Raw genomic sequence first — 288,358 nt, 5'->3', positions numbered from 1 at the left:
CCCCTGGGGAACTTTGGCTTCAGTTGGTGTCTCCTGCCCTGTGAGAGTTCAAACAGCAAAGAGATGGAAAATTTTCCTGTGTCTTTGTTGTATTTCCTCCAAGTCCATAGGGCAAGCTTCTGTACACGCAGCATTTCCAAGGTGCGATACGGCCATTAACCAGTCCTTTATATTATGATGCTCCTTGATGACCCATCTGATTTTGACAGTTCTGGATGGGCTGGAGGGAAACACTCTTCCCATCTGGGTTCACAAGTTCAGAGCAAACATTTTCACGTTATAAAGCAAAACTTGCATATTTCCTTACAGCATGGAATACAGCCCTTACAAATTAGATGAATGCATGCAGCAACTTACAAATATACTATAAACACTCTTACATTCTTATACCAGTTTTACCTATTTTGAGTAACATTAACACATAAGTGAACTGCTCTGGTCTCCAGTAGGAGTTTCTCGGTTCATAGCTAATACCAGCAGCCTGGGCAAGAGCTGACATCTGGCCTGCCTGCATCACAGTCACGTAGCTGAGAATCTAGTTGTCCTATTTCTGTATAGTGCATTAGGCTATCACAGCTTCAAAATCTTCCGATGAGAATACAAAAATATCCAAAAAGTAACTCATAGGCAAAGTAGCATGACCAGGTCACAACCTTTCTATCTGAGAAACCGTGAGAAAATTCAGATTAGATTTCAGAACACTCAAAACGCTTCACGTATCAATTAACTCAGGAACATGGTTCACCAGATACCACACAGAAAAGAAGCCATTATTTCTATAAAGGAGACTTGAGACTTCAAAGGGCTGACAAAAAAGTAATACTGAAAGTGACATGCAACAAGGTGGGGGTATTTTGAAGTGCAGTCTTTCACTTTTTCCCCACACTGGGGGATATGTAAAGAACAGTGGTAAAGAACTAATCAATGCCTAATGGGTAATTATCTACATAGTTTGCTCTGCTGGTGTAGATTTTTTGATTGGCAGATGCTAATGTGGTTTTCTTGCTGTTTGGGAAGCGGGTGCACTGTCTATCATACGTAAAGATTCCACTGCTTTAGCCAAAGCCTGAACTCACTGTGGTTCTCACAGCTGCGCTAAAAAGACAGTGAAAGCAGCACTGTGCTCACAAGGTGAGTCCTAGGAGCTGCTGGCTGGAGCTGGAACTCGTGTCAGAGAAGGCCATTTGTCCTGGACATCAAGTCAGTGCCTAAGGTTTGCTCATTTACTGTTCAGGGCTAAGGATTAAGAAGGCAGCTTGCAGGGGAAGTAAAACTTTAACTAGAATTAAAAAAAAAAAAAAAAAAGCAAGCAGAAGATCAATGCTATGAGATTGGTCATTTCCCTTTGCACATTTCTGTCCCTACCCTGAGATAGATGAGTTTGCAAAGGGGAGTTAAGAAAAACATGCTTGAAATGAATGTGGTTGTTAACAAAAAATCCCAACAAGCAGATGATTAGAATGTGTTTACCACAATAATTATATTGTCTGGAACAACTTTAATATACAAACGCTCAGAAAGGGCTGTGTACTGTAGTTCAAAAATGTGTTGATTACTGGTTTTATTATATGCTTTAGTGCAAGATCTTCTCTTCAATTAGTCATGATCTAAGGATTTATTTTCCATAACATGCTTTGCTGTCTCATGTAGTAAAAGTAATCAGTCTGTTAATGTTCTTTTCATGCTGTTTCTCCTCGTGTTAGGGCTCCATCCAGCAAAGCGCTGAGCACTCCTGCACAATGCTGGGCAAAATCAGCGCCAACTCTGATGATTTTCTCATAAGTCTCATGATAATTATTGTTTTCCTTAAAGTCCCAGCTCCTGGAGCCAAGTGATTATGTCATAATTTTAGCCTTCATTTTTAAAGAAAAAGTAAGTTTCTAGCTCTTGTGGCTGTGGAGAAAGCTTCAAAATGTGACCCCAGTGCATCCTAAAGGCTCCAAAAGCGGAAGGCAAGTAAAAAGAACCCCAAATCTGTTATTTTTCCATAATCTTGTGATTTTAAAGACAATCTCATGATTTTTGGTGAACTGGACTCATGATTTTTGAACATTTGGAGTTTGCAATACTGCAATGCTCACTGAAATTTGTGATAGTTTTGGGCACCCAGAATCTTGCAGGAATGCTCAGCGCCTTGTTAGGCCAATCATTTGGATAAACAGCAGTTTTGTTGCTTCTTCTTTCAATATGGGGCTCTATCATCAACATCTTCTATGCAGAAGCCCTGTCTTAGCTCTCCCTTTAGGACTTTTGCTTGCCATTTACTCTAAAGTGTTGTTTTTTCCTTTTTAGGGCATGTTTTCCAAAGCATTCTCAAAACTTACACTCTCAAAATTGCCTGTGTATGTATGTCCATTTGCCCGCATATGTGCTAAGCAGGTCATTGTGTGTCTAGCTGCCTTCTTTGTGCACAAAAATTTAGGCTTTGTACATGCCGATGGGTCAGTGTGAAAATTGTGCTCAGAATGGAGGCTAGCTGGGAACATGGTCCTGAATCTCAATCCCATGTGCCTGTTGCACTCGTCCTGGAGTCATGATAACACTGAAAGAGCTCCTTCCATGAGTGCTTACCGAAACGAAAATGGCCACCAAGAGACATACAGTCTAGTGCATGTTAGGGAGCAGAAGAGAGCAGACAGCAAAGCTGTGCATCACTTATGCGCAGATCTTGTCAGCCAGAAGGATGGTGTTTATGGCACCGAAAAGCGAGACAGGAGACCCTGAGCTGGATTCCGTTTCTGACTCTGCCACAGTCTCCCTGTGCACTTCGAATATTGAGAGGCTAAATTCATTCATGCCTGTGAGATGCTTTTGACACCCCTGAGCAACAGATGCTATAGATGCGCAGGACATTATAATTGCATAATGTGTGAGACTGGCCCATCTCCAGTGACCAGAGTGAGGAAGTCTCTCTAAACTGTTCCTGCACCTTAGGATCCACTCCTTTCCTCTCTCTGCCTTACAGGCATCAGGCTGGATACACTTTATGAACCAGTTTATTATGCTCAGCATATATCAGTTTATAACCCATGGTTCATTCAGGTATCACTTTGTTCGTTACGTCCAGCTTTACCAGAGGGTAAAAGGCAAATGCCATATTGCCAGAAAATTACAACCACGACCCTCTAAAAATTGTGCTGTACGATGCAATGTTTATGTGTATATATAGTGCAAGTGTCTAACATCAAAGCATTATGGTACAAACAGTGCACATAGTTTCACCCTAAAATCAAAGGCCTACGAAAAAATAATCTAAATCAGCGCAGTTCCACAAGGGCCACGTTTGTGATAAAAAGACAAAAATAAACAGGAAACCATGATATTTCCATTATTCTAGCAATGTAACAGCTTTGCAAGTGGAACAAAATTAAATCTGCATTCACTGAGAGTACACTTACAAATCAAAGACTGAATAGCAAAGCATTGTGGGAGCCAAATTCTGTTCTCTTTTATACTGGTGTAAATCTGCTGTAGCTCTGGTGAAGTGAACAATTATTCTGAATTTAAACTATTTTTTATCCCCTCTCAATTATCAGTCTGCATAGAATCAGCATCACATTATTTCCTCTGCATCTTTTCAAAAGTTTCACTTTCTTTCAGCCAGAAGTCTAGGGCTTGATCTTTCAAGGTACTGAGCACTTCGGGGGAAGATGCTGAGCACCCTGAATTCTCACTGACTTCTGTGGGAGTTAAAAATGTTCAGCACTTTGCAGGATCAAGCCCTTTGTGATGTGAACATGCAAATTCACTCTGTTGAGGGGGATCTTGCTTTTTCTTTCAGAATGGAAGAAGAATCACTTATAGAGCACTGCATTCCTCTGGCCAGACTCCCATTAATTTCAAAAGGAGCAGTTGGATGTGAGTGAGGAATTTGGGTGAAAGCTCAAAGTGAGAGAGACCCTGATTTATCATTGTCCCAGCAATGCAGAGGACCTATTTGAGATCCCATCTTGGCTATCATATATGAAAGAGCTCTGTTCTCGGCTCTTACCAGTGCAGTGAAATGTATCCTCCAGAATTTTAAAGAGGGCTTTACGGAATCTCTCCCCAGCAAACACATAGAGGAAGGGGTTCAGGCAGCTGTGAAGGAAGGCGATGCTCTGAGTTATCTGGAATCCAAGGTCAATGTTGTCAGAGGTTTTGCAGTCATATATGACCATGGTGTAGGTGTCAATGGTTTTGACCAGCAAAATGCTGTTGTAGGGGAACTGGGAGAGGAGGAAAGCTATGATAATCATGATGATGATCTTTAATGATTTGTGCTTTTGAGATCTTTTTGCTTGAAGGAGGGTATGAATTATAAAAGCATAACAAGTAACCATGACAAGGAGAGGAAGGAGGAATCCTATTGTGATTTTCAAAGCTAGGATAGTAACTTTGATGGTTCGGGTAACTGTGGTAGGGTATACCATCTTGCAAGTAGTTGTATCACTAACTTGCTTAGATTCACTGTATACTATTTCTGGGATGCATAAGCTTATTGCAGTCAGCCAAATACCAAAGCAAACTAGTTTACTGCGCAGAAGCCTTTTTTGCTTAGAGTTCTTAGCTTTCATGGCCTGGACAATTGTAATGTACCTGTCAAAACTAATGCATGTCAGAAACAACATACAGCTGTAGAAGTTGATCTTGTACATGCTATTGATAATTTTACACATGAAATTCTTAAAGATCCAGCCATCTGAAGCTGCTTTTGCCCAGAAAGGGAGAGTGAGAAGGAGGAGCAGATCAGCAATGGCCAGGTGCAGCAGATATCTGTCAGTGATGCTTTTTCTGTATCTGTATTTCCAGTAGATGAGGATGACTAAGGCATTACCCATGGTGCCAATGGAGAAGACAATCCAGAAAAATGCTGGCAGGAAAGTTTGAGCAAACTGCCAGGCGTGACCTTTTTCACAAATGACGTCTGTGTGGTTAAATGGGTTGTCATATGGCAGCAAAACAGAACTAGAACCCGTATAATAATCCAGGTTTGCCGAGTAGTTCTGGGCGGTCTGCAGGGGAACATCAGGTTAATTACATGCTGACAAAATAATTAAATAAGAAACAGTGAAGATGGAATTTTTTCATAGTTCCATAACTCATTGCTTGGAAGTGAGATTCTGACATCTCTCTTTCACCCACAAGAAATGTTTTCTCCTTCAACTCAGAATGTTTGTGACAGCCTGAAAGCCCTAAAACAACTCTGACCTATTGGAGATTCTTCCATGGCAGGCAGCTCCCCATGGATGTAAAGCCAGTATGCCATCTCCCCACAACTCTGCACCACGCAGCATAGCTGGTGTGTCAGGGTTGGGAGGTACCCGGAAGGACTATAGCTGATGTGTCTTGCAGTCTGGCAATATAGATGGTCCCATAGCCAGCCAGTGCAGTTTACATCAGACAGGGATGGAGCCAGGGTAGAACCAGACCCATAATTAGGGACCTAGAACAGGCAACCTCGTGGCTTCCCTCTCTCTGCTGTGCCCAGAGGAAAGTGAGACCAAAAAAGAACCTAGCCAACAGATTCTAGTAAAAACAGGCACAAGGCTAAAATTTCATGGCAGACACGGCACTCTGGTGACCTTTTTGGTGTATTAGAACTTTTACTCCAAAAAGGACCCTCTGGGCCTGTCTCCTCTTGCTTAAACTCTGTAAATACAGAATACCTGCACTGGAATCAATCAGCCATTTTCTGACTTTACTTGGACTGGTGTTGCATCAGTGGAGTTACTGCAGATTTACACCAGTGTGACAGAGATCAGACTCTGGCCCAATGGAGAATGGCCTGTGTAAAATGGGTGTGTCATCAGAATCAGGCCATCTCTTTCTTACATATTATCTACATAATTATATATCTGATATATATATATATATATATATATATATAATAAGTAAATGATAGTGCCCTTTTATGGCAACATTTCTAATTTGGGCATCTAGAAGTCTTGCAAGCACAGGTTATTTCCAGAGTGAGCACCTGAATCTTCTGATGCTTCCCCATCTGTTCGGCATAGGCATGATCCTGTTCTTAAATGATAGGTATGGGAGCTGGCTTATCTATGCTCTTGCCGTGTGAATTTAGGCAAATCAATGAAGTTCTCTGCTTCTCATTCCCTAGGCGAGAACTACAGCAGGAGGAAGTTAACTTAGTTGCCCATTTACATCAGCTGAGGATCTGGCTCCCTTGCTATGAACTACAGACAATAATACTTAGCTTACAAAGGTGTTTAAGATCCTCAGCTGGAAGATCCAACAGGAGAGCAAAGTACAGTTATACCCTCAGCTCAGCAGGCAAATTCACGTCCAGCATCTTTTGGCTGACCCATACTACAAGTTTGCATGAGCCGAGTTATTTGGTATGGCGGGAGCATCCATGACTGAACAGATGTTCATTGCTAGCTTGGAGAGGACAACACAGTTCTAGAATATGTTCAGGGGAATGTGTTGCAGTGCCTTAGGGAATGATGGTATAGCCTCGGTCACAAACTGAAAGGGGGGAAGAGAGAGAGATTATTCGGCAGTAGTAGATTTATACTCACCATGCTCGTAAATGCCATCTGCAGTCAGATCTTTATTCAGTCTTGAAAACAACACTATGAACTTGAGAGGGAATAAGGTGGGTAAGGGACATATAAAATACAGACCTTCAGGCAGACTGAGATGAGTGTAAAAACCCAGGAATATTCACAGAAAGCCTTCTCGTATGAGCCTGCAGGCCAGATCCTACACTCCTTCCTCACATGAGTTGTCCCTTTGAAGTCCAACTCTGTGGGTGGGTAAGATGAGCAGGATTTGACCCTGAAGTTTTGAGTTATATTTGCAGCTTCATTTTGATAACAGAAAGTTTTCAAAAAATAAACCTCTCTAAATATGTTAATGCTTTTAACAGCATACTGGCTGTAGCTTTTCAAGTGCTCTGTGCAGGTTAAACTCGATTGGTGGCTAGCATTAATTCTATTTCTTTTTTAATAATGTGTTCATACTGGGTTCATACTGAAACTGGCTTTCCAAAAGCTCCCAAGAGTGAAAAAAAAAATCTCTCAAATTATGTGTAGCAACTAACAAGAAAATCTACCTGTCTTCACTAACAGCCTGTAGCTTAAAAACACCTCCATTTTCTGCAATAACTGGTTATCTAATCTTTTTCGTTCCCTCTGGGAAATGTCTTTTTCTAGAGACCGTGATCTCTACTTGGGATTAATTTCAATTTTAGTCATTGTTGGCCAGGAACCATGTAAAACCCAAGGGTGGACAGGAATGGGCCCAAGGCAACCTGTGATTTGCACCAATTGACAATCCTACATTCAAGCAGGAATAAACTAAGCTAGTGCAAATCATGGCTTTCCTTGTCTACAGTTGAGGTTTGCACCAGTGCAACTGTACACCAATGAGGGAATCCCAAACACTGAGAAGACCTAGAGTTTTCCCCTTAAATACAACTCATACAGTGACCATACACTCACTGGATCTGTACAACTAAATGTCTGGAGTTCAGTGAAAATCACTCAGGACGTTCAGAGTGTCACTTGTTCCTGCATCTTTGAAAATAGGTCACACTACAAATAAGTTTCATTGTGTAGCTGGAGCTGACACGTAAAACTGAAGACCACAGCAGCAGAGTTACATTAAATAGAGGTTTTTCCAAGGGGCTGTGACCAACGTTCAAGTGCTAGTTTCCCATGAAAATAAAGAAAAAAAACATGTTTCTCATGTGTGCTGACTAATAAAACCTCTCTTGATCTTATTAGTGGTAGGTGGTAATCCATCATGCAGTCCGTGCACTGTATTAATTGAGACGACAATCTCTTTCTCTGATATATATTACAATTATCCTTTGGTCTAAAATCACTTATGCTTGTACTCAGCCCAAAAGGGAAAATCTGAAGAAAATCTACTCAGTGTTTTTCTCATTAGCCAAGGTCAAAAAACAACACTTCTTTCATGCGTTATTTGGATCCTTTTTGTTCACCCAACTCAAAATGATTTTGTTCTAAAAGTACTAACTTTGGAACTGGGCCGACCACCTTTTGTCATCATGGTGCTATTTATGTGAGTATCTGTTACTTTATGGGTAAGGTTTTAAAAATGGCAAAGAGTCCTGTGGCACCTTATAGACTAACAGACATATTGGAGCATAAGCTTTTGTGAGTGAATACCCACTTCTTCAGATGCATGTAGTGGAAATTTCCAGAAATTTTAATTTTAAAAATGGGCTCTTTTCATTTATATCCTTCTCAACACAGGACATGAGCTTTGACAAGATAAGGTTAAAAAAAAAGATTTAAAAAACAACAACATTTAAGGTAATGAAAACATACGTGCTCTGTAAATTTTTAAACAACATATAGAAGAAAGGAATGCAGATTTATGCAGTTCCCTGAAATTCTATGCATTAAAATACATTCAATAGCTTTCTTTTTATGCCTAAATACATGCTGTGGTGCATTTAGTTGAATTTGTGATCCCACACGTAGGTAAGGCTCACATCGTACATTCAGTTTTCCTCTTTTTTAAAAAAAACAAGCAAGTAAAATAAATACCTAAACTATACTAATGCCACAATGCGGGTGGGAATTTTACACTATTAAAACCAGGCAGATTGAAAATCCTCATCTCCAAAGAAGTCATAAGGCAGTCAGACTACACCTAAATGCTAAGGCATAAATATTAACAGAGCATGTCAGATAAAAATAGTAAACTAATGGAACAAACTCTGTTCTGAGATGATCACTGTAAATCTAGATAATTCCAATGAAGCTGGTGGAGTTTTCTGGATTTATGCTGGCCTAATTAAGAAGTAAAAACCTTGTGTAACATGTTAGCTGCAACATTGCTCTCATGTTGACTTTTTTATTATTATTATTAACCGTAGCTTCATTTCAATTATTTAGAGACACTTTAGATGTTGAAGAAGATACTGACTCATTCTCTTAAAGCAAACCCCGAACCTGAGAGGTGACAAGCAGCAGGCTAGAATGGCTGTTAAGACAATCAGAGCAAAATAATTCATCATAATCAATTTGATCCCCTTTTGGTTGCTTTTCTGCAATGATGCAGTTTGAAGGGGGGAAAACCTGTGAACTGACCCTTTTCAACTACCATTTGTCATTTTCGGAGCCAAAATTAAACAATGTGATCTCCATCTGCCACATTATGCTCATTCAAAATCTTCTAAGCAAGTGGGAATCTCCCAGGTGAGATGTAACTGACAAAATTACTTTCGGAGGGCCAAGTCCTAACCTCAGTCACACTGGTGATGATTCATAGTAACCCCACTGAAAGCAATTTACACCGGGGGTAACAGTGGTGTCATTTAGTTAGTGATTGTCTTGTTCGCTCTCAGTATCAATTTCAAAAATGTTACTGTAAATCCTTTTGGGCTGCACAGGGGTAGCTTGGCTGGGCTGACTGCAGCAGCCTTGGGCACCCCAGCAATTACTTTTAACAGTAAATATTTTAAAGTAAACAATAAAAAGTCATTACAAAAGGATGAGTTAAAAACTGAACTTACTGCTCGCCAGGAGACGTGGTGTGTCACAAAGACTCCTCTCCACTGCAGCAGCATGTGGAAATTAAACAGCAAAATCTTATCCCTCATGCCAGGGAGAGGATAGGAGAGAACTGAGCACTTACTAGTGGCTGTAGCTCCTTTTTGAGTCAGTCTGTCAGTCACTGCATTGGTGGTCCCAGGTGAATGTGTGGCTCCTAAGACATTAGCAACTCCTGGAAAGTGTTCAATGTGGGTCTAGGAGGGTGTATGGCTCCAGGACACCGAGTTAGGTGAATCTCTGGCTGCTTTTTTATCTGTGGCTTGGGTTGCCTGTGAGGTAAATCAAAACAACCCCCCACTTCATGTGCAGTTCTATTAAGCCTAAACAGCTGGGTGTTTTCTTCATGCTTGCAGTGGTTTTGTAGTCATTCCTCTCCCATTGGTTCAGTGGGAAGCCACTCCATCACACTATATCACTGGGGCACCGCCCAGTTCCAGATGATTAGCGATTCAAGAGGTGGGGCCGAGACCCCTCTAGCAGGATAGAGCATAGCGAACAAACAGTCTCGGGGCTCTGGACCTCAGGCAGGGCAGATTAACCAAATAGTCGGGTCCCATCCCTTGGGCAGAGCAGAACAAAGTCTATGGGCCCAGTCCCTTGTGCAGGGCGGAGCCACAAACAGTCTTGGGGCTCAGGCCCTCCGGCAGGGTGGAACCACAAACAGTGTTAGGGCTTTGTCCCTCAGGCAGGGCAGAACAAACAGTCTTGGGGCTCGGGGGAAAGGGGGTGTCTCTGACCCTGAAGACAGCCATTTGTAAGGCGTCTTGGCTCAGGTAGACGGCAGTCAAATGCAGGCATTTTGGCCTTATGTGGTGAGGCTGCCACCCCAGGGATGGGGCTGGCAGCCGGGGTAGGGGGACCTGAGCCCACCCTATTCCACTGGGTCCCAGCCCAGGGCCCAAACAGTGGGGGAGTGTTCCGCCACTGTGTCACTGGGGATCTGCCCAAAACACATTGACCGATGTTGAAGCAGCAACACAACCGGACTATATTGGCTGTCCCTGGGCTACTTCCTACTCTCCCACTGTAAGGTATCCGTGGCTCGGAGTCATTGTCTGTCTCTTAGGGGTACAGGTGAATGGCAGTCCTGGCAGCTCTTCTCCTGGATCACTCTCTTCCAGGAGCAGGGCGTGGCGCAGCACAGGTTCCGCTCCGGGGATCTGCAGGGGCCTGGAGACATCTGCTCCCTTTGCTGGCTTAGAGTCAACTGAATTAAAGGCTCCACTTTTATACTTCCTGTCCCACCTCTTAGCTTCCAACGGGAGGAACAAGCCCAGCCTGGCTCCACCCACCAAGATCAGAGAGTGGTTCCTACTCCTCTGGCTCAGTGGGAGGCCACTCCACCTCACTACAATGCTGAACAAATGATGTTCTTTATCTTTTTTTTTATCCTTTGGGGTAAGTAGTTGGATCCTTGGATCCTGTGTAAATGTCTGTCTGACTTTTAGCATCTGTCTGCTCACACAGCAGCTAATGCAGAACAAACCAGAAATGTCCAGTGCCATGACTGCAACTTGCTACAAAAGCCACTTTAACTGACACTAAATTAGCTGTGACCAGCTCAGCCCAGGGACTTCTCCCTCCTAGTGCATCAGTGGGAGCAACCAAACCTAAGGAAAGGGTGAGAATGAATGAGTTGCAGCCATAGTCCTGACCACTCCACATTGACCAGCTCAACTGGCTTCGGGTGCATGGGAGCACATACTGCGCCCTCTGAGGGAGGCCTTGTTTTGTACTTCTATGGGGGACCTACTGTACAGACTAAAGGCCAGGTGGGGATGCTAGCTGAGCTAAAGTCTGAAAGAGTCTAAGTTGTTGTAATGTCTTCCTTCTTCCAGCCCACTTGACATGTGTGTTACTGCTGTCATCGGTGTAGAGGAAGGATGGTCATGGCCCTGGACTGGGATTCAGGTAATGTGGGTTCAAATCCTAACTGCTACAGATTTCCTGGGTGACCTTGAGCAAGTCATGTAATCTCTCTGTGCCTCAGTTCTCCAGCTGTAAAAAGGGGGATGATGATACTTCCTTTCTCCCACCCTTTGTCTGTCTTGTCTATCCCAATTGTAAGCTGTTTGGGGTAGGGATAGTCTCTTACTGTGCAAATGTGCCCAGTCTAGTACAGCCGACCCTCATCTTGATCGGGGCCTCAAGGTGCTATGGTAACACAAATATTAATAATATTTGAGACTGTCACTGACCTCCTTGAGGGGGTCTGTCAGGAGAGTAGAGCAGCCGTAAAACTCAGCTGGGGCTCTACAAGAGCCACAGGTGTAGACTAGTCAAAAGAGGCACTTAATCAGCACATCTCCCACTGGCTTAGGCCCAGTCCCTTCGACTCTGGTAGCTGTGTCAGCTGACTCTGGATCCTCAGGTGCCCCTGTTCCAGGCAGACTTACTTCCTCCAGTGTCTTGCTGCCCAGTTCCTGCTGACATATCAAACTTTGACCCTGAAAGTAGCTCACTGAGCCTGTGTCTAAGATGGTGTCTAAGATGATGTATCTCACATGAAAAGAAACAAGAAGGGAGGAGCTATAGCAAGAAAAGCAGCTAAGAAGAGGGTGTCAGGAAATGTAACAATTATATAACTTGCACATTCTTACAGTTTCTTTCTGGAATCAGCATGCAAAATACACCGATTAAGACTCCCTTATGCATTGCTATTTTAGTAAGTGGGTAAAAGCAGAGTGATGGGAGCCTAGCTGAGCATAACTTACACCACATATTTCTTGCACGTTCAGCTGTGAATTTGATTCTCAAACTTTTATCTATATTTAACAATTCCTTGACATTCCTGTTGAAGCTATTTCTTGATTTCCATGGGATATGTGGTCTCCAAATATCTGCTTGTTGAACCTCATCTACACAGCTCTCTGCTAATTGTTTACCCCTCATTTTGTACTGCTACTTATTTCTGTTTTCATTTGCTCATTTCCTAAGACAAGGTCAATGTTCTGTGATTGTAGTTCAGACTTTACAGATTTCTATTCATGCTTTAATTTTATCTTAGACTGAGGCAAGGGAGAGGTGCTGTCAAGGTTCCTCCCCCACTCTGAACTCTAGGGTACAGATGTGGGGACCTGCATGAAAAACCTCCTAAGCTTATCTTTACCAGCTTAGGTCAAAACTTCCCCAAGGTACAAAATATTCCACCCGTTGTCCTTGGATTGGCCGCTACCACCACCAAACTAATACTGGTTACTGGGGAAGAGCTGTTTGGACGCGTCTTTCCCCCCAAAATACTTCCCAAAACCTTGCACCCCACTTCCTGGACAAGGTTTGGTAAAAAGCCTCACCAATTTGCCTAGGTGACTACAGACCCAAACCCTTGGATCTTAAGAACAATGAACAATCCTCCCAACACTTGCACCCCCCCTTTCCTGGGAAATGTTGGATAAAAAGCCTCACCAATTTGCATAGGTGACCACAGACCCAAACCCTTGGATCTGAGAACAATGAAAAAGCATTCAGTTTTCTTACAAGAAGACTTTTAATAAAAATAGAAGTAAATAGAAATAAAGAAATCCCCCCTGTAAAATCAGGATGGTAGATATCTTACAGGGTAATTAGATTCAAAAATATAGAGAACCCCTCTAGGCAAAACCTTAAGTTACAAAAAGATACACAGACAGAAATAGTTATTCTATTCAGCACAATTCTTTTCTCAGCCATTTAAAGAAATCATAATCTAACACATACCTAGCTAGATTACTTACTAAAAGTTCTAAGACTCCATTCCTGGTCTATCCCCAGCAGAAAACCAGCATATAGACAGACACACAGACCCTTTGTTTCTCTCCCTCCTCCCAGCTTTTGAAAGTATCTTGTCTCCTCATTGGTCATTTTGGTCAGGTGCCAGTGAGGTTACCTTTAGCTTCTTAACCCTTTACAGGTGAGAGGAGCTTTCCCCTGGCCAGGAGGGATTTCAAAGGGGTTTACCCTTCCCTTTATATTTATGACACGCCCCCCAAATCTCAGCTAGGGTGAAACACTGGCTGGGATTTCTTCCTGGAGCTCTAGGAAAACAGAGTTAATAAGACACATGCATCTCTAAATATACTACCAAGTACATAAAGACTAACAATATTTTCTACATCTCAAGGACGATTTTAACCAGTTGATTCTGGGAAACTTTCACGGGAGAGTGCATCAGCCACTTTGTTAGAAGCTCCTGAGATGTGTCGGATGTCGAAATCAAAATCTTGGAGAGCTAAACTCCACCGAAGAAGTTTTTTGTTAGTTTCTTTGACGGTGTGAAGCTACTTCAGTGCAGCATGGTCGGTTTGCAGGTGGAAATGCCGTCCCCAAACATATGGGCGTAGCTTTTCCAGAGCGTAGACAATGGCGTAACATTCTTTTTCAGTGACTGACCAGTTGCTTTCCCTCTCAGTTTTTTGCTGAGAAACACTACAGGGTGGAATTCTTGATCAGGTCCTTTCTGCATTAAAACTGCTCCCACACCACGCTCGGACGCATCTGTGGTTACTAGGAACGGTTTGTCAAAGTCTGGGGCCCTTAGTACAGGGTCAGACATGAGTGTCACTTTAAGCTTGTAAAAGGCCTTCTGACACTTTTCGGTCCACTGAACAGCATTTGGCTGTTTCTTTTTGGTTAGGTCTGTCAGTGGGGCAGCGATTTGACTGTAGTGCGGTACAAATCGTCTCTAATAACCGGCCAAGCCTAAGAAGGATTGAACCTGTTTCTTTGACTTTGGGACAGGCCACTTTTGGATAGCATCCACTTTGGCCTGTAGGGGGCTGATAGTTCCTTGACCCACCTGGTGTCCAAGGTAAGTCACTCTGTTTAGGCCTATTTGACACTTCTTAGCCTTAACAGTTAGTCCTGCCTTCCTTATGCGCTCAAGGACTTTTTGTAGATGTTCCAGGTGGTCTGCCCAGGAATCCGAAAATATGGCCACATCGTCAAGGTAGGCGACTGCATATTCTCCTAATCCCGCTAGGAGACCATCTACAAGTCTTTGGAAAGTGGCGGGTGCATTTCGCAGCCCGAAAGGGAGTACATTAAATTCATACAGCCCGAGATGTGTGGTGAAGGCTGACCTTTCCTTGGCAGATTCATCTAGCGGTACCTGCCAGTACCCCTTGGTTAAGTCCAAGGTAGAGATGAACTGGGCCCGTCCCAGTTTCTCTAATAGTTCATCTGTGCGTGGCATTGGATAGTTGTCTGGGCAAGTTACAGCATTTAGCTTACGGTAGTCCACGCAAAAACGTGTTTCCCCATCTGGTTTGGGAACTAGAACCACTGGAGATGCCCATGCACTTTCAGAGGGGCGGATTACACCCATCTGTAACATATCCTGGATCTCCCGTTCTATAGCAGTTTTAGCTTGAGGAGACACCTGGTAAGGTTGGACCCTAATTGGGTGAGCATTACCTGTGTCAATGGAGTGGTATGCCCGTTCAGTCAGTCCTGGGGTGGCTGAGAACGTTGGCGCATAGCTAGTGCACAGCTCCTGGATCTGCTGTCGCTGCATACACCCAAGGGTCATGGAGAGGTTCACCTCTTCCACACCACCACCACATTTCCCTTCGTAGTAGACACCTTCGGGCCACTCAGCATCGTCTCCTCCCTGGGCTGTAAACTGACAAACCTTTAATTCTCTGGAATAAAAGGGCTTAAGAGAATTAATATGGTACACCTTAGGCTTTCGGTTGGAGGTGGGGAATGCTATGAGATAATTAACAGCTCCCAGGCGCTCCTGGACCACGAATGGCCCTTCCCACGATGCTTCCATTTTATGGGCCTGGAGCGCCTTTAAGACCATGACCTGGTCTCCTACTTTGAAGGAACGCTCTCTGGCATGTTTATCATACCAGGCTTTTTGCTCTTTTTGAGCATCCTGTAAGTTTTCTCTAGCAAGGGCTAAAGAGGTTCAGAGGGTGTTTTGTAGGTTGGTCACGAAGTCCAGAATGTTAGTTCCTGGAGACGGTGTAAATCCCTCCCATTGCTGCTTCACCAACTGCAATGGCCCCTTAACCTCACGGCCATAAACAAGTTCAAATGGGGAAAACCCTAAACTGGGATGTGATACAGCTCTGTAGGCAAAGAGCAACTGCTGCAACACTAGGTCCCAATCATTGGAGTGCTTGTCATAAATATAAAGGGAAGGGTGAACCCCTTTGAAATCCCTCCTGGCCAGGGGAAAGCTCCTCTCACCTGTAAAGGGTTAAGAAGCTAAAGGTAACCTCGCTGGCACCTGACCAAAATGACCAATGAGGAGACAAGATACTTTCAAAAGCTGGGAGGAGGGAGAGAAACAAAGGGTCTGTGTCTGTCTGTAGTCGTCTTGGCCGGGGACAGAACAGGAATGGAGTCTTAGAACTTTTAGTAAGTAATCTAGCTAGGTATGTGTTAGATTATGATTTCTTTAAATGGCTGAGAAAAGAATTGTGCTGAATAGAATAACTATTTCTGTCTGTGTATCTTTTTTGTAACTTAAGGTTTTGCCTAGAGGGGTTCTCTATGTTTTTGAATCTAATTACCCTGTAAGATATCTACCATCCTGATTTTACAGGGGGGATTTCTTTATTTCTATTTACTTCTATTTTTTATTAAAAGTCTTCTTGTAAAACACTGAATGCTTTTTCATTGTTCTCAGATCCAAGGGTTTGGGTCTGTGGTCACCTATGCAAATTGGTGAGGCTTTTTATCCAACATTTCCCAGGAAAAGGGGGGTGCAAGGTTGGGAGGATTGTTCATTGTTCTTAAGATCCAAGGGTCTGGGTCTGTAGTCACCTAGGCAAATTGGTGAGGCTTTTTACCAAACCTTGTCCAGGAAGTGGGGTGCAAGGTTTTGGGAAGTATTTTGGGGGGAAGGACGCGTCCAAACAGCTCTTCCCCAGTAACCAGTATTAGTTTGGTGGTGGTAGCGGCCAGTCCAAGGATAACGGGGGTAATATTTTGTACCTTGGGGAAGTTTTGACCTAAGCTGGTAAAGATAAGCTTAGGAGGTTTTTCATGCAGGTCCCCACATCTGTACCCTAGAGTTCAGAGTGGGGGAGGAACCGTGACATGGTGGCATAGTGGTGGGATTAACCTGAAATCATTTTGAGATCCAGTTGAGATTTTTTGAATTAGAAATACAGATTTTAAAAAGGAATTTTTAGGAAGTCCAGAAAGCAGCTTTGAAACTGAAAGCAGCTTGGTTTCTCTCTGCTTTGTGGCCAGGCAGAGACAAAAGGGGATTATCTTGTGAATTGCAGGTTTTCTTTGCCTGGAGGCAGGGTACTTAACTCCTGCAGGGAAATTCACAGTCTTCCAACCCAGAGGGGTTTTTTTTCTTTTCTTCCTAAAAGTAAATAGGGGGTGTGTGCTCTACCCATTTGCCTGGAGACAAAAGTGGCAGGGTTTTTTTTAGGATTTTGATTTTTTTTTGTTTTACAAGCAGCACAGGTTTGAAAAGAAATTTTTTTTTTCTTTGGGCTGGGTAAGCAGGTTTCCAAGTAGTTGGAGGTTTTTTGCTTTAATTTGGGCCCAGAGCAGAGACAAGGGAATTGTCTTTTTCTGTAGGCTGACAATCACTATCAGAGAATAGGTATTCTATTCCAGCACAGCAAAATTTTACAGCCAAGTTTTGTTTGTTTATTTCTAAACCTCGGGTGTAAAGTTAGTTAAAAACAGAGAGGTTAGAATGGCCAAATCCTCGGCTCGACTACAGCTGGAATTAGCCAAATTTCAGGCTGAGGAAAAACAAAGGGAACATGAAAGACAGATAGAACTCATGCGGCTGGAGAAGGAGGTACAGGAGGCTGCCCACAAGAGGGAAATGGAGGCAAGGAAGCATGTGGAGGAGATGGAGAGGATAAAGGCCCAGCAGAATATACCAACAAACCCTAGCAATCCTTCTCCAGGTACCACTTCCCATCCCAGAAAGTTCCCCACCTACAAGGCAGGTGATGATACTGAGGCCTTCTTAGAAAACTTCGAAAGGGCCTGCCTTGGGTACAACATCTCTACTGACCAATACATGGTAGAGCTGAGGCCGCAGCTCAGTGGACCCTTAGCTGAGGTGGCAGCTGAAATGCCTAAAGAACATATGAACAAGTATGAACTGTTTAAATCCAAGGCGAGAGTCAGAATGGGAATAACACCCGAGCAGTCTCGTCGGAGGTTCCGAGCCCTAAGGTGGAAACCAGACATGTCATTTACCCGACATGCCTACCACATTGTGAAACATTGGGATGCCTGGATATCAGGAGCATGTGTTGAATCTCCAGTAAATTTGCCCTTCCTAATGCAAATGGAACAATTCTTAGAGGGTGTTCCTGAGGAAATAGAAAGATACATCCTAGATGGGAAACCCAAAACTGTAATCGAGGCAGGAGAGATTGGAGCCAGATGTTTGGAGGTGGCAGAGAAGAAGAAAACTGGTCGCAGTTGGAGCGGAGACCAGAAGGGACCACCCCAGACCACACCCTAGCTCATTTACGAATTTACGTATCATGGCCCCCAAAGTTCCATTAAACTTCTCCACCATGCCATTTGTTTGATGGTGGTAAGGAGTGGCAACCAAGTGATCTACCCCATGAGCTTCCCAAAGGTTTTCCATAGTTCCTGCCAGGAAATTAGTCCCTGCATCTGTGAGGATGTCGGAGGGCCTATCTACCCTGGCAAAAATGTCTGCTAGTGCCTGGCACACACTTTTAGCCCTGGTGTTGCTTAGAGCTACTGCTTCTGGCCATCGGGTGGCAAAATCCATGAAAGTCAGTATGTACTGCTTTCCTCTGGGTGTCTTTTTCGGAAAAGGACCCAGAATATCCACAGCTACTCGCTGAAATGGAACTTCAATGATGGGGAGTGGCTGGAGAGGGGCTTTGACCTGGTCTTGGGGTTTTCCCACTCTTTGGCACACCTCACAAGACTGGACATAGGTAGAAACATCCTTGCCCATTCTCTCCCAGTGGAATGACCCCCCCCAAACGGTCTTTGGTCCTGTTCACCCCAGCATGGCCACTAGGGTGATCGTGGGCTAAGCTCAAGAGCTTGGCCCGGTATTTAGTTGGAACTACCAACTGTCTCTGAGGATGCCAGTCTTCCTGGTGTCCACCAGAAAGAGTTTCCTTGTATAAAAGTCCTCTTTCTACAACAAACCTGGATCGATTAGAAGAGCTGAGAGGCGGTGGGTTGCTCCGTGCCGCCGTCCAAGCTCTCTGGAGGCTTTCATCTGCTTCCTGTTCGGTCTGGAACTGTTCCCTTGATGCTGGAGACATCAGTTCCTCATTGGATTGTGGACCTAGGCTTGGTCCCTCTGGAAGCGATATAGGGGATGGAGCTGTTTCTGTTGACTGTGAACCGCTCTCCGCTGGTGTACTATGTTGGGATTCAGGCTCCGGCTGAGCCTCTTGTGTAGGGTTATCGGCTGCTGCCAGTTCAGGTTCGGTGGGGCCCTCTGGTGTTGAGGTTGCAAGTACTGGATTCAGTGCTGACACAGGGTCTGGTGTTGGTTGTTCGGCTGGTTCCGGTTCTGGGACTGGTTCCGTCTGGGTCTCTGGGACTGGATCCACTACTGCTGTTGCAGACATTGGCCTGGGGTCCGGGTCCATCACCTCTGACTGGGTCCTGATAGAAGTTTCTGGAACAGAGCTAGGCCTCACGGCTTGTTTAGCCTGGCTGCGGGTGACCGTTCCCACCCTCTTGGCCTGCTTCACATGATTGGCCAAGTCTTCCCCTAACAGCATGGGGATGGGATAATCATCATAGACTGCAAAAGTCCACATTCCTGACCAGCCCTTGTACTGGACAGGCAACTTGGCTGTAGGCAAATTGAAAGAGTTGGACTTGAAGGGTTGAATCGTCACTTGGATCTCTGGGTTGATTAAATTGGGGTCCACTAAGGAAGCATGGATAGCTGACACTTGTGCTCCGGTGTCCCTCCATGCGGTGACCTTCTTCCCGCCCACACTCACCGTTTCCCTCAGCTCCAAGGGTATCTGGGAGGTATCTGGGCCTGTGGACCTCTGGTGTGATTCCGGTGCAATGAACTGTAATCTGTTGGGGTTCTTGGGGCAGTTGGCCTTTACATGCCCCAGCTCGTTACATTTAAAACATCGTCCAGCTGACGGGTCACTGGGGCGAGGAGGGTTGCTGGAGAACGGGGTGGTGGGATGATAAGGGGTCTGGAGGGTTCTTTGGGAGGTAGGTGGGGCTTTGGGCGGCCCCCGGTAATAGGGTGTGGTCTGGGGTGGTCCCTTCTGGTCTCCGCTCCAACTGCGACCAGTTTTCTTCTTCTCTGCCACCTTCACCCATCTGGCTCCAATCGCTCCTGCCTCGATTACAGTTTTGGGTTTCCCATCTAGGATGTATCTTTCTATTTCCTCAGGAACACCCTCTAAGAATTGTTCCATTTGCATTAGGAAGGGCAAATTTACTGGAGATTCAACACTTGCTCCTGATATCCAGGCATCCCAATGTTTCACAATGTGGTAGGCATGTCGGGTAAATGACATGTCTGGTTTCCACCTTAGGGCTCGGAACCTCCGACGAGACTGCTCGGGTGTTATCCCCATTCTGACTCTCGCCTTGGATTTAAACAGTTCATACTTGTTCATGTGTTCTTTAGGCATTTCAGCTGCCACCTCAGCTAAGGGTCCACTGAGCTGCGGCCTCAGCTCTACCATGTATTGGTCAGTAGAGATGTTGTACCCAAGGCAGGCCCTTTCGAAGTTTTCTAAGAAGGCCTCAGTATCATCACCTGCCTTGTAGGTGGGGAACTTTCTGGGATGGGAAGTGGTACCTGGAGAAGGATTGCTAGGGTTTGTTGGGATATTCTGCTGGGCCTTTATCCTCTCCACCTCCTCCACATGCTTCCTCTCTTTTTCCTTCTCCTCCTCCACATGCTTCCTTGCCTCCATTTCCCTCTTGTGGGCAGCCTCCTTTACCTCCTTCTCCAGCCACATGAGTTCTATCTGTCTTTCATGTTCCCTTTGTTTTTCCTCAGCCTGAAATTTGGCTAATTCCAGCTGTAGTCGAGCTGCGGATTTTGTCATTCTAACCTCTCTGTTTTTAACTAACTTTACACCCGAGGTTTAGAAATAAACAAACAAAACTTGGCTGTAAAATTTTGCTGGGCTGGAATAGAATACCTATTCTCTGATAGTGATTGTCAGCCTACAGAAAAAGACAATTCCCTTGTCTCTGCTCTGGGCCCAAATTAAAGCAAAAAAACCTCCAACTACTTGGAAACCTGCTTACCCAGCCCAAAGAAAAAGCAAATGGGTAGAACACACACCCCCTATTTACTTTTAGGAAGAAAAAAAAAAAAAAACTCTGGGTTGGAAGACTGTGAATTTCCCTGCAGGAGTTAAGTACCCTGCCTCCAGGCAAAGAAAACCTGCAATTCACAAAGATAATCCCCTTTTGTCTCTGCTTGGCCACAAAGCAGAGAAAAAAAACAAGCTGCTTTCAGTTTCAGCTGCTTTCTGGACTTCCTTTCCAAAGGAAAAAAAAAATTTCCTTTTTAAAATCTGTATTTCTAGTTCAAAAAATCTCAACTGGATCTCAAAATGATTTCAGGTTAATCCCACCACTATGCCACCATGTCAAGGTTCCTCCCCCACTCTGAACTCTAGGGTACAGATGTGGGGACCTGCATGAAAAACCTCCTAAGCTTATCTTTACCAGCTTAGGTCAAAACTTCCCCAAGGTACAAAATATTCCACCCGTTGTCCTTGGATTGGCCGCTACCACCACCAAACTAATACTGGTTACTGGGGAAGAGCTGTTCGGACGCGTCTTTCCCCCCAAAATACTTCCCAAAACCTTGCACCCCACTTCCTGGACAAGGTTTGGTAAAAAGCCTCACCAATTTGCCTAGGTGACTACAGACCCAAACCCTTGGATCTTAAGAACAATGAACAATCTTCCCAACACTTGCACCCCCCCTTTCCTGGGAAATGTTGGATAAAAAGTTTCAGAGTAACAGCCGTGTTAGTCTGTATTCGCAAAAAGAAAAGGAGTACTTGTGGCACCTTAGAGACTAACCAATTTATTTGAGCATGAGCTTTCGTGAGCTACAGCTCACTTCATCGGATGCATACCGTGGAAACTGCAGCAGACTTTATCTATACACAGAGAATATGAAACAATACCTCCTCCCACCCCACTGTCCTGCTGGTAATAGCTTATCTAAAGTGATCATCAGGTGGGCCATTTCCAGCACAAATCCAGGTTTTCTCACCCTCCACCCCCCCCCACAAATTCACTCTCCTGCTGGTGATAGCCCATCCAAAGTGACAACTCTTTACACAATGTGCATGATAATCAAGTTGGGCTATTTCCTGCACAAATCCAGGTTTTCTCACATCCCCCCAACCCCCATACACACACAAACTCACTCTCCTGCTGGTAATAGCTCATCCAAACTGACCACTCTCCAAGTTTAAATCCAAGTTAAACCAGAACATCTGGGGGGGGGGGAGTAGGAAAAAACAAGAGGAAACAGGCTACCTTGCATAATGACTTAGCCACTCCCAGTCTCTATTTAAGCCTAAATTAATAGTATCCAATTTGCAAATGAATTCCAATTCAGCAGTTTCTCGCTGGAGTCTGGATTTGAAGTTTTTTTGTTTTAAGATAGTGACCGTCATGTCTGTGATTGCGTGACCAGAGAGATTGAAGTGTTCTCCGACTGGTTTATGAATGTTATAATTCTTGACATCTGATTTGTGTCCATTTATTCTTTTACGTAGAGACTGTCCAGTTTGACCAATGTACATGGCAGAGGGGCATTGCTGGCACATGATGGCATATATCACATTGGTGGATGTGCAGGTGAACGAGCCTCTGATAGTGTGGCTGATGTTATTAGGCCCTGTGATGGTGTCCCCTGAATAGATATGTGGGCACAATTGGCAACGGGCTTTGTTGCAAGGATAAGTTCCTGGGTTAGTGGTTCTGTTGTGTGGTATGTGGTTGTTGGTGAGTATTTGCTTCAGGTTGCGGGGCTGTCTGTAGGCAAGGACTGGCCTGTCTCCCAAGATTTGTGAGAGTGTTGGGTCATCCTTTAGGATAGGTTGTAGATCCTTAATAATGCGTTGGAGGGGTTTTAGTTGGGGGCTGAAGGTGACGGCTAGTGGCGTTCTGTTATTTTCTTTGTTAGGCCTGTCCTGTAGTAGGTAACTTCTGGGAACTCTTCTGGCTCTATCAATCTGTTTCTTTACTTCTGCAGGTGGGTATTGTAGTTGTAAGAAAGCTTGACAGAGATCTTGTAGGTGTTTGTCTCTGTCTGAGGGGTTGGAGCAAATGCGGTTGTATCGCAGAGCTTGGCTGTAGACGATGGATCGTGTGGTGTGGTCAGGGTGAAAGCTGGAGGCATGCAGGTAGGAATAGCGGTCAGTAGGTTTCCGGTATAGGGTGGTGTTTATGTGACCATTGTTTATTAGCACTGTAGTGTCCAGGAAGTGGATCTCTTGTGTGGACTGGACCAGGCTGAGGTTGGTGGTGGGATGGAAATTGTTGAAATCATGGTGGAATTCCTCAAGGGCTTCTTTTCCATGGGTCCAGATGATGAAGATGTCATCAATATAGCGCAAGTAGAGTAGGGGCTTTAGGGGACGAGAGCTGAGGAAGCGTTGTTCTAAATCAGCCATAAAAATGTTGGCATACTGTGAACAAAAAAACTTCAAATCCAGACTCCAGCGAGAAACTGCTGAATTGGAATTCATTTGCAAATTGGATACTATTAATTTAGGCTTAAATAGAGACTGGGAGTGGCTAAGTCATTATGCAAGGTAACCTGTTTCCTCTTGTTTTTTCCTACCCCCCCCCCAGATGTTCTGGTTTAACTTGGATTTAAACTTGGAGAGTGGTCAGTTTGGATGAGCTATTACCAGCAGGAGAGTGAGTTTGTGTGTGTATGGGGGTTGGGGGGATGTGAGAAAACCTGGATTTGTGCAGGAAATAGCCCAACTTGATTATCATGCACATTGTGTAAAGAGTTGTCACTTTGGATGGGCTATCACCAGCAGGAGAGTGAATTTGTGGGGGGGGGTGGAGGGTGAGAAAACCTGGATTTGTGCTGGAAATGGCCCACCTGATGATCACTTTAGATAAGCTATTACCAGCAGGACAGTGGGGTGGGAGGAGGTATTGTTTCATATTCTCTGTGTATAGATAAAGTCTGCTGCAGTTTCCACGGTATGCATCCGATGAAGTGAGCTGTAGCTCACGAAAGCTCATGCTCAAATAAATTGGTTAGTCTCTAAGGTGCCACAAGTACTCCTTTTCTTTTTGTTGGATAAAAAGCCTCACCAATTTGCATAGGTGACCACAGACCCAAACCCTTGGATCTGAGAACAATGAAAAAGCATTCAGTTTTCTTACAAGAAGACTTTTAATAAAAATAGAAGTAAATAGAAATAAAGAAATCCCCCCTGTAAAATCAGGATGGTAGATATCTTACAGGGTAATTAGATTCAAAAATATAGAGAACCCCTCTAGGCAAAACCTTAAGTTACAAAAAGATACACAGACAGAAATAGTTATTCTATTCAGCACAATTCTTTTCTCAGCCATTTAAAGAAATCATAATCTAACACATACCTAGCTAGATTACTTACTAAAAGTTCTAAGACTCCATTCCTGGTCTATCCCCAGCAGAAAACCAGCATATAGACAGACACACAGACCCTTTGTTTCTCTCCCTCCTCCCAGCTTTTGAAAGTATCTTGTCTCCTCATTGGTCATTTTGGTCAGGTGCCAGTGAGGTTACCTTTAGCTTCTTAACCCTTTACAGGTGAGAGGAGCTTTCCCCTGGCCAGGAGGGATTTCAAAGGGGTTTACCCTTCCCTTTATATTTATGACAGGTGCTAACTCATTCCCCTGTGGAGTCATGGTTGCTGTGCCTATGGCTTCCTGGTTCGAAAGGGAAAATTGCTGATGGAAATAGATTCTTACTGCTGCTCCTGCTGCTGGCGAGTGGGTAGGGCCAAGATGAGATGCAAAGGTGACTTTTTCTCTCCTTATAGAGCCTTCTCGGCTGCTCCCACTGTCTCTCAGCAAAGTGTTTTTGAGTATGACTACCCCTGACCCATAGTTTCCCCTTCCCACTCTGTTCCCATCAGACAATCCTATTTCTATAAGGAACTACTGATTGCTCTTAAATGATAACGTCAGGACCAGCATCCATTATTCAGATTTGAGGTCACATGTAAAACAATCAAAATCTTTATCTACACCAATAGTTTATTGAAATCATAAAATACGACAAGTAGGGAAAGGAGAAAATTTGAGTAATAGTTAATAACCAACTGAAAAAGCACCATTCCCTTAGTCTAACCATTTATCCTTGTTTCAGTGCAAGCTGTGTTACCACAAGATGAGTTAGCCTTCAAAGAGAGATTCCATATACCTACTTATCAAGAAGGAAAGGATTTTTTCACCTGAACCGCTTGGACAGAATGGCACAATCAGTTCAATCCATTCACATTAGCTCTGTTGATTTGTGTCTTAAACCCTAGCAGTTCTATCCTGTGTCCACACTGGCATTATTTGGAACAGTATCCGTTGCAATACCCTCTGGGTACCTACCCCACAGTTCCCAGCACAGATCCCAGAGGCAAGTAAATAATCGTCTCTATGGTATATAACCTATATTTGCATCTGTTCACATTTTCGGTTTGTTCCATTGCTTTTCTTCAAATGTGTGGCACAAGGAGCTGCATACACATTGTGAGACGCGATGTCCACTCACTGTCAGGGGGCATGGCAGAGAACATTGAGTCACCCAACTAGCCACATATTTGAGCCTCTCCCTGGACAGCTCTAGGCTTGGTATACACCATATATGGTGGAAACCATCACTTCCTATTATTTTCACACATTTATTCTATACTTATTTTCATTTTCATTTTATTATTCTCATTTCCTCTGTTTTGTTCTTAAAGCTTAGTAACTGAGCTAACTGTTTCTTTCTCTCTTGTGTTCTTTTCTAGGAGACAGAGTAGAGACTAGTCTCAGCCCAGATCCAGGGGTGCCTCCTTGTAAGCCAACCATTCTACCCATACTACTCTCCCACCGGATTCAATGGAGCCCCATAAAAAGGGCTGTATCAGTCATAAGGTGGAGATGAGGAGTGGCTGCTGGAGCACTATGGGGAAGTAAGTAGATATACCTGGGGGCATGGAGGAGATCTTTGTTGTTGTTCTGTTCTTCCTCACTGAAGATCCTATTCTTATTTTCTCTTTATTAGCACTCTAAAGTGTGGCAGATGCTCCTCAGAAGGGGGCCCAGGTACCTGTGGCACTCATAAGAACATAAGAACAGCCACACTGGGTCAGACCAGAAGTCCATAGATAGATAGATACTAAGGTCAGAAGGGACCATTATGATCATCTAGTCCGACCTCCTGCACAACGCAGGCCACAGAATCTCACCCACCCACTCCTGCGAAAAACCTCTCACTTCCATCTAGCCCAGTATCCTATCTTCTGACAGCAGCCAAGGCCAGGTGCCCCAGAGGGAATGAAAAGGACAGGTAATCATCAAGTGATCCATCCCGTTGCCCATTCTTAGCTTCTGGCAAACAGAGACGAGGGACACCATCCCTGCCCATCCTGGCTAATAGCCATTGATGGTCCTATCCTCCATTAACTTATCTAATTCTTTTTTGAACCCTGTTATAGTCTTGACCTTCACAACATCCTCTGGCAAGGAGTTCCACAGGTTAACTGTGCATTGTGTGAAAAAATACTTCCTTTCATTTGTTTTAAACCTATTAATTTCATTTGGTGAGCCCTAGATCTTAAGTTATGAGAAGGAGTAAATAACACTTCCTTATTTACTTTCTCCACACCAGTCTATGATTTTATAGACCTCTATCATATCCCCCCTTAGTCATCTCTTTTCCAAGCTGAAAAATCCCAGTTTTACTAATCTCTCCTCATACGGAAGCCGTTACATGCCTAACCATTTTGGTTGCCCTTTTCTGAACCTTTTCCAATTCCAATATATCTTTTTTGAGATGGGGTGACCACATCTGCCCACAGCCAATTTAGACCCCATCATTGTATATGTATAATTGGGATTATGTTTTCCAATGTGCATTACTTTGCATTTATCAACATTGAATTTCATCTGCCATTTTGTTGCCCAGTCACGCAGTTTTGAGAGATCCTTTTGTAGCTCTTCGCAGTCTGCCTGGGACTTAACTATCTTGAGCAATTTTGTATCATCTGTAAATGTTGCCACCGCACTGTTTGCCTCTTTTTCCAGATCATTTATGAATATATTGACTAGGACTGGGCCCAGTACAGACCACTGGGGGACACCACTGTTTACCTCTCTCCATTCTGAAAACTGACCATTTATTCCTACCCTTTGTTTTCTATCTTTTAACCAGTTACCAAACCACGAGAGAACCTTCCCTCTTATCCCATGACAGCTTACTTTGCAAATACTGGTTCCACAAACGTTCCAGAACCCTTAACAGCAAAGTCTAAGACAATTATGTAAACAAAAAATAGTTGAATGACCAACATTAAATGGGGCCTCTTTTCCAAATAAAAGAGAAATAAGTTATATATAGCACCATTCCGGCTCTAGATATCCCCAAACACTTTCCAAACCAAAGCCTGCACACTTTTATTCATGACAGTATCCCTTATTCATGCATTAAATCTCATTAATTTCAATGGGATTACTCACAGGTATAATGGTGTGTTTGATCAGGCATCATGATAGAACAGCAGATGAGTCAAATCTGGATCTTAGTTATACCAGTGTAAATTCAGAATAACTTTGTTGAAGTCAGGGGAGTGAGTATGGTCCAGTGTATAGAGCACTTTCTTGGGAGTCCAGGAGACCTGCATTCCATTCACTGACCTGCTGTGTATCCTGGGGAAAGTCACTTCATTTCTCTGTGCCTTGGTTTCCCCTTTTGTATCTGAGCTCTATGGCTGAAACATGCTATACAAGAATTATTATTATTATTATTATTATTAGAATTTGTAACTGTAAACGCTTCAGAGTAATGATGATGCCTCCTATTGTGTTTGTACAGCACCTCACATCTTTCAAGAGCTACTGATGTGTAAATAAAAATGACATAAAAGAACTACACAGAAGAACAGTAAAGTTGCAAACTCCAGCACTCAAAAGTGAGGAAAGGCCAGAATTAAGGTTGCCTGTGACATCCTTAATTCTTACACACACTATTTTTTCCACAGGATCCTTGCCACATTCAGTGAATGCATTCAATATTCTCTGTATCTCTTTCATACAATGTGTGGCCCCAGGCCTTATTGAATGCATACCAACCAAACGCTGCACTGAAGACAGAATTATGAATTTCCTCCTAGGTGTTTCTGTAGGGATTCACAAATATACATGAAGTTATATTCACAACTCTTGTGAGATGAGGCGCTATTATGATTCCCATCTTACAGCTGGAGAACTAAGGCACAGAGAGATTAAGGCCAAAACTGTCAAAAGTTTCCATTAACTTTGCATGCCCAGTTTGAGATAAATCGGACCTAATTTTTCAGAGTACTTGGCATTTTTACAGTACTTTGTATGCTCAAAGCACAGTTCCCATTGACTTTTGTTGGAGTTGTGAGTATTCAGCACTTCTGCAAATCTGGTGCTGTGTTTCACTTTCTGGGCACCTAGAAAATGAGGAACACTCAACTAGTGGCCACGTTTGTACATTTTGGGAAGTGAATTAAGATTGGATGGGCAACCTTAATTCTCGCATTTCCTGACTTTTCAATCTTACTGTTCTTTTAATGTAGGGTTGTTGCATCATTTTGCTTTGCAATGTAATTTCCTAATTCAAAAAAAACCCAAAACCCGCAAACAAAACAGAAATTCCATCATGTGGAACAATACTGATCCCACCTTGGGTCATCAGCATGGTTCGGACCTTAGATCCACAGCATGGACCTCTACCATTTGAGTTCACAGAGTAAAGGGTAGCAGTAGTAGGCTGGTATCCTAGGTGGACCAGACCTTAGAACAGTGGTTCTCAAAATTTTGTATTGGTGACCCCTTTCAGACAGCAAGCCTCTGAGTGTGACCCCCCCCCTTATAAATTAAAAACACTTTTTTAATATATTTAGCACTACTATAAATGGTGGAGACAAAGCAGGGTTTGGGGTGGAGGCTGACAGCTCGCAACCCCCCATGTAATAACCTTGTGACCCCCTGAGGGGTCCCGACCCCCAGTTTGAGAACCACTGCCTTAGAAGGAGATGAGACACACACTTTGCTGGCAGGTTTCATAGCTATTTGCTGACAGCAGAGGAATGGTGAGACTCAAGCCTCTTGGGTTCAGTTCTAGATTTTGGAGGGCAGTGGTTATAAATCCTTCTGCCCCTGTGCCCTCAGTCTGTCTCCAGCTGCCTTCTAGTCCTATTCCCTCCCCCCACTTCTGCCTCCCTTCCCTTCTGCTCCTGTTGGCTCCTGTACCTATCCAATCCCCAACTCCATGCCCTTGGCTCCTGTCCCACTCCTCCTCTGTTCCTAACCAATCACCTTCTCCCAGATCCTGCCCCCCACTCTCTGTGTATTTTTCAAACCCACACCCCCACGCTTCTGAAACCCGCACCCCGTCTACTCCTATCCAGTCCTAGCACCACTCCAGCTCCTATTTCCCTCCCACTCTGTACTTATATTACACCCCCATTCCTGGCTTTTGTCCCCCTCCCCCATCCACGTCCCCCATCCCTTTGCCCTCCTCTGCTTCTATACCTCCCCTCTGCTGCCCCCCACCCTCTGTCTGAAATGAATGGGACTACTCACAGAATAAAGCACTTCACAACTACAAGTGGGAAAATCCCCTAATGAATTAAGCTTCACAATACTCATGTTTAAGTAAGTAAAGATTATCTCCATTTTACAGATGAGTAAACTGAGACACAGAGTCATTAAGTGAGTTGCTCAAGGTTAGCCAATCAGACTGTGGCAGAGTCAGAAACAGAATCCACATCTCCTGACACCAGTCCTGTATTTTATCCATCAGACCAGCTGATTCATAACCTTTATTCTCCCCAGATACTCTTACACCCAACCCTAACAGTAACTCTGACAAAAGAAAACATCAAGATCTGTGTAGAGCTGCTGGGTGGGTAGAGGGAGGTGAGAAGCTTATTTGCATCAATTCCTTGCTCTGAGCTATGGTTGTGTGGGAAATGGTTTTCCTGTCCTGTGAAAATTTTCAAGATTTCAAAAAAATGGTCCCATCCCAAATTGGAATGAAAAGTTAAAAATCTCAAAAACTTTCATGAACCAAAAATTCAAAATAAATTTAGTTTGGGTCAGTTGAAATACTTCATTTTCATCCTTTTGAAACATTTAGCTTTGATTTTGATCATTTTTAATTTTTTTTACTATAGTTAACTAAATTTCTAAACAAAGTTGTTTTGAACCACAAACTGGAATTTTTCATCTACAAAATGTTGAAATATTTTGTTTCGACAAATTTGAAACTTTTTTCATTTTTTTTAAGTCAAGAAATTAATCAAAACTGCCCCTTTTCTGCCAAAAGGGTTTGTTCTGAGGAATCTTCATTTTCCAATGAAAAAATGTTCAGTTAAAAAATTCCCAGTCAGCTCTGCCCTGAGCATCTTCATAGCTCCCAAGCACATAACAAGAGTGGATACCTTCCACCCCTCATATGCACCATACAGGACCAGTGACACCATCTGGACCAGTTTATACAGTCTTCCCGGGCAAATGATCCTGATCTAGCCATTATATATCTTTGAAAAGTAGGAGACTGCATAAATTGTTCACTCTGGAGATGAAAATTAGCTCTTTATTTATTACTTTTTAACATCAAAAGACAAGAAACTCTTTAACCACAGCTGTTGAGACAAGTAGGCACAAAAAGCTGCTATGTCACCCACTTTGCTTATTGCAACCACTTTTCCTAACACTTGATCAGAACAGCATTTTATTGCTTCTTTCTGCGCTTTTCAGCAGTACAGGAATATTTCCTATGAGGGCAACTCATCCACTTCAAAGTTGTAAATAGGCAAGCCCAAATCTCTCAGAAGATCAATGAGAGTCAATGAGAAATCAGGTTTCAGAATAGCAGCCGTGTTACTCTGTATTCATAAAAAGAACAGGAGGACTTGTGGCACCTTAGAGACTAACACATTTATTTGAGCATAAGCTTTCGTGAGCTACAGCTCACTTCATCGGGTGCATTCAGTGGAAAATACAGTGGGGAGATTTATATACATAGAGAACATGAAACAATGGGTGTTACCATACACACTGTATCAGCAAATGTCTAGTGACAGAGAGAGGGAGGCTCTGCAAACGATGCAAGCACCAAGTCAGCAGGGACATTCAGTGTGATCTTGAGAGACTTGTAGGGCTGAATTTTCAATAAGACATTCCTGAAACACACACCACAACCAAAACTAACATTTTGTGTGTGCATCTAATTAATTGCCTGCACATGTGCCCATAACACATTATTAAATTATTACCTCTTAAGATTTATGATTGTGGTGTGGCAGGGTGGCTAAAAGAGTCCTCTCAGGGATTTCATTTAACATTCTTGTTCTAATCAGGCATCTAGAGTGGACAACAATATGAAAAAATACTGGTTTAAAACTGTTTCAGCCCCAAAAGAGGGGGGGGGGGAAACACCAGAAAGTCACATTGCACCACCTACTGGTACAATTATAGGTTAAAAAGTAGATTTACTCAAGATGGGTGAAACTCATGGGTATTGGTTCCCAAGGGTTTCTACAAGGCTTTCTGATGCATTCAGTTTTCAGGGGGTTGTCTAAAACCTGAAATTTATTTCAAATCTTGTCCAATCATCAAGAGACTCAGGCTCCTCCTCACCCTTTTCCTGTCAATTCTTTTCTTCGGTGGAGGCAGAGAGTGGTGTAGGGGCATTCTCTTTCCTTTTATTTTAGCATCTTTAGGGAAAGTTGATTCATTCATCCCTCAACCTTACCAAAAAAGAAAGAGCCAGATTTTTTAAAGTATTTAAGCTCCTAGTGGGATTTTCAAAAACATCTAGGTGCCTATTATCCATTTAAATCAATGAGTTTTAGGCTCCTAAATGCCTTTGAACATCCCCTTAGGTGCCTAAATCCCTTCAAAAATCTGTCCCTAAAGAACTTGGTAATTCCTAGAGGAAAGGATTGAACAGCGTATCTGATGGCATAAATGGATGCCCTTGGGCAACAGCTTACTCTGCAATTCATCTTGCTGTATGCTCTTCTGCAACCCAACCTCCACCCCCTATATTTAGCCTAAGTTTGGTTACAGAAGATGAAGATTTGAGAAATAACTTTGTGATGGAAGAGTAGTCATAAAAAAACAAAACAAAGCCAATTTTGGGCATCACTTGACTGTGCTTCCTGTGGGCACAGCACTTCTTAGTGCACCAAAACGGCTACATACAGGAAGGAGAGTATAGCATGCATGTTTCACCATGCATGTTGGATCTCACCAAAACCTGCAGAAAGTCTCTTCACAGGCAGTACATGAGAGGAGCCACGATGGAGCATGATCAGGCAGGGCATAGGGAACAACATAAAAAAATAAGAATATAAGAATGGCCACAATGGCCCATCTTGCCTGGTATCCTGTTTTCTGACAGTGTCCAATGCCAGATGCTTCAGAGGGAATGAACAGAACAGGCAATCATTGAGTGATCTATCCACTGTTATCCATTCCCAACTTCTGGCAGTCTGAGGCTCGGGACAATTCCTCAGATTTGTCACCTAAAAAGAATGGCTGAGGTGTAGGAATCTCCCAATGGAAAGAACTCATTTAGCTTCTCCAGGATGGCCTTATCTTCCTTGAGTGCTTCTTTAGCACCTCAATCGTCCAGTGGCCCCACTGACTGGCAGCCTTCCTGCTTCTGATGTACTTAAAGATGTTTTGCTGTTAGTTTTTGAGTTGTTTGTTAGTTGCTCTTCAAATTCTTTTTTTGGCCTACCTAATTATACTTTTACCCTGGACTTGCCAGAGTTTATGCTCCTTTCTATTTTCCTCAGTAGGATTTTACTTCCAGTTTTTCAAGGATGCCTTTTTGCCTCTTAACTGCTTCTTTTACTTTGTTGTTTAGCCATGGTGGCACCTTTTTTGGTCCTCTTAATATGTTTTTTAATTTGAGTTATACATTTAATTTGAACCCCTATTATAGTGTTTTTAAAAAGCTTGTGGGCATTTCACTTTTGTGAGTGTACCTTTAAATTTCCATTTAACTACCTTCCTCATTTTTGTGTAGTCCCTTCTGAAGTTAAATGCTACAGTGGTTGGCTTCTTTGGTATTTTCCCCCTCATAAGGATGTTAAATTTAATTATATTATGGTCAATATTACCAAGCAGTTCAGCTGTATACACCTCTTGGACCAGATCTTGTGCTCTATTTAGGACTAATTCAACAGTTGCTTCACCCCTTGCGGGTTCCAGGACTAGCTGCTCAAGAAGCAGTCATTTATGGTGTCTAGAAACTTTCTCTTTGCATCCTGTCCTGAGGTGACATATATCCAGTCAATGTGAGGATAACTGAAATCCCCACTTATTGTTGAGTTTTCTATTGTTATAGCCTCTCTGTTCTTTTGGATCCTTTCACAAACACTAATCACATCCTGGTCAGGTGGTTGTTAGTATATTCCTACTGCTATATTCTTATTATTCAAGCATGGAATTTCTATCCATAGAGATCCTATGGTATAGATTGATTCATTTAACATATTTACTAGATTTGACTCTATGCTTTCTTTCACATATAGCGTCACTCCCGAATCAGCATGACCTACTCTGTCATTCCTATATATTTTGTATCCATTGATTGTCATTGTTCTAACAAGTTTCTGTGATGACTATTATATCGATATCCTCATTTAATACCAGGCACTCAAGTTTACCCATCTTAGTTTTTAGATTTCTAGCATTTGTATACTGTTGCGGTCCAAATACAAGCCAGAACAAGCTTTAAGCAAGCAAGCAGGCTCGTCTGCCAACAGGCTGGTCTGCTGTCAGCTTTCCACCCTCTCTTTTATTCTTTCTCTCCCCCCACACATTACATACTCCAACAGATAAAAGGAATACACTGGCTTTGTTTAATATTCTTATTTACCAATATCTATCTACCGCATTCCTTGCTCTCGGGCCTTGAGCCCAGTCCTGGGAGGCTTCCCACGGTTCATGTCATCTGGGCGAGATTCCAAGGTTCATGCCCTTGAGAGGAGCCGTGTGTGCACTGCTCCTACACAACACTCCGGGTGTGCCCTGAATGTTGCCAAGTGCATGAACCCTGCATGAATGCTACAGTATACAAGCACTTACAAAAATTGTCACTTTTCAGCTGTCTGCCATTATGTCATGTAATTGAATGGGACTCTTTTTTCATTTGACTGTTTCTCTTCAGCTCCTATCTGTGTTTCACCAAATTCTATCCTCTCCTCCTTACTAGGATTTAGAGAATCCCCATTAATCAATCCTCCCCTAAAAGATGTCTCTGTCAAAACTGTGCGCTCCTCCGCACCTGTCAGCTTTCCTGCAGCTCTTAGTTTAAAAACTCATCTACAACCTCTTAATTGTACAAGCCAGCAATCTGGTTCCATCCCTAGCTGCAATGAGTATATTCAGTGATGAGCTGCCCAAATCTTAACAACCGGTTCCCTCCTCACCCCATAAGGAGGTCGTGGCCTGCGCCCGCCCTGCCCCCCAGGACCCCTTTCCCATCCAACCCCCCACATTCCTTGATGGCCCCCCCCCGGACCTCTGCCCCATCCACCCCCCTCCTCTGTCCCCTGACTGTCCCTGGAACCGGGCAGGGGGTCTCGTGGGCCACTGTAATCGGTGCCCACCGTGCCCTGCCCCTAAGAGCCAGAGGGACCTGCTGGGGGGAGGTGGGGGGTCCCGGTGGTGCTTACCTGGGGCGGCTCCCGGGAAGCATCCGGCAGGTCCCTCTGGCTCCTAGGGGCTAGGTAGCGAAGCTGGGGAGGAACAGAGGCAGCAGCCGCTCCCCCCCCCACCCAATCACATCAAAAGTGGTGCCTTAGGCGCCAACTCTGTGGGTGCTCCAGCCCCGGAGCACCCACGGGGAAAATTTGGTGGGAGCGGTTCCGCTGTGCGCACACACCCCGCCCCGGGTTACCTGCTGTGGTGCGGGCGGCCCTCCTCATGCCCCCCCACCCCAGCTCACCTCCGCTCCGCCTCCCTGGGCCTGAGCGCAAAGCTGCCGTTTGCTTCTCAGCCCTCCCAGGCTTCCCGCGCAAACAGCTGATTTGCGGGAAGCAGGGGGGAGGGAGAAGCAGAGTGGGGCAGAGCGTAACTCAGAGATGGAAGCGGAGTGGAGGTGAGCTGAGGCCGGGTGTGGCACGGGGCGGGGAGCTGCCAGTGTGTGCTCTGCACCCACCAAATTTTCCCCGTGGGTGCTCCAGCCCCAGAGCACCCACAGAGTCGGCACCTAAATGGCTGGTTGTTAAATTTAGAAGCCCTTTTAGAACCGGTTGTCCCTCGTGGACAACCCTCGTGGGACAACCGGTTCTAAAAGGGCTTCTAAATTTAACAACTGGTTCCAGAGAACCGGTGCGAACTGGCTCCAGCTCACCACTGAGTATATTCCCATGTGTTTTATGCCCCTAGAAAAATGTACTTGGGAGAGTGTACAGAGGGCTGCTATTTGCTAGAAGGAGGACCCGCAAGCCACAGATTCTAAGGCCAGAAGGGACTATTGTGATCATCTAGTCTGACCTCGTCGTGTATAACACAGGCCATAGAACTTCCCCAAAATAATTTCTAGAGCAGATTTTTTTACAAAAACATCCCGTCCTGATTTTAAAAGTCAGTAATGAAGAATCCACTACGACCCTTGGTAAATTGTTCCAATGGTTAATTACTCTCACCATTTCCAGTCTGAATTTGTTTAGCTTCAAATTCCAGCCATTGACTGGATTGAAGAGCCCTTTGTAAAATATTTGTTCCCCATGTAGGTACTTATAGACTATAATCAAGTCACCCCTTCAACTTCTCTTTGCTGTTCAAAATAGATTGAGTTTCTTGAGTCTATCACAGGGGTGGGCAAACTTTTTGGCCTAAGGGCCACATCTGGGTATGGAAATTGTATGGGGGGGCCATGAATACTCATGAAACTGGGGGTTGGGGTGCGGGTGTGTGTGTGTGAGGGCTCCGGCTGGGGGTGTGGGCTCTGGGGTTGGGATGAGGGATTGGGGTGCAGGAGGGGGTCAAGGATGTAAGCTCTGGGTGGCGCTTACCTCAAGCAGCTCCCGGAAGCAGCAGCATGTCCCCCTTCCATCTCCTACATGGAGGTGCAGCCAGGCGGCTCTGCAAGCTGCCCCATCCGGAGGCGCCACCTCTGCAGCTTCCATTGGTCATGGTTCCCGGCCAATGAGAGCTGCAGGGGCGGCACTTGGGGCAGGGGCAGCGTGTGGAGCCCCTTAGCTGCCCCTTCATGTAGGAGCTGGAGGGGGGACATGCTGCTGCTTCCGGGAGCTGCATGGACCCACGGCACAAGCGGAGCAGGGCAAGCCTCTAAGCCCACTTCCTGACTGGAGCACTGCAGCAGGGAAAGCCCCATACCCTGCTCCCTGGTGGGAGCTCGAGGACCAGATTAAAACATCTGAAGGGCCGGATGCGGCCCCCAGGCCATAGTTTGCCCACCCTGGTCTATCACTATAAAGCATGTTTTCTAATCTTTCATCATTCTCATGGCTCATCTCTGAACCTTTTCCAATTTATCAACATCCATCTTAAATTGTGGGCAACAGATCTGGACACAGTATTCCATTAGCAGTCACACCAGTGCCAAATACATAGATAAAATAATGTCTCTGCTCCTACGCAAGAATCCCATTTATTCATTCCAGGATGGCATTCGCCCTTTTGGTCACAACATCATACTAAGAGCTCATGTTCAGCTGATTATCCACCATCACCCCAATATCTATTTCAAAGCCACTGCTTCCCAGGATAGAGTCCCCCATCCTGCAAGTCTGACCTACATTCCTTGTTCCCATATGTATACATTTACATTTAGCTATATTAAAAGGCATATTCTTTGACTGCACCCACTTTACCAACCAATCTAGACCACTTTGAATCAGTGACCTGTCCTATCATTATTTACTACTCCCCCAATTTTTGTGTCATCTACAAACTTTACCAGTGATGATTTTATGTTTTCTTCCGGGTCACTGATAAAGATGTTAAATAGCATAGGGCCAAGAACTGCTCCCTGCAGTATGCCATTGGAAATAGACATGCTCAATGACGTTCCCCGATTTACAGTTATATTTTGAGACCTATCAGTTAGCTCGATTTTTATCCGTTTATTATGTGCCATGTTAATTTTATACCATTCTAGTTTTTTAATCAAAATATCACGTGGTACCAAGTCAAACACCTTAGAGAAGTCTATTACATCAACACTATTATCTTTATCAATCATCAAAAAAGATATCAAGTTCGTTTGACAGAATCTATTTTCCCTAAACCCATGTTGATTTTGCATTAATTACATTACTCTCCTTTAATTCCTTATTAATCAAGTACAGTATCAGTCATTCCATTATCTTGCCTGGAATCCATGTCAGGATGACAGGCCTATAATTACCCAGGTCATCCTATTTTAAAAATTGGTGTAATACCAACTTTCTTCCAGTCTTCTGGAACTTCCCCAGTGCTCCAAGACTTATTGAGAATCAACATTAATGATCAGCATGCTCCTCAGCCAGCTCTTTTAAATATCTTGGATGCAAGTCATCTGGACTGCTGTTAATAAAAAATGTCCAACTGTAGTAACTTCTGTTTAACATATTCTTGACTAGAGATACTAGTGATACTAGTGATACTAAGATACTCTTTATCTAGTAGGACCAGGTCTAATATAGAATTCCCCCGTGTTGGCTGCCACACTTTTTGAGTTAGGAAATAACACTGTATGTTGGGGACATTCATACATTGGGTGTGAATCAAGACCTTAGAATCATTTCCTGTAATTGCTGTACTCTATGTAGTTTTGTATTTAATGAGACTGATGCATCAGTCACTGGATGTGACTGAGGCATTTTGTGTACTTCCATCAGCTGCATTATTAGTCCCATTTTATGTAGTTGTTACAATCATTTACATGTAACAAAAACACTTTGGAAAATATCAAACATTACACACTATTGTCCCATAATCAGGCCCTTAAAAAGTGACTTTTCTTCCAAGGGTACTTTAGTTTTATTGGATGAAAACCCCATAAGGCAGATCCTCAGCCGGTGTAAAATTGTCATTTCTCCATTGGACAGTTGAGGATCTGATCCCTATATCTATTCACCTTGCACTTGATTTTCATCACATTTTGGCCACCCTTGCTAATTACTGAAGATGTTCATGTCCAAAGAAGGTCTTGCTTTGTTCCAGTCCCTTTCTTCTCCCTAATTTATCCTCAGCAGTTAAAACAGATCAAAATCAGAGAAGGAGCTCACCATTGTTGCTATCTGTCATCACGGGGCTTATGTCATGTTGAGAGGCTGCATTGCACTTTGCATAGGTGCCAACTTCCCCTCTTTGCTGTAGGTGCTCAACTCCCCCCCCCCAGCGCCACCCCCACTCCACCCCTTCTATGAGGCCCGACCCCAGCCCCACCTCTTCCCGCCCCTTCCCCATCCCCATTCCAATCCCTTCCCAAAGTCTCTGCCCCCTCCCTGCCCCTATTCTAACCCCTTCCCCAAATCCCCGCCCTGGTCCCTCCTCTTCCCCGCCTCCTCTCCTGAGAGCACCACGTTTCCACTCCTCCCCACCCCCGGAGCATGCTAACGCTGACAAACAGCTGTTTGGCGGTGGTCGGGAGGGAAACGCTGGGAGGCAGGCGGAGGAGCGGAGACGCAGCACGCTTGAGGAGGTGGTGGGGGGAGCTTGGCTGCCAGTGAGTGCTCCAGCCCTGGAGCACTCACAGAGTCGGCACCGATGGCACTTTGTATGAATGGGAACCAGAGAAGAAAAGTCTTCGAAAGGAGTTCATGTTCACAAGCAGGCCCACAGCCAGGCAAGGAGAAGGATATGAGCGTGTGTTCTGTGTATGGATTGTGCAAGTGTACATCCTTGTAGCTCCTCAGCTGCATTTATTTAAATGCTGTCATTGGCCTGAACAGACAATCTGCACTGGCATCAAAATAAAATAAGAAGGAAGAAGAGTAAAAAAATCTTTGCTCAGAAAACATTGTCTACAATGTAGGGTATTCACTGAGTATTTCAAAAAGAAATAAAGGTAGGCAAGTGTGACCTACTGGATAAGCATTGGAGAAGGCTACAGGAGACCTGGATTCTATTTCAGATCTACAAGTGAAATGTTGGGCAAGTCACTGCTCTTTTCTGTACCTCAGTTTCCCAATCTGTAAAATGGGGATAATGTAAAGCGCTTTGAGATCTACTGATGAAAAGTATTGCATAAGAGCTAGGTGGCATTATTATTTTCTATTCTTCCACTGCCTTCCCCCTTGAGGTGAAAGACAGACAGCTCCATCTTCCCTTCTTTCCTTGATCACAGGAGAGGAGGAAGTGTGAAGCAGAGATTCCTGCAGAAGATAATGCAGTTAGAGGACTGCTTGCTGACGTTTTTTATAATTAAAATATTCTTGATGAAAAAATGGCTTTTCAACCAAACTGAAAATGTTCAATGAATTTTCATTTTGGTTGAAATTTTTCTTTTTTTTTTTTCATGAAAAGCCATACACTGAAAATTCTTCATTAAAAACTCTGAGTTTCTATAAAAAAATTCAAAAAAATTACCAAAATTGAATATTTTAAAACCAAAGCCATTTTTCAAAAGTCATTTTTTGTTGAAAATTCAGAAAAAAATTAGTGGAAAATTGTAAACAATACTTTATTTTCAAAATCTCCTATGAAAAATAATTGGCATTTTTTTGACCAGCTCTGCTCCAGGCTGGGACAGTAGTTCTTCTTCCAACAGGTGCTTCGCCTGTCCACATACCACCAGGAGAGCTGGAACCTCCCATAATTCCTCAGTCGGATGCCAGCTACTCCTGCTGTACCCTGTTCACTAAACAAAGAGAAGAAGGGAGTTGTTTGGGAACAGGGATTCAAAAAGCCAGGGAAGTCCCCAATCCTCTAATCCCTGCTTTTCCTGCACTGAAATCATGAGGTTGTATGTTAGACATGACCACTCCTTTCCCTGACACTAGATTGTGTGTCCCAGAGAAATCTCCTTCTATTCCTTAGGAAGGGAAAAACTATTTTCCTGATTTAGAGTGGTCTTAAAATACTTCTCCCATTTGGAACAAGTTCACCAATTCCATTGTTATTCCTCATTTTAAATATGAGGAATATTTTTCTTACTAGTATAATCTTTCCAAATGCAATGAACCTTTCAAGTGTGTTTACCGTATTTGCAATTGCAATTTTAATTAATCTCTGGGAATTTTAGCTGTACACCATATTTCTACTTGCAATATGGGTCTATCCCATTCCTTGGCTACTATTTTGTCCAACAAAAGATATTTGCTGATTTTGAAAACATATTTGTGTATTTGTTTTCATATTTCTATGCATTTGTAGGGAGCTCTTCATCACAATGCCAAATATATAATAGTAACACATCAAATATATATTAACATATCAAATAGGAATGATGAATAAGCCATTTTGTGCATCTTTACTTTATTTATCTATATAGGGCCATATTTTTAAAAACAGCCTTAGTTTTTGTGCCTGCAATTAATCACAGGCACAGTTTGGGTCACTTAGACATCTATATACTTGGCTGTGTCTGCAAATACTTTTTTGAGTGCCAGACTGTGCCCACAAACTGCAGGAGTAAAAATTAAGAGCCAATTAAGGCTGGGCTGAAGAGCTGGCCCCATCTGATGTATGCACGTTTGTGTCCCCTTTTTTAGTTATGAAATTAAAATCAGATTAAATGTTATGGGATTGTTCCCTTTGCCTGGGCAGGAACCAAATTCAACTCTTCATGCAGCCCCAATGAAGTCAACGCAGCTGCACGGGGGTCAGTCCTCGGAAGAATTTATGTCAGACAGAGGGTGCCCAACATTTTCATGTGCTAGATAGAAGTTGAACTATTCTGACATCTGTCGTGTAATAAATAATGTTTTCACACAGGCAAAAACTATTTTGAGCTTTAAAAAAAATTGCAAAAGGAAGCCTGACACTTTTAAACCAATCTGTCTTTCCCGACTGGAAGACTTACGTGACCACAAAACTAAACATAAATCATTTAGACCTGAATAACAAAGCAGTGGTGTCAGCCTAAGTGAAACTAATTTGATTTATTCCGTGGAAGGCTAAGCAGATGACTTCTGCTCAGTTTACACAAATAAAGGTTGTGCTCCATTGCAGGTTTTGCTCCTCTGCATGATGGATATCAAGTCGGATGTGGCTAAGTGGTAAGAAAAACACTTTGGAAAGTGTTTATTTTTGTTTGCTGCTTTGTAACTGAATAACAAAGATCAAAAAGATGTTTGTATCTGTTGAACTTGTGTCCGTTCTGTCAAAATCTTTAACTGGGATTTAAAAAAAATGCTTTCGTGAATTTTGTGCTGATAAAAGGTGCAGAAAAGAATGAATGCACAGTACAGTAGCAATGCAGGCTCCTCCAGACTGCCAACAGGAGTGCCAGATGCAGCAGTGGTTTTGTGACGTGAACATGATGGCCAAAATTTTCAAAACTGAGTGCCTGAAGTTAGGCTCCCAAGTCCATATTTAGGTCCTTAAATAAGTGGTCTGATTTTCAGAAGTGCTGAGCACTAAGAATCTAAAGTTCAATAGAAGCTGTTGGATGCTAAGGACTGAAAAATAGGGGGGTACTTATTTAGGGGGACCTAAAGATGGACATAAGAACCTAACTTTAGGCATCTATTTATTTTAAATCTTGGGGTGGGATCTTCAGAAACACCTAAATGACTTAGGGACTGATGTTCCTAAGTCACTTTTAGGTGCTTGATAAAATCCCCTCCTTGACCTTTGCCATAAAGAATTGAAATGAGAGCAACCCATGTTCAGCATATTGAACAAGCAAACTCAGATGGAAGCAATTGTTATTCACTACCAGCCTGAATCACATTCACACCAATGACTTAATGTTGAAAAAAGAAAAGGAGTACTTGTGGCACCTTAGAGACTAACAAATTTATTTGAGCATAAACTTTCGTGAGCTTATTCGTGAGTCACAGCTGCTACTCTGAAACCTTTCATCAATGTTGAAAGGTTCCATAATAAATTACCAGTTCCCCAAGCCATTCAGTTCCCACCACTTGTTATTTGTAAGCATGGTGATAGATTCTGAAGTACCCCCTATTTTCTACAAAGTGGTTGGTAAGTGAATAGGATGGAACTAATCTGCATAGGGTAGTTCTCCTGAATTAGGAGGAGGCGCTCCCAGAGTGGCATGGATGTAGATTCCAGGGGATGTCCTTTTGGAGCAGCCAAAGGAGCTGGGGCAGGTGTGAAGCAAGAGGTTCTGTAGCTATGGAAAATCTACTCTCCACCTCACTTCAGGGGAACCACATATGAGGCTGTCGGCACTGGGCTCAAGTAACCTCCAAAGAACAGCCCTTAGTCATTCCACAACCTAGAGGTAAGAATTCTTCCCACCTGCCTTCCTTTGCATCTGCGCATGAAATGAAAAACAAGCAGAGAAAACAGCTTCTTGGGATTATTCTTAATGATTTATATTTTCCTCCCTGACAGTAAAATTAATACCATTGTAACCCCTCACCACACCAAACTATGTGGGTGTGATCCAAAGCCCATGAAAGTCAATGGCAAGATAATGATTTCAGTGGACTTTTGATTGGGCCCCATATCACTAGAATCATAAATATTGTTTTACATTCTTATTCTGAGGGAGCTGTTTTGCCAGAAACATCTGCTGAGGCTGCCTTTATTTGTGACCTGCTATCTTTAGGCTGACAGTGTGTGGTTTTCTGCTGTTTTCTGAGAACACTACCCAGAATGTTAGTTTTGTTTTTACTAATTATCTTGGGTGATCACATAATGCTTTTCTTGGTTAGCAATTGGCATTTTGTCAATGACAGGAGATAAAGTCTTTGTAGAAAAGCATACGTGATCGTTTAATCAGATAAAGGAAAAGGAGTACTTGTGGCACCTTAGAGACTAACACATTTATTTGAGCATAAGCTTTCGTGAGCTACAGCTCACTTCATCGGATGCTGCACGAAAGCTTATGCTCAAATAAATTTGTTAGTCTCTAAGGTGCCACAAGTCCTCCTTTTCTTTTTGCGGATACAGACTAACACGGCTGCTCCTCTGAAACCTTTTATCAGATAAGCAGCAGATGTGGAAAGATGGCATCGCTTCCTAAGTGGGGAGGCAGAGAAAATTACCATCCTGACTTTTTGTGCATTTTGTTCTCCTTGACCTAATTTTTCTACTATTCTCTGCTTTTGAAATCCTTAGATGTAGGCATAGAAGCTTGTCACATGAACTGAGTCTAAATGGACCTGTGGCATAATTAATATTGTAATTAGAAAACTAGTTAAAAGAACCTTTTCCCAGGTAACATATATTGTGTGTTGCTAACTAGCTATGCATTTCTAATTTGCCCTTTGTCATATTATCTAGGCTCTAATGTAGATAGCATCGTATCTTCCACATGTATTTACATTTTGTAGGAATATATTATAGTTCAAAATATATGAAAGCCCTTAAGTACTTTGTGGATTGGGACCAGAACACTTATCACCTAGAAAGACTGACCATTGTGTAAGTAAACCAAAACACGTGAGTCGTTTTTTATGTTGGGGGAAAAAAATATTTTCCACAAAATTCACTCAATGGATTGTTCTCCCTTTCCTGTTAAAGGAGGGACAGAGACCAAGCATGTAAAGTTTCAACGTAAAAGGATAATTTTTCAGAAAGTCTGAGCAACTGAAAACGGGTCCTTGCTGGAAGTGGGTTTGCAACTTAAAGTACAGTGTTTGCTAGCAGATGGATTTGGGTGGTGTCTTGATGTGTGAAACCAACTCAAACCACAAGTTACATTTAACTATATTTTCTCATCTCTTCCGTGTTTCCAAGCTTGTAATGCAAAGAAAAAAATGGTCATACATTATTTGGCAGAAACTGGACTGTTTGTAGTTTATAACAATATTTGTTTCTAAAAGTAATGTTAGTAAATGATGGTAAGATGAACTGTTGTTTTTTAGCAATACAAAAAAAAAGATCTAACACAATATTTGATATTTTTCTTTGATCAATCATTGTGCCAACTTTGTTGGTGGATGCAGGGGTGGAAAGAGCTAATTCATAAAAACACAAAGTAATAAATGATGCTCTCAATTATACTACTATAAATGTGGACTAAATCCTTTGGCTTCATGGTACTACCTCAGATTTACACCAGTGTTATAGAGCAGAACTTGCCCTCAAAAAAAGTGATGAAGTATACTCCTTTGTACTGTACATATGCTTAACACTGTTTTATGAAGGTGCCTTCTTAATTGCATCCCCAATATTTACAATATTCCTCATCTGACATGAAAAAGTGTGATTCTATGCCATTGTCATTTTCCTCTTAGATCAAGTAACATCATGGCTCCCCAATGTTCCTTCTTCCCTCCCAACTTTCACTGTTTTTTTTCTCTTTTATTCATCTCCCTGTTATCTTGGCAAGTCCAATGGCTGACATTCCCTTGATACGTTCTTTCTGAGTAGCTTGCCTTGTAGTACATTGACTGTTGATTGTCATTTCACAGGTTTCATTTATCAGCTATTTGTTTGAAAGGAATTAACCAATAATCCATATTTGTTACAAAGTAATAAAATAAGTGCAGATTTTATCAGGTTTATTATTGTATCAGGTATTTCTCATAAAGTGCAATTTAGTTAGGAACTTTTCTCATCAAAGCAGGAAATGTCTTTGACTTTTTCATGCTTAGTTAAAACTTTTTAAAATGCTCTTGACAATTCTTGGAAACTTTTTATCGGAGGGGGAACAAATTTGTTTAGAACCAATTCTTTTTCTTTTTTTTCTTTTCAGGCATTATCTATTTTTTTTTCTTTTTATTACAGGGGTCATTTGCATTGATAAAGTTCATTTGGATCTGCTGGTTATTCTCCATCTGAAGTCACAGTCTTCTATTTGTGACTTCACAATTAGTTGTGGTGGAGTTGATGACTGAGACACAGCAGAAATACAAGCACATGAATGTTAAGAAACTAAATTCCAAACTTGTGAGAGAGTGGGGATTTCCTTAAATCCCAGTGCATTCTGGGGCATGAGTTCAAGAGCCAGCCAAGGGTTTTAAGACCAACCAAGTAGTATTAATAGCAGAGGAAGCACAAGCCCTTTCCACTTACACTGTTGCAGAAAGGGGTAAAGTCAAGCAGAACACCAATTCTTCAGAAGATGCTTGATAATGAAGATTTGGACTCAGCAGGCCTACTTTGCTGGCTCACTGAATAAATAGAATGGGTGAGACAGACCAATCAGATATCCAAGAGCCAAGAGTAAGCCTGCTAACCACTGCCTGAAGACCCTAAAGAGGAAAGGCTGATAGGAGCAATTGAATCTGCTCCACCAGAAGACAAGTGACCAGAGGGAGGGAAGGAAAATCTGAATGAGTCATCAGTTTTCTAACAAATACAATCTTGTCAAATGAACTTTAGCTTTGAGTATGCAGATTCCCATAAACCCTAAAGTTAAATTGGAGGTCATGAAACCAGGCAACTCGTACAATATAAGATTGTCCAAAACTTACTATGAACCAATACATCTGGTGTTCACACAGCCCAATAACTAACACACCCTTAATTGCAAGAATAGCCATTCCAAGCTGTAACTGGATCCCCAGGGTACAGCCTGGAACTGGGGTACCACTGTGCCCTCTTAACTCTGCAGCCTGGGCTCTCTCTCTCAATGCTTTGCTAATGACAAGCAACAAACCCCTCCGGGTGCTATTATCATTCCGTACAACAGCATGTGGAGACCCACACCCAGCTAGATTGAATGAGCCACTCATGAATCACACAGAGAAAGACACTAGTCAGTTCCACCCAACTCCACACCCTTGTACCCCAAGAGCTGTACCATCTTGCCCTGGTCAGAAGCCTGATCAGTGTAAGTTCATTACCCAGTCTGCCCCTCCCTCGATGTGGAGAGGATACACACTAGCCTTTGTGACCTGAGCTAAGATTTCCCAAGCACTTCAACCAAAACACACTGTTTTAAGTAAAATATAAAACAGATTTATTAACTATAAAAAGATAGATTTTAAGTTATTAGAAGTGGGAGGCACAAAAGGTCAGAGATGGTTACCCAAGAAAATAAAAGGTAATCACGCAGTCTAAATCTTAAACCATATTAGACTAGGCAGTATTTGAATCAAGCAGTTTTCTCACCCCATTGGATGTTGCAGGTCGGTTATAGTCCTTAATACACAGGCTTCTCCTTTAAGCCTAAGACCAGTCTCCTCAGTTCAAGTTTTTCTCTTCCCAGTGTTCTTGTTGTTCCAGAGTAGGTGGGGGCGGAGAAAGGTCAAAGCATGATACCACTGTCCCGATATTATATCCTCAGTCCACGTGCCTGGAAAACACTAGCCCAGACATGTCCCGGTGGGCTTTGCTGAGTCACAGAGTTGAGCAATCCCTCATTGTGTGATGCTTGTGCAGCCCTCTTACCATATTCTAAACCCCTTGTTTACAACTCCCCTGCTGATTAATGGTCGCTTAACACCCTACTCCACCTAGCAGCAGAGACTCTCAAACTTACAACATATTTCGGTAACAACCATACAGCAAAATCTCATAACTTCATACACAATAATGATATACATATTTGGATAGAACAATGGGTTTCAGCAGATCATGACCTTTCACATGATATCTTACATGGCATATTTTGTATGAAATATATCATAATTATATGACAGGAGTGAGTATGGGGATTCCAGGGTGCTGTTTTGAGATACAGCGTGTCACACAAGCACATTGCTATTCTTAGCTCTTATGAAACTACAATGTATTATTACTACATTACTACATTATTACTACGTAATCCATAATGATAACCATACATTATTATTTATTTACTCATTGTGTATCATAAAATATTACAGTAGACCCACAGACTTTCATACCAATGGTAACACTTATCACTTTCTATTTATTGTTCAATCGCTTTCCTGTGAGTAAGGAGAAAATGACTCACTCTTAGATTCACCAAGCGGGCTAAAGTAAAGAAATGGTTGCAACCAGGCTTAGCACAAGTAAAATATATAACTAATACCACATTAGAAAACATCTCCGACAATAATGACCATTTTGTAATGTCTTGGCATGATCACACGGAATCACAGAGTAGTGGTCATGTGGTTTTCTTTATTTTCCATTTGTACTCATTGAGTTCTTATTCTGATCAACTTTTTTTCCCCTTTTTCTTTTACTTTATTAGAAGCAGAAGGCAATACCCCTGGCTCCTGTACCACTGGTAAGCCTGGTTCATTTGTCCTTTACATTACTTTTTCGATATTTGAATGTTTCTTGCCTATATGAAGACATCCAGAGGGACATCAAAAGTTTAAATGCATGCAACCAATGAATGAAAATTAGCAAAATTCTGTTCTCATTTACACCAGTTTAAATCTGAAATTGACTCAAGGTGCCTTATACACCTACAGCCCTATTGACAGCAGACTAGTGGCAAAATAGGGAATAAAACTCTCCTAAGTCCCATTTTAGTGCTCTATCTACCAGGCTATACTGCCTCAAGGTTTGGGAATTGTTTTTAATATAGCATGTTCTTAAGTGCTTTGCCAGATCATGGCTTTATTTAGGATCCTATATAGGTACCTAACTGTAGGCACCCAAACTTGAAAAAAAATGCATTCACTTTTTTTTATTTTAACTATTTAAAACTTTAATTGTAGAACCTCAGGGCTGGGGAGGGTACCAGGAGCTTTTTTCCCTCCCTCTCTCTTGTGTCCCTGACCCACCACAATCTCTGACACTGTGACAAAGGGGGAATCCCAGGAGTCAGTGGTGATGTTTTCAGGAAGTTATAAGTGTTTGCAAACAGTTTGTCAAAACTGTTATGAAAATTTTACTATAGCATTTGCTACCAAGTAATCTCTATAATAATAAGTATTTTTGTCCAACCTTCCCTCAGAGAATTTCAAGGCAATTAATACATTGATTAGCTATTACACAGCATTCATTGGCCAGATTTTGCTCTCCGTTACACTGGCTTTACATCACTATTACTGGTATCAGAAACTGGCCCAATATCCTCAAAGTGGTGTACACTCATTAATTCATCCAGTAGAAATCAGCACTCTAGATATGAGTATATGTTTTTTATTACTCCTTTTAAATTGCAAACCTACTAGACTCAGTACCTTCTTTCAGGGCACAAATAGGAACAACAAGTCCTCTCAGACCTGCAATATTCCTGGAGCATTTGGAACCCATTATTGCAACCAAATATGGTAATAGTATTTATTTGTCAACCTATTTAACCTATTTAAACCTTGATTACTTTACTAAGAAGAAGGTGGGTACCTACCAGCATTTCCTTCTTGTTCCTTTTGTGGACTCTCAGCTGACATTAAAATTAGCAATAATTTTCATACCAGTGCCCTTCCCTCATCTATTGGCTGTGGTTCATCAATTCTGGGACCCCTGATAAGACAAAAGAAAGTGCTTTACTAAGCTGAAGGTCTACCCTTCAGGCTTGAAAATTCACAGAATTTTTTTAAACATCAAAATCTCAATACATTTTTAAATGCTAGCAGTGAGGATTGTGAAGTTCGTGGTTTCTGCTCTTGCTTTGTCTTTGTATAACTCAAAACCAGCTTTTATATTTTTAAACTGAACATTCCAGTTCATATAAGCTAGTCAGTGGTTTGGGGTATTTTGGAAACAATAACTGAAAGAGGGTGTTGTTTCATTCTGAAAGGCAGTGGTAAATTTTGTTCAACAAACTTTCTATAAAAAGAAAAGGAGTACTTGTGGCACCTTAGAGACTAACCAATTTATTTGAGCATGAGCTTTCATGAGCTACAGTCCACTTCATCGGATGCATAATGTAGCTCACGAAAGCTTATGCTCAAATAAACGGGTTAGTCTCTAAGGTGCCACAAGTACTCCTTTTCTTTTTGCGAATACAGACTAACACGGTTGCTACTCTGAAAACTTCCTATACTGATTTTAGTATATGGCTGGACTATGCACACAACTAAGGAATTCTGACTTGACAGATCAAATATAGCTGAAAATGATGCTTCCACAGGAGCCATTTAGTCAATGATCCATGTGTTAAGTATTCTATAGGGACTTGTTACCGTTGGCCTCATCTAAAGCTAATTGAGATCAATGGGAGTCTTTTTATTGACTTCAGTGGGCTTTAGCTCAGACCACATAGGAGCACAAAATCAGTCAGAAATATGCATTTGAAAATGTCCTTTTCTATGGTTTTAATGATAAACCATAAGGACTGACACAGAGCTTTATGGATAATGAAATAAAGGATACGTATTGTAAAAAAGACCATCTGTACATTTTCATGATAGCGAAGAGGCTCATATTTTGAAGCTGAAAAATCAACGACTATTCTATCAATATTTTTGAGAGTGCAAACTATTCACTCAAAAGACAATATTATACTTTAAAAAAAAGTATATTGGTGTCACTACTGCCAGCTTCCGACTCAGCAGCCACATATGCATTTTTTGGAGGGTGTTTTTCCCCACAAAGTATTAATGTTCTGAATGAATCTATCATGAAACAATGAACAGGTGTCTTAACTTTTACTTTGAGCAAATGAACAGTTCTGATAGTATATAAACTCATCAGACTTTTTTCTTTTCACCCCAGATACTGTTCATCACACAGAACACTCATTCCACTGGATTGTTTGCTCCTGGTAAACACAGAGCAAATTCAATTTAGTAGGGCAATATGTCCTGAACAAACATTTTATTATAAAGAGAAAAATCTGAACATGTTGACTGATTAAATGAAAAACCCAGGATATCCTAGGTGTCTCAGAAAGAAGTTCCTGGGATACCAAGACAGCATATGAAAAAACAGGGCATTTCTGGAAAAAGCAGAATATAGGGTCTTGTTAACAGTAGCTCACATTGGAAAAAATAATATTTCAGTGGTTCTCAACTCTCAAGCACGTCCATGAGATTTTTCTTACAATAAGTGTTTAAAAAACAAAACAGAAGACATTTGCACCCAACGTGTGTCCTGTATACACTATTCATATATTTTCCTCCTGTAACACTACATTTATAGTTAATTAAAATAAACTATTTCCATTCAGCACACCTGTCTCTGACAGACTTAATTTTCAAAACAAAAATATTTTTCTCCACAAAATAAGAACATTAAAATAAACTTAATTTTTGAACAAGTAACTAAACTCATGTCAAGAATGATAACGTTACTGCTTTCCTTGAACTGTGGTTAATAATAATTGGTTAAACCAAGATATTTGTTCAACAGTGGAGGCACTATATTAGCCTACAGTGTGATTTCAGACTAAAACCACTAGGGCAATAAAATTGAAAGGAACAGAAAACAAAGGCCTAGATCCTCAGCTAGCGTAACTGGGGTAGTCCCTAACCTATTTCAATTTACACTGACAGAGGATGTGGCTCAGAGTGTGTTCCTTTAGTCTTTGCTGGTTGTTTACTGAGAGGATTTTTTGTGTGGCTGTGCAAATTCTGAGGCAATGGTACATCACCAGACAAGCCTGCTCATCAGAACTTCAGCCTCACAATTTTCCATTCAAAAACAAGTAGAAAACAAAAATATTACTTCATATTACTGGGAAAGGTTTTATTTTCCATCTTTTCCCATACCCTAGCTCCCAACAGTGGATAACACTCTGGTTTAAAGGAAGGTATAAAACCTCAATAAGAGATAATTATGCTGTTCTCTGCCTGTGGGTGATGTCTTCCCAGCCCCAGACAGTTACTTATGACTTGAAATATGAGTGCTGATATCTCATGCTTGGTTTTAACTAATGCAAATGTGAATAATATTCACATAGTTCATATAAATGGCTAATCTTGTTTTGAATGCTACTAAGCTCTTGGTCTCAATAGTATTTTGTATCAAGGAGTTCCACAGGTTAATTACATATTGTAGAGAAGTTTTTCCTTTTATTGGTGTGATGGGTTCGGTCAGAGAGACCCCCCTTGGGACTGTCACCTGATGTGCTGAGACTGCCTCTGAGCTCATTTTCTCTGATGGCTTGGGGCTCCAGAACCTGTCTTGTTGAGCCAGCATGCTAGTCTGCTGCAACACAGATCCAGGTCTGGTCCACGCCCCCAAAGCTGCAGACTTTAACCAAAAACTGCTCAGTAAGTCACCTTCTCCAGCACCCAGACACCCAACTCCCAATGGTCCAAACCCCAAATAAATCCATTTTACTCTGTATAAAGCTTATACAGGGTAAACTCATAAATTGTCTGCCCTCTATAACACTGATAGAGAGAGATGCACAGCTGTTGCTCCCCCAGGTATTAATCACTCACTCTGGGTGAATTATTAAACAAAAGTGATTTTATTAAGTATAAAAAGTAGGATTTAAGTGGTTTCAAGTAATAACAGACAGAACAAAGTAAGTTACCAAGCAAAATAAAACAAAACATGCAAGTCTAAGCCTAATACATTAAGAAACTGATTACAGGAAAATCTCACCCTCAGAGATGTTCCAATAAGCTTCTTTCACAGTCTAGACTCCTTCCTAGTCTAGGTCCAATCCTTTCCCCTGGTACAGTTCTTGTTAGTTCCAGATCAGGTGGTAACTAGGGGATTTCTCATGACTGGCAACCCCCTTTGTTCTGTTCCACCCCCTTTTATGGCTTTGGCACAAGACGGGAATCTTTTGTCTCTCTGGATCCCCACCCCTCTTCTAAATGGAAAAGAACCAGATTTAAGATGGATTCCAGTACTAGGTGATATGGTTACATGTCCTGTGATACCCCAAGCCTCCATTCTTTCCGGCCTGACACACATGAACACAGGAAGGCTTACAAGTAAACAGAGCCATTTACAGCCAATTGTCCTGGTTAATGGGAGCCATCAAGATTCTAAACCATGATTAATGGCACATACTTTGCATAATTACAATAGGACTTCAGAGTAATATTTCATATTTCTAGCTTCAGATACAAGAATGGTCTATTCATACAAATAGGATGAACACACTCAGTAGATACCTTACAAGAGAACTTTTGCATGAAGCATATTCCAGTTATATCATATTCACACTTATAAACATATTTCCATAAAACATATGGAGTGCAACATCACAATTGGATTTAAATTTGTTGTCTCTAATTTCATAAGGATTCCCTCTGGTTTTGAATTATGAGTGCTAATTCACTTTCTCTCTAGCACTCGTTATGTTATATGTCTCTATTGTATCTTTTCTTATTGATTCCTCTTTATACTAAATGTTCATCTTTTTAATCTCTCCTCATATGGAAGTATGTCTGTGCCTCTGATCACTTTTATTGCCCATCTCTGGGTATTTTCTCTTTCTACTATATCCTATTTGAAATGGGCTGATCCAATCTGAACAAAATACTCAAGGTGAGGCTATTTATTTTTTGTAATAGCTTCACGTGAGGGAGTTTATCAAGTCTTTTTAGACCATATCCTACTCCTCCAAAAGAGAGTGGGAAACCTACTGAAACACAAGGACAGATGGATAGTACTGGGAAAAGATAAGTGGCTTGACCAAAACAGTAGAGCTCAATGCAACATATAAAGCTCAGCTATGTCTTTAAGAGCCTGATCTGCTCTGTGGTGTTTGAGGAAGCAGAAGGAGAGCTATGGCGCCTGAAGGCATTATGCCTTTAAATGACATAACACTTTTAGAAAGCTAGAGAAGCTAGGGAATGAGTAGTCTTTGCTTTACCTAATCAAGCATGGTAGCCAGTTCTGCTCTCAGTGCAACTTTCCAGTAAGTAAGGAGGCAAAGCCACGCCCCATTTCCTTCACCTGCCCACCCAAGAATACCCTGTTAGCAGTGCTAACCAGCAATTCCATATCTTTGCCATGCCCATAGCTGAGAGCAAAATTATTTCCATGTAGTGAGGTGGTAGAGAAGGCTCACTATCACTCAACCCCAACCACCCCAAGGAGAGTTAGCAGCATTGTTAGCCCAATTGTATGGATGGACGAAATTGAGGCACAGTATCTCAGAACAAGGTCGCAAACCCAAGGGCATAAAACAAGTGGCATTCTCCTGACTCTGAGCCCCATGCTGTACCCAGTACAACACAACTATCCCTGTATATGTATCAACTATCTAGAGGGCTGTAATTTGGAATCATAATTTTGAACTGAATTGGCATTTTCTAAATTTATTATTTAAAGTTTAAAATGTATTAAGTTCAACGATTGCTCAGATTGCGCGGTTTTGGGCAATCACACATCTTAAATGAGAAACACATGGCTTAACTAGCACATAATAATTAACTTTTATTTTAACATCTTAACTGGTAATCTTATAAGATCCTAAGCATCAATATAGACAGGTGTTTCCCTACTCAGAAATTAGTTTTAGGATAAAAGGTTTAGTTTTCATTTAATTTTCATTTAATTTTTTGATTCTTTATTTCTTAAGATCTAATACCTTGTGTGAGTTCACTGTCTTAGCCCTGGTCTACACTAGGACTTTAGGTCGAATTTAGCAGCGTTAAATCGATGTAAACCTGCACCCGTCCACACGATGAAGCCCTTTATTTCAACTTAAAGGGCTCTTAAAATCGATTTCCTTACTCCACCCCTGACAAGTGGATTAGCACTTAAATCGGCCTTGCCGGCTTGAATTTGGGGTACTGTGGACACAATTCGACGGTATTGGCCTCCGGGAGCTATCCCAGAGTGCTCCATTGTGACCGCTCTGGACAGCACTCTCAACTCAGATGCACTGGCCAGGTAGACAGGAAAAGAACCGCGAACTTTTGAATCTCATTTCCTGTTTGGCCAGCGTGGCAAGCTGCAGGTGACCATGCAGAGCTCATCAGCAGAGGTGACCATGCAGAGCTCATCAGCACAGGTGACCATGATGGAGTCCCAGAATCGCAAAAGAGCTCCAGCATGGACCGAACGGGAGGTACGGGATCTGATCGCTGTTTGGGGAGAGGAATCCGTGCTATCAGAACTCCGTTCCAGTTTTCGAAATGCCAAAACCTTTGTCAAAATCTCCCAGGGCATGAAGGACAGAGGCCATAACAGGGACCCGAAGCAGTGCCGCGTGAAACTTAAGGAGCTGAGGCAAGCCTACCAGAAAACCAGAGAGGCGAACGGCCGCTCCAGGTCAGAGCCCCAAACATGCCGCTTCTATGATGAGCTGCATGCCATTTTAGGGGGTTCAGCCACCACTACCCCAGCTGTGTTGTTTGACTCCTTCAATGGAGATGGAGGCAACACGGAAGCAGGTTTTGGGGATGAAGAAGATGAGGAGGAGGAGGAGGAGGAGGTTGTAGATAGCTCACAGCAAGCAAGCGGAGAAACCGGTTTTCCCGACAGCCAGGAACTGTTTCTCACCCTGGACCTGGAGCCAGTACCCCCTGAACCCACCCAAGGCTGCTTCCTGGACCCGGCAGGCGGAGAAGGGACCTCCGGTGAGTGTACCTTTTAAAATACTATACATGGTTTAAAAGCAAGCATGTGAAAGGATTACTTTGCCCTGGCATTCGCGGCTCTCCTGGATGTACTCCCAAAGCCTTTGCAAAAGCTTTCTGGGGAGGGCAGCCTTATTGCGTCCTTCATGGTAGGACACTTTACCACTCCAGGCCAGTGACACGTACTCGGGAATCATTGTACAACAAAGCATTGCAGTGTATGTTTGCTGGCGTTCAAACAACATCCGTTCTTTATCTCTCTGTGTTATCCTCAGGAGAGTGAGATAAAATTCATGGTCACCTGGTTGAAATAGAGTGCTTTTCTTCAGGGGACACTCAGAGGAGCCCGTTCCTGCTGGGCTGTTTGCCTGTGGCTAAACAGAAATGTTCCCCGCTGTTAGCCACGGGGATGGGGGTGGGTTGAGGGGGTAGCCACGTGGTGGGGGGAGGCAAAATGTGACCTTGTAACGAAAGTACATGTGCTATGTATGTAATGTTAACAGCAAGGTTTACCCTGAAAGAGTGTAGCCACTGTTTTATAAAATCTGTCTTTTTAAATACCACTGTCCCTTTTTTTTTCTCCACCAGCTGCATGTGTTTCAATGATCACAGGATTTTCTCCTTCCCAGAGGCTAGTGAAGATTAGAAAGAAAAAAAAATGCACTTGAGATGAAATGTTCTCCGAGCTCATGCTGTCCTCCCGCACTGACAGAGCACAGACGAATGCGTGGAGGCAAATAATGTCAGAGTGCAGGAAAGCACAAAATGACCGGGAGGAGAGGTGGCAGGCTGAAGAGAGGGCTGAAGCTCAAATGTGGCGGCAGCGTGATGAGAGGAGGCAGGATTCAATGCTGAGGCTGCAGGAGGACCAAACCAGTATGCTCCAGTGTATGGTTGAGCTGCAGCAAAGGCAGCTGGAGCACAGACTGCCACTACAGCCCCTGTGTAACCAACCGCCCTCCTCCCCAAGTTCCATAGCCTCCACACCCAGGCGCCCAAGAACGCGGTGCGGGGGCCACCGGCCAACCAGCCACTCCGTCACAGAGGATTGTCCAAAAAGAAGAAGGCTGGCATTCAATAAATTTTAAAGTTGTAAACTTTTAAAGTGCTGTGTGGCATTTTCCTTCCCTCCTCCACCACCCCTCCTGGGCTACCTTGGTAGTCATCCCCCTATTTGTGTGATGAATGAATAAAGAATGCATGAATGTGAAGCAACAATGACTTTATTGCCTCTGCAAGCGGTGATCGAAGGGAGGAGGAGAGGGTGGTTAGCTTACAGGGAAGTAGAGTGAACCAAGGGGAGGGGGGTTTCATCAAGGAGAAACAAACAGAACTTTCACACCGTAGCCTGGCCAGTCATGAAACTGATTTTCAAAGCTTCTCTGATGCGTACCGCGCCCTCCTGTGCTCTTCTAACCACCCTGGTGTCTGGCTGCGCGTAACCAGCAGCCAGACGATTTGCCTCAACCTCCCACCCCGCCATAAACATCTCCCCTTTACTCTCACAGATATTGTGGAGCACACAGCAAGCAGTAATAACAGTGGGAATATTGGTTTCGCTGAGGTCTAAGCGAGTCAGTAAACTGCGCCAGCGCGCCTTTAAACATCCAAATGCACATTCTACCACCATTCTGCACTTGCTCAGCCTGTAGTTGAACAGCTCCTGACTACTGTCCAGGCTGCCTGTGTATGGCTTCATGAGCCATGGCATTAAGGGGTAGGCTGGGTCCCCAAGGATACATATAGGCATTTCAACATCCCCAACAGTTATTTTCTGGTCTGGGAATAAAGTCCTTTCCTGCAGCTTTTGAAACAGACCAGAGTTCCTGAAGATGCGAGCGTCATGTACCTTTCCCAGCCATCCCACGTTGATGTTGGTGAAACGTCCCTTGTGACCACCAGAGCTTGCAGCACTATTGAAAAGTACCCCTTGCGGTTTATGTACTCAGCGGCTTGGTGCTCCAGTGCCGAGATAGGGATATGGGTTCCGTCTATGGCCCCACCACAGTTAGGGAATCCCATTGCAGCAAAGCCATCCACTATGACCTGCACATTTCCCAGGGTCACTACCCTTGATATCAGCAGATCTTTGATTGCGTGGGCTACTTGCATCACAGCAGCCCCCACAGTAGATTTGCCCACTCCAAATTGATTCCCAACTGACCGGTAGCTGTCTGGCGTTGCAAGCTTCCACAGGGCTATCGCCACTCGCTTCTCAACTGTGAGGGCTGCTCTCATCTTGGTATTCATGCGCCTCAGGGCAGGGGAAAGCAAGTCACAAAGTTCCATGAAAGTGCCCTTACGCATGCGAAAGTTTCGCAGCCACTGGGAATCGTCCCAGACCTGCAACACTATGCGGTCCTACCAGTCTGTGCTTGTTTCCCGAGCCCAGAATCGGCGTTCCACAGCATGAACCTGCCCCATTAGCACCATGATGCATGCATTGGCAGGGCCCATGCTTTCAGAGAGATCTATGTCCATGTCCTGATCACTCACGTGACCGCGCTGACGTCGCCTCCTCGCCCAGTATCGCTTTGCCAGGTTCTGGTGCAGCATATACTGCTGGATAATGCGTGTGGTGTTTAATGTGCTCCTAATTGCCAAAGTGAGCTGAGCGGCCTCCATGCTTGCCTTGGTATGGCGTCCGCACAGAAAAAAGGTGCGGAACAATTGTCTGCCGTTGCTGTGACGGAGGGAGGGGCAATTGACGACATGGCTTACAGGGTTGGCTTCAGGGAGCTAAAATCAACAAAGGGGGTGGCTTTACATCAAGGAGTATTTCAGGCAGGACTTCACGGAGGGTTCCAATAAGAAATGGTGCACCTAAGTTATTGTTCTTATTGGAACAAGGAGGTTAGTCTGGCCTCTGATTGATACATGGCTAGATTTACCTCGCTGCACCTTCCCTGTGAGTGACTGCAGTGTGACCTAGAGGAATGAGTCCCCTAGACGGGGGAGGAGGCAAATGAGTACAAAACAAATCTGGTCTATTTCTTGTTTTGATCCACTCCATCTATCTTTTACATCTTTGGCTGGCAGCAGACGGTGCAGAAGGACTGCATGCCATCCACATCTCATGGCTGCTTGGCAGAAGATGGTACAATACGACTGCTAGCCATCCTCATCTCTTGCCTGCTGGGCAGAAGATGGTACAATAGGACTGCTAGCAATCTGTATCGCCTGCCTGCTCACCATAAGACGGTTCAATAGGACTGACTGCAGGACTAAAGAGAATGACCTGGTCAAGTCACTCCAAATTTAGTCCCTGCGCCCATGTCTGCCCAGGTGCTCCCAGCCGACGTGGCCAGGAGCACCTCGGACACGACGATGACAGCTACCAGTCATATTGCACCATCTGCTGCCAGAAGGCAATGGGTTGCTGCTACTGTGTAGCAATGCCGTACCGCGTCTGCCAGCACCCAGGAGACATACGGTGACGGTTACCTGAGTGGGCTCCATGCTTGCCGTGGTATGGCGTCTGCACAGGTAACTCAGGAAAAAAGGCGCGAAACGATTGTCTGCCCTTGCTTTCACGGAGGGAGGGAGGGAACGGGGGCCTGACGATATGTACCCAGAACCACCCGCGACAATGTTTTATCCCCATCAGGCATTGGGATCTCAACCCAGAATTCCAATGGGCAGCGGAGACTGCGGGAACTGTGGGATAGCTACCCACAGTGCAACGCTCCGGAAGTCGACTCTAGCCTCGGTACTGTGGAAGCGCTCCGCCGCGTTAATGCACTTAATGCACTTAGAGCATTTTCTGTGGGGACACACACACTCGAATATATAAAACTGATTTCTAAAAAACCGACTTCTATAAATTCGACCCTATTCCGTAGTGTAGACATACCCTTATATTAAAGCACTGTCCCTTAAACTTATATTTACCAATTTAATCCTTATTTCTTTCCTTTTCTTTCCAATAATCTGTTTTGTTTAATTAAATTTATAGACTCAGAAGAATTCTCGAGTTTGTGTTTTAGCAAAAACAACCCAAATTTTGAACAAATTAATGGAGATTCGAGCATGGGTAATTGGTCAATTACAATTTAATTAATGATACATTTTTATATCACATTGACCCATTCATTCTCATAGAAAATTACGAGAAGGACCACAAAAATTTTTAAAAAAATGTAAAAGTTGAAAAAGTAGAGTTTAAAGCCTCATTTGTTTGAAAATTAGTATGAAATGTTTCTTTAAATCAGTGTGCCTGTCTGTCAGGTATGGATACCCCTCTCAGACCAATGCTTTTGTTGTAATCTCCTGGACTGCAGTATTACTTTGTTCTAAATAGGGCATCTATTGTTGAAATGAGTTCCCCAGTTTAGCCCTGAAATTCCTCTCAGTGTCTCCTATGGGAGAACACACATTTGTTCCTCATCTTACTCAGGGCAGAAGTGATTTCAGATGTGCTGATTATGTCAAAATGCAGGTGTGTGATATACAGAAGTGAAGGTTTTCTGGTGGTACTCTACTACTATTAATTAATAATAATGCTTTGCATTTATAAAGTACCTTCCATCCAAGGATCTAAAAGCATTTTATGAATTCATAAGTTTCCCAAACTACACCTCTGTTGTGTACTTGAGCATTATCATCCTCATTTTACAGCAAGAAAAACTGAGGCACACAGCTGGTTAGTAATTTGCTCAAAGTCATACTGCAAGCCATTGACAGAACTAGGAATAGAACCAAGGATTCCTAACTCCCAGTTACTTGTTTTAACCACTGAACATATTCTGCTCTTTCGAATATGTAAAGAGTAGCAGGTTCCTACCAAAAGCAAATAAAGCACACAAATTAAACAACAAAAAAGAATATTATAAATGCCTTTCACAATAGTGTATCTGAAATTATAGTGAATCCATCAAGTTTAGATAAAATTAATGTTGCTTACTACCAACAACTTGAAGCACAACTTTACTTAGTAACATTGTTTCAGTTATTTCATATATTTTAATGATGGTAATTTCTCACTATCAAGTTTTAGTTGCAATCTGTCCTATAAAAATTACAAAAGTTAATTGGACATCATTTCTTACAGCAGTAGACTACTCCTCTGATTAATAAATGTAATATAAGCATCAAAAAGGGAGAAGGATATCAACTGAACAGAAAACTACTCCCTGTGTGGCCTTGGACAAGTCATCTACCAGCTCTAGGCCTCAGTTCCCTGATTATAAAATGAAGATAATTCCTCACAGAGGTGTAGTTAATTAGTTGTCAATCTACCATAAAGTACTTTGAACATGGAAACCACTGCAAAAATTGTGGAGACCACTAACATGGATTTAGTCTAATTGTGCAAGGAGCTCGCATTCCATGGTGATGAACACAATATAAACATCTAGATCAGGGCTTCTCAAACTTCATTACATCGAGACTTCCTTCTGACAACAAAAATTGCTACATGACCCCAGGTGGGGGGACCGAAGCCTGAGCCCACCTGAGCCCTGCCATCCTGGGCAGGGGGGCCAGAGCCAAAGCCAGAGCCCCACCACTCTGGGTAGGAAAGACAAAGCCAAATCCCAAGGGCTTCAGCCCCAGGCAGGGAGCCTGTACCCTGAGCGCGCCCCCCACCAGCACCACTACACACAGTCAGTGCTGAAGCCCTTGGGCTTTGGCCCCAGACAGTGCGGCTCGGACTTCAGCCCTGGCCCCAGGAAGGCTAATGCCAGCCCTTGGCAACCCCATTAAAACAGTGTCATGACCCACTTTGGTGTCCCAACCCACAGTTTGACAACTGTTGATCTAGATAGATGGCTATGTTAGATTGGATAAAGTGTTAACTACTACTATGTTTTCACAAGAGAATTGTACAACTCCATTTTTAAATGGCTGTTAACGGAAAGAAAAAGATCTAATAATAGGGGCCAGATTCTCACTGACCCTGAGGTCCCTTCACACTATCACAGTGATGTAAAGAAACTTAACTGTAAATAAGAATCTGGCCCTAAAACTGGTATGCTTTTTTAATGTGCAAAAAACAGTATAAACTCTTTAAACTAGTATCAAATTCACACATATTTTGCTGTGAGAAAAACAGTGTTTTTATTTTATCATGACATTTCATGTATGCTTCTACAAATAAAGAACACTTATTTTATCCTGCTGCTTTGGTTTTGTGTTTTTGCTTAATATGTGGTGCACAATATTAGTTTAAACAAACCTTGGGAGGGTCTAAGTTTCAGTTTTATTCGGCACTAACCAAAACGTGCTAATCTGTCCATATTGGGGCTGTTGATTAATTGCAGTTAACTCACGCAATTAACTCAAAAAATAATCGTGCTGTTAAACAATAGAATACAAACTGAAATTTATTAAGTATTTTTTATATTTTTCTACATTTTCAAATATATCTATTTCACTTATAACACAGAATACAAAGTGTACAGTGCTCACTTTATATTTTTATTACAAATATTTGCACTGTAAAAATGATAAACAAAAGAAATAGTATTTTTCAGTTCACCTCCTACAAGTACTGTAGTGCAATCTCTTTATCATGAAAGTGCAATTTACAAATGTATTTTTGTTACACTCAAAAACAAAACAATGTAAAACTTTAGCGCCTACAAGTCCACTCAGTCCTACTTCTTGTTCAGCCAATTTCTCAGACAAACAAGTTTGTTTACATTTGCAGAAGATAATGCTGCCTGCTTCTTGTTTACAGTGTCACCTGAAAGTGAGAACAGGCCTTTGCATGGCACTGTTGTAGTCGGCGTCACAAGATATTTGTGCCAGATGCTCTAAAGATTCATATGCCTCTTCATGCTTTGGCCATCGTTCCAGAGGGCATGCTTCCATGCTGATGACACTTGTTAAAAAAAATAATGTGTTAATTAAATTTGTGACTGAACTCCTTGGGGGATAATTGTATGTCTCCTGCTCTGTTTTACACACGTTCTGCCATATATTTCATGTTATAGCTGTCTCAGAAGATGACCCAGCACATGTTGTTCATTTTAAGAACACTTTCACTGCAAATTTGACAAAATGCAAAGAAGATACCAATGTGAAATTTCTAAAGATAGCTACAGCACTCAACCCAAAGTTTAAGAATCTGAAATACCTTCCAAAATCGGAGAGGGATGAGGTGTGCAGCATGCTTTCAGAAGTCTTAAAAGAACAACACTTTTATGCAGAAACTACAGAACACAAACCACCAAAAAAGAAAATCAACCTTCTGCTGTCTCAGATGATGAAAATGAATGGGCATCAGTCCGCACTGCTTTGGATCGTTATTGAGCAGAACCCGTCATCAGCATGGATGCATGTCCTCTGGAATGGTGGTTGAAGCATCAAGGGACATACGAATCTTTAGCACATCTAGCATGTAAATATCTTGAGACGCGGGCTACAACAGTGCCATGCAAACACCTGTTCTCACTTTCAGGTGACAGGTAAACAAGAAACAGGCAGCATTATCTTCTGCAAATGTAAACAAACTTGTTTGTCTGAGCAATTGGCTGAACAAGAAGTAGGACTGAGTGGACTTGTAGGCTCTAAAGTTTTACAATGTTTTATTTTTGAATGCAGGGGGGTTTTGTACATAATTCTACATTTTTAAGTTCAACTTTCATGATGAAGAGATTGCACTACAGTACTTGTATTAGGTGAACTGAAAAATACTATTTCTTGTTTTTTACAGTGAAAATATTTGTAATAAAAATAAATATAAAGTATGCACTGTACACTTTGTATTCTGTGTTGTAATTGAAATCAATATATTGGAAAATTTAGAAAAACATAAAAATATTTAAATAAATGGTATTCTATTAGTGTTTAATAGCACGATTAATCACGATTAATTTTTTAATTGCTTGACAGCCCTAGTCCAAATACGTTCCAAAATATTATAACCAAGGGACCTCAATGATTTCAAGTTTTCAAATTATTATAGGGCTAGTAATCTTTAGCTCTCTATTTTCTGAATTAACCATAATAATCATTTTACACTCTAGCACTAAGCTAAACAATGGCATGTGTAATTAAGTATTAAGTTTCTGAAGATAATCTGGCAATAACAAGTAGGATTTCTAAAAGATTTTTGTAAAGCATTGTCAGGTGCAGTCATATAGATTTTGTAAAAAGCTCTGACCTGTTAGAAATTAAATAAACCACTAATAATGTTTATAACCATCAGTAGATCTATATTGCTTTATGTTTGAAAAAACAGCAACTTGTGATTTATATATCAAATCTCCTGATTTTTAAGAATTTGTCTCTTGCTTTAGGAGACAGTGGGATTGGCAACATTGATTAATACCCTAGTTTCCTCATATGCCTCTGATTCAACTGAGCCTGTTAATTTTTGAAATCCAAGGATGACCTGGCAGAAAAAAGGCCTTGGGGATGGTGGAAGATGGAGGACTTTGCTAATGCCAGAGGGCCTGATTTGTGACTGCCTGACTCAGTATTGACAACTTCAGAGGCTCAAAAATCCAGTTTCAGCCTCCTCCTCTCCCCCCGCCCCCTACAAAAAAAAACCCCACCAGATTGGTTTCAACATCGTATGGTTTCTCTAACTAATCAACGTGGCTCCTCTGGCTTTGCATTGCTAACCTTTCCTCTGCCACTGGCCAGGCTTGGCAGCCCCTTATTCTTTTATACAAAAGCCACCCCATCGCTTGTCTTCCATGGTTGGAGCATTACGCAAAGCCCTAGCTATCGCCACACCCAGCACCGCCCTGGCTTCTGTGCTGGAGAGGGGACCGGCTGGCTTGGCGTTAGGAAAGTTACGCAGGTGGGAGGCAGTCGCGGTTCTGCTCCACACACCGCCTTTCCCCCTTTGCAAGGCAGGGCCAGGGATGCTAGAACAATGTGTATGGGGGTGGAGGTGCTGAGAGCTAATGAACCAAATTGTAAACCCTGCATATAATGGAAACCCAGGAAGTGAAGCAGCACTCCTTGTTGCAGCACTTATTTTTTTCTTATGTTTTATATTATATTTTGTACATATTTTATTTACATGATTTTTTAATCACAATTAATTTTTTTAATTTCTTGACAGCCCTAGTCCAAAGATGTTCCCAAATATTATAAACAAGGGACCTTAATGATTTCAAGTTTTCAAATTATTGTAGGGCTAGTAATCTTTAGCTCTCCATTTTCTAAGTTAACAATAATAATCATTTTACACTCTAGCTCTAAGCTAAACAACGGCATGTGTAATTAAGTATTCCTGACTCTCCCCTCTGTTATACCAGATTAAACTCAGCACCACAGAGTGCAGGATCAGAGCTTCCTAACTTCAGCAGGGCTATTTGCACAAGCATGGTGACCCAGTTCCAGCCCAATGTTTGTAATGTGTCATATAAGGGCACTTACTGCAATGAGACACTCTCCAGCGTGAGAGCAGAAAATACCAGACATACCAACTTTGCCAATTTATGGTATTGCCACCCTTCCTTCTGTGCTGCTGCTGGTAGCAGTGCTGCCTTCAGAGGTGGGCACCAGGTCAAGAGCCACCGCTCTCTGGCCGCCCAGCTCTGAAAGCAGTGCTGCTACCGGCAACAGTGCAGAAGGCATACCATGCCACCCTTTCTTCTGCGCTGCTACTGGTGCTGGCCTTGCCTTCAGAGCTGAACACTCAGACAGCAGCTGCCACTCTCCAGCCACTATGGGGCACCATGGTCAAGAGGCAAGGAGCGGTGTGAGGCTGTGGGAGGTCAGGGCAATGGGGCGTTGGGGCAGCAGACCCTGGGGGTGATGGGGATCCCAGGGAGGCAGCAGGGGGCAGCAGAGATGGGTGGGAAGCGCAGGGAGGCAGTTGCAGCCAGATGGGGAGCCCGGGGAGGTAGCGGGATCAGTGGGGAGCCTGCAGAGGTGAGGGGGCAAGGGTTATGGGGAGTGAATCACATCATAGTATCAGATATATCACAATTGTGCTTCATCTGATCTATGAGCTAGGGGAGCCCTAGGCCTCCAATTACCTTTGTGCTAAAAAACAAAGGGCTGATTTTCCATTGCCTTGTACTTAAAGCTGTCCTTTATACCTATGAAAAGTGGGTGTAAGATGTAACCAAACTGGTTTTTACATTCACTTAATTTTACATATGGCACAAAGCAGTGGAGAATCAGCCACATAATCTCCGGTTTCATTGTTCACAGAAGACCCCAACTGTTCAAGGGCCAACCCTGTCTTTGAGATCTTCCTGTTTAATCAAGGCTACCTTAAAGAGCTCAGTGAAGAGTGAATATACTTCCCTTACTTCTATATATGGGCAGTAGATGTTTATCTGACATATCTCAGGACGATATGATAGTTTCTGAAGATAATCTGGCAATAACAAGGAGGATTTCTAAAAGATTTTTGTAAAGTATTGTCAGGTGCAGTCATATAGTTTTTGTAAAGAGCTCTGACCTGTTAGAAATTAAGTAACCACTAATGAGGTTTATAACCATCAATAGACCTATATTGCTTTATGTTTGAAAAAACAGCAACTTGTGATTTATATACCAAATGTCCTGATCTTTAAGTTTGTCTCTTGCTTTAGGAGATGGTGGGATTGGCAACACAGATTAATACCCTCGTTTCCTCACATGACTCTGATTCAACTGTGCCTGTTAATTTTTGAAAACCAAGGACTACCTGGCAGAAGAAAAGCCTTGGGGAGGTGGAAGATGGAGGGCTTTGCTAATGTCGGAGGGCCCAATTCGTGACTGCCTGACTCAGTATTGACAACTTCAGGGGCCCAAAAATTCTGTTTCAGCCTCCTTTCCCCCACACCCCAAAAAAACCCCATGAGATTGGCTTCAACATTGTATGATTTCTCCTAATTAATCAATGTGTCTCCTCTGGCTTTGCATTGCCAACCTTTCCTCTGCCACCGGCCAGGCTCGGCAGCCCCTTGTTCTTCTAAATAAAAAACACCCTATCACTTGTCTCCCGCGGTCAGAGCATTACGCAAAGCCCTAGCTATCGCCACACCCAGCACCACCCTGGCTTCTGTGCTGGAGTGGGGACTGGCTGGCTTGGCGTTGGGAAAGTTACGCGGGTGTGAGGCAGTGGCGGTTCTGCTCCACGCACCTCCTTTCCCCCTTTGCAAGGCAGGGCCAGGGGTGCTAGAACAACGTATATGCGGGTGGAAGGGCTGAGAACTAGATAACCAAACTGTAAACCCAGCATATAATGGAAACCCCTTCAAGCCAGGGAGTGAAGCAGCACCCCTTGTTGCAGCACCCATCGGCGCCAACTTTCCCCAGCGCCGATGGGTGCTCGAGCCCCCTGGACCCGGCGCCACCTCTTCCCCCAGCACGCCGCGTTCTCCCCCCGCCCTCCCAGGCTTGCAGCGTGAAACAGCTGTTTCGCGGCGCAAGCACTGGGAGCGAGGAGGGAAAGCGGGCACGCAGCGCGCTCAGGGGAGGAGGTGGAGCGGAGGCGAGCTGGTGTGGGGAGCCGCCGGTGGGTGCAGAGCACCCACCAATTTTTCCCGTTGGTGCTCCAGCCCCAGAGCACCTACGGAGTCGGCACCGATGGCAGCACCCAATGGGCAGCGCCAGGCTCCAGTGGCTCAGCAGCGTCCCCTCCCGTGTGAAGCAAGCCGCCCAGGGGAGGCTCCTGGCAACTGAGGGCTGGCGTCATGGCCAGCCTCGTGTGGCTGCGCAGGGGCCAGGCCAGCGCCCCACAGGTAACGTCAATAGCGTTAAACAGGGTGGACCAGAGAGTCAGCGGACGACGTGAACAGCGGTTGCTGGGGAAGGGAGGCGCGCGCCCCCGTGCGGCCTGGGCGCTCAGAGCAACGCTCAGTGCAAAGCGCGCGAGAGACGGGCTAATGGGCGTGCGCAATGTGCCGGGGGCGGGGGAGTTCCGCGAGCAGCTCGCGGCTACGTCGCCCTTGGAAACCGCACAGGCAGTAACGTACCGCCCTAAAAATCCACGCAACGCAGAAAATAATCCGTTAGGCGGCCGCGCCCCCTTACTTCCGGTCACATGAACATAATCGTCCAATGAGATGGTAGTAAAGCGCCTGCCAGGTTTTGTTCGCCATGGCAACCGTCGCTGTATAATCAACCGTCGCCTCCCAGTACCTGTTAGAGTCGCCATGGTGAGTAACGAGGTTGCATCCCGGCCTACCTGGGGACGGTACCGGCTCTGGGACCTTGCTGAGCCCGCTACCCCAGTGGCCCTGTTCCCTCGCCCCAGCCCGCCGATTGGACTCAGCTCCCCGCATCCTTTCCGGGGTCAGCGCTCCTGGGGCCGTCAGGAGCCACCCGCCCAGCCCAGCCCCGCGCCGCCGAATAACGGCCGCGATGCTGAGACAAAGACGCGCCCCGACCCCAGGCGCTGAATCCCGCCCCCCCAAGTCCCCGGGCGGCGGCGGCTGGCCCAGAGCGGGGGCGGCTTAGTGGAGCGGCGCTGCTGCTGGGCCTCGCCCAGGGTCCTCGCCCATCGGGGTGGCTTTGCCCGAGCCGTCAGTCGTGGTGGTCGGCCAGGCGCTGCCACTGTAGGCGCCATTGCGGTGATTCCCAGCATGGCCAGCCCCAGGCGTAGACATCCGGAGACTGGCCTAGAGCCCAAGAGCAGTATTTGGAAAGCAGCCCGCGGCGTTAGCTCAGTATTTGCCTGGGAGGGAGCGGGTCCCCGTTTCAGGCTTTTCCCCACAACCACGAGGGTTGGAAACTTATTCTGCTTCCCTAAACAAAACTGAAGATTGTCAAATAAATCAACCTGGCTCTGGGAGCTGGGGCTTTGAGAACAACAACAACAAATGCTGCCAGACTTGCAAGAAACCAGTGTGAGTTGGTTTTATTAATGTTAGGAATCCAGTGCTGCTTTCTTGGCTGCTGTTAAACCCACTTCTAGTTTTGGATTCAAACCGAACCGTCCCCTGTCGTGTTGTTTTTAGCCGGGCATTACAGTTAGTGCATGAAAACAATAAACAAAGGCAGGGTGGCTTGGTTTAAATCGAGGTGATTTAACTCACCGAATGTAGAGCCTCCAGTTAAATCATCCATTGTAATCGACTTTTCAATTTGTACTTCAGTTGTTTTCTAAAAAAAGCGGTGCATTCTCATTTTTTGATACAACCATTAAAACATGTTGATTTACAACTAAATAGAACTTTTACACTAGATTTGGTACATCTTTGTACTACCTAGGAGGGTACACTAGAACTACATATATTTAAGGAATTACATAGCTTAATATTTTCAGATTCTAATTCAGTGTATGTTTTTCATACCTTAGAAAAAGGTGAATAATATATTGCTTATTTGCTAACTTTTTGATCATGACTTGTGTCAAGCTGAATTATGATAGTAACTGAAATTTAACACACAAAACAGCATATAAAATGTATTTTTATTAAACAAAACTAGTGCGTAATACTACATGTTGTATCATATTTATAAAGCTTGGCCTCCAAAAGTTAGATTTTTTTCCCTGATTATTTAATATAGAAAAGAAGCCTTGCTAGAGGCTGATGAATTCAGCATATTTATTTTTCATTTAAATGTTTTAAGAGATTATTATTAATTTAGGCCTTTAACATATTTTGTATTAAATTCAGATTTAATTTTAAACATGTTTATTTTTAAAAGAAAAACATTATAATTTAAGAAAATTTTAAAAACTGATTTAAATTTAAAAAGTCCATATTTTCCCCCCAAAATCATCCATTTCTGTCCACCCCAAAGAAAGATGAGCATTCCAATGCTATTTCATTGTCTAAGCTGATTTAGAAGTGCACAAAGTAAATAAAAAGTATAAACAATAGTGTAAAGTCAATCCTATTTGTAAAAAAATTTCAGATTTAATTAAGATGTTACATTTAACTTGCAGAGAGAAATTTAAATTCCTAACTTCCATTGAAATTAGAGGAAGTTAGAAACCTAAATACCTTTGTGGAGCTGGACCTAAACCTAACATAGAAGACTTATCTCATAGATATGTTAACCTTTACTGTGTCCCCTGATCCACAGGCGGAGCTGGGTCTAAATGATCACCACCAGAATGAAGTGATCAATTACATGCGCTTCGCTCGTTCCAAGCGTGGCCTCCGTCTCAAGACAGTGGATTCTTGCTTTCAGGATCTTAAGGACAGCAGGTACCATGAGGAGGGAAAAATAATAAAGCAAAAGCCCAAGGAGAGCAAGACTCTTCTGCCAGTCCTGAGGCATCTGTTAAATTATCTATCAAATATGTTTGACCTCATATGTATGTAAAACATCTAATTTGTATTCAATGTGTCTATATATCCCTGCCAAGGAAAAGATAAGAATGGCCACCATACTGGGCCAGACCAATGGTCCATCTAGCCCGGTATCCTGTTCTTCAAGAGTGGCCAATGCATTAGAGGGGGAATAATCAGAACAGGCAACTATTGACTGTCGTCCAGTCCCACCATTCTGTCAATCAGAGTTTAGGGACATCCAGAGCATGGGATTGCATCTCTGATGGAGGAACCTATCCTCCATGAATTTAGCTAATTCTTTTTTTTGACCCCAGTTATACTTTTGGCCGTCACAGCATGTCCTGAAAATGTGTTCCACAGGTTAATTGTGTTGTGTGAAGTAGTACTTCCTTTTGTTTGTTTTAAAACTGTTGCCTGTTAATTTCTTGGGTCTCAAATTATGTGACAGGGTAAATAACACTTCCTTATTCACTTTCTCCACACCATTCATTATCTTATAGACCACTATCATATATCCCCTTAGTCATCTATTTTCTAAGATGAACAGTCCCAGTCTTTTTTAATCTCTCTAAACTCTTCCATATCCCTAATAACTTGTGTTGCCCTTTTCTGTACCTTTTCCAATTCTAACATATCTTCTTTGAGATGGGGATGTTGTGCTGTCTGGACGGGCTCATGACCACGAGTGTCTACCTCAGACCAGTCAAGAACAGGGCAGACACCCCAAACTGGTGGTATGTTTTATAATTAGATTTCACCAACCCAGTTACAAATGTGAATTCCTGGATCACTATATCAGTCTTACCATAGAATCACAGACAGTCCCCTTATGCTCTCTCATTTATCTTGCCATCCAGGCAAGCTGAACTTAGTGATTAATGGTCACTTACACCAAAAATCACAAACTATTCAGGTTTCTTCCAGTCCCAAGAGACCAGTCGCTTACCCCAGATCAATTGGTACCCTAGATCTTGCACCAAAGATTGTGCCTGTAGCCAATTCTGTAATAAACTAACTAAAGGTTTATTAACTAGGAAAATGAAAAAAGAGCCATTTGCAGGTTAAACCAAGCAAGCATATAACACAAAGTAGTTGCAACTTAAATCCTAAGAGTGACAGAGTTGTAGTGATCTGTCAATTCAAGATGTCTTTCAGGGTAAACCCAGGGATAAACCTGAGGCGGGCTGTGTCCCCTTTTCCAGATCATTTATGACTCTATTGAACAGCATAGGTCCCAGTACAGATTGTTGGGGAACCCTACTCTGTCCACTGTGAAAATTGACCATTTTTTCCTACCTTGTCTCCTATCTTTTAACGTCTTATCTTATCTTGACTGCTTACTTTGCTTAAAAGCCTTTGGTGTGGGACTGTATCAAAAGCTTTCTGAAAGTCCAAATACATTATATCCAGTAGATCACAATTGTTTTTAAAAGTACGAAAAGGGAAAGGTTTCAATCTAAACAATCGCTACAAGAGTTTTTTTTCTAATTTTTAATTTTAATAGGAATGGATGTGTTAAACTGCTGTGAAACTGTAACCTTGAGTTACATATTACGGTTGGTAAATCAAAATTAGATTTAAGGCCCAAAACAAAATTTATAATTACAAAATTTTTATTTAATCAAAACTTTCAGAGAGAAGATTCAAGTAAAATATTAAATTGTTAATGACATTGTTATCTAGAATAATAGAAATGTAAGGTTGGAAGGGACCTCAAGGTCATCTAGTCCATCCCCCTGCCATGCTGAGGCAAGATTAAGGTTACCTTTGTAGACAATCCCTGACAGGTCTAACCTGATTCTAAAATCATCCAATGATGGGGATTCCACAACTTCCCTAGATAACCTGTTCCAGAGCTTAACTGTCCTTCTAGTTAAGGTTTTTCCTGATATCTAACCTGAATCTCCCTTGTTGCAAACTTCTTGTCCTACCCTCGGTAGACATGGAAAAAAAAATAGATCACCATCCTCTTCCTAACAACCTTTTACATATTTGAAAATGTTATCATGTCCCTCCTCAGCCTTCTTGTCTCGAGACAAATCCTGGTTTCAGAGTAGCAGCCATGTTAGTCTGTATTCGCAAAAAGAAAAGGAGTACTAGTGGCACCTTAGAGACTAACCAATTTATTTGAGCATAAGCTTTCGTGAGCTACAGCTCACTTCATCGAATGCATCCGATGAAGCTGTAGCTCACGAAAGCTTATGCTCAAATAAATTGGTTAGTCTCTAAGGTGCCACTAGTACTCCTTTTCTTTTAGACAAATCCTGCCCATCGTTTTCAACCTTTCCTCATAAGTCATGTTTTCTAAATTTCTTATCTTTTTTTTTTCTCCTGGGGACTCTTTCCAACATGTTCATTTGTTTCATAAAATGTGGTGCCCAAAACTAGACACCGTATTCCAACTGAGGCCTCATCAATGTGAACAGAGTAGAACAATTACCTCTTGAGTATTACATACAACACTACTGTTAATACATCCCAGAAAGACACTTACCTTTTTCTCAACAGCATCATACTGCAAACATTGACACAGCTTTTTTTAAAAGGTCCTTATGCTAGCTGCAAGCATTATCTGATCTAGTGAAGTTTTTTGGATTGGTGTAGCGTCGTCATTTGTATGATACATGTGACTTTTTTGTTAACTTTTCTGTTTAGGCTGGTGGAGGAGACTTTCACAGTAGATGAGGTGACAGAAATGCTGGATGGGTTGCAGACTGTGGTACACAGTGAAGTGGAATCAGAACTCATTAATACAGCATACACCAATGTGTTACTTCTACGCCAACTCTTTTCACAGGCTGAGAAGTGGTACCTTAAGCTACAGACTGATATCTCTGAGCTGGAAAATCGGTAACCTCATTTGAATTATATAGAAATAGAGAATAGTTTCACTGATACCTTTTTAAAGTGACTAAATACTATTATGACAGGTTTCAGAGTAGCAGCCGTGTTAGTCTATATTCGCAAAAGGAAAAGGAGTACTAGTGGCACCTTAGAGACTAACCAATTTATTTGAGCATAAGCTTTCGTGAGCTACAGCTCACTTCATCGGATGCATCACGAAAACTTAAGCTCAAATAAATTGGATAGTCTCTAAAGTGCCGCTAGTACTCCTTTTTCTTTTTGTAAATACTATTATGTTCACCTCTTACACCACTAAAATAATTTTCTAAGATTATTATACCAATGACAATTTAGTTTCAGATGCAGTTTTTCAATTAAAAGATTACAAATGATGATTTTAACTTCTTCATGAAGTGATTTGCCCATGTAAATAATAATCTTGCTTGCCTAGAATTTCATTATTTAGAATTTTATTTTTATTTGTATATAGGGTGTACTTATGTTGCCTTTTTTGTACTGACCCAGGGGTCTGATCCTGTGTGCCTTGGAAGTCTTACTTGAATAAGAAGCACAGCAGCAGACTTATAAATTGTGTTTAACAAGATTATTTGTCTAATTATTATTAATGTTTCTCTTCATTTTTCTCTCCAAGAGAATTGTTAGAGCAAGTTGCTGAATTTGAAAAGGCAGAATTTACATCTTCAAACAAGAAGGTAGAGATTTGTTACTCTGAAATACTATAATCAAATGCCCTATGAAACCACTACATTTGTTAAAGATGTTTACTATAGACTCTTTCCTTGTGCTTAAGAATAAGGGTATTTATGCTAGAAATAACCTTTAAAGATTTTCAAAAATAGCAGCCTAATGTTAAGTTCCAAAATCTATATATAGTCACTTAGTGTATGCGCAACGTGCCTCAAATGGCAACTTGAACACTGGTCCATGACCCTCTATATAGTCACCAAAGTAAATGGCCTGACTTTCTAAAAGTGCTTTTTCATTAACTGCTTTGGAACATGTAAGGTATTGTTTTGTTTTTTTCGGGAGGCAGTTTGTTTTTTAAATCTTGACCATATTTATAAGTTGCAAGGTAGAAAGGACTATCTTATTATTACAGAGAAAGTAAGGTTTCTCTGATGTGACACGTATTGGATCTTGTTTGCCAAATTTATACCCAGTTAACATACACAGTATTTGAAAATTTAAATAGATTAGTGAACAGAAATTATTTTAAAGGGTGTAAATATTTATGACAATTATAAATTCTGTACTCCTTTAAAGACATAGGCATTCATTCTTTCTTTGAGTGTTTTCTAACTTATATGACTTGTGATAATTGCAGCATCAGGAGCTGTATATACAGTATTAAGATCCTGCCTCCCATCTCAGTTTTAAAACTAGTTAAATAAAACTTCAGTTCTAAGGATGCCAATTGTAAAATAAATGTATTGTCATATTTTAGTTTCAGAAATCTCTTCTCTTTATTCTGTCTTTTAGACTTTGAAAAAGAGTCTAGTTGAAAAAATGTGTACCCTGCAGATATTTTAAAAATTGAAAACAAGTATTATATAAGATTTGTTAGTCTTAATGAAAGAGCCCAAGCCTGAACAAATAATAAATGAATTCAGAATAAACAATCATTGGTTGCATTTCACCAGACAGCAGAAAGGATAGAGTTGGAGAAATTATTTTAGCTACTAAAAAAATGCTAGAAAGAAAACATCTCATTTTAATTTTTTGTATCTTTGTCATTACTTTAGCCCAGTTCAGAGCTCATTAAGCCTAAACTTGCTCCATTAAATGAAGGTGGGTCAGAGCTGCTAAACAAGGTAAGAGTTTGTTCCCTTGACATATTTGGGATTGATTAGCATTTAATTTATTCAGCTGAATTTAGGTGCTACCCAGTAATCAGGGTTTGCAGAATACATTAGACGCCTACTCTGAAACCTACAAAACTTCAGTCACTTTAATAAATGAAACACTTTTGAAGATTCATTTTAATTATGTGCTTGTGGCATTTAATGTATTGCAAATTTAAAACTTATTTTGCATGCATTTTAGAAAAAACAATTACTGTTACAGTTTCTCTATTTAATGAATAGGATTAGTGGGAGATGATTTGCTGATCTTTCATAAGACTGGACTTCCTTCTGAGAAGTAGATTGAAACACAAGTAATGCAGCCCATCGTTGGAGTGAATGGGATATTGGAGATTTTCAAAGTCAAATTCTATTTCTTTTATATTGTTTGTTTTTTCATTTTTTATTTTTGTAGTAGTTTAAATTTAAATTCTAATTGAAGCACAGTTTAAAAGGAAAAAAATTAGACCTTGCCTTTCAACTTTACAAATTTCCAATTTCCCATTTGTTACAGATTTTCAAATTATTGTAAAGCAAATTCTAATTTTTTTTAATGGTGATTCATTCAGCAATAGTTTAGACTACTAAATAACCCGAAAACTTAATATAAAGAAATAGAACTAGCCTTACCAGAACTTAGTGATGCATGGACTCTCATGAGATTTTCTTTTTTTAGTGATGAGCTGTATTTTCTTTCTCCGTCACCAAGAGATCAAGTGAAGATGGAGACTCCTTTATGTGTTTAATTTTTATATTTAAAGTGAATTTTAACATTTAACAAATTTACTTTTGTTTATAACTGAATATAATTAGAACATCCAGCACCACATATTAGAATATTACACTGCAGTTTTTTATCCAAATAGGATTTTTATTTTTTTGCAAAGGTGGTTCAAAGCTGAAATGTAAATTTACTGTGACCAATAAAACTTTGTCACATTTTGTGACACAAAACATAGGAAGCAGCAGACAGACTCAGCAGGAACAGCACCTAAGTGAAAGGTAACTGTTGTTGCAAAGCAAACTTTTTCTGCAGCGTGGTGCCGGTAGTTTTTCTGGAATCACTTTGCAGGGAAGAGGTTTTCAGGATTGTTTGAGGAGAATAGTTTGTTCTACAGATATTGTGTTTAAGTAAAAGTCAAACTAGGTAGGGAAAACTATTTGTGGTGCTGTGCCAATAATTCCTAAATATTTGAAAGACAGAATACCAAGGTTAACATGGTGAATATAACTATACAAGTGAACTTGAAAGCTGTTTTAGGCCTCAATCATGCAAACACTTAGGCACGTGAGTAACTTTAAGCAGGAGAGTAATTGTTAATTTTAAATGAAATTACTCGTATTTAAAGTGAAGCATGAAAGGGATTATATGACAGGGCTGCAAACCTGATGACCCAGGAGGTCCCTTCCAGTCCTATATCCATAGACATAAATAACAGTAGGATCACAGCCTTAATATTTAAACTATTTCATTCCCCAACTGTTGATGTAATACAGTGGCTCTCAACCTTTGGAGACCTACTGTACCCCTTTCAGAAGTCTGATTTGTGTTATGTACCCCAGGTTTCACCTTACTTAAAAACTACTTGATTACAACATCAGACATAAAAATACAAGAGTGTTACAGCACACTATTAGTGAAAAATTGCTTACTTTCTCATTTTTATCATATAATCAAATAAATTGGAATATAAATATTGTACTTACATTTTAGTGTATATAGAGCAGTATAAACAAGTAATTGTCTGTATGAAATTTTTGTTTGTACTGACTTCACTAGTGCTTTCTATGTAGCCTGTTGTAAAACTAGGCAAATACCTAGATGAATTGATGTACCCCCTGGAAGATCTCTGCATACCCCCAGGATTACGCATACCCCTGGTTGAGAACCACTGACATAATATATATGAAAACTGAACAAATACATTCCAAAATAAACATTTGAAGATCACTCCTACATGACTAAAAGAGGATTTTTGAGAGGGCTTGCCTATCTGTCACGTTTTTAAACAGTTTTCAGAGTAGCAGCCAGGTTAGTCTGTATCTCCAAAAAGAAAAGGAGTACTTGTGGCACCTTAGAGACTAACAAATTTATTTGAGCATAAGCTTTCATGAGCTACAGCTCACTTCATCGGATGCATCTCAAATATGCTCAAATAAATTTGTTAGTCTCTAAGGTGCCACAAGTACTCCTTTTCTTTTTGTGTTAAACAGTGAACACGAATAAATTGTTTCCTGTCCTGTTGATTGGAAAGCATTTTGACAAATACCACGAATAGGATCTATATCTCTAAAATGCAATTTTACTTTTGTTTCAGTTAATATTATTCCTTATCCTATGTAGTTTGATCCTGCAAGGTACTGAATGCTCTGACTCTGATCCAGTAAATAACTTATGCATATGCTTAACTTTAGCATGTGAATAGTCCTATAGACTACAGTGCAATTGCTCATATACTTAGGTAAGAACATGGTTAAGGTCTCTGCTCTGTTGGGGTCTGGATACCCAAGACCGTGCAGGATCAAGCCCATAAAGAGAAACCAATGACCACAGTGGGCTGGTCATCCTTTTAAGCATTGACATAGTAGCTAGCTTTTCTAAACTAGAAAATATATTTACTTACCTGAAATAATTGAAAATAACTGCAAGTCTATCAGATTCAGTCATGCAAGAGTGTTCATGGTAAAACTAAATTTTTATTTACCAAAAGGAAATTACAAGACTTCAAGAAGAAAATGAAAAACTGAAGACCAGACTCAAGACAATAGAAACACAGGTACACTCACTATGAACCTGGATAGTAAATATATGTACATTTTGAAAAACCTAAATAGAAAGAACATAATTGTAATTCTCTCATTTCCAGTAAAAGATGCTGCTTTAAGCTTTGTCTTTCCAATTTATTGCAGGCTACAAGTGCATTGGATGAAAAATCAAAACTAGAGAAATCACTGAAGGATTTACAGATGATTCAGGGAGATCAAAAGGTTGGCTGTTTTCTCCATTGAACTAGCATTACCAAGTCATGTAGAACTAATTAGACCTGACAGGTGCAGTTGGCTTTGTGGGACACACAAAGGTCCTATTCAGGGTTGCCATGGTCCCACTAACATTTAGGGCTCTGATCCTTTAAGAAAAATATTTCATGCTTATGTGTGACCTAACCCGTGGTAGGAAATTATCATAAGAACCATTCCAAAGTTTGTTTGTTTGTATGCTAAAGATCAAAAGGAGTTTAATATTAATAGGTATATCTTTTGTTATGTTTTTTTCTTATTTTTGTGTTTTCCTCTTTTGTTAGTAAAGAGATGTCATCTAGTTTCCTTTCTGATTCAGCAATAAAATGTTCATTCTGTCTTGGTCAATATTATTGTATATTCTCCTTATGTGTATGCATAGCTCTTTTTGGAAAGTATACCAGCATATATTGTTAAAAACATGCACAAATAGGATCAGAGCCTATACCAATGGAGTCAATGGGATTTTGCCATTGACTTACTTGAGTATAGGATCAAATCCACAGACCTCTAAATTGCAAATATACCTTAAACACTTCATCAGAAATAGTTCTTCCTACATTTACCTGTCAACACTTGAATTGAGGGTCTCCGATTTCTCCTGTAAAAGTTGTTGATCCAAATATGATTAAGCATTGCAGGAAAAACATAGAAATGGAAAAACCTAAACTGCGGACAGATTAAAAATATTTTTAATAAACTGTTAGGTATTCACATTATTAAGAAAATAAATGTATAGGCCAAAAAAAAATTAAAATTAAAAAGGTGAATCAAACAGATTTTTTCAAAGTATTTCAGTTCAACTTGTAACAAATGAGTTGAAATGTTTTAGTCCTATTTAGCTTTTTTCTGCCTTTTATGAAAGTAAAGTTAAAAAACTGACATTTCTAAGACCGCAATATTGCTAACTTTGAAGTGAGTTTTTCAATTCCCTGTCTTAAAAAAAATTGTATATCCTCTTAATTTCCATATTTTTAATCCAAGTTTCTTTTTATTTTGCTTTCTAAATGGTTTATGGTATGTACTCCATTTTCTTAATGCGTTATAGTGCCCCTTAGTGATTTTTAGGATCTGTAATTTTTCATACAATAATATTATTCAATGGTAGTTTGATTTAAAGGTCACAGCAAATACTTTCCTTATCTGACTTAAGTTTTGTAACTGTAATTATTACGCTGGTAGTTCTAAAGGCCTGGAGACCAGTCTTATCTGCTGCCTGTCTGTGTAGGCATCAGCTGGCCTAACTTTCAGACATGTTGAGTACCTGCAGTTCACATGAAGCCAGTTGTTTTCCCCCACCTTGCCACTCACTTCTCCTTCAGCTCTTAAATTTCCTTTTCATGGGCATATATATGTGATTGAATCTAGCTAGTTGATTTTTGCAGTGAAATATTTACACAGGTTGAAATCTTTTTCAGCCAATCTCCTAGATCCTCCATGCTTACCCTTTTTAAAATAGTCTTCAAAGATTTTGATTTCCTTCTTAAAGGAATTGTGACCCTACATGGGATTATTTTGGTTAATAGAACTTCTAAAATAGATGTTGTCCCCATGAGGAAAGGTGAAGAATTAATGTACTCCACATTCATCCCTGAAAATATTAGGTGGCTGGAGTCTGCTTTTTAAGTGTAGCTGCTGTCACTGTGCCTTTTAATAAAATGAATGTCAGTAAAATGATATAATCCTAATCATGCTTTAATGGCCCAGGTTAACATGGGCTTAAAATACTCGCATCGTGTCTAACTACTTTCATCAAAACTACAGCAGATCATGTCTGTCACAGAGACCCAGTCATTAGTGAGTTCAAAATCGGAAGGCATGTGGATTGCTGAGGAACAAACTGTGCCTAGAGACACATGCAATTTCCTAACTGTGTAGCATCTTTCAACACAGCATCAATCCCAAAACATTTGAAGATAAAGTAAACGTTGTTTCTCGGTGAATATCGTATTGACTGAATTCCTGCTCTTAGCTCCCTAGCATGAAACAGGCCTGAACTTCCTTCTTAGATTTTGGTTCCTTTGAGGCCCTGATAGTTCAGATCTTTTCTGAGTCCTGATACAAATGCATTGAGACTTCATTCTTTTGTTTCAACACAATGTTATTTTCAAGAGTCTAGTCGTCAGATACCTCTCTTATAAATGAGAGGTTTTTAATATACCTGGACATGGCAGTTAACTGAACACACATATGGCCCAGGGCTGGTGCTCGAAGGCGTGTGTGTTGCTGCTTTTCACCGGATGACTGTTGCTATTAAGGTATGCTTTCCTGGTAATTATGGAGATAGTCTGCTTGTATCTCATCTCCAAACAGTGTGGCTTCAGCTCCTGTTGCTGGTGTGTTCACCCCCACACCCACACACACCCCCCATCTTCCTCTACACCTCTCATAACATGTCAGTGGCTTTAAAAGCTACAGTATAGCCATGTATGTTCTCATTATATTCTCTAAACTTCTTTATACGCTTCATACAGTGTGTAATTTGTATCCTAAGTGATAACTGACAGGAGATAATGAAATATAATTCCCACAGAGAAATGAAGCAGTTTCTAAGAATTTGAAATCTTGACTTGGCAGAAAAGAAGCCTTTCCATTTCTCCCTAAAATGTATTTATTGACACTTTTTGAAGGCTAAACATGTATTCTTTTACTGCTTTGTGATCTATGGGAGGGGGGTTAAAGCACTGCGGTTTGCCATATAAAGACCTTCTGTGATCATTTTCAACAAATAATTTAAAATGCACTCTTTCATTTAGGATTTTGCAAAAAAAATTCATTTTAATATTTCTTTTGAAGACTAACGTAACTCAGGATATAAGTGAACTGGAAGATACAGTGTCTGCTCTGAGGTGCCAGTTTGAGAAGACTCTGAATGACAGTACTGCAAACCAAAAGTTCTTGGAAGAGAACTTGGTGATGACAAAGCATGACCTACTCAAGGTTCAGGACCAGTTATCTACAGCTGAAAAGGTTAGCTTCTTATTGCAGTGTATAGATAAGCTCTTTGTTCACTTTTTTTGACTATCTACTAATGTAACAAAGATTCTGTCTATTGTATGCAGATTACTAGGGATACATCACACCATCTTTTGGTTTATTTATTTATTTATTTTTAATATTCTTCCCTTGTTGGAGTGAAGAGAGTCTATTTCATAGATATGGAACACAGTCCACTGGTTGCTGCCAATCAGACGGACACTTAAATACAGCTTCTGCAGCCATTTCAGAATGATTGTGAACAGTGACCGCAGATCTTTAGAATGAAGTTTTGTTTTTGTTGTACCTCTGTGAAAAGTTGGTAGCATCAGATTCCCACCACAAGAAAGTGGTGATTGCCTTGTGGAAGCTGGCTACTTTGGATGGTTAGTAATCAGCGAAGACACCAGTTTTGTATTGGAAAGTCCACAGTAAGTGTTGTAATGGTGGAAGATTGCAGAATTTGCCCTTGAATATATTTTCTAATTCACAGACTGCAGCTGAAAATGACACACTGCACTGTTGGGGGGTGGGGTGGGGAAGAGGGATTAACTTCTTCAATTTGGTCCCCTACATCTTGAAAGTGATGTGAACATCTGGTTTGATAATTACCATTGACAACTTCCCCTGCAACACTCTAAAAATGTAGGCATAAATGCATATTTGAACTAATGACGTGATTTTCTTCTCTGTAGAACCAGTAGAGGGAACACTAGTCAACAGATCATTTCTAGACCTATGCTGATATACAAGTATAGCTGTGAGGAAATGGCATGTTAATTTTGCATGAAACAAGGGTAATCTTAGATTCATTCTAAACAGAAAACATAGTTTTTGTTGAAGTCCTCTGTCTGAAATGTGATTGGCAACTATCTACAACAAAAAGCGAAGTTGGGAAATGCCACTGACTGAACACATTTTGTTTCTGACAGTCTCAAGGCTGTCAGCCTCATTCTTCAGTTTCGCACAAATTTTTAGATGACCTCTTTCCCCCCGCCGCCCCCCGTCATTGGGGTTATATGACAACGTGTAGGGTTAATTTAGTGATTTAAGGATTAGTTTTGAAATATCTAAGCACTGGTTTAAATCCTGATAGAAGGCATAAGAGCCTAGTTTACCCTTAGGTAGATAAGTGGATTGTCATGCTAACTATGTAGAGGTCACATGAGAACAAAGATCCTGACTACACTGTATGACACTATATCTCTCATGAAGAACAGTTTGTCTTATTGTGTCACTGACCAAAACTTCCCCATTCCCTATGTAGCCTGCTTTTGCATGGATAGGTTGCTATTTTGGACCCAGTAGCTAGCTGTATTTCATTGATCTGGTGTGTCTCTAGTTTGTGAAATACTTGTGAATCTTGCAAAAGGAAAGATGCTATTCAAATGTAAATTATTTTATACCTTCATTTGAATCCACCCTGTTCTATGTCATATTCTGTTACTTTAAAGCTATCTTAAAAACTGAAAGAAGAAATCCAGTTTGTCATATGCAAATGAAGGGAAAGACTTGTTTGGGCTTGCATGTTTCTAATGGTAACAGTAGACACTAACATGTATACGTATGCATATTTTTTTAAGTCTCTTTGAAGTCTCTAACTAATTCTATTGAAGGAAGTATGTTCCTTATCTCCTAAGAACAACTTTTAATGCAAGGAGGAGTGTAATTGGGAAAGTTTGCACTAGGTAATTAAGAATTCTTGTTTGTTTTCTTCAGATATGATAGATGGCACCTTAGTATTACTGGAACAAATGTGAGCTACTCAGCAGAACAGGTGTTTATCAGTGTGAGAAGAAAATAAAATCACACTTAGGTCATTAAAAAAACCAAAAATATATTGACCTACAAAAATATCTTATGCTATTTATATTTTGACATACAAAATAAATGCTTGTTTAGAGACACAAACACCACTTTACAGGTTGCAGCATACATCATAAAGATGTATGGCTGTCAGCTAAAATCTGTGTTTGTGGTATCTATACATGTTGTTACTTGTAGACTTCTGATCCATCACACAATGAGGCTTTAAAAATGTCACTGCTTGTAAATCACATTTATAGGTCTTTCCAAAACAACTGGAATGCTTTGAATCACAGGGCATCAAATTATGACATTTACTTGACTGAAGGCTTGCAAGTAGATTGCAGAGAAGTGACTGGATATTCTGTAGTATTCTAGGTTAGCCAGTGTTTGATTTGGTCATGAGTATAGTTGAACTGTGAGTTAGAAGTGTACAGTCTGCATTTGCAGTTTGTTCATATGCCTGTAACTTTGTTGATATTATTAAAATGCCCAGATCAGTATCTGGTAAAGTTTTTGGGCGTTTTCTTTTTTTTTTTTTTTAAATCTGTTTTAATAAGGTTGTTCAGCACCATGGTACCTGTGCAGAGCCCCACTGTAGTAGGCGTTATCTAAACAAAAGCCAAATGATTTTAGTACAAGTTTTGTTACATAACAATCAGCATCGCCAAAAGTTCCATAAGTGTTTCATTAATACCTACTGAGTATTGATCAAAAGTAGGTAATAACAGCAGCAAGTATTTTGGACAGGGAAAAGCTAGACTGAACACTGGAATGAAGCCTAAGGAGAGAAACAGTTGAATGGTTCTTTTAAAAAATAAACTGTTTTAGATTTTTTTTTTTTTTTAATTGTAATGCATTGATGATCCTGTTGAGCAGGAGTTGGAGAAGAAGTTCCAGCAAACAGCTGCCTTCCGCAACATGAAAGAGATTCTCACCAAGAAGAATGAGCAGATAAAGGATCTACGGAGAAGACTTTCAAGGTAAGTGGTGCTCTTCCACCTGTTATCTCAAGAAGTCTGTTCCACCTCCACATTGTTTCCATAAATGTAAAACAGATTCTCTTAAAACCAGTTTAACTTCTCTTTGGAACAAATTCAGTAGGGCTGTCATCAAACTTTGGATATGCCAACCTTGACCATTTTTCTTCAAAATATCAATGATTTTTTAAAACATTAAAATTTAAATTGGCATCTTTACAGTAACCATCATGCTGCACATACTCATTGTTAGGAAACAATTTTCATGGGATTATGACAGTCAAAACATGCCCACAAGATCCATGCACAGAGGTGCAGAAGAGGGTGGCAGTTGCTTCTTTTGCACCACCATTCTTTCCTGTTCCTAATGCCAAGGTGGGGTAGGGGTGACTTTTTTTTTTTTTTTTTTTTTTTTTTTTTTGCTTTCATGGCTTGGGTAGGTACCTAGACTCCCAGCCATCTCAAGTTACAGGTGGGGAGCTGAGGCACAGAGAGGTGAAGTGACTTGCCCAAAATCACACAGGAAGTCTGTGGCAGAGCAGGGACTTAAACCCAGGTTTTCCATATTCTAGGCTAGTGACCTAATCACTCAGGCCTTCCTTAATGTGGAACTATCCCATTATACCATCCATTCAGGGGAAGAGGGACACCCACTGTAGGGCCAGTGGGTGGCCCCATATTGAGTGGGTGTAGGAAAGAAGAGGTGGGGAAAGACCATTGGGACCCCAAAATTTCTGTAGAAGCAGAAAGCCTAAGTCTGGCTTCCTGTGGCTCTTGAGATTGGTGGGTGGCCACCAGGGCTGATTCCACTGGTTGCAGGGCTGGTAAAGTGGCCAAATGAGTTTGTGTTTAAAAGGAGAATTTTTTTAAAATGAAAAATAGTTGGTTGCATCCTTCTAAATTGTGCAGTGTAAATTGCCATGAAAATGTCACAGATATGAGTAATTGGAATTGGTTGAAGTGGTTTTTCTCTTTGAGGACTGAATATCTATCTGGTATATTACACACTCTAGCTTTAACTTCTTTCTTCTTAGATACGAACCAGATGATTAAAATGTGAAGAGCATTTGGTCTGTCAAGAAGCTGCCACACAAAGAGAACAGATTGTTGTGTTACTTTAAGGGATTTGTTGAAATACTTTAAGAGATTTGTTTTGAATGGTTTATTTTCTGCTTCTGCCAACACTTAAAAATAACCTTTTGTTGATAGAAAACTGAAATTCCTACTTTATTTACTTAAGAACTGAAAGATGAGAACAAAGTTTATAGAGTGTCATAGTTTCTGTACTTGTCTTTTTAATAGTTAACCTTGTTCATTCCCTGGGAAATAGCAAACACCAAATTAAGAGTTATTTACAAAGAAAGGAGTTTATTTTTGTTAAAATAAAATATATATACTTCTTCTTCTCTACATAGCTTTGAGATGCAATTTACATACCTAAGATGTGACTCTTTTTTCTTTCTTTTCTTTTCTTGCTGCGGGCATAACTTTCACATAAAAACACCCATAAGCTAACTTCATAAGGTTAAGCTTCCTACTGGATGCCTGATTTCCTCTGTGCAAGTTATTTGCTGAATATAGGGTGTGCATTAGATAAAGGGGGACAAATATGCAATATTTGGGAATCAAGGAATGTGTAGTCAACTTAACGGTGACATTACTAGAAAAAGATGTACATTGGACATCTGTTGTTATCAAACCGTGTAGTACAGATTTAAAGGAAAAGAAATACTTGCTGACTTCTGCAATATATCACAGATCTAAATTGCTCAGTAGGAATACAAACCAAAAAGTATATTTTTCCCCCCACGGGCTCGCGTAAAGACTTTAACTTGAACACTAGAATCTTGATTCTTTCAAAGTATTAAAATTAAACCAGCAGGATGGAGAGAGGCTGAGGAAGCTGGTAACAGAGCAACTTTCTGGTGGGGAAATAACTTTTAGGAGGTTTTGGTTTTTTTCCCCTACTTTCTTTTGCACCCTCAGCTACCCAGTTCTTGCACTCAAACTGTTCTGTATTTATCTGCCAACCTATTTTAATACATTTTACTTGTTTGTGTCTCTGGTCATGTATATATGTTGCATACAACTCTAAATAAAACCATTTATGTTTTCCAACATCAAACTCTGGATTTTGGAGTGTGGCTTCTTTACAAGTACCATCATATTTGCTTTTTCTTGGGGACAAGGCAGTGGAAATTTTTTTTGTAGTGATGTTCCTCAAGGAAGAGAGTTATGCTTTTAATCCCTCTGGACTGTATGATTCCTGTCTTTTTATTTTGAGGTAGAAGTCCTCATTAAGTGGCCTAGCCCACCTAGACTAGGCCCTATGTTCTGTAGCTACATACTACTACCCTAGTGCAATATTAGTAAATTTGTAATAGTATAGTGAGATTGTATGTGCAGCATTAAGTTAAACTAATGGAAGCTGTTGCTTTAGAGTATCCTCAAATGTTAACATGACTAGTTAAATCCAGTTATTGTTAGTCCTCATCTTTTCATTATTTTGCACACTATCAGTTTATTGAGGGCAGCATTGCTCTTTATTAAAAATAGCAACTCTAACCTTTACTTTGTAAGGGATAAAATTCTTTACATAGAGATAATGAAGAAATTTCCTTCCGGCATGTGTTCTTGTAACTAGGTGTTTTGCTCAAATCCTGCCTAAAAATACTACTGTCAGTCTTGCATCATTTTCATACAGTTCATTTACTCTTTAGTCAAACCATAAAGTCCCTTGGACAAATTGTGTCCCAGGAACACTGATTTGCGGGGGAGGGGGTTGTAGCTGTAATTTAGGAAAGATTTGGCCAAGAGTCTCTGTTCTAAGGTGAATGATTTTTCATTGGTTGGAATACAGTACAGTGATGTATTTGGGGTTGAGGAGGTCATGTTCAGGACTTTTTTTTTTTATATACTTCAATGTGAATTAACCAACTAAAACTTAAATGTTATTTCAAACTGAATTCTTCTAAATCCTCCTTACAGAAGAAGAATGCTAACAGTGAGGTACAGCATGTTGTATAGGGGAAGAAATACATATATAAAGCCAGATGCTGTTCTCAAAGCTTAATTTGGCCTTATTTATACATTCAAGAAAATATCAAAAGCTTCCATTTCCAACTTAGAGCCACTGGTTTAGTGTGTTGATATCCCCACAGATCTATGGTCTATTCATTTAGGGCCCAGTTCTTGGAACCCTTACTCATGTTGAGTAGTCCCATTGAAATCAGTGGAACTGCTAGTGTGGGTAAATGCTCTGTTTCACAACTGGGTCCTAAAACCCAGTGATAGGGTTAGGAGTGTTAGGCTGGGAGAGGGAAAGCAAGAGGTCTCAAATTGTTATTCATGCCAACATTTACTCTTTGATAAATCAGGGATATTGACTCAGACAACTAGAATTGGTAATCATTGATATCCCTACACTCTTAGACCCCAATTTGACAAAGCAGTTAAGCATGTGCTTACATACCACAGAAGTCAGTTGGTCATGGACAGACACTCTTCAGATAACTGGCAAAACTTAGAGAAATTTGAATAGCAGGGCCAAAATAATGAATTTGATTCAGTATTTAACAGGGACCCAATACAGACCATGAAACTTTAGGGTAATGTGCTCTTGTTGGCTTGTGTTGCTGGGTTGGAGATTGCTGCATTCCAAACCAAATGGAACCCTTAATACAACTGCTCTTGGGCTGACATTAGTCTGGTTTTCAAAAATCCATGGGTCGGTATACAATGTGTATGTTACGTTGAAGTGGGAACACCGTGCTGGAAGTTAAAGCTACCACATGAATTTGTTTTTCTGAACTTCTCCCAAGGCTCTACTTTCTCTAAAATGAGAATCCCAGTTGCACATCTATCACCTTTTCTCTTTGGAAATTCATTTACTCTTCTGATAAACACCACACACTTCTTCCAGTTGAGGTGTTAATTCCCTAGCTCTACCTAAAAGAAAAATGTAAACACAATTTCTCCATAATCCTCTGATCGGAAGAAATCAAATCTCTCTTAAGCTGCTTTTGTGCTCGAGAAGTGAAGCATGTTTTCTGCAAGAGCAAAATTCAGGCAGCCCAGCTTTACCTTTTATTAACTATGACAGAATCAGCAACCAGTAGGACATGATTTGAGTCCAGCACTTGGTCATTAATAAACTCAGAGGTCATGCTGGATACTAACATTTTAATGAGTATGTTCCCTACCCCTTCCCAGTGTGTTCCTAAAATTCCCCACTGTCTGGGGTTTTTTTTGTTTTTGTTTTTTTATTCTTGTGAATAATAGTTTCATAACAGAAGGCTGGCTGGGTACACTTCCTTACACTGGACATATTCCCATTGCATTCAATAGAGCTACTCACATGAGCAAGGATTGTTGAATTGGGCCATATCCCATGTAACTTGTCTTTGAGGGTCCACAGTGATCTCTCATTTAACCACCTATTTTATCTTTCTGCAATACCAGCTAACAGTTGTTTTATCAGGGTTCTTCGATTTATCTCTTTCTGTCATTGTAAAGGACCACTGCTGGCTTCTGAGTGACACCAACTACTGCAAACCTACAGCAGAGTGATTATTACGGTTATGGTTAGTGAATGCAAATTATCTCATTGCTTCAGGTGGTTTAAACTTCATAAGTTCGGTAAGAAACAAGCCTTTCTAGAAAAATAGCCCTTCAGAAATATATTAAGTAAATGCAACAGACTAGTATTATTTGACAGTTTCTATTTGTTTACACACAAATTTACTATTACTTTAAAAGCTCTTGTAAACAGGCAGAGTTCCCACCTTGTGCTAAGCACAGAACTAGCCCACTCACTTTCCTGGCTATATTGTTAACTTGATAACAAATAGAGCACAACCATCAGCCTAAAATTTCTGCCCAAGTTTGGTAATGCTCAGGGCTTTCCCTGCAGGTCCTCCTCCAACCCAGTCAGTGTGCCTGGAGCACCACAGAAAAGTTTCACAAAAAGAAAAGGAGTACTTGTGGCATCTTAGAGACTAACCAATTTATTTGAGCATGAGCTTTCGTGAGCTACAGCTGAATGCATCCGATGAAGTGAGCTGTAGCTCACGAAAGCTCATGCTCAAATAAATTGGTTAGTCTCTAAGGTGCCACAAGTACTCCTTTTTCTTTTTGCGGATACAGACTAACATGGCTGCTACTCTGAGAAAAGTTTCAGTGTCTTATGTTCTGGTTGGGGATAATAAGATCCACCTGGAAGCATGAGTCAGCAAAAACATATCTGCATCTATATGCTGGTCCAGACGCTGATTATTATCCTAGGATCTGCTAACGTGGTGGTTGTGCATGGCTACATGTCATTCTGTCCACATGGCCTGTTAAAGGTCAGTCTAGGTGTTTCCCTAGGTAGTCCTGTAAGTGCCTGTAATACATAGATCACGTTGTTTAGTAGACAAAGAATTTAAACAAAAAATTCTAGGTGATCCCTTGTATGTATGTATGTATGTAAATAAATACAGATGAAAAGGTTGGATTTTCAGTAGTCACAATCTCTTCAGAAAGTTATGGAGACAGAATGTAGAAGACCAATGGATAGTACAGCCGGAGGTTAATCAGCCTTCCTAATGAAAATATATAGTGTATTAAGGGGCAGCATTTGTATAGAAAACATCAGGTACAAGAAGTGTCATTCTGAGTAAACAAGACAGACTTAGGCTAAAATGAAGTCAAGTACACAATGCAGAAGAATCCCTTCATCACCTCTCTGTTAATGTAAAGTGGGCAGGCAGTCTAATGCATTTTAATAGCTAACTAGAAGTTATCTGTAACTTTTCTTACAGTGATGCTTGACTCTAAAAAGAGGTTATATGGCATCATGAGGGTCCTAGTTATTGCACCTCTCTGATTTCCACATTCATTGTGCTCATTTTACAAGATTTTTGAGAAGTCCCCCTAAGGCCTGAAAGCCAAGCTAGGTTCTTTCCTTCTCATGCATCATCAGCAATAATAAAGCCTGCATAGTATAAGTGGTGAATGTCTGTCACTAAGAGTGTCTCTCAGCATTTGTAGAAGTGCTGGGAGCTCGTGGGGGAGTGAGGGTAGGAGTCTTTAAGCCTGCTAAAATTGAAATAGAAATGCAATCTGCAGTTAGCTTGTCTACACGTGGAATTATACAGGAATAGCTATTCTGTAATAATTGTCCACATGGAAAAAGAAAAAGGAGTACTTGTGGCACTTTAGAGACTAACCAATTTATTTGAGCATAAGCTTCCGTGAACTATTTTCGTTGCATCCAATGACGTGAGCTGTAGCTCATGAAAGCTTATGCTCAAATAAATTTGTTAGTCTCTCAGGTGCCACAAGTACTCCTTTTCTTTTTGCGGATACAGACTAACATGGCTGCTACTCTGAAACCTGTCCACATGGAGTTATTCAGGAATAATCTTATTACAGAGTGAGAGCCTGGATTACACTGAAATGGAACAAGGCACTCTTATTCTGGAATAAGTGTGACCACAGTTACTGAGGAATAATTATTATGCTTTTCACACTCTACCTTTAATCTGAATTAACTTTCAAGTGTAGACAAGCCTTTAGCAGATCCCAGAAACGGCTTCAAATATACCCACCTCTTTCCTCCAGGGCTGCCAAATAACATTGTTGTTCTGATTTGTGATGAACAATCCTGTATTTGAAGAATTTTGGAAACCAATAACTGCTTCTAATGGAAAATGAAGGTCTTGTCTACACTTTAACATTCATTTGAAATAAGGTAAGGTGTGAATTTAAAGCACAGTAGCTATTCCAGAATAACTCTGTGTATAGACAAGCCCTTAGACTGCTTATTTACATTGTCGATAATTTAAACATGCTGACAATTTTGCAGATTTCAAACTGGAAAGATGTGTCCAAAAGAACACTAACAACTATAGGTGCCGACTCTGTGGGTGCTCCGGAGCTGGAGCACCCACAGGGAAAAATTTAGTGTTTTTGTTGTTTTGAATTTTTGGCTAGCTGTTCTTCAAACTCCTTTTTGCTTTTTCTTATTACATTTTTACACTTAATTTGGCAGTGTTTATGCTCCTGTTATAAACATACAGCTACGGGTAGCATAAAATCCCTCCTTTACCTGTAAAGGGTTAAGAAGCTCAAATAACCTGGTTGGCACCTGACCAAAAGGACCAATAAGGGAAGAAGATACTTTCAAATCTGTGGGGGGAAGGTTTTTGTTTGTTTTTCTCTCCACGAGGAACCAGGGCAGGGAAAATACATCTCCTAAAGCCATACCTGAACTAAGCATCTAAGATTACAAATTGTAAGTAATAGGAAGAAAAGGCGTTAGATTATCTTTTGTTTTAGCTTGTGAATTTTCCCTATGCTAAAAGGGAGGTTTATCCCTGTTTTTTGTAACTTTAAACTTTTGTCTAGAGGGGAATCCTCTGTGTTTTGAATCTAATTACCCTGTAAAATTACCTTCCATCCTGATTTTACAGAGGTGCTTCTTTACTTTTTTTCTTTATAATAAAGTTCTAAAGTTTTTTAAGAATCTGATTGGTTTTTAGCGTCCTAAAAACCTAAGGGTCTGGTCTGTGCTCACCTGGTTTACCTATTTGATTGGTAGATTATTTTCAAGTCTCCCCAGGAAAGGGGATGAAGGAGTTTTGGGGGGATATTTTAGGGAAACAGGAACTTCAAGTGGTCCTTTTCCTAAATCTTTGTCTAACTCACTTACCCTGACTGACCCTCCACATGGGAAGCATGAGAAAGGGGAAGGGACCAGGGTGTGTTCATCCTGCTGGCACCCTTGATGGCTGGAATAGCCATCTGTGTAGCTAGTGAAAGTTAGAGCTGCCCTAAGGATGGTGTAACTCATGCCATGGATCCAGTTCAGTTCATCTCAGCACCAAGATTTGGGGACCAGAGCAGTGGTCCCCAAAACCACTTTGGCCCCCACTCTGGTCTTGTGCTTTGTACAGCTCCACCAGGCTGGAGGATCTGGTCCCTATGTAGATAGCTAAAATCATCCAGAGTATTAGATAGCTGCCTCTGCTCAGTTGAATCAAACAAGTAAAAACATTATTTGGAGAACATTTATTTAACTTGCTCAAATCAATGGAAAATAAGATAAACACAGAACTAGAAGAGTAATCAGAACTACACAGGGCCTGTTGCACACGCTTCTAAAAGATTTGTCTCATGGTCTTGAGATTTGTCTCATGGTCTTGAGATTTGTCTCAAGTTTGGCCTTTGAGAAAGAAGCCAGATCTTCACGGAGCTATGCTGATATACAGCGGCTGAGGGTCTTGACCAGAATTTTCAAGTACAACTTACACTTCTTGTGGGTTTTTTTGCTTTTCTTATTTTAAATTCAAAGTATTTAAAGATTGGGGTAGATTTTTAGGGCTGATGACAGACTTAGAGACCACTGTCCTCTATTTAGCCACAGAGTAAGTACAGCACAGGTAGCAGCAAGGCAAGCTTTCTCCTACTGCTTCACCCAAAACCCCTCAGGCCTGACCTGAAGGGACAACCTTTAGACAGAAGACCATGTTTAGACACCTTTAGCCTCCACATCCATTCAGTCCTACTCATCTCATCAAGAGGGTCAGCAGTTAGCAGCTTTTGTGATGTGGACTCTCGTCCACTAGAAGACCACCGATCTGATTTCACATAGGCCACCCAACCTGAGTGACTGTAACCTGAGATATGTTAGGATAGGCATGTGCACATTTCAGTAAGGTAATCTCCACCTTAGAAGCTAACAAATGCGTGTATTTAAACAAACCCTGATTGTGTGGAGACCTTGCTCAATAATTAGTAAATACGAAATGGCCTACTCTCTCGCCTTGAGCCATGCACACTACTCCCAAAGGAGCACGTCACATGTTGGTGGCAAACCTTAAGTAATGAGGATTTTCCAGCTTTCTAAGTCATTTCAGCCATGTGCAGCCTAAAATGTTTTCTCATTTCAACATCAACCCAGCACTCAGCCAAATAAAACCCTTAATTCAGATCCTTCCAATGCAAGTTGAAAGCCAAGCAACTGTTCACCCAAAGTGCCCACTTTATAGTTCTGGGTGCGTGTGTCTATAATCTATTTACCAGCATTCCTACTTCACTATGTGCCTGTTAATAAGATTAGTAATTAAAAAGCTTGATAGCAGTTGGCAAGTATACTCCCCTCTCAGTTGGGTTGGCTTTGAGTCTCAGGCAGGGCATTGAAGAGCATCTGAAGGAGTGAAGTCAAGAGCCCTCTGCTGAAATCTGTGCTTGAAAGTGCAAATGGAAAACCCCCGGCCATTATGGGACAATCCCTTACAGTTTGTTTTCGCCTGCATTTCTTATGCAGTGGGGCTGGGAAATGTTTGGAGATTTCCATATTTATGTCAGCTGTATGGAGGAGGTAAGTGCAGTTTTTCTTGATTCCCTCTCAGAAGGGTACAGAATTGGACTGTTAAATATTTTTAAACCAAAAGTATGTCCATGTCAGTATCCCATCCATCTGATCGGTTTTTATATTCAGTGGAGGGGGACTTCTTCAGATTATGTAGGCAAGAGACATTAAATGTATCATCAGACCATCTCTAGCTACAGAGACGTTATACATCTTTATTTTATTTCACACTGCTTTCCATTGTGTCTCCCGTGTAACCCTTTTTCCTGATTACCACCCCAATTCAATACAATACTATTCCTTCCCAACTGAGCTCTGAAAACACAGGGAGGAACAATGTGTTGTATAAGAGGGCAGGTTCCTATGGTGCTGATTTTTTAATCCCCCTGCTAACTTACTTTCAGGGCATCAGAAACTGGTTCGATTTCTTATAGGTTTACATGTTTGGATCCAAAAATGCTACTGAGAAGGGAAGAGATTTACACTGATTTAATTAAGGGATTAATAATAGCCATTCAAACTGCTGCTGTTAATGCAGTTCTGTTATATAAGGCTTAATTTTAAAGGGTTGATAACTTGGCTGCAAAGTTTCCTGGAAGTTGGCAGAAACCCCTTAGGCAACGAGACTGCTGCAGCTAAAATCTCACAAGAGGCTTTGGAAATGTAGATTAAACTGGTTTTGGTTCAAAAAGAGTTCTCTGACTGGGATGCTGTTTTTTCACCCCCTCCAAATTTAAGAAAAAAATGTCAGAAATAGACATAAAGCCAGTGTCAGTTGCTTTTCTGCACTTAGAAATCAAAGATCAGCTTATTAGGTTAAGTATAGAGAAAATGTACCACCACTTTTAATAGGCAAATACCTACCATGACTAGCCTTGAAGAAGCTCCTATAAGGTTCCTCGGACAGTTCTATTCAGCTTTTCTATGCTGCATCCATCACCGTAGAACCTGAATCCCTAGCACCTGTCACTTCTGGTTCTTTCCGCCCTTCACCCTTTTTCTTCCTGGGAGGAAAACTGTTTGCAGATTTTTAAACTCTTTTTTTTAACTTTGGTTCAAACACAAGATTTAAACCCACTTGCACGAGGCAATCAATGTGTGCTGGAGCGATTGTTTAAATTAATTTCTAGATAGATTAGATGAGATATTCCGTAAGGACCTGGTCCAGAGCTTTCTGAAGTCAGTGGGAGTCTTTCCATTTATTTCAATGGGCTTGGGATCAGGGCCTAACTTAGCATTTAGATACTGCAAGTGGTTGATGCTGTATAGAAACGTAAACCAGGATATATTAGCTAGAGAGATGATCTATAATTCCTGCTGGATTCTCAATTACAAATGTTTCAGAAGGCTAACATCTTCCTCCTTGAAAGTGACACCGGAACATTGCCTTTTAATATTTTTTAAAAATTTAATTGCACATTATGTACACATTTTTAGATTGTGTCTAACCCATTGCAGACCATCTGCCTATCCGCCACAGCAGAGCTGTTCTAAAGGGCAGTTAGACTCAAGTATCAGGCTTTTTACTCTACTGTAACAAGATTAGCTTGCTAAATTTCTCTTATCGAGCCCTGCGGCTGGAAATCTTTATGGCATAGGCAGTGAATGTGATATAACACACAAGTGTACCTTTGATCAATGCCTCCAGCCCAAAGAAAAAAAAAACACCACACAGCAACATGGATTGTCTGCAAAGTATGGTTTTCAGGGACCTAAATGAACAGCCTTATAAATTCAGCTGACTGCTGCATTTTCCCCCATTAGTATTATTGTGTAGGGCTGACTATGTGGTTGACACACTGAAACACAAAAATAAAATCATTCCCTGCCCTGCAGAGCATAGTCTAAAAGTTCTTACCACAGATATCTATAAGATTCAGTAGCCATCCAAACTTCAAAACCGATTCTCTTCCTTCTCGTAAATGTATTCACTGCTTATCCTCTCTTTTAGCCATAGAGCTTGAACTGGGCAACACGGATATGAACCAATTCTGACTAAGGAGCGGCAATTATTTTTTTGTGGTTTGATTAACATATCAGTTAAGATGCCTATTAGTTTTTAAGACAGTTCTTTGGCAGCTAACTCATGTATAAATGAGATTATCAAATTAAAGATACAATGGAACTTGTTTATACTGAACTCAGCTATAGGGACAGTCATACTTAATAGATACAGGCCCAAGACACAGAGGGGCAGATCCTCATTTGGAACAAATCAGCTGGGCACCATTGACTTTAATGAAGCTATGCTGATTTACATCTGCTGATGATCTGGCCCAAGGTTTAACTTTGAATCCAGAACTGAGCTGCCCCAGAGTTCATAGGTTGTTTGGCTCTGGGATCTTGGTTCAGCTCATTATAAAGAGAGGGGCTGGATGCAAAGTTTGGATCCAAACATAACCAAAGTTGGGGGGGTGTTTGGATCTGGACTTTTGGTTCCGCCCCAGCTCTCGTTCGTTGTGAAGTAGAATGAAAGTCCCTAATTATTTCACTGTGTTACAACATGGCAAACTGCAAATCTAGATATCGTGAAGCTGTCTGGTGAAAAAAAGGACTTCACAAAGGGTCTGATCCTGATCCCCTTGAAGTCAACAGCGGGTTCACTGGGGTTCGACTGGGTGCTATAAAAGGTCCCCACTGAATATGTGAGGACTGTGAAGTCTCTGATACCACCCCAGTTTATCTAACATAAGATGCAAACAAAGGGGTTGTTAATAAAAGCATAGCTGGGAGGTATAAAATTAATTCCCTGAATAATACGGATTATTGCTCAGTGTTCATTTCAACGTCTTTGCAAGTAACTGGGCAGATTGCATTCATTTTCATTGCTGAGCAGAGCCCATTGCAAGGAATGTTAATACTGGAGATTAAATGCCAAATAATAGATATTTATGTAAATATTTTGGCTTGCTGTTAAAACCAGGAAAGGCTTCTCAAAAATCTGTTTTTGACTTCGTCAGCAGGTCTTTCTGAGGTGATCTCAAAGTCAAAGGTAGGGGCTTTTTCCAGGAGAAACCTGCAGTGACACATACCCCCTTCAAGTACCATATGGTACTAATGAGCCACCCCACTATAACAGAATCTCTCTGTTCCTCCCCGTCTTTGCCCTCTGCAAGGAACCAAGTCTGCTTGTCTGTCTTCCCCTTTGCAAAGACCTTGTCTGTTTCACGCGCACAGTGGGGAGTGAGCACATCAATTGTTCCTCTCTGATGATCTATAAATGCCCAAGTGCAATTTATGGCATTTAAATGTAGGATCCAGGGCACTTGATCCAGCCTGCAAGTTCACATACTCACCTCACCCCCATTAGTTACAATTAAGAACTAGGGTGAATCAGGGATCTGTACCATGCCAATCCTAAACAAAGGCATTCAAAGCTGACTCGGTAAAAGCGTGTAAGAGTGAGGGACTCCAGTTAAGGAACTTCAGTGCTTCTGGTTTCAACCGAAACCCAATTAACTGATGTAGCTTAATTCTTTAAACTTCCAAGCCTTGTTGAGATATCCTTTTGTACCCCGTTTTTTGCAGGGTAGGCTCAGCTATCTCAGTGGCATCTTGCTGGTCAGCAGCTCACACTTGTAAGTGCATGTTCCCTCTGCTACTGCTTCTTCTGGTGCTGCACAGATCACATCCTGTGAGGGGCTGATCTCTCCCAATTCCTGTGGACTTTAATGGGAGTTGTGGGTACTCAGTATCTCTCAGACAATGTGATTCAAGAAACTAAGTAAGGCTTTGTCAGCAAAATAAGATGTCAATCAATGTAAGACTCACATTATGTTGGGTTATGATGGGGAGAAGGAAACTGACCAAACTGGGGATAGTGATTGCTTCCAGTGGCTTCCCCAATGGTCTTTCTGGGCTAGAGCTCCATCTGATCCAGGTAAATGCATACTGGAGATGTATCCACCTGTTCCCCCATCTATAATACCTAAAGTGTCTCTTCCATTGTCAGTGTAATTATATTCCTGATGTTCAAAGTTTATACAGGGAAAGTAATGTATTTAATGCCACGTGATTGCCACCTCAAAACCGATATGCAGAGGCATCACATGCTATCTTTATTTGCAGGCTAGAATGGTGATGCATCAGCCATCTGATTATGCCAGTAACTCATCGATGCACTTAAAGGCATGACCGTAGTAGGTCCTGGAGAGCTCACCACCATTCTTTCCCCTTACATACAGTGGTTGGATAAACCGAGGTTGGTTCAGCATGCAGTGATGATGCCACAGTAGCTTTAAAATCCCTACAGCTCCGCACAGAACCAAATTATTTTACTAGCAGGACAATTAGAGTTACCAACTCACAGTACTTGAAAACAACAGGCCTTCTTGTACCAAGAGCTACACAAATCCTCTTCCAGGTTGGGGCTGAGAGCACACGAGCAAACTAAGCACTTGGCAAAATTTTGGCTAATTGCTTTGCTCTTTAATCTGCTGCTTTTTCTAATACCCATTACCTTGTGAACAGAGCAACATTCTATGGGCCTGATCCAAAGCCCATTCAAGTCAACGGGCAAGACTCCTTTTAACGTCAGTGGACTTTGGATCAGGCCCTATAGAAATAAAAACGTGTAACTACTTCAGCAACATCCGCTACAGTGTTGGTCTTTGATCTTTTGCCAGTTTTCACAATTTTTTGAGCCTTCTGCCCCCTGGAGAGTATGATATTCCCTTGCCTCAATCACATACATCAGCAGTAACAGGGACTGCACGTACAGTGACACAGTATCCTGTTAGTCTTTCAGAACACAGGGCTGGATTTAAGAATTAGGGCCCAGAGGACAAAGGAACAGGGGGGCGGGCAGGGTGCAAAGGTACAGCCTGGCATGGAGTTTCAGCAGTTTCCCTGGGGGGTGGGGAATAGAAGCAGCACAGGAGCTGGAAATCAGAAGCATGGGTTAGACCTGGAGGGTGAGCGGGATGCAAGGGTGGAGGTGGCAGAGCAGGGCTGGACTAGAGGATCCAGGCCAACCATATAATGTCCTTTTGGTGGCTCACAAAATCCAACACCCCTGGGTTTAACAGAATTTATGTGTAGAAAGAGAATCTAACCTGTTTTGTGGGTATTTTGGGATTAGACTATTTCACTGTTTCTCCTTTTTCATTTTTCTGCAGTGTTACCCGCCCTTTTCTTTATTTCCTTCTTCCTCACCCACCTTTTTCCTCTGTGTTCCGCTCACTCCCTTCTGACTCGGGTTCTTTCAGGTGCTCCCCTCCCCCATGTCCTCGCTGCCAGAACACCGGAGCCAAACCCAGCCCGAACTATGGTGACAGCCCAACTCCATCGCTCGAGCCTTTCTCTAATTTGTATTGGGTTTCACTGTAATTTAAAAGCCACTTAAAGCCCTTTGGATTTCCTTTTTAGGGTCAATACATGCGGAGCTATCTATCACTAATCTCACCTCATTAGTCACAAATGTGCATTCAGTTCACGACATCAGAATGGGCAAATCAGTTCAGACAGAAGCAAGAATTCACCCTGTGGCTGCTAATTGTGTGTCACCTTTGCCAGCAACATAGTTAGTACATGGCTGTTCGCCTGTGAGCAGGCCACAGTGATTTTATTTTGCTCTGTGTACAGGACCCCGTGTCTATGGAATTGGATTGGCCAGTCTTCCTTCCTTCCAGGTCTGCACAGTAGGACAAACCAAGAGTACAGTTTCCTATCGGCTATTGGCATTGCTCTGTGTGCATGTCCTCCAGGCAGCCGAGCCCCTGCGGAGGAACTACGGGGTAGCTGCAGTACAAATACTGGGAGGCATTGTGTTAGGTGTGGATGTGCAAATTTAGCTGGCACATGTGAAAAAAGTTGTGGTGTACACATAAGTCAGCCATGGGGCAGACCCACAGGTCTTGTTGCAAACTGTCAGATCCCTAGTGACTTCAGTAGAGCTATGGCCATTTACACCAGCTGAGGTTCTGTCCCCATGTGGTTTTTTTAACCAGGTCAGATGAAGGTGGTACCACCTACTTATGAAAACACAGTTTATTTATTATGTAGATAGGCCCTCAGGCTCACGATCCTTTGAGGGTTTTTCCTTACCTCTCTTCAGTGCTGCACTCCTTGGCCCTTTAAGAGCAATGAATGTGAAATAAACCTCTCCCCCTCATCACCTCCCTCATTACCCTTAACAGCTTGGGTAGCAATTAGTTACACTTTAATAGCTGTGGTCTTGTACTGCTCAAAGTGAACAACTGTGACATTCTCTCATTGGCCAGGGCTAGACAAGGAAATGTTTAGCAAAAATATCCCAGGGTTGCCAAGTATCAGTAACAATGCACCAGTGTAGACAAGGTCACACAGTGTTGTATAGTGATTGTTCAGATGAATCTTGGATGTGGTGTGAGCCACATTCCCAGCTGGAGACTGGGCCCAGTGCTGAGATGTGGCTTGAGTCTAGATAGTCTCACGTTTGCCCACGTGCTTTCCTGGTGTCACACCCTCACATTGCTGCTGACTGGCATCAACACTGAGGTATATCAAATGTATTTGATCAAATGTGACGCTTCCACCTCCTAATGAGATGACAACACAGTTAGGGTTTTGTTGCATCAGTCACGCTGGTGACACTGCCCGAAGCAGCAGGTGCTGCTGGGATCCTAAAACAGCACTCGTCAGCAATATACTGTCGTCTGAAAGACAACTGTTTGGCCCAAGAGCCCTCGTGTAGCAATTACAGGCTAATCATCAAGGGCAGAGAATGTGTTGACTCTCATTATGGACTAGCTTCAGCTGTTCCATAGCTTGTCACTTTGACCACTAGTTTATGGCTGCACAAGCAGCAGGCATTGCATACAACGGTGAATGGAAGAGCATACCAAGGTGTACATGCATGGATGTGGTACATGACTAGGTGTGCATGTCTGGCGCTGTATGCGTTCCAGTTCACATCATTAGTGGTGAGCCAGCTAATGACAGAGCAGTGTTATTAAAACTGTATTTGACGTCTCAAAAGTAATAGCTCATTTCTCTCATTTGCTTGTTAAATGCTTTCTTTTGTTTCTCCTACAGGGGGATTTTTAATCCCATATTTCATCATGTTAATTGTAGAAGGGATGCCTTTGCTATACCTGGAGTTGGCAGTGGGACAGCACATGCGCCGAGGGAGCATAGGCGCGTGGAAAATCATAAGCCCCTACCTCAGCGGGGTTGGTACGTTCTCAATTCGTGCACAGGGTTACTTTTAACTCCCAGCTGACTTTTGGGGCTTCCTATGATTTTGTATTAAATGTAATTTAGAGCAGGAAAGGGACAGGAATTGGGGTATTTATGGGATATAAAATGAAATGGGCAAGATACATTGACCATACAAATGAAATCAGTTTTGATCAAAGTCATGGATCCCTGGGTAATTAGCAAAAAGAGCTGTGCTAAAGTATGTGCAATGAACTTTAGTTTCCCCCAGAGCACAGGTCATAATTCTTATCATACTTCACATGTATATAGCACCCTATGTATTGAGAATCTCAGAGCACTTGGCAATCATTATATAATTAAGCTTCATAATACTTCCATAAAGTAGGCAAATATTATCCAGAGTTTCTAAACAGTGAGCACAGAGAGGTTAAGCTTCCCTGACCACTGCTGCCTCCCACCTAGATGCAGCACTGGCTGAACAACCTGTGAGGAGCTGAGAGTGGCCATCAACTCTAAAAAGAGTACATTGTTTTGCTGCTGGGTCACAATACAACATTTCAGCCACTTCCTTCCATGTCACTGTCTTATACTGTAAGATGGTGATGTATAGCAAAGCCTGAAATGACTTCTCACATCTGTAGCACCTCCCAGGCCCTGTGCTATTTAACATTTTTATCAATGATCTGGAAGAAAATATAAAATCAGCACTGACAAGTTTGCAGATGACACAAAGATTGGCGTAGTGGTAAATAATGAAGAGGACAGGTTGGATTGCTTGATAAGCTGGGTGCAAGCAAATCATATGTATTTTAATACAGCTAAATTTAGATGTATAGATCTAGGAACAAAGAATGAAGGCCATACTTACAGGAGGGGGGACTCTAGTCTGGGAAGCAGGGACTCTGAAAAAGATTTGGGGGTCATGATGGATAATCAGCTGAACATGAGCTCCCAGTGTGACACTGTGGCCAAAAGGGCTAATGCGATCTTTGAATGCATAAACAGACTAATCTTGAGTAGGAGAAGAGAGGTTATTTTACCTTTGTATTTGGCACTGGTGCAACTCCTAATGGTATACTGTGTCCAGTTCTGGAGTCCACAATTCAAGAAGGATGTTTCAGCAGTTGGAGAGGGTTCAGGGAAGAGCCACGAGAATGATGAAAGAATTAGAACACACTTCTAATAGTGCTAGACTCAAGGAGCTCCATCTATTTAGCTTGACAAATGTGTAGGTTAAGTGGTGACTTAATCACAGTCTATAAATACTTACGCTGGGAACAAATATTTGATAATGAGCTCTTCCATCGAGCAGACAAAGGTATAACATGATCCAGTGGCTGGAAGTTGAAGCTAGACAAATTCAGACTGGAAGTAAGGTGTACATATTTAACAGTGAGGGTAACTAATCATTGGGACAATTTCCCAAGGGCAATGGTGGATTCTCCATCACTGGCAACTTTTAAATCAAGATTGAAGGTTTTTCTGAAAGATCTGCTCTAGGAATTATTTTGGGGAAGTTTTATGGCCTGAGTTATACAGGAGGGCAGACTGGATGAACACAATGGTCCCTTCTGTCTGAATCTCTGAATCTATTAAGCCAAGGATCAGTAAAGCACTTTACAAGCATGAATAAATCATACTTCATGACATGCCTGTGAGGCAGGGAAGGATTGTCTCCATTTTGCAGAAACCGAACCATGGAAAGTCAGTGGCAGAACCCAGCACCAGACCCCAGATCTCCAGACTGCCTGTTTGGTGCTTTAACAACAAGATCATCCTCCTGACAAGCTTAACAAAATACATCACAGCAACAAAACAATGCACCAATTTATTACTCTCATCCCTCAACCAAGGCCAGTAACTGCACGAATCCATCTAAAAAAGCCTAAATGGCCCTTCTAGCCTAAACTACCGCCAGTTCATTTGAATGCGAATTGTTCAAAAATGGCGTTGAATATTCACCATAAGTGACCAAAGTTCAGGCTCAACTCCTGCATGCCCTTGAAAGAAGAGAGATTTCAAAAGAGTGCAGTAAAACAATAAATATGTAACTGTTGTTTGTGTGCAGAAAGGGCTTACAGCACTCTTCCTAGATATCAGGTAAAACAGCTTGGCATTGCTTCCACAAAGGTGTCTTGCAAAGGGTCTAGCCCTAGAATGAAGAGCTCCATCTTTTACCTGATATTTGATTTATATTTGTGCAGCTCCTGTTGGCCGCAGGTCCCCGTTCCCAGCCAGTGGGAGCTGCAGGGGTGGTGCTTGCAGGCAGGAGCGGAGCGCGGAGACCCCTGCTCCCCCCCAGGGACTGCAGGGGTATGCTGGCCGCTTCTGGGAGTGGCGTGGGGCCAGGGTAGGCAGGAAGTCTGCCTTAGCCCCACTGTGCCACCAGACTTTTAGTGGCTGGAGATCACAATCAACTGCCAGGGGCTCCAGGATTGACGAGTCGATCGCGATCTACCGGTTGGTGACCACTAACAGAGTGTAGGGATTTTGTCACTGATTTGCATGGAAGTGGGATAATTCCTTTCAATTGTGAAACTCTGGTAAATGCTGCTGACTCTGTCTCCTAATCCACAGCATGAAGAAACCGTCCTAGCTCGTTTGGCAAAAATAAGGGCCATGTACCAGTCAGGGGTCTCAGATTCCATCCACACACCAAGTTTTAACTGAGTTTGTAATCTTGAAGTGGCCTGATTGGCTCTAAACATGCCTTTTTTTATCCTCCTGCCACATGGTTAATCAGGCAGGTAGTAAGCAGAGCAGCTTACACTAAAGTGAACATATGTCCCACTATTCCCCTGACAGTTCCGGATTTTCACATGTCCTGGTGTTCTAGGAATATTTTTGGGACACCTGAATTGTCCCAATTTCTCATTTTATCAGTCAAAATGTTTGTTCAAGAGGTGTTGCTGTGTGCAGGAGAATTTACTGTGTGTTTATCAGAGACAGTGAGTCCAGGGGACTGAGACGTCAGTGTTTCATCGTGTTTAGAGTGAAGAGAAAGGAAGTGAGGGTTGGCACCAGCCAACTGCTCTTTGGCCGAAAGAAGGATAATGACACTTGTTCAGTATTTCAGGATAGGGTCACTTAGAACACAGTTACCAGGAAATAGCCCTGCATTTCAGGAAATGGCTCTGTCCAGCCAGAAGTTCACCGTAGCAATATCAGCAGACATTTTTTTTTTTGTGGTGACACACGTAGAGTCTGTCAGAAAACACTGCCCCCTTAGCTACCAGGGTTTCACCCCGACTAAAGGCACATTATTGTCTTCCCAGGAGAGGCTCAGAATGCTAGTTCTTTGCAGTGTGGACATCGAACCATAAGTCACTGGGTTGACTGGTCTCTTTGCCCCGAAGGCATTGCCACTTTCCCAATAGGACAGCTCTAGACCTTAGGCAGCTTGTATCTAGCTGGGCTCCAATTTTTCCAGCCTTCTTTTCCGAACCTTTATGTTTCATTGGTGATGGTGGTGGTCCTCCAGGAGAGCTAAGATGGCTGAAAAGTGTCCTTTTTAAATTCTGCAGTTTGATGGATAGCTAGTTTGCCCTTCCGCTGACTTTCCCTTTTCTCATCCTCAGGCATTGCCAGCGTGGTGGTGTCATTTTTCCTCTCCATGTACTATAACGTTATAAATGCCTGGGCGTTCTGGTACCTGTTCCATTCATTCCAGGTGAGTAGAAACACTGATGAGCTGCATTGCTAGACAGTGACCCAACTTCCTGCAGGGGTGGGCTGGGGCCAAAGTGCTTGGGAATTCTGAAAACATACCTGGCTTGTTTGGCAAAAGTACGATCCATTTACCAGGCAGGTGGCACTAGCCCAGAGGGAAATCTGATATGCGCAGAAGCGATATGAAAACTTAAATTCTGCAGATGCTGATGGGCAGTTAGCTAATAACCAGCACAACAACCTGACCACTGAATGGTCCCATTTAGAAGTGTGTTTATTTGAGTTGCTTATAGTCATCATCAGGCCATCCAGCTCTGCTCTGCCAACTTCAGAAGCCTGGTCTGGTTAAAGCTTGTTACCAGCAAACACTTTAAAAGTGTCTTAATTATGTCTCCAAAGGGGGACATGCTTTCACATCCTTGTGAGACCTTTGCTGATCTCTTGATCAACAAAATAAAGATAAAAGCTTTCTGCGATGAGCTATGTAGCTTCTCCCAGCAGCACAGAATGGGTGTTTCTGAGAGGAAGTAAATAAGGTTTCATGATGTATCATCTCTGGAGTTTCTGCAGGGGCTTAATAAAGGGGCTTTATTGGTGCACTGACATTTGAACTTGGATAGTGAGGTAATGATCAAGCTGAGTAGCCACTTCCCTATTTGCTTCGGCAGGACTTACAAATGCATAGGACTTGTCCAAAGACATCTGTGACGTGATTTTGTCTTTTACAATGTGCTTCATGTTTCAGAGTAGCAGCCGTGTTAGTCTGTATCCGCAAAAAGAACAGGAGGACTTGTGGCATCTTAGAGACTAACCAATTTATTTGAGCATAAGCTTTCGTGGGTGAAAGCCCACTTCATCGGATGCATGCAGTGGAAAATACAGTAGGAAGATATAGATATATACACATACACAGAGAACATGAAAAAATGGGGGTTCCCATAGCAACTCTTAACAAGACCAGTCGATTAAGGTGGGCTGTTATCAGCAGGAGAAAAAAACTTTTGTAGTGATAATCAGGATGGCCCATTTCAAACAGTTGACAAGAAGGTGTGAGTAACAGTATGGGGAAAATTAGCACGGGGAAATAGTTTTTAGTTAATATAATGACTCATCCACTCCCAGTCTTTATTCAAGCCTAATTTAATGGTGTCCAGTCTGCAGATTAATTCCAGTTCTTCAGTTTCTCATTGGAGTCTGTTTTTGAAGTTTTTTTGTTGAATAATTATGACTTTTAGGTCTGTAATTGAGTATCCAGGGAGGTTGAAGTGTTCTCCAAGTGGCTTTTGAATGTTATAATTCTTGTTGTCTGATTTGTGACCATTTATTCTTTTGCATAGAGGCTGTCCAGTTTGGCCAATGTACATGGCAGAGGGGCATTGCTGGCACATGATGGCATATATCACACTGGTAGATGTGCAGGTGAACAAGCCTCTAATGGTGTGGCTGATGTGATTAGGTCCTATGATGGTGTCCCTTGAATAGATATGTGGACAGAGCTGGCAACGGGCTTTGTTGCAAGGATAGGTTCCTGGGTTAGTGTTTTTGTTGTGCGGTTGTTAGTGAGTATTTGCTTCAGGTTGCGGGGGCTGTCTGTAAGCGATGACTGGCCTGTCTCCCAAGATCTTTGAGAGTGAGGGATCATCCTTCAGGATAGGTTGTAGATCCTTGATGATGCGCTGGAGAGGTTTTAGTTGGGGGCTGAAGGTGACGGCTAGTGGCATTCTGTTACTTTCTATGTTGAGCCTGTCCTGTAGCAGCTGACTTCTGGCTACTCTTCTGGTTCTGTCAATCTGTTTCTTCACTTCAGCAGGTGGGTATTGTAGTTGTAAGAACACTTGATAGAGATCTTGTAGGTGTTTGTCTCTGTCTGAGGGCTTGGAGCAAATGCTGTTGTATCTTAGAGCTTGGCTGTAGAGAATGGATCGTGTGGTGTGATGTGGATGAAAGCTGGAGGCATGTAGGGAAGTATGGCGGTCAGTAGGTTTCCGGTATAGGGTGGTGTTTATTAGCACTGTAGTGTCCAGGAAGTGGATCTCTTGTGTGGACTGGTCCAGGCTGAGGTTGATGGTGGGATGGAAATTGTTGAAATCATGGTGGAATTCCTCAAGGGCTTCTTTTCCATGGGTCCAGATGATGAAAATGTCATCAGTGTAGCGCAAGTAGAGTAGGGGCATTAGGGGACGAGAGTTGAGGAAGCATTGTTCTAAGTCAGCCATAAAAATGTTGGCATACTGTGGGGCCATGCGGGTACCCATCACAGTGCTGCTGATTTGAAGGTATACATTGTCCCCAAATGTGAAATAGTTGTGGGTGAGGACAAAGTCATAAAGTTCAGCCACCAGGTTTGTTATGACATTACCGGGGATACTGTTCCTGACGGCTTGTAGTCCATCTTTGAGTGGAATGTTGGTGTAGAGGGCTTCTACATCCATAGGGGCCACGATGGTGTTTTCAGGAAGATCACCGATGGATTGTAGTTTCCTCAGGAAGTCAGTGGTGTTTTGAAGATAGCTGGGATTGCTGGTAGAGTAGGGCCTAAGGAGGGAGTCTACATAACCAGACAATCCTGCTGTCAGGGTGCCAATGTCTGAGATGATGGAGCATCCAGGATTTCCAGGTGTATGGATCTTGGGTAGCAGATAGAATACCCCTGGTTGGAGTTCTAAGGGGGGTGCGTGTGCAGATTTGTTCTTGTGTTTTTTCAGGGAGTTTCTTGAGCAGATGGTGCAGTGAATAGGTGCATGAATAGGTCGGAATATGAACGAGAGGCTGCTAGGCAGCTCTCCAACACCACATTCACCCAATGAAATTAATAGGCAGCAGGTTTAAAATAAAGAATTTCTGCACATCACGCACAGTCAATCTGTGGAACTCTTTGCCAGAGATTTTGTGAAGACCAAGACTATAGCAGGGTTAAAAAAAAATTAGATAAATTAATGGAGGATAGGTCCATCAATGGCTATTAGCCAGGATGAATAGGGATGGTGCCAGAAGCTGGGAATGGGCCACAGGGGCTGGATCACTTGATGATTACCTGTTCTGTTCATTCCCTTTGAAGGATCTGGCATTCGCCACTGTCAGAAGCCAGAATACTGGGCTTGATGGACCATTGGTCTGACCCAGCATGGCCATTCTTATGTTCTTATATCAATAGTTCCGTAAGAAAATGGTAACAGACTCTGCCCTTTGGATTATGGTTCTCTCAGATGAATGCTATTTATTTCTGTGGGACTTAACATCCTAAGAACATTAGCATTCATAGGAATTTCCACAAATGACCGCAGCCCTTACTCCTGTGACTAGTCCCAGTACATCACTGGTATGAGCTGAAGAGAAGGAGATGATGAAAATGAAAGAACAACATCACTACATGTATGTCGGCTTCATGCTATTAGATATAAATATGTCAGCGAGGTTACTCATGGGAGTAAGAGCTGCAGGATCTGTCCCAGAGTCCCCATACATCTACAAGACAATACGCCACTGGCTTCCTTGCACTGTCACTTTGCACAATACCTTTTCTCTTCCCCACACGCCTCAGCAAGAACAGATTTAAAAATTTTATTAAGATGATGTTTAAAGAAAGTGAATGGTACAGAGTTGAAGCATAGAAGTTTCTTGTTATCAGGGAATAACATACAGATTATCAGGGGTGAGAAATTCGGTTTAGGTCAAATGGCATAAGGAATAAATAATCTGTAATTTTCCTGATTAGGGGTAAAAGGTTGACAGGTCAAAGTACAGACATTGATAAACTAAAGCTCTGAAAATCCCTGCAACATGCTTAACTTTTGCAACTTTTGCATTTGTTTGGCCCCCAAAGGATCCCTTGCCATGGGCCAGTTGTCCACTGAACAGTAACCACACTGGTTTTGACGAAGAATGTGCGAAGACCTCATCTACTCAGTACTTTTGGTACAGGAAAACCCTGAACATTTCACCATCCATTGAGGAGTATGGGAGCATCCAGTGGGAGCAAGCAGTATGCCTGATCCTGGCTTGGCTGGTGGTCTATCTGTGTATTCTGAGAGGAACAGAGTCTACTGGCAAGGTAAAAGGATTATATCTGTGGATTCAGAGTTAAACCATAATTAGAACTTGCAGAAACCAGCTTTAAGTGATGTTAACTGGAAAAAACCAAACAGGCTTTTTAAACCTGGCTCTAAACATGCATTTGTTTATCCACCTGCCACATGGCACTCAGGCTGACATTTAAAGGCTGATGAATGCATCCAATAGCTTGTACATTGGGAGAGCATTTGCATAACCTAATTGGTTCTAACCATTAGTTGGGTAATAAATCAGTGTGTTGTCTACATTCCCACACTACAATCAATAGCTATGCTGCATACATATCTGACATGGGGATATTTGTCTCCAAAGCATAGAAGACTACCACTTTAGCTAAAAGAGGATCTCTACTAGCTGCAGTAGCTTAAGACATAATAGTCTCTGTGGGCCAGTCTCTGGACTGCAGGCAACATATTTGTACAAGTGTCATAGAATGTCACAGTTCATCCTGTAGAGGGCAGGGTACACACATTAGCCATTTCATTGCATACTGCCCTCATCTAAACAAAGCTCCTGAGTTCTGTCCGTGTTTACAATGTGGTGGTCATTGGCATGTGCCATAGTCAAGGACTATGAAGTCAGTTTGCTCATGGAATCACAGGCGTGAGCTGATCAGACAGAGACATTAAAGTATCAGAGGGTGCAGGTCAGTATTCTGCTATTAGATATAAACACCAGTGTGATACTGAAGCTGCTTGGTGATCACTTGTGGTGCCGTTATTGAAAAGCTGCCTTTTGACGAGTTTGGAGGAAGAACGTATCTGTGACTCAGACAAAGAAAAAGCAACTTGTTCTATGGATGACAGGAACTTATGGACTCCATTTGTAAACGTACCTTTATGGGAAGGAAAGCAGGAATTACGTCACTTTGTAGTCACTTTTAAATCGACCTCTTGTGTTAAAGCCTTGAATGCCACATTCAATGAAATTGACTGTCAGCAAATTTAAAACTAGTAAAAATTAATACTTTTTTACACAATACACAGTTATTTAGTGGAACTCATTGACATGGTAACATGCAGAGTAAGCTTAGCAAGATTTTAAAAGATTGGACATTTATATGGATAACATGAATATCCAGGTATAATAGTGGTATATAACAATAGTAAGGATTTTTAAAAACCAAGAGTTGTCAAAGGGATAGAAAACCTTCATGCTTCAGGCCATCAGGCCATTAGCCATCCTCTAACTAATAGAGGTTAGGAAGAAACTTCCCCTGTGGGGACAGGTTATTCTATAGCTACTTATTTCAGGGTCTCTGGTACCTTCCTCTGAAGCAGCTGGTTCTGGCCTCTGTCCAATCCTGTATGGCAATTCCTGTGTTCCACATGGGAGGCCCGCTTTGAGTGACATTCACTCTGCAGCAGCAAAATTCTAAGAAGTTCTGAGATGTTACAGTCGAGAACAGGGGTAGGCAAACTTTTTGGCCTGAGGGCCACATCGGGTTTCCAAAATTGTATGGAGGGCTGCTTAGGGGAGGCTGTGCCTCCCCAAACAGCCAGGCATGACCTGGACCCCGCCCCTTATCCGAACCCCCCAAATCATTGTCCTGTTCCAAGGTGCATTGACTTGAGTGAGCTGCAGATCAGGTCCCAATCATTTCCTGGCCTAGATAATAATATAAGATGTTATCTGCAAATCTCAAAGTAAGTTTAAAATTTGAATTTGCTTGTTACCATTTATGTTGTTACTTTTTGGATTTCTCTTAGAATGGACAATGAAAATTGACTAATTAGTTTCATTGTTTATTGTCAGTTGCCAGTCAATTTTACTCTAGCAAAATGCTGTAAAGTTTGGATTGCAAACGCTGTATTAATTCTTCTTATTACAATAAAGCATTTCCTTTGGGATTTAAAAAAGAAAATAATGGAAATATTACCATTGGTCTTAGATTTGTTTTTGTAAAACCTAATATTTGGGCCTAATTTGACCTGAAACTGCTCATTTAAGGATCAGTATAAGGCAGCAAATGTAATATTATGAATATTTCATACAGAACAAACATACATACAAGATTTGCCATACCAGATTAGTACAATGGTTAATATATAGACTGCTACACTGCCTGCAAATGGAGATATACATGCCCACAGTGTACCTAAGAATGCAACCCTATTCCAGGAAGGAAATTTCTTTCTGATATGTCCCCCTCATTGTTTCTCCCCCTCTGCTAATCACTGTAAACTCTGAAGTATGAGGATTGATAACCTTTTCCAATTTTCCCTTGATAATGTAACTATAGACATTATTTGACTTTTTCCTTCTTCCTAAACCCCTATAAGTTCTTGCAAAACAGTAACAGATGCCAGTGTAAATTAACTCTTTAATTAATTTACCTTTTCTTTTGCAGGTTGTCTATGTAACAGCTTCTTTGCCATATTTAGTCCTGCTCATATACTTAATTAGAGGACTAACACTACACGGAGCTGTGAATGGGCTGATTTACATGTTTACACCAAAGGTACAGAAAATATACCCTGAATTTTAAACAAAACATTATCGTTATAACTGCATAATTTCATACAAAAATAGTCACTTATTTTTATTTAGATTATATTTTCACAATAGTAAGTTAGGTCTTATGTTGTACGTATCTAGACTCTTAAGGGTACACCACTATGTCACCAATGCGTTATTAGCGTCCTCACCCAGGAAAAGAAGTGTCCTATCAAACCTAAGCTGTGTTGTATTATTTATATACTGAATAACAATATCAGACCAAATTCATCCCTGAATTCAACAGAGTTACATCACAGATGAAGATGGCCTAAGATACATCTAGGCAAATCTAGACAAATTGGAGGATTGGGCCAAAAGAAATCTGATGAGGTTCAATAAGGATAAGTGCAGGGTCCTGCACTTAGGACGGAAAAACCCAATGCACAGCTACAGACTAGGGACCGAATGGCTAGGCAGCAGTTCTGCGGAAAAGGACCTAGGGGTGACAGTGGACGAGAAGCTGGATATGAGTCAGCAGTGTGCCCTTGTTGCCAAGAAGGCCAATGGCATTTTGGGATGTATAAGTAGGGGCATAGCGAGCAGATCAAGGGACGTGATCGTTCCCCTCTATTCGACATTGGTGAGGCCTCATCTGGAGTACTGTGTCCTGTTTTGGGCCCCACACTTCAAGAAGGATGTGGATAAATTGGAGAGAGTCCAGCGAAGGGCAACAAAAATGATTAGGGGTCTGGAACACATGAGTTATGAGGAGAGGCTGAGGGAGCTGGGATTGTTTAGCCTGCAGAAGAGAAGAATGAGGGAGGATTTGATAGCTGCTTTCAACTACCTGAAAGGGGGTTCCAAAGAGGATAGCTCTAGACTATTCTCAATGGTAGCAGATGACAGAACGAGGAGTAATGGTCTCAAGTTGCAGTGGGGGAGGTTTAGATTGGATATTAGGAAAAACTTTTTCACTAAGAGGGTGGTGAAACACTGGAATGCGTTACCTAGGGAGGTGGTAGAATCTCCTTCCTTAGAGGTTTTTAAGGTCAGGCTTGACAAAGCCCTGGCTGGGATGATTTAGCTGGGAATTGGTCCTGCTTCGAGCAGGGGGTTGGACTAGATGACCTTCTGGGGTCCCTTCCAACCCTGATATTCTATGATTTAAATCCAAAGATGTCAAAGGAGCTCATTAGGCTTTGCTTTGCTAGCATGATGGGTGAAGTTCCATTTACTTCAGTGAAATTTTGCTCCTCTACACCAACAGAGAATTTATCCCCGCATATAACACCACCATTTGATTCACCCACTGGAGAAACACACACACAGAGCTCAGTCATGCACTACTTCTATGTGTAAAACTCACACTGACTTAAATAGGCACTGTGCGAATATGTGGTCTCAAGCAGAATCAGGTCCCACATAAATGAGATTACTCTCTACTTTGTGTCTAGATACTACAATGATGAGAGCATAGATAAACAGTCCAAAGTCCATTTTTGTTTTCATCAGCCATTTCTCACTCTCTTGTTTTACAGCTAGGCCAATTAGCAAATCCTAAAACCTGGATTAATGCAGCTACCCAGATCTTTTTCTCACTTGGTCTTGGTTTCGGAAGCCTGATAGCGTTTGCCAGCTACAATGAGCCAAACAACAACTGCGAAAGACATGCCATAATTGTCTCTTTGATAAACAGCAGCACGTCAATATTTGCCAGTATTGTGACTTTCTCTATCTATGGCTTTAAGGCGACTTTCAACTATGAAAACTGTCTAAGCAAGTAAGAGACTGGAGTTTTAACTTATTTTCCCCCCTGAGACATGATATAGGATGTAACACATAAGAAAAGAGATTACATATATACACAAATAACAACTGTGCAGCATAGCTCCTTGAGTGCCAGGAAACGCACTTGAATAGATCTGGTAAACATGCAGGAGATTTTAAATTAGGTAAGATCTGAGATTAGTATTCAGAGTTCACTGTTCTTTTTATGACTAGTACTGATGATCAGAGTTCAGGTTACTATTGTCTGCAAGTCGTGCAGGGATCGTTGCTGACAAATGAGTTTAAAGACCTATCTACATTGCAGTTATAAGCAGGAGGGTTGAGCAGGTTAGAGAACATTGTTCCCTAAACCAGTTACAACATTCTTTACACTTGCCCTGGAGATGGCATCCACCTATGTCCTGTCACAAGGTTAAAACCTTGGAAGTCCAAGGACTTAGGTGAGGGACAGAGTTAGGTCCTGCCTACACTGCCAAGTTTAACTGTGTTGTGCCCAGGTCCCTGACTCAGAGTGATAGTGAAAATGGCTACAGAGCTTTCTACCTCTGATGAGGGGTATATAAAGTCTATTGCATGAGACAGACAGTGGCTGGATTCCTACTGAGTGCGTTCAGCATTGCAGCCCGCCTTTAAGGTAATTGCAGGCAGGCCTGATACCAGGAAAGGAATGGACAGAAGACACTTTTTAGAAAGCATGAGAGAGCTTCTTTGCTGCTGCTCCTGTTAAAGCACACTCACAACCGAAGAAAAGTCTGATAGAGTCAGAGGGCTCTGGGCCAGAAAGGACCACTAGAACATCTAGCTTGACCTCTAGTATAGCCCAGGCCACCCACTCAGCACCTGCACACTGACCCAACAACTGAAATGAGATCAAAGTATTACAACCCACAGGAAACTAGATTATTATGAGCCACAGGCAAAGAACAGGCGGGACTGGGGTGCACCAGTGCCCAAGGCTGATGCAATGGCAGGGAAATTATTAAATGAGATATACCCAGATAATGCTGGCAAGTGACCTGCACCACACACTGCAGAGGAAGGCAAAAAAAACCCCACAAGGTCCAATCAGATCTAGGGGAAAATTCCTTCCTGACCCCACATTTGGCGATCAGTTAGTCCCTGAGCATGTGAGCCAGAACCAGCCAGCCAAGCACCTGAGAGAGAGAATGTTCAATATCACCTCAGAGCCCACCCCTCCCTGCCCAATGTCCTGTCTCCAGCTTGGGCCATCTCCTGATGCTTCAGAGGAAGGAGATAGAAAAAATGGTTCAGAAAGAGACACTTTCCAGTCCTTTTTCCCCCATCAAAAATTAAAATAGGAGTTCTCAATAAAAGGCTTACTTCTGAGATGAGATGAAATTAAAATGAAATGAAAAATCATTTGGGGACAGCCACATTTTCATTCAAAGAAACCCTGTGGCTTGCCGCCCACCCCCATTATAAAAGAGTAAGCATGAGAAGGCAAATCCCAATCATCTCCCTATGACACAAAGGCACAGTACAACTATCACTGCTTCAAAAAGGTTTGTACAATAGCTGGAAATTCCACAGACTCTCCAGTGTCAAGGGCTCTCATAGTACATCATCCCAGGAAATATCCAAACAGATTATCAAGATAGCAAACAAACAAGAGCGCAAATACCGAGGGCCAAATTTTGGAGACATCCTTTTTGCAGATACAATTTACAACCTCAAAACATATGTCCAACCAATAGTTTTGCCCACCTTTCAGTTGTGGGCACAAATCTGAGTATCAGATTGCAGGCTCAGTTGAAGTAGATAGAGATGCAGGTGCTCTGATCTGTACTCACGGGTCATTCTGTGAACACAAAAAATGAACACAAGATGTACAGCCACACAAACTCTTAGACAAAAGATTTACAGATACATGCTGTGCCTGGCCTGGCTGAAAACACAGACCTTAATCTTGACCTAAATCCTCAGAGGACTTAGAATCTATTTCTTCAGAATTATCTGCTCTCCAACATGCATTAAGTTCTCCGCTTCTGTTTTATTTGTATAAATAAATAGCTTACCCTGACATGCCACCTTCAGTCTGGTGGTAGAAAATACTGGTGAAAAGACTGAACAAGCAGAAATCCTTTTCTTTTTTCCTGATTTCAATCGTTTTCAGGTATGCCAAGTAACATAACAACAGATCTGTGTGGAAAGGAGATAAATTTGGGTCTCACATGTGCATCAAGCCTTCTGGTGGAAGTACTGCTGACAGATGTAACAAGAGTAAAGATCATGAAATATGCTATATATTTGATTTCAGAACTGTGTCCCAGAGTCCTTAGAAGAGTTCAACCCTAGGTGTCTATTTGATCCAAAAGTCATTTTCATGGTCCCGTCTGGACCACGATTATAAACAAGTGGCTTTGTTCCAGTACCTATAGGATAGCTGTCAGACATGATGTGCCATATGAGCTAGCCCCTATATCAGCCTGAATCTCTGTCCAAGGTACTAAGATATGTTTCACCAGCTTTTGGATGATCCTGCAAGGTGCTGAGTTCTCCCTGCTGGGAACTACTAAGCGTCAACTCCTATTGACTACAGAGAGATGTGAAGGAGTTCAGCACTTCACAGAAGATGCTCAGCGCACTGCAGGATCTGATCCTAAAGCCATGTTCTCACATGTATACAAAGTCTCAGTGACTGGACTACTGTTATATTTTTGTTAGATTTACGCAGCACTAACCTATTGCACTAATCAAAGCAGAGGACAGGCAATATTCCAAGCATCTCCTTTATCAGGCAGTAATGGATGCCATGTGGCCGTCTTACTAAAAGAGACACAAAGGAAAAGAGACGGGGCAGATTTTTTAGCTGGTGTAAATACCATAATACCACTAATTTCAGTGGAGCTACGCCAGTTTACATGAACTGAGGACCTGACCCAGAATTTGGGACCATCCACTCACAGCAATAATTGCAAATGGAACTGAGAGGAATAAAATAAGAAAATTAATTTTCATATAGATGCATAGATTTTAAGACCAGAAGGAACCATTATGCTAACCTAGTCTGACCTGTTTAACATAGGGCATAGAATTTCACCCCGTGATTCCTGCATCAAGCCAATAACTTCTGGTTGCGCCAGAGCATATCTTTTGTCCCAGTTTTCTTTCTTCCCCGTTGACAAGTGTAGTTTCACATTCGGCCTCTTTTCAGAATACTTTACTGAAGTATAACAAGTGCTCTCCTGCCTGTCCCTCTGTGGTATTCTGGAATGCACTGCTCCACTTAAAAGCAGCTGCATCCAAATTCTGCCACTGAAACATTTCTTCTAGCTTTAGTAGAAAGAAACTAAATTATCTTGGCTTTACAGGGTAATACTGCTGTTGACAAACACTTTTGACCTGGAAGAAGGAGCTTTAACTGCAGACAACCTCGACAGTATGAAAGATTACCTGACGTCTACTTACCCAAACCAGTATGTAGAATTATTGCCACAGATTAAAAACTGCAGTCTGGAAGCTGAACTAGACACGGTAACTTGCTCCTTTGTGCACCAGCCTTGGTTGTCTTTTTTTCTTTGTTTCCTTTCCCCCCAGTCAGAACTAGAAGCTTATCTTGATGGTCAGGTCTAAGGGAGAGAAAGAACACGAACTCTTTTAGCTGTTGTACTGATGAGGAGGTCTTGAGTATGTTTAATGTGATGGTAGAGGTTACACTTAGCTTAGGCAACCTGAACGACTCCTTCCTTGCTTAGGCCGCTTGGCAGCCCCAGGTGATTGTAGCCTTTAGGTAAATATGTTTCCGCTGAGTAACTTTAGGTGGAACATTTATATATATAAATGTATAAATATGTATATTCTGCAGCATCTGGCTGCCATAATTTGCTTCTAGAATAATAAGACAGCTGTAAATTAATACTCACCTATCCCCTGGAGCGAGGGGGGAATTGTGACCCAGAGGGGTGTCTGTGAGGCACAGTGCCTCCTGGGGCAATGCAGCCTACGCACTAGCCTGGGCTCAGGGCTGTGATGCTTAGTCACACTCAGACCCCTTCTGATGGCCTTGGCTGGGCAAGCAAATTCGTGAAAATAAGAACCTTCCCACGCCCCTCAAATGGAAGAGGAGTCGAACCTTTTTTCCCCTCTTCTGTTTGGAGACATTCAAGTAAAAACTCCCATTCCAACTTCCCATGCGCCCAGGACCCTCCCGGCAAACCTGGTGCACCGGGATCTAGCCATGCAGTTCCTATTAATTGGCATCTCACCAATGGACGCTGAAGATGGCACAACTAATTTTGGTGGATGCTGGCTCTGCTACAATAGACTTAGGACCTAATCCTGTAACCTTTACCTGTGTGAGTAGCCTTTGACGTCAATGGAACGGCTCCTATAAGTAAGAATTTCAGGGTCCAGCCCAAAGTGTTCGAACCTTCTATAAGCAAAATACAGTGATCACCACGTCTGCCAGAAATACCTCCCTATAGAGGAACTGGCAGGAGGGAGGTGATGTAAGTGCAGGGCTGCTCCTTTTATCACCCTTTCCCCTCTGCTCAGGCAACCAATTGATTAGCTCAATAAAGCACTAGCTTTACTGCTCAAGCCCTAAGCTCAACCCTGCACTAAGGTTTCCTCCAGCACGTTTGCCATGCACACTGGGCTTCCACATCGTCCATCCACTCAGCACTAACAGCATGGCCATCAGTAGTACATAGGACATTACTGGTTGCAACAAAAGTGGGAAGGTAGCTAGGTTTTTGTGAGGGTCATAAGTCTGGCCCTTTGAGATTAGATGTAAGAGGATGTTGCCATATTACGTATAGAACTAGGAGGGGAAATGAACTGCATTTCTAAACCCAGCTCTAATAAAGCTATCGAGTCACCTGGCTGCTCTGCCTGTGTTTCCCATCTGTACAAAGGGGGATAATAGCTACCCTCGGGGAGGTGCTGACTCAGGCACGTTAATGTTTGTCAAACATTTTGAAGTCAAGAAGTGCCAGGTATTGTTATTGGCTTCAGTCCTGCCCCACTACTACCCAGGGGAGTAGAGTTCTACACGCCAGCAGGCCCATTCAAGTCAACGGGTGAGATTCTGCAAATCTGAAGTAATTCAAAGGACTTCAGTGGAACTCCTCAGGATTTAGGAACCAAGATCAGGATATGATTCATTCTGATGACTTAGGACTACTTGCCTGAGTAAGGATTGCAAGACTGGTCCATTAATATTCCCGGTAGTAGTAGGAGGCCAATTCTGCACCATTCAAACAGGCCAGCAAAGATCTCAACTAGTTCATTATGCAAGACTATTGGCACATAGTTACCATTTTGCCATCACTAAGGTCCAGATTTTGATGCCTTTATTCATGTTGAGTAGTCCTATTGAAATCAATGGGTCTACTTGAAGAACAAGGCACTACTCAACAAGAGCAAAAAGTGGCAGAGTTTAGATTTACCTTGCCTAGTTTTCACTTACTGTTTATAATGGTAGAAGCAGAGCTTCAGCAAGAGGCAGGAGACGTATTTTCAATGAAAGGCTATTTTTTCTAGCGGATTAAAGTTCTTTTGTACAATAATCTGATTTTGATTTCTCTCAGTAAATAAGCAAAGGCGCAGCTACCTGAAGAGTTGACACCACCACTCTTGGTTAGGTTCTACTCTCTTCTTCTCATTGGCAGGCTGTCCAAGGCACTGGACTGGCATTTATAGTGTATTCGGAAGCGATAAAAAACATGGAGGTCTCTCAGCTGTATTCAGTGCTGTACTTTATTATGCTGCTGATGCTGGGCATAGGCAGTATGCTGGGAAACACTGCAGCTATCCTCACCCCTTTGACAGACAGCAAATTTCTGTCCACCCATTTTTCTAAAGAGGTGATCTCAGGTAAGTTGACTAGCACATAAGAAAACAGGTCGACAGCGGGTAGAAATTCAGGCTGCATAAGGAGTGAACACACTCAAGTGGGATTTGGAAGCCCCTAGCGTGCAAGTTCTGCCTGCCCTCTACTCCCACTGGCTTCAAGGGAAGTGAAGGGTATTCAGCCCCTTTCAGGCTCAGGTCCTAAGGGGAGTTGACGGATTACAGTGGGAGTTCTGGATGAGTAAGGACTGTAGAGTCCACCCCTGCAGCCTGTCAATTGCATGAGGAATGTCACATGAGGCCTGGTCCCCAGCCTCCAAAATGCAGTTATCTCACAACAACCGCAGACTCTATTGTGTGTCATTTTCATTCATCAAAATAGTCCTTAAAAAAAAAAAAAGTCAAACATGATACGAATAAGGAAAAACAAAACAATGTCACAAGTACACAGTGAATATTTTTTGAAAATCTCAGCAGGAAGCACTTGTGTGTCCCTTGTACTGTCCTACAACATGCAGATACTTTGCTGTTGGTTTCACAGAATATATTTAAACATAAACTACAACCAGTGGCGGCATTTCTCAGGGAAGATCGCCTCCGTTTGTTTGTTGTGAGACCCAAGACAGAAAAACTCCCTAGGAGGAACCATAATTCTCCAGAATACACTGCCCAGAGTATTTTATTGCTTTTAAGAAATGGGTATTGCAGAAATCACATCTTTATATTTACAAGGACTTCTGACACAAACATCCAGTCAAATGATCAGTCAAATTAGTATTTAATGATAAGTGAGCATCAGAAAGTTTGCATACACATCCAAATGTCTCCATATTTATCGGAACTTCTTTGATCTTGAAATCTGATCACAAATTTCTAGTATCTTATTACATCTGTCTCTCACCAAAAGGAGAAACTCCTATCAAAAAATAGCTAGCTAAATTTTTTGAACCTCAAAAACCATTTGCATCTGTCAAGGTTCCTTCCCCACGCTGAACTGTAGGGTACAGATGTGGGGACCTGCATGAAAACCTCCTAAGCTTACTTTTACCAGCTTAGGTTAAAACTTCCCCAAGGTACAAACTATTTTACCTTTTGCCCTTGGACTTTCGCAGCCACCACCAAACGTCTAACTAGGATTTTTATTAGGAAAGAGCCATTTGGAAACATCTTTCCCCCAAAAAATCCTCCCAAATCTTTCCCCCTTGGGTAGGGTTTGATAAAAATCCTCACCAATTTGCATAGGTGACCACAGACCCAAACCCTTGGATCTTAAGAACAATAAAAAAAAAACAATCAGTTTCTTAAAAGAAGAATTTTAATAGAAGTAAAAAAAAGAATCACCTCTGTAAAATCAGGATGGTAAATACCTTACAGGGTAATTAGATTCAAAACATAGAGAATCCCTCTAGGCAAAACCTTAAGTTACAAAAAGACAAAAAAAACAGGAATAGCTATTCCATTCAGCACAGCTTATTTTCTCAGCCATTTAAAGAAATCAGAATCTAACGCATATCTAGCTAGATTACTTACTAAGTTCTAAGACTCCATTCCTGTTCTGTCCCTGGCAAAAGCATCACACAGACAGACCCATACCCTTTGTTTCCCCCCAGCTTTGAAAGTATCTTGTCTCCTCATTGGTCATTGTGGTCAGGTGCCAGTGAGGTTATCCTAGCTTCTTAACCCTTTACAGGTGAAAGGGTTTTTCCTCTGGCCAGGACGGATTGTCAAGGTGTTTACCCTTCCCTTTATATTTATGACAGCGTCAGTTCCTGTATTACACCACCTGCATAGTTTTAACTATAAATAGTCTATCATTATCAGCAGTCAGAGTTCCATGGTTATGTCATTCAAATAGCCTGCCAAAACCATGCAAAGACTTTTTGTGCTCATGACACAGAACAAAGGCCACTCGGTGGGAGGGTGCATGTGTGATTAAACAAATAATCAGAGATGCTTCTTCTATATCTAGTTACAAGACATCATAGTCAATAGCTCTGTGCTCATAACCAAACCAGCAATAACAGTGTCGGAGCAGGGTCATGAGAAAATATTTTGCAAGGAAATATTTTTTAGTGTCTGCATACTTTAACAGCAGTCACACCATGCCTTTACTGTTGTAACAGGAGATTCAGACGGTCGTCATCAGGTCAAATAAAAAGAAAAATCACAATACCCTCCAGATTCACAGGGATGCTGTGAATCTTAGTTCATTGATGTTTGCAAAGTGATTTGCGCTCTTCACAAGATGGAGATATGCAGATGCAAGGCACCTCACATTTGGTGCTGAGTGCTGAAATACTAAGATACTGCCTTTAAAATTAAATGTAACTTAGGAAGCAGGCAAGAGGAAGTTTCACCTTTCTCTAACCCCGCCAGTCAGTGCTGTCAGAGAACATCCCAGATGCTGTTTGTAACAATCGGTGCCTTTTCAAGGCATCTCTGCTCATTTATATAGGAAAGTGCCAGATGAAGCATCAGTTTTTCAAGTGTAGGGAAATGGTTATTAATGCTTTATAACGCAAGCTACGTACACTTAACAATGGGGGCACAGGCCTCATCCACATTGACGCTCTAGCCTGAGTATTTATATAGCATCAATCCCTGTACTATCTAGATATTGCTAGTTTTCTTGGTTCCCCTAATAAGACTACCAATTACCACTACAAACAGGCTAAAACCCAGTGTCTTTTATTCTACGCAAAGCTTCTGACTCCTGCCCTACTAACATTTGCCTTTCCGTTGTGACTCAAATAACCTCTGTTTTATTTCTACAGGTACTGTGTGTTTCATCAACTGCATTGTTGGCCTGGCGTTCACCATGGAGGCTGGAAACTATTGGTTCGACATATTCAATGACTATGCAGCTACCCTCTCTCTGCTGCTCATCGTTCTGGTGGAGACAATCGCGGTTTGTTACATCTATGGGCTAAAGCGGTAAGAGTTTAAAATCTCCTCCCTTACTGCTGTAACTGTGCCATCGCAGGGATACAGGGCAGGCAGGACATGCTGGGGAAAGCACTTAGGCCAGGACAGCAGCTCCAGGAGAAAAAAAAACAACAACACCTTTCATCAGCTTTGAGGACTGAGCTGTTCTTTCAGCCTGGGCAGCCAAGAGGGGGTGACACAGAGCTAGGTGGGGGTGGCACCTCCCTGGCAACATTCTTTCGTTCCCTCACAAGCCTCCCCGTGGAGGGCACCAGGGGTCAGGATTCATCCCTGGGAAAGGGACAGGCTAGAGCTGAAGTGACCACTCTACACAGCCTCTGCAACTCTGACCCCACATAAGTTTGTCAGCTGACTAAGCCACAGTGGCAGGAGCCAGTATGGCTGCACAAGGCCCCATCACACTTCTCTGGTCTCTACGCAGCTGCAGGCTTTGGGGGTCAGAATAACTCATTCCAGGCTGGGGTCCAACCTGGACTAAAGCACTGATGCCATGGACATGATCAAGGGGAGCCTCCGACGTTTCCACTCCCCTACCCAGATTTTTCCCATCGCGGGGACAAGCTGGCCCTAAGCCGCTGGTTTAGGTAACATGCTTTTTCCCTTTTAGCCTGCACCTATGTTTTCCTACAGAGGCCACTATTAAACTGTGCTTACCCTTCTCTGCTAACTCACCTAATTCTTGCCTTTGACTCTAGTGCACACGCTGCATCCTTTGCCCAAACCCTTCCACTGCCCTCAGAACACTTGCACCCAGGCCGGAGCAAGCAGCTCCAGTTATCCTCCCCCCTCCTCCCCCCCCCCCCCCCCGGCAGAGTTTAAATAGGAAGGGGAGGGGAAAGTGAGAGTCAATTAGGTAACCCAGCTCCCCATCCCCAGCCAATGGAAAAAGAGCTTCTTTCATGCTCTCGCGTTCCTGAGTTCTGGGCACTGTACTACCTGGCAGGTGGTCCATGCAAAAAGTGGTGTGTCCCTGCCAGACACACTGACTGGGAGTATTGGGTGGGAACAGTTTAATCAGACTCATCCGTTCAGAGGTAAAAACAATCTTGATGTTTAAGGGTCTTGCGACTGCAATCCCTTCCCATGCAAGTACTCAGGTCAGTGGCATTCCTCAGACTAGGCAGAGCAATGCTTGGTACTGCTTGCAAGAGCACCAAGCAGGGCCAAGAAAAACCTCGTAACTACAAAGAAAAGCATCGTGATCTGATCTATTGCAAAACCCAAGCACATGTGTTCTATAAGTGCAGGGGCCAGGGGGGCACGTGTGCGTATACTGACACCTCTGATATGTTAAGTTTATACTTGGTTAGCTGAACTGTGAATTTTAAGTTTTTAGGCCTGATAGCCTGTGATGGGACGTTAGATGGGTTGCGATCTGAGTTACTACAGAGAATTCTTTCCTGGGTATCTGGCTGGTGAATCTTGCCCATATGCTCAGGGTTCAGCTGATCGCCATATTTGGGGTCGGGAAGGAATTTTCCTCCAGGGCAGATTGGCAGAGGCCCTGGAGGTTTTTCACCTTCCTCTGTAGCATGGGGCACGGGTCACTTGCCGGAGGATTCTCTGCACCTTGAAAGTCTTTAAACCACGATTTGAGGACTTCAATAGCTCAGACATAGGTGAGAGGTTTTTCGCAGGAGTGGGTGGGTGAGATTCTGGGGCCTGCGTTGTGCAGGAGGTCGGACTAGATGATCATAATGGTCCCTTCTGACCTTAATATCTATGTATATCTAAATTAAGTCATTAAAATATATAAACATATTTACTACATCCAGTTCATAGATGTATGTTACATCATTATACAAAACCTGGGACCAAATATGTGACTCCCATGCTTAGTATTTCCCACACATTTTCACAAGGGATCTTATGGTACTGCATAGTGCCAAAAACACACTCCCTGTAGGTTTGAAAATAAAAAAGGTGACAGTCAGTTTTGTCCACATGGGTTACTTAAGCATGTCTGCCAGGGCCATAATCTGTCTCCTAGGTAACTGAGCGCCATACATTTTTGAATGAATACAGAACTTTTTGCCTTTGTTTAGGGGGGGGGGAATTGCTTGGATGAAAAAAATAGCTAGAAAAATTAACAACGATTCTACCTGCTTTTCTCTAGCTCTTTCTCTTTTCCACTTAACTTCTGCTCAATACAAATTACACACCTTTTGACCTTAGCAGATGCTCCTCGTGAGCCAAATTCCCTGCAGCTAGGTCTCTTTCAGCTCACATCTTGCCTAGCCACACACACTTTTCCCCTACAGGCAGATTTGGTCCTTTATAGTTTTAGGGCACACCTAGGTACATGATATTATTTGTACATACTCAGATAGGACTTGTTAACGGGCTTCACACATTAATCTCTAGGCCCTACACATTAGAAAGCCCCCACAATCCTTTTTCCTTCATATCTTTCAAAATACACCTTTTCCTAATGTAGAGGCCAATGGTATTTAGCTGTCTGCAATTATAGCCATCCAAGTTTTCCTGGCCAAGAAATACAATGAGGAAGGGACCTTGAAAAGTCATCAAGTCCAGGCCCCTGTACTGAGGCAGGACCAATGAAACCTAGTCCATCCCTGACAGGCATTTGTCAAACCTGTTCTTAAATACCTCCAGTGATGTGGATTTCACAACCTCCCTTGGAAGCCTATGCCAGAGCTTAACTGCCCTTTGCAGGTAGAAATTTTTTTCCTAGTATCTAACCTACTAATGCAAAATCTAAACTAAAAATAGTAGCATAGTTCAACAAATTGTGTAATTTTTTTTTTAAACAACAGATTTGAAAAGGACCTTCTCCTAATGGTCGGACATAAGCCAAACTGGTATTGGAAAATTATGTGGGCTTTTGCCAGTCCTGTGCTAATTATAAGCTTGTTTATATTTTACCTGACTGACTACATCAGCACAGGAACCCTGCAATACAAAGCCTGGGATGCCACACAGGTATTTATTTTACTTATCACTTTGTTTTATCACCAGTCCCTGCTTGCCATTGGGACTCGGAGCTATTGGTATATTCAAGGAGTGGAGGTAGTCAGCTTAAATTGCACCAGCTGAAAATTCACATAGCAGGTTTCAATCTGGAACAAATATGGGTCTTTAATTTTAATGGAAGGCAGAAGCAGCTGCATTCCCTAACCCTCACACAAATAAACTTTCATCTAAGAGTTAGAATCACTTGTGGTATTTTGAACAAACACAAAATTTATAAAAAGAGCAGTGATACCACACTAAGTGATCGATTTATGAAAATGTTATTTCCTATTCACAAAGACCAAGAGGTTTTCAGTACTTTGAATAAAGCTCCCACATACCTAATTACAATTACAATAGAATGATTCACAATCCAGTTCATTCTCCCCAGTGGGCATAATACATGTTTCATAAAAGTACTTCAATACATGTTTATCACAGAGAAACAACAATTTGATTTTCTTAAGTAAATATTAATTTCATAACATTCCAGAACATGTTCCCGTTGTTATTAAAAGGAAAGTAATCAATTTTATAGTGTTTTCATGCCACTGGTAATTTGGGTATCTGAAAGGGTGTGCGTTTCTGCTGTTGGCTGGAGAACAGCAGATTCCAATGCAGCAAGACTGAAACCATTTTGCAGAGACAAGGATCACAATTGTGCCATGTCAGAAAGGAATAATCCTGCTGAGAAAAGTTTCCAGTGACAAATTTGGCCTCAAAATAAGTTAAAAGCTTACATAAGCACTAACATTTCTCACTACTTAATGTTAACCATCTGTAACAAATATTGACCTGTACCAGTTACGGTAAGCTTTGTTGCTTGCTGCCAACTTCCAACTGATAAGGGGCAACACTTAAAGGACAGCTGGTATATTGCAGTGTCTCACACAATGCTAGCTGTATGGGCTGTATCACTGCTGACAACCCCTTCAAGTGTTCAGAGAAATCTAGATGGTGTTGCTGAATGCAAGATGCAGGCCTCCATTCAGTTTCTCCATTTAAGCACTAATTACATTATGGGAAAATAGTGGAGATCTAGGAAAGCTGTGAATAGCTTTGCAGCAGCTCTGGGTTGCATTATATCATTTAGCTTGATTCCCAGACCACCAAAGCTGAGAGCAGTCAGCTACAGTACGCCCAGCACTAAACGCACACTTACAGCACTCCTGAACAGCCTCCTTATTGATTAGTTCATGGAGTGTTGGTCACAGCTCTGTTCACTCACGGCAAGAATGAGAGGACTACCCCTGACTATGAACCCTCATACAGCATGGTGCGGGGTCAGAGGGTAAGGGAGCACACATTTAAAAGAGGGAGAATTAGCAGGATACAGTTGGAATTCAGATAATTCCATTGAGCATGGGAGAAAAAGAGAAGCTTAATTCCTATAGGACACAGTGATGCTGTAAGAATAGAACTGCCGCCATGTAGTTTAGATTTTTTAAAAACAGTTCAGGTTTTGGGGTTTTTTTTTTTTTTTTTTTTTTTAAAACAGCTTTAACTCCTCCATGCCACTAAACCTTGAATTCCACACATTTTGGTCTTTTTACAGTGGCACGAACAGGAAAAGTGACACCTTGTACCTTTACTTTCTGACTGCTTCAGAGCAGAGTGCTTTAGAGATGTGCATACATAATCTGGGAAGGGCTTATTCTAAATTCATGATGAAGACAGCATCTTTCTCCCACTTAAAGAGACAGGAAGTGAAGTGAGCCATACTAATACTGTCTTTAGAATAGGCATACCCTACAATTTAAAAAAAAAAAAAACCACAAAAAACCTTTCAATGAACTTCATGTTCTTAAAAGGTGCTGATGGGAGCAATAACCACAGCGACTACAGACAGGTAAGCACAGGCAGCAACAATGCTAGTTACCCCATCTCCTAGGGTGACCAGACAGCAAGTGTGAAAAATTGGGACAGGGGAAGGGGTAATAGGAGCCTATATATAAAAAAAAAAAAAAGACCCAAAAATCAGGACTGTCCCTATAAAAAAAAATCAGGACATCTGGCCACTCTACCATCTAGTAGGGTGTAGTCTAGGGATGAGGGTAACTGTTTCCATGACTGTTCAGGATGTGGCCTCTGGTCAAATTACTGAGGCAATGGCCTATCCTGGGAAGTATGCGAACTGACATGAAACCATTCACTTATTTTGTGTGGCACACTCTACTAGTACCTTGCCTCAAGGATGGCAGCTCACATCCAGCCTAGGTCAGTAGTGACTGAAGCTCTATAGTCCATCTCTCTCAACCTGCCACAGCCCAAATACACGACAAAAATCAATCATGCAAGAAATACAAAATGCTGTGGGATTCAACCCATTAGCCTAAATAAACTTTCTATAACTGTTTTCATGATTCTTTATTTCGACTGTTAAGTTTTTGGTAAGAACAAGAAAATATGTATTGTGCACAGCAAACTCAGTGACTAAAATGAGTGCTGTCTCTTGAAGTGACAGTCCACACCAATCCTTGATATTTACATCAAGGTATAGTAACCACCTCTACACACAAACATCTGCTTTACAACTTAACTTTGTTCTCTAGCAAAACTGTGCATAAATTTAAGATCACTGCTAGCCATCAAAAATTAAAGATCCAACACTTTTGGGGCAGTAAAGGATCTCATTTCTTATAGTAAGTTACAAAGAGGAGAGGGCTACAATTACTTCATGCTAATATTCTCTTATTTGCAGGGTGAACTGGTTACAAAAGACTATCCAAGTTATGCCCTGGCAGTTATTGGACTACTTGTGGCTGCATCCACAATGTGCATACCACTAGGTGCAATAATAATTTTTATTATGAAGAGACTGAAGAGAAATGTATCAACTCTTGAATGAATGTTCATAACTGGACTCATGAAAACTTCATCACCAGTTGCAATACCTGTGTGGATCTTTGAGACCACAGCAACCATTACTTGTAGCAACTATTTATAGATCTGCAGAACCTTGGGTGATGTATTTACCATGAAGTGCTCTTGGCAGCTCCCACAGTGGTTCAAAAAGCTCTTCTGTAGCAGATGAAGCTTTAAGAGGGTCTCTAACTGATATACAAACCTCACAAAAAGCCACTTAGCACAAGTTACCAAGTATTACTGGCTAATGACAACTGATGTTAGGCTGTTCTCTCTCACTGTGCAGTACTGTCTACTTCAAACAATAAGCATCAATTATCTGAAAGCAAGTACTAGAAATTACTCTTCAAAATAGTATGCATATACATGACTGCGTTTCTTGAAATTTTATATATATAGTTTGACTTCTCAAATTTTGTAATCTGAATGTGACAGTCTACTATTTGAGAGAAAAAATTACTAGGAAGTATCTGTATGTTGAGGTAAAGGAGGTCAATATTTCTTAAAAGAGCTGACGTAAAAGCAAAACAGCTTAAGCTTATGCATAAGCTGTGTCAATTCTTATGTTTCCAATAGAAGTAAATATCAAGTTCCACTATGCAACTGTGTACAGTACTTGTTTTCTAGGGAGTTACTAGCAGATGCACACCTTTAAGCAGTAAAATGCATCTGTGACAGTTTCACAAACCACTCAACACAAGAGCCTCACACCATACAACTAACTTCAACAAAGTTCACACCCATGCATATGTATTTTGATTTTAATCTTCTGCCACATTCCAATGTTTTATAGACCTGAACCATTTTTCCCTGTGAGAAATTTTTTCTATAACAGAATGAACTCATGATGTGTTACATTAAATTTCTATTAGATAGTAGAATTGTACTAATTTTTGTTTAGAACTACAGAAGAAGTGACCCTGAAATGCAATGTTAAACAAAACACAACATTTAAAAGTATAAATTCTCTAAGTACACATTTTGGTTATGTGACCTTAATAGAACACAGTAGGTGTCTTGCAAAGGAAGAAGCAATGTTCATTTTGATTGAAGAGTATTACAACATAACAAGTAGCTTTCCTGGTCAGAGAAAAGCTAGAGGTGAAATTATAGTATGTACTAGGAAAAGAAACTCTCTCGGCTGAACTGCAAGTACAAAGGTAACATGGCATGCTTAGTCCGCACCAATGCTCTACTATTGCATACAATGAATACAAACCCCATTCAGGGCTTAACTGACAAAAGAGACAACTTTTTCACATTTGTGTTTATTAAAAATTGACATTGTAAACAAAACCTGTACAAAAAATATCAGACTGCTTAGAATTTTGTAACATGTATCTGTGGTGAGAGAGAAGTTATCGCCTAGGTCCCCCTCTTCCTCTGCCACGGCCACGGCCTCTGCCCCTGCCTCGGCCACGGCCTCTTCCTGCAACTGAGCAAGCAAACAAAACAAAGAACAAGTTAACTTTTACACCTGAATAGAGTTTATTTCAAATAAAGTGTATGCTGTATCAAGTGTAAAAGACATTGTATTTTATCGTACAGGACTTGTAATTGGATACCAGACTGTGATAATGCTACTGAATTTCACACACACCAAAGGTTTTGGGGTTTTTTTCCCTCTATTTCAATTCCCTTGCACTTGAGTTTTGCATTTTTTTAAAAAAAAATGCAAACAACTTATATAATTCACACTTCTCAAGTCTACTTTCACTTCTGAAAACAAAGGCATATACTAGCTTTCTGAATATGAAAGCTTGACACGTGCCTGTCTCTCTCTCTCTCTTTCTGAATAAAGCTAGCCATTCAGGAACTGGGATTTAAATACACAAGATGCTACAATGCTGTGGGCTTCACACCCTATTCATATAACTTATTAACTATGACAAAATATGTATGGCAAAGAAGCAGGCAAAGGTAGGTGTAAAATGTGTAAGTGTAGACAGGCCAGAGTTTTCCAAACTGCTCAACTTTCTTTTAGGCAAATAAAAAGTAGCTACATTTTCTCAAGAGCTGATCATTCAACAGCTCCTGTTTTCAATAAGAAATGTTGGGTGCTGAGCATTTTTCAATTTTTGGCCATCTCTTGGCTTCAACAGTTTAGTTCAAGAAAGATGGAAATCATCCAACTGATTTACAGTATCGAATAGGAAAGAACATGCTAAATGAGATCCTATTCATACATTCATAACAAATTTACCTGCTATGTTGGCATGTCTTTTTTTCCTAATACATGCCTGACAGAACTACTGACCAAGCTACTACAGATTTTATATATCCCATTAGGCAGAGACTTTCAAAAAAGGCATATCCCATACAAAAGGCACTTGCCTCTTTTAAGCAATGGGAATTGGAAGCAATAAATGTGCCTCAATCATATGGCTTCATGACAGTCTGTCAAGGGGCACGGGTCAATTTCACCCAAAGGAGGCTGGGTATGACCCCATAACCATTTAGAGGTGTGTTCTAATCATGGTGCTTTGCATGTTCTAATCATGGTGCTTTGCATGTTTAACTATGGTTTGAGAAGATTGAGTATTGTGAAGATCTGAAAAAAAATGGGTTTGTCTTCATAAAACATCAGTGAGGTGCATTATTATGGAGGATTAGCAAATTGAGATAAATAGCTCTAATTACATATTACAGTCATACATGTTGGGATTTCTGATCAATTGATCTTGTCGATGAACAAGAAATGTTATGGAAACTAACCTGAAATGGATATCACCAGTTTAAAAAAAAAAAAAAAGCTTTGTTGAAATTTCTTTACCTATTTTTCAAAGGTAATTTACTGAAAGATTTTAGACAAAACCATTCAGATCGCAACAAAAAAAATTAAAAAAATTATAGCAGAAACAAAATTTGAGAGAGGTACTCAGGAACAAGCTATTTTTACTCAATTTCCAAAAATGATTGAGATTTCCAATAACTTGAACTCTACCCACCATGTCACAGTCTCAATGTATTAAGTCAGAAACAAACTACTATCTAGCTACCTCATTTGTTTCCAGTACAGGCCACAAATCATCATCTAACGCATATGACTCAAAGATCATTCTCTAGTTCACCTTCCCATATGGTACAATGTAACTTATCCTTCATGTACTGACCTAAATAAATGTGTTAGTCTCTAAGGTACCACAAGTACTCCTTTTCTTTTTGTGGATACAGACTAACATGGCTGCTACTCTGAAATCTGACTCCTATTTCTATTTCCCACATGGTCAACAGATATTCATAGTGGGTGGGGGAGTCTCAATGTTGTGGAGAGCCCTATCAATATGCCTACACAGACTAGAGCTACACTGTCCAGACCCTGAAATCATCTTATTAATATAAATTAGAGAACCCAAACTCCATTACTGCTCACTTATCCCCTTTATACAATCTACATAATATGTACAGGCCAGAGATCTACGAGTACTACAAAAACAACGAGGAGTCCGGTGGCACCTTAAAGACTAACAGAGATTTATTTGGGCATAAGCTTTCGTGGGTAAAAACCCACTTCTGAAAAACCCATGCATCTGAAGAAGTGGGTTTTTTTACCCGTGAAAGCTTATGCCCAAAGAAATCTCTGTTAGTCTTTAAAGTGCCACCGGACTCTTCGTTGTTTTTGTGGATACAGACTAACACGGCTACCCCTCTGATATTCAGAGGGCTACATTCATCAAACCAGGCTAGGATGCTATTTATTAAGGGGGAAAGAAGGAGGCCAACATTTCTGTAAAGCAAACCATTGTTCCATTCACAGAATTTATTGTTTCCAAGAGCAGTCAATGATTTGAAAGCTTTATGTGAAGTTATCTTAAGCATATCCTTATCAGGTGGGTGAAAACATAGCACACAGGTAAAGTTGTTTATGAATTCTAAAACTACAAATTCTCTCTTTTTCTAGTTTTTCTTGTCACAACAAAGTTCTCATAGTGTGGCTTTAAATTAATAGCCCTCTATTTACAACTTTAATGCTATCTAAAAGTTTTTTTGTTTAAGAACTGTCTGTCTGAGGAAAAATTTAGAACATTCTTGTGTGAAAATATGAGGTAGATGGGATTTGGGGCCAGAAGTCTACCTATCTGAAAACATCCCAGGCTTATCATGAAAGTTAAGATCTTCAGGGACCATATAGAATCCAAAGGTTCATTTTTTCCCCTGTAACACACAACTCCACAGTTATCCACTCATCATAGTAAGAGAGTCCCCTCTGTACTAGCTCATTGAGATTAAGAAACAAAACCTGAAGTTAATAGCGCAAACAGATGCGGCGCACACACACTAGTGAACTTCAAGTCATTTTGAAATTATTTTTTTCTCCAACTTAAAAAAATGTCTTCTCTGGTAGGACATTGTTGGATCATATTAAAGAAGTTCTGTATTAAAATCACAAATGAGTTTGATTCCCCATAGTTTAAATTCCAGGGTATTACTAATTAAGAGGTCTCTTGGGTTTTGGTACTGTTTCTCTCCCTCTGTGTGTGAAACTTGCAAGCTGCTAATTGTGTTAGTACATTCTAAGACAGAGTCTGTTCTCAAAGCCATTCTTTGTAACAACAACTACTCACACAGAGAGAGACTCAAAGCAATACTCTGTAACAACAGAAACAGCACCCAGAGACTCCCCGCCCTTTTGTTGTATTCATCTCGCTTTGTTAACAATGGTGATTAAAATAGAGATAGAGGATGTATGTGGATGGATGCTTGGTGTGAAAAATAACTGAATGACCAGGGAGGTGCCAGCCTAAGAATCCAGTGTCCATCGGCTGAAGAAGGCGTCAAGTGGAAATAACCAGAGGACCTCCGGAGGGCAGACTGGAATCCACCCAACAGCCTCAAGAATGGGAGAACCAAAGAACAAGATAATATCTGGCAGCACGGAGCCGTCAGGAATGTGCCATCTGCTGATTGATTCAGCAACAGCATGATGAAGCAATTCCCATAGACTGGCATAAGAAGAAGCTCCTATAAAAATGGTCTCTAGAAAGTGAGAGTTTTGGGGGTCTGATTCTGCAAACCAACTTCCAGGAGCATCAGACAAGGCCCTGCTCCCTCCTCATGTCCAGGGCACCTGGCCAGTGGCTTGGCATGAGCAACTCTAAGGTAACTATGATAACAACCTTGCAGAACGTGTGTGTGTGTGTGTGAATAAATATGAGATTGAATGGAATGTTATAGCTATAACTAACTGCTTACTACGATTCTTTCTGTATTCACAATAAATGTGGTATTTTGCCTTTTCCCTTTAATAAGATCCTGCTGGTTTTTATTTTATTGGTATAATATCATCACATACACATAATTTCAGATTTATGCAGAATTTAAGAAGGGTGTCCAAGTCAGTGAAACTCAATGTTTAAGGCGATCAGAACATCAAATAATCTACAAACTGCCAGTGCCTTCCAGCTAGAGGACAAGAAACCTCAAAACTTTTTAAAGATTACTTCAGATTCAATAAAAGTACTAATTTATGGAGCAAACAAACCACCCCCTTAGTAATCTGGAATAAAACAAACGTGAAATCACAAACTAACCTGCTTCCCTTTTCTTGGATTTGACTTTTGGTTCAACATCCACTAGCAAGGTATCCAGAGGTAAACTGTCTGGCAGAATGAAGTATCGAATGTTATTTCCTCGAATACTCAATGTCTCCAACTGTACAGGCTCTCTGTTCTTCAGTGTCATTTTCACAGCTTTAAGATGTGTATTCATACTGACATCCACTCCTGAAACACAGAGGGATGACAAATTTTAGGGAAGAGAATGACTAAATGCATCAAAAAATTGGTTACTTTTAGTACGCTAGGTAATGCCATTTTCAAAAGGACATTGTTACGAGACTTACATTTGAAAAGGAGGTGCACAATTAGTAGCTATCTGTGGAAAAATCTGACAACAAATGGTAAGTCTGGTAGAACCAGAAATAGAATCCAATTCACCTAGATAGCATTCAACTGCCTTAATCACAAGACCATCCTTTCTCTTCCTGTAGTCCCCTATATCGTTCTCTAAATACCTTCCCCCTTCAACAGCTAATGAGGCAATGGTCGAACAGACTCATTGACTGCACAACCCTGGTTTATTCACTGAGCTTTACTCATCCTGGCACTCAACTTCGGCAGTGGTCCTGCAAGAAAAAAAGAAGTGTATGATCGCTTAATTAAAGACCGTATCATTAAGGCTGTGAGTCTGTCATGGACGTCACAGAAGTCATGGATTCCATGACTTTTCGTGACCTCCATGACTTCTGCAGTCTGTTTCTGGCTGGGCCAGCAGCACCAGTTTGGGTGTGTGGAAGAGGGTTCAGGGCTGAGGTGGGGCCAAGGGTGGGGGCTCCCCAGCTCACAGTGGCATGGCCTCCCTGCAACTCCTAGGCAGTGGAGGGGCCTCCAAGCCATGTGTTGCCCAGGCCCGCAGGCCCTGCCCCCAGCAGCTCCCATTGGCTGCGGTTCCCTTAAGAAGGGCATGCGTGCAAGGTTATTTTAGGGAGGTTGCATTATTGCCACCTTTACTTATATGCTGCCTTCAGAGCTGGCCAGCCAGACAGTGGCAACTGTTGGCTGGACACCCAGGTCTGAAGGCAGCACCCTGCCAGCAGCAGTGCAGAAGTAAGGGTAGCAGCACCGCAACCCCCCTACAATAACCTTGCGACCCCCCAACTCCTTTTTGGGTCAGGACCCCTACAATTACAACACAGTGAAATTGTGGATTTAAATAACTGAAATCATGAGATTATTTTTAAGATCCTATGACCATGAAATTGACCAAAACGGACCGTAAATTTGGTAGGGCCCTAGTCATCAGCGAAATATAAACCCGGTACCTCCAGCAGAAAAAGAGCCCTACTGTAGACGAAATTATACCTTTATAAACATGCTTACACCGGACTAGCTTACTGTGGTTCAACAAAACAAAATAAGCTATCCAGGTATAACTGCCTACACTAGGGTGTTTACTGCCATAACTGTGTCTTTAAAAAAAGAAAATCACACCCCTTACTGACGGCTGTACACAAACATCCACAGTAAAACTTGAGGGTAGACCAAACACACCTTTAGTTAAACCAGTGCAACTTTGTGAATAGACAAGACCTAAAAGAGATTCCCCTAAGCCACTTTGGTGTGCCAATTATTACAATTCAGGAGTACCTGGCTCTCAGTATTATAATCCAACAGACCAGAATCTCAATACAGAAGCTTATTACAATATTAAACAATATTACAAAATTTGACATTTTGCCCCCGGTCTATTATTGTGACCAATTATGATCTATGAGTCTTCAAAGCACTTCCTGGTGGTCTATGAAGAGCTGGCAGGTCAGAGTGATGGCCATGCTTCCAGTTGCTTCTACATGCACCTGGGCTCTTGATAAGAACTCAGCTGCCTGTAAATACAGATAACTTATCTCATTTTTACCTGCCTTTAGTAGGGGATGCCTCTATATAAAGGAGGAGAAGAAACAAGAGCCACCACCTGGGTCTGGAGATGCTAGTTACTACATGAAGAAGAATGTCAGTGGAAATGTAGGAGAAAGGAAAAACGCAGTTTAGCAGCAAATTCAAGGCAGAAGGAACTAAGGGATCAAGAAGCATATGCAGGAGCAGAAGGCAGCAAAGAAACCTGCATGGGAAGGTCAGAGAGGATAACAGAACACAAGGGTGGGAAAAAAAACAAACACAGTAAGCCCCAGTGAGAGACAGGGGGTGGTCCTCAACACAGTATTTATTCAGATGTGGTCCATGTTATTAAAACTTTGAGAACATCTCATACATTAGATTAGTTGCCTGTTGCTGGTCTTTAAATGACATGTACAGTCTGAACATTCACCACAAATATACGAGTAAGGAAGAACCCTAAACTGATGTTCCTAATGCTACTGGTTGTGGGGTGATTTTAAACTTTTTGTCACCCAGTATTTCACAAAATGCATCTCTTAACGAGACTCATTTAGCTGTCACAGTGGAGTCTCTTTAGAAGAGAACAGATTTTCCTTTCACTGTCTATCAATTCCTTAATTATTTTAGTTTAGGGTCCAACTTCTTGAATATGATACCTGTGATTGTTCCATGCACCTGTGTTCCATTCTTCAGTTCAATGGTCACAGTCTCATGACTCAATTTCATTAGAAACCTGCAAAATAGAAGTGTACTTGAAAAATAGAACTTCCATTCCAATATCATAATACATGAATAATCCTCAGAAAGTACCCAGGCCCTGCCATGCATATTGCACAAAGCAGGGGAGATCTCAAACCTCACAATATTGCAAAAAAGTAATTCTGTATGGACTCTGAGGCTTTGCAACAACAACACCACAACAGTGAAAACCATGCAAGAGAGCATCCTTGCCAAGCAACCTGACTGAACACTGCTCCAAAAAATCCCCAAACATACCAAGTACAAGTCTGCTACACCTTTATTTGGAAGTCAAACATTATAAAGCAGTTGCTTTTTGCTGGTTACCCATCACCTAAGACAAACTTTGCTTTTTAACAAAATAAATATAACAGCTATAGTTACCGCTATGGTGCAAATAGCCAAGTACATTACTTGCATCATAGCACTAGAAGGCACCATTAACCCCTTGCCAAAATGCAGGATATGTTGTCTAAACCACCCAAGACAGATGGCTGTCCAGCCTCCTTTTGAAAACCTCCAGTGAAGGAGGTTCCACAAACCTCCCTTAGCAATCCCTTCCATTATCAACTGTTCTTACAGTTAGGACAACAGTACCTAAACAGAGACAGGCTAGTTTATCCCAAAATTTGTTTAGTTAAAAATGGTTTTACAAAGCTGTCAATGGTAAAGATATTTGTTAAATAACTCATTTGCATGAAACAGTCATTGTAGCGCAAACACCATTGAATTGTGCTAACGTTTATGAACCTTAAAGTGAAAGCGACAATACAAGAAACTAACCTATTTTCATTTGTACAATCTGAATGAAGTGCAAGAAGTGAACAGTACCAAAAGTGAAAAATAATTTAGTTTTTTAAAATGTTTGAATTATTGTTTAATGGGGTTAATTAGCACTTTAAACATTGCTTTAAAGGGAAGCAATTGGGATTTTTACAAATCCACTGCCATACTTGCTTTTTTTTCTTTTAAGTTAAATATGACAGATGGGAATGCCCTGACATAGCAGCACTTACAAGCACTGCATGAATGCTTTTTGTATGTGGATTAGCTGGGAGTAGGGAGTCCCTCTCTTGCTGAATTTAGCAGCTCTGAGAAGCGAGCCAAATTTTTCCTTATTCCCCCCAAACTCACAATTACCAGAGAATAAATCTTCTGGCTAGTAAACAATTGTACAACTTACTGAGGGCTGCTTTAAAATACGCGGGAAATAACAACACCAGATTGGGCGATGGCATTTTTTTTTTTAAATCAATAACCGGAGTCATGTTTGCTTGCTGGCTAAGGAAGAAAGCGCAAGTAGCCATGGAGTCACAACCAGAGAGCGAAGGTCAGAGCCCAGCAAGAACTATCCAGCTAAAAACCGAACCCAGAGACGCGCAACCCAAGTGCGTGATGTTAAAGATCAGTTTCCTTAGGGGGGTGCCTGGGAAAGGAGTAGCCGCGGGGGGAGAGGAGGACGGGAGCAACCCCCGCTGCGGGAGTGGGGCAGGAGGGGGGCGGGTGGGAGCGGCCACCCTCGAGTCCCCGGCTTAGGTGCGCGCTGTAGGGGGAGGGGGGCTCCCTGGCACAGCCCTGCCTGGCAGCCCTTCGCGCCCCCGGGCCGGCTCCTCGAGAGCAGGGCCGCTACCAGGCGGCACCTGCTCCGGGCGTGGCGGCAACTGGGCCCCTGCTCGCACCCGCCGTGAAACGGGGAGCCCGGGGCGACAGCGGCGCGAGGCGAGCGGGGGAAGGAGGGGGGGGGGCGGAAGAGAGAGGAGCGCGAGCAGCCAGAGCGGCACGAGACGGGGGAAGGTTCATGCTCCGGCCCAGCGCGCGCCTTTCCCGCCGCTGCCCGCTAACCCCCAATCCGCCTCCATCCGGGCCCATCTCACCTCACGAGCTTCATGGCGGCGGAGCAGGGGCGTCAGGCCAGCCGGCCGGGACCACAGGGCGGCAACCCCGGCAGCGGGGAAGGGAAAAAAAATTGAGCTCGGTGCGGAGGCCTCAGACCAGGCCGCTCCGGCGCTCGATGAAAGAAACGCACTGGCCGGAAGTGACGCTCCTCGCACCCGGATATGAGTGGAAGAGGCGGGGCTTAAGCGCCGCCTGCCGAGCCGGGGCGAGTTGGCGACGCGCCTGCGCGGTGGTGCCAGCCCTTTATCTCCGCCGGGCAGCGCCGAACAGCCGGAGCCAGGCGGTGGCGGTGGCGGTGGCGGCAGCAGCAGCAGCAGCAGCGCCGGGGGCGGGGGCTCTGGGTCGGCAGGGGTCAGGCTGAGCCCCCGCTTAGAGCCTTCCCCGTAAGAGCGGCCCGGAGGCCTGAGGTAGCGCACTCACAGAGTGGCTCCAGCCTTCGGCCCCTTCCCGCCCCGGCAGCCCTTATTCATTTGCTAAGGGCTGGGTGGGGCGCTGCTAGGCCGGCTCGCCCCCCTCCCCCCGGGTGCCTTGCCCCCGCTTGGGTTCGTGGAGAGTTGCGGGAGGGCCCAGCCCGCCCCAAGCGTCAGCAGGGCCCTGCAGGCTGGTCCCCATTTGACCCTGGGTGCCAGCAACCCCGGGCAGGCTGCCCAAGACTCCGTGCACAGCAGGCGCGGTCAGGCTTCAAATAGCCCAACTCTGCCCAGGGGCGTTGGTCCTAGGCAGGGGTTGCAACCTTGATTGGGAATGCAGTGTACTTTACCAGGCAGGTATAAAGATCAAAACTTACCTGACCACTACAGCTGTACTGCAGCACGCCCTGTACAGAGCGCGGTTAGTGCCATACTTCTGGCCCCACTGCACGCCGTTCAACATAACTAGGTGCTAAACTTTTGTGCCAATGAACCCCCTTCACCTACAGGTTTATTTATAGCACCACAGTCAATAAATAGTAATATGGCGCCCCTGTTGATGTAGACCATTATTTCCCAAACTGAAAGTGGGACACCTCCCCCTCTATGGGGCTATCAGCCCCAGCCCTGCCACTTGGGGGGTTGTCAGCCTGAGCCAGCTGGGGTTACCACTCACCTGAGCCGACAGCCTGACTTTTTTGCCAAAACTGGGTATTTGTCCCTTCGCTCTCCCCAACCCACCCCAGCGCAGAAAGCAAACAGGACAAGTGCTCAGTTTGGGGGGAGGCGGGGGAGGAGAATAGTCAGGACATCCAGGACAGGGCTCAAAAGGATTGTCCCAGCTAAAACAGGATGTATGGTCACCCTATACCTCTATTACAATGCCAACTGAAAGAAAATATGTAATTGTTTCCACGATGGTAGAGATGAGTATTCTACAATCAGCATTTAACAAATAAAAGGGATTTTGAATAAAATATTGACTTATTTCTACTTTAGCTCTGTACCCTTAGTTAAACATGATACTTTAAAAAAACAAAAAATAACCAAGGTCTTAGCTACTTTGTACTGGCAGTAGAGACTCTATGGCATTTTTAAGGAAAAAGCCTTGTTAACCAAAATTCCCCTTTTCCCACTTTTGTGAATGATGTTGTCTGATTAGCTGCTACTCTAAAGTGGAGAATTGGATGCATTTCAGTATCCCATTTAAATTTGATATGCAGTAGTAGCTGTAGATTGTGGTGTTTTTAAGGTGCATTTGTACTGTCAAACTGGAACAAACAGAAATAAAAAGCTTCTGTAAATTCAGATGTGCCTGTTTTCAATGAATTACGGACATTCTTCTGCTGTACAGCTCACATATACTATCTTCACCTTGTCACACTTTCTATTATTTCACCCACCCTTTTCAAAAATGCCAAAGGAGGAACAAAATCATCATCCATAGTAACTGCTAGTTCAGTATCATCTTGATATACATTTATGGTTGGTCTCTCTTAAATTTAAGGGCTAGAGTCCAAAGTCTGCCAAAAGTTTAGACTCAGAGTTCAGAAACATCCTCTTCTGAATCTTTGGAATACATACATGAGTGCCCCCCTCTTCAGGGATCTGTTTCTAGCAGGTTTCTGATAAATGTGATTCCTTGGTAGTCTACCATTCCTCTAATTCTGAGGATACAAAAAGGTCATGAAAGCAAATATAGAAGGAGCTGATTGTAATACCACTGCTTTAGCAGTTTATCTGAAGAATAAGATGTGCAGTATTCACCTCATGTGTCTAACACTCTGAGAGCCAATCAAGAACAGTAGTCTAAAATGGCCTTGTAAAGGGAGGGACAAAGAATAGACTCAAGTAGGGAGTCCAACTTCAGATCTTATTTCTAAACTTCTCCTTTGTCTCCCAAACACTTCTTTTTTCAGAAAGGTAAAATCCATACTTGGCAGAGGGAAATGGAACATATGCTAATTAAAATCTTAGTTTTAAACTAAACTTTTAGTGGATTAAGTATAAAAATAGAAGGCCTTTAATTTTGTATGTAGAGATTAACCACTCAGAATGTACCTTTCTGATGAACAGCAGTTTCCAAGAAACAATGTTTAAAGTTTGCATTTTTTTAACCCTTCAACTAAAATACAGAAATGGAACGGTCAGGATCTAGAAAAGATTAAAGTTTTATTGTCATTTATGAGTACACCATATGTGAATTTAGAAATACAATCTCCTTACAAAGCATTGGAATACAGATGCCCTTCCAAGTCTCAAAACCTAGTTCTTGCAATGTGGTTATATTAGCAGTCCAGGTTTGGTCTTTGTTGCAACAAACTCTTAACGGGAGATGCACGGAAAGATTTAGATACACACTGTAAGACAGTTGAGCTAAATTTCAAAACATCACCCGCCAAAGAGGCACACAAACCATTATTTAAATATTTAACTATAGAGTTCTTATACTTTCTTCCCCATTATGGAGTTGATGTCTGAGATTACAGAGAATTTCTCAGTTAAACTGTCAACTGGTATTTCCATTGTAGCATCTAAAAGCAAACAGGAACTCTGCATTTTTATTACTAGTGCTTATGAACAGGTAATGTTTAACAAAACCCAAAGAGGGCCTTCAGAAACATTCACGGTTAAAATGAACAGTTATTGCAAAAAACTGTACATATTTTCAATCATAACACAATGAAACACTGATGATGCAGTGTTTTGTGTTCTAGGGCATTAATGACAACCGTGCTAACCCTAGTATTCTACTTTTTTTCCTAATATTTAATCTTCATAATTGCAATCTGGATATACAACTGTACTTACAGGAAATATTAAGCAATGCACAGTGCCGTAAGCAAATTTCAGGTCTGGTTTGAACAGAAATCATAAAATAAGTGATAAAATAGTTTAAAATTGGTCCTTGATTCAGATTAGCTATTTTATGTAGATTGGAAGCACTAAATTTAAAGACAAACATTTACTGATAATCAGAACAAATTATTTTCATAGCTTAATTTTTAGAGTTTTATCATGCATGAAAAGCAAGCTGCTGCTGCTTCCCTCAAGTGCAAACATGGAATTTAGCAGAAGACTGTCACCTCAAAGATTTGTATTCTTTCTTTCACAGGTTATCCCTACTTAACCATAAACTACAGAAGCAGGTGATTAGTAAAACAATGAGGCGTACCTTCTACATTGTGACTGTTCTTTAACTATAGAATACTTTGGACCTTTAGCATGGGGGTCAATAAACACAGTAAAGAAGTTTTACATTCTTTGATTTAATTTACATCTTAAAAAAAGACAACCTTATTTGAGACCTTCTGAATCACACTTAAATTGCTGTATAGCTGTAATAAAAAGTCATCTGAAGACTGCAGTAGTTAGGTAGTGCAAGATATTTGCAACTTCAGAAATGTCCACCAATAACTCACCCTCCCAATGATTTAATAAAATATTGCATCAGTCCTAGATGAGGCAGAACAGAAGACTTGCATTTTGACAGTAAGGTATGATTCTCTACCCTAATGAAAATATGCAAAGGACTCGTGCTAACAGTGACTGCTTTTATGATGACAAATGAAACCCAACTGAAAGTCTAGAAAGAAAACTTCTTAGTAGGAATCCTATATTAGCTCAAAGAACATGACGTGACTCTATATTACTAACACTGCCACAGCTGGATATGGTGACACGTGAAGAGAACCAGAGATCTCTGTTAAGATTATGAGATCATGTTTGAATGAAACTGCCCTGCTGGGCTGTAAGCTTAGTAGGCCAGTTCATATTCTATAATACTCCACAGACAACACTGATGAAACTTACAGGTGAAAGCCAAAATATCTTGTTATGAGCGCAACCTCCCCAATTAATGCAATATTCCAAAGATCATTGTGACTAAAACTGTAAAACCAGATCACAACTGTAAATTACCACCACCAAGTGAAGGACCCAATTTACTTTTTCTCTCCACAAAGATGAAAGCTAGAAAGACCACTAGTTGGTGTGGAAAGCAGGTCAGTAGAGACTCCAAGTATGGCTTGAGGAGTCCTCCATGCTAAGCCGCTTTCCACACACACAAATTCAGTCCATCTTCTCTTTCTGGACCAGTTTTGGTGCATCTACAAAATCCTTGCCATTGTAAAAGATGATAGCTAAAGTTCCAAAGCTTGCAGTTCCCCAGAAGAGCACATAAGCCAGTGTCTCAGTCCATGTATCACCTGTAATCAGATAAACATTACAGTAAGTCATTTTCAATAAATAGTGGAGAGATCATTTTTAGCGTGACAAGAAAACAGTTAGCAAAGTGCTCATAAGGAAGCTTTGATCAAGAACTGAAATTTCGTATCAGCTTCACATATACTAGAGCCTGTTATTTTGTACTGTGTATTTCCTTCTGAGAGTTTTCTAGCTCGGAAACTAATGTTCTACAGTTAAGCAAAGGCTAATTTACAATGGCTAAAAATTGACATTCATATAGCCCTTAATTCAGAGAGATTCCAAAGCAATTTCATAACAAACTGATTTACGACCTATATAGCCAACACTTGACCTGCCACTGAAATGCTGTCAATCTCTAAGCAAAAGGAGGAAGATTGGTAACCATTTAACTTTTCTCAAACTTTTGTATTCATGACCCCTTTTACACAGCAAGCCTCTGAGTGTGACCCCTCTTATAAATTAAAACACACATTTTTTATATTTAACATTATTATAAATGCTGGAGGCCAAGCAGGGTTTGGGGATGGAGGCATATAGCCCACGACCCCCATGTAATCTCGCAACCCCCAGTTTGAGAACCCCTGATTTAACAGCACACACCAACACAGGAGTTTAGGTCATTCCGGTTACATCTACGCTGCAAAAAAAAACAGCCATGTGGCAATAAGTTTCAGAGCCTGGGGCAACAGACTCGGGCTCACGGGATTCCCACTACGGTGCTAATAACAGTAATGTAAATGTTCCTGCTTGGGCACTGAAACCCAGCAAGGGAAGAGAGTCTCAGAGACCAAACTCCAGCCCAAGCAGGAACATCTACACTGCTATTTTTAGTGCCAGAGCGTGACTCAGTCTGCAGACCTAGGCTCTGAGATTCCCTACCCCCACAATTGTATAGATACTCCAAGTGAATACCTTAACCAACTGATATAGAGGGGGGAGTTTCAGGGAAGCAGAACATAACCACCCAAATAGGGGGTTGGTGTGGATGGCAGTGTTCTCAATTCTACTCCTTTAGGAAGTGCCATTGGATTATTAACTAACAATTTTATACCTGATTCAACCATCATGTTAAGGAGAAGCGATTACTCATAATATCCCGCAGTAACATTGATTCAACATCAGAGGGAAGAGTGCTATCTGCTGAATGTCCAGCACTACTCTCTGTAGCATCTGAGCTTTCCCATCCAAGTACTGACCAGGCCTGACCCAGAAAAGCATAGCTCCAGGTTGTATGGTTAGAGGTATGACTTGAATATCTCATAACTCATAAGCACATACCCAGTGAATAGCTTCCAACATCTTAAGTGTATGCCTGCAAATGAATTTTGCAAATGTACGCCAAATAGTGACTTACCAGCCATAAGCAAACAGATAATGCACATTGAGAAAGCAACGACCATAATAATAGGCAACTGCGGAAGAAGAAAAACAGAATTAAAAAAGGATATATATGATTGTATTGATTATTTCCTTCAAGAAATTATATTTATAATTTGCTTTGTAACAGGTAAAGTTACATCATTTCTTTGATGTCCTGATTTGGTAAAACAGAGTCTCCTTCTGAGTTTTAGACTTAATCTAAATAATTCTTTAACTGTACATTTAAGATTAGAGGATAATATGCTTGGATTCTGCCTGTTTAGGCTCACTGAAAGATCAAGTTCATTAGTTCTGTTTGGGTATTTGAACAACCCTGCATAAGCCTCCAGTGTTAATCTATCCCACTTGTGTACTGAGCGTACAGAACAGAAGGGGTCAGTGTAGGTATTCTCCACACGACTTTTTCCAATTCCCTCATGTGTTCCACAGTGATCTTTTTTGTCATAACTGCAGTTCTGAAATTCAATAAGTGCTTAGCCTCCCCTTCCTGACTGTCTTGGCACTGACACTGAAGAGAAGAGAAACCAGTATTTGCCTGCATACAGCATTTGATGTTGTGAGATGACATCTTCATGATTTTTTTTAGATCAACAATGATGGTTCTTATTACATTAAAAATGGTTATCCCCTTCCACTTTTCTTTCTTAATGAACAGACAAAGCAAGAGATCCAAGAAGAATCCCAATCTTTCTAGCAGGGGCACAATTGGCCAAAGAGCACCTTTCCTTCCAACTCCATGTCTGAGGGATGCTCCCTTTGTGTCATGGCTGATGTTCTGGACTTAGTCTTCCAGTAAGTGGCTACTATAAAAAATAGGACCAGAAGACACAAATGGCCCCACATCAACAAACAGTCAATAACTACTTAGGTTTACTGAAGCAAATAAAAGAAACAAACAAAGCATTTAGTTTCCAAAAAAGTGTGAATCAAAGCTTATTAAAAAAAATCCTTACAGCCAAGAACTTCCAGTCCTTCTGTATATGTAGAGGGCTGACAGACTCTACTTCATCCACTGAATAATTTCCAAGAAACAGATCGATAGCATCCTGTAACAGAAACATACATACAGAGTTAAAATGCAGAGCAATAATGACTAAGAATCTACTTGCAAAAAAGAAAAAACCCAACTTACTTGTCTAAATCCATCAGAAAAGTTGTTCTTGTAGTAACGTATTAATGAGTTCCAGCCATCCATTATTAGACCCCACTGAGTTCTCTTCCCAGTTCTATAAAAAAGTGGTTTTATGAGCATATTACAACTAATCTGTTTGCAAATTGAAAGTAGAAAGTTATACCAAGTGATGTTCAGTTTTATGATCCTTTCAGGTTTGTATTAACAATCATATAGAGTTTCTATTTATACTTAAGGACAAAGATACAACTGCCTAGTGCTGCCTCTGCACTCTAACTTCTATAGGCAGTAGATTTTTATGAAAAAAAGTTTTAAGAAAGGGTGGAAAGATCTGTGAGTAAAGTCAGGAAAATGGTTTCTCAGAGACTCAGTTTTCCATCATGCAATAAAACAAGATGGAATATTTTATAAACCCATATTGATTTTATTTCCTGATTTTTAATGTTTTTTTAAACTACAAAAGGTATATTATTGTTTATTATATCATGTTGACATAGGCTGAATTTTTCTAGTAAGAGGTAGTTCATATTACCAACTTACATGTTAATGTGTGTCTGGAAAATTGAATTTCAATCTGTAGATAATTAAGTTACAAAAATGCATTGTCCTCAAAACATAATCGTCTCTAACTTGCCTTGTGTAGTCTGTCTTTAAGGCACCAGTTCCAGCATATTGTTTGGCACAAGCATTTGCATTATCAGCCCATGCTGTGAACAGAGAAATAGAATTATGTCCGTTTTCCTTTAAAAAAGGCTGACTGGTCCTTATTTGAAAAATAGTAATTTAACTTTAAAGACAAACCTACCATTTTTGTAGATTTTTTCAAATTCTGCTTGTTCTTCAATTCTCTGTCCAACATGCAGAACACCTAGCCTCTAGAACAAAAAACACACTACAATTCAATAGCAACTCAGAGGAAGTCAATATTTAAGTTTATATGGGACATAGCTTTTTCGTCCAGCTTTTAGCTGGACAGTACATTTTAATATCAAGCAGGTCTTTAAGTACTAAAGAAATTTATGAATGTAAGCTGCTACAAACTTTAGTTGTACTTAATCCCCGACAGAGGATCCATCCTCCCTCCCTCCCGCACAGAGAGAGCTTTGAAAAACAAAAGCAAACTAGAAAAAATCTTGACCTGAAGCTGTGCTTGCAGAGAACGACGTGCTAATAGGCTCTGAATCACATTAGTCCGGTCCAGGCAGTCCATGCAATTACTGCGGAATATTCCGTCCTGCTGAGTCACCACTTTACCATCAGAATCAACTAGAAAATAACTAAGATCCACGACACATTTAAATGTGTGTATATAAATAGGTACCTAAAATAATCCACTTCAAAATATGTTCTGCGACTGCATACTTTAACGGGTTTCTTTAGTTACCCAAAACAGAATCTTTTCCCAAGTTAAATTCTTTGCCATATGTGTTTAATTTTATTTGATAACATATTATTTATACTTTTCTTTCTGTAGCAGATAGTGAATACATCGCATTATCAAGAACAGTGTCTAAATGGTTATCCTATTGCATTACACATGACAATAACTTACTTGCAAAAAGAAAAGGAGGACTTGTGGCACCTTAGAGACTAACCAATTTATTTGAGCATGAACTCGGAGGAAGTGAGCTGTAGCTCACGAAAGCTTATGCTCAAATAAATTGGTTAGTCTCTAAGGTGCCACAAGTACTCCTTTTCTTTTTGCGAATACAGACTAACACCACTGTTACTCTGAAATAACTTACTTGCAGTTGCTATGAACCTTGGTATTACCTTTCGGAAGAAGAGCAGGTTCCACTTCCAGCTTCAAGTATATGTTGTAATCATGATGTACACATGGTAATAACACAATCCTTACACTACACAATTACAAAGACTTGGCTTCAGCCTCAAGAGAAGAATTCTGCTTCTATGTCTCAGGCCTGCAGAATCTAATTTTCAAGAGAGCCCAAACTCTCCAGCCCCCTAGTGTTAGCCATATTTTGAGGACTCCTCAAAAAACAAATCAAATAATGTTGTGTAATGCCTTATTTTGAGACATCAGTTCCATCCCTTTATTTAAAGAAAGCTGATTGGTTTTGGCATATGCCTACATAGTTCACTACATGCTACAGTGTATTATTAGTTTTAAGACATGTCTCAGTTACTCATTCTAGGGTTGAGAATCCTATATAGGTGGTATTTTAAAGACAAAATTACTTGTTCATTCTGCTTCTTTGAAGGGCTCACATGACTGTTCTCTGTTCACGTCCTCTCAGACTTTATGGGCTGCTCCTTTTCAGGTTTTTATATATGTATTGCTATCCTCAGGAGCATGTTTGGTTTGTACTATCCGTACAGAGTGAGGCATTTATGTCGGCCTAGATCAGTGGTTCAAGCTTTCATTCATAAATGGAACTGGGAGAGGTTTCAGTGGGCTGTTCCTCACATTACAGGGGCAGACAACAACCTGTGTAGAAGTGGGGGTGTAGCCGTCAAATCACTAGATATAGGAGTTCCTGGTCTGCCTCATGCCGTAGACTTGAGACCCAAACGGTGATGATGAGATCTTCAAAGAAGCAGAACTATAACGTAAATAGGTTTCGCTTCATAACCTGTAAATCTGTGAGCGGTGAATAATAAAATAAAGACTAATGCATTAAGCAACAACTTCATATAGATCATACAAATTCATTTAATATATGAAATAACTTTATTGGGGGAAAGGACATCAAATCAAGTTGGACATTTGCTACTTTTCTGTGAATCCAAAAAAAAAATATAAATAAAAAGAGTCAGGAAGGGTTGGTGTCTGGTTGCTCAGGTATGGCATTAATACTGCATATGAAATTACCACACTGAAAACAGATAAGCAGTTGTGCTTGGTAATTTCTCAATCCCATGTAATAGGCAGACTTGTGTTTACCCCCCCAAATCCCTTCACCAAGAGAGACATTTAATTCTCCTTCACAGAAGCAAAACCATGGTGAGTGAGTGTATTATAAACCACATTAAGGCCTCTACTTTGCTGCTGAGCAGGAGTGAGAGATCACACAAAGATATCTGCAGACTCCACCCTGTAATCTTTATCTCATTTGCATATGCATCTTCTTCAACTCAAGGCCATAGAATCCATATGAGAAAGTGATCTACTTTTGAGAATATAGATTCTGCTCTATGAATCTGCTGGGCATTTAACAATCTATCACTTTATGCTAGCCACCACAAGATGACCACATGGTGCTATAGAGAGACAGATTACCTAAACTCATCTTGTTGTTCTGAGAGTTGATCCATCAAAAGTTGGAGTCGGTCCCACCTCATTCGACTGCATTCTTTATGAAAGTCAAATGCTATATATCTATTCAGAGACAAGCACATCTGATCAAATAAATTCACGGCACTCTTCACTGCTCTGAAGAGATCACAGTACAATTGTATTTTAAAAAGGTAATTTTTTCAAAAGAAAAAAAGATTGATAAATATTGAAGTGCAGAGAAATGATCTTCTTCAGATGAAGATTTGTCAACATCAGCCAAAATTTAAGAGCAATTCTTTAAAACTGGGTTCCATAAATATCAAAGGACATGTTTTCTTCTTTTCTGTCCTCTTCCAAAATGTCACCTTGCACATTTTGAGGATGCAAATTTTTGCACTCCTTTAGATCAGGGGTTCTCAACCTTTTTCTTTCGGAGGCCCTTCCAACATGCTATAAAAACTCCACAGCCCACCTGTCCCACAATAACTGGTTTTCTGCATATATAAGCCAGGGCCTGAGGTAGGGGGTAGCAAGCAGGACAACTGCCTAGGGCCCCATGCCACAGGGGTCCCTGTGAAGCTAAGCTGCTCAGGCTTTGGCTTCAGCCCCGGGTGGTGGGGCTCAAGGCCTTGAGCTTCAGCCCCATCCGGTGGGGCTTCAGCTTTCTGCCCTGGGCCCCAGCGAGTCTATGCTGGCCCTGCTTGGTAGACCCCTGAAACCTGCTCACGGCCCCCCAGGGGGCCCCGGACCCCTGGTTGAGAACCACTGCTTTAGATGATCCCACCACTCTGGAAGCAGGATAAGGAAGCTCATGTTCACTAGTATTTTACAAAATCACTTCTGTCTAATTATCTTTTCCCCAAAAAGGTGCAGGGACGTGTGTATGGCAACTTAACTAAAAAGACATGGTCCCTGTCCTGAAGTGCTTCCAATCCAAGTGTTCGTTTACCATATTTACGAGACAACACGGGGAAGGAAGGATGGGCAGATGGATCTGCATTTGCTTTTTTCTAAGCTGCTTTCTGCTTTGTATGTAGTTTAAAAAGCTAGAAATTATATTTATATATTTCCTGAAACAGAGGCAAAGAGATGGGGCTAGTATATAATGTACAAAGGAATGAATGGGTGGAGTATGGGAACGTTAGAAGAGGAGAAAGGCAGAAACAGGACAAAAAGCAGGTGGGCCACAATGAGAAAAGTTTGGCAAAATTCAGTAAACTGGCAGTAAGAGGTCAAATAACAGCAAGCCCTAGCAAACAAAAAACAACCACCACCAGTTAATGGCAACAGGGTGCTCATTTCCAAATAGGAAATTAAAAATGATAGAGTCACCAAGTTGTAAGAGTTCAGAATCTATACAAAGAGGCTAAGACGAGATCAAACAAGGGCAGAGAAATTAAACAAGTTCAGGGTGCAAAAGTATGCCTTTGCTGTAGACAACAGGAGTAAGTTTCTTGGGGTGGGGGAACTGTTTAATAAAAAACAAAAGACTTTTCTAGATGGTTTGTGCAGGACTGGAGGTGGCATTCATAAATTGTGAATGTTTATTGATGGCAGGAGGTGCCATGCAAAGCAATTAAAGTAGCAAAACCCTATTTTTAGCAAAAATTTTTTAATTTTTTTAATTTTTTAAATGTTAACATCTGCGGAACTTACAACTGAGAAAAAAAACAGGCCAGAGATAGGATTTTACACTTCAGTTTCTGTAAAATGGCTTTTAGTTCTACAGAAAGTAGTGCAAGGAATCCCACAAGTCATTTATCTCTTAAAGATGTAATCAATACCAGCTTTGAAAACTGAACAGAAACTCTACATTGGAAGTGCTCTTAAAAACATGTCTTCCTCTTCACAAATCAACATATATGCGTAAATATGCAAATCTACAGCAAAACTACTGCAACCGTTGGAAGGGGCAGAGGGCAGGAAGGTGCAGAAAAACGTGAGTAATCTAATTTCCTGTCCTTCTGTAAGAGCCTTGTAAAATGGGGATCGATCGAACGGAAACAACTAAAAATTCAATGCAAATGCATACTATACAAGTAAGATTAACTGCATTCATGGCTAAATTTTGCCCTTAAATGTGCATGTTCTACAGAAGTCCTTAAGAATTATGCATTCATTCTAGAGGGCAGGATTTGGCCCCTAAACTTGTTAGGGACTCCTGACACGAACAAATGTCTAAGTCCCTTACAGGAGAATCTCTGAGATGAAAAAAATAAAAATTTTAAGCTTTGTGGAAAATCCATATTATTCTCTCAATATTCAAGAACATGGTTAAAGAGAAAGCAAGTCAATAAGTGAAGATTACTGTTTTAAAATGATGAATCGCCATTGTTAAACTGCCCATGCACCTGCAACTTCTGCAATCATGAACATTTAACAATAATTTATGTGCTTTCCACACTCCTATGGCCCCTACGCTCCATTTAGGCTGCACACCTAATGACCTTGTCTTGGTGTCTTTTTTCCATGTGACTTCACACCTGGAACCCCTTGGTCTGCAATGCCTCACCTCTTTCATCCTGGAAGTGCATTTCTTCCATGAAGTCAATAAAACACTCACCTGCCCTTTAAAGAAACAAGCAGAACTTTCAAGACACACCACTAGCCAAAACAACAATGTGCTCTTATTACTGTAAGCCTCATACTCCCTTCTTTTTATGCTGTTGTCCTGTCTTAATTCCCTTTACATGCATCCCATGCCTATCATTTCCAGTTGGATTGCAAACTCTTCTGGCAGGGACCATATCCTTTTCCTGCAGTGCAGTATCAATGTGTATTTTAAAAAATGCAATTCTCATGCAAGTTAAATTATTTTATAAGGGCCCCATGACCAATTTGATCACACTTTTAATTTAGGCTTGTTAAAAGGAGTCAGACATGTACAATATACACATATGTATCATAATTTCAGTTCACATGTACCTGACCATTCCATTTCCCAAGCTGTTTACCATTTTTGCAAATGTTTGTTCAAGAGGCTTCTCTGAGCCCTTCTGGTTAACCTGTGAAAAATGAAATGGTAATACCAATCAATCATTCAAATTTGTTTAAAAAGAAGAGGCAAACAATTCAACTAAGCAGAATAATTAAAGGCATACCAAATTAACAATCATTTGTTTTCCATAGCTAATTATCTGAGAGTCAAAATGTCTTTGGAAGCCATCCATCTAGAAAACAAAGGAGAAAAAAGTGACATCACAGGTCTTTAGAGATGCATAGGTCTGTAAATTACTAAAACTGCTACATTAAGGGATTCTTGTAATGTAACACAACAAGTCGTCTTCTGAATGAGAATGTGGTGCTTAAATGAGGCAAATATCTGCACTCCACTCTGTCAATGCACTTCAGCTCTCATCTGCAACAGCCTTGGGCTTCCCTTGTATAAACTACTAGTTGTGCCAAATAATGCAGTGGTTTTTATCACTGTACACAAATGAGAACCAGGAAGAGATGACTGCATTCATTTATACTTATGACCTCATTCAAGCTTTGAGCCAAAGACTCCATGGATAAAAAAGCTAGTACACTGGCCCAAGCCTCTTGCTACTTCAACTTTAAAGGTACGGTTTGACTTTTATATTAAGAACAGATTTAAACAGTATACTGTATGTTAATGAGAAGTCGCAGCAATGTTAAGTTTATTACCACATTATATCCATGCAAACACTGAATTCCATTTTACCACCACACAACCAAGGAAACACACATACATGATTTACTACTTTGCTGATCTGTGGCTTTGGCTTATACTTGAGGTTTGGTCTCTGTGACCAGAAAAAAGGAATTGATCCACGGGTCTGGAAAACAAAGGAAAAGGATACTTAAATAACAAATGCAATTTCATGTTCTTGTTCAGTACACCTTCCTGACATCTGTATTTTAACTTGTTTTTTCTTGTTAAATGTAAAATCAGGTTTTGGGCAGACAAGAAAATAAAGACTTGCCAGCTGAACTTAAGCTAGTCATGCAATCAATTCTGATAAGCCACTGAATTTACCTGGACAAATGAAGCTTTGCTCCCATTGTAATGTACAATTTGTTCCGTTTCAACAAAATTAGCTGCATGGCCTTCTGAATCAATACCTGAGTTAGAAAAAACAGAATCCAGTTCACAGCCGGCCACAAACACCATTGCTTTAGGTTTGAATTGGGGTCTCATTTTTCAGTTAGTAAGATGAAACAATACAGAATAGCCAGAAGATAAGTGAAATCTGTGTCCTCTGTAGATCAAAGCCACCCTCTGAGACACTGTCAGCTCATGAAGCAGAGACTTGGGGTATGTCCACACTATGGAGACTATTATGGCATATCTACGACACTGTAGCTATGCTTGCACGACTATATAGTGTAGATGTGGCATATAGCAATGGAAGGGGATTTTCTGTCTGCGTAGGAACACCACCTCCCAGAGTGACAGTTGGTACACTGATGGAAGCATTCTTCCATTAACTTAGCTGCATCTACATTGCAGGTTAGACTGGCATAGCTAAAATTGCTCAGGGGTATGGATTTTTCAGAAAAGCAGACCTAGATATTGCTATCATTCAGTCAGTGCAGGGCCTTTATTATACTGCCAGCACTTCTTAATAGTCTAACTTAAAAAATACTTAGGTTATTTTAATACTGAACAAAGATGCCAAAGCGCAGACACTGAAATTTATCTTTCCAATGGGAAAATTACGGCACAAGGAGCAACAAGTTTGTCCACACTTCCTCAGTGCACCTCAACATAACATGCAGAGACTGGTAAGGAGAAAGTACTTCAGTCTGCTTCCTTTTCAGCCTTTGGCCTGAAATCAGGGAAAAGCGGACTGCTACATAACAGACAGCCAAGGATTGTATGCCAAACAAACAAACACACATGAAAATTGTAGTTAGGCTTGTGTGTGTGTGTGTGTGTGTGTGTGTGTGGAACCCAGCTTAACTTTTCTTTCCCTGCACATGAGAATGTTTTCTTGTAAAAGTTCTTTATTAGTCTGAAAATGTTATGTAAGGTATTTTACTGAAGTAAATACCACCAGCTTATTTACAGGATAATAAGTATTGTCCAGTGTTTCATTTAAAATGCTCATCATTTTAAATTTTTGGACTAAACATAAATCAAATGCCTCAAGGAGCAATAAATGAGGTTTGCAGTTTAATAGATGCATTTGTAGATGAAACTACAGTTTTGTGCTCAAGGATGTTTTTCTGTCCAGTTATTACACTGAAGTAAAATATTTGGCACAAAAATTACATCAGGTTGTGACAGAATGGAACACAACAGTAATGTAAGTGGTTAAATACCTATGCCATTTGAAAATAAGAAATTAACGAGTTACAGATATGTTGATTGTTCCAGCAGTGGTTGCATTATTTGTCATCTTACCTCTCACATAGTAACGTACACCAGCTCTGAAACAGCTTCTTCGAGAGATAAGCACCCAGTCAAAATACTTTCCATTAATGGAACAAGAGTGCATAGCTATAACTGGTAAACATGTTAAGGAACACAAACTTTTGCAATGTTTACTATGGTATTTTTAAATAAAAGGGAACAGGCACAGACATAGGGCCAAATGATGATTAAATAAATAGAAAGGATTTTGCAAACATTCATTGATGTGTAGGTATATGTATAAATATACTGTTATCCCTATGTCAAGTTATTTATTGATATTTAACTTCAGAGTCAGTAGCCTAATACTCAAATTAGTATATGCATGACAGAGCAAGTTTTAAGGGATGCTAATTAACTAAAAAAATATGAAGTGATTATAAATAGGAGAAAACAGGATTTGAAGAGACTTGAGACTGGTCTCAAAAGGTTCTTCAATTAAATTAAAATGTTGACACGTCTGATGATGAAACATTTACAATCTATTAAAAGCCCATGCACACAAATGACCATCACAATTGAAAGAAATAGGTCAATACTATCAGCACCATATGTATGATCTCAGGCCCTGGCCAAAAAAAAAAAAAGGTCTTAACTCAGGGGGGAAAAAATTTCAGACTGCAGACCAAGCACTTTCTGCAATGCTTTCTCTTTTCTAAAAGAGAATTTTTCCCACCTTTTGCAACCAGAATTAGAAAAGAAACCTTCAAACCTGATCATGCTCTCGCACACTATAGAGCATCTTGACAATATGCTCCTGGAGCACCATAGCAGGACAACATTACATTGCCCATAGGCCACATTCTGTCCTTATATGTACACACCTCCTACTGAAATCTCCAAGGGGAGCTGCTTATGCAGAGACTTCTGTGCTTTTAATTAAGCCCTACACATCATTTTGGTATCAGATTCTAGTCCTTACTGTCAGGGCAGGGGTGGCCAGCCTGAGCCTGAGAAGGAGCCATGATTTAACCAATGTACATTGCCAAAGAGCCACAGTAATATGTCAAAAACAATGAGTCGTCCTTGTGGCACCTTAGAGACATAAGCTTTGTGATGAAGTGGGTTTTAGCCCACGAAAGCTTATGCCCAAATAAATTTTTTGGTCTCTAAGGTACCACAAGGACGACTCATTGTTTTTGCTGATACAGACTAACACGGCTACCACTCAAAGTAGTAAGTCAGCAGCCCTCCCATCAGCTTCCCACCCACCTGCTCCCAGCACCTCCCACTGGCAGCGCCCCCGCCCTCCCGATCAGTGCCTCCCCCTCCCTTCCTGCAGCTCCCAAATCAGCTGTTCAGTGGCATGTAGGAGGCTCGGGGGGGTGGGGGGGGAGGAGAAGCGAGGGCATGGCAAGCTCAGGGGATGGGGTGGGAAGGGGTGGAGTGGGGACAGGGCCTGTGGCAGAGCCAGGGGCTGAGCAGTGAGCACCCCCGGCACATTGGAAAGTTGGCACCTGCAGCTCCAGCCCCGGAGTCGGTGCCTATACAAGGAGCCGCATATTAACTTCTGAAGAGCCGTGTGTGGCTCCGGAGCCACAGGTTGGCCACCCCTGTGTTAGGGGATAATTGCTAAGGGCTGGCAATTTAACTTAGCAGTTCAGTTCTGTCAAGGTCATAACTACTTTCAGTTGATGTTAGATAATACAGCATCAAACTAATATCAGAAAGCAGCACTCCTCAATTACTGCAGCAGGACGCAGAACACAGATTCATACTACCCTCCATTGCCAGCAAGGTAAAACTACAACTTCAAAGGTTTCAGAGTAACAGCCGTGTTAGTCTGTATTCGCAAAAAGAACAGGAGTACTTGTGGCACCTTCGAGACTAACCACTTTATTTGAGCATAAGCTTTCGTGAGCTACAGCTCACGTCATCGAATGCATACTGTGGCTTTGTTTTAGCTTTTAGTATAGGCATGCTATCCTGTCTCTCTGCTCTGTTCTTTTGAACGACCAATATGATAACCATCTTACTATTTGCTCAGGTCTGCAAAGCAAGTTTTATTCCAATAAACAAATCAATTTTCTGGGTTTTTATTCAAGCATAAAAAATTGTAATTCTTAAAAATACAACAGATTATTTACACATACACATTTCACCTCACAAATTTCATCTCACCAAGTGTTTTTCCCCACAAAAATCCTGTGGAGGAAACCCACTTTGTTGGGTAACGGCACATTAGGCCAATACTGCAGATTTCATCTACATTTGTGGCAGCACTCTTTGTAAAAAAATCCGAACAACTAGTTCAAGTTTGGTTAAGAGAATATACAAAGAGATCCTTTGCCACCCAAAATGCCCTCAATAAAGAGTTCCGAGAGAGGGATCTAAAAAGGTCTAAAATTAGACCTAGAACCACATGCTCAAACTCTTAAAATCCTTGTAGATCCAGATGTCACCTCAAATATATCAGGGCTAGGGCTTGGCTTCTATTTAGCAGGAAATAAAAGCAGTAGCTCTAAACTTGGATCTTTATCAACACTGCCATAAACCTAAGATTGTAGGCTCAATCGATCTCCTACGGAGAATTTAAGAATGGAGGGATGGAATTTTTGAGTAATTAGAAATATTCCCCATCTCTCCACTCTTATTCTGAATCAAGAGAGATTAAGATAGATACCAGAGAAGTTTTATAAAAATGAGAAAGTTACTTACCTTATAGTAACTACAGGTTCTTCAAGACATGTGGGCCCTATCGGTATTCCACTGTGCATACACATGCTCCATGTACCCAGAGTGGGAGAATTCTAGAAAGCAGTGTCTTGTGGTCTGCGCATGTGCCCTCGCTCTCCTTATGCCTCTGACTGAGGAGATAAAGGACGGAGCAGACTGACCGCTTCTCCAGTTCCTTCTCTACTACAAATCCAAGAATCTTGTGAAGCAAAGGGGAAGGAGGGTGGGTAGTTGACTATAGACAGAGACCACATATCTTGAAGAACCTCGTCACTATTAGGTAAGTAACTTATCTTCTTTGAGTGCTGGTCTTTATGTGGGTTCCACTGTGGGTTATTGACAAGCAGTACTCAAGTAAGAGGAGGGTGTGAGGATGCTATTGCTTGTGCTCTTGTAGTATGCCCTCCCCCTCCCATGAGTGGGAGGAAGATGAGACAACCAATAAGAGTAAGATATTGTCCAAGATCCATTTAGAGATCCTCTGCAAGGATATTGCCTGACATGAGACTTTTTCCGCTATGATGATAAACAGTTGAAGATTTTCTGATTGGCTTTGGCCAGTCTGTGAGCAGGACAAACGTCCACATGGAAGTACATATCCTTGATATTGAGAGCTGTAAACCCCATACCTTTTTCAGGATGGAATTATAGATGCCAATATGACCATGTGAAATTTCAGTTTGCAAATAAACCAGTTGACATGACATAGATTGAGGATGGGTCTCCAGCCACGCTTCTTTTTGGCTACTAGGAAGTATATTGTATAAAAATCCTTTCCTTGGTGTTGAAGAGACACCCGCTCTACCACTCCTCACTGTAGGTGGGACTCTACTTCTTGTTTGACAATCTCTGTGAAAATGACCCCTGAAAAGAGGCAGCAATGGGGTTTTGGAGAGGGCAGGGAGGTAAATTTGATTGCCTAGCCAGAATGGATGATGTTTAATACCCACTTGTCCATTGTTATTGCACTCCACTTTTCAAAAAAGAGTGATAGGTGATCCCCAAAGGATGTGTGGAAATCGGCAGATGGTGGCATCACTCACTGGTCTGCAGTTCTGAAGTCCCATCAAAAATATCATTTAGACAGGACTGGGGTTGGGATGACGTTGCGGCTACAGAAGGTGCAGGAAAATGGGACATCTGAACCTTTTGCCTCTTTCGGGGTGGCTCATAAGACAACCGATAGTAAAATTGTTGAGCCATCATTCTAGGCTTGTATGATTGCATGTGGAATGTTCTCTTCAGGGCAGATGTATATATTCCCTGGGAATGGGAATATATACAGGTTTAGAATGTTTAAGGACTTATTTGTCTTTTGGTTAAAAAGATGAGTTTCATTGAAGAGCAGGTGTTCTGGATTTCCCTGGGAAGCCCTGAAGTGCAACGCCATGATTCACAGAGCATCACAGTGGCACTTGCTATTGAACTTGAAGATGAATCTGCTGCATCTACTGCTGATTGAAGAGCAGTCCTGGCAACCAACTTACCTTCCTAAATGAGAGCCTGGAATAAAGCTCTATCTTGTAAGGGCATATGGTGGACCAACGGACACTGCTTTCCAGAATTCTCTGACTCTGAGTGCCTATAGTGCATGCATACACACAGTGGAACATACATAAGGACCAGCACTCAAAGAAGGAAAACAGGATTTGCCAGACCAGTGGTATGATCAGTGGTAGAAGCAAGTACTAAATTGCTTATAACAGGCTACTACCCACAATGCAATTACTCAGCGCATAGAGGGCTGGAAAAAATTCCTTCTTATCCATGGAAGGAATCACTAGATCCTAAAATATAAAGGAGATCACTAGAATGGGAGTCTTCTAATACTAAGTAAACCATGGTCTCAATTTTTAGTTTATAACACTTCGTCTTTTGTTAATCTCTCTAAGACTCCCTACGTTTGATTAACTACAAGGCTATAGTCAGAGAGCTCATCCTTGGGTGTTGACTGTGCACTCTTATCTTATGTAATAACTCCCATGGAAACCTGCTGTGGGCCACCTTCCAAGTGAGCACAGGGAAAGATGTACTTCCTTATTTCATGCAGACTTACTGGGGGGTAGGAAGGAGAAGAGAGTCTGGGATAGAAAGCTAGAACAGCACAGACGGGAGATCAGTTTGAGCCAAGAAGATTATATCATTGTGTCTCATCAAATCAGGATCTGGTTCCACGCTGAGACACAGTGGTTGAATTCTAGACCGCTGAACAGAGCATATTTATGTAATCATATTTGCTTTAACACGAAAAGGTCACTACCAAAGTTAGCAAAACTCAAAATTACCAGATAGGTCCCTGTAACAGCGTGGCACCAACCTCTCGCGAACGCCCCTTCTGGTTGGCAGTGTCCACAGTCTTTAAATAGTCCCGGCCCTGTTATCGGGCTGTACCCCCAGGGCTTCCTCCCTGAAGGCAATGGTTTCGCCCTCTTGGCCTACTCTGGCCCCAGCTCTCCAGCCAGGCCACTAAGCAGTTCATTTTTTCTGGGGTTTATCATTGTCCGATTGTAGGTCTGTTCCCCAGTGACCTATGGGGGAGTGGGGGGAAGAGACCCAGGCCCGCCCACTACTCTGGGTCCCAGCCCAGGGACCCTAAAAATAACAGTCACATGCCACTGTTTCCCTTTAATTACACTGCTTTCAGTTCCTTGGGCCACTTCCCCTCAGCCCCAGCCTTCACCAAAGCATCACCCTTACTTCAGGGCTCATCTAAGTTCAGGCCCAGCAGCCAGCCAGGAGCTCTTCCTCGCTGCCATGGTCCCTGCCAGAACTGAGCTGTCCCTGGTGCTGCAGTTCCCTTTGGCCAGCTAGGACGACCAGCTGTACTCCTCTGGCTCCAGCAAGGAACTGACTGTATTTGGCTCTGCAGTGCCTTTCTTTATGGCCTGATTGGCTGCTTCTGCTGCAACCACTCTAGGCTGCTTGGAGGACTTCTCTACTGCTCTTTTTCTGGGATGGGTGTGGTAGGACCCTGAGACCTCCATCAGGGGATCTCTGGGCCTAGTCCACCCTGTCATAAACCCATCTACCCCAACAAAACAAAGCCCAGCTGTCCCCCAATTGGGGCTTTTTGTGTTTTCTAACTCAAAACTGGTAATATTATTGAAAATCCCAGCTTCTGTTAGGCAAACTAGTTTACAGTCAATGCAAGGTATCAAGTTAGTTTAGTATTGCGGGAATGCATGTGTATACTCTGCTCCATGCATCATTCTTAGGAGTAAGGTAGAGTATTGATATCAAAAGCACTGTTTGTTAAGAGAAGGATTCTTGTAACTTTCTTTCAATTTCTGAGAGGATGAGCAGAAAGATGGCAGAATGTACATGCCTACTCCTGTGACATGGGATGGGGAGGGCTCTGAGTTATTACAGAGAACTCTTTCTCAGGTGTCTGGCTGGTGAGTCTCCCCCCCCGCAAGCTCAGGGTGCAACTGCTCACCAAATTTGGGATCAGGAAGGAATTGTCCCCAGGTCAGGTTGGCAGAGACCTTGGAGGTTTTTCGCCTTCCTTGGCAGTGTGAGGTAAGATTCACTTGGTGGTTTGAACTAGAGTAAATGATGGATTCTCTGCAACTTGAGGACTTCTGTAATTCAGCCAGAGGTTATGACCTATTACAGGAGGGAGGTTCTGCAGCCTGTGATATGCAGGAGGTCAGACTAGGTGATCATGATGGTCTCTTCTGGACTTAAAGTCTACAAATCAACATGGGTCTCTTATTTTAAAGTCTATTAGCCTTGCTAATGCCTGTTTAAATTGTATCTGATATCTCCTTACATATATTTATATCCTTGTAAGAAAAAAAAAAATCACTTAATAGGTGTCATTCAACAGATCACAGTCTAACCATCTAAACATTCAGTAATACGCTAGGTGAAAGTACCTCTCTAGCAGGATATAATCACATAAATATTGATAGGAAAATGTTTATTGAACTGAGCTTTGTCTCCCAAGAGAACAGCCAACACTAGAAAGATGATTGTTCAAATCATGCTTATAACAGTGGTTTATATAAAATTGTGTTAAATATGAAAAGCAAAAAATATTTACTATTTGCATTCAGATGTCCAAAATATAAATTGCCTACTATCATTAAGTGCTATATGTTTGCAATTAGGACAAGATACACCAAATTTTGCGAGGCGACTATTTGAAGATTTATGTGGTAGAGTTCCCAACTACAGTTAACTCTTGCACCAGCAACATTTTCTGTCTTAGAAAGTCAAATATTCTCCTAGATAATCTGATGAAACCTCTATGGTTAAAAAACAAAACAAAAGATTGATACCTAGAGTAAATTTAGATTACAAAACAAGAAAAGGATACATCCATGCATCACTGGAAGAGCAAACCTATGGATCTGAAAATACAAAAGAAACTGTATAACACATTTTAAAAATATATTTTATATAAAGTTGTCTAACAAAAAAGGTATCGCCAAGTACTAACCCAAGAAATAGATAGATGACAAGTGTATGAAACTCTAGTAAAAGGCAAACATTGTAAAGGCAATTCAGTTTGGGAAGAGGGACATTTATTGCAAGTGAATAAGAAAAAGTTTCATGTTTTCTAGACTAGTGATTTATTTGCACAACCACAAAGATTTTTTGTTCACTAATAAAGCAACAAAGTGTGATATTTCTTACAGTCATCACTCTGTTAAGCAGAAGATATTCTGTAACCATGCTTATCTCACAGAGAGTCAGTGAATGACCTTGGTAACAGCAAGCTGCCTTGGAATATAAATGGGCATTTGTACTCCTGTTCTAAACAGAGATCTGCTTAATATTTTTGCCACAAACAAGCTCAATGTAAATTAATACCTAAATGTATTTTCTAAAACCTACTTGAATATTGTCAATGTATGACATGAACAAATGTGTTTGCTGAGTTCAGAGCTACCAATACAAGTCTTAGCTAAGAAACACTATCTACCCCATGTGAATAATTTAAGACTAGACTTAAGAAATCCAAGGGTGTAATGTTGTCTGGATAGAATTTGCTCAACACAAGAGTAAATATGGCAATATACTGCCCTTTACACTAATTAGCATTTAATTAAAACAAGTTAAAGGTGGTTTGCAAATATAACGCTATATTTCTCTACATGGTGTAAAGACGAGAAAAAGGATGGCAGATCAGGCATTAAGTCACCAGGAAGGAAGGTATTGAACGCTGCATTCTCTCAGTCCCAGACCACCATGGAAGCCCTTCTCCCCAAATCATGATCCCCGTCTAAAAATTTCAGTATCTCCTGAAGTTTTCTGCTACCACATTCTCTCTGCTAGCTGCTACAATACCGTCTTCCCTTTCCTTTTCATTATGAGGTTACATCAGTGGAGGAGGTTACAGCTGGTATTGAAAGGGGGTGGGTGCAGCAGCCAGCACAGAGAATACAGCAGTAAAACACCCTTATATGTAATGGAGCGTAGATGCCCTGGTTCTTTATGAAAATGTTCCTGCCTTCTGTGGATGTACAGGCTGCCATGTAACTGTTGGGGACGTCTGTGGGTTTTGGAAGCAGAGTCTCTGTGCCGGTATTATGGAGGAGGTGGGGTGGAGGAAGAGTAAGGAAATCATAGGAACACACATGTGACTGGACAATTCTGAGGAATTTCCTACTGCGTGTGGACTTTCCCTATGCAGTTCACATAGTATAGTCCAATCTGGGGGAGAGGGACATCAGAAACTCAAGTGACATCTTTCTTGACTAGTTTACGTTTCTAGCTCGACACTTCATGTGACAATAAATTTCCAATATAAACACACAGTTGTGTACGACCCTTCATTGTGCACTTGTACAGCTTAGTTTATATTAGGATTTACCTGGCATGTCTCTAAGCTTATGATCTCTTGAAGAATTTGTTTGAAAAGTAATGCTGATTTAGCCTCAAAACCTTGAAAGTGTCCTTTCGATCATGTGTGGAAATTTTGAGGAAAGACAATCCAGACTCAAACTCATAGCTGTGCCAAGGGAAAAAGAGGCAGTATCCTTGGGGAACAATATCTGCCTTACATAAGACAGCAGAGCTCAATATTTTGCAGAATTTGACCTACTTAGGAACATACTGCGCACCTCTTCTTGATGTTATTTTTCTTAGCACACGGCTGAGGCCATATTATCAAAGTCTATTTTTTTTTCCCTAACAGACATTTTCAAGAAGTTATTATTTCACCAGATAGTATCAGAGGACTTTGGGGTGAAATTGAAATGAAGTGATTAGTTTAAGACAGATAAATGTAATGTCAATAACTTACACACAGGTAATTTTGCTACAACTAGAATACAAGTAACCAATATTTTATCTACGAGAGTTCTGGGTATCTGAAATAAAGACATATGCAAGACTAAAACACTTTCTTCATAATATTATATGTGTGCAACATTTCATATAGATTATTAAAGGAAACTTCCAACATTACCTCTGGCTGAGCAGCAAATTCTCTAAGAAGATGCCCATTCCATACAAACCGTGGATCTGCCTGTAGTGAGAAAAAATAAGCAAATATACAAATAGGGTTGTTGGGGTTTTTTGTTTGGGGGGGAAAGGGGAGAGAACAGTTTTCTGAAGCTCAGCTTATTCTATGGTAGGGCAGAAGCTCAGCACTATCCTGCAGTAGCATAAGTTTGGGTGACTAGATATATGGTAAGGGTGGTTTCAGAGTAGCAGCCGTGTTAGTCTGTATTCGCAAAAAGAAAAGGAGTACTAGTGGTACCTTAGAGACTAACCAATTTATTTGAGCATGAGCTTTCGTGAGCTACAGCTCACTTCATCGGATGCATTCGATGAAGTGAGCTGTAGCTCACGAAAGCTTATGCTCAAATAAATTGGTTAGTCTCTAAGGTGCCACTAGTACTCCTTTTCTTTATGTAAGGGTGGTGCACCTGGCCTTCACAAAATGCTGTTTGCACTCTTTTGGCTGGACAGGCTGCTGCACAGAAGCATAGCTGGAGGCCCTACCGGAAACGAACAAGATGTTCCTGATGTAAGTGTAGACAAGCCCTTAGTTACTATCCTTTTATTCTGCAGAACAAAGTCAGTACATTGCAACAAAAATCAACCCAAAGTGCTTTTGAGAATTTTAAACTGCAAGACATCTTTAAACAGCAGTACCCAATGAATTTTGGAACAAATGGAAACTCTCAGAGAGGAAAGTGAGAACATGCAGAGAGAATTTCATCCCAAAGGAGATCACAGTACTTTACTGGCTTCTATTTCAAGATGAAATATTTCTTCATTGAAATACTGTAGCCTTTTAATAGCAAGCAAAAGCTGCATTCAGCAATTTAGGACAGAAGAAATACAGGGGGAGTTCTAATGAAGCATGTTTTTAGCTAAATTAGCATTTGACCAGGATTATCAGGACAACACCTGCGCTTGTTAAAAATGTTATGAAATACTGAAGGTCAGATTTTAAAAGATAGGTACCACAATTACATGGGCAAATTTGGGTGTCTGAGCAGCTGTCTGGCGAGTTAAATGGGTAACTGGCAACAAGCATGCAGCTACCTGATTTTGCACGCATATTTATATTTTATCTCAGTTATGCATGGATAATTGCATGTGTCCATCTTTGAGCAATTTAATCCTTGACCATAAAGGACAAGAACATTGGTTTTAAACCTCATTTGAATGCCTGCGTCTCCAGAAACATAATGCTCCTGCACACCATACTAGGATATTATTTCAGAACAAGTGAATGAAAGACTGCTGCTGGTTATAGTGCCACGCACTGAGTCACCAACCCGACTTCCTGTAGTACCCTAGGTTTGGCTGCATTCAAGTGCTGACCAGGCTTGAGCCTACTTGGACTGTGAACCCATCAGATCTCCCAAGATGGCATGGATACAAGTAGATCATAACTATTTCAACAGCTGCAACACAACTGGCATCTTACATACCTTTTAAAAATGGTTATATTTATTAATATAAATCTAGAGGGCTTACTGACTCAAAAGGGATACTGCAGTATGTTAGATCATTTTAAACTGGAACGGACGATTTTTTAAATAACTAATGTGCTGACATGTCCCTTCCTATGGTTGAAAGGATAAATACATGACACTTTTCCGAAACTTGGTAGATTGATTTTAAGGCTAAACAATCATTACAGCTAGACCATTTGTGGGGGAGAATGAGAAAGTACCATATAAAAATTAACACAGAACAGTACCTAAACACAGAATTCTAGGGTTCATTAACAAGCAATATGGTCTGCTGAAGTTTTTTTTAATAAGAAAATGAAATGGACATGAAGGTTTAAAAAGGGTGTGAGAATCGCTTCTTGTTCCCAGTTCTGAAAATATTCTGACAGTTAGGAGGCAACACCTTGTAAAGGTGGCTTTATAGCCTCTTTTTCCAGCTGAAAATGAGCTGTCTCAATGCATTTTAGAAAGCACTTGTTGAATCAAAACCATGTTTAGCAGATTATGGATTCTAAATCTTCATGGAAGCTGAGAAAGTTTACATTCGTAAAGATATCCCCTGGGGCCTTAGTGTGGCTGCGTGGTTTTGTTTTCTTTAAGATTGAAATTAAACATACTAAATACTGTTTCTAGCAACATATTAAGATAGTCAGGTTTAGAATGCAAAATCCCAGGGCAAGAGGCCACAAATCCACCACTCTGTTCTGTATCCTTCCCAGTCTCTGTCCTAAATGCAAGCTCAAGTGACATCTCTTTCACTTTTTGATGAAGCAACCCCCACTTTCTCTGATCCTAACCTTAGAAACCCATATTTTTTATGTAACTTCTTCCCACAGTGTCAAAAAAAGTTACTATGCAAGTTGCCACAGACAAACTCCAAATACATCAAGTATCCTAGGGGTTAAGAAATGTGTAAGAAATCACGTAAGAGTTACTCATCTCAGAAGTAACATTTTCTGATGTCACACACAAAATTAACTCTCGTTATGTGAGTCAGCAGTACAACTAAGTTTTAGGTTTGTGGAGTTTTGTTCTGTTCAAAACTGCCACAATAACTGGCATTTTGGAGTTCGCTTTTTAACTACACTGCTTATTCTCCACAGGCTGGAGAACTACAAACAACTATTTTTTTCAATTATTACTTTTTGAAGAGGAATGAAGACAATGTTAAAACACTTAAAGTGTAACTTCTATAATTGATTCTCTCATGGCACACATTTTCAGTTGCTTCCCTTTCCTCTTGTGGTCAACTACTCATTCCAAAAAACAGCCCTACCATAGCCAATACTATCAGGCTGAAGATTTTACAGAGCAAGTGTGACAATGGACTAGTTGCATGCTGATAGTGGAAAATATAGAAGGCACACAAGCGATATTCGCAAAACCATTTCACTAGTTTAGTTTGAAGGTGGAGAGGTAAAACCATTTTTACTATAATTTTCAGAATCAAGGGACCACTAATGGCTTTGTGAAAAGCTATTACACTATGAACATACATATTCAACATACATACCTACCCTTTTTACAGTTTATGCATTAAAACTCTGGCCAGGTAAGTGCACAAGGAGCTCTAATTTCACTGACAGTACCATAAACTCTTAATTTAAGAACATAAATGAGGATGTACGTAAGATTAAAAACAGCTGGAAGTGCCAAGATGTTTGTGCAAAGAAGAGATAAGATACACACAAAACCAGGAGTATTGAACTGCTCAGATGTGTAGTTCTCAGAATTCTAGTGTTGAGAAGTTGTATTTTAAGGACCTGATCCAAAGCCCAGTGAAGTCTCTGGAAAGACTTCCACTGATTTCAATGGGCTTTGGAGGAGGCGCTATAAACAGTACTATTCCACAATGATGCGTCTTAAGAGGATTAAAATGTATATTTAAAACATTTGAAAGTTTAAAATCCAAGCTGGGGAGAGACCTGTAGCTATATTTAAACTTTATTATGAAGTTACTTGGGAACTGCATTATGGTAGCTATGTATTTTAAATCAAAATGAAACACAAAAAAGAGATAACCAGCAGTGGCAGGCAGAAAAGAAAAAGGAGTTGTAGTCACTGTATATTTGTGGCATTTAAGGCCAGCATTTTTCCTCACTTTTGGTAAGCACACATCCACTAGCTTGCAACTCCCACACCACTGCTGCCCGACAGATTTAAATTTTCCTTTATAAAATAATCAGGAACATTGAACAGCCCCTAACAGAAGTTTGTAATATAAGATGACCTGAGCATGGAACATTAAGGGTTGTGGCAAGGAGGTCAGAAGCAGCAAGACACAAAGACCTACGTAGGATGGCACAAGGAAACAAAAGATAGGATAGTATACAAGTCAGCTCCAAAAGTATTGATTGTTTTAAAGCAGTCTTGCAACAGGTTTACCCACAGGCTGTTGAGAAGTGTAATATACACAAATTTAATGCTACAGAGCCAGAAATGCTAGAGCTCTATTTTAGGAATGCAAAAGTTCAACATTAATTTTAAGGGGATATCTAGTTTACAAAAACAAAATGGCAAGTTTGAAAGCTAATCTATGTCACAGAAACATTAAAAAGGGATGAAACTGACTCTTGTCCCCTCAGAGTTCAGTCCAGCCAGAAATTAGAATCTAAACAGACTAGTGAAATAATCCCATTAGCTACCTGATCTATAAAATAAACCCATTACCACACACCAAACTAGTTGACAAGGAGCTGGATACAAGACAGAAATCAGTGGAATCCTTACCCTCTCTAGTAGGCTCATTTCCTGGAATTCTGGACTGGTGTTGGCTAACCTTTGCAAAGTGTGGGTTAGGTCATATGTTGTAGAGAAGTAAAATCCATCCACATTCAAGATGTGACTAAGCATTGCTAAAAAGGCTTTATTGTCCTGCAACTGTTGGCAGAAAAAAAAAAAAAAAAAGAACAAGCAGCTTTCTTATTTACTAACACCACATTGTTGGGTTTTTTACATTCCCCTTTTTTAAAAAGACACTGATTTTTTGCTTACCACCATGTTTTGCAGGAGTACATAAAAAAACGTAAAACCCCAGTACAAAAGGATACCTTGAGATTACAATTTTGAGACAATAAAAGTAGACTGACAGTTTACAACATTAAACTGCTCCAGTACACCCTGATTCAATATGTACAGTACATGAGAGAAAGCTGAAATTTAGGGGATTTGACCAATAATTGCTCCTGGGGGAATTCTGTGCCACTGCATACGGGCAGAATTCATGTCCCCCACAGTTTTTTTTTCTTCTCCGGAGAATAGAGATTCTGCTGTAGAGGCATTGCAGTTATACCTTTTGCCCATCAGCGGCACCAGAAGAGAGGGCAGCCAGTGTGCAGAGAGGGACGGGGAGAGACTGTGTTCCTCACAGCAGTGCCAGGTGAGGAGGCATGGGACGGACAGAGAGGGGCACATAGGGCTGCTGGGGGATGGGGCGGGGTCACAGGCTAAAGTTCAGAAGGGCTAGTGGGAAGACAGATTGGGGCATGGATTTAGAAGTTTGTGGGGTGAGAGCATTGAGCCAGGGGCTGAATGGGAGGGGGGCTGCAGGGCCACCTGGGTTGGGGAGGTAGATGTGCCTCATTGAATGGGAGAGGCTAGGGGTCAGCCAGGGTCTGCATGGGGGAGACTCCCCAACTCCCTAACATACCTCCCCAAAAAAACCTCCCCCTACCTACCCCCCCAAAAAAACCTGTTCCAGACTTCTCCGGCCCACACCCAACAACCCCCCAGGTTCACTCCCAGGCTCCTTCCCTCTCCTTCAGCTCCCCATTAGCCCTGAGCCCCCCAAGCCTTTGCACTGCTTCTGAGGGGTGCAGGAAATACGTTACTGTATTGTAGTTTAAATGAATTACTCAAAGTTCTGTACTCATATGCCTAGAAAGGAATCAGTCAAAAAATTTTTCCCTGAATCTAGAGAGAGAGAGTTACAGACATACTTGCTGACAGGTATTTTTAAATAAATTACCAGAATAATTGCAACTGGCGTCACTGTGTTATTTTGACAAATATACAATGTGTAGAATTTTAAAACACTGTGTGAATAATTTTTAGGCACAGAATTCCCCCAGGAGTAAATAATGGAGAGTAGACTGATACCAAGTTCTTCCCAACCACAGAGGAAAAAACTGTTGTGCCCCAAAGAGTGTACAGTCAAAAAAAATAAGACAAGTGAGACGTGGGGGGAAAGGATACAACATTCTGGCAAGGTGATCCCAGTGACAGGCACATGTCTTGGTTGCAAGTTTGCCTTATTTTATTTTTAAATAGATACTAAATTCACCTCCCATCCCACCATTCAACCCCCGTGTCTTTGTTCCAAAGCAATCCCCAGTTTCAGTTCCAATGAACTTACACCCTTTCATTCCTCCCAATATTCAACCCCTTCCCTCCATGTAAACAGAAATGATCAGTTCAGTGATAAGTTAAGTGAGATAAACAGTTGGATGACTTAGTCAACTAGTTTCTTGTAGGTTTCATGGAAGTAGTAAAGGATTTGACATGGAGAAGGTAGTGGTTTTGTGGACCAGCTCAGGGAGGACATGCCATACCTAGGAGACAGTGTGGAAGAAAACACAGTTGGCTGTGAAATAACTGGACAAAGAGGGTCTTAATGAGCACTGTGGGAAGAAAGAAGGGGTGCAGTTTTGGGAGACATAAGAGACATGGGTTTGAAATTGATGCAGTGAGAGATGGGACCTAATGAAGGATGATTTGGTCAGAACAATAAGAAAGGCCATCTTAGAAACTGGAGGGAGGGGACTGTGAAATTGGTGTCAGGAAGGCCAGTGACACAGTGGTTGCACAATGGAGTTCGTTTGGGAATTTGGAATCCATAGATTTTTTCTAATTTACACTGACATAAGCAAGAACATGCACATGCTTATAACATTATAAATAAATCAAAGCAGATGGACTACAATGCCATCAATATTTTAAAAGAAATTGCACAACTGCTGTAACAGTCTACAAACTATGCTTTGATCACAGGAGACCTACATTTGAAGAGTTTTTTTTTAATTTCGCTAAAGATGATAAGCCATCAGAAAACTGCTAATCAGTTGTGGCTTATTTATTTTTCTTCTACCAGTCTACTCCTACCTGAATATCAGTTAAGTGCAGCATGGTCTTTTTGTAGGAGAGGATGTCAAAATCAGTTGCTTTCCAGACTGCATGATTGAAACATTCACCTACTTTTTTCTTTTTTGTTATTACAATGAGATAGTTCCCTGCAAAATAAAAAATGTAGAAGTCAAGGGTAGTTAGCTATAACGTGGTTCAAGAAAACAAGGATAGCAAGCACAAGGCTATATATGAAAAAAATGGATGAAGGGGAAAGAGGGAGACAAATTCCTGGAGGTTCCCCTCCTCAAGAGTTTCCTCTATATCCCTCCATTGGAAGGAGGTTGCTCCACTCCACAGTCTAAAACCCACAAATGAATTAACTTTCCTGCAGATTCCCCATGGAGTTGGGTAGGAATAGAGCACACCTTTCCAAGCACCCACCACTCCATCCGCACATGCGGATCTGAAGCACGCTTCAGGGTCTTGAGGAATGGGGAGAGAGTGTAGTGGGGCGGCCGACCCCAGCTGCAGATCCAAGTACAGACAGTCCTCTCCACACTCAGATCTTTTAGGGTGGGGATGCAGATAACTGACTGAGCCCATAGTTTGGAGAATGCAGAATCCATCAGCAATACGTACAATGACAGCGTGCGGTAGTATTCAACAACTGAGATCCATCTTAGAAGTCTTACAGAAGGTCACAGATATGCTATTTTATCCTAAAACATAGTTGACCTAAAGCCTCCAATATCTATTAAATGGGGTGTCGGGGGGCAATTTGCATTAATATAGAAAAATCAATCAATCAGAAGAACTGCACATATAACAGTGCAGCCCCTCATTATAGCAATTTGTTAGCTTGCCTCCACCTTGGAAAATACAATGTAGTCTTACCTTCCATTGAACAAAATTACTCCTATGGAACTTATTTACTGCTGGAAAATTGTGCATTTCAATGTACAACTGACTGTGGTTTTCAGATGCAAATATAACCAAGACAGATTTTTAAAAATCTTGGATTGATCAAAATTATGAATAAGCTATTTAACAAGAATGAAATGCTATGAAATCTCACACCTACTACTATGAAGTAGGAGTCAGCGAATGCCAATAAGAAAAACCAACAACCATGGCTTTATAAATTGTGCACAGTGTTTGTGTTCCATTACATTTACGAAGTCCCATTTATAGCACAACACACCCTGTAGTGCTTTAATTTTCTGGAGAAGTAGTTACAGCTCAGTGGGTATTTAATCCACCCAGTTGCATAAAACTGATATGTACACTTCTCCATCTACAGTTTTAGTTACTAGTTTTGCGCATTTGATTTCATCCAGAAGGATGCAAATGATTCAGATCCAAAACTCGATTCTTCTTCATTTACAACTATTCAAATTCAGAACTTGCTCACATGATAGTGCTTGTAAGACAACCCTCAAATATTTGTCCCGCAGATATATTGATCTCACAAGCAATGTTGCACAAGTAGTAGAAAAAAATATACACCATATTGACTTGAACTCAGCTTAAGTGAAATGTAAAATGTCTACAGTAGAAGAGGATAGTAAGGACATAATGTTTGTTTTATAAAAGCTCAAAGTTATTAAGTCAGGCGAAGATTTTTCTTTTCTTCTAAACTTTTAAATAAATACAACATTAATTCTTGTGAAAGGTCGTGGACTGACAATTGTAAAACACAAGTTTTACCTCTTGATAAATATAGATCATGGTCAGTGTAAGGAGGTTTACATTAACACTGCCTCACAGCTGTGAATAGAAGAAAAGAAGGTAATTCAATCTCAATATTCATTTCTGATCTCTAATTAGGTTGCTTTCACCCTTATTGACACCTGTCCACCAGAAACTGGTCTGAGATTTTTCAGATAGGCCACTCAAAATGTTACACTGCCTGGGACAGAATTCAGTCAGTGATCCTGAAGTGAAAGGCAGCGTACTATTACCAATCCGCTACACCATTCTCTCTCAATCCTCTTCGGGATAATTCAGTTTTAAAAACAAACAGGGACCCTTAGAGATACCAAAATACATATACTGTAGACTGTGGTACAGTTATTTATTACATTTGTCTTACTTTGGGATAGACATGTTTAAATCTTGTTTTGGTCTACTAAGTTTGATAATCTCAACCTAGTCAAGTGTTCATATTTTGTTTGGAAAAATTGGCACTCTGCTCTAGAAAAGGGCTTTGCACAGAATGATTAAGGTGCACAGACAGACAATCTATGTAGAGCACATACACACCTTATTACACGCGTTTCCAGACTATTGCTATTAATCTAACTTTCATCAGAATCAAATTCACTCAAATAAGAAAAACACTTAACTTTCATTGGAAAAGTTGGCCTCATACCTGTGACTCAAAGTTTACTTGTATCAGTGATTATTTCCATCAGCTTCAGAGTACACTATGACATACGTTTTATAGAACAACTTGTTCTTACCCTGCACTATTTAATATAATATTAGGAAGTTTTGTTCCAATTTGTCTTCTTCCTTTTGTTAACTGTTGACATTTTCTCTACATTTGGGAAGAGGTTTGAACACAGCCATTGATTAAACAACTAAATTACAAACTGATCTCACATCAGGTCATTCCCAAATATATTTTTTTGTATACCAACACTATTGACTTGAAAGCAAGCCTCACCAAAAAGTGTTATAGCAAATCCAGTGATGAGGGTGAAAGCATGGGGGGGGTGGGGGAGGAAGAGGAGGAGAATTAAACTTTTTATAGGTTCTGTAGAAATAGATTTAAAAAGTAAGTTGACAGAATGGTCAATTAACTCCTTTTCTACATTTGGATACTTAAAATTCATAAGACATCTTCCCTTCCTTTCATTTTTAAGCATCTTTAGTTAGCTCACAGATGACGTGTCATACTATAGCAACTTTTAAGAAATGATGAAAAAAGTGATTTTCTCCAACAAACTAATTCCAGATTTCCTTTATACATGAACCACACTCTCTCCCGGCTTTTAGGTTTCTCTAGTAATATATTTTCACCTACATTCTTTCACCAGTATACCATTTTTTTTCTCCTTACCTGCCACCAGACGGATTGTTCCCAAAATACCATATATAGACCTTGTAACAGCTGAAGGGGGAACATCTTTCTTAACTGAAAACCAGAAAAACAAGATGTCAAACTATATCTGTTTCATGATTATATCCCATGTAACTTTATTAAATTAGATTTGATCATGAAGTTTCAACCATGTCACTAATGAGTCACCATAGTGAGAGGCAATGGATTAGAGTTTGAAAACCTGCTGGGAAAGAATTTAAAATTAGGAAATGAAAGTTTTCTATTTTGTTTAATCAACAAGAATCATTCTAATTGAAGAAATTCAGGCTCATTTACAGGACAGGCTAGCTGGGTAGCTCAGCAGCAGCACACTGTCCTGCCAGCAGGAAGGAGTTTCCTGTTTTGAACCAAACTCCGGGTGTCAAGGCCCCAAGACCAGCCTTAGCCACAATACCTGGCCTCCCCACTTCTGAGCATTCCTCCACCATCTCAGTCCAATTCCACACTGAGCAACAGGGCCAGACAAGCAGTCTGAATTGTGTTTTCTAACTTGTAAGGCCAGCTCTTCAAGGCAAAGACTATTAAGAGCTGTACAGCTGTGGTAAAGAATATAGGAAATGGATGGATATGTGGATGCAACTTGCAAAAGTGCTTCAGTATTGTACTTTTATCATCCACAGATTTAGGGGTCATTGTGAGGACCATTAACACCAAGTTTTAAACCAAGCTTAAGTCACAGCTAAGTGCCCCAACAGAGTTTGAAGAATGGAAAAAGATGGGACTATATTATGCATTGGGTTACATGCCAATGAAATGATAAAGTAGCTGCTGGGACAACAACATACCTTGGCTTGAAGAGTTTATATGTTAATGAAACATCAGTATTAGGAAAAGATGGCAGACAACAGAAACCTGGGAAGAGTAATCCTTACAGCTCTGAAGGAGTAAATTGCTATTCCAGTACTATAATATTTCAGTAGGATGAGCGCTCTAATCTTATACAAAAATACTGTAAGATTTACAGTCCAAATTTAGTTGGAAAAGAGGTTTTAATTTAATTTTCTCAGGAGAGAAAGGAGATATACAGATTCTAATATGAAGGGAAAGTATTATAGCAGCTCCTCTCAGTAAGACAGCATGTGAGTTCACTTTTAACATCCTATTTTCTGAAGTTCATAGCTCAGCATTAAATGGTTTGTTTCAAGCTGTAATTTAGTATCAGGCCTTCACCTGGGAAACAACTTGTTTGTTTGTTAAAACCACACAAATTTGCAAAAATAAAAATGTTAAGTTATGGCCATAGCACAGAACTATCAAACAATTCAAATTGTAGCCTTTTAATAGCCTCAGGAAAAAGCTAAAAATAAAAATCACCAAGTAGAAATAAGAGTGAGATATGTTGGCCAAGTTCATAGATTCCAAAGCGAGAAGGGACCACTGTGATCATCTAGTCTGACCTCCTGTATAACACAGGCCATAGAACTTCCCCAAAATAATTCCTAGAGCAGATCTTCTACAAAAACATCCAATCTTGATTTAAAAGTTACCAATTTATACTTGGTAAATCGTTCAAATCGTTAATTGTCCTCACTGTCAAAAATGTACACCTTATTTCCAGTCTGAATTTGTCTAGCTTCAACTTCCAGCCATTGTATCGTGTTATACATTTCTCTGCTGCACTGATGAGCCCATTATTAAATATTTATTCCTTGGGTAGATACTTGTGGACTGTACTCAAGTCACCCCTTAACCTTCTCCTTGTTAAGCTAAATAAATTGAGCTCTTGGAAGTTATGGGAGCACATCTGCACGACATTCATCACTCCTGTGCTTGAGTCCAGACTGTGGCATCAGTCCTAATTAGCATGAATAAGTCAACATTTCAAACTGACGCGGTCGTACAGTTATCAAAAAATAAAATGGTGAGTGGGAGCCCCAAATCAGTTGTTATGAATAAGGCTATGATTTAGTCAGAGGAGGTGACGGCGGTCAAGGATTTTGTGACTTTACCGGACCTCGGTGACTTCTTCCACTTCAGCTATCAGCAGCTGAAGCTGGGGCTGGAGACAGGACTCTGCGCCCCTGCCCCGCAACGGGGGCTGGATGGCTGGAACCAAGACCCTGCAGCCCCAGCCCCGCAGCTTCTGCCAGGGGCCGCGTGCCCCAGCCCCGCAGTGTCCAAGGGCCGTGCTGCGGCATGGTGGGGGCTGCAGTTGGGACTGCGCACCTCTATCCTGCAGCTATGGCCAGCACCAGAGCAGGGGCGCTGCGTCCCGCTGCAGCCGGGACTGTGCCACCCACCATGGCTGGGGGCTTGACCTGTCGGTCCCTCCCTCCCCATCATGAGACTCCATTCCTCCCCCCTACTTGGCCCTGCCTCGTTATTTTTAGTAAAGTCACGGACAGGTCATGGGCTCTGTGAATTTTTGTTTATTGCCCGTGACCCGTCTGTGACTTTTACTAAAAATAACCATGACAAAAATCTTAGCCTTAGTTATGCACCATATATTTTCACCGCACGTTTTTAATACACACAGCTACATAACTGCAAAGAACCTTAAAACTATCTTCCAATAAAAATTACATGTTGATCTACAGAAATAAATATCAACGAATACTTTAAAATGTTAATTTTACTGAAAATAATCAAAATGCTGTGGCACATTTTGGATTTCTGCTACTGCAAATTAATATCCAGTCCACAAAGGAGACAAAAAAACTCAACATCATGAGTGAGGTGAAGAGAGACTTACGATACCACAATAATTAATGTGGATATTCAGTAAGCTATCCAAAGAACCAGGACATTCAGCTTTGAAGTAGTATTTAGATTGCACATTGCACTTTGTCACTGTACTTTTTAATCGACCGGCCTAGTGCTGGTGAGAAGCATACCTGTAAGAGTGACCTCTGTGGAGACTCTGTCAATGGCAAGAACATCATTTGCTCCATCATCACAAGCTTCCACGTAAAACTTCTCTGGTGTTATGTGCCTTTAAAAGAAATTAAAAGCTATGAGTACAATAAACCAGACTTGCCATACAAAGTTCCATATTTAATTATAAACAGCTGGGAAGCCAGTTATGGCTTTTTCCTAATTGAACAAATTTTAAACAACTGTTGACTGGAAAACAGCTGTACACCACTCATTTATTTTGTAGAGCACTAACTGGAAATATGAACCTGAGAGTTTTAATGGCTGAATGCAAAATTCCTTGCTTATCACCATGGAAATAATCCTGTACCACTCTACTGTAAGTGAAAAATATGAAAGTTTCTTGCTGAATGTTTCCTTAAATAAGCTTTAATTTAAAAAAGGAAAGAATTAAAATGTGATTCATTTCATAAGTTTATATGGGCTACGTACAAAGTCTTAGGAACCTGATAGAGTTCAAGTTATGGCAAACAAAACTACCATTTTACTAAACAATTATTAATACAGTAACAATTAATGTACCACATAAGTGCACATTTAGCAGATTTCAGATTGAGGGAGTGGAAGACTGACACATTAAAGCTCATATTCCACTAAGACAGTGGTTCCCAAACTGGGGTTGGCAGAACATTACAGGGGATTCGCCAGAAAAATTTCACAAATGGCGGCCAGAGCACCCCGGGCGTTGGCGGCAGCAGGTGGGACCCGGTTGCAGGGCAGATAGCCCGAGCCCCAGGGAGAGCAGGACAGGACAGTTGGGGCTGGCAGCCCGAGCCCTGCCCCCGTGAGCGGGGGAGCCGGCAGCCCAAACCCCAGTGCTCCGCGCAGGGCTGGCAGCCCGAGCCCCAGGGAGAGCGGGGCCGGGCAATTGGGGCTGGCAGCCCGAGCACCGGCAGTCAGCGAGACCTGCAGCCCGAGTTCAGTGGAGTTCAGTTGACCGGGGAAGTCAACGGGGTTCAGCAGCAGGAGCCCCACAGAGTGCGGAGGAAATTTAAACTTAAATCCCTGGAAATATTCATTTTTAGGAGGGGGTTCACGAGATTTCACCATTTAGTGAAAGGGGTTTGCGGGCTGTTAAAGTTCGGGAACCACTGCACTAAGAGAAAGCTTTCTGGAAGATGCCTGTAAAAATCCACTAAAAAAACCTAATTTATATCATAATTATAACCCAAAACAGCAGAAGGCAATTCCAGCAAGAGTACATTACACCAGACATACTTTAAGACTGGCACTTCCAGGCTACCAGCAAGATCTCTGCTTCTGGTGACATATGTCCATAATATCCAAAGCATTATACAAACAAACAATCTGAACACCCGTCATCCTTTTCTTTAGGTAAATCCTTTGCAGAATATAGGCATTTTTAAGACTAGTAGTTTAAAAGAAACAAAGACAACCAAATGCCTAAAACAGAACATGGCTATGGAGGCTGACTGTCCAAAGCCATATTCCAACTGGATAGGTGAGGACATCATAGCTGTACACCAGTGCCAGCGGTACACTGGAAAGGAGAATCCCTCATCTATTATATTAACTGGATAAAGACATGGGGAATTATTTTTACTAACCTTTCTCCCTCATTCCCTTCTTGCAGGATTATTTCTATTACACAGCTTTGTCTAGTCAAATTTTAAATGCCTCATGTGATGGTGAAAGTCCAGTCATTTCTTGGGAGACTCTTTCACAGGCTAATCATTAGGATCTTTCCCCAATTTTACCCCCTCCAATTAAATCTTGTTTTTCTTAATGTTATTGCTATATTGACATTACACCTCAGGGCTCTAAATTAATTTCCAAAACAAGAGGTAAAGAAGATGGCTTCTTTAACCCCTAGATAAAGAGTATTAAAATGTCCCTTGGAAACTTCATAGCTTTCTCTCTGATTTAGTTTCCTGGTTCTAATTTTTCTAATAATCTCAGAATGGACAATATTTCTACCATACGTAAGGCTATTTTTTAAAGAAACACCATCAACTTGAAAAATGTATTCACTACTGTTAAAATGGAAAATTAACAAATTTTCTTCATCCTCTAGACTGTAAACTCTTTTAGGGCCAGGGATAATCTCTCTGTTGTGTGCACGTGCAGTTTAGCACAATGAGCCCCTATACCAGAGGTGAGCAAATTACAACCTGGAGGCCACATCCGGCCCTCCAGACATTTTAATCCGGCCCTCAAGCTCCCGCCAGGGAGTGGGGTCGGGGGCTTGCCCCACTCCACATGGCTCCTGGAAGCAGCGGCACATCCCCACTCCAGCTCCTACGTGTAGGGGCATCCAGGGGGCTCCACATGCTGTCCCCACCCCAAGCACCGGCCCCACAGCTCCCATTGGCTGTGGTTCCTGGCCAATGAGAGCTGCAGGAGCAGCGCTGCCTGGCAGTGCCTCCATGCAGGAGCCAGAGAGGGGACATGTCGCTGTTTCTGGGAGCTACTTGAGGTAAGCACTACCCAGAGCCTGCCCCCCTGCCCCTCTCCTGTGTACTAACCTCCTGCCCCAGACCTGATCTCCCTCCCATGCTCTGAAACCCTCAGTCCCAGCCCAGAGCATTCTCCTGCACCCCCAACCTCTCATCCTCAGCCCCACTTGAGAGCCCACACCCCCAGCCAGAGCCCTAGCACTCTCTTGCACGCCAACCCCATGAGCATTCATGGCCCACCATACAATTTCCATATCCAGATGTCGCCCTCGGGCCAAAAAGTTTGCCCACCCCTGCCCTAAACCCTCATAAGGATCTCCAAGGCCTACCATAATAACTAAATTTCCTTAACACCATACTTTGTGCATTTGACAGCATTTTAGCTTAGTATATTTCACTGTATATTACACCCTTCCTCGTTCCCTTCAAGAGGGTTTCATCCCTAATACCAGCAGCAGCAGAGTTTAAACTGAACAAGTAGAACACAACTGTGGGCAGACAGAAAGGGGAAGATATGGGTGGCAGCATGTTTGGTAGCATTGATCTCAGGTCATCTCAAAAGAAAAAAATAGGGGAGCAGAAAAACCCTTATTTTTTAAAAAAAATAGAATACTTTTTAGAGATGCAAGCCAGGACACTAAGGAGTTCTATTTGGAAACTAGATTTCTAAAAAATTAACTTTAAAAAAATATTAATCAAGATTATAGCACTCCTTTAAGAGAAAATGGCATTTATTTTACTTAGCACAACATTCTGAAGTTTTACACAATTGACCTACGAGGAAAGACATAGCCAAGTATATAAGTCATGACTAAGCAACAACGAAGAAGTTAAATTTTAAGTCTAGTAATATTTAAAAGGATGTAGATCCCGATGAAGGAAAAATACAGGGTGAAAAAAGGTGGTTAAAAAAAAAAGTGAGGAAATTAAGAAAAAAAATAGTATAACGTGAAAAGCTTTCTGAGCATGTTCTGTATCAACCTGTGGAACTGTCTCCCAAATAATGCGATGGAAGCCTCATTTTTCACGGCCCTCAAAACTAGAATTGACGATACACTAACATGCAATGGAATCCTGTGCTGGCAGAGTAATGGACTCTCTAGATAACTTAACTAGGAGTCTTCCATCTATAATTTCTATGATCAATATTTAAACACTCTGGCTTGCACAGTATCTATAGCATGGACATAGCTTTATGTCATGTCAAATATCTTTTCAGCTATTTGGCCACTGGCAGTGCAAGGCTCAGAAATTAAAAACTCTAGTTAGACCCTTATTTTCAAATACTTATTAATAGCTTGTGGGGTGACAAGTGTTCATTTATAATGTGAGCTTTTGGCTTACTGAACTCAGCAAGATGGTTAACTCTTTCCTTTAAAAGCAGTTTAAATTATTCTAAGAATATTGTATCAACTGCAAAGTGCTAATAATGATAATGTATAAAGTACTTCTAAATCACACACAAAAGCTACATTAAAAGATCAAGGTTACAAAATTGAGAGTTAGGAAATGAAATGCCAAAATTAAAATTGCCTGTGCAATCTTAACTCAGCCCTCTTGCACTAGTTATAGAACATACTATTCCCCTCACCAATTCTCTGCCCAGCTCTTAATCCTCTAGCAAAGCCATTCACTGCCTTCAAGTCCCAGTCTCCTTACCTAGGCACTACTAGTCTCCACCTAAACTTGAGTCACTGTTCTCTCCCCCCCGCCCCCATTAGCCTCCAATCCCAGTTTCCACACACTGCACAGCTTTGTTCCAATGTACTCTCTCTGCCCCTCATTCAAATAGCTCTTGTTCCCCCTGCATTAGAGTCAGACAACTTCCTCCTCCCTGGGCTCAGAGGGGGCTGGAGATGCAGTCACAGAGCACAGGAGAGAGTCCAGAGCTGCTATTGCAGGGAAAGCTGACACTCCAGTCAGAGCTTAGCAGTTCAGTGCTGATGAAATCTTTGGGGAATTTGCTGCTAAAAATCTAAGAACTCTGATTTTTTAAAGTTGTATAACTTGGCCAAATTTAGACAGATTTTCATAGGACAACAAAAGGCACATCTCTGACAAAAAGACCAAAATTTCAGGCCCCTGCTCAAAGCATGAGGATGCTAGCTAGCACTTAAGAAAAAAAAAGTCACCAGAATTTAACACTGGAAAAACAATGTATTTTCTCCCTAACATCATTCTCAGAAACTTCTGAACTGTTTCGGCTGAAATTTTCCAAAATCAGCCTCAGGCAGAATGGTTACAAACTGACAAAAAAGTTATAAGCTGTTGAAAATATGGTCTTACATGAAAGTGTCTGACAACCTTAATAGGCAGTGCATCTAGTCCCACCTATAATTAAAATGAAAGAGCATTCAAAAATTGAGACAGAATTGTGCATTCCATCCTCTGAAGGAACAGCATTCTTGTATATCTAGCCCACAAAGCTAGCCTGCTTGCTTGTATATCTTTTCTTATGGGTTGGATATTGTTGGTTTTATTATAATAGATTTATTCTAGAGTATTTTGGCTGTAATGTAAGTAACCTGAAGGCCATGTCCTGTTGACCTAAAGCAAGTTAGCATACATACATTCGGGACCTTTAGCCTAGGTAAGCGATAATGACCGAAAGCATAAAGTATATAACTACTAGCTCAGTCTCGCATCTGATGTTTATATAAAATATAATGTTTGTGACCTTTAGCATAGGTAAGTGAGGATGCATTAACTCAAGTTGGCATAGATAGGGGACTAGCTAAATTCATGCCCTCCATCAACTTAAAGAACTTGGAAATAACCAGTTAGGCCAGAAACATCAGATGCGAGACTGAGCTAGTAGTTATTACTATGTATGAATAGGTCACTAAGACATATGAATGTGCCAGCCTATAGAGTAAGTGCGCCCTGATATTTTGAGGGTGAGGAAGTTATGTTTGGACATGGAAAGAGGCACACAGTACTCAGGCTCTATAAAGCGGGGCAACCCACCGTTTTAGTTGGTATTTTAATTCTTAAATGGTTAGTTCTTAAGCTAATTGAATCAAACTTTAAGTTAGCTTCTGTAGTTTTTCTTTAGCTTTTTACCACCCTAGCTTCTTCTAAGTTCTTCACCTCCCACTTGAGAATTGAGGAACCTGGACCTTTGGACTCTCTTGGGATGCCAGAGGCGAGGCTGGTCCTTTGTCTCTTACCACCAGGTTATCAAGGAAGGGTGCGAGTATGTTAATCTAGAAAACTTTATAGTATATAATACCATATGTACCTCTAAAACAATATTATTGCCTTTGTAATTCTGATTATTTTTCCATTTGATTGCTATTCCATTTATCTCAATACAAGTCTTTAAGGCTGTATTTTGTTCTCAGTGTAATGTCCTTGCCATACATCCTGAGGATCCTTGAAAACTGTGTAACCTGATTCTGAGACAAAAACCTTGTCTTCTGATCAGATTAATTGGCAAGCCTATATAAACAATAATATTAACCTCCTAAAATCAGGCAACATATTAAAATCAGTATTATGACACATGATGTTTATCACATGCACATAAAAAAAGTACTGCTCATGCTCACTTTAATGTGAACAAGAATGAAATATATCAGCCACCGTGGAGATGAGGGGGATTATTCACCATACTCGCGGATCAGAGTTATTTGGCTGTGCTTATACTAAAAACAATTGGAGCAGTGTTGAAAATCCATCAGATCCGGATTCTATTTGTAATGCAAAAATATGAAAAGAAATAGATTTTCCAGAAAATAAGATTCAGAACTTCTGACTAACTTTCACATTCAAACCAAACTCAACTTTACTATGATCTTCATATTTTTTATTTGTATCTGAAAATGCTACATAGCCATGCTCAGTTACCCCATCTGATTAGCAGACTGCATCAAGAAGTTGTTAACAAGACATTAACATCAGTGTAGCTCAACAGAAGAAATATGTCCAACAGTCTTGACTTCAACTAAATGAGCGACATCAAACCAATGTTACAATCTCTGCTACTCAATAGTTAAAAAAAAAAAAAAGTGAGACGAGCACACACACCCACCCACACCCACACACACCCACAAAAGCATGGAGACTAAAAATCAGATAATGCTTTCAACAGTTCTGGCTTAAAGAACACCAAGAAGAAAATATAAGGGAACCATCACCAAAATCAAGCCCTTTGGTTTGTTTCTTCAATTCAGACACTATCATGGCTATGAAATAGTTGAGAGCTGGAACTTCATTGTGGGTAGTGACATGTAAATGAATACAGTATTAACATAGGAAAAAAATTAAAAATGGCTCAACTCACATTAAAATCTTCCTCACTCCCAAAAAGAAATGAAGACCTCACTCCCACACACAAAATATACTTACTTGAAGTGTTCACTAAATAGCTGAGAGACTTTTATAGTATAACTTGTAGAATCCATATTTTTCAGGTATTTAGTATGTACCAGGAGGCTATAAATCATATTTTAAATTCAAACTGTTTTTGCATATGTGTACTATGAAGAAAGTAGCATGTCTGTGCAAATGGCAGTTAAAAATGGGACAATTCTGCTCGACAGCTTTCCAAAGTATCTTTAGAGAATATGTACATATTTTGGAACTAAATGACAGATACAGAAGTTTAAAAAAAGCCACATGTGTAATAAGGATTCCTTCCCTTCCTGAGTGCAACTCAGCTTTACCACAGTTTTCTATATTTTAAGAATCTCAGTTGATGATAAAGGATTTCTTCAGAAATATTCATTAAAAGTAGTACATTTTGGTTATCAAATACTCATTTGTTTTCTCTATTCATGGAATAAGTTGCTCAGAGCATCATTTTTCTGTTTTTAGAAGTTTTGGCAGCTTTTGCTGCTTCTATTAATAGCTTTAAAAGGAAACAGCAGTGAACTTAAATTTAAGAATTCTCTACTTACATGACTAAGCGTCCAGATCAAGTTCTAATATAATAAAACCCAAGAAAGGTGAAATGTGATTCAGGTACTGCAGCTTATGTATGTGAGTATTAGCTTGATTAAAATTGAGAAATTAGGTGCAAGATTTTCTCATTTGTAGTTTGAATATTTGCTTTATACAAGTTCAGAGGAGCCCACAGGTGAGACAATGATATCCCTTAGGCATGAATTTATGTATATCCTAGTATAGAGGATAGGAAAGAAGTTGGTAAAGTATGGGTGGAAGCTAGTAAGGAATAGCCAGTCAAACAAAATAGAGTCCCATTTAAAACATAATAATGAAGGCAAAAAACTGAATAATGACAAAATATGTAAGTAGTTATACACAAATTATAGAAGTCTAAAAATACTAAGACGGGTGACCTAGAGTGTCCGGCATTACGTGAATGTATTGATATAAGAGGCAGAGAAACACAGTGGAATGAAGATAATCAATGGGACATGATAATACCAGGGTATAAATGTATAGAAATTATAGAGTAGGTCACACTGGTAGGGAGTGACATTATATGCTAAAAGAAAGCACGGAGTCAAATAAGGTAAAATCTTACATGAAACGAACTATACCATAGGATCTCTATGGATAGAAATTCTATGCCTGAATAAAAAGAGTATAGCAATAGGAATATACTATCAACCACCTAAACAGGATGGTGACAGTGACTGTGAAACACTAAGAGAGGTTAGACAGACTACTAAAGCAGAAAGTGCAATAATAGTGGATTATTTTAGCTATCCTCATATTGACAGGGTGTGATGCAGAGATAAAACTGCTAGCCACCATACATGACTGCTTCTTGGAGCAGCTAGTCCTGGAATCCCCAAAGGGACAGGTAATTTTTGACTTAGTCCTAAGTGGAGCACAGGATCTGGTCCAAGAGGTAACTATAGCTGAACCACTCAGTAACAGTGACTATAATGTAATTCGTTTAACATCCTTATAGGGGGAAATACAAGCCAGACACAGACACAGAGGGAACATGTCACTTTAAAAAGGGGAACTTCAAAAAACAAATGATGCTCATTGAATGGAAATTGAAAGGAACTGTCACAATGGTAAATGCTTGAAACTGCAAGGGGGCTACTTAAAAACACCATAATAGAGGTTCAGACTAAATGTATACCGCAAATCAAAGAAAACAATGAGAGGACCAAAAGAATGCCACCATGGCTAAACAGCAGAGTAATTGAGGTCATTAGAGGCAAGAAGGCATCCTTTTTAAGATTTGGAAGTCAAATCCTAGCAAGGATTAACAGGAAGGTGCACAGACTCTGACAGGTTAAGTGTAGAAGTATAATAACGCAGGTCAAGAAAGAATTTGAGAAGCAACTTACTAAGGATGAAAAGACTAATGGTAAGAATCTTTTTAAGTGCAGCAGAAGTCTGCCAGACAGGCAATGGGGCCACTAAAAGACAAAGGTGCTAAAGGATCACACAAGGCCATTGCAGAAAAGCTAAAGAACTCACTGTAATAATGGTCTTCACTGCAGAGGCTGTGGGGAAGATACCCACGTCAGAGCTATCCTTTTTGGGTGACAAATCTGAAGTACTGTCCCACACTGATGCATACATAGAAGAGGTTTTGAACAAATTATTAAATTAAATAGAAATAAGTCACCACGACCAGATGGTATTCACTTAAATTCTGTAGGAATTCATATATGATATTGTAGAACTACTATCTGTAGCATATAACCTACCACTGAAACAAGCCTCTGTCTTAGGTGACTGGAAGGAGGCTAATGTAACACCATTTATAAAAAAGGAATCAAGAGGAGATCCTGGCAATCACAGATTTGAGAGTCTAACTTTAACAGTGGGCAACTATAGTCAAGAACAGAATTAAGACACATAGATAAACATGATTTCCTGGAGAACAGTTAACATGGCTTTTATGAACGCAAGTCATGCTTCACTAATCTATCCGAATTATTTGAGGGTGTCAATATGCATGCGGATAAGGGTGATCCAGTTAAAATACTGTACTTGGATTTTCAGATAGCCATTGACGAGGCCTCTCATCAAATGCTCTTAAGCAAAGTAAAGAGTCACAAGATAACAGGGAAGTCCTCTCATGAATCAGTAACAGGTTAAGAGACAGGAAACAAAGAGTAGGAATAAAATGGTCAGCTTTCATAATGCTCTCTCCATTTGTAAACAGCAAGATCCCCCAAGGATCTGTACTGGGACCCATGCTGTTCAACATATTCATTAATCATCTGAAAAAGGGAGTGAAGAGTGAAGTGGTGTAGTCTGCAGATGGCATCTTGAATAATTTTGTAAGTCCAAAGATAACTGCAAAGAGTTACAGAGGGATCTAGCAAGGGATGTGAAAGGTAACAAGAAAGGTTTCTACAGGTATGTTAGCAACAAAAAGGTCAGGGAAAGCGTGGAACCCTTACTGAATGGGGGAGGCAACATAGCCCTGGTCTACACTAGGACTTTAGGTCGAATTTAGCAGTGTTAAATCGATGTAAACCTGCACCCGTCCACATGATGAAGCCCTTTATTTCGACTTAAAGGGCTCTTAAAATCGATTTCCTTACTCCACCCGACAAGTGGATTAGTGCTTAAATCGGCCTTGCCGGGTCAAATTTGGGGTACTGTGGACACAATTCGATGGTATTGGCCTCCGGGAGCTATCCCAGAGTGCTCCATTGTGATTGCTCTGGACAGCACTCTCAACTCAGATGCACGATTGTCTGCCGTTGCTCTGACGCAGGGAGGGGCAACTGACGACATGGCTTACAGGGTTGGCTTACAGGGAGTTAAAATCAACGAAGGGGGTGGCTTTACATCAAGGAGTATTTCAGGCAGGACTTCACAGAGGGTTCCAATAAGAAATGGTGCACCTAAGTTATTGTTCTTATTGGAACAAGCAGGTTGGTCTGGCCTCTGATTGATACATGGCTAGATTTACCTCCCTGCACCTTCTCTGTGAGTGACTGCAGTGTGACCTAGAGGAACGAGTCTCCTAGACGGGGGGTGGGGTGGGAGAGGTTGCAAATGAGTACAAAACAAATCTGGTCTATTTCTTGTTTTGATACTCTCCATCTATCTTTTACATCTTTGGCTGGCAGCAGACGGTGCAGAAGGACTGCATGCCATCCACATCTCATGGCTGCTCAGCAGAAGATGGTACAAGAGGACTGCTAGCAATCCGTATCACCTGCCTGCTCACCATAAGATGGTTCAATAGGACTGACTGCAGGACTAAAGAGAATGACCTGATCAAGTCACTCCAAATTTAGTCCCTGCGCCTATGTCTGCCCAGGCGCTCCTGATCGACTTCACAGAGGCGACCAGGAGCACCTCGGACATGATAATGACGGCTACCAGTCCTACTGTACCGTCTGCTGTCACAAGGGAATGGGTTGCTGCTGCTGTGTAGCAATGCAGTACCACATCTGCCAGCACCCAGGAGACATACGGTGACGGTGAGCTGAGCGGGCTCCATGCTTGCCGTGGTATGGCGTCTGCACGGGTAACTCAGGAAAAAAGGCACAAAACGATTGTCTGCCCTTTCTTTCACGGAGAGGGGGAGGGAAGGGGGGCCTGACGACATGTACCCAGAACCACCCGCGACAATGTTTTAGCCCCATCAGGCACTGGGATCTCAATCCAGAATTCCAATGGGCAGCGGAGACTGCGGGAACTGTGGGATAGCTACCCACAGTGCAACACTCCGGAAGTCGACGCTTGCCTCGGTACTGTGGAAGTGCTCCGCTGAGTTAATGCACTTAATGCACTTAGAGCATTTTCTGTGGGGACACATACACTCGAATATATAAAACAGATTTCTAAAAAACCGACTTCTATAAATTCGACCTAATTTCGTAGTGTAGACATACCCATAGTGACAGATGATGTGGAAAAAGCTGAAGTACTCAATGCCTTTTTTGCCTCTGTCTTCACAGACAAGGTCAGCTCCCAGACTGCTGCACTGGGGGGAGGAGGTGAGCAGCCATCAGTGATGAAAGAACAGGTTAAGGACTATTTAGAAAAGCTGGAAGTGCACAAGTCCCTGGGTCCAGATCTAATGCATCCAAGGGTGCTGAGGGAGTTGGCCGATGTGATTGGCCATTATCTTTGAAAATTTGTGGCGATTGGGGGAGGTCCCGGATGATTGGAAAAAGGCAAATATAGTGCCCATATTTTAAAAAGGGAAGAAAGAGAACCTGGGGAACTACAGACCGGTCAGCCTCACTTCAGTCCCCAGCAAAATCATGGAGCAGGTCCTCAAGGAACCCATTTTGAAGCACTTGGAGGAGAGGAAGGTGATCAGGAACAGTCAACAAGGATTCACCAAGGGCAAGTCATGCCTGACCAACCTGATTGCCTTCTAGGATGAGATAACTGGCCCTGTGGATATGGGGAAAGCAGTGGATGAGATATATCTTGATTTTAGCAAAGCTTTTTATACGGTCTCCCAGAGTATTCTTGCCAGCAAGTTAAAGAAGTATGGATTGGATGAATGGACTATAAGGTGGTTAGAAAGCAAGCTAGATTGTCGGGCTCAATGGGTAGTGATCAACGGCTCGATGTCTAGTTGGCAGCCAGTATCATGCGGAGTACCCCAGGGGTCGGTTTTGTTCAACATCTTTATCAGCGATGGGATTAACTGCACCCTCAGCAAGTTCACAGAAGACACTAAGCTAAGACACTAAGGGGGAGAGGTAGATATGCTGGAGGGTAGGGATAGGGTCAGAGTGACCTAGACAAATTGGAGGATTGGGCCAAAAGAAATCTGATGAGGTTCAACAAGGACAAGTGAAGTGTCCTGCACTTAGGAAGGAAGAATCCCATTCACCGCTACAGGCTGGGGACCGATTGGCTAAGCAGCAGTTCTGCAGAAAAGGACCTGGGGACTACAGTGGACGAGAAGCTGGATATGAGTCAGCAGTGTGCTCTTGTTGCCAAGAAGGCCAACAGCATATTGGGCTGTATTAGTAGGAGCATTGCCAGCAGATCGAGGGAAGTAATTATTCCTCTCTACACAGCACTGGTGAGGCCACACCTGGAGTATTGCATCCACTTTTGGTTCCCTCACTACAGAAGAAATGTGGACAAATTGGAGAGAGTCCAGCGGAGGGCAATGAAAATGATTAGGTGGCTGGGGCACATGATTTACAAGGAGAGGCTGAGGGAACTGGGGTTATTTAGTCTGCAGAAGAGAAGAGTGAGGGGGGGATTTGATAGCAAACTTCAACTACCTGAAGGGGGGTTCCAAAGAGGATGGAGCTAGGCTGTTCTCAGTGGTGGCAGACATCAGAACAAGAAGCAATGGTCTCAAGTTGCAGTGGGGGAGGTCTAGGTTGGATATTAGGAAACACTATTTCACTAGGAGGGTGGTGAAGCACTGGAATGGGTTACCTAGGGCAGTGGTGGAATGTCCATCCTTAGAGGTTTTAATGGCTTGGCTTCACAAAGCCTTAGTTGGGATGATTTTGTTGGTGTTGGTCCTGCTTTGGGCAGGGGATTGGACTAGATCTCCTGAGATCTCTCCCAACCCCTAATATTCTATGATCTTACAAAACTGGGTGACTCTGCAGAAAAAATGACAGATGAAATTCAACACTGATAAATACAAAGTAATGCATATTGGAAAAAAATAATCCCAACTACACATATGGGTGTAGGGAGATGGTGGAACCTCCTTCTGTCATCACCATACAGCTAAGAGTAGCCTAAAATTCCTCCTTACCTGTAAGGGGTTAAGAAGCTCAAATAACCTGGTTGGCACCTGACCAAAAGGACCAATGGGGAAAGAAGATACTTTCAAATCTTGGGCGGGGGGGGAAGGCTTTGTTGTGAGTGTTCTCTTGGGAAGCAAAGAAGCATCACATCAGAAAACTCCTTCTCCTATAAACCATCCTAAAAGTCTCTCATCTTACAAAAATTGAGAGTAAAAGCCAGGCAAGATGTGTTAGATTATCTTTTGTTCTGCTTGTGAATTTTTCCTTTGCTGGAGGGAGGTTTATTCTGTTTTTTGTAACTTTGAAACTAAGCCTAGAGGAAGTTCTGCTGGTTTTTGAATCTTTTGTTACCCTGTATAGTTATTTTCCATCCTGATTTTACAGAGGTGATTTTTATCTTCTTTTTTTTTTTTAAATAAAATCCTTCTTTTAAGAACCTGACTGATTTCTCTATTGTCCTAAGACCCAGGGGTTTGGGTCTGTGATCACTTTGTAACCAATTGGTTAGGATATTATTCTCAAGCCTCCCCAGGAAAGGGGGTGTAAGGGCTTGGGGGGATATTTTGGGGGAATAGGAACTCTAAGTGGTCCTTTCCCTGATTCTTTGTTCAATCACTTGGTGATGGCAGCGTACCCTCCAAGGGCAAAAAATTTGTGCCTTGGGGAAGTTTTAATCTAAGCTGGTAGAAATAAGCTTAGGGGTCTTTCATGCGGGTCTCCACATCTGTACCCTAGAGTTCAGAGTGGGGAGGGAACCCTGACACCTTCCTTTGAGGTTTTTAAGGTCAGGCTTGACAAAGCCCTGGCTGCGATGATTTAGTTGGGGATTGGTCCCGCTTTGAGCAGGGGGTTGGACTAGATGACCTCTTGAGATCCCTTCCAACCCTGATATTCTATGATAATGATGAGTGCTAACAGCTAACTTAGAACCCAAGAAAGATCTTGGAGTCACTGTGCATAGTTCTCTAAAAACCTATCCTGAAAGACGATCCCTCATTCTCACAGATCTTGGGAGACAGACCAGTCCTCGCTTACAGACAGCCCCCCAACCTGAAGCAAATACTCACCAGCAACCACACACCACACAACAAAAACACTAACCCAGGAACCTATCCTTGCAACAAAGTCTGATGCCAACTCTGTCCACATATCTATTCAAAGTGACACCATCATAGGACTTAATCACATCAGCCACAATATCAGAGGCTCGTTCACCTGCACATCTACCAATGTGATATATGCCATCATGTGCCAGCAATGTCCCTCTGCCATGTACACTGGCCAGACCAGACAGTCTCTATGCAAAAGAATAAATGGACACAGATCTGACATCAGGAATCATAACATTCAAAAACCAGTAAGAGAACACTTCAGCCTCTCTGGTCACTCAGTAACAGACTTAAAGGTGGCAATTTTGCAACAGAAAAGCTTCAAAAACAGACTCCAAGGAGAAACTGCTGAACTTGAATTGATTTGCAAACTAGATACCATTAACTCAGGCTTGAATAGAGACTGAGAGTGGCTGGGTCATTACACTAATTGAATCTATTTCCCCATGTTAAGCATCCTCACACCTCTTGCCAACTGTCTGAAATGGGCCATCTTGATTATCACTACAAAAGTTTTTTTCTCCTGCTGATAATAGCTCATCTTAATTAATTAGCCTCTTAGAGTTGGTCTGGCAACTTCCACCTTTTCATATTTTCTGTATGTATATATATCGTCTTACTATATGTTCCATTCCATGCATCTGATGAAGTAGGCTGTAGCCCAGGAAAGCTTATGCTCAAATAAATTTGTTAATCTCTACGGTGCCACAAGTACTCCTGTTCTTTTTGCGGATACAGACTAACACGGCTGCTTCTCTGAAACCTGTCACCACGAATACTGTATTCAGTTCTGTTGGCCCCATCTCAAAAGAATATGTAGAGCATGGGTTCTCAAAACGGGGTTGGAACCCATCAGACGTCACGAAGTTATTACATGGAGGGTTACAAGCTGTCAGCCTCCACCCCAAATCTCGCTTTGCCTCCAGCATTTAACACGGTGTTAAATATATTAAAAAGTGCTTTTCATTTATAAGGGGGGGGGAGGGGTCACACTCAGAGGCTTGCTATCTGAAAGGGGTCACCAGTACAAAAGTTTCAGAACCACTGATACAGAGGAACTGGAAAGGCAACAGAGATAATCATGAGTATGGTATGTCTTCAATATAAAGAAAGACAAAAAAGATTAGGCCTGTTCATCTTAGAGGGAAAAAAGATGATGAAGGGGGAAATGTGATAGAGATCTATAAAATCATGAATGGTCTGGAAAGAGTGAATAGAGAAGTGTTATTTATTTACCCTTTCTCTCTCTCACACACACACCCCCCACAAAAACCAGGGATCACTCAATAAAATTAACAGACAGCACGTTTAACACAAATAAGAGGAAGTACTTTTTCCACACTGCACACAATTAACCTGTGGGATGTTGTGATGGCCAAAAGTATAATTAGGTTAAAAAACAAAACAAAAAAAACCACTAGATAAGGGAATAGCTCCGTCAATGGCTATTAGCCAAGATGGTCAGGGATGCAACCCCATGCTCAAATGACCCTAAACCTCTGACTATCAGAAGCCGGGAAGGGAATACAGGGGTGGAACATTCCAACTGTACTGTTCTGTACACTCCCACAAAGCTCGGGTACAGGCCACTGTTGGAGACAGGATAAAAAGCCAGATGAACCATTGGTCTGGCCCAGTATGGCAGTTCTTCCATTCTATGTAATTTCACATGCTGAGTTTGAGGGTGGTAATGTGCATTATGGGGGGAGGGGGGGCGAACAGTTACACATGGTGTTTTAATGATGTTGATTTTACTGAAAAAAGAGTATTGGTGTTTTCTGATAAAAACAGAGGCATGATAAGGTTTGCTCTTTGATGCTATGACGACAATTAAAGAAAGCACTGTCTTCAATATCACTTAAGAATCCTTTTACCCTTCTATGCCCAAACCTTTACTTCTGTAATTGATGTATATCATAATGCTTAACATTACTTTAATGCAGGAAACTCCTCAATGCCATCTTCTAAATATTGCAGTAAAAATAAAATTAAAAAAGCACATCCTGTTCTATGCAATAATATATACAAGTACCATCAAGATGGACTCTGAGAATGGGGACAAATAGAGATGTTAGTGTTTACACAGCACTTTGAAGATGTACAATTTTAAGTATTAGTACTATAGCATGTTATTTCAACACTGCATAGTTCTCGGATATTCCAAGTTAACAGGTGTTCTAATTAAACATTAGAAACACTTGTTTATCTACAGGCTCTCTCCCTATTTGAGTATTACATTTAATAAGAATGTAATAACCTACAATAGTTTCCGGGAACAGCGGGGGAGGAGGCAAAAAACAAAAGTAAAGTATACAGTCCCAAAAAGTCTCTAGTATCAAGCTAGTGGGAACTAAGTGTAAAGAAAAGCCAGCCACACAAGAAAAGTGCTACTTACATATTTTATATTAAGTCCAATAAAAGTCACATTTAACACTCAAGTATTTCTTGCTCAAGTTGTATCTTCCTCAGCCCTGGATCCCAGTAGTACTACCATTACCACTTATCTTTATCAAGAAAGATGCAGGCAGTTTCCCTCCATTGACACCAATGTCACCCTGCATGCAGGCAGACTATAATTAACTAACTGCCATTCTAAAGACAATTCTAGTTGTTACTAGATGCTGGTTCACGAAGTACTTTCAGAAATATGGAAGTCTAGTATGTGTAGAAAAGGGAAAGATGAGGTTAGGGTCAAAGCCTGGAAAATCCACTTATCATTGGGAAGTGACCAGTTTTCCCTGGCAAACACAGGGACTTAAATCAACTTCCGCAGAAATTGCAAATCAAGTTTCTTGCACTAAAGACTGAAGAAAAACTTCCAAATGTGAACCAAAATAAAAGGATAAATATTATCAGCACCTGCAGACTTTGGAAGGAGACAGATATTGACCAAGCTGATCAGTTTCACGGCTAGGGCTATGGGGAAGGTTCTCAATCACTGACAAGATTCATGTTGATTTCATGCTGCCCCTGTTCGGGAAAAGTCAGCAGAGGCAAGTACTGGAGTTACTTAGGGTAAACAGACCTTAAAAAGTGACACAGGGAGGGTAGTGCAATAGGTACCACTTCTCCCCAGTTCACCTCTAACGATGGAGAAAGACAGTGAAACCGAAATACAGAAGACTTGTTGCCCATAGACAGTCTCCCACCTTGTCAGTAACCACCAGTGCAGCTCCACCAGTGGAATACTAGCATAGGTAGGGTTCAGACAGACACTAATGTTTTTATCAGTGTCATTTAGATCTGATCTGAGCAGTGGTAGATGACATCATAATAGAGTACAGTTGTTCCCCATCTACCTTTGTGCTGAGATCACTGCTTGCAATAGTGGAATATTCCCCAAGGTACTTTTCCTCTTCCAGCAGCTTGAGAGGAGGATGCAGGGGAACCAGTTTCAAACTTAGGGCAACTGCAAAGCACCATAACATTCAATGAGGCTCCACACAGAATCATGAGTCTACCTATAAAGATCCAGTTTCAGGATTTGGCCCTTAGATAGCTGCTAGTGAGAGGCTGATACAAGATCCCACTAGGAACTAGCAGAAAGTTTAAACTAGGCTTCTCACATGGACATTATCCCTAGACATTGCTAGACTTGTAAATGTAACCCATCAGACCACAGGTGTCTACCAAGTATTTTAAAACCTGGAATAAGGCCCCATTCTGCTGGGGAATTTATCCATAACTTGTTCCAGAGGAAGAACAAATCTGTCTTTCATTCACAGGGGAGCTATTTCAACTCCAAAATTAGCTGATCAACACCCAGAGTTATCACTTAGAAAAGTCCATTTCCCTATAGTCAACGGGGGAGTTGGGCTCAGAGATTCATATAATTACTATTATGCTTTTATCATGTCATGTCAAATTGGTTCCAGCATGCTAACATCCTTATACCCACATGGGTAGAAAATGAAGAGATACATCCCCCTGCAGGTGTGCCTGGTTCCTCTCTTCGTCCGGTAGAGAAAAATAAGGGGCCTACAAGAATGGTGGCCTCCCAAAAGGGTCTAAGTTACCCTAGCTAAAAAGTATCAATTTCATCCTTGCTGTCATGCAAAAGCATCGAAATGGGGTAACCCAGACTTGCAAATTGGGAAAGAAACCTATAATTTGGAGGAACTGGCTAAGCAAGGGCATCATATGTATTTTCCAATTAGTCAAGGATGAGACCTTTGTGGCTTTTCTAACACTGAAGCAATATTATTCATATTAACAACAAGGGGGAAGAAACGGAAACCAAAATAGGGAAAGAACAGGTTACAGAATATTTAGACAAATTAGATGTATTCATATCAGCAGGGCCTGATGAAATTCATCTTAGGGTACTTAAGGAACTTGCTGAAAATCTCAGAACCATTAGCAATTATCTTTGCGAACTCCTGGGGGATAGGGGACATCCCAGAAGACTGGAAAAGGGCAAACATTCCCCTTTTTAATGCCCCTATAGGTACTAAGAGGACCTGTGGAATTATAGACCAGTCAGCTTAACTTTGATACCTAGAAAGATACTGGAACAAGTTATTAAACAATCTGTTTATAAGCACTTGGAGGGCAATGAGGTTATAAGGAATAGCCAGCATAGATTTGTCAAAAACAAATCATGCCAAACCAACCTCATTTCCTTCTTTGACAGCATTACTGGATGGGTGGAAGCAATAGTACGTGATGTATCTTGATTTTAGTAAGGCTTTTCACAAAATCCCACATGACATTCTCATAAGTAAATAAGAGAAATGAGGTCCACATGAAATTACTATAAAGTAGGTGCACAGCTGGCTGAAAGACTGTACTCAAAAAGTTAAAGATGTGCTGTCAGGCTGGGAGAACATATCTAGTGGGGTCCTTCAGGAGCAATTTCTGGGCCTGGAAAAATCAGTATTTTCGTTAATGACTGGATAACAGAATGGCAAGTATGCTTATAAAATCTGTAGGTGACACAATGCTGGAAAGGGTTGCAAGCACACTGAAGTACAGGATTAGAATTCAAAAGGACCGTAAATTGGAGAATTGGTCCTAAATCAACAAAATTCAATAAAAGACAAGTGCAAAGTACTTCACTTAGGAAGGCAAAAATCAAATGCATATCTGTAAAATGAGGAATAACCGGCTAGGTGGTAGCACTGCTGAAAAGGATCTGGAAGTTATACTGGATCACAAATTGAATCTGAGTAAACATGATGCACAAATGAAAATATTCTGAGGTGTACTAACAGAAAAGTAGTATATCAGACACAGGAGGTAACTGTCCTGCTCTGCTTGGAACAGGTGAGGCCTCAGCTGGAGCACTGTCTCCAATTTTGGGCACCAAAGTTTAGGAAACGTGGAAAAATTGGACAGAGTACAGAGGATAGTAACAAAAATGATAAAAGGTTTAGAAAACCTGTCTCGTGAGGAAAAGTTAAAAAATCTGGACATACTTAATCTTGAAAAGACTGAGGAGGGACCCAATAATGATCTTCAATATATTAAGGGCTGCTATAAAGAAGACTGTGATCAATTGTTCTATACTTCTTGTCCTGCCTTCAGTGGATGTAATGTGCTTAACCTGAAACAAGGCAATTTTAAATTAGGTATTAGGAAAGACTTAACCATAAGGGTAGTTAAGCTCTGGAATAGGCTTCCAAGAGACACTGTTGAATCACCATCATTGAAGGTTTTTAAGAACAGGTTGGACAAACACCTGTCAGGGATGGGCTAGGTTTACTTGGTCCTGCCTCAGTGCTGTGGCATGAACTTGACCTCTCAAGGTCCCTTCCAATCCTACATTTCTGATATGACCTGCCACCCTCAATGGACTAGCAGAACTTGCAACTAAGACAACTGCTAACAAATCAGTTTGGTCCAGATGCCCCAGAGCTACTGGGTACTTTAGAAATGCTTCACAGACTATCCAGGCCTATGTCCACTATGTATGCATTACTACTGAAGAGAACTCCACTAGTCTGGAGTTCTTTATGAAAGCATGGGAAGGAGAGTTATCACAGCCCTTAGAAAGATTCCCAATGGCAGGGCATATTACAGAATGTTAAAAATAGCCCTGTGGATCTCAAGCTATGCCTGATATAGCAAAAGATTCTATTCAAAATGTATTGCATCCCAGAGGTTGTGCAAGACGGGGGCTCCGTCTTCAGATGTCTGTGCGTGCTGTAATAAAGAAAAAGGAGCCCTCATGCATATGTTATGGGACTGTCCAACAGTCAGACACCATGGAAAGAGGTGGACACAAGAGTAAAAATAGTGCTTGGCTTCAGCAACCAAATCCCAGCTGAAGTTATATCATAGGTTATGTGCCTACTGCAGTGGGTTCAACTTCACCACAAGTATTTTAGTTCTTGAGGGCTGTAATGTTCATCAAACACATGATTTTACAAAAAAGGAGTAGACTTATGCCAATAATAGAGCAGTGGTATTCAGACCTGTCTGAGTTAGCAGCCAAAGAAACAATAGCTTATCAGTGTAGAAAACAACTGAGAGAATTCAAAGAAATGGAGGTCTCTATTTCTTGATATACTTGGATAAAGAATGTTGAGATAGTTCAAAGAACGGCATTCCACTTGACCGCTCCACTTTTCCTTTCCCTCTTCCCCCGCCCCTCCCCTTTTTTGTGTGTGTCTATTTGAATCTCTCTATTGTTATTATCCCCCCTTAATAGGTTATGTCTGTGTAATAGTCTGATTTTGTATTGTATGATCTTGCAGCTTTGATAAGTGTAAAGTTACATAATTTTATTGGATACCCTGTGAAATGTGTGATATTTGGTAACATACTAGCTATAAGTAGCTGTAATTCCATCTATATTTTTTGGATGTGAAAATTAATACAAAATCAATCACATTAGCTCAGCATTCTTTTTAAATAAAGCGACAAATATTGGCCACCGCCTTATGATAGAAACATCATGCATCCATTCCCCTTAATGTTTAGTCTTGAGTCAAGAGGTGTAATTGCTTGCCTCCCACCCCCAACCAAAGCAGAGTTCTGGGAACTTCTAGAAAATTTCTTAATTCAATGGCTTATGCCAGCTGTAAGTCACCAATTTGTCCTCTTCTACACAAAAACAAAAACCACACATAAGTTTGGCTCTCTTTTTTTCTTTTTAAATACACTCCTTTCTGGTCAGACCAGGTCCTCCCTCCATAGGATTAAAATGACTAATTATAAGGAGGTGGGTTTTTTTACTGTTTTTCTATGACAGATACAATGTAAATATTTGGCAGTAAGCTTTTTGCTAATCAGGCAGGAATGTTCAGTACAGACCTTACTGAATAATTCTCAGTGGATTTCCTCCCAGTATTTGTGTAGCTTTTCATAGCCATCAAGGAGGAGGCCTATCTAAGGGACTCTCTCAAGAAGGAAAGAAAGAAGCCAAGAAATTGTGCTATGAAGTAAATAATTGATACAGGCTTTGATTCTGAAGATACCTGCAGATTCTTCCAGCAAGTAACATTTATCTGATCACCCTTGAAAACTTAGGTTTATGTCAGCCTTACAAAGCTGACTTACCATTCCAGGCATATCATTCTGCTTATTCATCCTCACAGTGAGAGTAATAACAATAAAGAAAAGATAGTGTTTGTCAAATTGAAGTACATTTTTTGATGAGTGAGCAAGCAAGTAGAATTTTGTGAAACTGGTTTTTGATAACTGGAATCAGGAATTTTATCAATAATGGTCCATCCAATGAAACCCTGCTACAATGAATATACACGGACTTCCTTTCTATTAGATTAAAGTCCTTGTAGTACAGAATGAACCCCAAATATTGTTGTTAACTGCAGATTAACAGTAATTTTCATGGAAATATTTTTAACCTAAGCATTATCATCTGTTCCAGTTGAAAATGGATATCAACTCAGAATGACATCATACAAAAATATTTAGTTGTGTGTATGCTATTTTTTAAAAAGTTGAATACAGTATAATTTATGTTGCTCAAGTTTAAGAAGGAAACAAACATTCTTCTTTGAACAGTAAATGATTTTTCCATGACTAACATTAATTTAGGAACTTTGATGTGGATTTAAGACTAACTACACAACATCAAAAAGTTTCTTTGAGGCACTCTGCAAACATACCTGCTTCCTAGTATATTCTGTTCAACAGTCTTTACGACTCAGTGATCACTATGACACTGATTTTACAAATACTTGTGTTTGATTCACTTTAAATATGCGTGTAGTACCACTGACTCACTTTCCTAAGTGCCTGCAGGGACTATAATTTCCACATAATGACACTTCAGGAAAGCTTTCTTCTGTTCCTGGTGTTGATTTTAATCACACCTCAGACTACACGTGCCAGAGTCAACAAATCTATAACAGGGGTTAAACAAATCCCCCAAGAACAGCTCTCTTGCCAATAAATATACTCATACCAGAGCAAACAGGTCAAATGCTGTAATTATATAATTAAGATTATATACAGAGTTAAACAGTGGGCTGAAATTCCTTATGATTTGTTCTCATTCCAAAAGGAGACAGTGTTTTGCTTCAGAAATTTTGGTTAAATTTTGTTTGACTAATTATTGTCCAAAAGCGAGGCTTAAAATATCATCTGGATGCTGTTTTTGCCTTAAGACAACAAAAGGCTTAATTTTAAAAAGTTCATACCCAGCATGGACTTTTGTTCTCCAAACATGTGAAATACCTCAAACACCTTTATAAGAATACAGAGCTTCCTCCTCCTCCCTTCCCTCTTTCCCTCTCCTTCACTGCCAAAAAAACCAAACACCACACACGCACTTCACATATGGGTTTAGACCAAGCATGAAAAGTTTCAGTATAAAATATAATTTTTCCCAGGAAATTCCAAGTGCCAAAACTAAGGTCTTCCAACACATGCCTCCTTAGTCTTACTCGATATTGGGCCTGTAATGTAATTTTATTTGCTGAATGAAACAAAACATTTAAATGTCATCTGGCACATGAAAACATAGGAGGTTCTGTTCTCCCCGTTATATTATTAAAAAAGTAAACAAATCAGAAGGTTACAGGTTTTTAGTGGGGAAGCCATGTCTCAAGCTCCTAAAAAAAAAACAAAACCACCATGCCTACCCCAAACCTGGAAGAAAAAGAACACCAGAAATTACTGCTGTTTACTTCATTTGACAACTGACAACAGAGCTGTACAACAAACCAGGCAGTGATGCCTGAGGAACTGACTGTTGGCAAATACTATTGCAACACTAAAACTATTTCCAAAACTTTACTTTAGTGTTCATATATTCACCAGAAGGCTCCTGGGTATCACTACTTGCTTTACTGAGGTAGTTACCCAACAGGCAATCAAGTAGCAGCTTTGGCTTGTTCCCTTGCACCAGGCACTGTTTACAGATCCAAAACTTTCCTGAAAAGTAACAAGGCAGGTAAATGGAAAGTCAACCGCTTAATTAGCCAATCAAAACAAGACACCAAGCATGGACAAGCATGTCCGCTTAATTCCTTCACTTAGAAAGTGCCAGGATTTAACAAGCCCCTGGTTACACTAAGAAAAAGAGGATCCCCCTTAAAACCACAAAAGCCAGTAATAAGAACGAGGAGTACTTGTGGCACCTTAGAGACTAACACATCTATTTGAGCATAAGCTTTCCTGGGCTAAAACCCACTTAATCGGATGCATACAGTGGAAAATACAGTAGGAAGATTCTATATATACACACACACACACACACACAGAGAACACATGAAAAAATGGGTGTTGCCATACACACTATAATGAGAGCGATCAATTAAGGTGAGCTATTACCAGCAGCAGGAAAAAAACTTCTTATAGTGATAATCAGAATGGCCCATTTCCAACAGTTGACAAGAAGGTGAGAGTAACTGTGTGTGTGTGTGTGTGTGTGTGTGGTGGGGGGGGATAAGCATGGAGAAATAGTTTGACTTTGTGTAATGACCCATCCACTCCCAGTCTTTATTCAAGCCTAATTTAATGGTGTCCAGTTTGCAACTTAATTCCAATTCAGCAGTCTCTCATTGGAGTCTGTTTTTGAAGGTTTTTTGATGTAATATTGTGACTTTTAGGTCTGCAATCGAGTGACCAGGGAGATTGAAGTGTTCTCCCACTGGTTTTTGAATGTTATGATTCTTGACGTCAGATTTGTGTCCATTTATTCTTTTATGTAGAGACTGTCCGGTTTGGCCAACGTACATGGCAGAGTGACATTGTTGGCACATGATGGCATATATCCCATTGGTAGACGTGCAGGTGAACAAGCCTCTGATAGAGTGGCTGATGTGATTAGGTCCTATGATGGTGTCCCCTGAATAGACACGTGGGCAGAGTTGGCCAAGACACATGGGCAAGACACGTGACACGTGGGCAAGATCTGTGAGAGTGAGGGATCGTCCTTCAGGACAGGTTGTAGATCCTTGATGATGCGCTGGAGAGGTTTTAGAGTAACAGCCCCGTGTTAGTCTGTATTCGCAAAAAGAAAAGGAGTACTTGTGGCACCTTAGAGACTAACCAATTTATTTGAGCATAAGCTTTTGTGAGCTATAGCTCACTTCATCGGATGCATACTTTTCTTTCGCCCTCGGTTTGCCTTCCAGTGTGGTTTTAGTAGACTGGACTTCTACATAGAGTGGTTCTGCCGACAAGCACGGGCTGAAATTGTGGAAAAGCAGCATCACTTGCCCCATAACCTCAGCCGTGCAGAGCACAATGCCATCCACATCCTCAGAAACAACTCTGACATCATAATCAAAGAGGTTGACAAAGGAGGTGCTGTCATCATCATGAATAGGTTGGAATATGAATAAGAGGCTAGGCAGCTCTCTAACACCACATTCTACAAGCCATTACCCTCTGATCCCAAAGGGTTACCGAAAGAAACTACACCATCTGCTCAAGAAACTCCCTGAAAAAGTACAAGAACAAATCTGCACATACACACCCCCTAGAACTCCAACCAGGGGTATTCTATCTTCTACCCAAGATCCATAAACCTGGAAATCCTGGACACCACATCATCTCAGGCATTGGCACCCTGACAGCAGGACTGTCTGGCTATGTAGACTCTCTCCTCAGGCCCTACGCTACCAGCACTCCTAGCTATCTTCAAGACACCACTGACTTCCTGAGGAAACTACAATCCATTGGTGATCTTCCAGAAAACACCATCCTGGCCACTATGGATGTAGAAGCCCTCTACACCAACATTCCACACAAAGATGGACTACAAGCCATCAGGAACAGTATCCCCGATAATGTCACGGCAAAGCTGGTGGCTGAACTTTGTGACTTTGTCCTCACCCATAACTATTTCACATTTGGGGACAATGTATACCTTTAAATCAGTGGCACTGCGATGGGTACCCACATGGCCCCACAGTATGCCAACATTTTTATGGCTGACTTAGAACAACGCTTCCTCAGCTCTCGTCCCCTAATGCCCCTACTCTACTTGCGCTATATTGATGACATCTTCATCATCTGGACCCATGGAAAAGAAGCCCTTCAGGAATTCCACCATGATTTCCACTATTTCCATCCCACCATCAACCTCAGCCTGGACCAGTCCACACAAGAGATCCACTTCCTGGACACTACAGTGCTAATAAGCGATGGTCACATAAACACCACCCTATACCGGAAACCTACTGACCGCTATTCCTACCTACATACCTCCAGCTTTCACCCAGACCACACCACACGATCCATCGTCTACAGCCAAGCTCTAAGATACAACCGCATTTGCTCCAAACCCTCAGACAAAGACGAACACCTACAAGATCTCTATCAAGCATTCTTACAACTACAATACCCACCTGCTGAAGTGAAGAAACAGACTGAGCCAGAAGAGTACCCAGAAGTCACCTACTACAGGACAGGCCCAACAAAGAAAGTAACAGAATGCCACTAGCCGTCACCTTCAGCCCCCAACTAAAACCTCTCCAGCGCATCATCAAGGATCTACAACCTATCCTGAAGGACGATCCCTCACTCTCACAGATCTTGGGAGACAGGCCAGTCCTTGCTTACAGACCGCCCCCCAACCTGAAGCAAATACTCACCAGCAACCACACACCACACAACAAAAACACTAACCCAGGAACCTATCCTTGCAACAAAGCTCGTTGCCAACTCTGTCCACATATCTATTCAGGGGGCACCATCATAGGGCCTAATCACATCAGCCAAACTATCAGAGGCTTGTTCACCTGCACATGTACCAATGGGATATATGCCATCATGTGCCAGCAATGCCCCTCTGCCACGTACATTGGCCAAACCGGACAGTCTCTACATAAAAGAATAAATGGACACAAATCAGACATCAAGAATCATAACATTCAGAGAACACTTCAATCTCCCTGGTCACTCGATTGCAGACCTAAAAGTCACAATATTACAACAAAAAACCTTCAAAAACAGACTCCAATGAGAGACTGCTGAATTGGAATTAAGTTGCAAACTGGACACCATTAAATTAGGCTTGAATAAAGACTGGGAGTGGATGGGTCATTACACAAAGTCAAACTATTTCCCCATGCTTATCCCTCCTTCCCCCCACACACAGTTACTCTCACCTTCTTGTCAACTGTTGGAAATAGGCCATTCTGATTATCACTATAAAAGGTTTTTTTCCTGCTGCTGGTAATAGTTCACCTTAATTGATCGCTCTCATTATAGTGTGTATGGCAACACCCATTTTTTCATGTGTTCTCTGTGTGTGTGTGTGTATATATAGAATCTTCCTACTGTATTTTCCACTGCATGCATCCGATTAAGTGGGTTTTAGCCCAGGAAAGCTTATGCTCAAATAGATGTGTTAGTCTCTAAGGTGCCACAAGTCCTCCTCCTTCTTTTCGCTGATACAGACTAACAGGGCTGCTCCTCTGAAGCCTGTCAGAAAAGCCAGTGGGATTGACACTGCAAGCCGAGTCTCCCTTTCTCCCCCCAGCGCAGCCACTCCTCGGAGACCCGCAGTCGCCAGGCCGTGCTCCAGGGGACCGGAGAGGAAGCTGGGCTAGGAGCTCCCCAGAGCCCCCGTGCGGACAAGCGGGAAGGCGGCGCGGTGCTCCTGCCCCGACCAGCTCACGGCCCAGACGGTCCTGCCAGCCCGGCCGCGGGCTGGGGCTCGACCCCCCTCCTCCCGCGGCTCCGCCGGACCCCACCCGGCCGGCCTCTGCGCGTGCCCGGCTCCCCCCGCCCCGCCGGGAGGCGGGTCCCCCCTCTGCACGCAGGCTGGAGGGAAGCGGCCAACGGGCGGTGGGGAGGGTGGGGAGGGGCGGGGCGCCGCTGCCCGGCGACTCCAGGTAACTGGGCAGATGCGGGGGAGGGGGGAGGGCAGGTGACTGCGTGGCTTCCCCGGGTCACTCACAGCTTCAGCTTCTCATAGGCCCCCGCCGTCGCCGCCATCGCCCCCCTCCGGCTGCCCCGCCGCTGCCGGCTCGGCTCCCTTCTACGTCCTGGACTCCCTCCTCTTTCTGACCCTGACGCGTCTCGGTCTTGAGGACGGGGCCTCGCACAGGACAAACGTAACCAAACACCTTGTAGCGGCCGGGCTCCAGACACGGAAGGGAATGACTGCCCCTGCCGTGATTGGCTGCGTCTCCGGCTCTGACCGCGCCCACTGAGCCACCTAGTGATCAGGCGACAGTGCAACTGTGAGGCTACCGCTCGGGTGGGGGAGAAGCGGGGCGTGAGACGCTCGACGAAACGGCTAGGGATTGGCCAAGCGTGTTGTTGTAGCTCCGCCCCCTAGGAACTAGTGAGGAGGAGAGGGGCCGGGCGATGGGCGGAGCTACAGACGGGCTTTGATTGGCTGCATATCCCTCCATAGTCCCACCCATGGATCCGAACGCCCATCTGTTAGTGGACTGTGTGTGTAGGCGGGGTCGATGAGTAGTTACATAGAGAGCGCCAGACCTTTCACTGTAAGCAGGGCCAGTGGCGCAATGGATAACGCGTCTGACTACGGATCAGAAGATTCTAGGTTCGACTCCTGGCTGGCTCGGCTGATTATTTTTTTTTTTTCCCCTCCTGCCAAGGCACCCTCATTTTACTGTTCCTGCCTCCTGCAGTCACCTACAGCCCGATCACTCGCCCCCATAGAGATATATGGAATACAGCACACCCCTTCCCCACTCACCTTGCTGTGACCCCCCTGAATCCCTCCCGACACCACTCACCTTCCAGACACCCCCCTTTCTTTACTCGCTGTGCTGTGCGCCCCCTGTTCCCCCACACCACTCGCCTTCCCTACACCCCCATATCCCCTCACCTTCTGTACCCCCTTCCCACTCACCCTGCTGTACCCCCACACCACTCACCTTCCACACACACCCATACCCCCTTCCCCGCTGCCCCTGCCAGGTCCCCCCATACCCGCTTCCCCTGCCGTACACCCCAACACCACTCACCTTCTGTACACCCCTTACCGCCCTCCCCTTTTCCCCCTGCCACACCCCCCCTCACCCTGCCATACACCCCCAACTACTCCATCTACCCTCCGGCCCCTCATGCTGATGCGCTTATTCCCTCACCCCCCTGCACCATTATAACCCTATCCTTCAGACAGCCTCCCTGTACCTGTTCTCTGTGTGCCAGCAAACCATCCCTCACGTGTTTGTGTGTCACACCTTCCCTGTGTCATTATAACCCCACTAGTGCTTATATGACCTTATGTCATGCCTGTGCCATTATCTGCCTCCATATACCTCCCCGTTCCCGAGCCTGCGCCATTATCTGCCTCCATATGATGATGCCACCTTTGGGTAGCTAGGAGCCCCTGTGATTTTAAATCTTCTACTATCATTCTCCTCTCATGTGATATTACACCACCTCGCTCCTGTGTGTGTCGCTTGCCGCACCCCTGACGTTACTGCTCAAGAGCAGGTGCGGTAAGTCTCACCTCCATCTGCTCTGTCTCTCCAATATCTGGGGACCAACATGGCAACAGCAACCCTGCATATTCCTGCTCAAGGGCGTTCCATAGTGTGGAGGGGGAAGATGAGCACATTACACAGACACTGGCTCCAGCAGCTTGCTCCTGTTTGCTTCGCAGATTTGGAAAGGGGCAGAGAATTTGACAGACCCCGACCTCAGGGCCCGCTTCCCCGACTCTTGATTTTGGCAAGTAGAATGGGGGAACAACCCCCAAAGCCGGCTGTTCCCCTCACAGATCCCTCTTGTTGGCTTTTCTTCACTCATCAGAGTGGAAAGCAATGGGGGGCTCTTAACAGGGGGCATCACAGGTAACTCCCATTTTATAACATTTGCAAGTGTGAGAGCCAAGCCGGAGACAACGCAAGAGCACCCAGGCCACACGATGCAGGGTGGTGTTTGATCACCTGAAGGAGCTGGAAAGGAATCTCCTCCTGCCACTACCAAGAAAGCCTTTGCACAGACACCCAGGTGCAGACGCCTCAGGCACCGACCATCTCGGCGGACAGGATTCCAGACTAGCTGAACCTGTTGTCTGATCTGCAACTGCCATGTAGCTTTTGTAAAAGGGCTTTCAAAATTAATTGGCTGGCGGAAGGGAACCTGAATGAAAGGTGCTACTACCAGTCAGAGCTATTGTCATTTGCTTTGAGAGCCATTTCCTCACTGCACACATCCGTGCGGCACCTGGCCGTCAAAGAATAAAGAATTAAGCATCACAATGATCTTTTGAGGTAGGGAAACACTGTCCGCATTTTGCAGATGGGGAAACTAGGAACTAGATTGGTCAATGGTCTGGTTTTCAGAGGTGCTGAGCACCTGCAACCCCTTCTGATATCAACAGCTTTGAAAAATCCCAGCACCCCCCTGGAAACGCACGACAGAGCTGGGTCTCCAAGCTGACTTCTACTTCATGCCACCGCAACCTCCTTCCTAGCTGCCGACTTAAACTGGACTAGGGAGCCAGTCTCATTGCTTGGCAATATGTCAGCTCTTAACCTTTAAACTGGCTAATTGTTAGACGCATACCACCTGCAGATGGGCTGTTCCTAGAGCTTTGTCGGGGTTGGCTAGGATGTTAGCAAGGGAGAGCTTGCCTGGAGTGAATGCCACCCTGCCCCCTTGCTGTCAGAAACCCTCACTGATTCCCCCCATAGACTCGCTGTGACGAGATTTCCCACTCTTGGCTCCTCCTAATCCAGCCACTGCGGTGGGGAAAACCGAGCGGGGGAGGGGATATTTGAGGTTCAGGAAGGAACATGAATGATGGAGTTCAGGAGGAAATGGGAATAGCCAGCCAGACAAGACCAAAGTGGTGGGGGGGCAGAAAGGGGGGGAAGGTGTTTTCACAGGGTGGGGCGGTGTCAGACCAAGGGCTTGTGTATCTGGCAATTTAGTGCACGTCAAGCTGGGGTGTGAAACTACAGCCCACTAGCCTGGCAGCGTGGGTCCTGCTTGCTGCATGCTAAAAGTTCCCTGGTGCGCTTTGATCTACTGCACAGGGTTACACCCCAGCTTGCTGAACACTGACTTGCCGTATAGACAAGCAGTAGTGCAAGTAGGGAGATACCCTCTAGTACCTAGTATTTTTAGTGGGCACGGGGTGCCAGAAAGACATGGGGCTAGGCCCCTCCCCCCGTGGGGGGGCTGCGCTGTGCTCCACAGGGCTAGGGAGGGCATTTATTCTTTATATGGCTTTAACAGCACAATACATATGCTGAGAAACTTAAACAAAGCCTTTGTTTAAGTTTGTTAGCATATGTATTGTGCTGTTAAGTTGGGCAGGAGTCCTGGGGCGGGGGGGGGAGGGGGGTGGAGGGAGACACAGAAGGTTTTTAAAAAGTGTTTTTGATTCTGTTTCTCCTCATTGGTCTGAATTATCTATGACATCCATACTGCATCAGGTCAAGTCCAAATCATTAGAGGAATGCCTCTGCTTGCACTGACCAGAGGATGTTTGGATTCTGATGTCAGCCCATTTCTGCATCCTGACAGGAATCAAGTGTTGTCCACAGTGTACATAGAATTCTTCTTTGCAGCCAAACTAGTCTAATATGCATTTTGTTATCTGGAACTGGAGCAGCAAAACAAAGAAAACAAATGCCTCATTTTCCAGCTTTATGGGTGAGAGAACTATAAGTGAAGATTATAATGCCCCTGGACAGTGACAGCCTTAAATCAGCTGCTTCAGGAATCTGCCAAGAATTTTGCTGAAAATACGTTCTTCATTTTAGCAACGGAGCTAAGACTTATCACACATCTTCCCACCTTTATTCGAATGAAGCTCCTTCTGATCTGACAGCTCAGGCATTGTGAGTTTCATCCAGAACAATTTACAAACTTGGAACCTAATCCTGTAAACCCTTAATCATTTGATCAATCCCATTGAAGACAATGGGACTATTTGCATGTCTGTGGACCACTTTTGTGGTACAAGTTTCAGGAGTCTGTTTAGTTCCTATAAAGGAAGTTGAATCCCCCATTGAAATGCAATGTTTGGGTACAATACCATAAAGCATTTTAGGATACAGTGCTACTTAAAATTTGCCCACATATCTATTCAGGGGACACCATCACAGGGCCTAATAACATCAGCCACACTATCAGAGGCTCATTCACCTGCACATCCACCAATGTGATATACGCCATCATGTGCCAGCAATGCCCCTCTGCCATGTACATTGGTCAAACTGGACAGTCTCTACGTAAAAGAATAAATGGACACAAATCAGATGTCAAGAATTATAACATTCATAAACCAGTCGGAGAACACTTCAATCTCTCTGGTCACGCAATTACAGACATGAAGGTCGCTATCTTAAAACAAAAAAACTTCAAATCCAGACTCCAGCGAGAAACTGCTGAATTGGAATTCATTTGCAAATTGGATACTATTAATTTAGGCTTAAATAGAGACTGGGAGTGGCTAAGTCATTATGCAAGGTAGCCTATTTCCCCTTGTTTTTTCCTACCCCTCCCCACCCCCCAGACCTTCTGATTAAACTTGGATTTATGCTGGAAATGGCCCACCTTGATTATCATACACATTGTAAGGAGAGTGGTCACTTTGGATGAGCTATTACCAGCAGGAGAGTGAGTTTGTGTGTGTATGGGGGGGGGGGGCAGAGGGTGAGAAAACCTGGATTTGTGCTGGAAATGGTCCACCTTGATTATCATGCACATTGTAGGGAGAGTGGTCACTTTGGATGAGCTATTACCAGCAGGAGAGTGAGTTTGTGTGTGTGTGTGTGGGGTTTTGGGGGGGGGGTAAGAAAACCTGGATTTGTGCTGGAAATGGCCCACCTTGATTTTCATACACATTGTAAGGAGAGTGGTCACTTTGGATGGGCTATTACCAGCAGGAGAGTGAGTCTGTGTGTGTGTGTGTGGGGGGGGGGGCAGAGGGTGAGAAAACCTGGATTTGTGCTGGAAATGGCCCAACTTGATTATCATTCACATTGTAAGGAGAGTGATCACTTTAGATAAGCTATTACCAGCAGGAGAGTGGGGTGGGAGAAGGTATTGTTTCATGGTCTCTGTGTATATAATGTCTTCTGCAGTTTCCACAGTATGCATCCAATGAAGTGAGCTGTAGCTCATGAAAGCTTATGCTCAAATAAATTGGTTAGTCTCTCAGGTGCCACAAGTACTCCTTTTCTTTTAATAAATCATACATATGCTGAAATGGTTCCTCACCCAACTCCCATATTCCATATAAACAGACTGAATACTAAATATTTTGGGGGAAGGTGAGTAGTTAATGTTTGTATATATAAACACCCATTTCATCACTGTTCTGGAAAATATAGCTGAACTTAATTTTCTATGGAATTTGAAGAAAGTTTAACAGCCCCAATTGTTTTTTGTTAATCAGCACGTACCTGAAAAAATTACATGCCTTCTAAGAGAAAAGAATCAGTCCATACTCACTGAAAAAAAATTCCTTCCAACTTGTGTTCAGAAGTCTGCTACAAGACACATACATAACCTCATGAGCAGAGGGCAGAGAGGATACCCTCCCACATTATGACCAGGAAAAAGAATAAATAATAACAATAAAATTTCAAAGAGGCAGAGGTTCATAGATTTGCAAATCTAAAAACCTGTATTATGCTTTAAACAACCTCAGCACATACCAGGTTTATGAACATTAAAAATTTAACTGCAAAGGAACACTGAAGCCCATTAACCTGAATGTGTGCCAGCCAGTATGCCGCACTGACTAAAGGTGCATTCACACCTGAACAGCTAAAAATTAACCTTGCCCTTTTAGGCTAAACAGAGTCACGTCACTGGCTCCATCTCTGTTGTTACATAACAGATAAAAAAACTCCAGTGGGGCATGGTGCTAGCGCATAGGGTCTCAGGTACATGGTGTGATTTTTCAGAATCTCTTTTAGGAGTAGTCATATACATGAAATTCCTGGTACTTATAATTATGCTATTTCTATGCATGTAGTTTCATCTTGGTATCTGAAGTTATGAATATTAGCTATGTTTTACTACATGTTTGCTCCTGTGGTAATGACCACAAGGTATTTATCCAGCACACAAAGGGACAAGTCAAGTTGAATGGCCCATTAACACTTAGTTCACAATGGACCCTGGAAAACACCTTTCTACACTTAATGGACTTTTTGTGAACATTCTAACTAGAATATGGGAGGGGATGATGGACATATAACTTGCCCATGTGACGCCAAACACCATCTTTCACAGTGAGAACAGATTTCCCTTTACTTCGCACTTGGCAGAAGCTAAAAGGCCCTGGCCCTGGCAACATCTCCATTTTGCCTCTTTCCTGCTCCAGCCTTTGGACTATGAACATACACTAATGGGAGCATTCTAACCAAGGGACTGAGGACTTTAAGGTAATCTGGAGCCTTCATATTTCCTTGATCCTTTGCAGATTGACTTATGAGTTGGATATGGTACAGAGACTGTTCTAGCCTCATTGATTGTTGATTTCTCCCTTGCGATGGACAAAGATCAGATGTCAGCAGCCTTTGATACCAGTGCTATAAACAACATAGCCCTTGCTTGAGTGGTTTTGTTCTTTCCTCTCCAAATGTCAAAGCCTGTTCCCATTGAACTCAATAGAAAAATTCCTTTTGGATTTCAATGGGGACAGCATTTGGCCCCAAGAGATCAGAGAATGTGGTTTTGATCAATTGCTTAACTGCTTAACAGATGCAGTTGTAAAATTTTAGACAGGTAAGGGGGGTGTTGGAGGGTACGGGGAGAGTGTGGGAGCTGTGGGCTGGGGAGGAGTCACATGGAGGGTCACGTGGGGAGGTCACCTGCCACCCCTTGTGTCCCTCGCATGAGTGCAGTACCGGCAAGAAATGATTTCTACTTGCACCACTGTAAATAGGCATTAATTGAGCTAGCTCAGATCCCAGAGCAGCAAAGTTGCTTCAGCACAGGCTAGTCCCAGGAGTAATTACCCAGGGTTCTGGGCAGACTTGTACTGCCTGCACTGAAACATGCACAGGCCACGGTTTCACTGCTCTGAGACCTGAGGTAGCTAGATTAAAGCCAGCTTTAGGGTGGCTACTCAAGCTGTCATCAGACCCTGTGATCACAGAATAGACAAGTCATCCAAAGGACTTCTAGTCTGTTGTAAGGAACGTTCAGAAGTAATGGTGGAGAAGGAGGGTCTAGTTACGAGTTGACAAGTCAGTGAGGCTTCTTCAGTTCTGCCAGGCTGTCAGGATTCACACACGTTATTTTTGTAAGTTTTCTCCTTTAATAATAACAATTCTGTAGTAGACTAGTAATAGGAGTTATATGGCACTTTAAAGTGGTTCTGCAGTCTGACCATGTAATTATTAGTCCCAATAAAAAATAGGTAAATAGCCTTAGATTTGTACCTAACACTACACCCATGGTGTGGCAAGAACCCCATGTATCAACCAACTGGTAAGCTGGGTTTTTTTCCTACTATTTTGTCTCCAAAAAATGGAAAATATTTCCTTACAGGCATCATTTTAGATAGTACCCTGCCAACATCAATCATGTTGAAAAGTGAAAAAGTCAAAAATTGAAGATTTTTCAGTGAACAGGGAATTCCAGTTTGTAGGCTGGGAGGGTGAGGCACGATTAGTGAAATATTTGTGCTCAAGACAACATCAGATGCTTCAAGGTGACACTGGACCAATTTCAAAATGAAGTGTCTCAAAATAACAGGGAGGAGATCTGTACATGAGAGAAAAGACAACATGCCTTTAAGTCAGGTGTGAAAAATAAATGAGACACTTTAGAATAAACATATTCTAAAAGAACTTTTTTCAGAAGATCAAGAATACCTTTAGGAAAAGATTTATAGTACCAAGGAGGGCAGGAGACTCTAGCTGGCACTCAGAAGGAAAGCTTAGAACAATAACTTCCTGCAGGAGATTGCTACAGGGACAGAGCACACAGTTACTAAAAGGATGGACTGAGCCTGAGCTAGGTTTCTGTGTTGAAATTGCGGGAGGGGAGGGATGAACTGCGGTTGGAATCTATGTACACTGAAGTATAAAGGCCTAAAGATAAAACTTTTGTTTAATCAAATATTTGTTTTTCATTATAGATCCAGCTGACCCAATACCCCAGTTTACAATATAAATTGCTCCCCCTCAATTTCTGACCTGACTAAAGCAATATACAGTAATCACATTAGAAAATAATTCAGACTCAGAGTTATTGTATTATATTCTTTTTAATCACTGAAATCACGGCAGGCCAAAAGGTTTGCCATTGCTACAGGCCTTCATTATAAATATGTAACAGCACAGAAGAAAGAAAACCATATTCACATGTAGCCGAGGTCAGTAACACCAACAGCAGTTCCAGTACACTCTCTTTTGGATTTGAGTTTTAAGGCAACAAAAATTAGTACCATTCAGTATTTCCACCTGGGTTCTGGATTTACTTTCTGGAGTAGAAAGCAGTGTAATTCCTGTGTGCACCTGAGTTCAAGTGTGGGTGTATACTGCAGACCAGCTGCATTGGGAATAAGGGTCACTATTAGTAAGGGCATAAAAATAGTTCTGGAAGCAAGTTATTCATTCATCTTTGCAGCAAACCCTAGAGTATATGGGACACAGTCTCTGTGAGATAACTATAATCTAATGGCACTACATTATACATCATATTTTCCACATAGGGCAGAAATTATGCCCAACTTCTTTCCTCAGGCAGGCAGGTGGTGCACTCTGCTGCATGGTCTCCTGTTTCCCTTTTAGTGGGCTCAGGAATTTTAGTGCTAGAGATGCCTGAATTTGATTCTCCTCAGTCAGTTTATTTCCCTATGAGCCCTCTGAGGGGCTGTTTCAAAAGGCGGGTATTTCCAAAGCCCACCAGAGAATGCAGACTGCTAGATCTGCTTCTCTTAGGTGTACACAACAGTGCCATCTAGCCAGTGTCATAGACAGTGGACTTGCCATGTGATGGGAGAAGGGAAAGTCTTCTGACTCTCACTGCCAGATTCAGATATTCAGTCAGTCTTTTAGGATGGGGAGAGCATATGTTGTTGACACAATCCATCCCTATTGTAATGACATTATGCAGCCCAGTATAAGCAAGGACCAATGAATCCCACATTCACCTACAAAAGCTTTCCTGGAAACCCTAGAGATACTGTACTTGCTATCACCACGGTGAGGTCTCAGGGACATAATATACCTGGCAGTTCTATTATACAAAGCACAATCCCACTCTAACTCCACAGACATACACAAAGACAAAAAAAGGAAACAGTGTTTTGCTTTTGGGGCCTGATACTCCTTGCCCTGAAGTTAGAGGGAGCAGGGCTGCATCCACTCTATAGAATGGGGGGGGGAAAACCCTCAAAAAAATCTGTTAACTAATTTTATAGTAATATGATGAACAATTTCCCCCCACAAAGACCTTTGGCTCCTCCCTTACGATAAGCACCCTGTGTCTCACACCCAAAACCAGAGCATTGTTTGAAAACATGCTCTTTTTTTTTTTAAATTTAAATGAGCACCCACTGTTTAAGTAACTGAAACAAAGAGGCCCCAATATATTAAATGACAATTTAAAACAAATTGTATACCATTTATTCCCATGCCTGCATCATTTTCACATGAAATACTTTTGGCCCTGATCCTGCAAAAACTTGTACACACAAACTTTACTTCAGGGTACGTGAGTAGGCCCACTAACTCCAATAAGAAAACTCTTATATATAAAGTTAAATACAAGCATAACCGTTCAAAGGATAGAGAGATTTCTTAGCATCAGGATCAGTTCAGCAGCCAGCCCATAAGCAGAACTGCCACCAAAGTCAATAGCAGTTCTACTTTCAGACCATTTGCAGGATCAGGCCAACATGGTGAAGTTATGGAAAAAGGAAAAAACTGGTGGCAAGTGTAAGTGTTCTTTAAACAAGGACCCAATTCTGCTCCCATTGAAATAAATGACAAATCTCCATTGGACTTCAGTGGCACAGGATTGGGCCTCTTTGTTTCTTTTAATAGCACTGCAGTTTTGTGAATCTTCTAGACGCTGACTACTTTTCATGCTGTTTATTTCAAAACACACACAAAATGTCTTTACTGCAGTTTTTCATCTTGCCCCATGTTTTATGCAAAAATCCCAATTTAAGCCAACATCAGTCTTCTAAATAATAGAGAATGTATATGTTTAAAAGCATGAGCTGAGTTAAAAATATATTAAACCTTGGTTTTGGAAAGCAAACCCTAGATATTTTTAATTTAAATAACTACGTGGCTGTAATGAATAATCATATGAAAAATTGAGACTTCAAAACATCCTTTACTCTAAAAGCGAACTAAAAGAGCAAAGCTGTTTCCAAAGACTAGCCTAACTTTCAGAGCATACTGCTGCTTTCAGCTGATGCTGTTTCGAGAGCTCATTTAACAAAAGATTGCACATGCACGTTAACAGAAGAGAGATGATGTTTAGAAGCCATGTAATAAGCCAGCATTTCTCACACTTTTTGTGATAGCTCCATCTTTCTCTTACCTCTCCACAGAGGCTGCTTTAAACTGCTTAAGGCCTACGCTTCCTCTCCTGCCAAAATGCCCATGGCAAAAGGTACAGGTGGCCCAGGAAAGTCTGCCAGGTTGATCTTGCAGAAGGCTTGGTCTTGCAAAGTGCTGAGTGCCCTCAATTCCCTGTGAAGTCAGTGGGAGGTAGGCTGCTCAGCACTTTGCAGGCTCAGAGTTGCCGAGCATTCTTCCCTTGAGGGAGGTGTCTGAGGACAGGGAGTGGGGCCTCTCACCCCACAGATCTCCGGCGTCCTTGAGGAAGGAAATCCCCAGTTCCTCAGAGGTGCTGGTCCTCCCTCTCCCTTGACAGTATAGCTTTCAGGCTCCCTGACCTGCATAAAACCCCCTGGCAGAGACAGGTGCAGACCTGGGGCCACTACTAGCAGCATCAGCATAGGTTCAGATATCCACAGCCTGGGAAGGGGAGAATGTGGTGAGGACAAGCTCTTGCCACTGCCATCGCTCGAAATCCTGCAGAGCACTTGTGGAGGGAGAGGATGCTGCAAAGGCAGCCACACACCTTCTGGTGAAATCTGCTGTGTCCACTCCATTCAGAGGGGAAGAGGGCCTTGGCAAATAAGTAACTCAGAGATGAAAATGTACATCAGATTTTAAAGCAAACCAGTAAATATCTTCCTCCAAATAACAGGAACAAAAAGCATCTAGAATTCATTCAGACTGACAAAGATCTAACAGTACAAGTTAAAACAGGTAGGTGAGCAATTATTCAGTACACGTTAGCTTCAAAACCACAAACATATACACTCCATTCCCAATTGCTTAATGCTGCCGCCTAGCTCTCTGCAAAGACACCAGGAGAAAAAAAAAGTTCACACCACTCATAATTTATAGAACTTTAAAAATGAAAGTAGGACAATCCTCCATTTCTCCAGTGATGAGGGCTCTGGGATTACTCACATGAGTAACAAGACACCATGTGGAACCAGAGGCTGAATTTTCCATCAGTTCAGAAAAATCTTCTCCAGTGTAACTCACGGCAGAATGACAGGCCAAAAGAGGCTTTCCACAGAGTAACTTTTTCATTCTCTCATTTCCCTCCCCTCTTAGTGTTAGTGAGCAGAGTGAGAGTTTAAACCCAAGAAGAAGCAGCGAATATCTATTGATCAGTAAGTTGTCCTGTACTTGAGTCTCATTTTCCATGGACACATTTTTAAATTAACAACAAGCAGACTTCTTGTGAGATTGCTTTTCCTCTGGTCTGACTGCGGCCCAAAATAACCCAATCATCTTTATTCTGCATCACTCAGATGTTGCCCTAAATGACTGAGGAGTCTATTGTGTTTAAAAGAGAGTCCAGTCCTTGTTAGTGTTTTCACATCTTCCCTACACTATGACCAGAAATGCATGAATAGTAGCGGCTTGCGGAAAGTCAGAATCACTAATAAAACTTAACCATGGGATTACTGGTCTCTTGAGGATAGAGCAGTGGTGCAGGGCCTGGCATTTATGCCTCATCCCTACGAAAGTGATTCATTTATTCTACGGTCAGAATGCTTTAGTTTACAAGGAATGGTCAGTGATGTTCATTAGTTGCCAATTTACACTGCTTCCCACCTGAGTACCCTGGCACAATCTCAGATTGCAACTGATTTTTTCAGACCCCTACTGGGTGTGGCTGCAAGCACTACAGGCCTGGATCCTGTGGAGAGCGGAGCAGTCTCCACTTCCATTAAGGTAAATGGTGTCGAGGGTGCTCAGCACCTGGCACGATTTGGTCCTTACGTGTTACTACCCCCTGGCTCAGACGTCTTGTGTAGAGCACCGCTGCTGCATCAGCGCTCCCCACCTACTGTTTAACAGCTGCATATTGAGCCCCCCAGTTGCATGTTCCAGTCCTTGTACGTCTTGGAGCGGATTCTGCTCCTGCTGAAATCAACAGTAAATCTCCCCATCATGCCTCAGGGTCAAGGGCACTATCATAGGAATGTTTCTCAATACTAATGCAGTGACTACCTGTCCTTAATACTATTCCTCCCCCACTCATCTGGGGGCTGTAAGTCTCTGGGGATATTGGGGCTTCAGAGCGAAACTACCCCACTTGCTCAATAACTTGCTGAACAGCCCTACTGAACATCTTTTCTGGCCTTCATTACGTGACAGCTTGCCAACCTTATTCCAGGGTCATCGTCCCAAAGGGCAGCAGTCACAATGAAGTACATGCAGAGGCATTCACCTAATGGACGGGTCATAAATATCAGTTTGCTGTTCTCTGTAGGGGTTTTTGCTGATCTGACTGAGCCCTGGGCCAAAATCAGAGTCCAGAGCTGTCATAAGCATACAGCTAAGGGTAGCATAAAATCCCTCCTTTACCTGTAAAGGGTTAAGAAGCTCAGATAACCTGGTTGGCACCTGACCAAAAGGACCAATAAGGGGAGAAGATAGAATCATAGAATATCATAGAATATCAGGGTTGGAAGGGACCCCAGAAGGTCATCTAGTCCAACCCCCAAATACTTTCAGATCTGTGGGGGAAGGTTTTCGTTTTGTGTTTTTGTGTGTTCTCTCCGGAGACAAAGAGAGAGACCAAGCAAGTAATCCAGCTCCTACTGAATGATACAACTAAAATTACAGAAATAGTAAGTAATAGCAAGGAAATGTGTTAGGAAAAATTCACAAGCTAAAACAAAAGATATTCTATGCTAAGAGAAAGGTTTATTCCTGTTTTTTTGTCACTTTAAAAATTTTGCCTAGAGGGGAATCCTCTGTATTTTAAATCTTATTATCCTATAAAATTATCTTCCATCCTGATTTTACAGAGGTGTTTCTTTTACTTTTTTTCTTTATAATAAAAAGTTCTGTTTTTAAGAATCTGATTGGGGTTTTTAGTGTCCTAAAAACCCAAGCGTCTGGTCTGTGCTCACCTTGCTTATGCTCAAGCCTCCCCAGGAAGGGGAGTGAAGGGACTTGGGGGGATATTTTGGGGAAACAGGAACTCCAAGTGGTCCTTTTCCTAAATCTTTGTCTAACTCACTTGGTGGTGGCAGCGATACCATTCCAAGGACAAGGAAGAATTTGTGCCTGGGGGAAGTTTTTTACCTAAGCTGGTAGAGATAAGCTTAGGTGTGCTCTTTCCTGCGGGTCCCCACATCTGTACTCTAGAGTTCAGAGTGGGGAGGGAACCCTGACAAGAGCCTTGCCTGGTTTCTGGCCAGAGCAGGGCAAACTGAGGCATCGGATTGAAAACCTGCCCATCACTACTAAATCACATTGTAGCTCTCGCCTGCAGATGTTGAACCAACGCCCTCCCCACTGACTATGCTTGCTTGTGCAACTGATTAAACCTGTGCCTGGCTGAATGATCTCAGCATACAAATCTGACATTGCTGGGTTCTGCTCATTTCTACTCACACTGTGGCAAATGAGGATATGTAGTAAACTGTTAATGCAGATTAATATTTTAAGGTCTTAAACACCCAGCAAAAGTTTCCTCCACTAATCTAGACAACCTTAGAGATAGCGTGTGCACAGGAGAGAGAGAAAGAAAGAGAGGTGGATGAAAGGAGAGTGGGGAGAGTGAAAGTTGCTTGTCTCATGGTCTCCAGGCAAATGGAGCAATCTGCACTGCTTTCTTGCATCCTCTACCACAGGAAACAGCATGATCAATAGCTCTGAAAGAGCCCTATCTGTCCTCATGACAGAGTGACTGCTGCACCTGGAAGTTGCTGTTGTCACTGGAAAGAGTGACAGAGGGTGACTTTGGCTGGGATGCTGAGAGCTACTGCTGTGTGGGACAAAATGCCCCCCTCATGACATTCGGTGAACAAAGAAAATCAGCTGGGCCCAATTCTGCAAAGTGAAGTTGAGCACGCTTAGAAATTTGTAGGAAGCATTTATCACCTTTCAGGATTGGGCCCTCTCAGCTCTAGGCTGGGGGGAAAACATGGAGGGGCAAGAGTGGGAGAAATGTATATATTAGAATATCATCAACTGTGAGTGAGATTCTGCCAGCATTAGCTGAGTAATACCTTATTCCTCCATTCATTTCAGGCGGACTACTCCTGGGATAAGACACTATTCAATGGGAGTAAGAGTGGAAGAATCTGGCCCTATATTTTTTAACTTCAAGCAGTTAGCTAGCGCCAGAAAGTTGTTATTGGGAGAGATGTTTGGTTGAAGAGTATTACTACTTTGCTCCGGCTTATTCCTGAAATGTAGTTATCACTGGTTAGCTAATTTAGTCAGCCCTGTTTCATGGTGGATGTTGGAGAAAACTATACACCATGCTATCAAACAGGGTTGAATAAATAGCTTAGCACTGATGCGGAAGGATTTAGTTAGTATTTAATTAGTCTTCAATGCACTTCGGATACGTTGGGGAGGTCAGTTCACAGACACTAAACAGCAGTGAAACAGCTGGTTTTTTAAATAAAAAAAAAAGTACCTGTATACCAGTTTCTGCAAAGCATTAGTGTGCACAGTATGTGTACTGTAAATAATATCTATCCCATATCTAACACGCATGGGTGTTTAAAAAGTAAAAACAGCTGCCATTTTTGCTTTCTGAACGGAACAAAAAAGTAAAGATCTAATCCTGCAAGCCCTGCTCACGTAAGTAATCCTTATTCATGTGAGCAAATCCATGTGTGCCAATGGACTTACTCACAAGTGAGAGTTGCAAAGTTAGGCTCTAAATCTGTGCAAACATAAAGCCTTCACATCATGCTCTTGAATCTGTTCCCAGAACTCTAAATAGGCACCATTATGAAACAGGTCTGAGCTGGATAAACACTGTCGAAGTCAGTATTGAGGCCTCCTGGCTCGCACCTTTTTCCACAGCCATGTTGATGTCTGAGCTCCGTGGGCAAAATGAAAGGCCCAGAGCTCTTTTCTAAAGTGACCTTTGCAAGAGACAATGGGAGACAGACTGCCCTCACGTACAGATTTTCAGCATCCAGAACTTTTCGAATGTAATTTGTTGCTCAGACTTTATACAAAGTGATCCTAGTGTACCATGCTCATGCACAAGCAGCAGCACAGGTGACCATGCTGGCCAAGATGGCTTTGTATATCATGCTCCAGCTGTAAAAAATTAATCGTTGGGATGTGGACATTCAGCAGCCAAGTGAGATGCCTGGTTGGTTTGTGCTCCGATCGCTAGGCTGCGTCTCAACCATTTCACAGCCAGGCTGGCATTGAAATTCTGGGAACAAACTGAAAGGTCTGAATGTGCTTTTGTGCACAGAGCCCCTTTTCTAAAGAATTAAAGATTCTAAGAATCAGTATTAATAAGCTGATCTCCTTAGGGGATTTGATGAAATGTGCTCGTCAGAAACCACTTCACAGGCTGAAGAAATGTTCTCAGCAGGTAGGTAGAGAGGTCTGTGGCTTATTAATTGTGCATGGCATGATATGAACTCACTGATGTGATAGATGGTTGTGCTTCTACTGAAAAATCTTCCCAGGTGAAAGCAAAGAGCTCTTGAGATCAGAAAAAGGCACAGGGAAATAAATCGACCAGCCCGGAAAACGTTACATGTTCAAACAAACATATTTGTGATAAGAGAGTGGAGCTCACATACATACAAACCTTGGGAAAAAAAAAAAAATCTACCTAATGTCTCTGTATCCTCTTACTGTAAATCACTGATTGGGGAAAATGCATACTGGAAATCAACTGGGGAAAATGTGTACTACAACAAGTCCTCTGACAGGCTTCTGGGAATTAGCAGTACTGACTAGTAGTGATGCTGGTACATAGCTGCTGGAGTTGTGCCTTTCTCTATATGCTTCAGGTGACAGGAGTGACAAAGCAAATGTTCATCTAGCGGATAACAGCGATGTCCATCTTCATCATTGAGTTCCATCCCACAATCCTACAAAAAGACCAGAGTGGCTATTAAAATGTATATTTGCTTTTTGATGCCAGAACCAACTAGTACCTGATGCCAGTACTTAAAGGAGATCAATTCCCTGATAAGGACATGAGCTCTTAAACTGTTAACAGCTCTTTCAAAATAAGCCCCTAGTACCTAGATTTGTCATGGTTAGGAAAACATCCATCATAAACATCCATAAGATTCAACCTCCAGCACAGTAAGGTTAGTCTGGTTTAGTAGTTCTTTTTTATTACTTAGATCTTATGGGAGAGTTATGTCCCTGTACATCTTAAATACACTAGCATTTTTCTTAAAATATCCAGGCTGGATTCACCACTGTTTTACTCCATTGAAGTCCTGAGAATTGGTCCTGCTTTGAGCAGGGGGTTGGACTAGATGACCTTCTGGGGTCCCTTCCAACCCTGATATTCTATGATTCTAAGTCAATGGAATTACACCAATGTAAAACTGGTCACATGAATCAGGGCACTACCATCTCAGTTCCTCATCACTAGCAATAGCAATGGAAATACATGTGTTTAGATGATTACTGTGCCACCTAAACTTGCTCAGAAGTCAAGACAATGTGGAGAACATGCCTGATCCTGCTGGAGCTCTGTCTAAATGAATGCTCCCATTAGGGGAGCTGTGCCAAACCTGTGAAGTCAATAGCAAAAAGAAAATTAATCTCCCAACCATGAATTTCCAGGTAATAAATTACATCAGAGTTTGGACATATCCTTGGAAACCTTTGTCCCTAGACATATTATGTTGGACATTTCCCAGCAGTTAATAACTGCTGTAGGAACTTAACCTGAGGGTCAGTTGCTGATCTGCTGAGTTCCCAAGATACCTGCGTATTTTGTTTCTTTTTAAAATAGTATTTTTTTCACTTTGCCCCTGGAAAGTTGTCGACCCACCTCACAGTGATAACATTCCACGTGGTAATCCTTGTCCATGGACACAACTCGAATTGTCTCATCAGACCCCTGTAAGTATTAAAGCAAAAAAATATATTAAACAGATGGGGGGAGAGGGGGTAAAGGAGGATATGACACATGGGTTCTGTGAATTTCTTCCTGTAGCAATGTGGATATTGAACAAATGCATGTGGGCCACTGGCAGAAAACCTCAAATAAAGCCTGCCATCTGCAGATCTGCTTTCAGCAAAGCTTCGTCATCAATCTACTGTAGGCATCCCTGGAAAACTGAACATCAGAGACTAAAAGATTTCTGCTGGCCAAGTCAATCCCAAATGGATACAGCAAGGAGTATGTGTAATCCTTCAGTATTTCACATTTCTGAGAAAGTGTCAGCATTTTTAACTGTTTCTACCAAAAAACACAAATTAAAAAGATTATGATGAATAAGAACTCGATTCTAGTGGAGGGCACACCCTCATACATGGAACACTCTTCAAATCAGCAACTTGGTATTGACTAAGGGACAAGTTAGCCTGACCTACCAGTAACAGCAACGAAATCTCACAGAAGGTGAAAAGAGCAGATTAACACAGTTGTAGCAAACTGAACGATCAAGCAGAGGAACCACTGAGTCTCAAACACTGCACCTTAACCTTGGGCCAACGGAGGCTGAGACTGCTATGAAAGCAGCACTCTGGTGGAAACGTACAGCTCTTGTGAGCCAGGAAAACATTCAGCCTGACACAGAGTTAAGCATAAAGGAAAAAATGGCTTGATCCTAGGGGTCCCCAGGAAAGCAGTGGAGTAAGAATTGTAAGCAATAGCAAAAAAGGTTCTTACCTCAGTTGGCAGAATGGGATGTCCACATGCTGCACATTTTGGAGCTAAAACTCTAAAAGAGCAATGAGAAATTACAGTTACACCCATGCCATCTGTATGAAAGAGGCTTGTAGGTTCTGACTAAGAAGTAATCTACAGCATGTGGTTTTTCACTTTATCTGCAAGGATAGTGTTGTGAAGAGCTTTTCATTCCAAGTGTTTGTTAGTTCATTTTGTAAACAAACTGGATACCACCATATAGCCCTAATATTGGCTCAAATGGCTGCACAATCTGCAGTAAACACTACTTATGGAGGAAGTCGTAAATCCCAGGGCCAGTCTACAAGTTTTTTATACATCCAGAGCATGGAGCATCCGGACCATAGACTCTATCAGTGAATATTGTACATGATCCATTCAAATATGTCATTTATTCCAGTTATATCCTGGTGTGACTGATAGAAACTGCTCTGATCTGAGGAGCTGCCATTTTGGAATAAACACTTTTGAGAAACTACTTCCTCTAGAATGGAAGGGCACCTGTGTTTAGACACGTCTTTTAAAATTGAAAACTTTTAGGAGTGGTGAGCATGGCTAGTTATTCTCAGAAGGAGCCATACCAAGCTGGTAGCTGCAGACCCTCAGATAAAACAGTCCCTCACCTTCTCGCAACTGTTGTTCTTCGCGTTGTTCACGTCCATTCCAATCAGGTGTGCGTGCGCCGCGTGCACGGACGTCGGAAAGTTTTTCCCTTAGCAGCTCCTGTCGGGTTGGCTGTGGAGCCCCCTGGAGCGGTGCCTTCATGGCGCTGACTATATGATCCTGCTGACACGACCCCCCTTCAGTTTCTTCTTGCCGGCTACTCCGACAGAGGGGAAGGAGGGCGGGTATTGGAATGGACTTGAACACATCTTGAAGAACAACATTTACGAGAAGGGGAGTAACCGTTTTTTCTTCTTCGAGTGCTTGTTCACGGCAATTCTAATCAGGTGACTCCCAAGCTCTACCCCAGAGGTGGGGTCGGAGTCAAGGAATTGCTGATTGGAGCACCACTCTGATGAATGCCGCATCATCTTTGGTGAGCTGGGTGATAGCATAGCGAGTGGTAAATGTATGCACCAATGACAAACTTGCTGCTCTGCAGATCTCCTGTATCGGGACCTGGGCAAGGAAAGCAGCTGACGAAGCTTGTTCCCTTGTAGAATGTGCCATAATAGCAGGGGGTGGGACCTTGGCCAGCTCATAACATGTGCGGATATAACCTGTCCAGGCCCTTGAGGAAACACCCTACCATGGGGTTGGCGAATATGGAATGTCCAGACGCTCCCCGATGTAAGGCTGAGATAGCAGCGAGGTGTACCTTATTGGATGATGCTGCCAGGCCTTGTTGTTTCAGGTGTAGGAGAAACTCCAGGATGAATGGTACAGGCACCTGGAGTGGAGGTGTGTGATGCTGGGCACACCAGCAAATAAACCTCTTCCACTTAGCTAGATAAGTGGCTCTGGTGGATGGTTTCCTGCTGCCTAGTAGGACCTCCCTCACCGGTCCCGACCACAGGAGCTCCATCAGGTTTAGCGACGAAGATTCCAGGCTGCAAGATGGAGGGACTGGAAGTCCAGGGTGGTGAAGGCAACTGTGGTCTTGTGTGTTCAGATCGGGGTAGAGTGGTAGTATGATCGGGGTGTCCACTGACAGCTCCAGAAGCGTGGTGTACCAATGTTGACGGGGCCATGTGGGGGCAAGCAGGATTACTTTTGCCTTGTTTCTGCGGATCTTGAGCAGCACCTTGTGCATGAGTGGGACCGGTGGGAGACATACATGAGGTGATCTCTCCAAGGTAGCAGGAATGTGTCCGAGATTGAACCCGAGCTGTGTTTCTGGAAGGAGAAGAACATTGGGCACTTTCTGTTGCTCTGGGTGGCAAACATCGATTTGGGGAAATCCCCACCTTTGGATGGAATGTATGACATCTGAATGGATGGACCACTTATGATTACGGAAGGACCTGTTGAGGTGGTCTGCTAGTTTGTTCTGCACGCCTGGGAGATAGCCCACTCCATTCACCTGGAGGCATCCTATGCAGAACTCCCATAGCTGGAGGGCTTTCCAACATAGGGGAGAGGACCAGGCTCCACCCTGCTTGTTGATGTAAAACATGGCTGTGGTGTTATCCATCATCACTGCCACGAACTGGCCTTGCAGTAGGGACTGGAAAGTTTGGCATGCTAGTTGCACCGCTCTGAGCTCCCTGATACTGATCTGGAGTAAGAGTTTGTTCTCTGACCATGGGCCCTGTGTTCGGAGATCTCCGAGATGTGCCCTCCAACCCAGTGCTGACATGTCCATTACCAGGGACAAGGAGAGCTGTGGGCTGTTGAAGGGGACTCCTGCGCACACCAATGGAGGGACTTGAGTACTTGCTGCGGCACCGTCACCACTGAGTCCCGGCTGTCGCGCCCCAGGTGATCGGCCGAAGTGAGCCACGCTTGGAATGGTCTGAGCCTCAGTCTGGGATGCCAGACTATGTAAGTGCAGGCTGCCATGTGGCCGAGGAGACTCCGGCATCCCCTTGTTGTAGCGGTCGGGTATCAACTGAGGTTTCGAATAATGTCTGTTATGGCTTGGAATCAGGTCTCTGGCAGGAATGCCCTTGCCTATATCAAGTCCAGCACCACCCCGATTAATTCTATTCTTTGGGTCGGTGACAAGGTTGACTTATTCACATTGAGGAGGAGTCCCAGTCCCTGGCAGTCGGCGGAATCGAGGCCGGGGTCTGTCACAGGGTCTTTATGTTGTTTTGAACAGTCTTGATCAAAGGCAGAGCTACCCGTGATGGACCTTCGGGAGTGAGAATATCCACCATGGGGGTCCTTGGCCTCGACCACCTCCTCCGCTTGCAACCCCACATTGCAGGCAATCCGCCTAAGGAGGTCCTGATGTGCCCTGTGGTCAACTGGAGGAGAGCCCAAAGCTGACCCCCCTGCCACAGCTTCATCAGGGGAAGAAGACAAGCTGGCCAGAGAAGGTACTGGGTCCTACTGCCCCTCCAGCTCCCTGACCTCTTGGTCAGTGCATGCCCCTGTGGCAGCTACAGCTGGGGTGGCTGTAGCCTGACTCTGCGGCTGGTCCTGTGTTGGAGGTGCCTCAGCCACGGCCCGAGCCTGAAGGGGCAGTTGGGACAGAGTGGCCTCGGATCCCCGAGGCGTAGGCCCGTCCCTAGGAGAGTGGGGTGGCCGGTGTTCTGAGGCTACCGATCTTGAACCCCTTGAAAAGGTGTCCTGGGTCTGGGGGTAAGTCTAGGGGGCCCAAAAGGGCCACTGCGCCGACGGCTGTCAAGGCGGTTGCCTCGCAGACCTATGTCGACTGTGTCTCAAGTAATACGAGCCGGCATCAGACTCTGAGGAAGTGGAGCCTGGTTGCGATGACCACAGCGGCGCCGAGGGCCTATGAATCAAAGACTGGTGCCATGATGAGGTGGAGCACCGGTGCCGGGATGACTTCACTGGGGGCTGGTCTTATTGGCACCCGAGGCTTGTCCCTGAGAACTGGGAGCTGTGCAGCCGTCATCTCGATCAGGTCCCTGGTGGCTTCAAAAGCGTCCGGGGTGGAGGGTGGCTCTAACACCTCCACTTCACACTGCCCTGCCAGAAAGTCGCTACGTGCTGGACTCAACAGTCCTTCTGGGGCACCAAAGTCAACGGCACCGACTCGTGCCGACTTAGCACCGGGTCCTTTCTGGGGTGTGCCCAGGCATCCCGATGGTCCTGCGGTTTTCGGGGTCAGCGAGCATCCCCTTTTGGCCTTCTTGTGTTGCTTGTGCGGCATCGCGGAAGTCGAGCAGTGCTGGGCTGCTATTCCTGGCTACGGTGCCGGGGAGCGCTGGTGCCAAGGGTCTTTTGCGCTAGAGTCCTTCCTTGGCGCCGTGTCGCGTATGGATGCCAGAGCACTCCGTACGGACACGCTCGGTGCCAATCTTGGCAGTTTGCAGCCGGCTGTGGGCGGAGAGCGGATTCCATTAAAAGTTGTTTTAGGCAAAAATCATACTCCTTCTTGGCCGAAAAGCCCTGCAGATTTTGCACCTCTCCATTTGGTGCGCCTCCCCCAGACACTTTAGGCAACAGTCGTGGGGGTCACTGATGGGCATAGGCCTATTGTAAACACTGCAGGGTTTAAAGCCTTGGGCTCGCAGCATGACCCAGAGCACAAGGGTGAGGTCAGGGATTGGGAAGAGGCCCTACTCCCAACCTATGTACTAAATTAACTATGTAAATTAACAATACAACTATGTGCTAAATTAACTATAACACTAACTTGAAACTCGAACAACTAACAGGAGAACGCTAAGGGAGCACTTGCTGAGCAAGTGAGCACTGTTCCAACAGCCATAACGGATGGTAAGAAAGAACTCAAGGGGGGTCGGGTCGGCAGGGTCATATACCCAGCACTATGAAGGCACCACTCCAGGGGGCTCCACAGCTGACCCAACGGGTGCTGCTCAGAGAAAAACTTTCCGATGTCCATGCATGCGGCATGTGCACACCTGATTGGAACTGACGTGAACAAGCACTCGAAGAACCACCGAGCAGTTTCTATCACTAGGTCATACAAGCCTTTTTTATCGGCTCATGTACACTATAATAGTAGAGTGCCAGCTCTTTTACCGTGAAAGGTGGGAAATTGCTTTTTTGTTGAAAGGCGATCCGGATGTTTAAAAATGTCATGGTCTGGCTCTAGGATTTACTTTTTCATCTACAAGTACTATTTACTGCAGATTATTCAGCCATTCAGGGGTAGATTTCAGGTTGAAGGAGTCCTTGAAAGAGCAGTGAACCCCACTTAAAGAAGGGCTAGGAAGTAGGAATAGAATAGCATTGCATTATCTGTCTGAAAACAGACAGCCACAAAAGTAGCTACTCAGAGAGGTGGAAGTGGGGACAGGGAAAATTAGACACAGGAATAATCCTTGCACAGACATATTAAAAGACCTGGGGCCCAATTTCATTACAGTTGGGGCAGGATCAAGCTTAAATAGTGTTTTGGGTGGGTTCAAATCATTTCAAGTGCAAGGGAGTCTGCATTACTTTATAGTAATAGTTTATAATATATTTATATTACTTTATAGTAATTACTCTATAGTAATAGTTACATCTACAAGAAATTAAAACCTTAGCACAAGTGCAACATAAGACAATTCTATGGGGCACCTGAGAGCAGGAGTATTGTATATTTCAATACCCTCCTTGACCGTAAGAGGAATCAGGCAGCAGAATGGAGTAAGTGAATGGCTCAAAGTGTATGTCAACTGGTAGGTCTAATATTACGTATGACAGTAGCCCTTTAATCTCCCTAGATAGTATATTTCTGGTGATTTGCAAGTAGATTTTTTTTATGATACATCATTTGTTTAATTAACTGACTGTATAAAAAGCTGGATACTAACCCCCATCCCCTCACGAAAACAACCACCACCACCAGACACATGCACACACATACATATATTCCGCACTGACATCCTAATAATATTTAGTTCTTACAAGCCAGAGTCAGCCCCTGGTATAACTAAGTGTAGCTCCCATTGGCTTCAAAGGGATTTACCAGTTTACTTCAGGGCTGATTTAGTTCTTACTCCTTTAAAGCACTTTACAAACATTAACTAATTGAACCATACATTCCCCCTGAGAGATCGGTGAATATGACATCAATTTTGCAGACGGTGTTAAGTGACTTACCCAAGGTCATAGAGGAAGTCAGTGGCAGAATGAAGGGAAGAGGTCAGGAGTTCCTAGCACCCAGTCCCATGCTTATTCCACTAGACCATACACCTACACTATTTTGAAGGTTAAATGAGTGGGTTTTCGACTAGGTTTACTTAGCTGTTTCCTTCGTTCTTACTTGTGGTAATCTCTGACACAGTAGATTTTGTTCTCAGTGTCTACCGTGAATGGCACTCCATCCAGACATTCATTACAGATCACACAACGGAAGCAGCCTGGATGGTATGATTTCCCTAGAGCCTGCAGGATCTGCAATAAACCAGAGACAGAAGAGAGCTCACGAACAGGCATTAAAAGATGAGAGTATAGCAGTAGGAGCATACTACCAACCACCTGGCCAGAATGGTGATGGTGACTGTGAAATGCTAAGGGACATTAGAGAGGCTACAAAAACAGAAAACCCAATAATAATGGGGGATTTCAACTATTCTCATATTCACAGAGTATGTATCACCCCAGGATGCGCTGCAGAAATAAAATTTCTAATCACTATTAATGACTGTTTCTTGGAGCAGGTAGTCCTGGAACCCACAAGGGGCGAGGCAATTCTTGATTTCGTCTTAAGTGGTACACAGGATCTGATCCACGATGTGAATATAGCTGAATCATTGAGTAATAGTGACCATAATGTAATTACATTTAATATCTTTGTGGGGGGGAATACTGAAGAAACCCATCACAGTAGCATTTAACTTCAAAAAGGGGAACTACAGAAAAACGAAGAAGCTAGTTAAACAGAAATTAAAAGAAATAGTCACAAGAGTGAAATGCCTGCATGCGGCATGGAAACTTTTTAAAAACACCGTAAGAAAGGCTCAAATTAAATGTATAACCCAAATTAAAAAAAATAAAACCAGTAAGAGGCTAAAAAAATGCCACCATGGCTAAACAGAGTAAAAGAGGTGTTTATAGCGGTGAAAAAAACTTTTAAAAATTGGAAGTCATAGCCTGCTGCGGAAAATAGAAAGGAACATAAACTCTGGCAAATCAAGTGTAAAAGTATAATGAGGCAGGCCAAAAAAAGAATTTGAAGAGCAACTAGCAAAAAACCCAAAAACTAACAGCAATTTTTTTTTTTTTTTTTAAAGTTCATCAGAAGCAGAAAGCCTGCCAAACCATCAGTGGGGCCACTGGACGATCAAGGTACTAAAGGAGCACTCAAGGAAGACAAGGCCATTGTGGAGATGCTAAATGAATTCTTCACATTGGTCTTCACTGGAGAGGATGTCGGGAAGAAACCCACATCAGAGCTATCCTTTCTGGGGGACAAAATCTGAAGTACAGCCCCACACTGATGCACAAATAGAAGAGATTTTGAACAAATTAATAAATTAAACAGTAATAAGTCACCAGGACCAGATGATATTCACTCAAGAGTTCTGAAGGAACTCAAATGTGAAACTGCAGAACTACCAACTGTGGTATGTAACCTATTGCTTAAATCGGACTTTGTACCAGATGTCTGGAGAATAGGTAATGTAATGCCAATTTAAAAAAAAAAAAAAAAAGGGCTCCAGAGGCAATCCTGGCAATTACAGGACGGTAAGTCTAACTTCAGTACCAGGCAAACTGGTTGAAACTATAATAAAGAACAGAATTGTCAAACACAGAGATGAACTCTATTTTGGGGAGGGTCAACATGGTTTTTGTAAAGGGAAATCCTCACCAGTCTATTAGAATTCTTTGAGGGTGTCAAACATGTGGACAAGGGAAATAGTGTACTTGGAATTTTAGAAAGCTTTTGACAAGGTCCCTCACCAAAGGCTCTTCAGCCAACTAAGCAGTCATGTGATAAGAGGGAAGGTCCTCTCATGGATCAGTAACTGGTTAAAAGATAGGAAACAAAGGTTAGGAATAAATGGCCAAGTTTTTTTTTTAGGGGAGAGAGGTAAATAGAGTCCCCCCCAAAATGTGTTCTGGGACCAGTGCTGTTCAACATATTCATGGAAATAGGGGTAAACCCCAAAGGTGGCAAAGTTTGCAGGAGATACAAAATTACCCAAGATAGTTAAGTCCAAAGCAGGCTGTGAAGAGTTACAAAGGGACCTCACAAAACTGGGTAACTGGACAACAAAATGGCAGATGAAATTCAGTGTTGATAAATGCAAAGTAATACACATTGGAAAACATAATCCCAATTATACATACAAAATGATGAGGTCTAAATTATCTGTTATTACTCAAGAAAGATCTTGGAGTCATTGTGGATAGTTCTCTGAAAACATCTGTTCAATGTGCAGCGGCAGCCAAAAAAGCTAATAAAATGTTAGGCACTATTAGGAAAGGGATAGAAAATATAATGCCACTATATAAATCCATCGTGCATTCACACCTGGAATACCGAGTGCAGTTCTGGTCGCCCCATCTCAAAAAGGCTATTCTGGAATTGGAAAAAGTACAGAGAAGGACAACAAAAATGATCAGGGGTATGGAACCGCTTCCATATGAGGAGAGATTAAAGAGACTGCAGAAGTTCATCTTAGAAAAGAGATGACCAAGAGGGGATAAAATAGCGGTCTATACAATTACAGAAAGTGAATAAGGAAGTGTTATTTACCCCTTCACGTAATTCAAGAACCAGACGTCACCCAATGAAATTGATAGGCAGCAGGTATAAAACAAACAAAAGGAAGTACTTCTTCACACAACACACATTCACCCTGTGGAACTCATTGCCAGGGGATGTTGTGAAGACCAAAAGTATAACTGAGTTCAAAAAAGAATTAGATAAGTTCATGGAGGATAGGTCCATCAACAGCTATTAGGCAAGTGGTCAGGGACGCAACCCTATGCTCTGGTGTCCCTAAATATCTGACTGCCAGACACTGGGACTGGATGACAGGATGGATCACTGGATAAATTGCCCCATTCTGTTCACTCCCTCTGAAGCAACTGGCACCAGTCACTGTCAGAAGACACGATACTGAGCTAGATGGACCATTGGTCTGACCCAGTAGAGCCATTCTTATGTGCTTATGAAAATAATATACTTATGACACTACATCAGACAATGGTGGAGTGTCATAGGACATACTATGTCCTGTTTTAGTAATTTAATTGTAAGAATGATTTAGCAGAGATAGAAATGGTCCAGAGAAGAGCAGCTGGGATCTACATTTAGCAAGAAATTCCAAAGACTAGAATTATTTAGCTGGAAAGAAGAGTTGGCAGGGGCTAGATTTAGAGATTCAAAATTACAAAAGTCAAAGGAAAAAAATGACTGATTTTTCCTTTAAACTCTGTCTAAAACCTTAAGAATATGGGGACACTGCATAATTAAAGGACAGGAAATACAGAGCCAACAAAAGAAAATACCTCTTTTCACTCTTCTGCAACAGGCTGAGACAAATGTAGCGAAGAGAGGACCAGCATAGTAACAGATACTATGGTCCAGCCCCCAGCCCACCAATGCCCTACCTGCCCCCAAGCTCAATGAGCTGCGGGGAGCCATGCTCTCATGCAATGGGTGTGGACAGGATCATCACTGAACTGCCACAGGAGTTCATAAGAAGTCAAAGTCAGTGTGTTTTTAAACATCCTGCTTCTTCAAACCAAAGTTCATTTTAAACAGACACTGAAAACGTGTCTGTGCAACAAATATGAATGGATGCTAGTTTTGCTTCCTGGCCATGACAAGCCAGAGGATTAGGATTCTTTCACTGTCACAAGTCATCACACCAGCTAGACTAATAGATCAAATGAGGTGATCCTATATATGAATTTCTTTTGCCCTGGAGACATCATTCTAAAATGCTGTTTTCTTTCTGAGGCAAGCATCACTTACCATGTCCATTATCAAATGACCACAAATGAAACACCTGTCAGCTGACTGCTGGAAACCTGAATACTGCAAGGAGAAAAAATTGGCTTAACATTTTACAAGGCTGGGTAACACACACACTTTGTATGATGGGGAGTGATCTGTCTTACTCTGCTCAGCACTCCTTAATGAAGCAAAGCTTCCTTTTGTTTTGTCTAAACAAATATTGGGTAGGCCTCATTAGAATGTCTCAAAGTTACAGTGTCAGATTTTCAAAGTTAAGAGGGTCTGTAAATTTCCATAACTCTAGGGTGCTAATTTAAGTTTAAATTGAGTTTAACATATGTGAGCAAATACCAGAGGTGCACATGCAAATCAGGGATCTACTGATAATGCATGTGTGCTTACTGGACCATGTACGTGCAAATATCAGGTATTATGCATGTACATCTCGTATTTATATGTGTAAATTAGGTGTACACCTATAGAACCTGGCCTAATTTGAAAATCCGGCCCGCAATCTCACTAGGTTCATAAATGTAAACTTGGAGGGCCAAATTCTACCTTTATTTATGCTGGTATAAATGTGGCATAAATATCACTGAAGTCAATGGCACTGTCCCAGCTTAGTGCTGGTATAATTCAGAATAGAATTTGGCCCAGAGGATTATTTTTGCCAAGAACTAAACATATGGACCTGATTCTCAATTACATTAATGCCACTTTTACACCACTGCCACCAAATGTAAGAGACATCCACTTTAAATGTGCTTTACACAGCATGAGTAGTAGAAAGGGTTTTAGTGTAAATGAGCAACAAGCCCACCAAGTATTTTTAATATATCTAATTAGACTGTATGTTTTACAATGCCTGGATTATTAACATCTATTGTTTTTAAATTACACGAGAGAGAAGGAAACTAAAGAGGGACTCCTCTTCTCCCCAATAGCAATCGCTGGGGCTGATCAATAAGAGGGCACTTCGGGGGAGAAAGGGGGAAGCAGAATGAACTCACTCACTCGCTAACTAACCACCACCAAACAACAAACTAACTCACAAAACAACACAAAAATAATACAAAATAAAACAAATCACCCTCCCAAAAGTCTTAGCTAAACACCCATAATCTAATGCTTCATTAACTTATTTTTCATAGTCTTTTTTTCTCCTTTACATCCTGTTTTTTCAGTGACTTTTCTTGTACTCCAAGGACTGTCTCTGTGCCTGGAGTCCAAGGTCATTTCTGTATTCTAAGGCTATTGCTGCATTTCTGTGCCACCCAGATGCACCTACATAGGGACCACCAACCACTCCATAAATGATCAGAGGGACTGCTTCTAGAGCAATGCTGTTAACATAGTTCAGCCCAGTACCCAAAGTAAGTGTCTGGTCCAAAGCCCATTGACATCAATGGACTTTGTAACCGGCCCTAAGTGTGCCACTTCCACAGCGTGTGAAAGAGCTGCAGAAGTCTTAATGTTGTTTCAGGGTGCTGTTATGCAGGGCACCTAAATCAGATAGGTATTTAATAAATATTTTTAAGCACTGCTCGCCCTACTCTGTCCACAGTGCATCAGGGTGTCTCATCTCTCTCAAAAATGTCCAGTCAGAGAAAGTTGATAGGAAGGGGAAAATCTGTTCCCTTGCTTGTTTCTCTCTCTCTCAGTTTATCATGCCCTCATCCCCACCATATCTGAACATACAACCCAATCCCTTTCCGGTGAATGCTGCTTGTTGCCAGTCTTTTGCTGAAATGTCAGTTCTTGGATTCTGAGAGTTGCTTGCATTACAGTTTCTCTGAGTCACAGCATGCAAGTTGCAACAGGAGAGGCACAGGGCACAAATGCACTCACCAGAAAGTCTTCTTCACAGAACACCTTTCCGTTAACAAAATAAAAGGCTTTTCCTCTCAGTTTTCGACCTAGGGAGAAAAAAGAGGAGGGAGAAAAAAGTTAGTAGATGGATGGAAAAAAAATATACACTACCAAAAGCTGGTAAAAGAGATGCATTTGGGGCAGTATCTGTCTTTTTGGTTTCCGTTTGTGCAGCACCTAGCAAAAATGGGGCACTAGTTCTTGACTAGAGCTCTTAGGTGCTATTGTCATGACAATAATTATGATTATGATTACTATTATCATCCAACTGAGCTGAATGCTAGAAACTATTCCAGGCCTAGAATATCACTAACCAGGTTTTCTTTTTAATGACAGTCCTGTGATCTTTGGATTCTAATCACTGTGTTGCAACAAGGGTGATTTCAACAATGAGAGTTTCACATTCCATGTGGCTAGATGGTTATTAAAGTCTCAATGTCCTTTTATCGAATAAAACTTACCTAAGAAACGACCTCAGCACAACATACTGCTTAATGCCACAAAATACCATCTCCCACACTCCTCTCTGAAACTAAGTGAGAGAGGGAAGCAGTAGGGATAGTTTGCTGATTCACTCTGGAAGCCACCGCTGGTGAGTGGTTAGGTAAATAAGGGTATGTGAACAGGGGTTTATCTATACTAGACTTTATTTCTTTAAAATTTCCCACCAGTGCTGTTCCACCAGTAGGAGCATGTCTTTAGGTGGACTAAGGCACTTGCAGCTGTCAGCATTTTAAACACCAAATCATCTGGACCTGCTCTGAGCAGAGTTAGGCACCAAAACGGCTAAAAGCCTGACTGGACTATACTAGCATGCCCATTATTGCTACTGCCTTGGGAGTTGTGCTGGTTCTAGCAATGGTGTGATTTTTTTTTCCCCCTGGGGAAAAAAAGAGCTTTTTTTGCATTCATTTTTAGAGTACCTCTAGTGTCTCTTTACAATCCACTTTCCCCGTTAAGGCTGTGACATTATCCTCTAAAGTGGCAGCTGATCTGCTTGTGTATCTGTCGGAGGTAAACTGTTACAAAACCTGCTGCAATTTCCAAGGAGGAACCCTGCAGCCAGCATTCCTGATTAGAAAGTACATGGCCAGAGTCTGATTTCAGACACATACATGGAACTTCAGCAAGGAAAAGGCAGTATAATTCTAGGAGCAGAATGTACAACATCCCATTTGATACATTACATAGGGTAAATACGGTCTAAGAAAACAAATATTGCCAGATTATTGTAGGTTGCTGTGCTTAGAGCGTAAGTTGCTAGGCATAGGATTTATGTTTTCCTCTACGTTCTGTGCAGCACGAAGCACATTTCTGGCACTCGCAAAATAATAATGCTACTCACTGTAACATACAGAATTAACAAAGGCAGACAACAGAATGAAGCAACATAATTAAAGTGTAATCAGTTTCATGGTGTGTACACCAGAGGGCGCTTTCAGACAGGCCAGAAAACACCATGTACCACTAGTTAGGAAATCAAATGCTTGAAATCCTGGCCCTATTGAGGGCCATGGAAATTTTGCCAATGACTTCAATTGGGCCAGGATTTCACCCTTTGTCTTTAGTGCTTGATCTGGAGGAGGACAAAGAAGGGAAAAGAATATTGCAGCTGCATTTCTTGAAAAGTCAGCCACTGTTTGCTCATGCAACAGCCAATTTTATCAGCAGCATGGACAGGTAACAAGTGCATCTGAAGGGACTAGCTATGATAGAAGAACCACCATGTAATGGGGTTTTCTGTCACACTTAAGGACAACTGGGTTACGATAGGTTTTTATTGCCAGGTTGGATGGGAAAGCACAGCTTGATAACTACGTGAGGGAATGATGTTCCAGTTTAGCTCTTAGCCTTGCCCCCAAAAGACTGTTCACAGCAAGGTCAAATAGTTTCAGACAGCCTCTACAGGAAACCGGACATCATGTTTCAAAATCCCACTGGGTAGAAGCCTGTCAAACCATGGGGGGGGTGGGGGGAGTTCATGCTTGTACAGAACACACATTTCTGTGAGCAAACACAGGTTTGCACTCTGGGTACAAGCAGAATTTAATGATGCAGCTCACTTTGACAATTTGACTCTCCAAATCAACTAGCATGGAGCATACAAACATGAACTACAGCAGACTTCAAGGCCAGTGAACGTAGCAGTATATGTAGTATGGGACATTATGAAACAAGGACACGTCCAACCACTGCTATGATTCCTTAACAAGCAGTCTTTGTTGACCAGAGGACCACCCCACTAATAACCCAAACCTTCTCCCGGGGGTTAACGTTCTCCCTGCATACAGCAGTCACAGACATACCCACAGCAGAAACACCTGCTGCAGAAGACAGAAGAATAGCCATGGTAGGTTCAGGCTGCCTTGCAGAGGTGCACTAGGGGTGAAAGAGATGGTGCAGGGAGCTCCCTTGCTCCCTAGCCTATGCTTGCAGGAAATGGCCATAATGCTGCAGGTGTGGAGGAGCTGCTGCAGGAGGAGGAGCTGCAGAAGCTGTTTCAGAGGGGATTTGGTCTTGGCTCCCCACCCGGCACCACTCAGTTCTGAGAGGGCTGCACCGGAGGGAGCACACGTGACATCAGTCGCACAGGTGCAGCAAGAGTTGCTGCTCGGTGTGCTCTCCCCAGCTCCTTGGCAGCACTGTGCATAGGAAGACGTGCCTCTTTCCAAGCCACTGCACCACTCCACCTCCATCACACGCACTATGCGTTCTAAGAGCCGTTATCTGGTCCATCATTTTTAAAGCATTCTCAGTTAATCATGAATCTCTGTCCTGGGGAAACGAAAAGCAGAACAGCAGCACAGGCCTGCAATCTTTCACCAGCCCAATAAGACCCCAGAGAGAAGGATGGCATAATCAATGGTTGTGTCTACATGCAGGCTGGCACCCAAATAACTAAATGGGCTTTAATCTACACCATGTGCTGTGCTGGTGCAAGTCTGTGTGTGTGGACACCCTTATTTCAGCACAAAAACACCCAGTTTCTGTTGTGCTGAAGTTGATATTTTACTGAGTTAAGCAAAATCAAAACAGAACATTGATTCCACAGTAAGAGTGTCCATACACTGACTTATACTGAAATAAGACAAGGTGTAGATTACAACCCATTCAGTCATTTGGGTGCTAGTTTGTGTGCAGATCTGTCCTACACAGGCACTGATTTTGATGGAGGGTTTGGTCAGCGGGGAGATGAGGAACAGAAGAGAGCTGTAATGAGACAATACTTCAGCTACTAATGATTATTTAGAATGTGATTGCCAAGTAGCTTCATGAGCAATTTAACAAGAGGCCAAAACAAGCAGTCCTAACTCAGAAAAATTGCCCACTGATTTCAACAGCAGTTTTGCCAGAGTATAGGTGTCAGGGTTGGGACCTACATAGCTAATTAAAAAACAAGAATTGAAACATTCAACTTAAAAAAATAAGTTACAAGCTAGCACACACAGTAGCATATCAAAACGCGAAGATGTCCAAAGGACTGTCCTGCTATCTGTAATGTATCTCCATAAAGACAGCTTGGAGAGGAGGAGGGGAAGAGGCTGAGGGAGAGAGAGAAAAGGCAGCAAAGCTGTGCCTGTTTCCGGATGAAGGCCCTGACCTGTGTGCTGGTGATACCCATTGCAACAGAGGGACACAGGTTGAGTTGCTGCCACAGTCATTCTTTGACAATGACAAAATGTATTTTGCAGGCATCGTACGCTGTGCGTATTTTTAACCCCCTGACCCTTGCAGTCAAGGTTTATTACAGCAATCCCCAGTGGGGTCACAATTAATGTTCTGTGTCAATGTTTTCTTTATAAGCTCCTTTAGCAGCATGATAAGTCCCTTTGGAAGGTATTTATAATTTGGTGGTCAAAATTTGAAGTGGACAGATGCACAAGAGGTGCTACTCCCATGAATGCTTTACAGGAAAATAAAGTCAATTTTTTAAAATTGTTTTTGCTTTAGGGGAAGGGACAGAGGGGATTATTTAATTTTTAGCTCCTCTCTCGCCTCACCCCAACCTTCTTCTTCTCTAATCATCTGGCAGAAATTTAATGAGAAATTTTTCAAGTGACTACATAAATGGCGCCCATAAACACGTCCATGCAGCAATTGCATGCACAGAACCCCCAAGTGTGCACACAAATCAGGGAACTGCATACGCAAACAAGGCAGACATGAAAGGATTTATGCTCACAACATCCTTCTGAAGTAGGGAATTATCCCCATTTAACAGATACACAGAGACTGACTTCCCCAACATCACACAGGAAATCAATGGTGGAGCTAGGAATTGAAATATCTCTGGTCCTAGGCCAGTGCCTTAAACCATAAGGCTACCCATCCTCCCTGCTACTTGTTTTGAGTATACAAGTGTAAGACTTTGTGCAGTAGATGCATGTGCATTTTTTCCAGGCACCAACAGAAACCATAGATATACCAGAAGCACATGACAGGTCTAATAGACAGAACACATATGCCCATATTTAAAAATTTGACTCTTACTTCTCAGAAGTAGGACTGTCAAGCGATTAAAAAAATTAATCACGATTAATCGTGCTATTAAACATCACTTATTTACATATCTTTGGATGTCTTCTAGATTTTCAAATATATTAATTTCAATTACAACATAGAATATAAAGTATACAGTGCTCACTTTATTTTTTTTGTTACAAATATTTGCACTGTAAAAAACAAAAGAAATAGTATTTTTCAATTCATTTAATACAAGTACTGTAGTGCAATCTCCATCATGAAAGTTGAACTTACAAATGTAGAATTATGTACAAAAAATAACTGCATTCAAAAATAAAACAATGTAAAACTTTAGATCCTACAAGTCCTACGTCAGCCAATCGCTCAGACAAACAAGTCTGTTTACATTTGCAGGAGATAATGCTGCCCACTTCTTGTTTACAATGTCACCTGAAAGTGAGAACAGGCATTTGCATGGCACTGTTGTAGCTGGAGTCACAAGATATTTACATGCCAGATGCGCTAAAGATTCGTATGTCACTTCATGCTTCAACCACCATTCCAGAGGACATGGGTCCATGCTGATGATGGGTTCTGCTCGATAATGATCCAAAGCAGAGTGGACTGACACATGTTTATTTTTATCATCTGAGTCAGATGCCACCAGCAGAAGGTTGATTTTCTTTTTTGGTGATTTGTGTTTGGTAGTTTCCGCATCTGAGTGTTGCTCTTTTAAGACTTCTGAAAGCATTCTCCATACCCCGTCCTTCTCAGATTTTGGACGGCACTTCAGATTCTTAAACCTTGCGTTGAGTGCTGTAGCTATCTTTAGAAATCTCACATTGGTACCTTCTTTGCATTTAGTCAAATCCGCTGTGAAAGTGTTCTTAAAACAAACATGTGCTGGGTCATCATCCGAGACAACCATAACAAGAAATATATAGCAGAATGCGGGTAAAACAAAGCAGGAGACATACAATTCTCCCCCAAGGAGTACAGTCACAAATTTAACTGATGCATTATTTTTTTAATGAGCGTCATCAGCATGGAAGCATGTCCCCTGGAAAGGTGGCCAAAGCATGAAGGGGCATACGAATGTTTAGCATATCTGGCACGTAAATACCTTGCAATGCCAGCTACAAAAGTGCCATGCAAACACCTGTTCTCACTTTCAGGTGACATTGTAAATAAGACGCAGGCAGCAGTATCTCCCATCAATGCAAACAAATGCGTTTGTCTTAGCGATTGGCTGAACAAGAACTGAGTGGACTTGTAGGCTCTAAAGTTTTACATTGTTTTGTTTTTGGGTGCAAAAAAAAATCTACATTTGTAAGTTACACTTTCATGATAAAAGAGATTGCACTTCAGTACTTGTATGAGGTGAACTGAAAAATACTATTTATTTTATTTTTTACAATGCAAATATTTGTAATAAAAATAATAATATAAAGTGAGCACTGTACACTTTGTATTCTGTGTTTTAATTGAAATCAGTATATTTTCAAATGTAGAAAAACCTCCAAAATATTTAATACATTTCAACTGGTATTCTATTGTTTAATGTGTGATTAATTGTGATTAATTTTTTTGAGTTAATCACATGAGTTAACTGCGATTAATCGACAACCTTACTTAGAAGGCTTTCATTTTATTTTACTGAGTCAATGTGTTGGCGTCCCTAAGTAGCAAAATAGTATGCAAATCTCAAATAAAGCAAAGCCTTTCAAAAAGTTATACTCTGGGGTCCTCCTCATGCACCTCAGCACAAGGGTCCTGTGGAGCACAAGCCCCACTGAAGTCATTTCAGCAAGTGGTAGGATCGGGGCCTTATACAGTAAAACCTCAGAGTTACGAACACCAGCGTTACGAACTGACCGGTCAGCCACACACCTCATTTGGAATCAGAAGTATGCAATCAGGCAGCAGCAGAGACAGGGGCAAAAAAATGCAGCACAGTACTGTGTTAAACGTAAACTACTAAAAATATAAAGGGAAAGTTTTAAAAAAAAGATTTGACAAAGTAAGGAAACTGTTTCTGTGCTTGTTTCATTTAAATTAAGATGGTTAATAGCAGCATTCTTCTTCTGCACAGTAGAGTTTCAAAGCTGTATTACGTCAATGTTCAGTTGTAAACTTTTGAAAGAACAAACAATGTTTTGTTCAGAGTTACGAACAACCTCCATTCCTGAGCTGCTCGTAACTCTGAGGTTCTACTGTATACTATATCAATGGTTCTCAATTTCTCCAGACTACTGTACCCCTTTCACGGGGCAGATTTGTCTTGTGTACCTCAAGTTTCACCTCACTTAAAAACTACTTGCTTATAAAATCAGACATAAAAATACAAAAGTTTCACAGCACACTATTACTGAAAAATTGCTTACTTTCTCTTTTTTATCATATAATTATAAAATAAATCATGAACCACCCCCCCAGGTTAAGAAATACGGGTATAGTATATAGAGCAGTATAAACAAGTCATTGTCTGTATGAAATTTTAGTTTGTACTCACTTCACTAACACTTTTCATGTTGTCTGTTGTAAAACTAGGCAAATATCTAGATGAGTTGACGTACCCCTGGTTGAGAACCACTGTACTACATCTTAAAACTGGCATCAGATCAAGAGGTCAGAAAGCTGGATGTAATTTTTCATTCCAACTTTTTCTTTTAAAAATCCATGTCTCAAATACTGAAGAGATTACATTGATATGGTTGCTGAAATGATGCCCTTGCTTGCCCATTAGAATGTTTGTTTCATGGATTGCCACTCTGAGAACTAAATACTATAATGATCTTTGGCTTGAATTGCTGGCTCCTGGCAATATTTCACCATCACTTCGCTCGGTTATTGGCAAAAACATACTAGACAATTAAAATGTTTCCACACCTCTACCATCCCATCCATCTCTGGCGGTCATTACAGGATTTCTCAGTCCTACCCATGATAAGAGTTTTGATCCTCACACCTCTATGTATTCATCAGTCCTATCTAGGATATCTAATCCATTTAGCTATGGGACCTATCAGATGACTGTCACTATGGCATTTAAGCACTGCGTCAGTACTACCTATAACTGTGTCAGTCGTATCTTTATGCTCCAACAAGCACTCTTTGTTCTGCAATTGGTAGTAACCATACAGTCAGGCTGAACTTCCAGGATGCTAATGCTTTTTGGCCACGATAATCTCAAATTATGGATCTTGCACTTTAAAGTTTATATCTTCATAAAACTCTGAATCTGCTACTGCTCCCACAGAGGCCATCTGGAGATTTGCCCTAGACCTCCGTAGAAGCTGGATTGAACCCTGAGAGTTTAATTTTGTCCAAAGGCTTTTTAAACTGGTTTCACATTAATTAGCATCAGTGGTTATGCTGGTTTAAAAGGAAACCAGGATCACAAGTCCCTGTCCAAAGGTAAAAAGTTATTGTGTGCCACAAAAGTTTTCATCTCAATGTGTATAATTAGAAGCCTATCCATCTTAGCATAGCTCTCCAGTTATAAAACCAACCTTCTGCTGTAATTACAGCTGGCAGTTTTGTTTTTTTTAAAGCAAAAGATTTAAGTTCATGGAGGCTATAACCTCCAAATTATCCACGTGGCTGGCAATCTAGAAAATGACAGGATTCTAAGAATTAAAAAGACAAGAGCAATGGATGATCCTTGCTGAGCCTGGGAGCCATGGAGTAAAGCTGCAGTTTCCTATTCCTTTTTTGTTTCCCTCAGTAAAACTCAGATTGTAGGCCCCACTCTCAGGCAGCACAGACTGGTTGCAGACCTCTAGCTGGAATTCCTCCAGGTCCTACACCACACTCCCTGTAGCCCCTTGCGCAAGGGATGTTTCAGAGGCAGGGAAGCACAATGAGCGCCAGCAGTCCCCTGCTGATGAATGATACCTTGGGGACCATCACCGGATGCCACATGCTAGAGCCACTTTTATGATGCGCTAACCTGTGCCTCAGGCCAGGCAGAGAATCAGGAAGGCTAGCTCCTTACTAAGGAATGGAAGGAACGAGAGCAGCAGAATAAAGACAAAGGGCTTCAAAAAAGCAGACTTCAACAAATGCAGGGACCTGGTAGGTAAGGTCCCACATGAAGAAAATCTAAGACAAAAAGAAGTTCTGGAGAGCTGGCAGTTTCTCAAGGAGACAGTATTAAGGCACAACTGCAAACTACCCCGAAGGAAAGGCAGGAAGAATAGTAAGAAGGTATGGCTCCATCAGGAGCTCTTTAATAAACTGAAAATCAAAAAGAAATGCTACAAAAACTTGAAACACGTACAAATCACTATGGAGGAGTACAAAAGAATAGCACAAGTATGTAGAAACAAAATCAGAAAAGCTAAGACTCAAAATGAGTTACACCTAGCATGGGACATAAAAGGCAATAAACAGCAGTTCTTTAAATACGCTAAGAGCAAGAGAAATAGGAAGGAAGTACAGGTTCTCTACTTAGTGGGGAAGGAGAGCTGATGACATCAAGAAAGCTGAGGTGTTCTATTTTACTTCAGTCTTAACTAAAAAAGGTTAATGGTGACAAGATACTAAAACACAATTAATATTAAACAACAAAGGGGAAGGAATGCAAACCAAAATAGGGAAATAATAGTTTAAACAATATTTAGATAAGTTAGATGTATTCAAGTCACCAGGGCCTGATGAAATTCATCCTAGCGTACTTAAGGAACAAGCTGAAGCAATCTTGGAACCTTTATAAATTATTTTTGAGAACTCATGGAGGATGGGTGAAGTCCCAGGAGACTGGAGAAGGGCAAACACACTATATTTAAAAAGGGGAACAAGGAGTACCCAGGGAATTATAGATCAGTCTGTCAAACTTCAGTACCTGGAAAGATACTAGAACAAATTATTAAACAATCAATTTGTAAGCACCTGGAGGATAATATGGTTATGAGGAACAGCCAGCATAGATTTGTCAAGAACAAATCATGCCAAACCAACCTAATTCCCTTCCTTGGCAGGGTTATGAGCCAAGTGGATGGGCGGGAAGCAGTAGACTTGATATATCTTGATTTTAATAAGGCTTTTGATGTAGTCCCACATGACATTCTCATAGGAAAATGGCCTAGATGGAGTTACTATATGGTGGGCATACAACCAGTTGAAAGTCTGTACTCAAAGTGTAGTCATCAATGGTTTGTTAGCAAACTCACAGGGCGTATCTAGTGGGGTCCTGTGGGGGTGTCAGTCCTATTCTATATTTTCCTTAATGGCTGGATAATGGAGTGGAGTGAATTATTATAAAATATGCAGTCGACACTAAGATGGGAGGAGTTGCAAGCACTTTGGAGGAGAGGATTAGTATTCAAAACAAACTTGACAAATTGGAGAATCAGTCTGAAATCAACAAGATGAAATTCAATAAAGAAAAGCACAAAGTACTTCACTTAGGAAGGAAAAATCATATAGACAATTACAAAACAGGGAATACCTGGCTAGCTCAGCGTTTCCCAAATGCGGCCACTAGGGGCTTTTCTTGAGGCCATAGCCTCCTGGGCAGTGACTGGGGATGGGGCAAATCAGTGGTTCCTCCCTTTGGGCTGCAAGGAAGGGTTGGGCCCTGCCCCGTTCTGGAGCCACAAGCGCCAGAGGAACAGACAGCTGGTGAGTTCCCCACCTTACCGGGGGCAGTGGGGCTCTGGCTTCCAGCTTCAGCCTTGAGGCTCCGACCGTGGGGCTTCGGGCTCTAGGTTTTGGCTGCATAGTGGCGGGCTCCATTTCCCTGGCCTCACAACTCCTTGCCCCCACTGCTGCCCCCATCCCCTCACCCATCCACCCCATCACCCCTGGCCCCTGCTGTCTCCCTACCCACCTCCCCATCCAGGGCTTAATTTGTCCCCCCAGCTTGCCAGTGCTGAGTAAGTCTGCTGTGAAAAGGGGTAGGTGTATGTTTGTAAATATCACTCATCACTGTCTCAGAGCTAGCTAACAAGTCTGCTGCTGTGAAAAGTGATATTAACAAACATACAAATATCACTTTTCACAGGAGCAGACTTAGCTAGAAAGTCTAAAAAAAAAATCCCACAACCAACAAAGCAAAAGAAACAACAACAACAAAACATAAGAACATACAGAACACCGTATTTGTGTTTCTATTCTGTTTAGGTCCAGTAAGGAAGAGAGACAACTGTACATTAATTAATTATATTATTATTATTATTGAGTCTGCAAATAAAAACCCTACATAAATAAATTACTATGATTTGGACATATATATGTGCATATTTATTTGTTTTTCCTAAATTTATTATGTATTTTAGGAAAAACCGTCATAGTGGCCACCAGCAGGAGTTGGTGGCCACACTCTGAGGCCACCAAAAAATTTGTGGTAAGAACCCCTGGGCTAGATGGAGGTACTGCTGAAAAGGATATGGGGGTTATAGTGGATCCCAAATTGAATCTGAGTCAACAACATGATGCAGCTGCGTAAAAGGCGAATATTCTGGACTGTATTAAACGGGAGTGTCATATGTAAGCCCTGGTCTACACTATGAGTTTAGGTCGAATTTAGCAGCGTTGGGTCAATTTAATCCTGCACCTGTCCACAAGACCAAGCCTGTTTTGTTGACTTAAAGGGCTCTGAAAATCCATTTCTGTACTCCTCCCCAGCAAGGGGTTTAGCGCGGAAATCGACCTTGCTGGGTTGAATTTGGGGTAGTGTGGACGCAATTCAATGGTATTGGCCTCCGGGAGCTATCCCAGAGTGCTCCATTGTAACTGCTCTGGACAGAACTCTCAACTCAGATGTACTGGCCAGACAGACAGGAAAAGCCCCGGGAACTTTTGAATTTCATTTCCCGTTTGGCCATCCTGGCCAGCTGATCAGCAGAGGTGACCATGCAGAGCTCATCAGCACTGGTGACCATGGAGTCCCAGAATTGCAAAAGAGCTCCAGCATGGACCGAACGGGAGGTACTGGATCTGATCGTTGGATGGGGAGGAGAATCCGTGAAGGCAGAACTCCGTTCCAAAGGATGAAATACCAATATATTTGCCAAAATCTCCAAGGGCATGATGGACAGAGACTACAACAGGGACACACAGCAGTGCCGCATGAAAATTAAGGAGCTCAGGAAAGCCTTCCAAAAAACAAAGGAGACAGACGGTCGCTCCGGGTCAGAGCCCCATACATGCCGCTTCTATGATGAACTGCACGCCATTCTAGGGGGGGCCTCTACTACTACCCCACCACTGTCCATGGACACCTGCAAGGGGGGAGTCGCACGTAACAGGGATGAGGATTTTGTGGATGAGGAAGATGAAGAGGAGGAGGCAGCTGAGGATAGCACACAGAAGGCAAGCGGAGAATCCCTTCCCCCTCGCAGCCAGGAACTGTTCATCACCCTGGAGCCAATACCCTCCCAACACGGGCTCCCGGACCATGAAGCCGGAGGAGGCACCTCTGGTGAGTGTACCTTTGTAAATAGAATACAGGGTTTAAAAGCAAGCACGTTTAATGATTAATTTTCCCTGAAGACTTAGGATGCATTCGCAGCCAGTACAGCTACTGGAAAAGTCTGTTAACGTGTCTGGGGATGGAGCGGAAATCCTCCAGGGACATCTCCATGAAGCTCTCTTGGAGGTACTCTAAAAGCCTTTGCAGAAGGTTTCTGGGAAGGGCAGCCTTATTCCATCCTCCATGGTAGGACACTTTACCACGCCAAGGGGACATTCAGAGGTGCCCATTCCTGCTGGGCTGTTTGCCTTTGGCTGAAAAGAAATCATCCCCGCTGTTAGCCACGCAGTGGGGGGTGGCCTGTTCATGCTGAGCTGTTTGTGTTTGGCTGACAGCGATCTTCCCTGATACTAGCCACGCAGTGGTGGTATGAGAAAGGAGGGTGTTGCTGTTTGAAACCATTCCCACGTTATGAAGACTGAAGAAGCTGAAATCCTTTGCCTTACCATGGCTGCCTGCAAGCCGAATTCTGTTGCCCAGCTGAGCGTGTGTGATGTCTCATACCAAACCGGCAGGCACTCAATATAAGAGGCAAAATGCGACCTTGTACCAAAAGCACATGTACTATGTGATGTGAATCGTTTGATTCAGTGTGAAATAGTCTTCCCTTTGTTCTCTAAAATGTATCTTTTAAAATACTACTCTCCCCTTTTTCCTCCGGCAGCTGCAAATGTTACTACACTCCCCCTATCATCTCCGTCCCAAAGGCTAGCGCAGATTAGAAGGCGAAAAAAACACACTTGCGATGACATGTTCTCAGAGCTCATGCAGTCCTCCAGCACTCAAAGAGCTCAGAAGAATGGATGGAGGCAAACAATGGCAGAGTCCAGAAAAGCATTAAATGAATGCAATGAGAGGAGGGAGGAGCACAATGAGAGGAGGCAGGATGCAATGCTGAGGCTAATGGGGGAGCAAACTGACATGCTCAGGTGTCTGGTGGAGATGCAGGAAAGGCAGCAGGAGCACAGACCACCGCTGCAGCCCCTGTATAACTGCCTGCCCTCCTCCCCAAGTTCCATATCCTCCTCACCCACACGCCCAAGAACATGCAGCGGGGAGGCTACGGCCACCCAGCCACTCCATCCCAGAGGATTGCCCAAGCAACAGAAGGCTGGCATTCAATAAGTTTTGAACTGTAGTGTGGCCTTGTCCTTCCCTCCTTCACCACCCCACCCGGTGCTTCCCTTCTCACCCACCCCTCCCGGGCTACCTTGCGAGTTTCCCCCCTATTTGTGTGATGAATTAATGAAGAATGCATGATTTTGAAACAATAATGACTTTATTGCCTCTGAAAGCTGTGATCCAAAGGGGGAGGTTGGCTGGCTTACAGGGAAGTAGAGTCAACCAAGGGGGCAGATTTTCATCAAGGAGAAAAACAGAATTGTCACACTGTAGCCTGGCCAGTCATGAAACTGGTTTTCAAAGCTTCTCTGATGCGCAGGGCGCCCAGATGTGTTCTTCTAAATCACCCCGATGTCTGGCTGTGCGTAATTGGCCGCCAGGTGATTTGCCTCAACCTCCCACCCTGCCATAAACGTCTCCCCCTTACTCTCACAGATATTGTGGAGCACACAGCAAGCAGCAATAACAATGGGAATGTTGGTTGCGCTGAGGTCTCACCTAGTCTGCAAACAGCGCCAGCAAGCTTTTAAAAGTCCAAAGGCACATTCTACCACCATTCTGCACTTGCTCAGCCTACAGCTGAACTGCTCCTTACTACTGTCCAGGGTGTCTGTGTATGGCTTCATGAGCCAGGGCATTAAGGGGTAGGCTGGGTTCCCAAGGATAACTATAGGCATTTCAACATCCCCAACGGTAATTTTCTGGTCTGGGAAGTAAGTTCCTACCTGTAGCTGTTCAAACAGACCAGAGTTCCTGAAGATGCGATTGTCACGCACCTTTCCCGGCCATCCCACGCTGATGTTGGTGAAACGTCCTTTGTGATCCACCAGGGCTTGCAGCACCATTGAAAAAGTACCCCTTGTGGTTTACGTACTGGCTGCCAAGGTGGTCTGGTCCCAAGATAGGGATATGTGTTCCCTCTATCGCCCCACCACAGTTAGGGAATCCCATTGCAGCAAAGCCATCCACTATGACCTGCACATTTCCCAGAGTCACTACCCTTGATAGCAGCAGCTCAGTGATTGCGCTGGCTACTTGGATCACAGCAGCCCCCACAGTAGGTTTACCCACTCCAAATTGCTTCCCAACTGACCGGTAGCCGTCTGGCATTGCAAGCTTCCAGAGGGCTATTGCCACTCGCTTGTGAACTGTGAGGGCTGCTCTCATCTTGGTATTCTTGCTCTTCAGGGCAGGGGAAAGCAAGTCACAAAGTGCCCTTACGCATGCGAAGTTTCGCAGCCACTGGGAATCATCCCAGACCTGCAACACTATGCAGTCCCACCAGTCTGTGCTTGCTTCCTGGGCCCAGAATCGGCGTTCCACGGCAGGAACCTGCCCCATTACCATCATGATTTCCAAATTGCTAGGGCCCGTGCTTTGAGAGAAGTCTGTGTCCAAGTCCTCATCACTATCATGATTGCGCTGTTGTCACCCCCTCGCCTGCTTTTGCGGGTTCTGCATGATAATGTGCGAGGTGTTTACAATGCTCACAACAGCAGCAGTGAGCTGAGCGGGCTCCATGCTTGCCATAGCATGGAGTCTGCAAGAGAGCAGAGTTGCAGCGGAAGCGGTGGATGACGATGGATGCCACGAGAATAGATGTTTATACAGAATGACGAGAGGACCTGCGAGGTGGATTCATGGCACCAGGAGAGCAGAGTTACAGCGGAAGCGGTGGATGATGACAACATGGAGAAATTTGCTATTGAGTCTGAGCTCATTTACAAGAGCAGGAGAGCAAAGCTGCAGCAGATGAGGATGGTTAGCAGTCCTACTGCACCATCTGCTTACAGCAGCACCCAGGACACAACAGCAGAGGTGATGGTGAGCTGAGCGGGCTCCATGCTTGCCGTGGTATGGTGTCTGCACGGAAAAAAGGCGCAAAACGATTGTCTGTTGTTGCTTTCACGGAGGAAGGTGCGACTGGTGACATGTACCCAAAACCACTTGCGACAATGTTTTTGCCCGATCAGGCATTGGGAGCTTAACCCAGAATTCCAGTGGGCGGCGGAGACTGCGGGAACTGTGGGATAGCTTCCCACAGTACACCGCTCTGTGAGTCGATGCTAGCCACGGTAGTGAGGACGCACTCCGCCCACTTAATGTGCTTAGTGTGGACATACGCAATCAACCGTATAAAATCGATTTCTAAAAATCGACTTCTATAAAATTGACCTAATTTCATAGTGTAGACATATGCTAAGACAGAAGGTAACTGTCTTACTCTATTCAGCACTGGTGAGACCTCACCTGGACTTCTGTGTCCAATTTTGGGAGCCACAATTTAGGAAGGATGTGGACAAACTGGAGAGAGTCCAAAGGAGAACAAGAATGATAAAAGGTTTAGAAAACCTAGCCTATGAGGAAAGGTTAACAAAATCAGATATGCTTAGTCTTGAGAAAAGAAAACTATGGCGGAGGGTTGGGGGGGGCAACCTGGTACCAGTCTTCAAATATGTTAAGGGTTTCTATAAAGAAGACTGATCAGTTGTTCTCCATGGCCACTGAAGGTAGGACAAGAAGTAATGGACTTAATCTGCAGCAAGAGAGAGATTTAGGTTAGATATTAGAAAAAACTCTATCAAGGGAGTTAAGCTCTGGAATAGGGTTCCAAGGGAGATTGTGAAATCCCCATCACTGGAGGTTTTTAAGAACAGGATGAACACACACCTGTCAGGGATGGTCTAGGTTTACTTGGTCCTGCCTCAGCACATGGGGCTGGATTTGGTGACCTCTTAAGGTCCCTTCCAGCCCTAACATTTCTACGATAGCTGGCTCCCTCATGGTCCGCAGCCTCTGCTGTGGTCATTTGAGGCTGGATGCAGCAGAGAAGCTGACCCACAATACTCAGCTACTATTTCAAATCAGTTCTTAACTAGGGTTACATGAAAGGTTCCTCTACAAACCTGAATCTACCCCAAGTCAGGGTGAGTTCAGGGTTCTCCTACCTAGCAGGCATCTCAGCTCAAGTTAGGGAAAGTTTGATGCAGGTTTGCTTGAGCTGATAGGGCAGTTTCTTCTCAGAAATGCCTATCCTTATGCCCCAAGACTCTTTTAAGGACATACATACCAATAACACTCAACATGTAAATTGCTCAGTCTCCTCTCTCTCATTTAATCACTTGGCTACAAAAAGTGCACTGTAAAAATTGCAAAACTTTGTCCGTCTACTCAGAAAACATTTGGGCCAGCAAAAAATAAAGTGGGAGAAAGGGGTCTGGATGTCTCCGAGCACAAACATGCACTCCAGCTGGAGCACATGGGAACTGAAAGGCAGGCACTGTTTAATTACAACCACAGGTGTGAGATGCAAACACAGGAAACCACAACCCGCCACGACACCATAAATAAAGCCTCCTCTCTGCTTATGGCAGATCTCTGCAATAAGCTCTCCAGCTCCACTTTATTTATTTATTTTTAACGGATCCATACACCATATACCCCAATAGCACCAAACTGTATAGATAAGGCAACTCACACTGGGAACAGAATATTACCAACGGCAGAATCCCTGCTGAGGCACATTTCTGTACACAACACTCAGTCTCTCTCTCTCTCTCTCCCCTCCGCTAGAGAGATGTTCTGTTCTCCCAACACACCAAAGACACAGGGGAACCATGTCTGTGATTCGATACTTAAGGCTGTTTACACAGGTTCCATTATCTGCCTGACTAAGCCCACAGTGCTCTAACTTTCTTTTGGGGGAGAGGGGGGAGAAGAGGGGAGGAGCTCCTTTTTCCCTTAACATTCTCATTGTGAAATGTAGCCAGAAAAAAATTGCTTTGAAAACATAAGAACGGCCATACTGGGTCAGACCAAAGATCCATCTAGCCCAGTATCCTGTCTTCCGACAGTGGCCAGTGCCAGGTGCCCCAAAGGGAATGAACAGAACAGGTAATCATTATGTGATCCATCCCCTGTCACCCATTCCCAGCTTCTGGCAAACGGAGGCTAGGGACACCATCCCTGCCTATCCTGGTTAATAGCCATTAATGGACCTATCCTCCATGAATTGATCTAGTTCTTTTTTGAACCCTGTTATAGTCTTGGCCTTCACAACATCCTCTGGCAAAGAGTTCCATAGGTTGACCTATGTGGGAAAATTTGAGGTTAACTGGATGAGGAGTTTGTGAGCTAGCAAGCTTCAAAGAAACAATTCTTTTTCACTTTTGGGGGAAAGTCTTATCTTTCACAACAAAACCCCCACCATTCAGTAGTATCGTTCCAATGGCTTGTACTAAAAAGTTATAGTTTCATGCATTTGCTTTCTGTGGAAGTACAACAGGCTATTTTTATTAAGGTTGAGTGGAAACACAGTTATTAGAGATCAATTTTCTGAAGTTCCTGAGGGTGTGTGAAGGTCTCAGTGAATACTGAAACTGTAGCTAGAAAATTTATTCTCAAACTTTTTAAGGAAATTCCTACCCCAGGAACCTTATAACAGAGATAAACTTGCAGACATATCTTCTTTAAACAAGCACACATTAGAAGAAAAAATTATTTAAAATTAAACATCAGAAAACCTGGAAGTATATTCAATTAAAAGTTCCAATCTCAGTTTCATCTTCCCCTAACTATATCTCATACTTAAACTTTGACTGCAGACCACTACTCCTCCCTTCATACACACACCAGCCACAAAATACACACATGCTTCAGAAAACTCCACACACTGGCCTGTAAGCATCAAACCCAACCACTACTTATGGGCTGAAGACCCAGCCTTCTCACATCCTGGGAGTATGGGCGTATTACTCAATGTAAAAGCCACGTCAAGCCAAGGCCTTGTATATCACCCACCTTAGCAATAATGCCCAGAAGTCCTTCTGTACCTGCAACAGGCCAAATGGATGGGTGCAGGTTATATCATCATACAACAAAAAAGCTGTACTTCTGGGATTCATACGCTATGTTTCCTGTGGCACATGGTAGGGATCCCTTGCCAGGATGCAGAGAGGGTAAGGGGCAGTTTAAGTTGGGATTGAAACAGTCATTGATTTTTCCCTCCCAGACTATTTCTGATGTTATTTGAATTCCTGTGCTCTACTGAGGTTTTTTTTTGCTTTTTGTCACATTACATACAATATAGTTTTTGCTTTGGCAATTTTATTAAGAAGTGGTCCCTTGATGGAGATGTTCATTGATACTTAAAACTTCCCCCTCTGGAGACAGGTACATTTGTCACAACTGGAAGTTAATTTGGTTGTCTTATATGGTCAAATTCAGCCCTGCTGTACGCCAGGCACCCAAAACTGAATCTGGCTCTAGTGGCCTAGTTGCCTTTGGTTTGCATTTTTAAAAAACCCACACATGTACATTTGGTACCATTGGCAGTATGCTCAAGGGAGGCCCAGCACTGGATGGACAGGGATGTCTGTCTAGAATTAAGTGCACTGGCAGACCAAGGAAGCTTACAAATATAATCACTGTTTAGTTGTAATATAGTATTACCTGGAGGTCCAAGCAAGACCAAGGCCCCTTTGCAATGGGTGCTGTACATGCAGTAGTGAGATAGCTTGAAATTAGATAGGCAGGCCAGTGATTCTAACCTAGTGCTAGTAACCTGTCCCCCTTTCACAAACATTATGTTCACCCCAGGTTTTAAAAAGAGATCAACAGAGTCAAATTCTGCCATTTGATAAAGACACACTAGTCTTGTTAATTTCCAGTAGAAGATCAGATCTTTGACCCTCATTTTGGATTTTCTGCTTTAATCTACTATTTGAACCTCTTTCCATCCCACCACCAGTTTTCTATTTTTGACTTCCTTCCTCTCCTACAATTTCCATTAGTCACTTCTTGAGCATCCTTTTTACTTTTTTTGTCTTCATATTTCCTCTGAGGACCTCAGAACTCATACAGCTCAAATATGAGAACAATACGTTCTAAAATGTGTCAGCAATGGTAGCGTGGGACCAGAGCTAGAAGGGTCTGTGGTCCTATAAACCTATAGCCAGCAAACTTGTGGCACATCAGGGTTTAAAAAGCACTAAACTAAATCTAAAAGTAGGTTAGAGAAAAACACACACACACACACGCACTCACTCATAGTGAAATATTTTTGAAGTCCCTACTTATTACCTGGAAAACCTTTCTTTTGTCTTGAGCAGACACAGCACAAACTATATGTGCATAGATATTTTTCATACAATGGGAGTAACTATTGCACAGCAGCTGCATAGCAGGCTGAATGATTAATGTTTAACAAACTGATGACTGAGAATGTTTGGTCTATAGACTAGAAACAACAAACAATCAGACACCACGAGCATGCAGGAAATGGCTATATTTTTGACATACCTCCACAGGTTTAATGTAAGGCAGATATGTATACTGAACAGGCAAAAAACTGCCTGCCTAAAGGTTTATGGGCTTTATCCACTAAAAACTATTCGGTTTGCACACATGTTCTTGTATCAATGAACTAAATGTGATAGTTTGTGCCAAAGTAATTAATCATTCTAAATCTGTTGGTTTTATCTCTGAGCCAAGTTTTCTCTATACTGTACCAGTGTCTCAGATAAAGTTGCTGATTTTTTCTCTGCCAACTGACCCCTGTAATGTGTACATATCCCCATCCAACTGCTTTCCCACATCATTTCTCACTGACCACACTGCCAGTATATCAGGAAGCAGGACTTAGTAAAACCAGCACTGTGAAATATCTTAGGTCTATTCTTTCTTGGTAAAGCTCTCCGAATCTTTCATGTCTGGGAAACCAAAAAAGCATTTGGACAGAAGTCCAGCCACAAACAAAATTAGAGATCATTGCTAAAATGAAACTAGTGAGACAGCAAATATAACTATCTGGAATTTTGGCTGACAAATGAGCTTTAACTTAGTAAGTAATTCTATTTATTTAATTTATTTTAGTGCAGAGATTCAGCATTCCATCCCAGCAGAATTTTAGGACTGAGACCATGGACAATCTTGACTTCTCGATGACAGTTTTCACTGGATGTTGTCCAAGATGAACTCCAGTTGACCTTACAGACAGTCTAACTTCTTTCTGTTCAGAGATAAGCCAGCATGTCTACATACGCTGTTGAAACACATGGTTTTCAGCTAGACAGACAATATGGTCCCGCCAAACATTTACTTTACTGGTGTAACCCTTCTGCCCGTCAGAATTGGCAGCAACAAGGGCCGGGTTCAATATCTAGGGGTTCCATTCCAATAACACAATGCAAACCGGCTCGAGCCCCCACCCAGTGACCTGGGACAAATATATACCATCCCTGCTGGGCACCTCCAAGAGGCAATACTTCCCCTCTCGCAAGCACATAGTCTGAGTGTAGCAAAAAGCCTTTTAATAAGAGAGAGAAACAATGTGGCATTATGTTGGGGAAACACCACCAACAGGATTCATAACACAACCCATGAGCAAAAAAACCCCACCCCAAGCAAATTGGGGCATGTCCTTTCCCTTTGGTTCTTGAGTCCAGCAACCCCAAATCACCCAAAGTCCCAAAAGTCCAATGACCCAAAAGTCTCTGTCCCTGGTCAGGGCAGCCCCAGAGTTCAAAAGTTTATCTGCGGAGCTTTACCTCCCGACCTGGGTGGAGATGGGACGGGGGTAAGAGGCACCTTACATGATCTGAAGTTGACCGCCCCACAGCTCCATAGGCCTTCGCTCCGCTCCACCAGCCGCCCCACGAACTCCTTCGCTCAGCTCTGCGGCCCACAAGCAGCTCCCGCCGTCCCACGAACTGCTCCACCAGCCGGTCCACAAACTGCTCCGCGTCCCACAAGCAGCTCCCACCATCCTACGAACTGCTCCACTGGCCTGTCCACGAGGCACTCCAGCCGTCCACAAACTGCTCCACAATATATCTTCAGGCTCCCCCACTACTTAACACAACACTCAGTGATTTCAGCTCTTAGTCAGTTCAGCTCTTTGGTGAATTCAGCTTGCAGTAGGGGAGCCTCAGTGCTGGTACACCATTAGCCCAAAGTGAGCTCAGCAGCCTGTAACTAGACTCCTAATGGAATCAAAATTAGCTCTGATATTCCACAGTGGAGAGAGGAGGAAGTGCAATTAGCATGTAAGGCCCTCACCAAGGGGCCCATGCCACCAAATATTAATACTTGTCCCCAGCCTCTCTCCAGTCACAGAGTTTTAAAACCCATGACCCTTGCCTAGCGAGTGGTACTTAGTTGATGGTGAGTCCCTCCATCATAACAAAAGGCCAAGTACAGTTCCAAGCACAGTTCCCATAATCAGGGTAATAACAATTTATTCTTCCTGCCCCAATAACAGAGACACTGGGGATCCCACAGCAGCCAAAGTGACCATTTGGGCAGCTATGGCCTCATTCTAGGCGGGGTGGGTGTGCCTATGCAAATGAGATCGGCCCCTGAAGTTCTCTTCCACAACTTGCCACACCTCACCACCAGATGTCAGGGTGTAGCTCATCCTGATACTGCTTACATCAACATTTACTTTACTGGCATTTGAAAGTTTCCTACAATCTACAACAGTGGTACGATGGTATGGTGCGGAGAGAGTGTACAGGAAGGCATAAATTATCCCTGTCTTGATGACAGAGCTATACTTCTTTAATCTGAATTATGGTCAACAGAGTGAATGATAAACAGAAATAGTTTAATATGCACCATAACAGAAGGGGGAAAAAAGCCCTTATAGGTACATTTCACCTATAACTGCAAGGCAAGACAGGACAAAGCAAACCATCTGAAAGATCAGCTAAGAGAGTGCAATCCACAGAGGCCTGTTTCAGAAACAGAATTCAGCAAAACATGTGCAAACCCCCAGAATCCCAGGCAGACCAGCAAAACCTACAACTAGCAGGAAAAATGCAACACCTTGTCACTCCAATATGTAAGCATGCTAAGAAAGTTGATGAAGTAGCTCATTGTACCTACGTTTTGCAGCCAAAAGACATCTCCTTTAAGGGTATCTCTACACAGCAGCTGGAGGTATAATTCCCAGCATAGGCAGATAGCTCAGCTTGACCTAGCACACTAAAAATAGCAGTGAGTCTGCAGCGGCACGGGTAGTGGCTCCGGCTTGCTGCCAAAATATGCACCCAGGAGGTCAGGTGGGATTGGATTTGGGCAGGTAGATATTTTTAGCATGCTAGCTCAAACAGAGCTAGTGCTCCTACGTCTACTTGAGCACTGAGCTGGAAATTACACCTTCTAGCTGCTTTGTAGACATTTTCTAAATGTGAATTTCTTCCAGTGTAAGTTTGTTTGGCAGCTGGTGTGAGCGAGAGAGAGAAAACAAGCCTCCTCTGAGGGTCTGCTTCCAAGAGTTTCCCTTAAATACCATTACTGCACCCAACCCTGCAAACACTAGAGCATATATGTAACTATAGTCATGGGAGTTGTCCAAGCGAATGCTATTTAATTGAGCACAGCACACAGGACTGAGGTTTTACTGAGTAATTGCTATACTGTATAAAATGAGCCAAATTATACTCTCACTTACACTTGTATAAATCCAGGATAACTCCACTGAAGTCATTGGTCAAACTCCAAATTTATACAAGTGAAACCGGAGACAGAATCTGGGTCAGTGGGATCTGATCCTGCTCCTCTGAAATTAATAGGGGTTTTGCCATGGACTTCAATGGGAGCAGGAACAGGCCAATCTTGAGCTTCTAGAATGGCTCAGAACACATGTTTAATGTTTATATTTGGTATTGCAAATACCCTTGCAAATCTCTTCAACTTTTTATTGATTCTAAAATAATTCTGAGTAATGCACACAAAAATACTAACAAACAGAAACACCAAAACAAACATGAAAAAACAGAGCTAATACTTCTGAATTAAAATGAGTGTTAAGACAGGAAAGAGAACGGAACTACGCTAGCAACAACATGTAATGTTTAAAGTGTGTTTCCTTTCCTCCGTTACAACAAATCAGTCAGCGAAGTAGTTACTTTGACCTATAAAGCATGTCCAGTTTTGTTTGTTTGCTGATGACTAGCATAAAAGGAAAGAATCAAACACCCTCAAAGGTATAATAAAGATTCTTAAAAAACAAAAACAAAAAACCTTAGAGCCACACCTACGGCAAGCAAACAAGCAGTAGGAATTTACTGAAACTCCATCCAATGAGGGCAGCTGAAAGAAAATGAACCAGATTCACACCTGGCACCTATGAGGCTGGATGGATGGGCAGCATCTTTCCACCCCAAGGGAAGGCAGACAGTGGAACCCATGGCCCTACATTCTCAGGGTTTACACTGGGTCGGGGAGGAAGGGAGGGGAGTCTATATTCCAGGTCTCCTACCAGCAGAGGTTCCCTTATTGTTGTGCTGATTCAGCACATCTTCCATCTGGCCCAGCCCTTCCTGGTTTCATTAGCTTTGTGGGGTACAATGACTAGCTCTCTCCAGCAGAGCAAGTATCACAGGCAGCTTGCGTCATTATGTCTATCACCAATGGGTATGGCCCTCCATTTGACTTTCAACAGTTTATGCTAGCAAAACCAAGGGGTGAATCTGGCTGAATAACTAAGGGACACAGCCTTCTCACTCTGTGGCCCTATCAGTAAATCCCACTAACAGTAGTTACACTTCCACGCACATGGAGAGCGGAACAGACCCCTATGCGAGGCCAACGCTGCCTGTCTACTAGTGCAGAATTATACACACGGAATGGGCCAAATTCTGCTCCCAGTCAATGCGGATGTACTGGTATAACTGAGGCAAGGATTAGGCCCACCATGCATAAATCATATACCACAGGCAACTAGAGATCTATGTCAGCTGATTGTATCTAATTATAACATCTGGCATAAAGCAATCAGGCTAAAACAGGAATGCCAGTCTTACATTTCCTAGTATAAGCAAGTGGATTTCTGGAGGTCTGTTACACTCCTCGTTTCTGACATTAGTCAGAACGTGCTTCCTGTAATGTACTAAATTTTAGTAAGAAAATAAAAGTTTCTATCAACTTCCTGAAGCAAGTGAACAGCTAATGGCTGCATAACATGTGAAAATGCTGGCCTCTGAATTATGGGTTTGATGCCCCTGTTCTCCCCACATGCTGAAATATATTTTAGTGAAGGCTTCCATTGGTAGCTTTCCATATGAAATCCTTTGCACTGATTCCTAACCAGATTGAGTCTTTGGCTACAGCACTGGCAGGGAGAAGCAGGCTTTCCCTTGCTGGATTCCAGGCATAGATAAATCCACCTATATGGTCTATTCTGAAATGCAAATAATTTTACCTTGCATTGAAATGTGTTGAAAATAAAAAGATCTGTATTTTAGGCTCAGCAGTTGAAGCAAATAGTCACTCTTACAATCTAGAGGGATAAAAGCAAGCCCACCCTGCCAGCACATTTGGAAATGGATTAACCCTGATTTCTGTTTCCACTGGGCTGGAACAGATGTGAACAGAAATAGAAATAACTATGTTTAAGCCTTTAATGCTGGTCTCCTTATAAATAGGATACAAGTAACTCTAAAATGATGATATAACGTCCATATTTATTGACCAACAGTTGCACAGTGGTAATTTTGGAAGCTCAGGACAGCCAGACCTCACCATTGGAACTGTTTTTAACAGGAGCCTAGGATGGAATGGAGGTCTGGGTTCCACTGGCAAAGCCCTGCCAGGGGACTATGAACAAGTATTGCAGAGGATTCCAAATAAACTGAGAATAGGGGGTGAAAGAGGAAGAAGCTGCTTTCTGAATGTTCTAAAAATAGATGTCATCTGTAAGCATACCCTTTCCGTAGTCATATCTTTGATCATATGACAGGGGAACAGTCTATAAAGGAAAATGTAAGTGAGCGATGCAGTAAGCTTTTAACAGCTGTGTGATGAGCACAGTTCAAGTTTCAACTATTATTAAAAAACATTTATACAGCTCTGTAAATTTACTCACACTTTACAGCTATAGATAAGACACATTCCTTGCAGCCTCGCTAAGCTGACAATTCTAAATGCAACAGAGAAAGAAATCCTTATATTGGAAAATAAAACTCCAGTTACGCAAATGCACCGTGTGGTTTTTACTGTTGCAAAATACACCACAAGGAGCTACATTTCTAAATACACACTAGCAGCTACAGGGATATATAATGGACAGAGCACAGGCTTTAGAATCAAGAGAAGGGTGTTAGTCCTAGCTCTACTATAGACTTCCTGTGTGTTCATGGGAAAGTCACTTTGTCTTTCCGGGCCTGTTTCTCCATCAGTGAAATGGAGATAATACAAATTCCTAGGGCTGCCGATTAATCATAGTAAACTCACGCAATTAACTCAAAAAAATTAATTGCGATTAAAAAAATTAATTGTGACTAATTGTATTGTTAAACAATAGAATATCAACTGAAATTTATTGCATATTTTTGGATGTTTTTCTACGTTTTCAAATGTATTGATTTCTATTACAACACAGAATACAAAGTGTACAGTGCTCACTTTATATTATTGTTTATTAAAAATATTTGCACTGTAAAAATAAAATAGTATTTTTCAATTCACCTCATACAAGTACTGTAGTGCAATCTCTTTTATCATGAAAGTGTAACTTACAAATGTAGATTTTTTTTTGTTAAATAACTGCATTTAGAAATAAAACAATGTAAAACTTTAGAGTCTACAAATCCACTCAGTCCTACTTCTTGTTCAGCCAATCGCTAAGACAAACAAGTTTGTTTACATGTACGGGAGATACTGCTGCCTGCTTCTTATTTACAACGTCACCTGAAAGTGAGAACAGACGTTCGCATGGCACTTTTGTAGCCAGCGTTGCAAGGTATTTATGTGTCAGATATGCTAAACATTCATATGCCCCTTCATGATTCGGCCACCATTCCAGAGGACATGCTTCCATCAGCATGGACCCATGTCCTCTGGAATGGAGGTTGAAGCATGAAGGGACATATGAATCTTAAACAAGACATGGGCAGCATTATCTCCTGCAAATTGTAACAAAACTTGTTTGTCTGAAAGATTGGCTGAAGTAGGACTGAATGGATTTGTAGGTTCTAAAGTTTTACATTGCTTTATTTTTGAATGCAGTTATTTTTGAATGCAGTTATATTTGGTACATAATTCTACATTTTTAAGTTCAACTTTCATTATAAAGAGATTGCACTACAGTACTTGTATGAGGTGAATTGAAAAATACTATTTCTTTTGTTTTTTACAGTGCAAATATTTGTAATAAAAATAAACAAAGTGAGCACTGTCACTTTGTATTCTGTGTTGTAATTGAAATCAATATATTTGGAAATGTAGAAAACATCCAAAAATATTTAAATAAATGGTATTCTATTATTGTTTAAACACACAATTAATATTTTTAAATTGCTTGACAGCCCTTGACAAATTACTTGCCTTGCATATGCATTGTGAAGCTTAGCTCATTAGTGTTTATAAAACACTCTGGAGAGCCTCAGATGGGAAGCATTATAGAAATGCAATGCTATTATTGTTATTATTTGTAGTAAAAACACTACAAGCACAATAACTTTGCAGAGCACCTTATGGAGATTATTAAAATAAAGCAAACTGTGGCTCCCTACTCCCACTCAAAGAACTTACAGTCTAAATCAGACAAACATGGAACATGAGACTAGACAATGGAAGGGAGTTGCAAAAGCAGGGATGAGGATTAAAAGAGAAGAGTATACTACAGAGTGAGTGAAGGCGAGTTCTTAGGGTAAAAGTCGTCTTCCAGTCCTGTGCAGTCTATATCAGGAAGCAAGGCAAGAGAGATGGGTTTTGGGGAGGGATTTATAGGAAGATAGCAAATATTCTTGGTACACAGGAAGGAGCAGAGTGAAAGAAGAGGCATGAACATGGGTGTGGGAGAGAGGGGGCAGAGAGTAGAGGGCAGAGTTTATGCATAAAGTGACAGTAGTTCCATTTTTCTTCATAGTAGCCCATTTATCAGCAAATGGCAATGGTCAGTCATTTCAACTCCTAATCCATTCTGGGAACCAACATACTACATAGGGGTAGTACTATGGAAGTGCAGCATGTATCCTGCCATCTGTGTAAGATAACAAGACATAGCATGGACACAACTGAAACAAATGTAATAATCAGATAAGGGATATAAAAACTTGACTGAGAAAAAGTGAAGCTAGAACGCAAATTAGCTCCAATTCTAAAAAGCTGTGTCTTACTTTACAATGCCTATAGCTATACATAACTTAATTTAGGGCCCAATCCTGCTAGCCCGTCACATGCAGAACTCTCATATCTGGTCCTCAGATTGTATAGTCTTCTGGGCAAAGAATCTGTCTTAGAGACACCTAGATTTTAAGGCAAGAAGGGATCATAGGATCATCTAGTCTGACATACACAACTCAGGCCATGGAATTTCACCCAGTGATTCCTGCATCTAATCTTCTAGGTCTATGAAGGTCCGTGCATAAGATACAGCTGCATTGGAAGAGAACAGGCACTTACAAATCTCTAAAGGGCTTTATCTTGCTTTAAATACCATCTAGTAGAAGGCAGGCATAACCCAGAACACCTAATCTAAATGACATGCAAGAACTAATGTAAAAAAAGTAGAGCTGCAACAGAATCCATCAGGTACACGCAACCTGCCATGTAAATAAATAACTACACCATATGTTTTGAAAAGATCTGAAAACCCATTTGCTGTAAAGCTCCATTACCTTGTTTCCCTTTACTATATAGGCAAAGACACACTTACTGCATGCTCCACAGGTGAAGCAGCCATCATGGTAGAGATTCCCCATGGCTTGGCAAGCCTGGTTTGCTCCATACACACCTTGGCTGCACTTCACACAGGTTCCTGAAGATAAAATAATGACAAAGAAGAGAGATCAGAGGTAGAATGTATTAAGATGACAAGTGCACATAAAGGAAATAGATGGCTTAGCTGCAGAGGATCTTTACCTGCAACAGAAGCACTGGCTCATTAATATGTGCATCTCGATTAACGAACAGCAGAAGTTAGACACAGTCATCATAGCAGGGGAAGCTAGGCGATTTTAGTATTATACACCTTGCAAACTATTATTAAAGGCTGATGCTACCATCAGATTTGTGGAGTGCACATCACTGTAAATATGTGAAAGACTATCTCAAGACCCAGTTTTCTACACTTATGCCCTTCCCTCCCCACATCCACACTTTCCCAACCACCTCACACACACTATAAAAAAGAAAACTTCAGAAAGTCTTGAAGGTAGTGAAACTTATTTGGTTGTTCAATGACAAATAGCTTTCACTACTTCAGTGTAGAATGTACCTTTTGATTGCCACAATGGCTTAAGGAAACTAGGAAGGATTCCCCTTTAATTGATCAATTTAAATCTTCATCTATTTCAGTTTACTACCGCTGCTGCTGAACACAAAAATCATGAGCCTGCCCACTAATCCAGCCTCTAGACTAAACATCAAATCCGCATTTCTTCCCTTTCCAAGATACCTTCTGAAAGGAAAGTCTCAATGTGAATATTATCTACATATGTATACAATGTATTCCGGGCCAGATTCCCACCCCACAGTTCATTTAAAACAATTCCATCTGGTGGAACAGATGTTTGCTGGTAATAGCAATGAAGTAAGCTAGTGTGGACTTGATTCTCAGAACAGCCTGTGGAATGAACAGCAGCCAGTGCATGCACACACTGATTTATCTTAGGGAGCCAAAACTCTGCCTATATATGTTGGCTCTGAATAAGATGATCTTGATTATGAAGGCTAGCCTGAGCTGGCACACAAATCCACCCACATCCAGTGTGCTATTACAGAGGACATGTTGAATGAAACTGAATGCTTTGACTGCGAGACTGGTGGCGGCAACCTTTGTAACCAGAAGGACTAGCCTGCGTCCCTGTCTTACGCAGGAGAATACGGGGGAGTAACCCCCACACCCTATTGCTCAGCCAAGTAAGACCAACACAGATCTCCAGATAGGCTCTGTTGCCAAGCAGCACCCCAGCTCTCCAAAACACTCTCCACAGCAAGCAAGGGGTCAAGAACAACGCAGAACCTTGGCTCTGCTCCCTCTCATTAGCAAGAGGAGCTGGCCAGACCAGGGGGAAGATTAAACATCCTTTCAAGGGCTGCAGTAACGTACCCTCTCCCTCCTCCAAGAAGCAAACAAGAGCCAGAGAGGAATATCTCTGAAGCATGATGCCTCTTGGGGTAGTGCGTTTTACGCATTGCCCTTTGGTCAGGCCTGTGCCTCGAGCAGTGGTTCTGAAACTTGTTCCACAACTTGTGCTGGGAAAGCCCCTGGCGGGCCGCGAAGGTTTGTTTGCCCACCATGTCCGCAGGTTCAGCCAATTGCAGCTCCCAGTGGCCGCTGTGCGCTGCTTCCAGCGGCTCCCATTGGCCTGGAGAAGCGAACCACGGCCACTGGGAGCCGTGATCGGCTGAACCTGCAGACGCGGCAAGTAAACAAACCGGTCCGGCCCAGCAGGGGCTTTCCCTGCACAAGCGACGGAACAAGTTGGGGAACCACTGGCTTAGAGGGACAATGTAGCCCCACATAAGTAATTTGTAGTTGCGTTTACCTAGCCGTTTACTGAAAAATCAATGTGTTTTATGATTATTGCTCTGTATATAACAGCCTGGGTGTTGCCTGATGCTGGGCAGGCAAATAAAAAAAAGGACAGGGCCTTCCACCAAGGAGTCTACTGTTTAAGGCCCCATGCATGAGCAGTTCCACTGAACATCAATGAGACTATAAAAGTATGGAATTGCAGGAATGAGGCCTTGAATAGACACAGCACAATAAAAGATGGCAATGGGGGAAGAGGGGAGTGTATAGGAGGAAGAGGAGGGCTATAGCAAGGAAAGATTACAAGATGTACTTGAGGTTATGTTAGACCCCTTTTAAAAATTAATATGTTTCAATTTGGGGCAGTGCCCAGTGATAGCTGGACTTGGCCTTGTATCTTCCTTGAAACAGACATTGCCTCACAAGCAATAAAAACCTACAATTAGTCTGCTTTGCCCTCTCCCTGCAGTCACAGAGAAAGGGCAGCCTAGACCATGTTTAATGACTGCCTACCACACTTGTCCTGTTTGATTTCCAAATAAATCTTTTTTGATAATGAAAAGAGATTACAATTAAATCCATTTCCATGAGGCAAGTATTACTGAGGCTTCTCTCCTTCCTCAGTCTGAAATGTCCAGAAATTCTGCAACTGAATGGGAATTTTACTCATTACAAATTATTGCTACTTTCCTATGTTCAAAAACAGCACAAGCATAACAGAGGGCTGGGAAGATGCACAGCAAATTACATGTTTTGAGGGGAGGGGCAATCACCCTTATCCATTTCCTTCATGGCTTTTGAATTGGAATATTCCTCGCTGCTCTAATTCTGTATAGAATTCACAATGAAAGGCATGCCGGAAAGCCACTGTCTGACTGAAGAGAAAGGGAAGCTATTGTCTCAAAATAAATACCAAGTGGAGCTAGCTTGTCTGTGCTAAGCATTATCACATGATCACCACAGACCAGTTTTAATGCAGAATCAGGCTCAAATTATCTGAAAAATTAGCAGTCAACATTTTCAACAGGGCCAGCTCTGTTTCCACAATGTTGTAATCTATGTTTACTACACTTACCAGAGGTGGTATAGACCTGGGGTTTATTTCTGCCTCTGCACTGACCTGCTAGGTCAGAGGTGGGCAAACTACGGCCGGCAAGCCACATCCAGCCCATGGGACCATCCTGCTCGGCCCCTGAGCTCCTGGCCCAGGATGCTAGCCCCTGGCCCCTCCCCTGCTGCCACTCGGGCAGCGATCTGGGTAGCGGGGCTGTGAGCTCATGCAGAGCAGCGCGGCAGTGTGTCTGGCTTCGGCTGGGCGGTGCAGTTCCCAGACATGCTGCTCTGAGCAGCATGTAAAGGGGCCAGGGCTGTTGGATAGGGCAGAGGTTTGGGGGGGGGAGGGAATGAAGGGGCCAAGGAGCAGGGCGGGGGGGGTTAGATAGGGAGTGGAGTCCAGGGGGGCAGTTAGGGGCAGGGGTCCCGGGAGGGGGCAGTCAGGGGACAAGGAGATGGGAGGGTTGGATGGGTCAGGGGTTCTGAGGGGGGCAGGGGGCAGTTGGATAGGGGCAGGAGTCCCATGGGGCCTGTTGGGGGTGGAATGTGGACAGGGGTTGGGACTCAAGGGACGGGGAGCAGGGGGGGTTGGATGGGGGCAGTCAGGGGACAAGGATCAGGGAGGGTTGGATGGGTCAGGAGTTTTGAGGGGGGAAGTTGGATAGGGGCGGGAGTCCCGTGGGGCCTGTTGGGGACGGGAGTGTGGATAGGTCAGGAGTTCTGAGGGGAGTAGTTAGGAGGCAGGAAGTGGGAGGGGGGATAGGGGGCAGAGGCCAGACTGTTTGGGGCCAGATGTGGCCCTCAGGCCAAGAAGTTTGCCCACCCCTGTGCTAGGTGATCATGGGAATGTCACTTCACCTCCCTGTGACTCCATTTCTCCTTCCACCCTTTGTCTGTCTGATCTAGTCAGACTGTAAAACTCTCTGAAGCAGGTACTGTCTCTTACTATACGTGTGTATAGTGCCTAGCACAGTGAGGTCCAGGCTTCATTTGGGATCGGTAGCACTATTGACATAACTAGGGTGACCAGATAGCAACTGTGAAAAAATGGGACGGGGGTGGGGTGTAATAGGTGCCTATATAAGAAAAAGTCCCAAAAAACGGGACTGTCCCTTTAAAAACAGGACATCTGGTCACCCTAGTCACAACTGATTATATAGCTGATTTAAGGTTTCAAACTAATTTTAAGTGACTGAAAGGTCTGATCCACGTTAGGAACAGTGACTGAAAGGTCTGATCCACGTTAGGAACAAAACTAATCTATCTGCAACAGCGTCCAAAAGGCGTTGTCAACTACGACTCTGGCAGAACCAGGCTGGCTATGGATTTTTAGCAAACGTTTCTCCCTCTTGCTAACACTGGTAGCAAGTTTTCATCATTCAGTGGTAAAAATGCCTGAGACACATCTACAGCTACAATTGCACTGTTGCTGAAAAGCAGATACTAGTCTTCCTACTACACAGTATCCCTGAGCACATTACAATGCAGTAGGCGAAAACTCTGAAAATGGTTACAAACACAGTTCCAAGCCCTAGTGTGGTCAGATCCAAAGAGCAGAACTGGAAAGAATCCCATCATAAGACTAAGAGGAACAGAAAGCTATTCTACTTGTCCAAGTGTGGTCTGAACAAACACACCAGCTGGTTATGGATCCACACCAACATGCCAGTCACTTGGCAAAACTTGCTGGATTTCTCAAACAGAGAGCAAAGCTATTTTAGATATTTATTACAACATGCATTATCTGAAAGTAAAACAGGGTGGAGAGAGAGAGAATAGCAGATAAGCTAAGTTGTGTAGGCATTTGGGGTATAAAAAGAGGAAAACCTGACCTTTCAAATGCATATATAGTAAGTCAAAGTCTGATACAACCCAACATTTTGTCCTGTCATCTGACATACATAGCTCAAGGCTAATTTGTAAGATTCCCTCTTGCCTAGAACCAAGGATGCTGGAAAGCAGGAAAACTGCAGATTTTTCAGTTTTAAGATCCTTCCATGACAGTTATTGGTCTTTCCGCAGAATCGATACGCTTATTTTATTAAAAAAGGTGCCTAACTTTTTTCCTTGTACATGCAAATGTACTTTTTCTCCATTAAACCTCCAGATCATTTCTTCCTCTCCAGAAAGCATCCATATATGCAATATGAATCAGTAGTAACAACAACTACAATTCAGAGAGGGACAACATTTGTAATTCATCTCACAGGCCAAGTCTCCTGAAAAGTACTAAAATAGTTTGAGCCACATTATGCCCCACCCAGATGGAGCCATCTGTGCTGTGTAATTGCCTTAATTGCTTTACACTTAATGCACCAGGCATGTAGGATAAAAACATACCTTTCTTGCTGCATCATGTGATGGATAGATCTGTGTGAAAGCGACAATGGCCCAATGGAACGTTGGCACACAATACAACACGACAGCTATTTAATTTTCTGCACGGCTGTCCCTCGCCAAATGACAGCAGCCCAAGAAAAGCTACCAAATAAATCTCTGTTCATCTTTAAAGTGCCACCAGCCTCCTCGTTGTTTTTGTGGACACATACTAACACGGCTACCCCCTCTGATACTCACCATCCAGTTCGTTTCACCGGAGTTGCTGAATTCCAGTCCTAAGCAGTGCTATTTAAATGCTGCCATTATCATGATCAGTGACAACCTATCACACTACAGACCTAAAGGTTCTTTTAAAAATAAAACAAAAAAAACATTGGGCCAAATTCAACTTTGGTGTAATACACTGAAGTCAATGGTATTACTCCAGGGATGGGTGTTCACTTCTATTACTATGCTAAGGTGGTGTTAGCAATGTATATCAGAAAGCCTTTACCTCTCATTTTAACCTGACTTCTTCCAAAGAAAAAAAACCTACAGAATTAATTATAATTTTTACCTTACACTAGTCAGTCTCTACAGCCCTCCCAGCTCACCCCCTACTGCCATGATGAACCTGCTCTTTCAGGCCTGCTCTACACTAGGACAAACCTATCGCTGATGACAGGAATCTGCAAAATGTATGCTGAGCTACAGCTGATCACAGGTTAATTGCCAGAGGAGAGCAGTACACACAGTGTTCAACTCCATTTCAGAACTGTAGTTCTAGCTCCAAGCAAGTCCTAACTCCAGGGTTTTGTAATGCTGCTGAGTGTGCTTTCTACTGGCCTATACCTACAGTTTAACAGTTATCACCATCAGTTTAGCTACATGTCACTGATACTCACCAGCTGCAACAAGGAAATTTCCTACTATAGATTAGGCCTGAGTAAAAGTAGAGAAATCTTATTCCTCAACTTCAAGCATAAGGCTGAATACTGTATATATGCTTATGTTTCAAAAATGAGTGCCTTAGTAGGATGCCTGTATCTGCATTTGGATGCTCAGACCTGCACATTATTTAGGCAAGCAAGTGCCAACTTGAGCATCTAAAAACACAGGATGAAGACGTTCTATTAAATTATCCACATCTGAAAATCAGGCAACACACCTTTAACCCTGCACAGTGTATTATTAAAATGTACTCTAAGGTATCTCTTTTGTCAGTACTATGACGAGCCTGAAAAATTACACATGTGAAGTGCTAGTAAGTTCACACTCAAGTGCACTGGTAGAATGGTAACCATATTTGGAAAGGGAAAGGACATAAATTGCTGATTTCAGTTTAATTTCTGCTTCTAGGGCAGCTTGCCTCTGATCAACAAAGAAGTCACTGTTCCATTTAGCATCATGTGGAAAGCAACTGCCCCATGTTACATCTGAGGCTCTGAACAACAGGACCTTTGGAGCACAGCTGGGACTGAAAACAAGTCTTGCAAGCTGTGTCCCAACTCTTATACTTAGTTTCCTCATTTTAATTAATCAGAAACGCTGCCACCGGAAACAGCCCAGGCTCACATGTCTAGCAGGTCAGAAGACATCCCAGAGCTGTCAGAAGCAGAATCTGATCCTCTGGTATCATCCAAAATGTCAGTCCCACCCACTAAGTTCAACAATTGGATTTCTGTTTGCCACAAATTTCAAAGTCTAAACAACATTTTCTCCTCCAAATGTTACTACTTCATTTCTAATTCCTTATAATCCCTAATTCGCTAAGAATTCAATGAAATGATGCTGAATTATAGCATTCTGTACGACTGACTGGGGCCTTACACTTTCATCCACCAAAGTCTGTTCAGTTGAAAAGCAATAACACAGTTTTTCAATGAACTTTTGGGACATAGAGTCCAAATCAAAATATTTCACTGCCACATTTAAATCTGTGCCCCCCTGTACTTTCTCAGCAGAAAGCCTTAGCCATAGAGGGGAGAATGTGAGGGTATGATACTTTGGTTCAGACAATAGGCCACATTCTGCCATTTCACCAATACAGCCCCTGATGATGAGGAGACAACATGGGCATGACTCAGGGTAGACTTGGGTGATATAATAAAGACCCTTTACTGGGTCAAAATCTGGAGTTGGCATTTAGCAATTCTGTGGCTCTTATTCCTCTCATTTATTCTCTATAACCCTTGATACCTACATTTGGTTCTGATAAATAATTTCATTCTTCACCAGCAGTTTTAACAGTTATTTAGCTGTTATGTTGCTTCAAGAATTACAGCCATTAATATTAACTAAAGCATGTTTGTGGCCCCTCCCGATAGCTGGCTAGATTTACGTAGAAGCAATTAGTCACATTTGGAAAGAAAAATAAAGTTGTTTTCATTTAAATGTCTCCAATACAGTTTCTGTATGTTCTTTCCCACATATTTGCACCCAACAGCTACAAGTGTCATGGTCTTGCTTTTTGCGTTAACTCTCCCCCACCTTTTTTCTTATGTTGTTCCCATCTCACCCCTATGCTCCATCAATTATGAGTCTTGACTGCTGGCTGGCCACTACTGTCTTCTCATTCTCCCTCCTGAAAACCCATTTCTACCATGAGGACCACAAGAACTAAATCAACGACACAACATTATAAAAAACGAAAGGAAGGACACAACTTGCTTCCAAATGGTGTGCACATTCCCCTTCCCAAGTAACTCTAATCTCATTGCTCTAACTCCTGACCTTCCCCATACCCCAATTCTGTTTTGTGGTTGCACATTTCACTGAGCCATGGCTACGTTAGAACGTACTACCATTGCCACCTAGGTTTTTTATAGCACTTTTCATCAGTACATCTCAAAGTGCTTTACAAAGGAGGCCAGTGCCATTATCATTGTTAGCTCTTTGGGGCAGGAGCCTGTGTACTGAGAAGTGCTTGGCAGGCCCTTGCATACTACAAAACAACACTTAATAATAATGCTCCTCAAAGAACCAATTTCCAAAGCGGGATGGAGGCTCATGTGAACAGTGAGTCCTTGGCAAATGTGGCTAAATACCTATTCAATCACCACTCAATGGTTGGCACAAGTCTGCTAACTGCCCATGCAGATAATTGGGTATGCAAAGAGGAAACAGGTCACTACATGCAATTTTTACACATTACCCATAGTCTGCGCACTTGTGAAAACTTGGTCCAAGGTGTTTAAAACCCCTAGGCCTGATTCACAGTTATCCTACACCTTGTGGTGTCACTTACCCTTGTGCAAAGTGAGCACAAAATGCTACCATTCTGATTTGGTGGCATTTTACACTCACATTGCACTGGTGTAAAAGACTGCAGCAAGTACAGGGCAGAGTGAATCAGGCTCCATATCTTTTGCAGCCTTTTCCTCACCACCACCACTGCTGATCCTCAGTCACTGCTCTCTCCCACCCTTTAAAATAGCCATTTTTATTTACAAAGTCTAGTTCAGCTTCCAGGAGAGGGGAGGAGGGCCATATACAGCTTTAATCCTAAAGAGTCATATCCCAGGCAAATATTTATTCACTTGCTTCCTTGCACAGAGATAAGCTTTGTGTTGTCCACAAGTGTACTAATTCATGTTCTGAAATGAGGAATGTTGGAAGAGTTACTGCACGATTCCCCTCTTCCTGCCCCCCTCTCCCCGCACCGCACACATGAAACTTCTTCCAGCATCAGAGCTTTTCTAGCGACCGCCATGCATCTAGCAGGAAGAAATTAACACATTCACACATTTCCACAGGGAAAGCTGCCCTTATCTCCAGCCCATAAAGTGTGCATGTAAAACAAATCTCAGAAAATTCTTCTATTTTTACCTGAGGTTCCCACTGCAGCAGCCCTCAAATTACCTTTTCAGCATCTGAAACATTTTGGTGGCAATACCAGCTATCGGATTGCAAGGATTGTGCAGTGAAACACCAAGTTCACTACACAACTGTCCTCTGCTCTGACAACTAATTATACCCATCTGCACATGCCAAGAGTCCAAGTCTCCACTTGGGTAAATGATTCATCTTGAGTTCTAATTTGGTGAAAGGAAAAATCCTCAAACTCAACTACATGATCCACTCTGCTTGCCTGCTACAAAGCATCTCAGTGTTCAGCTTCAAACTAGGATGCCTGGGGCTCTGATAAAATACCAACAGCTTATCAGCTCTACCCTGAGTAGTAATGAGAGGATTTAGACCTTAAAAACCTAAGACTCACTCATAATATGAAAAAACACATTGAGTTTGTTTTAAAATGCTACTGATAACCAGTGTCTTTAAAACACCAAGAGCCAAATTTCCATCTATGGGCACAAGAGGTACACTCATAATGTGTGCGCACAGCTGTTTCACCTGCAAAAACCTGAGTTTGTACATGCAAACTGGGTAACTGCACATACAAATGGACAGTCAGGCACACTTGGCTTAATCATGTTCCATTGAAATCAACAGTAAGAGGTTTATTGGCTTCGATGGTGCATGATCAGGCCTGGAACTGTATGATTTTCATTCAGAATTCTGTGTTCTCCTACAACACAGTGGGCCCATGCACATTTCTGCAGTCCACCTGCTGTGCTCACACCTGAAAATCTAGCCTTAACTTTAGCCAGTGAGAGAAGATGAGGAAATTTCAAAGGAACCTAAGGAAAAAGTTAGGCACCCCAATACCACAGAAATTCATTTGATTCAGGCACCTAGCTCCCACAGGCTTCCTTGACAATGGCAGTCTAAAACTTTAATAAAATCAAAGTTAACTTCCAGATCTGTCATATGGACTCAGGGCTCTTTCTCCACTGTAGCAGAAACAGACCCCTCAAAGTTTTTTATTCCTAACCAAAAGTTGGATAATAGCCTTTGATTTTGACTGTACAGATAGCCCCTCAGTTTCCTTATGTCTTTTTTGAAATACTGCATAATCCATTGCAGTGAAGTCAGCATTTCAGAAAACACTCTTAAAATGAAAAAAGCTCGAGAGACCCAAGCAAGACTCATTTTTCTGACACTGCTTATACGTATGCATTATTGAAAAATCCGGACTTCTTTGATTCTTTCCTTCCTTTCCCATACCATATATGGTTTGAGAAGCCAGAAGTATTTTGTATGGTAATCTGGTAATCTTGTGTTGGCAGATAACTAGACAGGCTGTTACTCCTCAGAGGAATCCTATCTATATTGGATTTAGTCCTTTAAAAAAATGTTCGCGTTTACCAAAGTTGGTTTTCACACAGTAGTAGATACAAAAATCTCCCTTGTTAGAAGCACAGCTCTTTATTAATAACATCCATTCCTGACACTTGTGTTACGAATAGCATTTCAGATTACCAAACATGAAAGCATTTTCAGGAACAATCATTTGCACTTGTGTCTCTAGCCAATTTCAATTCCTGGTTCTGAGGTAACAGCAGAGGTGTTGCATTTGAGTTCACAATAATGCAGAGGAACGTTTAAAACAAAACAAACTGTTGCTGTTCTCTTTTTAAATCATTGTTACATAAAAATAATTATTTTTAATTCTAAATTTTGGTAGCTTGAGGAACTGGCTTAGTGAAAAAACAGATCTGTAATACAGTACTTGGAATTCCTCAAGTCAACTCGCTGTATGCAATGTAGTGTAGCCATGTTGGTACCAGGTTATTAGAGAGACAAGGTGGGTGAGGTAATCTCTTTTATTGGACCAACTTCTGTTGGTGAGAGAGACAAGCTTGAGAGCCTCTTGTGTGCCTCAAAAGTTTGTCTCTCTCATCGACAGAAGTTGGTCCAATAAAAGAGACTACCTCACCCACTTTGTCTCTCTAGAGACAATTCAGTGCTTTATCCCTGAGTAACAAATAGTATACTGAATGCATAAAAGTGAAAATGAGAGAGCAAGACGATGACAGCAATAGTTTACAATACTTCTGCACTGTATCAAGTCTTTCAAAATATTCCAGGAAGTCACCACTAAACCTCCCTTCATAGATCTGGGACTCAAAGCTGCTGCAAATTCTACTTCTTCCCCTAGCATTTCTGCTCCCTTACGCATGTATAGCTTCCTAGTAGGAGTTTGTCACTGGATCCTTCTGGGAATTAAGGAGCCTCCATCTCTTCCCCCTCCCCAGGATCCTGATAAAAATAATTCAGTGGACCCACCATATAGACCTTGCATGTTACCAAAATACCATTACATCACTGCATGCTTCCTGAAAGTTAAAAAGCACATTCCTTGCATTACTGTCAATTTAAAGGCGGTATAAATCTAGTTATCCATTACATGCATCTGCTCTGGCATGCCCCTGCTTCCTACACACACTTTAAAGTATGTATAGCCTAGCTCCTCTGTTCACCCATTCAAAGCAGCGTGAATCCAAAATCCAAGTAGCATCCTCTAGTAAAGAGGATCTCACGGCCTTGTCAGTGGACCATTCTATATTCAGAGTAGAGGAATGGTATTTAAAACACTATCCTCAAAAAGCAGCAAAAAGAACACAAGACATTGTAATGTGACACAATAGGCATTTTACTCCATCTGCCCTTTCATTGGACTAAATTTGATTACAACTATACTCTCTATCAGGGGAACATCACATATTGATATTCTGGAATATGCTTTCCATGCAGTTCTCAACTAACCTTTGGGAGAAACAATCTATATGTCCTTCGGATACCAATATTGGCAGCTACCTAGCTTGCAGTCGTTTATTGTGAAGTTCATAGTAATGTTGGCAAGACCAGAGTGCTTAAGTATCATTGGTGTATAGACTGCCCGTGCTGGCATCAGCAATGGTGGCCTTCAAGAAGCAGCAAGAGTAAGCTGAAAGCATGAAATCCTTCCCCTGGTTTGTGTTTGTAAGTCTGCATAGGGATCAAGATGCACAGAGGTGAAAAATGTTACTTCATATTAGGAAGGAGAGTTCAAGCTACTGCTACATTTGGGATGTTCAACCCATGTATCTAAGTGCATGTCTACACTACAAACTTAAGTCGACATACAGCTGTGGCAGTAATTATTGTGGTTTTTCATGTCCACACTACCCTCCTTCTGTTGGTGGAGCACATCCTCACCAGCAGCGCTTGCACCGATTTAAGAGGGGCAGTGTGGGGGGCTGAGAGCATGGGCTCTCAGCTCTTGGTGGAGCTCACTGCTCCAAGCCCAGCTGCCACCCAGGCTCCCAGACGGTTCCAAGCCCAGATGACAGCCAGGCTCAAAGCAGAGACCCGAGAGCCTGGGCAGCAGCCAGGCTCCAGCCCCCACCTAAGTCTCCTGTAAGCTGTGTAGCCACACAGCAGCCTATATAGCACCATGCAGGCACTCAGTAAACCCGCCCGGGGACCTACCGGGGCCAGGGGAGGGGCATCCCTCCCCCAGCTCCCATCTAGCCTGGCCCCCAAACTGCCACAGCAATGGCACCCCTCCCCCCAAGCCTGGGCACAGCCCAGGCTGGTCCCAAGTGTGGAGCTGGGGGAGGGGCACATATCTTGCAGCCCCAGAGCTGCTGCGGTGGGGAGAGGCGCCTCTCCCACCCTGACCCCCAGCCCAGGTGCTGCAGTGGGGAGAGAGAGCTGCGGGGGGCGGGGGATGGCAAGGAGTCCTCTCTCGCCGCCATAGCCCCCAAGCAGCCTCCTGCACCCAAACCCCTCATCCCCACCCCCACCCCAGAGCCCGCATCCCCAGCCGGAGCCCTCACATCCCTGCACCCCAACCCTGTGCCCAAGCCCTGAGCCCCCTCCCACACTCTGAACCCCTCGGCTCCACCCCCACCCCATGAATTTTGTTATGTGCACCAATATGAAGACAATGTGTCACACATCACCTCCATATTGGTGCACATAACAAAATTCATTCCGCACACGGGTGGGAAAAATTAGAGGGAACACTTTCTCCCCCAGCCCCGGAGTGACAGCCTGAGCTGCGATCCTGGTGCGGGGTCCACAGGAGAGAGCTATCAGCCTTTTTTGTCAATGTCACAGCTCCAGTAGGGAGCCCTGAAATTGACAGTTATGAGTGTCGCAGCTGATCTAAGGAACACAGCTCACCAAAGCTCATGCTCAAATAAATTGGTTAGTCTCTAAGGTGCCACAAGTACTCCTTTTCTTTTTGCGAATACAGACTAACATGGCTGTTACTCTGAAAAGTGTCTACACAGACACCGCATCACTCTACCGCCACCACCATATACCCTACAACTCTCATGGAGGAGGATTTATTGTGTTGGTGTAGTAGGGCACTAACATGAGCGCAGCAAGGCTATGTCCAGACACTGACATAACTGGGTCGACGTAAACCATCCATCAACTTAACTCTGTAGCGTAGACTAGGCCTAAAACATGTAAGAACAAAAGTTCTGCTGGGCATGATCCTGCGTCTATTGAAGTTAATCACAGAATTCTCATGGACTTCAGTGGAAACAGGATCAGACCCACTCTTTCCAAGAACTGGGTAACCAGACTAAATATCCTCTATCTTGTTAAGCTATGACATGGCTGAGAAAAAGAGAAAATATACTATTAAACTCGCCAACAGGCTATTGGCGCCCCATGTTATCAAATGGACTGAAATCAGCAGAATATTTTAACTACTTATTCAGGTACCCACAGATGTTAAGTTCTTCTTCTCTCTTCACTGCAAAGTACAAGCATACCTTGCAGCACTGGACAACTTGTGGATCTGAGCTGTAGAGTTCAATACATTTATGGCCTGGTTTTCAGATGCGCTCATTCAGGTTGTTAAATACCTGCAAGCCTTAGCCTTGTCCAACTTTTTGATCAATTAAAAAACTAAGTTTTAATTGAAGCTGAATCATAAACAATTTTTAGAAAAGGAGGTAGTCTATTAATATATTTAAAAGATGTTAAATTGCGATAAAAAATTAATTAAGGTACTTCAAAAGTCATAACCCTTCCACCTCACCCTACTTTCATGATTCCCTCCTGAAGTTACTATGGAATCCTTGCTTTAAAACAAGTGAAATGAAAAAATGTTTCATAGTCAAAATAATTTCTAGCCTCTGTAGTGAATGACGCTTAAGTACAAAAATAAACCACTGAACGCCGCCCCCCCGCCAAAAAAAGTGTTTCCCCTCCCAGTCTCTGAAGTGAACCTTATAGCAGTTAGTACTGTCAGATGCGTTAATATAAACTTACAGATTGCAACTGCAGAAATATATACTTACCAAAGTAGTCAGCCTTGGGACGAGCATCCATCTCTTGCTCCAGACGTTGGGTAAGTGCTTCTAATTTTAATTCAGCTGCAGATGGCCCTTGTTCCTGCTGTGGAAGGAGGGTCTGACAGGGTAATTTTACTTTTGTAGAACTGGAATTTTCCTGGTGTCCTGAGTCATGCTGCAGACTGCTTATGCCCTCTTTAAATGGAGACCTTGGAGCATCAGAAATCATTGGCCCATGTGAAGCTACGCTGATGGAATTCTGCTCAGGACTTATGCCAGAGCCAGGACAATGAAGCCTGTGATTTTGACCATGAACTACGAAATGGGCTGTAGACTTGGGATAAGCACTGGCTTGCTGATAATCTACGCTTGGAGGCAATGGAGTAGGAGCTGAACTAGACGTGGAAGAGCTAGAATTGTCATGGTACCATAATGAGTGGTCATGACTGGTTTTGTGTGGTGTTCCAGAAGCTAGCATCTCACTCTCAGGGTTTGGGCTAAATTGATCAGACAGACCTGAAAATGCTTGTGCAGGCAATGTTGATGGGGCCGAGAATGAGGAAGATCTCTGTTGTGGAAGTACTACTGCTGTCTCACCATCAAACCCTGTAGAAGTGGAAAAGGAGGTCAGAGTATGTGAGAAAGAGGAAGATCTCTGACCAGTTGGGTTTTGGTCATAGCCCCGACTGAGTCTGTTGCTTTCATTCCCATTTTCCTGGCTTCCATATCCACTTTCAGAAGACCTGCAGGAGCTCTGTGACTTCTGATGCTGGTACGGGTGAGGATCAGCTTGGATTTTTGTAGGACTCCTTGGTAGCTGATCACTATGATTAACACTGGATCGTGAACTCCCCAAACCAGATTTTGGGATGGAAAACTTACCAGCATCTCCTCCCCAAGCAGGGACGGCTGTCTGATTCTCATTATAATGATGTCCATGGGGAAGAGAAGGAAAAGATGGCTTTGGAGCGCTGGGATTCACATGGGCAGTTCTGTGGAACCCATGTCCTTCAGAGACCTCAGAATCCCCCAGATTCTCTCTACAGCCATATTCTTTGCTAGCTGTTTTGCCCTCTTGGTATAATTTTGTTCGCTGCCCATCAGGAACAGCTTGTGGATGGTGTGGAAAAGCAAGCTGGTGTGCTGCACACACTGATGCTGTGGCCAGAGGTGGTTTGGCAATATTTTCTCCTGAATGCAATGTACTGGCCCCCACAGCTACTCCATGCACAGGATGGTTTGGAAACTGCTGCTGGACACTGAAACTGGCCCCACCATTTAGAGAGCCAGAGTCAGCCAACAGTTGCTCTTCTTGCTGCTGCTGCTGTTGTTTCTGGAGATGAATTTTAGCCATTTTAGTGGCAAAAACTCTCCTGGTTTCCTCAAATTCCGGGTTGTTGCCAACAGCTTTGTCCACCCGAAAGAGTCCATCCCTGGAGGCTTCATACATATTGAGATCTTCTATAAATTTACTCGCCTCCAGGCCCAGATCATCATATTTATCCATTTTTGCAAATTCACTAGCGTCCCCCTCCCACGAGGCTAAACTTAATGATGAAAGCTGCAAGCCATCCAGGCCTGTAGGAGCAGTCAGTACTGAATCCACTTTACTTTGTAATCCTCAGCTTCATGCCCGCTCCGTCCTTGACTCAGAAAAAGGTTACAGAAGTTTACCTGCTTTGTAAAAATAATTAAATGTTCTTGTTTGTAGCTCCCGTTAATAACCGGGTCAGCAGCAGCCGTGTCTTCTAACCATAAGATGCAAGAAACGCAGCTCAAATTTGTATTGTAGATCGGGGGGGCGGGACAGCCCCCTCGAGGAAGCAAGATCGGAAAGGGCTCCAAGCCCAGAGGTGAGGATGACGACTGAGGAGGCGATTTCCCGTTCACCCTGCAATCAGGGCTTACTCAGCCTGAGCCCACTAGCAGGAGAGAGGCTAGAAAAGAAAGAGAGAGCTTGTAAGCGTCTCGTGGAAACAGGCTGCCAACCCCTTCCCCGCCCCCAGCGGGAGGCCCAGTCCCCGGGGGCGCGCGCCGCGCCTGAGGGGCGAGCCAGGGGCAGGTCTCTCACGCCGCGCGGGGCTGGGGGGACCCGCCCAGAGGCCACGGGGAGGGGCCAGGGTCCTCGCCTGCGGGACCGGGGGAAGCAGGGGCTGTGGCCAGGAGCCCCCGGCACCTCCCGGGGAGGGGGGGGGGAACCTCACGTAGCCCCTTCGCCTGCCCCGGCGAGGCGGCGGCTGCGGACGTTTCTCCTGCGGGAGGGGCCGGGGGCCGGGCGGACTCACCCGGGCGCTGCTCGGGCTCCCCGGCGGCCGCTCTCCGTGGCTCGGTGCCGCGTCTCTCTGCCCCGCCCGCGTGGCGGCCTCGCCCCCTTCCCGCGGGCGGGGGGCGGAGCCGGGCGAGCCCCGGCTGACGGCGGGTCCCGGGCTGGGGCTGGGGCGGGGGCGGCGGAGCAGCTGCCGCCTCTCGGCGCGGAGCCTGAGCCGCCCCGGCTCCGCCTGTGCCGGTTCCCCCGCCGAGCCGGGACCCACCTGGCCGCTGCTACCTCTCGCTGCGGGCTGCTCCGTGCCCGGGTGAGGGCCCAGCGCTTTGCCCAGGGTCCGCCCGGCTACAGCTGGCGAACGGGGGGGGGTCGGGGTTTGCTCACAATCACCTCCTCGCACCCGTGGCCCTCAGCGCTGGCCTGATCCGGTGCCAACTCTGGCCCCCACCCTGCGAGTTACCCCGTGTAGACAGACACCCGCGTGGGGCTCCCCCGGGCTTGGTAACTTGGAGGATCAGGACCTCTCCTGCTGCAGAGAATCTCGTCACCCGCAGTCTAGTCACATTCAAAAGCAGTTTTCTTCTCTGCCTCACTGTTAAAGCTGAGCATAAAGTTCTCTTTGGTTTTTGCTTTGCTGTTTGGTGGTGGCAACTCCCCTGAAGAGAGTCCTCATAGTTCAGGTCAATTTATTTTCAAGTCCTTCTGCACTAAACACAAGTCCGGAGTGGTTGGGTTACAAACCCTGCAGTGGAATGTTTTGCTAAAATAAAAGTAGAAGAACCCAGTGGTTGGGAAGAAGCGTCGGGTGGGCCCAATCCTGCTAAAATGTGTAACTTTATTCACATGGGAAATTCCACTGACTTCTGAGATGAGTAAAGTTTGTACTTGCATAAGTGTTTGCTGTCTCGGGGTCATAGGCATGATCCAATGCCGGGTTCTGCTTGCACAGATCCAAAGATTGGAGGAGTGGTAAATAATGAAAAGGGTGCAAACAAACAATATAATTTTAATGTGGCTAAATGTAAGTGTCTGTGGCTAGGAACAATGAACGTAGGCCATACTTACACGATGGGGGACTTTATCCTGGAAATCAGTGTCTCTGGAAAAGATTTGGGGGTTGTGGTGTATAATCAGTAGACTATGAGCTCTCATTCTGACACCGTGGGCGGAAAAGCTAATGTGATCCTGGAATGCAAGAACAGGGAAATCTCAAGCAGGAGTAGAGAGTTTATTTTACCTCTGGTTTTGGCATCACTGCAGATGCTGCTGGAATATTGTGTCCAGTTCTGGTGTCCATGAGTTAAGAAGGATGTTGATAAATTGTTGAGGGTTCAGGGAAGAGCCCTGAGAATAAATAAGGGATTACAAAGCATTCTTATAGTGATAGACTTAAGGAGCTCAATATATTTAGCTTAACAAAGACTCAATCACAGTTTATAAGTACCTACACTGGAAATAAATATTTGACATTGGGCACTTCGGTCTAGTAGAGAAAGGTATAACATGGTCCAATAGCTGGAAGTTGAAGCTAAATAAATGCAGACTGGAAATAAGGTGTACATTTTTAACAGTGGGGGATATTAACCATTGGCACAATTTACTAATGGTTGTGGTAGATTCTCCATCACTGGCAATTTTGAATCAAGCTTGGATGTTTTTCTAAAAGATCTGCTCTAGTTCCAACAGGAATTGTTTTGGGGGAGTTCTATGGCCTGTGTTATGCAGGAGATCAGATTAAATGGTAGCAGTGGTCCCATCTGGCCTTGGAATCTAGGAATTGTGGGATGAGACCCTTACTGACTTGGGTTGGTTGGTGGTTTTTTGTTTTGGTTGTTTATTAACCTTTAATGTTTCAGGAAACCTGACCGCAAAATGTTTGCAAAACTACAAGCTACAGCAAATAATGAAACACACTGAGGAATATACCACAGTGTGCACTGTTCATGCTCTTTTGTTTATTTTATATGTCACACATACACTCTCTTTTCTTTCAAAGCGTAATTACTGCACTCAAGCCAAACGCACATGACTTAGTCTATGATTAATCATTCAGAAGCCTTGAAGGGGAGGAGTTCCCACTGAACCACTGAAGGAAAAGGAAAAAAACCCAAACACCTGCTTTCCTCCTGGTGGCATTTGTCTAGCAAGAAAGTAGCTGTGCAGGACTTTTTGCAAGACTGTACTTGAGAGACGGAGAGGCCGATTGCAACCTGATTGCTTCACTGGAAAATAAATTGCTGGGTCCACAACATGATGAGGCCAACCCTGCCCCTGCCTCCCTTCCCCTCCCACCCCCTCAAGAAAGAGAGAGAGAATCACATTCAAAAGTTATGTTTATTTCCCAGGCTTATTAATGTTATATATTGACACCTTTCTAATAATATTCTATGACGATTATTTTTATTATACTAATGCCCCAACTGAGATCAGGGCCCCAGTGTGAAAAGCGCTGTGCAAACACATAGTGAGAGACTGTCCAGCTCATAGTCTACATAGAAAGAACAGACAAAGGAAGAATTATCCGCAAGTTACAGTTGGAGAGCTGAGACAAGTGAGATTAAGGCTCCCATTGGTCAGGGCTCTACCTGCACAGAGCTACTTGCAGGATGGGGGCTTAAGCAACTCAGGACTGTGGAAGTAAATTAGTGACTGGGGGAAACTGAACTCGGAGCACCTGAGTCTACTCCAGCACTTTAACCCTTCTCATACTATGCTATACCCATATAAATGTTTTCTTCATTGGGGAAAACTACTCCTTTTAGCGCTAAATTCTATCCTCAGATATGTTTAATATCCCATAAAAGTCAACATGAGCTGTGCATGTCTGAAGGTAGAATTAGCCTATGGACACACTACAGTTTATATCGGTATAAGTCATGTCGCTCACATGAGTGGGTGTGAATAAGTCACCCACCTGAGCAACGTAAGTTACACCGACCTAACCATCAGTGTATACAGTGCTATGTCAGCTCAGAGAACTTCTCCCATCAACATAGTGGCCGCCGCTTGCGGGGCCTGGAGTAATTAAGTTGACAGGAGAGCTATTTCCCATTCGCTTAGAGCGTCCACACTAGCAGCGCTTCAGCGGCACAGCTGTATCGGTGAAGCTGCACCGCTATAAACTCTGTAGTGTAGCGAAGAAATCCTTGTGGAGGTCTGGCTCCCAATTCAACAGGGCAGCAAATTCTGCCCTCAGGCACGTCCATTCTGCCCTAGCAAACTCCATGGGATAATGCTGCTGTAACTGAGAGCATAATAATCTGGCCCCAATAATTTAAAACCTGTCCTGTGGTATTTTTATTGGACTGTACAGTACGAAATGAGTTAAAGACTCTTTGAGTTAAAGACTGACAGGCCCAAAATTGGACATACCCTATAATATAACTTCAGTATTAATGTCCTCATGATCTTGACACATCCTCTCCAACACACTGTCACACAGACACGATCCCAAACGACCCCCAAACACAAAGAAGGTTGATGCAGATAATTGGATGTGTGGCAGGAATTACATAAAAGGCTGCAAATAATAAGCATTTTTGAAAGGCAGGGAGGGGCGGGTAAGTGAGGTATTTATGATTATGAGAGAGTGAAAAGGGATTGGTCCTTTTTACAGAGTCCCATAATATAAGCACAAAGGATACTTGATTAAAATTGATTAAGGTACATTTAAATATAATAGAAAGAAATACACACATTGTATAATCAGCCTATGGTGTTAACTTCTCTGGGAGAAGGTGCTCACAGTCAAACACTGTAACTGAATTTAAAAGGGGACTGAATAATTTTATGACCAGGAAGATTATAGTTATAACTTGCTAAAATAGGATGAATCAACTCTCAAGCTTCTGGACATAATGAAGGAGTAAGGAAGGAGTTTCCTTCTGCATCCCTCCTCTCTGGACAACAATACACAATTGTTCAGGTGCATTGTTATCATCATTATTACTTTTCACATTTCTCTGGTGCATCAAGAGTCGGCCACTGGCTATGGCTCTACATCAGATGTGATCAACTAACGGTCTGATCTGGAAGGAAAATATTATATATTTCTGGTTTGAAGATGCATAAGCACAAGTACGTACTGTGCCACCCCAATTTTTTAGGAGATGCAACACTGAAATATATACCAATCCTGTGGTGTAAAATGAACATACCTGTGAAAAACAAAAGGTGATCAGTCTCAGCTGAGCCCTGCCAGTCTTGAGAGTATTTGGTTGTGCAGTTGTGACTGGATCCCAAGGGTACAACCTGGAACTGGGGTGCTGCTGTGCCCCCTTAACTCTCCAACCTGGGCTGTCTCTCACAATGCTTTGCTACTGACAAGCAGCAAACCCCTCCAGGCTCTGTTATCACTCAGTACAATGGCATGTGGAGCCCACCCCACACCCAGCTAAATTGCATGAATGTTCCCTGAGCCACACACTCGAATCAGACAGAGAAAGGCACCAGCAAATCTCTTAAGCCCCCAGACTTGCACCCCAGAGCTGTACCATCTTGCCCTGGTCAGAAGCCTGACCAGTGTAAGTTCATTACCCAGTCTACCCCTCCCTCCATGCGAAGAGGACACACACTAGCCTTTGTAACCTAAGCTGAGATTTCCCAAGTGCTTTAACCAAAATACACCATTTTAGATCAAATATAAAACAGGTGTATTAACTACAGAAAGCTAGATTTTAAGTGATTAGAAGTCGTAGGCACAAATGATCAGACATAGTTATCAAGAAAATAGAGGGTAAGCACTCAGTCTAAATCCTAGACCTTATTAGATTGAGCAATATTTGGATCAAGCAGTTTTTCTCACCCCACTGGATATTGCAGGTAGGTTACAGTCCTTAATATGCAGGGTTTCCCTTTAAGCCTGGGACAGGTCTCCTCTGTTCAGACCTTTGTTTTCCCAGCGTTCTTGTGGCTTCCAGTGTAGGTGGGGGAAGAGAAAGGTGCCCTCATGATGCCACTATCCCTTATTTTATACTCTTAGTCCATGTCAATGGAACGAAACTAGCCCAAGCATGCCTGGTGGGCCTTGCTGAGTCACAGGGTTGAGCAATCACCATTGGTGGTGCTTCTCTTAGGCCCTGTCTACCCTGGCACGTTTCTGCACAGTGAAGCAGCTTTCTGCATTGTAACTCCTGAGGTGCACACACTGCCAAGCCACATAGTGCACAGAAACTGCACAGCTGTAGTGCTGTAAAAAAACCACCCCGACGAGAGGCGTACGGCTTTCTGCATTGGGGCTACAGCACTGCAGTGCCAGTGTAGACACCATGGCAATTGCAGTGCTGCGATTGGCCTCCCAAAGGTGTCCCACAATGCCTGTTCTTGCCTCTCTGGTCATCGGTTTGAACTCTACTACCCTGCCCTCAGCTGACCAACCGTCAGCCTCACCCTGTAAATTCCTTTGGAATTTGAAAGTCCCCTTCCTGTTTGCTCAGTGACACGTGCAGCCGTCTCAGCGCATCTTTCCAGGTGGCCATGCCTGTTCCACACACCAGGCGATCCCCAGCTTGGAGAAATGCTGAGGTGCTGGACCTCATCGGCATTTGGGAAGAGAAGACTGTCCAGTCCCAGCTGTGCTCCAGCCACAGGAATTATGATACCTAGGGACAGATTTCACAATGCATGATAGAAAGGGGCCATGACCGGGACACACTGCAGTGCAGGGTCAAAGCGAAGGAGCTGCGGAACACCTACCAAAAGGTGTGGTAGGCAAATGGCCATCCAGTGCTACACCCATGAGCTGCCAGTTCTACAAAGAGTTAGATGTGATACTTGGCGGCAACCCCACCTCCGCTGTGAAGGCCACTGTGGATACTTTGGTGGCTCGCCTCCCATTTGAGAGTGAACCGAGCCAGGAGGAGGAAATCTTGAACAAGGATGCGGAGGGGGACCCAGGGGCAGAGGATGACTCAGAGGTCAGAGATGCATGCAGCCAGGAGCTCTTTTCTACCCCGGAGGAGGCTAGCCAGTCACAGCAGTTGGATCTTGGTGAAGCGCAAACAGGAGAGGAGGCCCCTGGTAAGTGGATCTGATTTGGGGAATTGCTGAAGCGAGTTGTTGGGGGCAGGAGGGTTGCAGAAAGCAGGCTTGTCTCCCACCGCATGCCTAGTCCGAGCGGCGGGACAGGCTGTTGATTGACTCCCTCACTTCACGGGAATCTCCCTCAGAGATCTCCAGGAAACTCTCATGGAGATACTGGGCAATCCGCTGCCACAGGTTCTTTGGCAGAGCTGCTTTGTTTCTTGCCCCATTAATGGTAACTTTCCCACGCCACTCTGCTGTCACAGGGGACCACTGCTGCTCACAGGCAAGTTGCATAGGGGCCAGGGCAGAAGCCGCAGGCTTGGAGAAGACCCTCCCTTGATTCCCTGCTCACCCTCAGCATCAAGATATCTTCCATAATGATCACATCCTGTGGAAAGTGTGGGGACAAGAATGATTATCGGGCCCCCACCTACAGAGCTGGCTCTCCCCAAGAGCCATGTGCCCAGTACGGGGCTGGAACACTGATTTCCCCTACCCCTGTGGTTACTCACAATTTTGGGGATCTTGTGGCTCACAGGTGCTTGCCTGGGGTCAGCCAGTTAGTGAGAGGTGTGTGAGTACTGGCTGTGTTTTAAAGCACTGAATCAGTGTTGTCTGTGTTGCAAACAATACTGCTTCTGTGAAATGTTGCATTTAAACTTCACAGAGATGACGTTGGGAGTCTCCCAGTCTCTCTCTTTGTTATCAGCAGCTGAATGGCTGTGCAGAATTAGAAAGCGGCCAAGAAGAACTAAAGAGGACTTTCTGCGTGATGTTATGATGCACTCCACCACCATGAAACAGGAATCGAAGGAGTGGTGGGACAGCGAGAAGAGGGACCAAAAGGAGAACGCGGCACACCAGAATGAAGCCATGGAGCAGCTCTTAAAGTTTACGGAGTGCCAAGCAGACACGCTCCAGGCGATACTAGCTCTTCAAACCGAGCAGCTCTGCGCCCACCCTCCCCTGCAGCCGCTGTCGCAAAACCCTTTCCCATGCGCCCCCCAGACCCTGCCAATACACTCTTATCAACCTCCTGGCTCCAGTCTATACCCGTGGCATTCCAGTCCTCCCCCTTCACAGTCCAGCCCTGCAGACTCCCAGTACCCACTGCGCTCAACACCCATCCCTCTGCAGTTTAGCCCTGCTGAAGTACAGTATCTGCTGCACTCCAGAGGAGAAGGTTGGATATGATCCCTGGACATACACAACTCTTTAGCCATTCCGGGATCCCTCCTCCTCCTCGGACCTTCCCCCATTCCTCTCACTGATTATGGGTTTTTTTGTTTGACTCTCTCCTCCGATTGTTGTCTTTTAATAAAAGAATTGTGTTGATTTGAAAGCAATATTTATTCTGTTAATTGAAAGCAAAAAGAGCCCTGCAAAGCAACGTACAATTATGTTAAACCCACATATTGCATCATGTGTACCAATCACCTCCTAGCATCACAAGCACTGCACTCCCAAGCATATCAACAAATATGAGCGGCTTTCAGCTTCAAATTGTTGCCTCAAGGCATCCCTGATCCTTATGGCCTCGTGCTGGGCCCCTCTAATAGCCCTGGTCTCTGGCTGCTTGAACTCAGCCTCCAGCTGCTGAGCCTCTGCGGTCCAGCCCTTGCAGCTTCCTGACAAGCCAGTGTTCTGAAAGATGCGTGCGTCATGCACCTTTCCAGACCAGCCTGTGTTAATGTCCATGAAACGCCCACGGTGATCCACAAGCAGCTGAAGAACCATAGAGAAGTACCCCTTGCGATTAATATACTCGGTGGCTAGGTGGTCTGGTGCCAGAATTGGAATGTGCGTGTCATCTATCACCCCTCTGCAGTTAGGGAAGCCCATTTGTGCAAAGCCATCCACAATGTCATGCACGTTGCCAAGAGTCATGGTCTTTTGGAGCAGGATGTGATTAATGGCCCTGCACACTCGTCAACACGAGTCCAGTGGTCGACTTTCCCACTCCAAACTGATTAGTGACTGGTCGGTAGCAGTCTGGAGTAACCAGCTTCCACAGTGCAATCGCCACGTGCTTCTCCAACGGCAGGGCAGCTCTCCTTCTCATGTCCTTGCGCCGAAGGGCTGGGGTGAGCTCATCACACAGTCCCATGAATGTGGCTTTCCTCACCCAAAAGTTCTGCAGCCACTGCTCATCATCCCCGACGTGCATGACGACGTGATCCCACCACTCAGTGCTTGTTTCCCGAGCCCAAAAGCGGCGTTCCACGGTGGTCACCACCTCCATGAATGCCACAAGCAATCTCATGTCGTAGCTAGCATGCTGGCGAGATCGTTGCACTCCTCTTGCCTTTGTAGTTTAAGGAATTACTCCACTGCCCCTCGTGACGTGTTGGTCAGAGCGAGCAGCAGACTGAGGCAGCCCAGAGAGGCAAGGTGCGCAGTACACAAACCATTGAAAGATGGCGCCAAATATGGACAGAAGCCCAGGGATTGCTGGGATGTGAAGCAATGCATCATGGGTCATTGGGACAAGACCCAGGATGTCCTGTAACCCCCTCCGCCTTCCCAAAAGTCGTAGCAGCAGAAGAGGAAGAGATGCTCTGTGGGTAGCTCCGAATACTGCTCCAAATGCCACAGGTGTGAACACGCTATTGTGCAGGCAGCTGACAGTGTGAACACACAACAGCGGTTTCCCTTCAGCGCTCTCTGAGCGACATAACTGCTGGCGCTGTAACTGTGCCAGTGTAGACATACTCTTACAGAATTGTGAATCTCTTGTTTAAAACTCCCCTGCTGATTAATGGTCATTTAATGCCCGCCTGAGTGTGGCTCACCTCCTTTGTTGTCCCTAGAGAACTAGCAATGGATGACTCCCGAATTTACAACTTATTTCAACAACAACATACAGCAAAATCTCATAACTTTATATACATTAATGATATACATATTTTGACAGAACAATGGGTTTCAGCAGACCATGACCTTTCCTATGATATCTTGCATGGCATGCTTTGTATGAAATATCACAACCATCTATGAATGATGCATATGGGGGTTACAGCGTGCTACTTTGAGGTATGGTGTATCACAGCAGTGCTTCAGATGAAAAATGCCGGATTTCTGCAATACAATTTGTGAGATCTCTGTAGAACTTCATAGACATTTTGCCAAGGATTTTGTTGAAATCCTATTTCAGATTTATGAGCTGTGGCCAGATGCTGGGGAGTGTGCAAATATTCATTCCCTTTATTAATCACCAAGCAGATTTTTAAAACTGGAGAATGACCAAAAAGCATCAAGAAAAGGAGTACTTGTGGCAGCTTAGAGAAAAAATCTCCTCCCTTTTTTAACCATTCAATTACAAAAACATTGCTTACCCAATTGTGACTATTTTCCCAGATCTAAGCAAATGTTACTGTAAGTTTCAGCCTGATATGATTTAAAACAGCAGTTAAAACTCCTTGGAAAAGATATTGTCTTTAAAATGTAAATTCCAAAGACCCTTAGCAAGAGTGGCACTGGCGGATACCAGTATAATGATAGCCTTATGTTTGTGTATGGGTTCTAAACGATTCAGGGTTGTAAAAGTCAGTTTGAACATAAACCGATAATAAGGAAGAGGTTTTGTTATTTCCTGAGACAGGTACTGTACAAAGGTGGGGATATGGGGCTGAATTCATCCTTAATGTAACTCCACTGAAATCAATCGCATTATATCCAAGGTTTATTTGGTTCCCTGAGTTTGTTGCCAGCAGATCTTAAGCAAATATGTACCATAAATTATTAGAAATCGGCACTTTGTGAACTGCTGTGTTTAAAAATGACACATAAAACTGGGATTTTCATATACAGTATGGAAAAATATTCCAATATATCCAATTATATAAATCTTATTCTCCCTTTAGGGGTTTATCGTTGTTCTCACTAACGTTGGATTGAGCAGGCCAAGGTTTACTTTTCCTCAGATCTTCCTTCCATTTTATCCAAGCCCACAGAGTTCAGACGGAGCAGGGTCTAGCCTTTGGACCCTGCAAACCTCAGGACTCCTGGCCCTGCCTGATGTGGTAGAAGTGGAAACTTGAAGGAGGATCTCACCTAGGGTTGGTTGTTTTAGGTTAGGCTAAACAAGCTTGGCTTGTTTAGCCTAACCAAAAGAAGGTTGAGTGGAGATATGATTGCTCTCTATAAATATATCAGAGGGATAAATACCAGAGAGGGAGAAGAATTATTTAAGCTCAGTACCAATGTGGACACAAGAACAAATGGATATAAACTGGCCATCAGGAAGTTTAGACTTGAAATTAGATGAAGGTTTCTAACCATCAGAGGAGTGAAGTTTTGGAGTAGCCTTCCAAGTGGAGCAGTGGGGGCAAAAGACCTATCTGGCTTCAAGATTAAACTCGATAAGTTTATGGAGGAGATGGTATGATGGGATAACATGATTTTGGTAATTAATTGATCTTTAACTATTCATGGTAAATAGGCCCAATGGCCTGTGATGGGATGTTAGATGGGTTGGGATCTGAGTTACTACAGAGAATTCTTTCCTGGGTATATGACTGGTGAATCTTGCACACATGCTCAGGGTTCAGCTGATTTCCATATTTGGGGTCGGGAAGGAATTTTCCTCCAGGGCAGATTGGAAGAGGCCCTGGGGGTCTTTCACCTTCCTCTGTAGCATGGGGCACGGGTCACTTGCTGGAGGATTCTCTGCTACTTGAAGTCTTTAAACCATGATTTGAAGACTTCAATAGCTCAGACATAGGTGAGAGGTTTACTGCAGGAGTGGGTGGGTGAGATTCTGTGGCCTGCGTTGTGCAGGAGGTCAGACTAGATGATCATAATGGTCCCTTCTGACCTTAATATCTATGAATCTATGAATCCCTGATGTAGAAAAAAAAAGGAACATTTGGGATGATCCTGAAGCCATAAAACTGGACAGCGCGCACCGTGTAGTGAGCACTCTGACAGATTTCCCAGGACAGCTACCTCAAAAAAGGGATGATCCTGGAAAAACGTGGACGGGTGGCGACCCTAATCGCATCTTTCTTGAAAACAAATCATACTAGTAAAAAGTTTACAACTCTTTTCTTGGCAAAAACAGCACTACAACTATAAACCAGTATTGACACATCACTAAAGTTCAAAGGAACAAAGAGCTGGGCTCCACTTCTGAAGCAGGTGGCTTGGGAAAAACTAAAAATACAAACATACACACCCAGCACACACAGACTCTGTCAGTTTAGTGTGTCTCCCAAAGAACCCTGGGCCTTGGTCAAACCCTCTTGAGTCCTAGAGCCAGCGCTCTGCATGGTGGTGTGATCATGATGGTGTGTGCATTAGTTGGTGAGGAGAGGTAAACATTTGCTTTGAAGGCCTATCCAAAAATGTTAAGGTTGGGCCATGTGTGTCAGATAAAAGGTTCTGGTCTGGCCCCATCTCTAATCCTCATCAATTCTGCTAAGGGCTAGACTGTGATTTGAACAAACTCACCCAGCCAAGGGAGTAAAACTGCCATTATAGTCCAGCTTGTCTTCCCTGCATCTTATATGGGCATGAATAGGCCTGTACATTCACTTTACTCCCTCAGGAAGAGTGGGGATGGGCTGAACCTTGGTTCCACCCTCCTCCCCCACTCAGTGGCCAGTGCACAGAGTCAGGGTAAGGTACTAGAGTACATGCTGCTACTGGCCAACGGTAAATCACGATCCTCCCACCCATCCCCCCAGGGTCCAGGAAGGAGCAGGAATGGAATTTGATCTCTGGTTTACAATGACTTGTGGGGCTTTGTTGGGTGGTACGATTTATGCACCACCCCTCACTCTGGGTTGTGCCTAAAGTCAGGACTCTAGCCTGAAGTTATTTCGCGTTTAAAATGTGGCTCCTCCAAGCTCAGCTCTTGTTTTTTCATCCTGTGATGAAATCGTAGCCAGAATACTTTATGATATCGAAACCATTTTCATGGAAACAAACTGCGATATGACTTCAGTGCAAGGCCAAGGAGGAGTAGCCAGGCAGTGAGGATCATAGAAATGTAGGGTTAGAACTTAGGGACCCCAAGAGGTCATCTAGCTCATGCCCCCACCCTGAGGCAGGATGAAAGCCTTTATTCAAACATAGGTGCTCCCAATACTAAGGGCAACTCAGACAAATGCAAGGATATTTATTTCCCTAAAAAGAACAGGAGGACTTGTGGCACCTTAGAGACTAACACATTTATTAGAGCATAAGCTTTCGTGGGCTACAGCTCACTTCATCGGCTTTGTGCGAGTGCACAAGTCCTCCTATTAAACACTTTTTACAGAAGTGTCTGGGACAAATTTAGGTGCTTAAATTTAGGCACCTGAGTTAGGCTGACCAGATACCAAGTGTGAAAAATCGGGATGGGGGTGGGGGGGTAATAGGCACCTATATAAGAAAAAGTCCTGAATATCAGGACTGTCCCTATAAAATCGGGACATCTGGTCACCATAACCTGAGTTGACTCTTATCCATGGACTTAGATCTTTCACTTTAGGCAGCTAAGGGCCTGATCTTGCAAACACTGAAGTACATGAGTGAGTGTACTCTTTTGCATAATGTCATTGCGTCAGCTGTCAGGCTGTGTTTCAATTCAACAGGACTGCTTGTGTGAGTAAATCTAGGTAGATTTTAAAAGGCTGCTGGTTATCTTTTTAACTAGAGAAGGGGTATTGCTGTTATAATGTTCTTGTGAGTGCAACACTTAACTTCCTAGAAGACAATGTGTATTAACATATGCAGCTGGAAGCTGAGTTACTCTATGATTTGACCACATTGGGCCACTCAGAGTTTCCACAGGGCAGAGGTGGAGGCTATGGTTTCTCTGAGGTGATTAGCAGAGCAGACTCAAGCATCTGGCCCAGAGAGCACTGTTTGTTTTGTTTCCTTTCTTTACCTTAACTTGTGAAAGATCTAAAACCAATTTGAAAGGCTCCTTTCTAGCAGGACAGTGCTTGTCCCTGTGGGAAGAAAAGACCAAACAGCACTTGCAGCATGAACAGAGAATCATTTGGTTTGGAACTTTTCACCTCTGCTATGTAATTTAATTCACTGCCTGGATAGGATCACCATTGACTTTGTTTTGCCTAAGCCTTCCCCCCACAAGGGGGAGGGTCCCAGAGCCTAGGCTCCAGCCCGAGCCTGAACATCTACACTGCAGTTTGCAGCCCCAGCCCAAGTCAACTGGCCTAGGCCAGCCACAGGTGTTTAATTGATGTGTAGACATATCCAGAGTTATGTGTCTAGTCTAGCATGGAATATCTCCAGTCATGGTAATGCCACAGCCTCTTTCATAATGTGTGGGATCTCAGGAAAACTGGGAGCAAAAGAAAATTCTAAGGGGCCATTTTGGAGTGGACAGTTCTCTCTTGGGGACTGGTGTTCTGCTTAAGGTGTTCTCACTGAAGAGATTTATCAAATTCTTGAATGGTCCAGCTACTTCTGCTCTACCCACCTAGTCTATTTAGGGGGAAGGTTTTAAAGCCTATTAACACAATGAAATTAGTTTCAGAGGAACAGCCGTGTTAGTCTGTATTCGCAAAAAGAAAAGGAGGACTTGTGGCACCTTAGAGACTAACCAATTTATTTGAGCATGAGCTTTCGTGAGCTACAGCTCACTTCATCAGATGTTTACCGTGGAAACTGCAGCAGACTTTATATACACACAGAAATCATGAAACAATACCTCCTCCCACCCCACTGTCCTGCTGGTAATAGCTTATCTAAAGTGATCAACAGGTGGGCCATTTCCAGCACAAATCCAGGTTTTCTCACCCTCCACCCCCCCACACAAATTCACTCTCCTGCTGGTGCTAGCCCATCCAAAGTGACAACTCTTTACATAATCAAGTCGGGCTATTTCCTGCATAGATCAAGGTTTTCTCACATCCCCCCCACCCCCATACACACACAAACTCACTCTCCTGCTGGTAATAGCTCATCTAAACTGACCATTCTCCAGGTTTAAATCCAAGTTAAACCAGAACATCTGGGGGGGGGGGGGGTAGGAAAAAACAAGAGGAAACAGGCTACCTTGCATAATGACTTAGCCACTCCCAGTCTCTATTTAAGCCTAAATTAATAGTATCCAATTTGCAAATGAATTCCAATTCAGCAGTTTCTCGCTGGAGTCTGGATTTGAAGTTTTTTTGTTTTAAGATAGCGACCTTCATGTCTGTGATTGCGTGACCAGAGAGATTGAAGTGTTCTCCGACTGGTTTATGAATGTTATAATTCTTGACATCTGATTTGTGTCCATTTATTCTTTTACGTAGAGACTGTCCAGTTTGACCAATGTACATGGCAGAGGGGCATTGCTGGCACATGATGGCATAGATCACATTGGTGGATGTGCAGGTGAACGAGCCTCTGATAGTGTGGCTGATGTTATTAGGCCCTGTGATGGTGTCCCCTGAATAGATATGTGGGCACAATTGGCAACGGGCTTTGTTGCAAGGATAAGTTCCTGGGTTAGTGGTTCTGTTGTGTGGTATGTGGTTGTTGGTGAGTATTTGCTTCAGGTTGCGGGGCTGTCTGTAGGCAAGGACTGGCCTGTCTCCCAAGACTTGTGAGAGTGTTGGGTCATCCTTTAGGATAGGTTGTAGATCCTTAATAATGCGTTGGAGGGGTTTTAGTTGGGGGCTGAAGGTGACGCCACTAGCCGTCACCTTCAGCCCCCAACTAAAACCCCTCCAACGCATTATTAAGGATCTACAACCTATCCTAAAGGATGACCCAACAC

The 288,358-nt window shown here is 42.5% G+C and overlaps 7 protein-coding genes and 1 non-coding gene across 14 annotated transcripts; 4 read left to right on the top strand and 4 right to left on the bottom strand.

Annotated features, from left to right (window-relative positions):
- Positions 1-3,908: 3,908 nt before the first annotated feature.
- CCR9 (C-C motif chemokine receptor 9) lies at positions 3,909-6,539 on the bottom strand. Its single transcript, XM_073329514.2, has 2 exons — positions 6,522-6,539; positions 3,909-4,994 (listed from the first exon to the last, which is right to left on the bottom strand). The coding sequence occupies exons 1-2, from the start codon at positions 6,537-6,539 to the stop codon at positions 3,909-3,911; spliced, it is 1,104 nt and encodes a 367-aa protein (XP_073185615.1).
- Positions 6,540-53,504: 46,965 nt separating this feature from the next.
- Positions 53,505-55,163, top strand: LOC144930164 (uncharacterized). The gene is made up of 2 exons (XM_078851311.1): positions 53,505-54,121; positions 54,710-55,163. The coding sequence occupies exons 1-2, from the start codon at positions 53,506-53,508 to the stop codon at positions 54,787-54,789; spliced, it is 696 nt and encodes a 231-aa protein (XP_078707437.1). The 5' UTR covers position 53,505; the 3' UTR covers positions 54,790-55,163.
- Positions 55,164-65,543: 10,380 nt separating this feature from the next.
- On the top strand, positions 65,544-83,876 carry LZTFL1 (leucine zipper transcription factor like 1). Of its 5 annotated transcripts, none has more exons than XM_073333161.2 (10): positions 65,544-65,760; positions 68,054-68,178; positions 70,921-71,115; positions 71,762-71,822; positions 72,873-72,941; positions 75,683-75,748; positions 75,882-75,959; positions 78,786-78,959; positions 81,651-81,754; positions 82,786-83,876. In XM_073333161.2, exons 1-10 carry the CDS (start codon positions 65,713-65,715, stop codon positions 82,802-82,804), a joined length of 939 nt encoding a protein of 312 aa, XP_073189262.1. In that variant the 5' UTR covers positions 65,544-65,712; the 3' UTR covers positions 82,805-83,876. The 5 variants fall into 5 exon arrangements, with proteins under 5 accessions (XP_073189262.1, XP_073189261.1, XP_073189260.1 ...); XM_073333160.1 differs by lacking the exon at positions 65,544-65,760 and adding an exon at positions 66,072-66,177 and having other exon boundaries at positions 78,801-78,959; XM_073333159.2 differs by lacking the exon at positions 65,544-65,760 and adding an exon at positions 66,072-66,177.
- A 2,233-nt stretch (positions 83,877-86,109) lies between these two features.
- SLC6A20 (solute carrier family 6 member 20) lies at positions 86,110-127,625 on the top strand. 3 transcript variants are annotated; one of them, XM_073333157.1, is made up of 12 exons: positions 86,110-86,334; positions 88,355-88,484; positions 98,121-98,261; positions 101,825-101,916; positions 105,739-105,966; positions 108,337-108,447; positions 109,964-110,205; positions 113,546-113,708; positions 115,847-116,051; positions 118,802-118,961; positions 121,751-121,916; positions 124,648-127,625. In XM_073333157.1, the coding sequence occupies exons 3-12, from the start codon at positions 98,147-98,149 to the stop codon at positions 124,792-124,794; spliced, it is 1,629 nt and encodes a 542-aa protein (XP_073189258.1). In that variant the 5' UTR covers positions 86,110-86,334; positions 88,355-88,484; positions 98,121-98,146; the 3' UTR covers positions 124,795-127,625. The 3 variants fall into 3 exon arrangements, with proteins under 3 accessions (XP_073189258.1, XP_073189259.1, XP_073189256.1); XM_073333158.1 differs by lacking the exon at positions 88,355-88,484; XM_073333155.1 differs by lacking the exons at positions 86,110-86,334; positions 88,355-88,484 and adding an exon at positions 89,480-91,115.
- Positions 126,064-134,999, bottom strand: SNRPD1 (small nuclear ribonucleoprotein D1 polypeptide). Its single transcript, XM_073333165.1, has 4 exons — positions 134,818-134,999; positions 132,862-132,938; positions 130,343-130,534; positions 126,064-126,246 (listed from the first exon to the last, which is right to left on the bottom strand). The coding sequence occupies exons 1-4, from the start codon at positions 134,829-134,831 to the stop codon at positions 126,170-126,172; spliced, it is 360 nt and encodes a 119-aa protein (XP_073189266.1). The 5' UTR covers positions 134,832-134,999; the 3' UTR covers positions 126,064-126,169.
- Positions 135,000-137,396: 2,397 nt separating this feature from the next.
- Positions 137,397-199,878, bottom strand: SACM1L (SAC1 like phosphatidylinositide phosphatase). Its single transcript, XM_073333154.1, has 20 exons — positions 199,718-199,878; positions 172,191-172,288; positions 169,315-169,389; positions 166,287-166,414; positions 163,917-164,066; positions 159,683-159,742; positions 157,586-157,619; positions 150,580-150,681; positions 149,209-149,294; positions 148,922-149,008; positions 148,310-148,378; positions 148,134-148,213; positions 145,212-145,310; positions 143,109-143,247; positions 142,776-142,845; positions 142,605-142,677; positions 141,971-142,064; positions 141,792-141,884; positions 140,813-140,870; positions 137,397-139,457 (listed from the first exon to the last, which is right to left on the bottom strand). The coding sequence occupies exons 1-20, from the start codon at positions 199,753-199,755 to the stop codon at positions 139,321-139,323; spliced, it is 1,770 nt and encodes a 589-aa protein (XP_073189255.1). The 5' UTR covers positions 199,756-199,878; the 3' UTR covers positions 137,397-139,320.
- Positions 199,879-200,280: 402 nt separating this feature from the next.
- On the top strand, positions 200,281-200,353 carry TRNAR-ACG (transfer RNA arginine (anticodon ACG)). Its single transcript has one exon. It is a non-coding gene; the product is annotated as a tRNA-Arg (tRNA).
- Positions 200,354-207,966: 7,613 nt separating this feature from the next.
- LIMD1 (LIM domain containing 1) lies at positions 207,967-273,716 on the bottom strand. Its single transcript, XM_073333151.1, has 9 exons — positions 273,638-273,716; positions 271,359-273,289; positions 257,017-257,118; positions 229,271-229,338; positions 227,441-227,503; positions 223,775-223,905; positions 217,903-217,954; positions 217,060-217,128; positions 207,967-216,136 (listed from the first exon to the last, which is right to left on the bottom strand). The coding sequence occupies exons 2-9, from the start codon at positions 272,857-272,859 to the stop codon at positions 215,999-216,001; spliced, it is 2,124 nt and encodes a 707-aa protein (XP_073189252.1). The 5' UTR covers positions 272,860-273,289; positions 273,638-273,716; the 3' UTR covers positions 207,967-215,998.
- Between the last annotated feature and the right edge of the window lie 14,642 nt (positions 273,717-288,358).

This window comes from Lepidochelys kempii, chromosome 2 (genome assembly GCF_965140285.1).
Source record: "Lepidochelys kempii isolate rLepKem1 chromosome 2, rLepKem1.hap1, whole genome shotgun sequence".
Lineage (NCBI taxonomy): Eukaryota > Metazoa > Chordata > Testudines > Cheloniidae > Lepidochelys > Lepidochelys kempii.
Note: the sequence above shows the minus strand (reverse complement) of the source record. Positions and strands in the feature narration are given on the sequence as shown.

Coding starts and splice junctions, on each gene's coding strand:
- LOC144930164 (XM_078851311.1), top strand. CDS start 53,506: ATGCAGAGCTCATCAGCAGAGGTGACCATGCAGAGCTCATCAGCACAG. Junction 54,122..54,709: donor AGGCGGAGAAGGGACCTCCG/GTGAGTGTACCT, acceptor TTTCTCCACCAG/CTGCATGTGTTTCAATGATC.
- LZTFL1 (XM_073333159.2), top strand. CDS start 66,085: ATGGTAGTAAAGCGCCTGCCAGGTTTTGTTCGCCATGGCAACCGTCGC. Junction 68,179..70,920: donor CAGGATCTTAAGGACAGCAG/GTACCATGAGGA, acceptor TTTTCTGTTTAG/GCTGGTGGAGGAGACTTTCA. Junction 71,823..72,872: donor TTACATCTTCAAACAAGAAG/GTAGAGATTTGT, acceptor TCATTACTTTAG/CCCAGTTCAGAGCTCATTAA.
- SLC6A20 (XM_073333155.1), top strand. CDS start 90,995: ATGGAAAACCCCCGGCCATTATGGGACAATCCCTTACAGTTTGTTTTC. Junction 108,448..109,963: donor TTTACATGTTTACACCAAAG/GTACAGAAAATA, acceptor CTTGTTTTACAG/CTAGGCCAATTAGCAAATCC. Junction 118,962..121,750: donor TACATCTATGGGCTAAAGCG/GTAAGAGTTTAA, acceptor TTTAAACAACAG/ATTTGAAAAGGACCTTCTCC.
- SNRPD1 (XM_073333165.1), bottom strand. Junction 130,535..132,861: donor GGTGCATGGAACAATCACAG/GTATCATATTCA, acceptor TCTGTGTTTCAG/GAGTGGATGTCAGTATGAAT. Junction 126,247..130,342: donor ATCCAAGAAAAGGGAAGCAG/GTTAGTTTGTGA, acceptor TTGCTTGCTCAG/TTGCAGGAAGAGGCCGTGGC.
- SACM1L (XM_073333154.1), bottom strand. CDS start 199,755: ATGGCGGCGACGGCGGGGGCCTATGAGAAGCTGAAGCT. Junction 172,289..199,717: donor GCCTATGAGAAGCTGAAGCT/GTGAGTGACCCG, acceptor TTTCTTTTAAAG/GCACATAACACCAGAGAAGT. Junction 142,846..143,108: donor CTCTGCAAGCACAGCTTCAG/GTCAAGATTTTT, acceptor TTTTTGTTCTAG/AGGCTAGGTGTTCTGCATGT.
- LIMD1 (XM_073333151.1), bottom strand. CDS start 272,859: ATGGATAAATATGATGATCTGGGCCTGGAGGCGAGTAAATTTATAGAA. Junction 217,955..223,774: donor TGTGTCAGAGATTACCACAA/GTAAGAACGAAG, acceptor TTGCTCTTTTAG/AGTTTTAGCTCCAAAATGTG. Junction 217,129..217,902: donor ATCCCATTCTGCCAACTGAG/GTAAGAACCTTT, acceptor TAATACTTACAG/GGGTCTGATGAGACAATTCG.